The sequence below is a fragment of the Chelmon rostratus genome, chromosome 8 (genome assembly GCF_017976325.1).
Source record: "Chelmon rostratus isolate fCheRos1 chromosome 8, fCheRos1.pri, whole genome shotgun sequence".
Taxonomy (NCBI): domain Eukaryota; kingdom Metazoa; phylum Chordata; class Actinopteri; order Chaetodontiformes; family Chaetodontidae; genus Chelmon; species Chelmon rostratus.
This window is the reverse complement of record NC_055665.1, coordinates 24,909,881-25,198,238: the sequence shown is the minus strand read 5'-3', so window position 1 is coordinate 25,198,238 and position 288,358 is coordinate 24,909,881. Positions and strand designations below refer to the sequence as shown.

The 288,358-nt window shown below is 42.9% G+C and overlaps 9 protein-coding genes across 15 annotated transcripts in view; 7 read left to right on the top strand and 2 right to left on the bottom strand.

Annotated features, from left to right (window-relative positions):
- The window catches only part of LOC121610353 (tumor necrosis factor receptor superfamily member 5-like), a 46,194-nt gene extending 39,598 nt beyond the window's left edge, over nucleotides 1-6,596 (top strand). The window contains exons 3-6 of the mRNA XM_041942398.1: nucleotides 2,388-2,567; nucleotides 2,746-2,826; nucleotides 6,115-6,377; nucleotides 6,498-6,596. Coding sequence (XP_041798332.1) covers nucleotides 2,388-2,567; nucleotides 2,746-2,826; nucleotides 6,115-6,377; nucleotides 6,498-6,596 — 623 coding nt within the window. The remainder of the gene's footprint in view (nucleotides 1-2,387; nucleotides 2,568-2,745; nucleotides 2,827-6,114; nucleotides 6,378-6,497) is intronic.
- A 54-nt stretch (nucleotides 6,597-6,650) lies between these two features.
- On the top strand, nucleotides 6,651-69,269 carry LOC121610317 (F-actin-uncapping protein LRRC16A-like). The gene is made up of 38 exons (XM_041942353.1): nucleotides 6,651-6,774; nucleotides 11,490-11,587; nucleotides 28,691-28,741; nucleotides 36,167-36,226; nucleotides 38,056-38,177; nucleotides 38,654-38,751; nucleotides 38,926-38,996; nucleotides 39,337-39,410; nucleotides 39,686-39,761; nucleotides 43,675-43,763; nucleotides 44,577-44,671; nucleotides 45,524-45,610; nucleotides 47,179-47,282; nucleotides 48,676-48,753; nucleotides 49,343-49,419; nucleotides 50,521-50,625; nucleotides 50,954-51,023; nucleotides 52,589-52,670; nucleotides 52,800-52,899; nucleotides 53,100-53,154; nucleotides 57,262-57,434; nucleotides 57,793-57,861; nucleotides 59,872-59,965; nucleotides 60,122-60,220; nucleotides 60,529-60,657; nucleotides 60,810-60,941; nucleotides 61,543-61,718; nucleotides 61,882-61,969; nucleotides 62,277-62,417; nucleotides 64,024-64,090; nucleotides 64,261-64,481; nucleotides 64,649-64,758; nucleotides 64,923-65,180; nucleotides 65,285-65,495; nucleotides 67,259-67,295; nucleotides 67,540-67,803; nucleotides 67,972-68,118; nucleotides 68,932-69,269. Exons 1-38 carry the CDS (start codon nucleotides 6,735-6,737, stop codon nucleotides 69,102-69,104), a joined length of 4,221 nt encoding a protein of 1,406 aa, XP_041798287.1. The 5' UTR covers nucleotides 6,651-6,734; the 3' UTR covers nucleotides 69,105-69,269.
- A 3,433-nt stretch (nucleotides 69,270-72,702) lies between these two features.
- Nucleotides 72,703-82,794, top strand: LOC121610559 (secretagogin-like). Its single transcript, XM_041942732.1, has 11 exons — nucleotides 72,703-72,846; nucleotides 73,320-73,390; nucleotides 75,112-75,204; nucleotides 78,089-78,178; nucleotides 78,894-78,950; nucleotides 79,336-79,413; nucleotides 79,800-79,855; nucleotides 80,114-80,159; nucleotides 80,273-80,332; nucleotides 81,684-81,752; nucleotides 82,155-82,794. Exons 1-11 carry the CDS (start codon nucleotides 72,777-72,779, stop codon nucleotides 82,281-82,283), a joined length of 819 nt encoding a protein of 272 aa, XP_041798666.1. The 5' UTR covers nucleotides 72,703-72,776; the 3' UTR covers nucleotides 82,284-82,794.
- Nucleotides 82,795-92,198: 9,404 nt separating this feature from the next.
- LOC121610352 (dynein regulatory complex protein 9-like) lies at nucleotides 92,199-95,963 on the top strand. Its single transcript, XM_041942397.1, has 9 exons — nucleotides 92,199-92,327; nucleotides 92,672-92,706; nucleotides 92,786-92,908; nucleotides 93,111-93,195; nucleotides 93,361-93,516; nucleotides 93,746-93,820; nucleotides 95,419-95,550; nucleotides 95,659-95,748; nucleotides 95,850-95,963. The coding sequence occupies exons 1-9, from the start codon at nucleotides 92,199-92,201 to the stop codon at nucleotides 95,961-95,963; spliced, it is 939 nt and encodes a 312-aa protein (XP_041798331.1).
- A 50-nt stretch (nucleotides 95,964-96,013) lies between these two features.
- si:dkey-29h14.10 lies at nucleotides 96,014-99,479 on the bottom strand. The gene is made up of 5 exons (XM_041943198.1): nucleotides 99,344-99,479; nucleotides 98,644-98,791; nucleotides 98,411-98,449; nucleotides 97,850-97,996; nucleotides 96,014-97,658 (listed from the first exon to the last, which is right to left on the bottom strand). Exons 1-5 carry the CDS (start codon nucleotides 99,428-99,430, stop codon nucleotides 97,474-97,476), a joined length of 606 nt encoding a protein of 201 aa, XP_041799132.1. The 5' UTR covers nucleotides 99,431-99,479; the 3' UTR covers nucleotides 96,014-97,473.
- A 2,500-nt stretch (nucleotides 99,480-101,979) lies between these two features.
- rnf144b (ring finger protein 144B) lies at nucleotides 101,980-117,093 on the top strand. 2 transcript variants are annotated; one of them, XM_041942676.1, is made up of 9 exons: nucleotides 101,980-102,300; nucleotides 102,763-102,979; nucleotides 105,851-106,122; nucleotides 108,243-108,347; nucleotides 109,536-109,596; nucleotides 111,230-111,443; nucleotides 113,267-113,411; nucleotides 113,635-113,724; nucleotides 115,958-117,093. In XM_041942676.1, exons 3-9 carry the CDS (start codon nucleotides 105,931-105,933, stop codon nucleotides 116,120-116,122), a joined length of 972 nt encoding a protein of 323 aa, XP_041798610.1. In that variant the 5' UTR covers nucleotides 101,980-102,300; nucleotides 102,763-102,979; nucleotides 105,851-105,930; the 3' UTR covers nucleotides 116,123-117,093. The 2 variants fall into 2 exon arrangements, with proteins under 2 accessions (XP_041798610.1, XP_041798609.1); XM_041942675.1 differs by lacking the exon at nucleotides 102,763-102,979.
- Nucleotides 117,094-118,151: 1,058 nt separating this feature from the next.
- LOC121610778 (xylose isomerase-like) lies at nucleotides 118,152-122,538 on the top strand. Of its 2 annotated transcripts, XM_041943052.1 has the most exons (14): nucleotides 118,152-118,222; nucleotides 118,686-118,762; nucleotides 119,212-119,284; nucleotides 119,464-119,576; nucleotides 119,694-119,719; nucleotides 119,973-120,110; nucleotides 120,262-120,371; nucleotides 120,465-120,560; nucleotides 120,641-120,724; nucleotides 120,974-121,100; nucleotides 121,232-121,337; nucleotides 121,503-121,685; nucleotides 121,804-121,878; nucleotides 122,130-122,538. In XM_041943052.1, exons 1-14 carry the CDS (start codon nucleotides 118,195-118,197, stop codon nucleotides 122,211-122,213), a joined length of 1,320 nt encoding a protein of 439 aa, XP_041798986.1. In that variant the 5' UTR covers nucleotides 118,152-118,194; the 3' UTR covers nucleotides 122,214-122,538. The 2 variants fall into 2 exon arrangements, with proteins under 2 accessions (XP_041798986.1, XP_041798987.1); XM_041943053.1 differs by lacking the exon at nucleotides 118,152-118,222 and having other exon boundaries at nucleotides 118,712-118,762; nucleotides 119,464-119,574.
- A 1,208-nt stretch (nucleotides 122,539-123,746) lies between these two features.
- sqlea (squalene epoxidase a) lies at nucleotides 123,747-132,306 on the top strand. The gene is made up of 11 exons (XM_041943177.1): nucleotides 123,747-124,025; nucleotides 124,364-124,622; nucleotides 126,017-126,194; nucleotides 127,892-127,988; nucleotides 128,103-128,216; nucleotides 128,630-128,801; nucleotides 129,278-129,373; nucleotides 129,930-130,072; nucleotides 130,343-130,439; nucleotides 130,778-130,865; nucleotides 131,106-132,306. Exons 1-11 carry the CDS (start codon nucleotides 123,747-123,749, stop codon nucleotides 131,296-131,298), a joined length of 1,716 nt encoding a protein of 571 aa, XP_041799111.1. The 3' UTR covers nucleotides 131,299-132,306.
- A 1,668-nt stretch (nucleotides 132,307-133,974) lies between these two features.
- On the bottom strand, nucleotides 133,975-287,698 carry oxr1a (oxidation resistance 1a). 5 transcript variants are annotated; one of them, XM_041941833.1, is made up of 17 exons: nucleotides 287,612-287,698; nucleotides 272,927-273,012; nucleotides 218,966-219,162; nucleotides 179,828-179,910; nucleotides 167,099-167,206; nucleotides 165,524-165,637; nucleotides 155,729-155,881; nucleotides 154,207-154,391; nucleotides 151,409-152,073; nucleotides 147,350-147,515; nucleotides 144,561-144,726; nucleotides 141,191-141,271; nucleotides 139,654-139,779; nucleotides 137,797-137,949; nucleotides 137,596-137,691; nucleotides 136,334-136,407; nucleotides 133,975-136,087 (listed from the first exon to the last, which is right to left on the bottom strand). In XM_041941833.1, the coding sequence occupies exons 2-17, from the start codon at nucleotides 272,941-272,943 to the stop codon at nucleotides 135,952-135,954; spliced, it is 2,520 nt and encodes an 839-aa protein (XP_041797767.1). In that variant the 5' UTR covers nucleotides 272,944-273,012; nucleotides 287,612-287,698; the 3' UTR covers nucleotides 133,975-135,951. The 5 variants fall into 5 exon arrangements, with proteins under 5 accessions (XP_041797767.1, XP_041797768.1, XP_041797771.1 ...); XM_041941834.1 differs by having other exon boundaries at nucleotides 165,530-165,637; XM_041941837.1 differs by lacking the exon at nucleotides 141,191-141,271.
- Nucleotides 287,699-288,358: the final 660 nt, after the last annotated feature.

Below are 288,358 nucleotides of genomic sequence, written 5' to 3'. Positions count from 1 at the left end.
AAGCGGCAAATTGCAGCTGTCAGGAGTCATAAGATGAGCAGGAGTTATTGTGCACTAACTCGTACTACAGCAGTCAGCGACTCATGATGTGTGACTGATAAAAAGGCTTTCAGCAAACAAACAAACCAGCTACATGAATGCTTTTTCAACCCAACATGAGCTGAAAGAGTTCAGAATAATGATCAACATCACCTGAGCTCTTTGGCTGTACTTTGGCACTACTGTAGTGTAAAACCATAAAACACCTCAACATCATCGTATATGAAATTCATCAGCAGGAAGGTAAAACTAGTCAGTATGTGGATGCAGCAAAAGCTTTATTCGACAAATCATGTGCCTGCACCTCAACCAGCTCCTTTGTTACATTTTTGTTTGATTAAACTTCAGCTAGACTGACAAATCAGACTAACAGACAGTGAGTATGTGATGGCTGTCAAGTAAGTAAGAAACTGCAGCACAGAAATGTAAAAAGATTTGTTCAAGCTCAGATAGAGACAGTGTTGCTGTTACACAGTTTGTCACCAGAGGTCACTCACACGTTTATTTTTACACACTAAAATGTCCCACTCAGTCCACATGGTCACAATTCTCTAAAACATGAACTGATGAGATCCTTGTTGAAAATGTTATGTGTGTCGTTAAAAACATTAAATATAAAGACCAATCTATCATCATCTTACATCATTATCAGACTCTCAAATAGCGACACTGTCTCATAGCTCCAGTGTCCTTCTGGATGTTTGATTTTATTTTATTTCTGGCTGTTTGTATAAGTGAACCCAAACAAGTGTTCCACCTTCATAGGGACCAAGCTTTGACTGTACTGTAACGTTGAGTGAATGCAACCTATACGTCCTGTTTGAAAATGTCATCATTTTATGTTGCTTGAAGTCACAATAAGTGAAACTGATGCAAACTAACTGCAATGCAACAATGAATTTATTATTTGAAGTAGTAATAAGAATAAAAGAAGAAAGAAATAAACCAGCTGAGTCTCAGTCTGTGTCTGAAGACAGAAAACAGCAGCTGACAAACAAACCTCGTCTGTGCTGACGAGAGGAGACAGACGAGCTGCCGGAGCTGAGGCCGCAACGGAGTCTGGTTCTGTGGTGGGTTCATCTCATTGATCCCGACCACTCAGGACTGAAGTAGGAGGGGTCACAGGAGTTGTCTCTGGGCTGTGTGCCGGCTGGTCATCTGCTTCATCCTGGTTGCTGCTGATGCCGTTGTGGAGCGGGCAGTAATGACAGCAGATACCATTCCTCTAAATGGTAGGCTGTCCTCCACACCAGGCTCCTCATCTTCAGCAGGGCTGAAGTAATCTCAATGAGATTAACACAACAACAAACACATATAAACGTCAGAACAAGACACACAAAGCAGTCCTCAAACACACACTAATAATCACAACTTTGACAAGTAGTTTCAAGTCCCTCAGAGGAGTCATTGTCTCCATTATAGTTTGTTTTTTCAGTTCATTGCAGTAGTGAGGTGCACAATGCTGGAAACCAGTCTTCCCCAGTTCAGAGCTGGTATGAGGAACCTTTAGAGCTAATCCATCCTGTGGTCTGGTATCACGGTTCTTCCCTTTGAACTCAACTAAAGATGCTACATCTATGTATTACACCAATAGCAAAATGTCTGTAAGTATGCAACCCACATCCTGTCAATCACAACCCAGTCACACCCACATCCAGACCAAGGCCCAATGCTCCACCTGTCAACGTTCATCAGATGAAACTACATATACACAGTAATGGCTTTGATTTGTTACCTTGTTCTTTCTGAAGAGTAAATAAATGTGTTTGAAGTGCAGTTGTGTCAGGACGTTTACTCTGAAAAACAACTACAATAATGACAAAATAGTTTATATTCTCTAAGACAACAAATGAGTGCACAGGGATGGAAAGAGGAGAGGAAACATGAAATGAGGGGGAAATCAGTCAGCTGGCAGTAATGTGCTGCTGAATTCAAAGGAATGGCAAACATTATTCAGGGTAAACATTTGGCCAAACTAACTGTTCCTGACTTCAGATCAGTGAAAACACTCTTTCCGTCAAATTCATGACTGACGCTCGCAAAGACAACAACAAGAGGGCTTCGATCAGACACACGGAGTGCGGCCCCGGACGCGGAGTTCAAACGAAATGTATCAGTGAAAAGATCGTTTCTTCACATTTCATCTTTAGAGACAAAGAAACGTAATAATCAAAGTCTCAGTAGCTTAATGTTTTACAAGAAAAACAGCCCCGAAACAATCGTATTTAAAGTTAAAGTGGAAATCCACGAAGCGCATTGAAACACGCTCCATCACCTGGGCTCTCCGCAGCCACAACGGCATTTTAAAAGCATTGTAATGATCCCAACTGCGCTGTTGTTTTCTTTAGGTACATCACAAAGCAACACTGTTTGTGAAGAATGTGCCGAGGGCTTCTTCTCTAACTCATCTTCCGCGCTGGATTCGTGCGTAAATCACCAGGAATGCGCAAGCAGACAGATAGTGCTCCTGCCCGGCTCGATCTACCACGATACGATGTGTGGCACCTGCGAGGGTCTTGCAAATGGAGGTGTGTGCTTAGTGCAGTTGGTTATAACGGTAATAATAATAATAATAATAATAATCATAATCATCATAATCATCATCATCATCATCATCATATAATAATAACACTCGATTATCACAATTGACGACAAGTTACACCACAGTTTGGATTTCAAACTCAGCCGGTACAATTCCTTTCTCAGTTGAGATGTCCAGAGCTTTCCTCTCAGGATTCTTCAGTATGCACAGGATGCGCGTGGCAAAAGTGTGCATCATTAACTTGGGTCAGATTACTTCAAATTTATCAGGACAAATAACTAACGGTGCAAATTTGGGAGAAACTTCACGAGTGAATGTGAAATATGCAAATATCGTGAACATGACTGTGGCTTTCTGTTCAGTGATCACATGACTGATGCATAAAAGTCCAATAATGGACAGTAAGTTCAAGTGATTCTTTAGAAATGAGAGAAGTGACTGAAAGATGGTGAGAAACTGTTGAAGGGAATAAAAACGTCTTATAAAGCTGGGAAAGCTCCTCCATCACCTCCAACCATCATTTTAAACACTGAGAATTCAAAATCGGCAGAAATGTAAATTACATTAAGAAGAAAATACTTTTGACAGTCTCTGCAAAGCGTTTATTCTCAAGGACAGAAAAGGACAGCTTTGATCAGCAGGACTCAAACAGGGACGATAAGAGAAAAGCAGCAACTCTGGATCTGTTTCTTTACTCTCCAACTTCTGCAGCTCAAAGCTAAATAAACGACTTTTAAACAGTCTTTAATTTCACCTTTTAGTGACTATTTCTGCTTTATTTGTGGGCCTTTGCAGAAATGCTGCTTCCTCACAGGTCTCGGTTTATGACTGAGGGTGATGGGCTTCTGCTATCAGACCCTCAACATGATGAAACTCTCTGGCTTCTTTTAAATCTCATCTTAAAACTTTCATTCTTTTTTAATTCTGACCTCAGTTGCAATGAGACTAACTCATTCATGTCATTTGGTTGTGACCTAAGCAGTGTGCATGTGTTTCAGCTTAAAGACTGTGATCTCTGCTCTAAAATGTCCATACAGCCAATCACACAGATGCTGTCTTTAACCTGCACTCGTGCTGATTTGATCAGCCGGGCTGTCAATCACCGCTGTTCTCAACACACCAAAACAACCACTGGAATATAAAGTAGTCACATCTGTGACCTTTTTCTTCCTGTTTTTAATTATAAGACACACTTTGGTTTTTCTGCTACAAGTCCAATAGCTTTATTTCAGGCTGTTAACAATCCTACCGACTCAAACAAGACACTTTAGCCACCACCTAATTCCATCAAGTCAAATACAATTTGTGTTGGGTTTAGTTTAAATTTGTTTATTTTATCGAAATGATTCGTTCTTTGGAGTTACATTTCATTTTGTTTTTGGAAAAAAAATCTAAAGGTAATTTATGATAGGGAGGGTCATCAAATTTAAAAAAAATAGCCTCCTGCAGCTCTTCTTCTTTGTCTTCTTCTTCGTCGTGAGTTGGATGTTTTCTTGCGTCAGGTGTTGGATGTCTTCGTTCATTGCTGCCTCTTCGTGGGCCCATATTTTGTCTTTGACCAGCAGCATCCGTTCCAGCTTTTTCTTTTCTTTTTCCCACTGCTCTGCTCTTCTGGCCCAACTCTCTGACAGTCTGGACAGCTCCTCTTTGCACCTGTCTCTGTCATCTGAGAGCTCCTTTCTAAAGCTCTCCTCTCTCTCAGAGAGCTCCTTCTGGTGGCTTCGGTCTTCTGCTGCCAGCCGCTCTCGTAGTTCTTCGCAGGTCGCTTTGCTCTGATTTAGAGCCGACTCTGCGTCAGTCAGCTGAGCCATGGGGACGATGTAAGCATTGGTTCGAGCTCGTCTTTTCTTGGTGGCCCTGCTGATCTGTTTGTCTCTCTGCATGAGGACCTCTTTCAGCTGGCTCACTTCTGCCTGCCACTTCTCTTTCAGGGCTGTCACTCCACTGGAGGCTTCGAGCTCTTCTACAGAGGCTCTCATCCATTCAGGTTCGTCTTTCTCAGTGAGGAGGCTCTGGTTAAGAGAGACCAACTCCTCAGCTCTCTTTTTCAGGTCCTCCTGTAGCGCCCTGCGCTCGTGGTTCCAGCTTTCGATGGCTTCCTCATGTGTGTGCTTCAGATCGGTGACACGTTTTTGCAAATAGCTGATCCATTCGTCCCTCTCGCCGATCTCCTTGATGGCATTCTGGAGGTCGGCCTTTAACTTTTTGTTCTCCTCCTCTGCGCTGGAGAGTTTCTCCCTCAAGGCCCTTCTGTCTTCCAGAGGCGACTCCTGTGCAGAATGAGCAAAAGGATGCCGCTGTCTCTGGTTCGAGGTGTTTACCCATCTGCCTCTGTCCTGTCTTCTTGCCATTGCAGTTAATGTTGTTCTGAACTGATGTTCTCAAAAAAAAAGCTAAACTGTCTCTTAATCCAACTAGTCAATATATCAAAAGTGAGGGACTGGCTTCTTGGCTCTGGGGTGCCTACCTATAGACAGTGACAGTGACAGTGAAGATCAAGGTATGCCCATATATGGAAGTTGACTCAGCCTTAAAAAAAATGCACTTTTGAAAAAAAAAACACAAAAGGCTGAACAATAAGTTAAATAGTGCAAAAACATAAAAAAGAAATATATATATAAAGAATGGTGAGGCAACAAACAATATAAACAATAAAATTTACTGTTGGCAGTGACAGTAAGTGATGTTAAACTGCTCATTAATGGATGAGAAATGGCAGTCAGTGGAGCCTCAGCCTTTTGTTTTGTTTTTTTCAAAAGTGCATTGGTTGAAGTGATGTGTCGTGGAAAAATTGGAATCAGCCAATCAAATCGGAATCACATGGGATCTTTTCCTACTGCAAAATGTACAGATGAATCAGGATACTGAACGAAGGCTGCACTGAGCAAGATGTTGTGTTAATACTGCCTTCAGGGTTGTTTGTGCATCATAAACTTGGGTCAGATTACTTCAAATTTATCAGGACAAATAACTAACGGTGCAAATTTGGGAGAAACTGCTGGTAACCGCCTCTATCAAGAACGCTGTGGCTGCCTGCAGGCTGTACTTTAACCAAGTCGCCACAAGGTGTCGCCATCTTTCCTTCTTAACTACTCCTTGAAGGATAAAACGGTTCAGCACATACAGACACTAACCGTATCAGAGACAGTGACGTGAGTTACTGAAATATTTTTCTCATTCATTCATATATCCATATTTTTTCCACAACCATTAAAACGAAATAACTGCATGAACAAAAAGCAATATTCCTTCCAAGAATTAATCTTGGGACATTCCGTGAGTTTGTCAGAGAGTGTTTCTAATTTCCCATTGTTCGCATGTTTATGCATTCCCATTATTTCTACAGGTTCAGCTGGACAGCCTCCCGTATTTTCAAGTATTTATTATTCTTATTTTAGTTTTAAAAGAGTAGGCCTCTCTGCAGATGACATCACCTTTGTCTGCATCACCATAATGTTCCCACAGGCATTGAGAACTCGTCATAGGATAGTTAGAGTCTGGCCTGTATTAATCTCCTATCTCCTATTTTATAGTCCAGCCCCCTCCTGTGCTTCAATACAAGCATGAGATTGGGACCCCGCGGGATCCCCCTCCAGGACCGCTAGAGGTCCCTGGTAGGCAGCTTGGGAACGGCTGCAGCCTGCTCATTAATATCGGTCTGGCACCACCACCGACGCCCCCTCCCGCCACGCCACACCGCCCCGGCATCGCATCGGCTCCCTGGCTGTCGCATCACGCGCGGGGAGGGGCCCCGCTCTCCACCATTGGCTGGTGCTGTAAGACCGACGGCTTTACGGTAGGGCCACGGACGGAGAGGATGTGCCAGAGCGGTGGTCTTTTCATCTCCCTGACGCGCGGAGTCCGCTGCTTTTCAACATGATTTTAAGAAGCCTCTAGCGGTTTTTTTTTCCTTCAGCATACAGTCTCTGAACCTGTTCAATCTCGAGAGGAGATGCGCGCAGATCCACGCGGGTACATTGTCCGGACACTGCGAGAGGAGGAGAGGAGCATGTAACCGGGAGAGACGCACCGGCGGCGGCACCACCTGACACTTCTCTCTGCCTCTGTCTCGCTCCTTGTTTCCTCTGTATTTGAGGCTTCTCGGCGTGTTGACTGAAATCTTCTCGTTGTTTCGGATATTACCTTCAGCAAAATGAGCGAAGAAGTGTCAGAGGTCCCCAAAGAGCTTGTGGGTAAGAACAGAGACGGATCATTTAAAGCCATGTGTGCAGCCAGGAACAATCACTGATACTCCCTCTGTGAGAGTGGCCATGAGCTCCTGAGCGAGGCTTGTACTGCCCCTACTGAACTGATACAAGACAATCTAATCCATACAGCACTATACAGCCACACTCCAGTAATGCTATTACCTCCTCTGATAAATCCCTTCTCTCCACATTATGTATTTCCTAGAGGTGAACCAGTCAAACACAGACATGTCTTCACACAGTGCAAGCATGCTGTTCATCATTTTCTCCTGTGAGACTGTGAAATGCTGGAGCTGCAGTGAATCCTGATGCTTTGTGTACACGCAGCCCTGCTGTTGTTGATCAAGGTGCTCGTACTGTTAACGTGATGTGCATTGCAGTCTGTGTTTGGAAGAAAAGCCACATAGTTTAGACGTGAGTGGCCGGCCTGCCTTTCCCTCTGCGCATAACCTGCAGAGTTATTTTCCCCCCACAGCAACCTTAGTCCACTGTCACGTCTCCCGCCTTGGGTTTTAATGGCTGATAGCCTCGCCACGTTTCTCATGAGTTATTTGAACTGATTGTGGACATACCTCAAGAGTCCCTGCAGGTTGTTTGGCTCAAGCTCAGGGTCTCTTTGTTTGGCAAAGTGGTTGAGTTTCTGACACCTCAGTGCAATGTTGGACAAGCACAAGCTCTTTCTCCACGTCTGCCTGCAGTGTTCTTTTGGCTCCATTTCTTTCTCAAAGAGGCTGAAAGTGCACACTGTAGATGAGGCTTGAAGGAAAATGCTCGGTCACGTACCAGTCACTTGGTCAGGCATGCATTCATTCAGTGAGTCACAGAGATTTTCAGCCAACCAGTCGCTTATTTTACTCGACCAAAGTATCTGTGGTTTCATTTCCATCCCTGTGCCCTCACGCAGCGTTCACATGTTGCCTTCTGTGTTATCCGGCCTGTTTGAGCTCTAATGAAAGTCAAGAAGGAACAGAAGCTTCTTCAGTTTGATGTGGGAATTTCACCCCTTATTTAATCCCTAAGCATCCACTATATTTAGCTTTAAGGTTGTTCAAATCAGCTCTGATAGTTTCATTTGCTGTATATTCTGTATCAGCTTGTTCCAGCTCTTCATGGAGGCTCTACAATGTTTACAGAGAGTGAAAAAGACTCTTTCCATCAATTGGAAATATTCTAGATTCTACAAGATTACGTCTTGTTCATCATTTTATTCACGTAGCAAACATATTTTGAATCATTGGACATTTTGGCTTCTGAACTAGAATTTTAAAATGACTGACATACCGATGTAGCAGAAGTTGCTTGTTCTACAATACAAATTCAACTTGCACTCAAGCTCGGAGTCAGAAAAGTGTCCCACTTCATCCCCTCGCCTCAAGAATTTTCCTGATTCTGCCTGATGAATTTGCCCAACAATGCACGCTTGACGCAGGGAATTTGTTTGTCATGATCCTACTGTCATGCGGTGTTGTCTGGATGGATGAGTATGTAACCAGCCATTGTTGGAAACATTCACTGGTGTGGGTGATTCAGCATTATACAAGCTCACACTTGGCATCCACTCATACAAGGAGTGTCGGCATGAGGCTGCAGAGGGAAGACAAACTATATCTCTTCATTGCCGAGTTACAGAAAATATCTCACTGGGCTTCTTTTGCTGTTAGAGGAATTATTTTGATATCCACGCCTCCTGTTTGTCTGGTCTTGGAGATGACGACCAGCATAGATGAGCATTCATAAACTTCATTAAATACATATATACATATGCATAGTCAAACTCATACTCTATTATGATGTCTGGGAAACAGTTTCCTTAACGTGATGAGGCAGAGGAATGACTCAGGTTACTTGTTGGCGTTCAGCAGGCAGCTGAAGTTGGACCTCTGAGAGGTTAGTGGTGTCATACTGTGTCAAAACAGAGAAAACGAGCTGTGAGGAGAAGAGGATCAGATTGAGGTGGGGGGCAGAGCAACGCACAGCTGATAGCTGTGAACAATTTGGTCTTCATCTCTGTGGTCCTGTCGGTGCTTGTCGCTGAACTTTGACTCGCTCAGGACAGCAGAACAAGCCGACGTCAGCCGGTGTTTAATGCAAGAACTGAAATTGATTAACTAAATTCATCTTTCTGGTTTATGTTCACCTCTGTTTGTGCACGTTTGAGTCATTGCATAGTCTACAGTTGATCACATTTAATTTTCGTGATCTTAAACACCTCCAAAATGCTCTGTGACATCACCAACACACATATCTGGATTGGCTGAGGGTCAGTGAATGGGGGAGTGTCTTTATGGGCTTGTGAATCATTTGTTGCAGCTTTTACAAGGCCACAGGTCTCCCATCTCCCCACCTCCCACAAGAGTCCCCACTGATATTCATCCGAGGGTGACCCGCTGCGCATGCTTTCACTGCCTAGTATGAAGCACAGGGCAGCTGCAAGTAAAAATTCCACTCCTGTCACAGTTTTAATGAATGAGCAGCAAAACTGAAATAGTAGAAAAGTGATGTATGAGAGTCTGTCAGGAGCTTTTTCTGTCCGGAACCAAAAACTGCTCAGGCTCATTAAAACCTACAAGGTCTCATTTTGTGCAGAGACCCACTGGAGAAATCTCTGTGACTTATTGGATGTCGAAGGCTGTAGTTTTTGAAACGCAGCAGAAGGAAATGGTGCACGTTTTCAGGCTGGCAGAAGAACCACTTCGCACTTTGCCTAATTATTAGTTTCGCTTTGATCTGATGATGGTTTGAGGAAGCCTGTAGGCCAGGATGCATGCATGCCAGCACAGATGTGCACGCACAGAATCCCTCTGTGTCTCAGACACATGTGCACAGACTGTATCAGCCGCTGTGTGGTGGGCGAGTGAGAGGCGGCTGACCCAGTTCTGCTCTCTAAGCCAGCTCCCTGGCACTGGAGGCTCCTACTGGGTGTGAACAATCAATCTGAACGACACACGCAGCACATAAACAAAAGACTGTTTTCATTATTGATTAATCTGTTATGAATTGTTTTATTTATAGAATATGGAAAAATGGCAAATCACACACTGCCAGAGCTCAACGTGACGTCTTCATACTGCTTGTTTTGTCCAAGTAACAATGCAGAAACTTAATGTGTTCAATTTATGATTAGAAAAACAGAGAAAAGCAGCAAATTCTTACGTTTGAGAAGCTGGAACCAGCAAATGTTTGGCGTGTTGTCACCATGTTTGAATGGATGGCAGTATTGGTCTGTGAGTCTGTCAGTCGATCCACCACTTTGAACCAGACTCAAGTATCTAACAGCTATTGGACGGATTGCCAAAGTTTGCACAGACATTCATGGATTTGGGTTATTTCTTTTGTTTGTGTGTTTTCTTTTGTTTCATGGCACCTGCAGGTTGATATTGGGAGGTTAAAATGCTTCAAAGTGTTGAATGGGTTTCCATGAAATTTGGAATATATACTGTTTTCATGTCCATCACAAAGAAAATTGTAATAACTTTTGTAGCGCGACCATGTCAAACTTTAAACTAGCCCAGTAATTTCATTTAGGACCAAGTTCCTGCAAAACTATTGACGCTTCCATCAGCCTCAGCTGTACTTTGTGTCGATTGCTAGTTAGCAAATGTTAGCATGCTAGCACGCTAAACTCAAATTTGAACATTAAACGTGCTGAACATAAACAGGTTAGCATAGTTATTGTGAACACGTTACCATGCTAGAGTTAGCATTTAGCTCAAAACACAAAGCCATCCATAAGTACAGCCTCACAGCTGCTAGCATGGCTGTAGACGCAGGAATGCCAGGAAATAGTATGTGCGTATGAGCTAGCAAGGCTAGCAGCTAGCAGTGGTTATTGTCATTGACCTCTGTGGCTGTCCTTGCAGTCACTACAGTCATAGTGTCGTACTTTTGTGCTGTGCTGTTCTCTGAGCAAGCATTATAACAATCAGTATTTCCTGTAGGAGAGGCCAGTCCTCCTAGTCTCTCAAACTGGAATTGCAGAGCTCCCACCATTTAGGATGTCAAAGTTCAGCCTGACTGTAATGAAGACGACGGCCGGTTTGCAACCAGAAGTGCAGATGTCCTGCCTCACACAGAGATACATGGAAAGAGAAATGCAGTCTGAATACATTAATTGTCTTTCTGCTTGATAAATGTCCCAAACAATTAACTTAATTATCCACATAATGTCACGATAATCCAGGGTTTTTCTGTGATCTTGATGACAAAATACAGAATATACCTTTCCAAAGATTTGCGATGCAGTGCTGAGCCACTGTGGTTTGTCTGTTTGGGTGAGGACTCACAGCAGCTCTCCTCGTGGCTTTTTTGGCTCCTCCTGTACTCAGCCGGGTGCTTCGGTTTGAGGTGGTGGAAGAAGTTTGTTGTACTGGCTCCTTTTGTGTTACAGTCTTCTTGCACTTCTTCCATATTACTGCGGTTTGTTGTGCATCCAGCCTTTTGGAGTCCAAATCTGCTACAGAGGAGTCAGTCCTCTGAAGAGAGATTCATGATGTGCGAGTGAAATGAACACAAGAAGAAAGATCCTCCTGTGTTGAGTTCTGTGCTGTGTTAAGACTTTGTGAAGAAGTAAAGCGTTACTTTTTGTAGTGCTTGAGAAACCACTTGGCAGCAATTGTCACTTGTCCTCTCACACAGATCTTTTCCAGATTTGATTGTGGATCTTTCTATATTTCATCTCCTCTCTCCTCTTCTCTGTGCAGAGAGTGTGAGGGATGCAGTGGGGAGGAAGGTGAAGCTGTCGCTGAGGAAGAGAGTCAAACTGGAGATCAAAGGAGACAAGACGGAGAACAGAGTGCTGGTGAGTCAACTCCTGCTGCTTTCAAGCTACGTCTTCATTAACGGGAGCAAAATCTTCGTCTTTTTGAGAACATCAAAACTGCTTGAACGTGTCAAAGGCATTCATTATTTCAACCTTCACAGCGAGCATCGCTTCACTGCATTGTTACTCTACTACTCAAAGTTAGATTGTGGGAACATCAGCCTGAACATCTCCTGTCTCGGTTAGTCTGGGGGCTGTTTGAAGGGGGGCAGCAGTGCAGTAATGTCATATTGGGAAAATGTCCAAAACTTTTTCCAAAAAGCGTCATATTCTTTCAGCCCCGCCGGTCACGCTCACTTTAAGTGCAACCAGCATCATCTTAGATGCAGAGCAGTTTCTCCCAGCACTTTTTGTTCATTAATAAGCAGATTTTCATAAATGCCACTATGCTTCTCAGTATCTGGGTCGTGTGATTTTCTCTGGAGGACATGAATGTGTGCCAGTGTTTTAAGACTCCCCTGCAAATTGTGCAAGAAAGTGTTGCACAAGATCTTAATGACTACAACTTTAGCTCTGTTGGTTTTTTTCTGCTTGTATTTGTTTACATTTTGTCAAACTGGCATCATTAAAACTATGCCGAATTAGCTAGTAGCAGTTTCTGTTTGCAGTGTAACCGTGAACATACAGACAGCTATCACTGCACTACTTAGATTCTGAAGAAAACTTAAAAAACGTGGTTATTATCAGGCAGGTTCTTGAGTTATAAGGAATGTATTTTTCTGTGATTTCTAAGCGGATTTATGGACATTTATTTGCAACGAACATGGCAAATAATAGCATCGTTGGGAAGTCTAAGTCACACTGAGTCTAAAAATATGTGTATTGTGTGTCTGTGTGTTCAATATTTGACTGAGGAATGACAATTTTGACGCAAATTGCAGCAATCAGGTGCGAAGGGTTTTACAGCACTAACTTCCTGCATGAGCTGGACATCACTGCTGGTGCTGCTGACTGTGTCGACTGACCAAACTACAATAACTTCCTGTCCCTTTCACTGCATTGCGCGTCTCCCGTCATGTCTCCCCTTAAACTCTCCCGCCTCGCCACATTTAAAAACTTCTGGTTTGGACCCTTTTCAAAGGTCTTTATTTCCCCTCAACGAAAGGTTGTACCAAAACAATAAAAGCAGCAGTTAAAGTGAAGCATTTTAGTCCAATATAATGAGCTAATTCATTCATCCAATCACACCTCTGACTGATGCACCTCAGCCCTTATTTAGTGTATTGTTCAGGTGGAAATAGCAGCTCAGACCATTAGCTGCTGGCCATGGTGCAGTAAATCCCCCGAATGCTAAATAATTAATACTTGGTAGATCATTAAAAATGCACATTGGCTCTTTCTGGGCTTAAAACGTGTAAAGCGGAAGATAGTTCAGACACAACAGTTCCCTCAGTAAATCAGAGTCTGAGCAGGGTCCATGAAGTTGGTTCACTCAGAAAGCTTTCAGTTACTGTAAATGAACGTTCAATATGTGTGGCTCTGGGTGGAAATGGCCGTTTACTTATACAACACCCAGTGGAATGAGAAGCTTTTAGTTATACAGCTCTGTGTGGAATACACAAAAGAAATTAGGTAGGAGAGAAAGTTTTGAAAGCTTTGTGAAGAGGCCTGCTCAGCCTGGTTGTCTCCTTTACGTGTGATGCTGTGTGACATTAACAGAACGATCAGCCAGAACCCCAGGTGTGTTTCACCTGAACGCATTTGTTGTTACTGCAGGAACTTTGGTGTATCATGTAGGGGCGTGAGCAGAGGGAGAGGTGAGAGACAGAAACAATGAGCTTCACCTTCACATCTCCTGTAGTCTGTGCTAAATGATGTGGGAGCACGCTGAGGTGGGAAGCAGCAGGAGAGAGCCAGTCTTGTCAGTTTCGGTAATGTGATCATTAATTGGAGACACATCATTGCTGCTGGAGTCTGGAGCCATGCAGGGACTGTGGGCAATGGAATATGGAGGGTATGTGATGTTTTTTTCACAGTGAGATATTGAATACGTATATTGCAATTGTCACCAAAATGTGTTCAAAACCCCCCAAAAACTGCCTCCGTAGAATCCGATCTAGCCCGGTCAAACTCTCTTGACGTGGTCACGACAACAATGTCACCGTGTGGGAGCTGGACACAGAGGCGTGTAGTGCGCACATACACACCAAACAATGCAAAGAAGTGGGAGTCAGCACTGGGAAGTGAGGAATTTCAGTGGAGCTGCTCTGGCATTTCATCCAGATGCAGAGCCGCTGAGCATGAGAATGACTCGGTGAGCTCGTATCAACGCTCTGCTTGAGCGGGCTGAACAAACAAACCACTGTTTGTTGCTCTGCAGAAGAACGGAGTTTGAGAAACCCATTATGCAGGAAGTGGCTCGGAGAGAACACACAAACATGTCGTGGACTTGGAGAATGCTGGACATGATGAAATAACAACATACTTTTAGATCGTTTTAGATCAAATCGAATGAGTGGTGGCTGTAATATGAAACTCAGTCTGAAGTGTTTCTGAGAAGTATGATGCAGCAAAATGTTAAAGCACCACTGTGCTGATTTCACACATGAGGATCACTCTCATCTCTTCTGTGGCTCTGCATGGAGCTTTTTAAACTCAAAGAATAACCTCATTAGCCCAGATATTTGTTACTTACTATTTATTTAGCAGAGACAGTGCCCTTTAATAAAGTCACCCTAAAAACAACAATATAGCACTAGCACTAACAATATAGGCAACATTACATATGTATTGCTTACATTTTTTAAAATTGTTTTGTGGTCTATAATTCACTTGACTGTGCAAAGTAATATGTATATATGTATATGCATATATACAGTATATACTGTATATATCACACCAGCACAAAGATAATTGGATTGGTTAGCACAGTCTCAATGAAATATGCACGGGGAACAATGCAAAACAAAAGCCATAAAAGAACAGGGTAAATGAAAATAGAAAACTGCCATTATGCAGGAAATGAAATTGTAGTGGAGTGTGGTAATGAGTCAGAGAGTGAAATACAGGATAAGGATGTGCTTGTGCTTGTCTGAGGAGAGGAGAAGATGTCCAGTGTAGTGTTGTTTAATGGACCGACTGATTCTGCTGCCTGCCTCGTGTGGCTGAGAGTATAACACAGACCTGTGGGTGTGACGTGATCTGTCAGCTGCAGATCATATCACTGTACCACCGAGTATCGCCTTTTTTGGATGTTCCATCATAGCAAGTTTTATTTTTGTCTTTGTTCTCTTCAGTTTCCAGTTTGACGTTATATTGTACTCCATCAGAGTGCTTCTAAACCATGAATGAATATTCAGCCTGATATCTAACCTTCCCAGTTTGGTATTTCCAGACAACTCATCTGTCTCCCGCTGATATTTACAGTCCAGGCTTGATGTTTTTGTTGACATTTATTGAACTTCCTTTGTCAACGAACTGCAGCCACATACAGTCAGGAGCTTGATTTACATCAGACAATACCAGGCATCCATCTTCAGTGTAGATAACACTCATAATGAAGAAAGGAATTTGGTTATTTCCACTATCAATTTGCTGTCAAATCCACACAAGTCTTTCCCCCTTTTTCCCGCCAAGCTTTTCTCAGACTGGGAGCGGAGCAGTACAGCGCCCGAGGCGTCTCTTAAGCACACTAAAGCTTGATAGATACAGTCATCTCCCTCCTTTGAAGACGGAGGGATGAAGGAGGTAGAGATAATAACATCAGTCCATCAAACACACCCCGGGGAAGAGGCGAGGGGCAGAGGAAGGAGGATGGGAGAAGGAGGGAGAGGAAACTGGCGATGAGACGTACTGAACGGGGCCCAGAGGATGGAGGGAGGAAGAAACAGCTGCACTGTCCAACACTTGCATGAGAAAAGTTTTACTCCAATGAGTTTGTCACATGTACAGTTTAGTCAGCTTAGTCAGTGTTAGCCATTCACAGATCCTGGGCTCCCATTTGAAACTTTGACAAAGGCTTGACGTGGTGTCCAACTTCCTCCTGATCTCTCGGTGTGAATAAAGGAAAGTGTATGGGCGTGTGTTTGTCCGAGGCAGAGGCTGTCACCAATGGTTAACTGCTTTATTGCATCTCGTTGTTTGCTTTGTGTGTGGGAGTGGCCCCAACACAGCAGCGATGACACAGTGTGAAACAAAGCAGCTGCACATCACGGATTTGAATCTTATGACTGCCACGACGCCGCCGTGGTGTGTAAGTGTAAATTTAGGACAGCGCAGTCCAGGAGTGCAATGTGGATTTTTAAAAACTGGAACAGTCACACTTCTGTATTTTTCTTTGTCAGATTCCTCAAACTTTCTGCAAAATTGACCAATTACAGCCTTGAAGAAAAAGGGGTCAATCACTGAAGAATAATTCAAAGGTGCACCAACAGAAATGATGGGAACCGAGCTGTTCAGAAAGAACAATAACGCCTGAATAATTGTATTTCTTTGCAGCTTTGATGCAGCATTTCTACAAATACTATGAGTTTTGTAAGGACACTAATATCTCTTACGAATTCTACAAACCTCTGTGAGAATAAATGCACTGAAAGATCTTCTCAAGGTTTAAAAACTCTTAAACTTACATCTGAGAACAGACCAAAGCCTAGAATCTTGTCCAACTTGTCTTTCCCGCCACCCCTCTCTCCTTTTCTTTAACCCTGAGGTCTGTCATTAGGGCCAGTGAGAAAATGGAAGTGACCCAGTTCTCTACTCCCTGATGATCACCTGTAATGTCCTCTCATGGGAACCGGCACTAGTATCTTTTGTTAGCGGTACTAAAAGCTCTTCCTTGAGGGCTGCAGAACAAGTATCCTTCACATTTTAAATTCCCTTTGATAATAGACTGTAGGATCCAGTCTTTGTTGTTGGCTCTTACAGTTTTTCTTGTAGTGTGGCGGCTTTTCTTTGCAGAAAGGTTATAAAAATAGCTGTGCATTTATTGCTATGTTTACATTTTAGGTATTGTAGGCTCTGGTTGGTTGCCCACTATACACTGTCCTGTGCATTTAAACATGTTTAAATGTACCACAAACGTCATTTTCTGTCTCTGTGCCTTTAAAGAATATAATAGAATAGAATAACTTCATTGCTCAGGAAGCAGAGACGTGAGCTTTCTTTCCCTTTCTTTTCTACAAGTCATTCAGTGGGTGTTATTTTGAGATTTGTCGGCTGACAAAACCACAGTGATCTTACAGGAGTCTTCCCTGCTATTTATAGTTTTGAAGTTGTGAGACATTTTTGTATCCCGTGTTTTTGAGCTTTTGCTCGTTTGAGTGGACACAACCAAAGAAACACTGCTCTTTGTCCTTTGACCGAGGTTCAGCCTGAGTTCAAACAGTTCTAATCTTGTTTGGCATATAATCATTGTGTCTATTAAATAGTTAACTCTGCTTCAAAGTCCCCTGTGATTTCTGCCATAATGCTGTGGTGATTATTAACATAATTGGGGTGACACACAGAGCTAACCGAGCAGAAAAAAGTGGCAAACAGGTCACCAGTTCCCTGCTGAGTATAGACAGTACTACAGTCACTGTATAGTCCACTGTTGCAATGATTTCTGTTCTATCAAACACAGTAGATTTGATTATACTTTGCATGTGATTTGTGCATCACTCGTTAATTACCCCACTTTCCTTTCAAAGGTAGGAAACATGCAAACAGCATCATATACTGGTCTTAGCTGAGCCTGGTGAGGACTGCATTCACCTTGTTGCTGGGAGGGAAAAGTGTCAAACACAGTTCAGTCCAGCTGTGAGACTCCACTGGTGACTTGATTCCTCCCTCGCACAGATCAAAATATGGATATATTTAAACATTCAGTGTCGGTCTGAAGTAATCTCATTTGGTACACTTCTTTGCTTCTGTGCAAACAGAGCAGTGTGTTATCTCCTCGTGCATTTTAAATAGGACAGAAGCACCTAAAAAACACTCCACAGCGAGTCCTCTCAACTTGAGGCTGATTCGCTGCGTCATACTGTGACCAAATCAGCCGGAGCTGTCTTTCAGTATAGGCTGAATGCAGATGCTAGTTTAGGTTAGTCAGGGAGTCTAATTTTAGCACACTGTGCATCCACAACATGCTATCACACAGCTTCTCTCTGGCCTTTTGTGGAGTGGTTTGGTTTTTGTGAAGCGTTCACACAGACTCAGCTGAGCGAGCCGCTTAATTAGGAGGAATTTTGTGTGGAGTGGATTCTCAGTGTGTATGTGCATGTGTGTGTGTGTAATTGTTGTCTCACTCTTGCCGTGCTGTGAAGTGGACACACTTCCTGGGCCTGTTTTTCAGCTCTTTACTGCAAAGCACCATGGCAGCAGTATAACCTCCCTGCAGTTGTAGAGAATCAAACCCTTCACAGCCTCTTTGCATCATCGCTCCCTGCGCCACCACGAAGAGACCATAATGCACAGTGGAAAGGCTACAAATTTCACAAAAATAAACACCTAAGCAAAATATTTCCCCAAAGCATAATGCATAAAATGCTCCACATTAGCCAACATGGTGTCAACATTATGGTGTTGTGTTGCTAGGTATGTGGTAGCCTCAAACACAAATGCCTCGACAAACTTCTCTCATAATCAGCAGACTTTTTATCTCTAAAATGTCAAAATAAAAGCCTCTTCTAAACCCACATAGGATTGTACAAGAATTCATTGTGCCTTGTTCATTTTTTGCCAAAACGCACAGTATACATGGTGTATTTTTATTTCTGTTGTACAGTCACTCATACAGTGGTGGTATATATATGCAGTGAGTAACTGTTTGTCCTTTCCCTGTTTGGCCGTTTTTCAAAATAAGCTTGAAGATGCTCATCATGTCCTTAAGTCTCGTCACTCACGGTCACATTTTCACATCACTCTCACTCTGTGTTTTATTACTCCCCATCGGGCTGAATAGGGATATTTTTTTATTGCAAGGCTTAGCTTGTTTCCAGCCCACAATGCCCTACAAAAGTCTCCCTGGGGAGATATTAACCAGCAGCATAGCCTGGCTGCATGCAAGCCCCTCCCACAGTCATTCATCTTCATTATCTCGCAGGTCAGGGTCATTGTCACTCAGACAGTCATCGTAATATAATTGACCCTGCCTCAGGTCGTTGGCTGGATAGGTTTGGCTTTATAATCTCAAAGTGCTGACTTACAATATGCCTGGTTTTAACCAGTTCAGTCAGATCAAATGAGGCAAATAAGTTCTTGTTACTTAACAGAGCTCTTTTAAACCTTTTTTCCTATTCCTATTTCATTTTTTGCATGTGAACATGCTGAACTAGTCCTGTTTGGTCTTACTGTGGGAAAAGTGGCTGTTTGGTCTAACAGTGCATTGGCCAGGTCGGTACAGTGTGCTCTCACTGGATGTAATTGAATGGGGTTTATAGGTCACGGCAACAGTCAGCATTGATTGGATGATAATGACAATTGTGCGCAACATGTCGTAGTAAACAGCCACAGAAACAATCAGGTCCAATCAGCGTGACGTGTCCTGTCAAAACAGAGAAGCCTGAGTGATTGAAGACGAAGACGAGCTGCATGATGTGTCTCTTTCACAGAGGCCTGCCTGTCATTTTAGTAGCCCATATGAGGAGAATTTGTTTTTAAACCCATAATTTAATCTCGAGGATTATTCAGACCGTGAGCTTTAAACCAGATCAATACAGATCAGAGGTGGATGGAAGCATGTGTATGGTGTCGTACAGTTTGTCTCTGCCGTCAAGGACTCTGTCACACACATGGAGCTGTTTCTCAGAGAGACGACTGCACTGACTTCACCACCAGCGCTGTCATATGCTTTGGCCGCATGTTTGGCTTTTATTGTGTCCTTGCAGTTAATGTTGCATCACTGCTTCTATTGTTTCCTTCTGCTAGCTGCCACCCCCCCCCCCCCCCCCCCATTGTTCTGTTTTATTTGATTTCATGTGATTGTTTCCTGGTATGCAGTGCATAATATTTGTTATCATTATTACACATAGCATACAGAGCTGATAGCGAGTTCACATCCCATACAGCAGACGTTGATCATCAAGGAAATACCCTCAGTCATGCGTGCAGTCATGTGTGTGTGTGGATTTTAACAGGTCAGTAATATGCTGAACTGGGTATTGATTTGTGAAACTTGCACAAAAGCAGGGCCCTCCTCTCCTATGTTTTTTTCTCTTCAAAACCTTCAACCGTGAACCACCCAACTAAAGGTTTTCTGTTTTCTGATTTGTTTGCATTCAGTCCCATTAGCGTCATTACAGGAAACCCAGTATTAGTTTTACATCATCTGCATCTTCCTTTGATCATGTTTCCTTTGATTATATAAATCGAATCATGAGAGGACCTTTGGTTAACTTCAGGGGAAATATCATTCATGATCTAAACCGCGCTAACTGGGTTTTTATCACTGAAATCAGTGTTCAGCACTGTGTGTTTGTGTGTGTGTGTGTTATTGGTGCCGCCTGATGTTATTTACCCGCTCCAGAGGGAAACCATGGGTAATGCCAACACCAGCCCAGAATGAAGTCCCCTCCCTCTCCCCACTCTGCCTTTGTCTCTGTCTTTCCTTTCGTCTTTCTCTCTCTCCTCTCCTCCCTGTCACACCTGCGCATGTCTCTCTCTCCGTCAGTTTGAGGAGAGAGAGACTCTTCTCTCTCCACTTGGCTTTTCTTTGTTACGTTCCTTGTAAAAATAATCATCTGTTCCTCTCTCTCTGGTTTTCTGTGCTCCACTCTTTTCATCCCTGTGGTCTGAAGCAATATCCTATTTACCAAGAAACCTTGGCTCACCATCACATAGCTACACACCCACACACACCAACACACACACACACACACACAAGCCTCTTCCCCATTGTGTCTGGCTGGCATGCTGATGAATGAATGAACCCTTGTGATTATTTCTTATCTCTGTAACCTAAACACACACAGGGCTCTTGGAGGACGCCCTGCAGGCCGACACTGTTCTAAGAGGAACCCTGTCTATCACTCCCACCAGAGTCCAGTTTCTAAAAACCCTGATACCTTTTCAGTGTTAGGGGGTGTCCCGCCAACCTGGACTATAGTCTTAATCTGAAAGCACAATCGTTTAATCCCTCTGCCCGGCCCTTTGAACGCTTTGACGTGTTTCGGAGATTGACTGGATATTTCATGCTTGTTAGTGAGGCACTGATACACAGGCAGCATGCAGAGATAATTTATATGGTAACATGCATTAAATTACTGTTATTTGATTGTGTCTAATTCAACAGGAATGGATTTGTTTTCACTCAGAAGACAAATTGTCAGCCGCTGAAAGCAAATTTTATTGTCTCAGAAGTGTTTCCATCTCTTTCAGTCCTCAATCTTACATTGTATAGGTCTCATTTATTATTGAACACATTGTGCATATTCGCAAACACTTTGTGCTCTCACCGAAAACAAAAAGCAACAGCAGCAATAAAAAAAAAAAAGATTGAAGTAAACCATGAAATATAACATAATCAGACGCCACATTTATTCATGCCTCAGCCCGCTGCAGCTGTGGTCTGATGAGACAAGCCAATCAAATCTTTTCGGGTAGTACCACCGTCAGCCGCCTTTGTTCCCCCCCGTGCACATCTCCTCAGCAGTAAAACACATAATGATGAGCAGGGCAGTGATAAAATAAAATTGATGTCTCTCTCTTAATGCTCTCCTTGGCTGCTGGTGTGCTGTGTGTGGAGGGTACAGCGTGCACTGCAGAGTGGGTTTGCTCCAGAATGGGATATCCATAATGTGGTGGGAAAAAAAAGTGGCATCTATCCTGACAAACTGATTAGCAGCTTGGAGACTCTTTCCCAAAAAAATGTTACATTATCAAGCATTTGTGCTGCCTAAGCAATGAGGATTAAGCAATGATTTTTACCCCGAAAGCTTTTAGTTATTATTTTTGTAGCGATTCTCTAGACCATTCTATGAATATTAAAGGTGATGTCTTCAGTTGTCATATAAGGATGCTGCAGACCGCTCACCACTCTGTCTGCTGGCTGTTGTGTTGGATGGTGTTATACTGTTTAGTAGAACGGTCCAGACAGTCATAGCATGATTCTCAGGTCAGGTCTGTGACTGCAGAGAGAAGACCAGATTTCATGTTAGCTCTATCACTGAACATGCTGTACTATGAAAGAGTTCTACATTCTCACATTTTGCTGTGGTTTTGGCGCAGTGTGAGTCTGCAGACACTACACGACCAGACCTCAGCTGCACTGTCAGCAGCTTGTCTTGGCAGCGGAGAATCGGCGTATTGTAAAACAAATGATTTCTCTGCCTGAGTTTTGAGCGGCGAGGAGGCTTTTATTTTCTGAAAGCAGATTACGTTCAAGTGGCCTTTAGAGCAGATCCCATCGTGGTGATCTCTCCTGTGTGAGCCTGACTGAGGCTCTGTCTCGCTCTATCATTGCAGATAAGTGGTTATCTTTGGCTTGAGAGCCAATTCCCACTTCAGGCACATGGCAGGAAAACAGAGAATTGTGCTTCCTCTGCATCTGAGGGGATTAACAGTTTAAAATTTTGTTCAGGGTCGTTTTTAGGATGTTTTGACAGATTAGATGGCTTGTGTAAGGTACAGTTGTGAGACTTTGAGAGGTTAGCTCAAACTGACTTAATATAAATGTATTTGTGTTCAACCTACTTGTGCACATCTTTAAAAATGACTAATTTGCATACAGTACTCCTGTTTGTAACAAAAAATGTTATTTTCACCCTCTGCACCCACAATAAAATGATCTAGGAGATGGATGGAATATATGATTTTCTAGACCCGTTTAGTCTGGAACTGGATGGTCCCATAGAAAAGCTGAGAGAACCGTGTGTGCACTGCTCTTCAATGGATGTGGGGCAGTAAATTTACAAAACCAACCAGTTACAGTAGAAGAGCCTAAAACACTGATTTAAGACATACTTAAAGTAAATGGATAGCTGTTCTTGAACCATTTGGAGTACATGCATGGTTTTGGTGTCTTTTGGTAGCACTGTGAGCACTCATCCCAGCAGTCAGAATCACTATAAGTGCTGCTGGCAACACACTGAAGTAAAAAGGTTTTTTTCGGCTTGAGTATTTGTACTATTTCTTGTACTATAGTCAGGTTGTTAGTTCCCGAGAGCTGTGTGGACCTCTGAACAAAAGGGTACTGTACAGTAATTTTGCCTTGTATAATTGCTGCTGTATATTAGCCTGTTGAGCAGCAGCCTGGAGAGTCTTACTCCTCTCTTACATTGAGTTACACCATCCCTGATTATTCAAAGATAAAAGCGAGCCTGTGTGTGTGTGTGTGCACACGTGCGTGTCTTCTTCTGCTGTGTTGTCTCTAGGTATGCCTCCTCTTCATCATCCACATTCCTCTTCTCACCTCACACACACACAAATATGCAGCCCATGCATATTCATGTGTACCTACATATGTGCAAACAATAACAGGAAGATGGCACTGAAGGAAGCACAAGAAGAAAGAAATGAGAGAAGAAGTATTTCAGGTTACACTTTACAGTGTGTTAGTATGTTGTATAATGACTGTACCTCGTGTACAGTAAACATTTCTTCATGGTGCAGTCCACCTGGCATCCAATTTGAGATAAGGAAGATAGAGAGGGCAAGAATGCAGTGGAAGAAAAAAGCACAGAGCATTTTTCTGCTTTCTCAGAATGGATTTGTCTGTGCAGTGATGGCTCGATTATCCAATAGTATGTTGCACAGCATAAAGCCTATAGTGTGCATAAAATGGGCAACATGGTCATTTTTTACCATTGACAACCTTCTGTAATCATATACGGTGTGCTCTTAGGTAGAGAGAGAGGACGGCTGAAGAACGATGAGGACATTAAGAGATTAAGGAACGAAAGAGCGGAAGGGAAAGCAGAGAGGTGCAGGATAGGAGGAGGAGAGAGATCCACAGCACTGGATCCGGGGTGAGCTGATTGATTTCAGTGTATTAAAAGCTAAGATGGGGTCATCCCTGCAGCACTGGTTTTAACAGAGACGAAGCTGCTTTTTAACACTTCCCTTCATTAAATATCTCCGCCTCTGATTGGATTTAAATCTTGGCTCCTTATCAGCAAAACAGCACTTAGAATCTATTAAGTGATTTCACTTTGTTTTGACCTTCCGTCTCCTCCCCTTCGCTCACTCTCTGTCTCTCTGGTGTCCACTGTGCTTCAGTCAATGGCTGATCCCTCCCTCTCTCTCCCTCCCTCCCTTCCTCTTTTGTTCTGTTTCTCTCTTTTTTTTTCTGCATAGCCCTAAAAATACTCTTGTTCCACTGTGCTGTGTTGACAGTTTCAGTTTGCAGCCCGCACATCATGACTCATTAATGTTATACACAAACACACATGCACATGGAGGACGTACTGGCTTTAGTTATGCAATAAAGAGTCTGTGTCAGCAGTAGTGTGGGGATGAATGTGTCTTTTTCCCCCCTGAGCAATTTGTATTAGTGATGCAACAGATGATTGTATACTTTATCTTCTATTATTATTATTATTATTATTATTATTACTTAAACACATAATGGATGCATCCATATTTTCTGTCCAGTGATTAATCGCAACATTGACCTTTTTGTACGTATTGCTGCGCCGTTGTTCAAATATGTTACAGTTTAAAGGAATCGGGCAACTCTGGTTATACACTTTTTTTGCCAAGAAGTAGACGTGAAGGGTACCACTCACACGTTTGTCTTTTAATGATGAAGCTACAACCAGGAGACTGTTGGCTCAGTTTCACATAAAAACTGCTCAAGGGTGTAGTCCAGCACATAGCGCCTCATAAAACCACAGTTTTTAATGATTAATGTCTGTGTTAATTAGCAGCTTTCGAGGTGCTGCTGGGTAGATGTGGTTACCTTTTGGACAGAGCCAGCCTGTTTCTATTCTCTATGCTAAGCTAAGCTAACTGTCTCCTGGCTGTAGCTTCACGTTCGGCAGATGTGAGAGTGCTGTTAACGTTCTCGTCTTAATATGTACTAGAAAGCAAATGAGTGTGTTTCCCATCATGCCAAGCTGCTTCTTCAAGGACAGAGTAAAAGACGATCAAGACTGCTGCAAGTACAAGAGGAGACATAAGGGTCATACCTGACTTATCTGGCATGAAACTTTCTGTCTTAATGGGTAAAGTTCCAGCGAGATGAATCAGGCATTCCTCAGGGCGGTCAAACGCTCTGAAGCATTCGTAGCTGGAATTTTCGAAGAAAGTTTTTTGGTTTTTCTCACCCAAACAAAACCGGATTAAAGCAATAGATGTGAAATAACATGATGGATGGATATAGTAATAAAGCGTGGACGTGATGGATGAATCAAAGTATTTTTGGTGGACCCCCACCAAAAAAAGGTTTCCTGTGGCAGCTCAGTGGCTGCAGATGAAATGCTGCTCTGTATCGCTTCAGTTCCGACAGAGATTCAGCTTAACTGTAGGCCAGCGTGAGCGTTGTTTAGGGGGGTGAAAACTCATTGACATTCTCAAGCAAGACTTGGCACTGCAGCGTGCTACTTTTCATGTGTGAGGGAGTGTCTATCTGTGTATTCACAAATGTGTGTGTGTGTGTGTGTGTGTGCAGTATGGGCTAGCTGTTGCCATAGTAACACTGTGTGTGTCTGAGTGTGCACATGTGGGTTTGGTCAATTGGAGAGGGGTAGGTGGGGTTGACAGTTTGACAGAAAAAAGATAATCTGTGAATGGTAATACAGTGAATGGATTACACAGCGTGCATGCGCACACACACACACACACACACTTTCCAGATTTGTGCATCTATTGCTGACCCTTTAATGGGATTTGAGACTTTCTTTTATTGTGTGTTTTGAGTGTGTGTGTGAGGCAGAAATTGTGAATAGTGTGTGTTGTTCATTCTGTTAAGAAGCTATTAAACATGATATTACTATCCACGTGAAAACCTAGAAAATTGTATCAAAGAAATCTGTGTCAAACTTTCATAACAGAATGATTTTGGCTCAGAAACTGTCTGTGTGTGTGTGTGTGTGTGTGTGTGTGTGTGTGTGTGTGTGTGTGTGTGTGTGTGTGTGTGTGTGTGTGTGTGTGTGTGTGTGTGTGTTTGTGTGACAGGCCAAGGAGACAAATGGTGCTTTAGAGCCTGTGGCAGTTATCTTGTATGTGAACTGTGAGCCCCCAGTGTGTGTGTGTGTGCGTGTGCGTGTGTGTGTGTTACAGAGAGAGAGAGAGTGATAGCAGATGCTCTCTCTGGTCTTATAGACATGCTCCAATGCTGCTGCCATCTGGTTGGCTGAGTGGAGCTAAAGGCGGGATGGTGGTAGCTGGGAAATCATTGGCTGATGACAAGGCTCAAGGCTCTAAGTCCACTTAAGACACAGTGAGAAAGGGGGGTGGAGTGGGGGGGGGTGCAGATACAGAGAGGAGGGGGTCATGAAACAGTGGGGTGTTATGGCTTTGTCCACTGAAAAGGGCAGATGGAGAGAGCAGTGAGTGCAGAGGGGCAGTCATGCATTGACTGGAGGAGGAGAACTCCTCCAGACTGTGACAACATGAATCAAAGCATGTTTAAAACGCTGTGAACAAGTCAGAAAGTGCACTGAACTCATTATGACGGTCAGTCATAAAAGTGTCCGTGTGTCCTTTAATGCATTGGAAGTACTGAATGATTTGCCCCGTTTGTCTGCGCAGTGTGACCGGGCAGAGAAGATGAAGCCTCTGTGGTCAGTCGGTGCCTCCCCTCCTCTCAGACTCAGCAGGTTCTGGGTGGTTACTGGGTGTGACTGCAGCTGAAGCTATTCAGCTCCCACACCGATAAAACCTGGTGTTTCTCACTTGTACTGTTGAAACTAAAACCAAGACTTAATGCTGGCAGATACACAGAACCACAGCTCCCAGAAAATAAAAAGAAGGAAGCTTCCTTATGTCCTAAGCGCTGCAGCCAAGAACTCATTTCCACACTGTTTTTTCACCTCTGGGAATGTCTTTTTACGTACTTTATGATCACTGTTTCTCTGTCGCTCAGTGTAAAGCATCATAAAATGTGTCTGAAAGGTAATTCTACTTTATTATGACTTGAAATTATTATTTTCAGAAGTTTGGCAACTGTTTCTGTCAGTTATGATAAAGTGGTTGCTGAGGGCTACTCTCTGAAGTCAAAACAAAAAAAACCTCAGATTGAGATATTCAGATTTTTAGCCTTTAGTATGGGTCCAAAATAAGCCCGTGACAACGTCAGGGTTACTTTCAGACATTGGAAAGTCCCTCCAGAGCCACAAGAGGCTTTATTCAGGGGATTCACCGGCTAAATAGTACTTCCTGAACTTAATGTGTGAAGTCAGTGGAGTGCCCCTTCAGCAAACGCCCAGCTGACTCAAACTTCTTTGCAAGAGAAGACGGTAAATGTATTACCAAACTGGCTGTTGCATACATCCATCACGGTTTACTGACTGATTTTGTGGGCGGACCCCGTGCAGTGGAGGGTTATTAGCAATGTTTCGAGCGTGCTTGCTTTCTGTCTCAGCTCCAAATAAAGTGGGAGGTAGTCTGACGGAGCAGAGACCAGGAGAGAGGAGAGAGGAGAGCGTTGAGCGGGGCGGTGGTGACTGGTGCTCTTTAGGGGAGGTTATCTTTGGTCGCACAGGCCTGCCTGTCTGCCTCCATCACGTCAACCCACACACACCCTGCCTGTGGAGCTGAGCCACACAGGCCTGGGAGACACTGTCATCCATTTTTACCCCCTGTCTCTGTCTCATCCCTCTGTTTTTTTGTTTTTTTTTCTCCACGTCTTTCAGAAAGATAGTGGCGTTGCTTAATCTTGTTTCCTTGTGTGTTCTCTCGTTTGCCTCCTTTTCTGCTTTCCTTCCTTTCCGTCATTGTTTATCTTGGGCTTGTTAGTAATGCCGTGCTCTCCCTCGCCACTTCTGTTTGCTCTCCTGCTTTCAAACCGTCTCTCCGGCTTTGCCTCCCCTCTGATCAATCTTTCTGCTCCCTCTCATCAGTTTCACATTTCCTGTCCTGCCCTTACGCGCTTCTTTTTTTTGCATGTTTCATCTATTCTAAAGCCAGCTCTTATTCCTTTCATCCCCGTTTCATCCTTTGGCATTTTCTCATCCTTTGTAGCCGCTACTCTTTTTTTCATGTTGTAGCATTTGAAAACCAGCAGGCCTGAGTCACTTATCTTTGAAAGGTGTTGTTCATGCGGCTTTTTAACATTAGTGACATGAGTTTTCAGCTGTGATGAAGAGGCACATAGTATAAGCCTTTGCTTACCAACCAGGGGGGGTTTCACCAAGAAGGTACATGCCAGCTTCCCTTTAATTGTTTTAAAGGTCAGCCATGGCTGTGTTGTGATGTTCTTTGACAGGAGAAAATCCAGTGTCATGGCATGGAACATGAAGGCAGCACTCTGTGCAATGTGTACAGCTAAAATGAAATAACGATGACTTTTCCATCGTATTGACCTCTGTTCTTCTGTTGGATTATTTTATAATGCACTGTGATAATCCACTTCAGTTCACTGAAATTGTTACCACAGACTTTTATATTGTCATGCTAATGTGCAGCCATGAAACAGAGCTGGCATGCCTTTAACAGCGTCGCATGCTTTGGCAGCCTTCTCAATGCAGCAGCCGAATGGCCCTTGAAGGCTGCTCGTCCGGAGAGGAATGTCAGGTTTTTGCATTCCTGTTTTACCTCCTCAAGCCCCGACTCAGCTGAAGCGAGCTGAGTCCTCGCCGTGATACACCGTGGCAGTCGGTGTCCAGTTTGCTCTGCAGGCAGAAACAACACAAATAATGAATCAAGAAAAAGGCGGCGACCTGCGGCGGCCTCACTCAGACAGGGGGTGCTCCAATAAAAACAAATGCGTCTTGTAATAAGCATGTCAGTGGGTTGTGCTGGTTAAACCCAGACACTTCTGTAAATGTCACTGTCTGTTTATATGTTTGTTTTCAAGTGGACAGGAATCTTTCTCCTCGCTGTCATTCCTCTCTTGTTTCCTCTCTTTTCATTCCGACTGACATGTTTTAGAGTCACAAGCCTTTTCATCTTGATGAGTCAACAAGCGAGCTCTCCGTGTCCTCTGTCATTTCCTTGTTCATGTTGCTCACAGTGTATATTTACAGCTACATGCTCATTATTCCCTCTGTTCTCTCCCCGTCTCAGGCCCTCGCGTCTCACCGAGCCTACCTCTTGACGGCACGCATTCCCGCCAAGGTAAGAGCAGCAGCCGCTCAGTGGAGTTTAACGTTTTTTCCAGTGTAAATTCATCACTTATGACAATGTCATTTACTTTGGAATCACTCCCTGTAACCCCAGCTCAGTCACATGTCATCTCCTCATCCCCTTGGTGTCAGAGGAGATCTTTTCTAAAGCCAGTTCTTAGCTGTGTGGTTGAACTCTGACGTTTGGTTCATTCTGTAATCTCCAGCTCTGCACATTTGCCACCCCTTTTAGTTTGTGTGAATGCCCGTTGTGATAGAAAGAGCAGGTTAAGGCTAAAGTAGAAGCACCCTGTGTGCCCGGCTAGATTGCAGCTATACAGATGTTTGTTTGTTTTTTTTTCTTTTAGCATGCAACAGTGGTGCCATAATGTAGCGCAGATGGCAAATGTTAGCACCGTCACTAGCAGTGAAACATCTGTCATCATCTTTACCAGCATCCGCACGACCACATAAAGACCAGCGCTGCGGTAACACAGTGCAGATGTTCCCGAAAACTTCCAGCTGCACCAGCTCAACAACTGCTGCTGTCTCTACTGCCAATATTAAACTTCACACCAGACTTGAGCTGCTTTATGGTGACCCAACCAACAGGCCAGCTCAAATGGGAATTAGTTTCTAGTCTAATTTGATGATGAGTCCGATACTTAATGGTGTGGCATGTGTGTAAAGAAAGACCTGTTCCTAGGCATCTCTACACTGCACTGTATTGTTGAAACATGGGCTGACAAAACAGTCTCACCTCATTCCCATTTTTTAACCGTATTAGAGCTTTTGGTCATTTTGCATGATCTTGATCTTTGTATAGATTTTGTCCTGTTGTTGTGGAATTGCAGATGTTCATTTTTTTTTATTCTTGGCCTTGGAGACATCAATTTGCCAAACAATCTCGCCTCAAAGTCCATTTAGTAGTTGTACTAGTGCCTTCAGTCATATCACATGATCTTCACCAGCAGATGGACCTTTTAAACCACAACTTGAAGTCCTTAAAATGCTCTGGAGAAAAAACACTCTGTAATTTCACACTGAGCAACCTCCATCAACCTCCATCTGCTGATTTGATGATTTTATGATGATTTGATGATATTGTTTGTAAAATACGCAAAGAACATACGTCACAACCAGGCAACTTTATTTGACTGAAATCAGCTGTACCTGTTCAAATATGATTTATGATAAGGTTGCACTTTATAACCCTACTTTGATTTGAATCCTGAATGAATCAAGTTTTTTGGAATTTAAACTGCCTTTGAAAGGATTCATTGTTCAGTAAAATAGTTAATCTGTCGTAAAAAGAAATGTGGCAAAACATCCAAACAGTGCTGTGACTGTATGTGGAAACAGACTTCAGACTGCTGTTTTACCTCCAGTATCTGGACCGATGATCACTTCACAGTATTCTCCCAAAGTCACAAGATAACAGCACATCATATCTTGCTCCAGGTCCAGGAAATGGGTAACAATGCTCTTCAAATAGCCGTATTCTTCCCAGTCAATAAGATGCCTCTGGAGACAGTTTAGGTGATTGATTGGCCGCTTGATAACTGATTTATTGGTTTACGGGGGGTCAAACAGGCCATAAAGAACATTCAAGCTGACCCGGTCTAACATGACGTCATGTGTTTCCAGTGTTACGAGCAGCAGGCTCAGGATCTGTTTATGTAGCTGGTTCTGCATCTGTTTCCTATCTGTGTGCTCTCTGCTGACCTGGAGAGATTAGACACCTGCTTTATGAAAACTAGCTCCTCTCTTCTGTCATATTTTACACTCTATCTCTGTCTCTATTTTTCCAGTTTTTCTTTTTCTTGGTCTCCTTCTCTAAACCTCTTTACACCTCTCTGTTGCACTTAATCTTCTTACTTTGGAGACATCTTGCTGCAGCTTTTCGGAGCAGTTACGGGCATTTTTGAAGGTGCGTCTTGCGATTTTGATTTTGTGGAAACAAGAGGCTCTTGTAAGGTCTGCTATTTTACACATGAGGTGATGAATCATGAAGTCGGTCCGTGATGGTCTTGTTTTTCCACACAGGAAGTATAATCCCTCCTCTGTTGGCTTTCGCGTCTTTCTGTTGTAGTAAACCTCCCTCACCTTCTCCTTCTGCTCTGCTTAGCTCAGATAACCACAGATCACCTTTGCTCTCCTCTCCTTCTTTCCTTTAAGCCATTCGTTCAGCTTTCTCACTCTCATCCTCCCCTTCTTTTTCAACAATCCAGATTACTTCCTCCTTTCTCCATCCCTGTTTCTTCCCCTTTATCTGTCTGTTTGTCCTCCCCCACTCACCACTGTGCTAAAGGTCAGCAGGGATATCCTACACTGTCTTCAGTCCAATTAAATCTAATCCATTTTATTTTAAAAGTAACCCATGTTCATAGTTATGTTTTCATTGGTGTATAATCACCGGAAAGTAAGAATCATTGCGTTTTCATGACTTTAGAATGAGGCTCTTTATGCCCACAGAGGGATCTGGTTCTCTTCCACAGAGTCCGCCATGTTGGACCACCTGTTTAGCCTGGAACAGACAAACCAAAACACTCACTCTAGTGAGAGCGCCTTTCACAGTTTGCTGGAGTTATGCAGCCGCTGTAGGTTTCTCCTACATGCTTAGAAGGGGAGGGATACTCATTTGGTTGCAATCTGCAACCTCACGGCTTGATGACACTAAATCCTTCGCACGGGTCCTATGTCAGAAAATAGTGAAAAATTTGGACCACAAAATCCCAGAATCACAAATCATGATATAAATATCTGGTTTTATGCAGGAAATTCATTTCATTTAAACATTTAATTGACTTTTCATTTTGGCACTAAGATCTTTCACTATTTTTAAGACATGCAAAAATGTTCTTTTCTTCTTAACTGATATACTTCCTGCCCACAAATTTGTCATAGTAGTGCAAGAGCTGGTTGGGTTCCTGCTGCATGCTGTCATTGTTAAGATGAAGCTTGCCAGCATCTGTAAGAATAGCTGATGGTTACAGCATTTTTCGCTCTATTGATTTTTTTTTTCCCCATGAAATCTATATTACAGTGGAGATGAGTCAACTGCAAATGAAGATTAGCCTTTGCTCACTGTTCCAGCACATGAGCTATTGACTGCATACATCCTCCGTAGTTTCATTTTTCTAGTTTTCTGTTAAAATTGATTTTGGTTGAATCAAATCTTGTTTTTGTTGGGTGTTGATTTATGCTTCTGGCCATCTGAATGTATTGTGAGTGCTGCGTTTGATCTATCATATCATATCTTTGTCTGGAATCGCAGAGATGCATCTAAAACAAACAAGAGAACAGTCGGCAGGTGGGGATTCGTCAGTAATGCTCCTCTGAGGGGAGCCCAAGGCCTTAATACTTAAGTAACTGTATTGCAGTGGCAGTAAACCCTTAGTTAAACATTTTACTATGTGTCTCTCTTCTCTCAGTTGTAGTTGAAATCACCCCCTAGCTCTCTCTCATGCACTTCTCAGTGGGTTTTTCTGTGTGTGTGCGTGTGTGTGTGTGTGTCTCATATTGATGGTTTGGCTCCTCTTGAGAGGCTGCAGGGCTTTACAGTCTGTCAGTGTCTCCCTCCCAACATGTACACATGCGCTCACACCCACAAACACTCCTTCACTCGTCGCTCTCTCCTCTCCCTTTACCTCTCACGTTTTCTGTTTTCTCTTGTTGCTGTACGTTTAACATGCCTGTGCGCTCTCTTTATCTCTTTGCTTTCTGCTTTATTCCCCAGAAGTGTGGGAAGAAACAGTCACACCGGACATACCTTTCATTACTTTGATGCCAAAACATAGCATAATGCTGCACATCTAACCTAACCTAAACCTAAAGAACCCTGAAACAAAGGTAAACATGAAGCTGTCTAACATTGTGAACTCTCACTACCAGACAAATGTTCATAAATCCCTGTAATCCCCAAATATATGGCTCACTGCAACAGTATCCCAATGTTTACAATTAAAACAAATCCCTGTACATCAAATCATCCTCTTCCTGAACACAAACACAAGCAGGATACAACCACAGTTCCCAAAAAGTTGGGACGCTGTGTAAACCATAAATAAACAGAATGTGATCATTTGCTTATGTTTTTTGACATCTACTCCGTTGAAAACAGATGAAGACAACATATTGAATGCTTCATCTCATCTACTTCATTGGTTTTTGTAAATTTATACTTATTCTAAATTTGATGCAGCAACATACAACATGGGACAGGAGCAACAAAAGACTGGGAAAGTTGTGGACTGCTCCAAAAACACCTGTTTGGATCATTTCACAGGTAAACAGGTTGATTGGTAACAGGTGATAGTATCATGATTGGAGCGTCCTGGAAAGACTCAGTCGTTCACAAGCGAGGATGGAGCGAGGTTCACCACTTTATGATCACGTGATTGTAGAAAGGATGTTACTGCATGAGCTCAGGAACACTTCTCAACTATTTTTTTTACGTTTTACACAGGATGTCAACTTTTTGGGAATCTGGGTTGTGCGACAAAAAGAGAAGTGGTTAAAGTCACAGACGGACAGTGAACGAATGAGTGAACGATGCAATTACTCAGGCATTTGGTTCCTCCCTACACCTCTCAGCATGATGTCTTGGCATTGGCCAGATTCACATTTAGCAGCGTGCTCACTTCTCATTGGCTTTGCTATCGCACCATTTACTGGCTGTTTAAACTGAACTGATTGACCCAGTTCATGGTAGGTTTTGACACCGTTAACTGCATATTGTAACATTTTGCAAAAAGCTTGCAATACACAAGTCAACAGAATATATACTGCAGACTGTTGTCCAGCTTGTACTATGCTGTACTGTAGCGCTGCACCAGCATGTATGTCAGACCTAAGTGTTGAGACACTTTCCTTAACAGTATGACTACCACACCGTGAAAATACTCTGTTACATGCAAAAGTACATGTGTCAGTCTGTAAGTATAATCAGGAAAACGTACTTAAAGTATTAAAAGTAAAAGTACTCAGTGCAGAGAAATTAGTATATGATTAGATAGTTGTTACTCATGCAGTCATTCACTGTCGTAGTTGCTTGAGGTGGAGCTAATTTTAACTTTTTAACAGGACTGCACAACAACAAATTTTTATTTTCTTCATGGATTCATCTGCTGATTATTTTCTCGATCAATTGACTGTTTAGTTTGTAAAAATTCTGAAAAATGTTGTTCCAATTACCCAGAGCCCAAAGTAACACCCTCACAGTGCTTGTTTGGTCCAACCAATAGCCCAAACCTCAAAATTATTTAATAATAATAATAATGACAATAACAACAACAATAATAATGAAAAATCAAACCACCAAATTTGCACATTTGAGAAACTGGAACTATGAAATGTTTTGAATTAATACATTTCCCCGCTAATTGATTAATCGACTAAATGTTTCAGCTGTACTTGCTTCATATTCGTATGTTGTGTATGCAGAAATCTTTGCAAAGTAACTAGTTCAGTTCTTCAGTAAATGTGCTTTACGTGCCATCTCTGGTGTTTACTGGCTCGGTTTGTTGTTGTATTTTGATGACGATCTGCAGTTACTTTTCCTTCAGGAGTTTAAGGTGCTATGATAAAGGCACTAAATGCTGTCGGTCTAAATAGCCTATGTAACAAAACATGAGATAATGGCGAATGCTAAAACTCAGTGTGACAGTAGCACAAGTGGAGAAGAGCCATAAAGTCAGCCAAATGATTTAGTGTGGTGTGGACATAAGGTTTGCCAGCATTAGCCGCCACATTATAAGCTGCCAGTCATACCAAGGGGGGTGTGTTATTGTTTATGAATCAACTTTTCTTTTGTAACAGGAAGAATATATTAATTCTTCTTTCAATGGTCCTGCTATAAAACAATACAAAACCTTAGCTAGTTCTGCCTTGTTGTTGTTAATAGCTAATTATATCTGTTTCTTTGTTTTATCAGAGGAATTTGTCATTAACTGAGCTTTGATATCTTCTTCACAGTGTTATTGTCTTTCACTCATTTCCTCTTGAATAATCAGTTCACACAATTAGATTATTGAATCGAAGTGTGTGTGTGTGTGTGTGTGTGTGTGTGTGTGTGTGTGTGTGTGTGTGTGTGTGTGTGTGTGTAAACTACCATAAATAGACAAATTGGTACTGTGGCTTTATTGTGGGATTATTTCTAGTTTGTAGACTGAATGAGAGTGAGTAACCACAGGCAGTGCTGAAATAAACACACACACACACACACACACACACACACGCTGGCTGTAGTCAGACAGTAGACAGACAGTCTGCTTATCCTCTCCCTCCTCTCATCTGTGAGCCAAGCCTCAGGAACACAGCACCCACCTGGAATAGTCTGGCCTCGCTCCTTGGCCTGCCCTCAGGCTCTCGGCTGTATGTCTGTGTGTGAGAGAGAGGAGAGGAAAGAAAGATAGAAAGCGAGCGAGTGAAGGAAAACTGCGCTCCATGTACGGTCGTAGGCATCTGTATTCACAGGTCCCCCTCTCTCACACAAAAGGATGTGTTTTGTTTTGTTTTTTTAGGTGTGGAAAGGCTGACTGCTGCTTTTCTTTGTCCTGAAATGCTCTCTTGGAACAGAAACAATAAATGTGGCTGTAAGACAGTTCTGGTCCTTAGCCTGACTTGTTTTGAAAAGCCTGTCTTTTAGATGGGAATAGGTATTTCATATATATATATATATATATATATATATATATATATATATATATATATATATATATATATATATATATTTCATTTCCATTTTCATCATAAAATGGTTGCATTTTAAATGGCTTCAGCTGGTAGAGATTAAATACTGGGAGAAGTGGGAGAAAAGAGCTGATTTGGTTCAACAATTAAATGACTGCATTTCATCTTCCAGTCTTAGTTTCATTTGAACCTACGTGTCTAATGCAGCTTTGCCAAAACCATGTAAATGTATGAGTGAGCGATGACGTAGTCTGAACGGGAGCTGACAAAGAAAAAAGAAATGACTGCATCCCTGCCTATTAATTATGGAACAGACATATTTTTACACTGCATTCCTCAGACAGACCGTCACTGTGCTGGACTGTTGTTATTAGGCAGGACTGCTCTCACACATACAGTGTACATACTGTATGCTCTCACACAAGCACAAGAACGCCACACTTAAACATTCATTCATTCAAATACTTGCATCCACGTGCACATTCAAATATAACCACAGCTTTCCTCTGTCTGATAGTTTAGGTACGGTTGTGCACTTTTTACTTTTTGTGTTTTTCTGCCTTCTGTTCAAAGCAGGTCATAAAGAGTGAGGCAACGTTGTATGTCCTGTAATAAACAGTGGTCCAGATTAACTTTGATTATTGATTTCATCGTCCCCCTTCTGTCTTCAGATGTTATGAGACCATGTCTGTGTACTGTATGGCATAGTATAAGTAATTTAATGGTGATTTCTGTGCTTTTTTAGGTGGAACACTCCTTTAATTATCTGGAGATCCAGGGGATTGCATGTAACAAGCCTACACAGGTAAAGAAGTTTGCATCAAAATGAACCAGCACCCTCCGAGAGTACAAGTTATTAAAGGAGTAGGTCCACATTTTGGAAAATGCACTTACTCGAGAGTTCGATGAAAAGATGCCAGTCTCTTGTGTCTCTGCGTTAAGCATGGAGCTAGAGCCTGGAGGTGGCTAGCTTAGCTTAGCAAACAGCTAGCTTCACTCCCACCAAAGTCCCTCCCTTGCTTTACATTTCTGTAAGTGTTTGGCTGAAGGAAACAAGATAGATAGTGTCAATCAATGAACTTCACAGGTGTTTTTAGAGTTATTTAGTCAGTTTAGTTAATAATTTCCAGCCTCAATGCTAAGCTAGCGGCCAGCTAACTCCAGCTCCATTCTTAGCAAATAGACACGAGAGTGGTATCAGTCTTCTCACCAGATGCTGCGCGAGAAAACAGGTTAAGTGGATTTTCCAAAAACTATCTCTTCAAATTGTGCTTAAATGTTTAAAATAAGATTTTCTGATTTGTAATATAACTTTTCTTATTTACGCAGTATACACTTCCATGTCCACTGGTTTTGCGTATTACCGAAATGTCACTGTGAGATAAATATAAATAGACTGTAATGACGTGTTACATTTTATTTTTGATTTTATTTTATTCGATTCCTGTTTGAAGCTGTGACATTTGCTGTCGTTAAGTACCAATAATGAACTTATTTACAGGCACATAAACCAGAACAGGAAGCTCCTGACAGTATAGTGTGTATGTGTGTGTGTGTGTGTGTGTGTGTGTGTGTGTGTGTGTGCGTGTGCGTGTGTGTGAAAAGAAAACAGGAGCCCGGCTGAGGAATAAAGCAGAAATAGTATTAGCTCAAACAGCGTACAGTACACTGTAATGTGTACTACATTCCCCTGATATCCTAAGTGTGAAAAAAGCAATGTTACACAAGGACCAAAAATACTGCTGCAGGGAAATTTCTTTTATTCATCCCTCCTCTCTAGTCAGCTCAAAGGTCAGGATCATCTACTTGGAAGCTAATCTAAAGAAGTTTAGACTTGAGTGTTTGGCTCAGGGACACTTGAGCATGATGGATGTTTGCTGATGTGGGTACTTGAACCCAGCTTCTCCACTTTAAGGGCGGCGCCTGTCATCACAACAGATGTGTGGACTAAATTGAGAAGACGGGAAGCAAAATACCTTGAATGCTCGTATAATCCTGTAAAATAATGAAAATATGTGACACCAGAAACAGGTTTGGGCCCACAAATGAGAGCTCTGGGGAAGATGTGCTGGCTTTTTGACCAGTGCCGGCTGGCTGTCAGTCAGCAGGATCCAGCTACAAAGTATTAATCCATCTCTAACCACCCTGTTCCTGCAGCTGAGCCTCTCTCCCGCTCATCTCAAGAGATGTCAGTCCTCTTTAAGATCCTAACTAATGGTCTCCCATGTTAAATGAGTATCAGCCAGGATTATGTTAATTTTGGCCTATAGAGGAGCCGTGTATCGCCTTACATCAGAGTTGAATAATTGCAGTGAACGCTGAAATGCTTAGCCAGCCGTGGTAAATGTCATTAAATCTTTATTTTTACTTATTAAAAGATGTGGGATGCAGATGTGATTGAGCGGATAGATGAATGTGTCAATTATATTATTGTTGGGTAGATTCAGCGCATAGATGGACAGAGGAGTGGAAAATGAAATGGAAAAGAAGGTAAAAACGGATTCTGTCAGTGGATGGATTAAAGACAAACAGATGATTAACTCTCTTTTTTCAGCTAAATAAATCTGGCTGTGGTTGAAGCAGGTGTCGGTGAAACCACGCCGGCTGATGCTAATCACTAATGTGTCCTTTTAGCTGTTCATAGAGTACGAGCGCGGCTCCTTCTCTCTGAAGCTGCTCTCCACGGAGGAGGTCAACGAGGTGGTCGCTCACATAGGAAACTGTCTGCTGAGGATATGTCCCGGTCTGCCACCGAGGTCAGCTCCACCTCTGTGTGTGTGTGTGATTGTGTCTAACATAACAATGGACGCAGTTTTCCATTTCAGACATTCTTTATTTACTTATGTGCGTTTATTGCTATTTAAATGCACCATTCATGTTCACAGATTTGAATCACTCCTAATAAAGATGCAGTTGAATTTATCCCATAGCATTTCATTTCAGTTATCAGTCTGTGTGAGTGTGTGCACACATGCATTTTCATTTCAAATGTTTGCCTTATGTATTTCCTGAAAGATTTAATTTAATGTAACATTGTGTGGTTTAGTTCAATTTAGTTTCCTTTAAAATTGGAGCACTCCTTCCTGCTTCCTGTTTGATGAGGTGGTGAGAAAGTAGCCAGGAGCTGCTTGTTTCAAAGCCTTTTAAAGTGAAGATGTGCATCAGCTGCAGTATTTGAGAAATGTGGAAAAGTGATGATTAAAGTCAGTTGTGATCTGTCTCTTCTTCTCAGTAAAGTGATGAAGAAGCTCTGCATGGAGCCTCCAGACAGGCTGACCTCTCTGCAGGCTCTGTGGGAGAACAACAAGCCCGCTGAACCAGGACCCTGTGGTAAGAATCTGTGACGCTGCAGGAGTTTCTGTGTGCTTCTTCATCCCATCGCTGAAATGACGTATGATTGAATATCATACATGCATTCTTGCGCAATCCACCTCCCATGGACAGTCTTATTTCTGTTGTGTTCTCTTTCTCTCTCTCTCTCTCTCTCTCTCTCTCTCTGCCTAGGTGGGTTTTCTCAGATGTACAGATGTGTTTGTGACTGGTTGGGGCTGCCTTACAAAGAAGAAGTGCAGTGGGTCAGTGTTATTTACATTCTTTTGTGCAGTCCTGGCTCAACTCTGCTTCAGTGCCTTTGGCTGGATGACATTAAGCTGCATGAACCCCTTTGAAAAAGCCATGGCGGTACTGAATAAAGCACCCATGTCCCTCATATGTATTTTCTCTTTCTCCAGATCTTTTTCATGCTCTTGCTCATTCCTGTCCAGAGTGGAATGACTCTTTCTCTGCTGTATTTGTCTCATCTGCTCCGTGCAATTACTTATTAGCTTGCATTGCTTGATTCATCAAGGTCAGCATGTTTTTTTTTTTTTTTTCTTTTGCTAACAGTAATGTTTGTTTCCTTTGTTTCCTTTCCAGGATGTGGACACCATCTATTTGACACAAGACACCAGAGATCTCAACCTGCAGGACTTCAGCCATCTGGAGAACAGGTGAGCGTTTGTAGTAGCAGAGATAAAAATATAGCCAGAGCTCACTGACATAATGTGGAGGACTTTGGTGGGGGGGTGTTGCACACAGATGAGGCCATGTGGCTGAAACCACTGTCCTGAATAAGAGAAACACAAAACTAAAAGCTAAGGTTTTGTAGGTGTGCCATGATTTTAATGTAAAAATTTGCTGAAGTCGCCACTAATTTAAGGTGGGGCTATGAAATGTATTGTTGCAGCTGTGACCTTTTCTTTCCTCCCTGTCGGCTCCTCCTCAGAGATCTGGTGGCTATAATAGCAGTCCTGGAGTTTAACCAGTGGTTCACCAAGCTCTCCACCAAGGACTACAAACTGGTTAGTATATGCTTCTCTTGTTTGCTCACCAATCATGTCTGCTCAGCTCGGGGAACTCAAAAACACGGTTATAGTAGTCTTCTGATAGCTATTCATAATGACCATGAACTAGAGAGAGTTTGAGTTGCACTAATGTGAGAAGATGGCAGGGAGTCAGAGCAGGCCCTGTGCTCACAAGTGTTTCATCATGTGTTTTTATAGTGTACTCTGAGCTCTGTGCTCGGGGCTTCATGTTAGCCTTTTCTAGTAACCAACTCCTTCCTTTTCAATTAGAATAATTAGGATCAATTGCTAGTTTATTCGGTTGAAATAATACTTTTTAGTATTTTTACTTAATTAAACTCTCTGAGTACTTCCTCCACTACTGCAGTCCTGCATTAAATCCTTCCATCATGAAGGTTATGATGTAAAGTTCTTAGTCAGACACTTTCAGAGAGGTGTTAACTCAACCTTATGGCTACTGTGTTTGTGGTCTGTGTTTTGAGTATTTTGCCCACCCCATTTACATATCTATAAGGGTGGAGTATTACCTCTTTTCATTTCTCATCCCAGTAGTTCCCTTATCCACTTCCAGGTTTTCATGCATCAGTGTACATGTACAAACAGCATAACAGTGTTATGTTTGTCTGATAATTCAGATTTAATCAGAATCAGTCAGAGGAAGCAGCGAGAAGAATCACTGCTTAAGACAAGTGTTTGTAAAGGTTCTGCTTCTCACTTCCATACTGCTGCACTGGTGCAGTGGTTTCTGCTTACTCTGTTGACTACATACTTGTTGGTCTTTTTCCCCATGGAATTAAAAGTGGCATGGGGGCTTGGACAGGGCTGCGTCTCTCTGTCCGTCCATCTGTCCAATACCATATCTCATGTGACAGGCTGTCACAGACACCAGCTGATTTGGCCAGAATATGGAGAATCACAGTGTAAACGAGACAAAGAGTCTAAAGCCATGCTAGTGGCTTTTTGAGGCTCTACTTAAACACATGCTTTGAGCTAAATGCTAACGTCATTCATCATAACTAACATGCCCGTGTTGAGCAGGAACTGTGTGTTGCTCAGTGCTCACCATGTTCATCGTCTTAGTTGAGCTTATTAGCACACAAACATTTGTTAATTAGCAGCTAGATTTGAGGTAACTCGCTCTACCTAACGATAGCTGTATGTATCTGCCTGTACAGAATTTTCCCCCTTTGTTTCCTCCATCCTCCCCTCCTGTCTGTTGACTGAGGATCAGTCCAATGTTCTCGTGTGATAAGACTCCTAATCCGAACGAGACAAAGGGGCTCAATGTCTCAGGCAGTTGCCCCCCTGCAGCACTCCATTACTGACTCTCCGTCTCAAGGCTTCGCTCAGTCTCACCAATTACCACACGCAGCTTCCTCAGTCCAAACAATTATCTCACGCCTCCGTCACAGACAATTCCTTTTGTATTGAATTTTCAAATCCTGTCCTTCACCATGCCATGTGCATATTTAGGCTTGAATACTCACATGGGCACATGTGCAACGTGTGTCCTTTCTATCCCAGATTAGTGTGTTATTGTAGTGGACCCTAAGGCTTCTGTGTTGCTGAGGTTTCTTATTCAAATATATGTGTTATAGTGTGTTACTTGAGTATTGTTTTGGTATTGTTAGCTATAGATACCACTTCTTGTGTTTTGGATAGTGATTATGTTCTGCTGGTGACTGTTCAATCCAACAGAAAGTCTGTTGGGTGCAAGGAAACTTTTTTTTTCCCTGCATGTTTGTACGGTGATAATGGAAAGACAAGGGGTGCAAGGATGTGCTCTGGAGCGTGACTTTGAATTGTTTTTGATCCCCTGCCAGTGGGAACAATAATAAGTTAGAAAGAAGAATAGGAGGGGAACAGAGAGTGAAAAGGAGAAAGTGATGGCAGCAAAAAGGGCAATGAGACAGAAAGATAGGCCAGTGGAGGGGTCAGTAAACAGAGTGGAAGGGAGAGATGCCAGATGGATAAGGAAATGAGTCAAACGGATCAGGAAAAGGAGATCAGAAACTAGACATTTCCAGCATGTGAAACTAGTCTCGTAAGTCAGTTGATGTTCTGGCCAAATCTATTGACGTGCAAAAGTTCAACTCAAGGGTAACACTGCCCATCAGCCTGGACTATTGCATCTGTGCAACTGTGTGCAGATGTGTTAGGAAAGGCATGTGTAAAAGGCATGTCTGTGGATCATAAAGCAGGAAGAAAAAGAAAACTACAGTCGAACCAATTCAATCAAACAGATAAGGAATGTTTCAGTGCAGCAGACTGGATGCTATAACACACACATGTAATCACAAAAACTCTCTCACTCGCACGTGCACGCCCGCAGCCGGCTATCGCAGCGAGGGCTTCCGCTGCTCGTCCTCAGTTCAAACAGGCAGTTTGTCTTGTGGTCTAATCGAGACGCTGAGCGGAAAAATGAGAAAGGAGGAGAAGAACAGGCGAGGACGGCCGTGATAAGAGGACTCGCCTCGTGATTGCCTCCTGATGGCACAATATGTGTGTGTGTAAACACGTGTGAGAGTGTGTGATGTTTCAGCGGGACGTCGGGTCAGAACAGCGCAGCATGACGAGGCTCTTATTTAATGAATGGTAAATGGTGCAGAGCGCATGCTGACAGCGTCTCTGCGCCGTCCCCAACAGTTTTATTGTGACTCCACATCATACAGGCTTCTTTGTGTGCTCCCCCTCTCTCTGCCACGCCACGGCCGACTCCTCTCTCCCCTCTTTTTCTCTATTTCAGCCCTCACTACCCTCATATCTCGCTTTTCTGTATTATGTGTTGTCCCTCGCTGCCCTCCATCACTCTTATTCCTCCTCTGTAATACTCACAGTTTCACAGAGCGAGCGTGTGAACAGCAGCCCCTTTCTTCTATCTCTCCCTCTCGTTGTCTCTCTTTCTCTCTCGCCATCATCCCTCCTCTCCTCCCCCCTTCCACACTCCCCCTCACTGTAGATAACAGTGTGGGACAATGTCGCCAGTGTTTAGGCCACACTGAGGCTGCAGGCTGAGAGAAACAGGAATGTCAATTAACAAGAATAACAACGCAACAATGCTCTAATAAAAGTTCAGTTATTATGATGGAAAGTGTTTGTGTTATGAGTCAGGGCAGATAATTAGTGTAGGAAAATGTGAATTGGTGTAAACGGCACCAAGGCCAACAAGGATGTGTGTCTGCCTGTGTGTTTGACTATGACGCAGCACACAGTGAACTGGGTCAGTGCACATCTAGGTAGGGCACGTACGTCCAACTGTTGAATTTTTAATTTTGTCTCAATATGAGTGCTCTTTCTCCCCCGACTCCATCTCCTGCGGTGTTGAGACCACAGAGGGGAGGCAACTTTTCTTCCTCTAAAGTGTCTAAAGTCGGCTGTCCCCAGTCTCTCCGAGTCACGCATAAGTGGCCTTTAAGCCAAAGAGACAGAATTCACTCTTATGCTCTTTTGGGTTTTTTTTCTTAGTTTTTTTACGTTCTGAAATGCAACTTCAATTAGAATATGAACAGTGGGGTTCGCCACGTGACCCAAAAGTACATTTCTGTGTTATTCCTGTGACCTTGAATGTTTCGACCCAAGCTTTGCTGTTCTAGATAAATGTGCCTTTTAAGCCTCTGAGCTGGTTCAGTTAAATAGGGTGTTTTTTTATGCTTTTGATGAGCAAATTAGTGAGCTAAGATCTACTTGTTCTGCTGTGAGACTCAGAATATCTCACATTTTATCTCTTTTTCATCTTTTTCAAATCACCCTTACTATTGACTGTTTTATAGAGCGCTAACACAAAACCTCGAGTAAATTAAGAGATCTTTTTCTGTCTCGTTTGAATAATACTGCCTCCAGAGTTATGGACAACAGCAAAGGTTTTTCTTGACATCTTTGTGTGTGTGTGTGTGTGTGTGTGTGTGTTCAGTCTGCAGACGTGTGTGAGCAGATTCTGCGGGTGGTGTCTCGCTCCAGTCGCCTGGAAGAGTTGGTTCTGGACAACGCAGGACTCAAAACGTAAGAATAACTGACTATTAAAGGGGCACTCAACCAGTTTTACATGTCACTGTCCATCAATACCTGACCTGTGAAAAACATTTTTAATCATGGTTTCTGTCGCTCTGACAGACTTTTGTTTAGTGGGAAAAAAACTGAGTCTAATCACTTCAGCTTGAACTTGGGGAATACCATTTTTTAGCAGAATGCCTGTGTCACTAAGGTGAGTTTGAAAGATGTTGGTGTTTCCAAAACAGGAAGGGATTAATGATAGACATGACCTTGCATTGTTGGAAGTGTAGGATCCAAGCTTTTCTCAACCGGATGCATCAGTTTGGGCCCTTTTTTAAAAATCTTAAAAATCCCACAACTTGATAGAAATGCAATTAACCAGTTCTTAAAATACAATGTGAAACATATACTCGTGGCAGACTTTTGATTTAGCTGTCAATGTTGGCAGGATTTATGTTTTTGTCAGTTATGGGCAGCAAATTATTAGTGGCACGAGGCAATGCACGAGCCACTCGCCTCTATAGCTCAAAGAGCTATAGAGTCAGGTGTTTGCCAGTTGGTAAAGAAACATTCAATAACGTTTTTTCACAGCAGACTTTTCGACTTGTCATATCAGGAAAAGCACAAGTGTCCCTTTTATTGAAGTGTCCCAGTGGTCATGACAATGTGACAGTAAGCCAGCATGCAGGACTTCTGTTCTGCTCTGCATTTCTGCTGCAGCAAGAAAAGGATATTTCTGCCGCCAAAGCTTTTTGATGGGTTGCACACATACAGGAAATTGCTCATACACACATAATGGTTGCGCTCTTTCACTTTCTGCAGTGATTTTGCCCAGAAGCTAGCTGCTGCCCTGGCCCATAACCCCAGCTCAGGACTCACCACCATTAATCTTGCCAACAACCCACTGGAGGACAGAGGTACAATATCTGCTCTCATCTGATCTAATGTGCTCATCTCTGCTATAACTCTATTCTAAACAGCTCTGGTCTACATCAGGTGTGAAAGCTAACTGCTACCAAAGTGAAATATTGAATGCATTAAACATTCAGTAGTCATTTTGCAGTCAGATTTCCTTTCCCCTCTTGTAAATGTGCAGCATTCACTCATTGTACTACTACTACACATACTACAGCCTGTCGCAGGTATGGAGTGTGATAATATTGACAGTTTAGGTTCACTTGTTACAGGACAGTAAGTGCAACAAGTTTAATATTTCATCACCTCTATCCTACAGTCTCTCAGTATAACCAGGACACATGAATTAAAGATACATACACCAAATATTCAGGCATGTAAACATACGACAGATCTGTCAGGCTCACAGATATCAGGCTTATTTGTTCTCATGTAAAATTTACAGAAGGATCCACTGAATGTGTGTTTATTCAATGAAACAAGACCATATTTTTTGGTGACTTTGCCTTGATAGACATTTGGTAGTTTTATGCATTTGTGCAAAATGAACCTTTTTTTGTCCGTCTAGTCACTGTGATGACTTTATACACATATAGATATAGATACCAACTGGCATAAGAAAATCATTTCAGCATCATTGTTGCTTCTCTTTGAGAATTGCTTGTATCATTGTCTAATTTGTTTTTAGTTCTATAAGATAGATAGGCTGCATTTTAATATAGCAGAAACTTAGAAGTCCTATAAGTTTTGAATCAAGGTGCAAAGGGGTTTGTGTTTAAAAGTCCTGATACTCACGGTGGATGAAAAAGGCGGCTTGAATGGAGAGGAGAATCACTGACGCTCTCTTGCTGCAGGTGTCTCCTCCCTGGGTGCTCAGTTTGCCAAACTTCGTATGGGGCTCAAGCATATAAACTTCTCCAGAACCTCACTATCGCCCAAAGGTATGTGCTGCCCTCACTTTGCTTTTGCACACAGCTCCTGAAACACATGGAAGGTGAAGGACAACATTTGGTCGTTGGTTGGAATGATTGAAATACAAGAAAATAATATGAATGTTGCACCGTGATCAGCAGGCTTTGAGTTTTTAGTTTTAATTTATGTGCTCCCCAATGGTCAAATGCATCTTCCTCTAATCTGATCATACCCACCTCTGAGATGATAATGACACTTCATCGTGAACATCTAACTGAGTGGGAGTGGGAGGGTAAGAAAAGGATGTGTTGTTCACAGACATCTGTAAACACTGCATGTTTCATTTGCATAAATGCTGCTTACCAGACCACTTTCCTTCAGTCAGTAGAGCCGTAACCTCTTGACAAGATTGAAAAATCTTTCTGCAGTAATGGCCTTTAATGAAATGCTGCGAAGGGGCTGATTGTGCCGAGGCTTTCCTGGCAAAAACTGCAGGGGATTTGTAGTCGTTCTTGTCATAATTTTTCGATTAAATGTGCCAGTTGTCAACATTCGCTTCAAGGTAAAAATTTCTTCTTGGTTCTCACCCAAAGCAAACGCTCCAGCACCAGGCCCTGTCTGTAGGGACCCACTGCTCTCAGGCAATCAATAAAGAGCTATCACATTTCACAGCGTGGGCTGCGAAAGGGCTGCGTAGCTTTAACTGAGCCCTGCTCATGTAGCTAAAGGCCCAATCCATAATCCAAACCCCAAAAGCTCATAGCGACAGTCGAGGATTGAGGACATGTCTTTCTGTCTTTTTTTTGTCTTTTTTTAGCACTGTTTTTATCTGATGAAGCCTGTAATTCAGTCATTTCAGCTTTTGAATTTCAAATCGAATTGAATATAACTTGAATCCGCTGAAATGCTTTCATCTGTTGTAAAAATCATTAATAATTCTCTCTCTTAGTGATCTGCATTTCGATTCATTTCTCTCGTTTTCATGTGTCACACCCTTCTTCATCTCTTCCATGACGTCTAGCTCTGTCAAATCAGTCACTTGACGCTCACGCCTTGATTTCCTGGCAGAGTCAGGACTTTGCAAAAGTGTCAGCCATGTGATAGACGTGGTGTCACGGGTCAGTGCTTGTACGCACAGTATGTCAATATGACACACACACTGTGCAGTAGAAATCCATGCCTGCAAAGACGCATACACAAGATGCAAATACACACGTTCAAATCAGTCCTAATCATTTGAGTGATTGTAGTGCTTCATGAGGATCTTTAGAGGCTGACGTTTGATAATGCTTTTAATCAGTTTATTCTGATGTATTTTCGTATGACATATGAAGAAGAGGAGAATGCTTCATCTTTAGCATGGCATGACACTGACAGAGGCGTGGCATTACATTTGCACAACCATGAGAAAGCATACTGTTTTCACTTCCCATGCGTTCACTCTGCATTCTGATCCTGTTCTTTCCTGTCTTCACCCGCTGCTCATTTCCTCTGCTATTTCCTTCAATATGCTGTCAAAACATCAAGTGGAGATTTGAGGGTTGTGATAATGCTGACACTGTGCGTGTGCATGTGTGTGTGTGTGTGTGTGTTTTAGGGGTGAACAGCCTGTGCCAGTCACTGAGTGCCAACCCGTCTATCCCCAGCAGCCTGGTCCATCTGGACCTCTCAGGGAATGTCCTCCGAGGAGATGACATGCAGGTACAAACACACGTACACACACACACACACACACACAGAGTTTCTAATCCATTTTAGAGCTAGTATCAATAACACTTAATTGATTGAACCAGGTCAGTGCTGCAGTTGTGTGGGGGCCTTTTCATTCCATTATAAATCAGTTAGCATGTCTGTCTGTTGGAGAGCATCGACTCAGGACATCCGACATCTGTTCAGAGCACAGATACATCAAAATCTAGTCTAACAGACACAATCATGCCATCACAGTGATATACTGTAACTGTAGCTTGACAACAGAGACAGCGGTAAGTATCATCTGTTGGCCAAAGTGCTGCAGTGACAGAAAGTGATACCTAGTCTACATGTACGTGGGTATTTTTTTTAAATGGATTTTTTCTCATTTATTCTCACAGTTTAAAAAAAAACTTCATATAAGAACACGCATACGAGTAACGCAATTGAGGTGCTGTCAAGTGCATGCCAAACCAACAGGTGGCGATATAACCCTTACCATAAAGCCATGTTAGCCAATCAGAAGCCTGAAAAATGCTATTACTGGTTGGCACCAGCAACTAGAGGTCTGATTCCAGTATGGCAAAATCATGACGAGCCTTCGCCATAGTAAACAAAGGAGATAACAGCACACACTCTGTCGTCACAAGCCAGAAACTCCCTGTCTACATGGCAACACTGCAAACAGAGTTTCTGAATATTTTCACTGTGGAAGTTTTCCAAAAGCACAATTTTCAGTGACCTAAAACAGTGTTTGTATGTGGAAGAAAGGCAAAAACACATAGACAAGGCTACATTTTGAAAAATACCCGGACCAGACATTAGAACACTTAGAGAATTTGGGAAATATACTTGTTCCCTTTCTTACAAAGAGTTATATGAGATGATCAATACCCCTCTCATGATTGTACAGTAGATGTGAAGCTAACGCCAGCAGCTGGTTATCTTATCTTAGCATAAGCATAAACAGCTAGCTTCTAACCTTCACAAATTAACAGGAGTCTCCTTCAGTTGTCTGGTGACATTGAGGCTCCAGAAAGTTACCGCACCCATCCAAGAAATAGTCCTGCACATAACCAGGATCACAGTGATATTTTAAGATCAGCATCCAACAGCTGATTGGATAGATAAGGTGATATATGAAGGAAAAGGATAGCTGACACTCAGCAGTAGGAGAATCAAAGAGAAAACATGAAAGAAAATACCTTACTGAAGTTCACAAAAGCTACACACAGTACGCGCAGTCTCACATTGTTCTACAACCCTGATTCCAAAACAGCTGGGACACTGTAAAACATAAGTAAAACAGAATGTGATCATCTACTAATCCTTTTTGACATCTGCTCATTTGAAAACAGTACAAAGACAATACATTTAATGTTTTATTTTGCTTTGCATGTAGCATTTCTACCACTTCCTGGGTCAACCCAACAGCCTGGCAACCCTTGACCTCTCCAACACTGACTGCTCATTGGACCAGGTGAGTCACATGGGGCACATTGATTTGATGCCCTGCCTGGTGCTCATCGCAAAAAGGAGCTAAATTACGAGATAATTGGGCACAGAGATATATGATAATGGAGAACGCGTTTTTAACAAACAGGCCCTAACAAACAAATAAAGCAGCATGCAATTAGAGTTGTATCTCATTATACTGCATTGTACGATGAAGTGGAAGCCATTAATATTTGTGTTGCAGGGAATGTAATCCAGTTTTATGCACCCACTCAATCTTTGTTGCTTTTCTCTGCCTGCCAAGCGGTCTGAATACTGTATGTGATGTATTGATGTGGGTCCGAGAGCCAAATCCAGCTTATTGATTACTCTGAGATGTAGCCAGCTGTCAGTCTGTCACTGCAGATATTGATTAGCCCCTAAATCATTTGTGTCTCTCTCACGTTCAGTCAGATATAAAATCACTGACATACTTGTAAACATAGGCACAACAGTCTCTGCACACAGGTGCAGAGTGAGAGTTGGGACGTGCAAAGAACAACAGCGTTGTGTCTCAGACCTCATCGATTATTTCAGTTGTTACAGTTTGGTGACATGTTCTGTGTGTTTTCCAGGTTTGCTCAGCTTTGCTGCGAGGCTCGGTCCAACACCTCTCTGTTCTTAACGTGTCAAAGAGTGTCTTCCCTCACAGGTAAGAGCTCAACTGTTACCTGACAGTGAGGAAAGAAAACTTATTGTGCTGTAGTAGCTTTTATCAAGAGTGCACATTAGCAAGATTTCCCAAATACCAACGAAAGTACAGAACAGGCTACGGTTGAGGACAGTTCCTCGGATTAAAAGCTTGCTCATAAATAGCGTTCATCACACAGAAATATTTATCTGCCTTTAATTAAATATTTAATTAAAACAAATGCAGTAGCACATGTTATTAAAGCTAAAGCCAAGCATGCATCTCAAACTTGCGTGCTTGTTTTGCACTTGTAGATCAGTCTGCAGTTGAAATTATTATGAAATTATGAATATTATTAAATCAGGACCTTATTGCAATATAGATGTTGAATTGCATCCCAAACCTGGTCTGGGATCTGCTCCGCATCATCCATCATGTACTTGATGGAACATGGGATTCAGCCCACTGAGGCTTACCTGTGATGTTCCTTTCCATCTTACTACAATACTTTCTTCATCAGTTTCTTTTTCACTTGAGATGACAGATGTGTCACCGTAGTTTCTTTTAGCCAAAAATGTATGTTTGTGTGTGACACCTGCTGGTGGCAACGTGCCATTGCAGGCAAAATGAACTGCAGGACGATGCAAGTGTCTGCTTGTGTTTGTAAGGAGGCATGGTTCAGATGTGTGTGGGCAGATTTTGTGTCTAACAGATGGGTGATGGGTGGAGTTTTCCCCCCATTATTATCTCTCTTTCCAGGGTGTCTCTAGGGAGCTGAGGACATCGTCAAGGGAGGGGCGGGGGTGGGATGAGTAAGGGTTATACCTGGGACTTTGAGTGAATCTTCTTTGTGAAAATCCCCTATGAATCCTTTGTTTTGTGGAGCACAAACAGTTTTTTAAACAGTGGATCAAAGCTAAAATGGGTCACAGGCTTTTAGGACATTGCGAGAGAACTAAAAGCTTGATGTTGGCCTTGAATTTCAGGTCATCGAATGGAGCTACATCACTGAGCCTTATGTGGTGTTGGATCAAAGGAGCTTTAAGAAAACTGTCTGAAAAGTTGCACTTCAAGTCATCGCTGTATCCGTCTGGCATCATTGTATCTCCTGCTCTCTTGTAGGAAAGGCAAAGAGGTGCCTCCGTCATTCAAGCACTTCTTCAGCAGTGCCATGTCGCTCAGCTCCATCAACGTGTCAGGAACCAAGCTGCCGCCAGAGGCCCTCAAGTGAGAGACGGATTCATTCACATTTAATGTGTCTGAGGAGCTTCTGTCCCACATTCTCACTGACTGCACATTTTGTTCCTCGTCTTCTTTTATCACCTGTGGTCCCTTTAAAAGCAGTCCAATTAAAGTTGCCTGTCTCACAGTGAGGGGCTGCATTAGAGCACGGTTTCGGCGTTTAGACGCTGCAGTGGCAAAACGTATGTGACCACAAATAGAGACAAATGAACGAAATGTAGCAAAATGTAACTTTTAAAAAAATAATAATTATTTGATTCTTTACATTTTTTCTATTCTTGTTTTTTAATTGTGTATAATAATGTTGTTTTAGAGCTCTCCTGCTTGGCCTGGCCAGTAATCTCAATCTGAAGGACGTGTCTCTAGACCTCAGCTGCTGTGAGGTAAGACCGCACATCCATGCATACTCAGTTATAGTGACTTCTGTCAAGGTGTGTACATATCAAATCATGTAAATATTTACTAATACACTTGTGAAATCAAACCTTAATGTAACATCTATAGAGCTGGAGCCCTTAACTTTCTTTGGAGATCTGCATCCCACAACAGTAATTCAGTGTAAGATATCTTGGGTAATCAAACGACTACAATCAGTGGATTTTAGGGGAGCACTGGTGTTGTTTTCCTGATTTTATCCATTTATTCTCTCTGTTTCCAGTATTGGTAACATTTGTGTAAGTGCCCTTGTCAGCTCAAGTTTTGGGAGTGAGGGTTTTAATAGTTTGGAGGTAATACTGGTCCAATGCAATCAGCTTTTTAGGATCCACTCCAAAACCATTTGACAGGCCCGTGACACTGTTAAGAGGCTGTGTAATGGAATACTTGGCAGACAGCAGGTGGGGGTGGAGGGGGAGAGCTGTACAGAAGGGTGAGGGTGGGGGTTGGGTTTAGTTTCCATCTCTAATTGTTTCATCTCAACTCTCATGCACGCAGACACACACACACAGCAGCTACCTCGCCTCCATCTCCTCCCCTGCTCCGACAGAAAAAGAAGTCTTGCTGCAGATTGAATGGGCTTGCTAAAGATAACACATGAATACAAATTACACAGGAAATCCAATTCCACATTCCCATAGAAATCTTCCCAAACCGAAGCTGCGGGGGGAAATGATGCGTTCCGTCCTTTTTTGAAGTCTTAATGAACCGTTTGGCGGAGGCAGCCCGAAACTCTGAGTGGGCTGACAGCATGCAAAATAAGGACTGTGCATATGACCCCTGTCGAGAGTGTTTGTGCAAGCGTGTATGTGACTGGTGAGTGTGTGTTTGAACAGAAGTATGATCATTAAGCATCTGTGTGTTTTGTTGCTGGTAATTGTCAGCGTGGCTCTGACATGCTGTTCTCTCCCCCTAATGCGTCTGTAAGCTTGGCCATTGTGTAAGTACCAGTGCGCTCACTCTTAATAATTAACATCTCATTCCTCCTCCTTTTTGTTTTGTTTTGCACGTCTGGAAGATATTACATGTTTCTGCTGATCCTATTCTTCTCGGGGTCCATTTTTCCATCAACATTTCACATGAAAAGAAAAGACTTAGCTAGAAGCAACATCCCGCTGCAATTGTTCTGGATGATCTGCGTTATTTTAAGTTATTTTCCATTTCTATGTTAGTCTTACTGATAAGTCCACCCTGCATGCTTCCATTATTAGCCGTCTGTGTGTAGAGACTGAATGCATGTTTCACAAAGGATTCATATGCAGATGTTTTGATGTAAACCACTAGCTTTGTGGTTTTAACAGGTGCACACAGGTTTACTTGAATCTCATATTGTTGGATTTGTGCGAACATTTGCAAGCCTTTGTGAAAGCACTGTGACATTAATGTTAATCTTTTTTTGCAGTCATAGTGCAGGATTCTGCAAAAGCTGTCTCATACCAGTCGTAGTGCAGAAGTGTTACAAGCTCCTCTACATTGTGTGAGTGTGTTTAAAAATGCTCTCCTGTCTTTCCAGTTGCGGTCAGGAGGCTCTCAGATCCTGGAAGGTTGTATTGCCGAGATCCCAAACATCTCCAGCTTGGACATCTCAGACAACGGTGAGGTGGCAGCTTCCATGCATATTGTGCACATATTTACTGAACTTTTCGTCCTCACCCCGCAACTACCGAAATCTGTTAAGATCAGTACGCACTATTGTCATTTCTAAGCTATTTCTGTCCCTCCAGGCCTAGACTCAGACCTGTCCACTCTGCTGGTGTGGTTAGCAAAGAACCGATCCATCAGACACCTCTCTCTGGGCAAGAACTTCAACAACATCAAGTCCAAGTAAGAGCGGCTTACAGTACAGGAGTGGAGAGGTTGCTCAGCTGATGTGTACAGTATGAGACGAAGCTTAGTGGTTAGGCTGGGTTTGCTTGTGGCTTAGTGTGAATAATCTAGAAACAGTATAATTTTATATTTTTTCTATGCTCTCTAAATATTGTTCTCTCAGTGTTTTCTTCCTGTCTTTCTCCGCCCTCATTTAGAAACCTTGCTCCAGTGTTGGACAGCCTGGTCCATATGATTCAAGAGGAGGAGTCGGTGAGTTTTTAATTTCATTCTCTGTCTGGCTTTTGTGAGGAATAGCACATCACCGAATCTCCACCAGCTGCTCTGCAACTGACCTCTGACCTCTCCAGTGGAGGGTGGTGTGAACGTAATGTCCCTACAGTGATCAATAAAGTGTCAGATTCAGCTGAAGTCATGTGGTTTATGAATGCGCTACTCAAATATTCATGCTATTTCACTCAGGTGCAGGTGTTGGCTCAACTCTTTTTGTTAAATCTAATGTGAGAGTTGATGGCTTAGCTTAAAACTCCCTCCAGCCGTTAGATTTTCCCCTCCCTGTGTGTATCAGTGGCTACAGGAGGAATTTTTGTAGATGAAAGATGCCAGATAAGCGATCGTTCTCTTCAATTGCTCCGAAAACCTGCTGTGAAATATAGAGATTTTCTCTTTCTTCTCGCTCTCTTCTAGTCCCTCGATCTGTCTCACTCATTTTATCTCTCTCTCCATCATGGGAGCTGTAACAAATTTTGCCCCAGTGCCTGCCCTTTTTTTGTCTCCCTCTGTGGAGGATGTGCTAGATTGATGGTCCTATTGAGCTGCTCTGTGCTCGATTGGTCTCTGGATGCTTGGAGTGTGTGTGTGTGTGTGTGTGTGTGTGTGCGTGCGTGCGTGCGTGCGTGCGTGCGTGCGTGTCATTATGTGCATGAGAAGATTGTGTATGTGTATGAGCTGGTTATCTGGCTTTGCAGGTGGGATACAAAGAACAGGAGGGAATGGGTACTGGGAGAGGTTAAAGGTGGCAGGTCAAAGCATGATCAAAATCAGGGTTTTTTTGCATACATAGGACAACTCTAGAGCAAATGCTCTTGAAAGTGTTCTCTCAGGAGTCCCTGGAATTCGACAACATGGTCATACCATTATACAGTTGTTTTTAATTATATAATGCGACAATTATCAGCTATTATAGTGACAAATCTGACACCGTTGACAGGTTAACCGGCCAGGAAGCATGTTTTCACATCAGCTGTTTTGGTTAGGGTTAGGGTGCCTGTACAAATTTCTGCCCTGGACTGATATGGGATGAGCGGGGAACTGCAGAAAAATTGGGGCTGGATTATTTTTCAAGCTTCATATATGAGACATGGAAATAACTGTTAACTGTAACAAATGTAAATACTTGTAAATGAATGTTGTGAATCATGATTTTCTGAAATGCATAACGATCCAATTACAGATTCCTTTACATCTGCATTATACTAAGATATATTAGATTCCAACAGATTTTACGATCTTTGCACGATCATTTGTGAAGATATAAATACATGTATGGGCTTCTTTGCCTGCACAGTAGCCATGTTCACAGAGCATTCTGGGAAATTTCTTCCACCACTCCATTTTGAGTCTGCATCTGAAAAAGCTTAGCTTAGTATAAGAGGAACAGCCAGCCTGTCTCTGTCCAGTGATAATCAAAGCTGCCATCTCGCACCTCTAATGCTCATTAATAATGTTGTTTTGCACTGTTAGGTTTCCAGGCAATGAGCTGAGACTCCAGGAAGTTACTGCCTCAGTATCAGTCTTCTCATCTAATTCTCAGCACAGAGCAAATGGGCGTCTTTTCCTAAAATACTGAACTATTCTTTGAATTAATTCTTTTTAAAAATACAAACAGCACCAATTTAAATGTCATCCATGGAGAAAGGAAAGTTGGGTAATCTGTAATAAACAAAGAACATATATTAGAGACATTTGGATATCCAAATGATGGTTGTGAATGTTGTGGTTTGGGCGATGGCAGTCAGAAATCATCAACAACCTAAATCTCACCAGTATAAAGTCAGAGGAGAAGCTGCAGAAGAGGTGGAGAGTGAACAGTTCAACCCCAATTTCTCCTGCGTAACAATGTTAATCCTTGAGTGTCTGGGTAAGAATAATCATTAAGAGCACCATATTCCCCCCTGCCAGGCTATTGTGAACTGGATGTTATATTGCTGAACACACAATGCAGGATAAATGATATTCTTTAGAATAATAAACACACTATTCATCGTTTTATGGGCATGCATTAAATAGATGAATTTGTCTGTGGTTTAAAGTCATTTTTTTTACTTGGGCTACAATTTCGCATTTTCTTGGCTTTATTAAACATGACGTGTACGAGCCCGAGCAATGATTTCATCACTGCTGCAGCTCGTGTGTTTCAGCCATAGGGAGGGAAAGGATGTGTAATTACAGCTGGCACAACATACAGATGTCACCATTGTAGGCTTCCCTTCCGCTACGTTCACTGCTACAACCAGATGGTATTGGTGCGCTGGTTTTATGTGCTAGGAGGTTCTTATTTAGGTGTTAGAAACAGTGCTGGAACCCAGTGGTAGGGATCTTGTTTCTACTTTATATCACTGTATAAAGACTGTGGCTACAGGTCCATAAACATGTACCTATTTAAATTTGCATGTTTAATGTCTGCTTTGTGGCCCAGAGGAGCACACGCAGGCAGTAAATAATTCTCTCTGCATCCGCAGATAAGACATAAAAAAGTAATTTCCCTGCCTTTGGAACCGTGTCGATGTTATTCCTCTACACACTCATCACTACACTTTCTATAAAATATCTCCTCACTGTATCACTGTCCTTCAGAGACAAACTTCATTAGAGAGGGAAATATGTCTTAATATCATAAATCACATCATTTATCACTCTGTTGCCAAGTTTTCTTTTATGACATAGTACAAAAACTGTATTTCTAGAGATCAGTCAGGTGATGAGCTAATAAAACACTGAGCTAACAGACTTCACTGGGAGTGTTTCTTGCACAGCTGTATGCTTTTTGCCTCTGTGTGCACTGTTAGAGTGTGATATCCATGGTGTTAATCCATGCAGAGGAGGAATCATATTTAGATATGGTCCTGTTGGAGATGCTACGCTGGAAGCCGCGTTGACACATGTACCAAACATATATAGTCTCTTCTATATTTGTACTGCAGTTCATGGACTGAATGTAGCAGTGAGGAAAAGTAGAGCCCTAAAATTAGGAATTATTTTTAGGAGGTTCTCCTAACTCAGCCAGTTAGGAGCGACTCTTAGCCCCGTCTCGTGTTTGTGAAGATGGTTTCCAGCTGTGTAAATGGCATGCATCATAGAGCAGCTCAACTCTGGAGAACAGACGGGCGCTGCGGGATATTTGTAAACCTTCGTATCACTCTCACATCACAAAGAAGTCCACTTGATCCAGTGCTGAATTTTTCATTCGCCCCGTGGAGTTTTGAATGATAATACCTTTGACATTTTAGAGAAGTCTTTGCAAGTCCACTTGATCCTCCGATAAATGTTTGATTGAGGTTCGCCCTTTTTGAGTCACCAGCCCCTGCAATAACTTAAGAATTTTATATTTAAAGCTACATTTGCAGAAGAGGAAGTTGGACTTAATAGGAAATCATCTAGCTTTATTAGCTGGTAACGACAATAGTAGTTAAATCTGTAGACTGTCAGTGAATCTTTTTGTTTTTAAATGTGAAAAAATAATGCTTTTTATTGTTTTCTTTGAATTTAAAAAGCTTCAGAGACTTTTGTGAGGGTGTCAGAGTTGCTGGGAGCTCTGACAGTCATGTCCGACTGCATGCTTGCACTTTCTCTAAGGAAGTGCCAAAGATCACAGGGTGGGCGAGGGAAACAAACAGAATCAGCGTTAAGCCACAGAAAGAGAGGACGCAGGGAAACCAAGCATCCATGGACAAGTAAATAAATTCAAGGACTCTTGGAGGAGAAAACAAGCTGGCACTGCCTAAAAGAATATTAATGCTGTCAGTGGCATAAATTACAATAGCTTTTGTTGGAGTTGGCAGTGATGTACAGTGAGGGCCGGGAAAGTGCCTTCTGAATGCTTGTTGGTGACACCAAAGCTGAATTAACACAGAGAAGTGGAGGGCAGTTCATCAATTCTGACTCTGAACAGCCTGCAGGTGGCAGATAAACCACTTTCCTACTTTCCACTGCACTGCCAAATACACACAAGGTGTAACAGTCATAATAAGAATGTGTTTTTAACCCTGGATCTCATAATATGAACCCTCTCTTAACACTTTTTCTCCTCCTCCCACCCCACATGTACACTTCTTTCTCCCTCAAATCCTCCCTCCCCAGCCCCTCACCTCTCTGTCTCTAGCAGACTCCAGACTAAAGAGCGATCTGACCATCGTGCTGAACGCGCTCGGCAGCAACTCCTCGCTCACCAGGTTAGACATCAGCGGGAACGCCATGGGGGACATGGGAGCCAAGATGCTGGCCAAGGCGCTGCAGATCAACTCCAAGCTCAGGTTAGTACTGCAAACGTTCATGGGTCAAAGTCTATGTCACACGATGGCGATGTATGAATTACAATGAGGACATATTTCATGTTATCACAGCTGTCCTTACATCCACAGTGTGTTTAAACCCTGTGTTTAATTATTTATATAATGTATATAAATGCTAAATCAGGGAAGTTATAAAGTATTGACCGATAAAATGACGTGAAGTATGAGTAGACAATAACAGTGACCAGAAATAGAGCTGTAGTTTAGCTTCATCCGTATTGGTTTGTTGTTAGTAGACAGACACTAAAATGTTGTGGAGAATCTCTGAATTCATCGGTTGCAGCTTTGCTTGTGTCACATTGTGTGTTTCTCTGTGCAGGACTGTGATCTGGGATAAGAACAACACCAGCCCTCAGGGTCTTCAGGATGTAGCAGCTGCCCTGGAGAAGTATGTAGCTCCGTCTGTATCTGTGTAATACAGAGTCTATAGCTGTATGCTGTTATTATGCACATAGATGCATTGTTGTGCTGGAAACTTCTGATGGTGTGCAGCTGCTGCAGCCCAGATGTCATTTGTGCTGAGCACGAAGAAACGTTAAGGTGTGTTTAGACAGAAAGAGAAGGGGTGAGAGGATGAGAGGAAAAAAAACACAGAGAGACAAACACAGGGAATACAACAGCACAGAAGCAATGGCGGAAGAAAAGATGCTGAGGAAGGGAAAGGAAGAGAGAGCACAGTAAGAGAGACGAAAAGACAAGTTGAGACGGAATAAATCAGATTTCTTTGTCTACCGCCTCTTCTGTCTGTGGACCTGAACGTTCAATATTCTGTGCAGGAGTTTGAAGCGACATGTGCATCTCACTAAATTTGCTTCTGGGACACATCTGTACATCCACCTCTCTTCCATCTCTCATCTTCCCCCTCTGTTTATCATATTTTCCCAGCAGCACATCTACCCATTTCCCCTCTGAGTCTCTGAGTATTTCGTTATTGAAATAACAACTTTTTTTTTCCCTGCTCCTGTTCTCTATTCTACAGTGCAGCGGTGCCTGTGTGTGTCTGTGCTCCCCTTCAGGCAGTCTCCTCATGTGTCTGTGTCAGAATATGTTTTATAATGCTTGATGTTATGTTCTTCAGAGGTTCTCCAAGACTTTCAATACTGCTATGATATATGCAAGCTATTACATTCACCTGCCATGAACGTTAAAGAATTAATGCTTTTCAACCATTATTGACGTATTTCAAGGACACATCAAGTCTCCTTTCAAGGTTTGATAGCGTAAATAACATCAAATATGATAAAGGCTCATGCATGTAATGATCAGTAGAGAACATTCCAAGAAGAGATGAAACAATTGGTCGATTAATTGATTAGTAGCTGAATTAATCCATCCAAATCCAGCCATTTAATCAGTTAATTGAGAAAAAAACAACTCTGCAGATCAATCACTGATGAAAATCATAAAGTGCAGCAATTCCAGCATGTTTTATTTTCCCAATGTGAGCCGCTGCAAACATAAAAACAGCACATCAGCCGCTCTGGCTGTCCGTTATCTTATTCTGTTTCTGCTCACATTGAAACAGAATTTTCACTCTAGTGGTAAAATGAAAGGAAAAATGTTTAAAAGATAGTGAGGGAGGCAGAAGTTTGTAGGAGCTGGAGGAGATGAGGGAAGACAGCAGACGGGTTCACACAGAAGCCATATCTTCATTAGTACTGGCACCATGCTGCCTGCTGCGCTGCTTCACTCTGTGTGTGTTTGTGTGTTTATCCTAAAGCCACAAATATCTGAGTAAAGATGTATCCGTTTACCTGAGGTTGATAATCGTCAGCATCCCACTAACACTCCTTTGTGTCCAGACAGCCTCATTTTCATCTCTCTGTGGCCTCTGCTTTCCCTTCTCCTGTGTCAGCCCCTCTCCTCCAGCATTATGTGAATATTAATGCTGAGCGCTGACCTCTATTTCAACATCAGTAACCTCTCTAATGGGGCCAGTTCATTGCTCTGTAATAGACCAGTGTGAGACCACACACACACACACACAGAGCAATCAGGGGTGAATTTAGTTGCATTTTCTAAATGTTGCCAGTTTTTTCTTCCACTGGGGTTACAGTGTTACGGATTGATTCACACCCAGATATAAACATACCATATATAAATTAACATATATAAATGATTATGCTCATTGAGCTGGATATGTCATGCTTCAGCAGACATCATGGCAAGTTATCATTGAAATGAATGACATTTAAATTATAAATAAACGTATCAGTGGAAGTGTAAGCATTTCTCTCCATTTGCTATTGTACAGCACTGTGAAGTAAAATTACAAACTCTGATCTGTGCATCTTATTTTATTATGCTACAGTATCTGTAGTGTTGAAATAACTGTGTTTGCCTTATCTCTGCACACGTCTCTGTCTGGAACAATGTCCTCTGGCTGTGTGTCCATTAGGAACTTCACCATTCGTTTCATGCCCATCCCCATCATCGATGCCTCCCAGGCTCTGAAGGCCAGCCCTGAGAAGACAGAGGATGCTTTGCTAAAGGTATAGAAAGACATCTCACAGTAACACTGTAACAAGATTTTTATAGTATAGTAAACGTGTTATATGCAACAACTTCAGGGAACCCATTTATTTACATCTTTATCACTTTGGTTCATAATTTAATAACAGTGATATATGTTTTTGTGTTTCCCCCAGATTGAGAATTATCTGTACAGGAACCATGAAACCAGGAAATACCTGCAGGAACAGGCCTATCGACTGCAGCAGGGCATCGTCACCACAACCACACAACAGGTGTGTTAACAGCATAACACAAAAGTACTATAACTGACTTCATATGCACCACAATCAGTGCATATTTGCTGCAAAGAGATTTTGTGTTTTGTGACTAAGATTCTGGTTACATTTATATTCTGTGGAGATGACTCGTGGTGTGTCTCACCACTGTAGTTATCATGTAGTTATTACTTTGTAGGTAAATCAGTATCTCTCCACATCATCACACAGGAAGAGGTGACATACCACAGAACTGAAAATAGCCTTTATATGTTCACATTAGGTATGAACTAATACAACATTTGACTCTTATGCTCGTCTTCCAGATGATTGACAGGATCTGTGTGAAGGTGCAGGACCACCTGAACTCTCTGAGGAACTCAGAGACAGACGCCATCTTGGAGGACGTCAGAGCAGCAGAGAGCCTCATCAAAGATGCCAGGAACTCTAAAACGGTGAGGAGGGACACATTATTCACAGGGCCTTCTGGTGCTCGGAAATGAAAAGGTTTCATCTCCAATTTGGAGATCAGTTGTCTAGTAGTTTCCTGCATCCTTTCCTTTATTCCTACATCCATCCATTGTCCTCCTCTCTGTGTCTCCCCCAGCTGCTCCCTAAACTCTACCACCTAGGATCAGCTGCCAGAGAGGAGGTGAACAGCTCGTCAGCAGGACCCATCCAGGAGAAACTGGAGTCTATGGCCGGGGAGGTGACGACTGTCATGGACCAGCAACTGCAGGTAGAGTCAGAACTTCATAACTAGAGTATGAGACCAAGAATAATACATAAAGACAGTTAAGGTCTGAAGACCCTAAATCTAACACAAGTAGGTCAAAGTTTATCATATACACATCATATAATTCATCATATAATTGTGGTTTACAGGGTCTGTTTGTGATAAATAGGGGAAAATTAGGAAATAGGCGCCATCTACAGGCGGTGAAAGTTAAAGGATTTCAAGGAACTTATTGGTTAATAATAATGATAATGATAATAACAACCTCTATTTATATAGTGCCTGGCTGCAAAATAAAATCATCAAATCATTCAGAGAACAACAGCTGCTATAAATTCCAGAAATGTAGGATAAAAGAAAGAAATTATAATTAAGTATGACATATAGCATCGCTAATCTCAGGGAATTAAAAAGCAGAAATATCACAGCGATGAGCCGAAGACATAAAAGATGTAACCAAATTAAAGAGTTAATTTTATAAAGATAAACGTAATCAGCGACTGTTGGTGCTTAATTAAGTTTCCCTTTGAAAATTCTGTTTATTGCTGCTGGACTCTCAAATCAAGACGTTCACTCATCTTCTGCTTATCTTCACTCCCTCCAGACTCTGTTGGAGTCGATGGTGGATTCAGCAGAGTCTCTGTGCCCGCACGTGATGAAGAGGAGTAATCTTCGTCCAGAGCTAATAAAAGCCAGCTCAACCAAGATGATTGTACCCAAAAGCTTTGTCACCAAAACCCTCCTGGAGCAGTCTGGAGTGGATATCATCAACAAAATCAGGTGTGTGGTGGTGGGGGGGGTTGAATAGGATTACTGTATGTGTACATGTAACAATGGATTTCATAGACAAACCACTGAGATGTTTCTATAGTTGTGTTTAGGTCTGCTGTCTACGTCTTGCTCTGTTCATGACCGTCACTCTCTTGTCCTCTCTATGCGTTAGTGAGGTGAAGCTAAGTCTAGCGTCCTTCCTGTCTGATCGCATTGTTGATGAAATTCTGGAGGCTCTCTCCACTTCCCAACTCACTCTGGTAAGATTGAAGTCCACAAAAATCTCAGCACATGGCATGGCACATGACTGTGTGTGAAAGGGGCTTTTACATTTTACACAGCGTCCCAACTTTTTGGAATCCAGATTGTTGTGTAAATCTAAAGTTTACCTTTAAAATCCCTTGTCATTATTTTTTTCCTTCTTTCACTCCTAATTGCTCTCACCTTCCTCCTCGTATGCCTATCCACATCCTGTCTTTCCTCTCCTCCTCTTTGCTCCTCCTTGCACCCACACCTTCTTCGCTCAACACCTCTGCTCCCTGTTCCTCCCCTGTCTCGTCCTCCCAGGCCGACCATCTGGTGCGGCGAGGCCGCCCCTTGTTGCAGCAAGAGTCGGTGGATCTGGACGTCCCAGAGGAGAAGATTCCTAAACGGGCGTCAACCGAGATACTGGAGGCTGAGCGGCTGGAGGACCTGGAGACGTGCATGGTAGGTTACAACATACTTGGAGCCCAGGAGGTTAGTTTAAAGTGGCCATGATTTTTATTTATGTATAAAGTATTAGCACATGTTTTCTTAACAAAAGCAGTGGCTGTGTTTTACCACTCATAATCGAGGTCTCTTATATTTCGGCTGATTCATAGAATGATTTCCTCCTGCCACCCAAGTCAAAATTTAGTATTTAGCTGTATTACACAAAAACAAGTTATTACACCTGGCTTAATGTTACCCTCTAATGGGGAAAAAAACACCTTATTGTTCAGCGAAAGCTAAAAGCAGCTAATGTTGCTGTTGCATTGGGTCTTGAGAAGAGGAGCGGTTGCTTTAAACCACATTTTTATGTTGATTCGTTGAAGAAAAGGAGCAACGATAGAACCGATTCATGTGACTTCTGATGTAGAGTAAATGCAGGCTGGAGTCCACATGGTGCTGCATGTTCTCCTGTCTCTGGTCCTGTCTGTCTCTCCGGTGTCTCACCCCTCTTTTCATCTATCTGTCTCTGACCTCCGCCCTCTCCTGTTTTACATGAACCGTCGCAGCTATCCCTTTCATTTTGGTCTTCACTGTGCTTTGCTGTGTGTTGTCTTTCTTCCTCTTCAATCTTCTTTTCCTCTGTTCTTCCTTCTCTCTCCTCCTTTGCTCCATGGAGACTCTGTGCTGCACCAGTGTAAGTAATTCTGCTCTGTCCCGCTTTACTCTCTTTTCAGTCCACTTTCTTTTCGTCCTGCTGTTCTTTCTGTTGTGTGTGTCTCGTCACTGTGCCTGCCTGCCACACAGTCCCTGTGCTGTAGCTTTTTCTGTAGCTCAAATATTGTATTTAAATGTGTGAGCCCTCTGATTTATTATAAAGCTAGTGTAGAAAAACTACAGTCCAAGTTGAGTAGGACACATTTATCTCTCACGTCTTCACTCACTCTCCAAATTATATTTTACACTGTTGAATGCTGACGAGTGAAAATGTACGTTTTTCTTCGTGCATCCTGCCATATTGCACTACTCCTCTCCACATCACCACCTTCTAAATGCGGATGACAAAATAATAATATGCAACATGTGTAAAGGTGCTACTGTGTTTACTGTCAGCCATGAATGAGTATCAGTTAAATGTTCCTCCATAACCCCAACAGCTGCAATGGTTCCTTCACTTTACAATTTAGGATACATAATGAAGAAAACTATTAACCAGAGTTCCTGTCTGTGTGATTCTGGCATACATAAATGTGTGTGTGAGAAAGAAAATCAATACAGATACTTTAATTACCTCTACGGTTTGTTAATGATTATATTTAGACTCTTTTGTTGAAATAGGGCGATTGGTCTCAGTACAAACTGGCAGACTATGAAATATACTGCAGCTACAAGTAAACTGTGGACTGGATCGTGAATAGGAAACAAGGATCCAGAGGCCACAGTTAGCTTGGTGCAGATAAATCAGATTTTTGACAATACTGCTTGTTCGTTTGTTCTCCCAGGATATTTTATTTCTATTCTATTTCTATTAATTCAAACTCAAAGCTCAGCCCTTGAATGATACAAATGACAGTTTTGTTAACAGTTACCACCAATGGTATCTGATCATCTGTTCCTCTTTCAGATGACTCCGAAATCCAAGAGGAAGAGCATCCACAGCAGAATGCTTCGACCAGTGTCTCGTGCCTTTGGTGAGCGTTTTATTACGTTTTTCTGGTTTGTATCTTATGATGTATTAGAGTGAAATAGTACATCATTATGAATAATTCTTCAATACTATGGAGACCTGATGACTGGTGAGCATACTCTTGAACATTCAATGTATATCTAATTAAAAACCTAATGACTTTCGAACCTACAGAGATGGAGTTTGACCTGGACAAGGCCCTGGAAGATGTCCCTATCCATGTGGAGGACACTTCATCTCGAACTCCACCAACTCCGTCTCAGGTCCTGCCAAAACTGGAGCATCGTCAGCCGGGAGGGATGGCGGAGCTGCCGTCTGAGGAGGAAAAAAAGCTGCAGCACTTCACTAAACTACGACCTCGCCGCAACAAGAAAACACATTCCAGCAAAGTACCTGTGAGTCAAGCCCTGCAGGCAGAGCACTTAGTAGCCCCGAAGAGGCTTCCCTTCATTTACCTAAAGATAGAAATAACCAGAAAAGATTGTAACAGAACATGAGTGGACTATATACCAATCACTCACATGCTACACACACTTACTCTTCAACCTCGCTCCTCTTTCAGCAAATCAACAGCGCTCCATCTCAGGATGGGGAACAGAATGGCCTCATGGGAAGGGTGGATGAGGGTGTGGACGAGTTCTTCTCTACAAAAGTCACCAAGATGGATTCAAAGTAAGAATTATGCTCTATTTGAATACTTTTACAGTATACAAATATATATATATGATAAAGGATGTATGCTCAGATATTTATTGTACTCTTAAGCGTCCCATACGTTAAACATGTTAAGTCTTTTGTCTTTCTGCTGATGTGTCTCTCGTTCCATCTCCTCTCAGACGTTCCCTGAAGAGTTCAGAATCTCAGGACGGAGAGAAGAAGAAGAGTAAAGGAGGATTCCTCAACCTCATCAAACGTTCCTCCAAATCAGATAAAACCGATAAATCGGACAAATCAGATAAGTCTGAGAAAAACCAGGCGACCTCTTCAGCTCCTTCTGCAGCCTCTGTAGCCTCAACTCCAGCTTCCACAATCCCAGAGGAGCCCTCCTCACCAAAAGTGTCAGTAAAGAGCCCAGCACCGGAGGCAAAGTCCAGGTATAGATTATCAAAAATGTCTTCTGTAAATTACCCACTAACCAGGTTGGTCCAAATGTACCGGTCGACCCCTGATTCACTAATACTTCCTGTCTTTACTGCAGAGACGCCTCCAGCCGCTCGCAGCCCGCAGACTACAGCAGCAGCTCAGACCGCTCAGAGGAGCTGAGGACGCCAGACTCCATAGACGAGCCTTGGGAGGGTTCGGACGGCAGGGGCAGTCCTCAGGGAGGCAGGCGGTACCCGGGGTTGCAGATGATGGGCAGCGGTCTCCTGGCAGAGATGAAGGCCAAGCAGGAGAGGAGAGCACACAAGGTGAGGTGGTTTAAAACATATGCACCGGGGTAACAGGAAAGAAGGGAGAGTCAGGGAGAGATGGGATACATGTGGCAAACGGCTTGTGCCTGATTGGAACCTCAAAGGACCAGATGATTATGTGGACTCCCCACATTAAATACAGTGTGTCCTGCAGCAACATTTGTGTCTGGTCTTAATTTGCAAGGCTTCTTCCAGACAGTTACAAAGTGAGCGCGACAGTTCCTACTTAACATTACAAACAGCAGCTGCACAGAAAACAAGCAACTCAAGCTTAACTTATTTCACATGGTCATATCACACGATTCTTTATGTTAACTCTTAGGTCGACGTGGATGAGATGCTACAGGTGCTGAGAGTGGCGGAAATTTTTAACACCTACAATTCCATCATCAATGTCTGAGTCGAGATTATTGAGTTACAAATTGCTTTTCTTTTCCCACAAGAAACAAAAACTGGGACAACAAACACAGCAAACGTGACATAAAAGCAAATAAAGTTTGAGGTTTTCTGATTGTAGTACAGCAGTCGGAAATGGAGAACTGGTATGATTTTGTTTTGGGGACAAAGTGCTGTAGGTGTTCACTCTCCTCTTGTCAAGCCTGTATTGCTCAACACTAACTGTGAATGAACCGGCTGGGAGAAGGCACAAAATAAGAAGCATCCACACACACACACACACACACACTCAAAATGACGCTGAGACTTGTGTGTATCTTCGGGCTAGTTGTTGCGCCTGTCAACATGTTGACATGAAAACGCAAACAACCCTGATTTTCTGCCAGACGACAAGGTGAGAGGAGGAGGAGGAGGGAAGCGCAGAGAGGAAGAGATGGAAGCATGAACGGCAGATGGACAGAATGAAGGCAAGAAAGAGGGCTGATATGCAAATCCTCTGTCATGACTCACCACAGGACATGAATATCGCGGGAATATTTCACCCACTTTAAATTCACTTAAAGGCCTTAAACTAAAAGTGCTTTCAGTTCCTTCACCTCCTTTGCTCTCTTTTCTGCATTCACTTGTTCATTTCCTCAAAAGCACAAAAAAGAGACTGTTTTTGTATTTGAGATAAATCCTAGTGTGATTCAGGTGGAACAGAATTAGCCAGATAACACGTAAGGGCAGTAATTGTACGTTTTGTGTAATATTTGTGTGTATCTGTGAGTTGGTGTTGGCACCTGTGAGTGTGTGTTCACTAGATGTATTACTGGTCCTCGTGTAGTAAGAGGTTTATGGTGTTTGGAGTATTAGGGTTTTTTTTTCTGACCTTGTGTCAGTGGCACTAAAGCCTCTCCTGCCATCTGCTTGTTCTGGCTGGCTTCCAGGTGTGTGTGTGTGTGTGTGTGTGTGTGTGTGTGTGTGTGTGTGTGTGTGTGTGTGTGTGTGTGTGTGTGTGTGTGTGTGCATGCAGGTAAAATGGAGAGAGAGAGATATTCAGGCAGATCATTGATACAAAGCTTGGGTGTGTGAGCTGCATTGTCTAGCACAAAAGCGCCCCCTTCTGTTAAAAGGTTGCTCTGCAGTGTTACATGTGCATTCAGTACTGCACTTAATTTTCATCTTAAAACTGAAATATACTGTGTACATGATGTGTAAAAAAAGGCAAGACTCAAAATAACAGTCTAAACATATTGTACAGTTTTTGTACAAATCAGGTTTGATGTCATAAATCTGACTAATGTGAAAAAAAAAAATCAGTTTTTACTGTTCTGCTCTCGTTCATCTGGTGATCCAGTGTTTTGTCCTTGTGTCTCCTCCAGTCTTCCAGTCCTGACAGGCCTGACAGCAATGCAACAGGTAAGATGTAATATCTGTTGAGATAAACGTGGAAAAAATGAGACAGAGGCAGAGACTTTAAATTTTGAAAAAAGAAGCTAACTTTCAAGGTAACTGAATGATTCATGCAGAGCTGCAGCTGGTTTGAGTGTTTGGGTTATTTTCGGGGTTGTTTCTGAGGCCGTTCATGTCGAGGTCTGGGTTAGTGCATACTGAAAAAATCATGTGTCCATGATTTTTATTTATTTTGTGTGTGTGTCCACAGCCAGGCCCCAGCCCACCATTTCAGAAAGCAGGTCTCCCAGTGGCTCCGTTATTAAATCAGACCCCGGTTCTCCGGAGAAGACCCCTCCTCGAGGTGAGACCAAGCCTGAACCGGCACCTCGTCTCAGGGCTACGTCCTCCTCGAGTTCCCCTGGGGGACCCGTGAGCCCCAAACCACCGGTGCCACAGGGGGCGAAGCCTGCACTGGCTGCCCGACCCACCATCCCGCAAAAGCCGAGGACCAGCAGCAGCAGCAGGAGCATAGGTACGGGCAGAGAACTGGATCTGATTCAGGTTTTATCTTCCCAAACCACATTTCCTTTAGTTTGAGTACAGTATGATTTCAGATGATATAGTTAGAAATTCTGTGTTTGCAAAGACAGTATTTGTTTTAAGCTGCTAACATTTATTTTCTGCTCATTTTCCCTGACAGATGAGAGCTCAGATCCCCCCAGCAGTGGCGGCGTGTCTCCTAAGATCACAGCTCTTCCTCCCACGCTGAAGAGGATTCTGTCGGAGAAAGACAAAGAGGGCCAGACCGGTCCACAGTCTGGAGGCTCTGCCAACAAAACTCAGGATGGTGGGTCACGAAACCTGTATGTCAAGATCTCTGAGTAGCTCTACTTTGCTGATTCATTCCATGGTGGACACCATTTAACACTGCTTAAACTCCTTGTTCTGTCCTTCACCTGACACCTGTCCGTCAGTTGCAGCAGATTTCCAGTAGGTGTCAGGATGTGTCTCTCATGTATTTGCACTCTTCATGTGGGGGCTGACTGTCGACTGTCTACATGTGCGATGTGACACACGGATAGATTCGGGTCACAACTGTCACTCAGTCCCTTTCATGTGTTATCTATTGCTGCATATAACAGACAGCCAGGCAGCTTGGTGATCTTTTTTTCAGCCTGTCTTCTCTCTTGTCTTTATTATTCTTGCCTTATGTGTGTCTCATTTATACATTCATATAGACATTATATATGTATATGCACACACACTGCTGCTATCAAGAGGGAGCTGGCTGCTGCGTGTGTCTTGTGTAGGTTGCAGATTAGTTATCCAGCCTTTTGGAGCGGTGATTTTCCTAAAAATACACAATAAAGAAGTGGGACTGAGGTGCTTTACATCACTTCCTGTTTTAGTTTATGTATTCCAACTGACTGTAAGGCAGACACTGGAAGATGATCCAACAGCAGCAACACACTGAACAGCTGCATGTGCCCAAAAAAATCCTCCCAGCATTTTAATATGATTCATTATTACCTGTTTTCCTCTCTTCTGCACCTCTTCTTCATCTGCTTCCCCCCTTTCTTCGCTGTCTCCTCTCTTGCCCCCTGCTCTAAGCATTGTCAACACTGTCATTTTCATTTTCTTTCTCGCTCTCTCTCTCCAGCGAGGGCTGGGTCTGTGTCAGACTCTGTTCAGCGACTCAGCCCTCTCCGTACCAACTCTGAGGATCACGGCTCCTTCAAGGCCAAGGACCAGTCTCCAAACCCGGACAAGGCAGCAGGCAAGAAGTCGTCAGACTCCGGGGAGGAGGCAGACAAAGACTTTATTTTAATATGAGTGAGACAAATGTTGATAAGGCTCACGTGTTTTCCTTTCGGAAACCGATATATTTACATTGATATTTGAGGTTGTACCTGCAGGTCCTGCCTGACCGCACAGTACAAATCATGTTTGGTTCGCAGGAAGACCTGCTGTATCAGGTAATACACAGTCTCAAATTCATTTCTGGTTGTCTAAGATAAAGACTAAATCTTCTGAGAGCTTCCCTCTCTGAAGCCTTTTTTTTTTTTTTTCGTTCCTACTCTCTGCTGTCAGCTGGAAATCTCATGTCTCTAAAAAAAAAACCAACTACTTTCATCCAGCTTTCAGGATTTGAGAAAATGCTTCCTGGATGATCGGGCGTATCCAGCAGATGAATATTGATACCTGAATATTGCAAACCACTAATTAAGAGGCATGATGCATTCAGGAAACAACAGACTTTTGTGCAAAAGACAGAGAGAGACTGTGAAACTATGAGTACATCTAAAATCTCTTTCTTTAACTAATAATCCAACGTCTTTTTTCTATTTGTTGCAGTAGCTCGTTTCCCAGGGACCAAACACATGTCACAATAATACCAGGATCACTGTACTGTACTTGAACTCAAACACACAACCAGACCAGGACCCAATGGCATTTTTTTCCTTCAATATATTTGTATAGATTTTTCTATATGCTATTTTCAGTACGCGCAAGTTACTCTTCTCTGGACCTCAGAGGTGACTGAGTCCATTATGCAATTCATTTTTTTTTTTTTTTGCAGGAAAATACAGGTTCAGCTTGAGAATATCAGCTCACCATAAATCAGAAATACGCATTTGATGCAGCTGCCAGTAAAACTACAAGTCACTCAGAGGAGACTGACTGGACTCGCCACTAAATGAGTGAAGGATAGCGATAGATGATATCAAACACCCCAACTGGCCTCAAGTTTGTCTCTGTGTGAGAGAGTTGGAGTGACCATATGAAGTGTTGCTTTGAGAGGACTGTGGTACACTTTAGCTTCACTGCTAACCAATCAATAAGGCTCCAGCACTGTTAACTAACACTGTTCGCTGTGTTTAGACACGACAGAAAAAGCATTTCTCTTGATACCTTTAAACTGCGGAGGTCTTTTCTGCGCTGTTTATGGAGTTTATGTCTGTCAGTAAAATGCAATACAGAGTTTTGTCAAAAAACACAGTCTCATATTTCTGTGTTATTTGGTCAAAAGATGTAACCAAACAGCCTGATTTCTAGCCCCCACTCCTCAGAACAAATGAGACTACTGAGCATTAAACTGTGTGGTATGTTTTTCACAGTCATTCAGATTCAAGACAGATGAATCCTCACTTCTAACAAAACACTTTCTTTTATTAATATTCCCCTGGTGTGCTGAAGGTCCAATTAAAGCAAAGAACTTGCTCCAAAAGAGCAATGTCATAGATGATCAGCTTGAAGGTAACACAGGAGAAAATGTCATTTGCTTCCCTTTTCAGTATTTTGACAATAACCTCTTCAGTCGGATCTTTGTGTAAAAGCGGGACACGGAGGGAACTCCAGCCTTCAAACACTCAGCATCTCCTACAGACTTGACCTTCAGGGCTTTCACATTCAGCTCACTTTCACTTCAAGACAAGCCATTTCTTTAAAACTCAACCTATAAGGAGCTGGCGATCATATTGCCTTTGTGTTAAGAAATAATTGAGAATGCAGCCACTGAGGCGGAAGTGAGCTGAGGGTAGCTGTGTTTTGACCACATCCACCTCTAGGTTACTCTGTATGTAGCATGTTCAGGACCTGAGTGCTACACGACAAGAACAACACAGGTCTCAGGCCGATTCCTCTTATCTTCGTCCTGTAAGAGAAAGAAATGCCCTTTTCACACTGCTACACAGTCTGCAAAGACATTCTCGAAGTGATCTTTAGTTCTTTCATCTTAAAAGTTAAAAAAAAGCACTCTGTTTACAGTTTGTACCCTAAGCACTGGATTGTTTTCAGTTTTACTGATATTGCACAGATTGGGACAGAAATTGACCCATTGCATTAGATGCTGCATTCAGGTCATAATGGAATTACCAGAGTTCATATTATGAACTCCATCAGCATCCAAGTCGTAATTATGACATGGAAACGACAAGAAAGAACAAGGAAAATAAACCCAAATTGAATGGATGTGGTGAGTTCACAGCATTATCTGTGCACCATATTTTCAATTCTTATACAACTTCATACACTTTGCAATCATACCTCCATTATCCCCCAAAGACCTGTATGTGAGATCCAACTGATATTTCATCATACTGACATTAACCACTGTGGAATTGAATTACTCTTCTTTTTGGCTGTCTAGTTGACTAAACTATGCTCCAGCATTAATTTTCAGTGTGCATCAAATCTTGCTCTTTATGCACAGTGTGAAAGGGGCACAGCTTGTATTTTTTGTACTGTATAAGAGTCTAATTCAAGTCAGGGCCAAAGGTCTTTCTGGTGCACCTTTTCCTATGGTGTCTATCGATGTCTTTTTGTAGGATCATGAGAAGATTTCTCCGTTACTAATCATGTCTTGGAAATAACACTGTTCTGCTGTATATAGCCAATCCATCTCTGATGTCAGTTCCTGCTTTGATTCAGTCTCAAAACTCCCTCTCAACATCCCTTTTTGTTTGAGAGGTGTTCCAGGACGCTTATATGGACGCCCTCTTCTTCTTCTTTCACTCCTCCGTGTGGGATTTCAGAAGCAGCTGGCTGTGTTTCTGTCATGATTTCCTGTTCAGTTCTGAAAAATGAGCTTCCACTTCATTTGTGTTGGTGCACGGAGTGCAGAAAGTGAAAATAACCAGTAGCATTGAGTCCAGACTGCCGAGTCTACGTGTGTGTGACTGCATGATGTGGCTGTGAGTTGTACTGTATGTATATATGTGCTTTCATACATGTAGGAGTGTGTGCGTGTGTGTATATATGTATGTGTAATATACGCACATGTAATATACACACTGTGATATATTCACACGCCCATGTGAACACAGCAAGTCCCGTACTGTATTGGTACTAAGTACACTACTACACTAGGGGTTTGTGTGTAACTTATTTGGAATAAAAATGCAAACAGTGGCCGGTGATGTCTTGATCCTTCTGTTGTTTTTCCTCTCACTTGTACATTGTGTTCATAAATGTAGAAATTAATTCTTTGTATGTATTAATTTGTTATTACATGTAATCAATTTAATGTTACTTTCATCATGATTAAAAAAATGAAATGATGCGAAACAATGACTGTTTTCCTTGAGATGTCATCAATACGAATGACACTCATTATCAGTCTGTTTGTTCCATTTTGTCATCGATCAGTATGTTTACTGCGTCAATCTGCTGGTGTTGGACATTTCTTCATGCAAATATTAATAATGATTAAAATAATTTTACAGGCTTCAAAATCTCTGCAGTGTTTCTGTAACTTTTGTTGAAGATCTGCTTTGCAGTGTAACAATTCAGCCACCAGGCGGCAAATGCAGCACTACTGTATCTCTCTCTCTCTCTCTCTCTCTCTCTCTCTCTCTCTCTCTCTCTCTCACAGAAGAGGTGTGGTTTTTAAGTCAGAAAGAGCACATATGTCAGCCAAGCGACTGGCAACTGAACAGTGCAACAGTGTGTCCTCATTGTCTCTGTGTGTTAAAGTTGACAGCTGACTTTGCTCTCTTCATTAAAATGGACAGTGCTTTTGATAACCTGGATGCAGCTGGTTTCCTGGAAATCTGGCAACACTTTGATGCAGATGGTGAGGACAGTTAATGGCATTTTATTTGTGTCTCGATAAATATGATTCCTAAAACGGACAGTACGGTACTTTATCATTTATCTCCTGCTGTTAGATTAAGAGAGAAAAAGACTGGACTTGATTTGTGCTGAGAAATGTGTGAGTCCTGGTTGTGGGAAGTGAATGAAGTTCTTCTGTTAAAAATATTAAATATTCTCGTCATTGCTGAACAAACACAACTATTTGTTTGTCTGAAGGCAGCAAAGTCTAATTTGCATGTATGCCATAGCTGACAGGGGTATGATACAGAAGAAGAGTGCACAACATTAATGAGCAGCAAGGCTTTACACAGGTTAAAGCTCAAAATGTGAAAATAATTTTGTAATGTTAGAGTCACTTTGTGCCTTCAGTGTAAAATCCCTTTGAATTTGAAGGGAAATTCAAAGTTGCTCCGCTGGATTTACGACTTACACGACTTGTTCTCTATTTGACAGATAATGGCTACATTGAGGGCAAAGAGCTGGATGACTTTTTCCGTCACATGATGAAGAAACTGGGGCCACAGGTAAGTCAGCGTTACCTGCGTGAATTCATCCACAGGTTGCGATGACAGCGCAGTGCAGTGCAGGCGAGGGGCAGCTGAGCAGACACAAAGCCACAGATTGCAACATCTTTTCCATCTGATGTTATCAGCATATATATATATATATATATATATATATAATATACTGCTATACTGTGTCAATCTATGTGCCACATCTCAAACTACATTATTTTATATACATATATTCCTTACTTTTTGTTATATATTCTGTTGTTCGTGTGTTCAAGTACAACTATTTTGAAGTTTGCCGCTAAATTAAATGTTGGCCGCATAACAGTAATTCATTTTCTCATCTTTAGGTTAATTATTTCAGGTAAGACAATATTTGTCAAACTGAAATCTTGAATCTGCCCCTGGGAAGTACATTTGGCTTTGCAGCACTTGTGATCTCCCCTGTGTGGGCAGCTGAGCCTCTATGCAGTTATCTGGAAGGGTGGGGTGTACGGATGTTAGGCACAACACAATTAAAGAGCTCTGGCTGCTGTCAAAGGAGCATCCTTGACTTGCCCGGGAGGCCACTCCCTCACCAGTGAAAATGGAAAACACAACGAACGTACAACTATTAGTTCATCTTCTAGTGTGTGCATCTGTGTGATTGCACTCCCTTAGATACTAATGGAGTACTAAAACAAACAGACCACCAACCATATGTCTCTGATGTTTGCTTTCCATCATTAATGCCCCCGGGATACGTACTGGTAGTGTGTTTCTCTCAAGTTACAAAAACATGGCGTAGTCATTCGATTATACTCTATTCAGCTGATGAAACTCTGGGTGGCACGTTTCCTCTGGTGCAACATATCCAGCATGCAGAGTTTTCCTACATGAACTAACATGTTTTCAATCAATTGTCATACGCAGCTGAGTGAATTTGCATGTGATACATTCTGAGTTTAATATATCAGTGAAACCAGGAGGACACATGGGTTTGTTGTGCAGCGTGCATAGTGTCAATAGTGTACAAACTTGTGCCTAGCAACAGGAAATTGCTGGCGCCAAACAGGACTGTCTTGACAAAAGGGTGATGCAGAAGATTAATGATTGTCTCTCTCTAATGAGCAAAGCTCGGGCACCTTGTAGTCTGCAGACCGTGTGCTCCTAACTGCAAGAAACAGTTATTCAGACCGGAGCACCATAAATCAGCAGGTTTCTATAGTTACACTACAGCCATCGACGGTCTGCAAAGAGACACTGGAAGATTAGCTGCTGAAGTGGTTGAGGAAGAACCCGGTCTACACAGGAAGAGAAGAATGCAATTCTTAACTCAGATAAGCACGCATCATACTCTGTTTATAACAAAGACTGTAAAGGCCAGAGAGTGAGCTACATACATGCTTTACAAGCAATCCTGGGTTGAGAATGCAGAGAAAAAATTGGAGACCAAAGGAGTATCCATGGTGACATTTCTTTAAATAACCGTGACTCAGCCAGTGCAGTATCTGTCCTTCAATATCAAGATTTTCTACAATTTTCAAATATACTTGTATCTTGATTTCAAGGGATCAGTGTAAAATACAACAACTTGATTTTTTTATTATAATTCCCAGTGGATACCACAGTTTCGCCCTGTCACGCACCATCTCATCAAGATATCTGTGTCCAATCATATACACAGTAGGTTTCTGATGGTGGCTTTGGGGGCAAGAAAAGTCAATTCATTTGAATCTATTGCATCTCTACAGGAGAAGGTGACTGAAGAGAGGGTCCAGAGACTGAAGCAAAGGTTTATGTCCGCCTATGATGACACTGCTGATGGGAGACTACAGATTCAGGAGGTACTGCATTACTTGTGTCTAAAATCACTCCATCATTCACTTCACTGTTATTTCCTTCATACTCTTCTCTGTAGTGAGCAAAGATGAAACACTGATTTATACATTCATTCTGTCCTGTCCTAGAAGATCTGAATTCACTTCAATACACTCATCCCGTCCTCTACCAATAATTAGAAGAGGTGGAGTTTTGCTCTGCATCGTCTTCCTGTCCTCTCGCTCTCTCTGACTCATCTGTTCCACTCACCTCTCCCTCTTCTTCTCCTGCATCTCCTCTTCATCTTTTATTTATCTCATGTATCCATGATAATTGGGATACAGCTTGTACCGTATTCAAGTGGAAACTGAAAACTAATTTCCGGGACTGCCGAAGGTCACGCTAAGCCATCAAGCGGTGAAGAGTCAGCCAGAGGCACTCCAACCGTTTACCTATATTAAATACCTAGCAATTTACTGTATACACGCAGTGGACACTATACATGTAACACTATATAGTGTAAATGAAAAGCTAATCTGACGTAGAAAGGGAAAGAATCTACTGAGCCTTCTGGTCTATCAAGTACATCTCTCAAACATCCGAAACAAATTGCTTGTAATTAATGAAGGTTGTTTCTCAAATGGCTTTTTGATTGAGACGGTCATCGAATTAAATCAAACTTTAAATCAAACAAATGAACAGGCTGCAGCTGTTTCCCAGAAATTTAAAGCCGTATTTTGATGACTGTGCTTTCTCAGTCTCCACTCAGTTCTTGGCACAGCAGCAGCGCTTCATGGGAACAATCATATGCAAGAAACATGGTCATTAGCCATTCAGCGGGGCAATCTCCTAATGCACTGCACCCACAGGCCCCAAAGTCTTTAGGATTTACTCATAAAGCTAAAAAAAAACAAAATCAATACATGTCTGGTCTGCCATAAGTGGCCTGTAGATGACGTCGATTTACTGTGGCTGATGCAGGAGCAGTGTGGTCAGACCCTCCTGTGCAGCAGCTTCTGAAGCTGCACACCCTGCTGACTGGAGACACTCCGATCAGACCTTTTCTGTCCAGAGCCAGTTCTGTTAGTTCCTAAATTAGAATCTGTATACCTCACTGTGTGGATCTTCTGGGAGCACTTTGTATATGTTTTTATGGGATTTAATGAATGTAGCTGACAGGTGAACCACGATCACACATGACAAATGAACTGTGCTATACACAGTACTTAGGTACTTTCTTAATCAATCCAGTGAACCAGATTGGAATTTAGACTCATATAGTGGACGTGTATGCTAAATATGTGTCTACTGACTCATTTTTTAAACTCAAAGTACTGTTTGTTATGTCCATACTGTACACTGTTGCCTCTCATTAGGAAGGAAGTAAGCAGGCTTATCAAAAAGCCACAGTATCCTGTGAGAAAGCTGCATGAAATGCAGTTATTACTTGAGCTCAGTATCATATGACTGGCCTGTAAGACACAGTGACAACAGCACTCACTACCTACTCACTACTGCACTATTGCTGCAGATGAAGCAACTGTGCAGCATACTATTATTAGTAATGTATTGTTAATAATGATGATCCCAAATTGGGATCTTAAAGCTTTTTACATCACAGCAGTCCTGGATCTGGCAGGGACCTTAACATGACAGGGTTTCAACACGGCGTCCATATTTCAAGTGCCCATAGACGTCTTCCATCTGAACAGTTGCTGGTGCTACAGCAGGCACTGTGCAGGCTAATTAACATAAACTGAATCCTGTTTACAAAGTGCACTTGCTCTTTCTTTTGTATTTGCACATTGTTGAATCTCAAGATGTATTATCTATTGCCAGCAATAGTAGAACAGTTCTACATGCATGACAAATAAATTTAAAACTGAACAAATATGCAAGGGTCTCTGCATTTTTGCCAGCAAACGTCTATATTGCTAAGCGGATAATTGAAAGAGGTCTGAAACTGAAACTGTGGCCTAAATGCATTTTTTCTAGTGTGACTCTTGGAAACCTGGAAGTCCTGGTTTCCATTCCAAGATCTTCACTAAGAAGACGATTACTGTATCTTACTTATTTTAGCTGTAATGAAAGGAATACCAACAATCAGTCATCACTCAATGATTCATCAAGCAACCAATCATTTCCTGGTTCCACCTTCTGAACTGTGAGAATCTGATGTTTTTTCATCGTAAATGAAATATCTTTGGGTTTTGTACTTCAGCTGTAATAAAAGAAGCAATTTGCTGTGAAATTATTGTGGAAATATTGTATTGATTTCCAACCTTTTGTAAAATAAACAATTATTCAAACAAATAATCAGTAGATAATTAGGCCCTACTTTTAATTACTGCTGAAAACACACAACCATGGCCAGACTTTTTAAGTGTGTTGATCAGCGTTTCCTTGCTGATCCTGCAGCTCTTCTGGAGTTGGCATCGCTGCTGGTGCATTGCGCTCGCCCTGTGAGTTGTTTTCAAATTTGTGCTTTAAATGGCCGCAATATGGTATTTCAATCAGATTGATAACGGGGCTAGGCTAATCTGCTAATGGAGCACTGATACTATTAAAGGACAGACAAGGGGAGAGCAGCATGAACTGGAGAGGAGCCAGGAGGAGCTGGTATAGAAAATGGAACAAATGCTGGCACATCCCTCGTCGTATCGAGCCATGCAGAGGCTTTCAGATATCTGCAGCTGAGAATTCTGCTGCCAACAGCAGTCTCCTTTCTTACACACTGGCCCAGTTCATTAAGATAATACACAGACCTCCCCGTCAATAATTTCAATGGATCCGTTTCTTCGGTAGAAAATCAAAAATTGGCCCATGATCAGATCAAGATCGCAAGACCAGACCTAAAGCTTCCAGTCACTCCTCTCTGCTCTGACCTCTGCCCTCTCACGTGTTTTCTAGTTGGCCAACATGATCCTCCCTGAAGATGAGAACTTCCTGTTAGTTTTCCGCAGAGAAGCTCCTCTGGACAACAGTGTGGACTTCATGAAGGTGAGGCCACAGACCACGGCAGACATTACATCCACCAAACTATTCGGAATATGTCAGCTATAGCGTGTCAGTGTGACAAGAACAGTGAATATTGTAAATTAAACCCATGAAACCCTGCAGATGACAGGTGAAGAACCATTAGTAGAGTATCAGATTATTACACTTTCAAGCTAAAAACCAGTTTAAGATATCAGCTGCATATCAGTAGTTATTTGATTTTGAACCTGTAGCACAAACTAGGAACTCAATCAACAGACAAATTCTAAGAAATTGTTGATGGCAGGAGAGCAACATGTTACATTTTCCTGCCTAATTGGTAAAACCAGATCAGCCAGCAACCGGCCATGAGAGTAGAGGGCACTGTAACTGTGACTTGGAGTTGCAACACATGCAAATATGAGGAAGTGCCCAAATAAACTCAGAGCTATGAATTCTGACATAACCGGAACCAACGCACAGTTTGAATTTTCACTGTCGTCAAGCGGTGATGCTACATCTTTTTAACTTTGATAAAATCTTAATTACACTAATCCAGTGTGATATTTACACAGTGAATTGTGACCGTCACATTATCAGAACACACCACAATGCACCGCTGGCTATGATGACACTTTTTATGGCATATTAAGTCAACTGCTACTAATTCAAACCCATCAATAACTGCTGTACACTGCATGTGAGCACTGACCCATTTGCTCTCTCCTGCCTACCGTAGATATGGAGGAAGTACGATGTCGACTGCAGCGGCCACATATCAGCTCAGGAGCTCAAGGTGAGGTCGCCATTACAAATAAAATGTGCGTCCCTTCACACAGCAGAGCCGAGTGCACATCTCCTGTCTGTTCAAGGAGCAGCCTTCAGTGGTGGCATTGGCACAAAGCCGTTATTTGCTGTTGGCTGTTTGTCCATTTTCAGCTTCTCACAACACAGTTTTCTTGAGAAGAGGTTTGTATTACAAAAACAAATCAGTGGGATGAACCGTTTGAATCCTGTTGTCACATCCTCTTCTTTTGGAATCAGCTCTTCCTCACTACATCACACAACATGCACTTAGCATGTAGTTTATTTTTCATAGAATTTGCAGGATAGTAATTGTGTATCATCCTCTGGATTTGACTGTTTGTTGTCTGATTATGTGATGAATCTTTGTCTCTCAGGCTTTCCTGAAAGACCTGTTCCAACAGCATCACAAGGAAGTGTCATCTGACAAGCTGGAGGACTACACGGACACAATGGTAGTCATGCAGTCCACTCTCACACACACACAAACACTCCATGGTAAAACATGGTATGCATGGTAAGATCATGTAGGTATCTGTTGTGTGTGCAAATGCTAGCAGCTTTAAAACAGTTAGAAGCAGCAGCGAAGACACAGCTTTCATATTTACTGACTGTCTCCCTGAGTTGCCTCTGTGGAAACCCAGAGTCTCAGACAACGTGGTCTAAGAGGATTATAGATTTCAATTTGGAAGAGACTGGTTCACGCTCAAAGTCAGATCGAATGATGACGTTCGAGTCACAGGTGGTGTGAGGAAATGACGGGCAAAGAGGACGCACAGGGACACTCGCAGTGGCACAGTGTTATTTCCATGCATCTCAGTACATCCGTGTTTTCTTGCAGATGAAAATCTTCGACAAAAACAAGGATGGCTGTTTGGATTTGAACGACTTGGCCAGGTACTTTTTAAAGAGCAGGGCAATGCATGGATTTGCTGTATCTTTAGCGATTTGATCAAATTTTTGCAGAAAAATGTCTTCACCTGTGGTTAATTTTTAAAGAAACATATATGAAAACATGGCTGCGCATCAATCTAAGGTGTTATACTGTATCTTAAATCTCCCACAAGAGAAAAAAGGTGACAATTCCACCACATATTGTTCATTTTAATAACTCGAATGCTCATTAAATACTGCATTCATTTCTCTCTAAATCAGGATCTTGGCTCTAGAGGAGAATTTCCTGCTGCAGTTCCAGATGGATGTGAGTGTCTTCTTTATCTTTTCTAAATGACCGATGAAACCATGAGGCTAAATCGTGTTGCAACAATTATCTTCCGGTATTCTGATCTAATTTTCTCTCCTGCCTTTCCCTAGGCCTGCAGCAAAGAGGAGAGAAAGAGAGACTTTGACAAGATCTTTGCCCATTATGATGTTGTAAGTACAAAAATGCACCAGGTGGGACACAAATGATGCCTGCTATTTCTTAATTGCGTGACAATGACCACAGCAGAACAAAAGGTTGCAGGTCTGAATCGTCGGTTCGCCTGGAGGAAATTCTACGCTGAGGAGGAGGAGGAACATGTGTCTTCCATGTATTACTGCCTATGGTTGTACTGGACAGATCTATGTGTTGTGTCTTTGTCAGACTGCAACACATGGCTTCAAAAGACTCTTTTCAATGTGCTTTTTAAAAAGTCTTCTCAAAGGACAGCTGTCCTCCAAACAGCAGCACAGTGGGAGCAATCCCACAGCCTTACAGATAGCACTGCTCGCTGAACATTTTCCAGTACCAATTAATAACACCCTCAGATTTTCATAATGTGTGCAGAAGAGGACTTCAGCAGCAGTGAATTCGATTAGCTCCCTTAGCTCATAATAAAATAAGGCTGCCATTACGTTGTCAAGTCACTCTCTGGGATGATGAGTTAACTCTGTCAGACTTGTTCACAGCACTGCTCCAGATAGGATCAAGAGTCACCAATAAGCTTCCCCTATTCTGTAAAATCATATTTATGACTGTCGAAGTGGTCTCATTTGGAACCTGTTTATTCTGCCTGCACTTACTTTACTGACCAGAGAGGCTTTGCGAGAAGTGTCCTGTGGTTACGGTCAGATATCAGTCGTCTGTGGTTTCTCATGAATAATGCTGCGAGACAAGCAGCGACGTTTTGTTCAGCATGTCATACGTAACATAGTTTTGATCCATCTTGAATGTGTAGTACCGCACTTTTACCCTGACTGGAGCAGGTGGCGCCTTTTTCAAGTGTTGCAAACACTGTTTTTAAGTTAACAACAGGGGTTCATGGAACATCTCGTGATCCTGGAGAAGGTGGACGTATGCAAGAAAGTTACAGATTTCAGGTTCAGTGTCTTGGGCTCATGGCAAGAGACTAATATCTCATTTGGCCCCATCTGAAAGTGTCACTGTCATGTAGCATTGGTCTACTTGTGGCTTATCATGTTGTATGTAACCTGGAGGTGGATATCTGAAATCCATTTAGAGGGATCAGCGATTACCAGGCAAACACTGCACGGTGCTTACTATTGATAAACATCCCTGCATGCTGGGGTTTGTTTCAGACCCACCAATGACCCTCAGGAATACAACCAGAAAAGGATGACTAACAATGACTGAATAAAGCGAGTGGGATGGACATTTGCTGAAATATCTGCACTCCTTCTTTCTGTCTTCCCTCTCTCTTTCTCTCTTTCTTTTCACTTTCTTCCATCTGCTCTTTTCCCTCTTTCCTTTCTCCCCTTTTCTTTCTCTCTCTTTCCTGTTCAGAGCAAGACAGGAGCGCTTGAGGGTCCAGAGGTGGACGGTTTCGTCAAAGACATGATGGGGCTGGTCAGGGTGAGACACGAAGCTGCTGCTGGGTCTTTGCAAACATGCTTTCTGCCATTTACATATTAGAGTACAATAGTTGCATCTATGTACCAAACATTTCTGATTATGTTCTCCTGCACAGCTATGGCTCAGTATTGAACCTCAGTACTTTTTGAGTATCTGCCAACTCAAAGAGATGGGGCAGTCTTTGACTACGGATGTTAATTGAGTTTGATGGGTGGGGACCCGTGTAAATACTGGGAGTGTGCAGATATCTAAACATCTGATGATGCAAAACTCCACAAACCAGAGCTGACAGAAAAGCTCCATTAAAGGCTAAAAAGAATTTGTGCTGCTTTCGAACACATGTATAGTTGAATGCCTCTTCTCTCTGCCCTCCCCCCGTCTTCTGTCCTCTGTCCCCTCCAGCCCAACATCTCGGGTCCTGAGCTGGACAGGCTGCGAGCCGTTCTGCTGCGTCACTGCGACGTCAACAAGGACGGGAAGATCCAGAGAAATGAGCTAGCTCTGTGTCTGGGAGTCAGACCTAGACCTTAGAGAGGAGAGCTGTATCATGAAACACTGAACCTGTATTTGTTGTATAGTCAGTAATGATAGAATGTTATTTTGATTTTTTGATTAATGGGTTACTTCAAGGTCACTACTCATAAAGAGTTATTTGATGCTGAATATGATAGAAGTGCAATCCGATGCTGTGTGATGAAAAACAAAATTAGATGATGTTGCATCCCCTCTGACTTTAAATGGCAGTGTTTCCTGTGCATGTTGTGAGATGTGAATGTTTTTTGATTAAAATGACCGTCCTGTAAGATTTGTGCCACATTCATCAGTTTGTCAGTCGTCCAACACGCTCGTGTGGATTTTGAAAACGTGGAATGGTTTTAATTGCAATATAGACTTTCTTCTTTGAGTTTGGTGCTGGAGTACACTTGGCCATGACTGATGTTTGGTCATTTGCACGTTTCTGTGCCAAAAAGACGCTACAGTACAGTCTGCTGTTGTAATTTTAATATCATGTGCAGTTGAGGAATAAAACTATGACAAATGATCAGAATATTGATTTTTCTCTTTTTTTTTTTGCTCTCATTTTGCTCTGATGAAATAATAGAAATATACATACAACAGAATTTAGTCTGTTTCCTAATATTTCATTTTATATCACAAATCATAATTGTGTCCTGAGATTATGAATTCAAACTTACATAGTGCAGTTGTAAACGTGTTGACAAGCTGTTGCACCACCTGGTATTTACTGTACCATACATTCCTACAGAGCAGAACTGAAATGCTGTAGGATGTGGAATAGTTGCTAAGCCTTCTAGCCTTCGTTGGTGAGTCAGCCTTTTCAGAGCTGGTACTCATCACACTGTGCTGTACAGGATGTTTCCTGCGAATGCGAGGAATGACTACAATATGATTGTTCCCTGGATTTCACATTCTTCACCCAGAGATTCATTGAACACAACCTTTGAATACTTCTACTATATGCAGAGCATTTTTTAAGAGGCTGAGTCAGCAGCAGTGACGTAGAGCAGCCTTTGTATGGGGGACAAACAGCATAATATAATATGGGTTTGCTGGCTAATAATTACCACAGATTAATCAGAAAACATGACATCTTGTACAGAAAAACAAGGCAGCCAGTAATTTGAGATACTCTGTGAAGTGTAAACCAGTGTAGCTTTATAAATGTGGAGGTCAGCGTAGGTCTGAGCATATGAACTGAACAGTTTCACCTCCACCAGGCGAAATGTGTCCAGGTCACTGTGAGCTGCAACAAGCTGGCAGGGCGAGTCCTTGTTTGTTAAGTAGAAGCCAGAGAACGAAAACAAACACGGTTAAGTAGATGGAAACCCTTCTGACCACTAAAAGGAACTTAATGGTGCAGACCTAAAAGCTTTATTTTGCCTCCGACCACCTGATTTCTCTTTGAGTCCCCACAAAGCGTGTGCAGTGCGTGGTTTGATATTGTCAGTATCTCTGTCTGTGTGTTCATTAAACAGTAACAAATCCGAACATATAAAAGAGCCTTTACATGCTGTTTATGTACAGTAAATAGGTAAACTTGGGCGAGCGTTTGCATGTGCGTGCTGTGCTGCACAGAGGGGGGCTTATGATTGTGTATTTGTGTGGACAGAGCAGCTGCTACAAAACAAACAGTTTCCCATTTAGGCTGAAAGCTTCACTCCCCACCACTTAACAGGCCTCGTTTACACTGGATGCTTAACAATTACAGGGGATATCGGTAAATGCTGTCTGGTAATTCTCTGGAAGCACTCTAATGACTGCGTAATCCATCGTATATTTTCTTTCAATTGCAAAGTAATACTACTGCTTCTTTTGTCTAAGTGAGAAAGTGACAAGATGAGAGGAGCTGCTTTTTCTGGTTGTATTCTATTCTGTTTATTGTTGAATGAAGCTTCACTTTACATGCATAACGGATTGCATATTAAAATTGATTTACTTGTATCTGCTCTGATGATGTCTTGATTGTAATTCTACCAAAAAGATATCTTTAGCCGTACACAGGAGGCCTGGTCTTTGAGTCTGTCTTTTTACCCTGCTGAGCCCTGTTGTTAAAGAAAATAAATGCAGCCAATTGTAATTCTATTGTATACAGAGATGGTAATCTAAAAATTCATTTAGAAAAAATACCCATCCATGTCTTTTCCAACACTGTTTCCATGTGATCAGTAGTGACGTGGCCCTCACTGAACTGTGGCCTCACAGTCAAACAGCCCTGTACCGGCACTGCTCCAAACTCCTAAACAGGTTATCGAGCAGTTAGGTCAGACTAAATCCTTGAGTAATGATCTATTTAGTGGTGTTCCATTGCTAACAAGCGCTTCACCTCAGGCCCCACAGCTCTCGAGCTCGATCTGTTGAAGATGAAGCCGTGAACAACACACAAGTGATGCAAAGCCAAGAGAAACGCTGACATTTTGGCATGCCTTTTGTCTAACCTGGAAGTCTTAAGCTCATAAATTAAAGCAGCCCAGTCTTTGCAAATTTTAATATTCAGGTTGCAACCATTATGCAACAGAAACAACACCCTCTGACTGCTTATGGTTTATCGTTGAGAAACAACAGATAGATAATTTATCTTCATGAGGAAATGAAGGAGCAAGCAAGAAGAACATTCTTTACTATTAGATTCTCTTTTTATAAACATGCTGCCTGTGATGCCTTTACCAGGACTTTGAAATATCAATGGAGAAAAAGGACAGATACTTGCTATGTGTAAACTTGGTGTCAGTATCACTCTGAACTCTATATTCACAGCTAAAGTTAGTGTAATGTTAACTTGTGGCTATGTTAATAATCAACACCTGACCTGAACAGACAACACACTGCTGGAGCCACTTTGAGGCGCCACCTGCTGATCTAGTCTTGGTGTGTTTGCTGGAGGCCTGTTTAATGCTAAGGATGCATCTGTTAAACTAATTGCGTGTGAATGCTTGTATGTGTGTGCGCGCGTGTGTGTGCGCGAGACATACAGAGAGAGAGAGAGAGAGAGAGAGAGAGAGAGAGAGAGAGAGAGAGAGGTCGTCCCTCCTTTCCACACAGAACATCATTTAACGTTCAGATAATTTAATGCTGCCCTCTAGTGGTCAGACTGAAGTGTTGCGGTCCTTGAATTAAATGATTGATTAAAATTAATCTTATAGTAATCAGGCTACAAAGATGAGAGTAAAAAGAACACAACATTTGTGAACTTTATCTACAGCAGACTATTTAAAGCCTGTTCTCTTGCAATTGCTGCTAAAAAAAAGAGTCAAATACCTAAGAGGAGAATCAAGTGTGGTACTCTGTACCTGTAATTAAAATATGCCTGCTTTTATCTTTACACACAAATATGCATAATGAGCACTGATTACTACAGTGACTACATTATAACACAATAAACTGTTAGCAGTGCTGGATTCAGGCCTTGCTGTCAGGAATGTCACTCAAACATCAGATTGGACGCGACACACACATCCTCGTAGTGGTTGAAATATATCATCAGCTCAACAAATAGCAATAGCAGCAATTAAGTTGAGGTAAATGTTGGCCAGCCGCCATCTGTTTCTTGCATTATTGCTGACATTAGCTAACTGCAGTTAGAATCTATATATGTTGTCTCATAATAAACATTAACTAAAGCTGGCTACATAAAATACCACGATTGACTAAATTCATGGGAGGTCAGCTAATGCGTTGAAATATCAACAGAAAACATGTTTGATGTGTTCCCACATGTCATTTGTATTGATCAGTCACTACTTCAGTTAAACAGCTTCCAGCCATTAAGACATATCTGGCTTTCTGTGTGAAGCTGGTTTGTGCATGTCTATGCTTAGTTAAAGAGCAGTTGCATTTATAAAGGCTCCTCTCAGGGACAGGCAACTGACCCCCATCCATCTTTTCCTCTCTGGCTCCAGGGCAGTCTCACTGAGTAAACAACAAATACGAAAGGTGGTGTACATTGTAACCCTTAAGTCTCCCACTGCCCCTCTTTAAGGTGGCGTTTCTCCTAGGTGAAACCTAATATTCCCATTCCCAAATGCCAGGGATAAGGTTCACGGTACCCATAAGCTGAATTGTAAACATAATTCACAATGTATGGATCTGCCAGGTCACCGGTTGCCATGGTTTCAGCTGAGCACCTCAACAACCTTTATAACAGAGGGTCAGTCAGAGGAAAAATGGACGTTTTGGCAGAAGAACTCAGTTTCAATTATCTTTCAACCAAGATCAAATAAAAATAACATAGGGCATATAGACAGTTGTGACAGTGAGATAGAAAACTAAACTGGAGAGTGGAACTACAGCCAACCTGCTTCTCTATGCTGCTAAAACTTCAACAGACATTTCATTATCTTACCGTTGATGTGCGGCGAACTGTGGACGCTCCACAGGGGCGTCCTGTCAGAGAAGCTAAGAGGAGCTTGAGTGGCGATATATGTGTGATTGTATCTTGTCTGACGACCTGTGTGTTCACACACACTGAGACTGAGCTGAGAGACAGTCTCCAAAACAACAGGGCTGGTCGCTTTACACAAGCGATGAAGCGTCTAAGAAGAACTAACCTGACAGTATTTTGCAACGGCCTGTGAGTCCAAAATGTTCTTAAACTGTCCCCTTCTGGAGGGAGATCCCTACTTATCTTCACTGCCTTATCTAAACTGATAGAACTGAGGGAATCGGTGGTCCTGTTTTTTTTGGGATTTTAAACACATAAACTCTTTAGATTCCATGAGACGTCTGTGCCCTCTTGGAAAGTTCGGCAGGTAGCACACAGTGTCCAGCCTGGATGTGACGCGGGACTTCAATAATAGCAGTGAGTCATAATGTCAGCTACTTCTGTCCAAGGTCCTGAATGTGTCCCAGTCCTTTGTAGCGCTGCTGTCCAAGGTCCTGTGTTTTTCTCTCAGCCACTGGTGTCAAATTGAAATGTCTTCCTGGAGACAGTCTTTAATTTTCTATCTCCTATAAGAAAAGTGCTTTAAATGACTCTCACTATATTATGGAATACATAAAGTTATACACTGATATTATCAAACTGCTCATTTTGTAACAGCGAGAAAGAAAATTAGTCCACTTCTTTAAATAGCTCTGTACTGCCCCCTTCTGGAGAGAGATGTCCCTGCTTATCTTTGCTCCCTCCTCAAAACTGATAGAACAGAGGGAATCTGTGCTCCTGTTCTCTGGATTTTAATCACATAAACTCTTCAGTCCATATTCCTTTGGAGAGTTTCACATTTATAAGTCAAGAACAATAATAAATAATAATAAATCAATGATGTCTGGAGCTTTTCGCTTTCTTTAATTCCTTAAAGATTGTGTTAAAAAAATAAAACAAAACAGCCATCACTTTGGATTCAGTCATAAGATAAACCAGATGATAAATCATTGTTGTTTTATACTGTTTTCCTAGAGGAAAAGGAGGAGGCGAAATAGATACGTAGAAACACACAGTCATATATAAGTTGCATGATAAAATGAGCCTAAAACCCCTATCTAAGGCCCAAAGTAAGCTGTTCTTGAACCAACTGGAGTACATGTGTGCTTCTTCCCTCATGGTGAAGTCAAGAAAGCTGGAGGTCCACTCATTCATAAAGGCTGTTACAACTGGAAGTGATGGCTGGTTCACGCAGTCACTCGCTGTTTTACACTGTCCATGTTACACAAGTTACCTTTCCCTTCTTCATCGCGTTGTAGACGTCTTTGTACTGCCGGATGTGCATCACATCCTCCACAGACAGACACTCCACAGGGAAACAGAACTCCTCCTGTAACACACACACACAGAGCCCAGCACTACACGTGACCTCATCTCTGATCATGTCACACCAACCTGTCTGTAATTAGGAAGAAGGAACAGTGAAGATATGTTTTCTTTCTCTTTGGCTCTGGGAGTTTGAACTGGAGGATTTTGACTCTGACGTCAAACCTCTTCTCAACCTGGTAAGACCACAAGAACAGCTTATTTCTTCTGTAAATACTTGAAATCTGCTCATCTTATCTCACTCCTTGTTTCAGGTGTTGGAGGTGAACACCAGCATGAAGATGAGGGACGTTGAATTTGAAACCAGAAGGCTGCTCAGCTCCCCAGAGGACGCCCCTCCTCAGTTTCAGTGAGTCATATTAGACAAACATTTATTGGCTGTGATGTTGCTGTGATGTTCATCAGCCAGGCTCAGAAGTACGCCAGGACCCTGACAGAGCAGCTGCAGGAGGCTCGCAGCTCCAAACTGCTCAACCCAAGGGAGGTGGTGATGGAGGTGGTTCCAAAAGTCCTGCAGGGCTTTTGGTTACTTCCTCCAAACACCTCCTTCAACATGCCCTCCCAGCAGCTCAGTAAAATGGCTGCTGGAGTTACCAAAGCAGTAGAGGACCGGGTCTCCATTGCGCTCTTGTCCACGCTTCGTCAGGTCACCTTCTCCCACTCCATCAGAGACAACATGGTCCTGTCTATCCAGGAAACACTCAGACAGGGTTATACCCGAGACGTCCTGGTGAAGAGACTCAAGTGCTTTGCCGCACAGGTGCTCAACAGCACCATCTCCTGTTGCAGCAGGAGAGATCTGCGCTCTGTTTCAGCGCCAGACTAACAACAAAGATGTTGATGCTCCTAGCAGCATTGGCCTGTGGAGGAAACAGAGGACCAGCCAGATCCTGGTCCAGAACCAGTCTCTCCTGTGGCTGCTTCTGATGAACAGCCAGCACACAGCCCACGGGCTAACTCTGCTGTGGTTCTAGCTCGACCACCCCTTCAGACCCCTACAGCTGAACCTTCTGCCATTACTGCTGTCCTGGAGGGTTTAACAGTCAGCCAGGTTGAACAAGCACAGCAGCCTGCACCCAGTCCACAACCAGACTCTGCTGTGACTTCATCTCCTCCACCTCCTCTGACCCGTCCTGCTTCAGTCCTGAGTGGTCGGAATAATTGTGAAGAGCCCACCAGAGAACCAGACTCCGTGGTGGTCTCAGCTCCGGCAGCTCGTCTATCTCCTCTCGTCAGCACAGAGCAGGACGATGGGACCCCCAGCCAGGATGAGGCCGCTGTGAAGAGTGAGGGTGGAAACCGAGGCTTGTTTGGCGGTTCAGAAAAACTTTCTGCTGCTATTTTCTGTCTTCAGACACAGACTGAGACTCAGCTGGTTTATTTCTTTGTTTTTCTTCTTTTTCTCGTTTTTCTTATTACTCCTTCAAATAATAAAGTCATTGTTGCATTGCACTTCATTTGCATCAGTTTTACTTATTGTGAATTAAAGCGACATAAAATGATAACATTTTCAAACAGGAAGTATGATAAGATAAGATAAGATAAGATAAGATAAGATAAGATAAGATAGACTTTATTAATCCTCAACTGGGGAAATTTGGAGATTATTGCAAGGATTATTGGAATGAAGGACCTGTGGTAGCATTCCTTCTTACAGAGTGGATGCAGCAGTCTGCTACTGAAGGAGCTGCTGAGGGCCCCCACTGTGTAATCTTGCATGACACAGTGGGGCAGCAGGTGGGAGGGGTTTGTCAATGATGGATGTCAGCTTGGCTAACATCCTCCTTTCACCTACGTCCTCAGTGGTGTCCAGAGGGCAGTCCAGGACAGAACCAGCTCTCCTGACCAGTCTGTTCAGTCTCTTTCTGTCCCTCTCAGAGCTTCCACGGCTTCAGCATACCACCGCGTAAAAGACTGCAGATGCAACCACAGAGTCATAGAAAGTCCTCAGTAATGTCCTACATACTCCAAAGGACCTCAGTCTTCTCAGAAGATGGAGACGACTTTGGCCCTTCCTGTACAGGGCATCAGTGTTGGTGGACCAGTCCAGTTTATTGTTGAGGTGGACACCCAGGTATTTGTAGTCCTCCATGATCTCAATGTCAAATCCCTGGATGCTCACCGGTGTAGTCTGTGGTGCTTCCCTGCGGAAGTCTATCACCATCTCCTTGGTCTTGCTGGCGTGGTTTGTGCAGGTGGTTTAGTCCACACCAGTCGACTAAGTTAGTGATGACTTTCCTGTATTCCAAATCGTTCCCCTGTGATACATGTAGGTTGCATTCACTGAATGTTACAGTACAGGAAAAGCTTGGTCCCTATGAAGGTGGAACACTTAATGTTTACGTTCACTTCCACAAACAGCCAAAAATAAAATCAAATAAAACATCCAGAAGGATACTGGAGTTATGTGACAGTGTTGATATTTGAGAGTTTGATAATGATGTAAGATGATGATAGATTGGTCTGTATATTTAATGTTTTTTAACTACACACATAGCCTTAACCTTTTTGACAAGGATCTTGACGGATATTTGGGTCATGTTTCTGTACTTTGATAAGTTTGATTACACACATATATTCTGCTAATAGTTAGATTACATGCATATGCTTACGTTAATGATAGTTGGATCCTGATATGTTGATTTTATTCATATTTTCTGCTGATGGATTGTGTGACTGAATTATCAACAGAAATTCTACTTCTCCTGGTTAAGTTTTTCCTTTATTATTCATAGAAGTGATTTAGAGGAGGAGTGACGATTTTTTGGGACTCAACAGCTTCTCCTATTGCTTCGTTAAAAGAGTAACAGAGATTTTTGAGACATGTCCTCGACAATCTCATCAATTCATGTTTTAGAGAATTGTGACCATGTGGACTGAGTGGGACGTTTCAGTGTGTAAAAATAAACGTGTCAGTGACCTCTGGTGGACAAACTGTGTAACAGCAACGACAGCCACCACATATACTCTCTATCAGTTGGTCGGATTTGTCAGTCTAGCTCGAATTTAAAATGCAACAAATGAGCTGGTTGAGGTGCAGGCACATGGTTTGTGAAATAAAGCTTTTGCTGCATCCACATACTGACTAGTTTTACCTTCCTGCTGATGAATTTCAAACGTGATGATGTTGAGGTGTTTTATAGTTTTACATTACAGTAGTGCCAAAGTACAGCCAAAGAGCTCAAGTGATTTTGATCATTATTCTGAACTCTTTCAGCTCACGTTGGGTTGAAAAAGCATTCAAGTAGCTGGTATGTTTATTTGCTGACCACGGCATCCTGCTGAAAGCCTTTTTATCAGTCACACATCAGGAGTCGCTGACTGCTGTAGTACGAGTTAGTGCACAATAACTCCTGCTCATCTTATGACTCCTGACAGCTGCAGTTTGCCGCTTTGTAACCCAGCCGGAGGAAAGCAGGGGAGGAAGCATCGGACAACTTCAAAATGATTTTTTCAATCTTCACAAATATGTGAAACAAAGTCCTAAACAGTGTCTTCATATTTCTAGACTGACAACAAAGCCAAAATATGGAGGTGAGAATCAGACATTTATTGTAAATACATCAACATTAGATCAGATAGAAATGAACTTTCGGCTTCGGGTTGATGCTTTTAATAAAGTTGCGTGAAAAAAAAAAACAGTGCCCGAATGTGTTACCATAGTGACATATACACTGTCAAACTATAGGCTAATAGTAGCTAGCCGTGCTTTTAAAAATCATATAGTTTTGTCTTGAATAGTAAACTGTTATCTACCCAGAGTGAGAGAGGCTGTTACGGAGAAACCGGAATTAAGTGAGTGTTTTCATGTGTCGTTGTTATTGTCTTTTCCCACGGAACGGAAATTTAGCTAACGTTAGCACCGTGCTACAGTGAACTACTGATGGAGCGGTTGTGAGAGCCACACCAGACACAACTGTATATCTCGCTTAGTTGGATGTTTTCTCGCTTCTCGATGAAAGTACATGCCTGGTGGAAAGTATTAGTTGTAGTTATCATCTTTTAGTTTATTTCGCATATTAATGAGCAATAGAACCATCACATTTCCCAACTTTTAGGACAGCACCATGCTAGCACCAACTTGAACAACAATGCTTATCATCAACCGTGTATGTCAGTGTGAAACTAACTGTTGTCAGAAAAATTTTACATAATACTAACTGTCATGTCTTACACACAGGATGTCTTTATCCCGGATTCAGAGTTTGAGACTGGCAGCTGTCCTGGAGGACTGTTCAGACCAGTTGGACATACTGGGACATACTCTGACAGTAAAGATCAGCAGGGAGCAAGGACCTGCAGCAGCACAGGTTCATTTCACTGTGTTTATCAGCAGTTTATGTTCACAGTGCAGAGGAACAGCTGTCTGCTGCTATGATCTGATGGTGGCCATCGTCCTCTGCACTCCACCATACATAATAGTTTTTTTCTTTTATATGTAGCATAAAGGGACGACAGTTTGCATTTCATTGTACAACCCTGAGTGATAGAAGGAAAAGAAAAACCTTGAATCCTGAATGTGACTATTTTTTATACCACGTTGTTTTCCATGTCATGAGCTTACTGGACAAATGTATTGACTATAATAGTGTGTGACTGTAACTCTGTGTGTGTGTGTGTGTGTGTGTGTGTGTGTGTGTGTGTGTGTGTTTAGGAGAAAGCCAGGCTGATCAAAATGAAAGGAGACTGGTGAGTAAACAGACAGAAAAACATAATGTTGCATCAACATTTTTTTTCTGATGAGGTCTGTCTCTGTCTCTCTCTGAAGTCAGTACATCTCACAGCAGGTTTTCAAGCTGAATTTGGAGCTGGAGCAGAAGCAGAGTTTCAGTTCTCTGCAGCAGGTGGTGGAGGAAGAGGAGCAGAAAAAGAAGGATGAGAACATGAGAAGGTTCATCATTTGGAAATCATACTAATAATACAAATTTTAACTGTAATGAGAATATAGACTACAAAGAGTAATTTTGTACACACAATGCGACGTGATTTCTGAGTGTTGCATGGGTGGAGAAAGAAAGGGTGGAAGATGGGAAAAAAGGAGAAAGAAAGGAAGAACTCTGTCTTTTATCAGGAATGTGTGTCTCTACACCCAGAGAGGCAAAGATAGAGCTGGAGCAGAGAATACAAACTCTACAGAGACAACAAGAGGAGTATCAACAGAAAAGTGAGAAACTGCAGGTAAGAAAGAAAGACAACAGTAGATCCACAAATAAATGCTGACTGCATGAATGACTGTTGAGAATCATGTTGAGGTTCATCTGGGTGAACTGATCTGAGAATAAAAACATCTAAGTTTGATGTTCGGTGAAAACCTTCTGAAATTTGAATACTCTCCCCCAACAGGACATGAACAGACTCATCAAAGACCAAAGGTTTCAGCTTGAGCAGTCATCAAAGACTGCCAACAAGAATATTGTGGAGAAAACCATTGAGATGCGGCTCCAGCAAGCACAAAAAGAGAGCAGCCAGGCTGAAAAGCTGCTAGACAACCAGCTGGAGGTGGGTCCAACACTCCATCTACTCCAGCAAGCCCACAGAAACTAATGTTTTCAAGTTCTCCATCAGAGTGCAGCTGACGTGGAGCCCACATAAGTCTCTCAGCTGAAATATACACATAACCAGTGTCCCTACATTGTTCTCAGACTTAGGCAGAAACAAATGCACACTGAGACCCCAGAGTTAAAAAGGTGTCCAGATCATGTCTTCTGTTATCTCACTTTTTTTTCAGCTGCTGCGCAAACAGCTGAAAGAGGAGACGAGAGTGCATGAGGAGTCAGTGAAATTCCTGCAGAATCGATATGAGGTCGGTACAGCAACATTACCATTTACTGTTTAATGATATTACAGTTAATTACTATGTTCAGCTGCGGTGCAAATTCAGTTCCCATGTTCTGTTGACATCCCCTCAAGGCCACTAGAGGGCACTGTACCAGAGCTTTGGGTTGGCACACCAGGGTCTGTATTTATCAAACTGCTAAAACAGAAATTTTGTTCTTAAGTGAATAACAAAAGTAAAAGCCCTTCACTGTCACTCTTTCTTAAAAAAGAATAAAGATATAAGATTTAAGAAATAGGATTAAGGATTTCACATAAATAAAAAAAATTGGTTGAAATGAAATTTACATAATGTTGGTAAAACACGATACATGTTTAACCATATGATCACATAAAGTGGCTTTGTAAAGTTCTATAGAGCATTCATAAGTGTAATTCATAGAAGTTTTATAGTCAGCTTGGGCCCTGACTTAACTGAGGTTGATGATCATGGAATTCAGTATCTGGTATATTTCTAGTGATCAGATCATTACTAATTTCTAAAATTACAAATCTTTGACCGTGTGCTATTTTATAAAGGCAACATTATTAATACATTATATTAATACTATTATAAGAATACAGCTAATGTTCTTTAGTAATTACATTTAAACCAACAAACTGAAAAGGTTAATTCATAGCAGTGGCCTTATGATCATTTCTGAATGAATGCACCAGTGCATATCCAGTACCTGCAAGGAGGATACGTGGCAAAGCTGTCAGTAAAGTGAGGTCTTATAACAATACTTCATCATACATCCAGGTTAGTAATGGTCCATCAGAACCTTTGCTCATTTTTCCAGAGTAATCAGGTTCAAATAAGCATACTGCTCTGTTTTAAATCCCAGCAAGCCACAGTTTAGTTGAACCAGTGTTCAGATAGACAGTATCTAGGTGACACAGAGCTAAAGCCACTTGTGGTTTCATTGCTGGTATTGTTTACTGGTGTTGTTTAAAGAGCAACTGAACACCTTTTTTTTTTGGCTTGACCACTTGAGGTTTCAGCAGATGCAGCAGAGGCAATGGAGAGTGGCAGAACATGGGATGTTATTTAGTGGTGGAGAGGGTGTTGATTTGCTTCAAACAATGTAAAACAGATTAACACCATAAATAATTATCTCACTCGTCGTAGTGGCTGTTGTAGTAGTAATATTTTTGCGACTGAGGTATTTCAACTACTCCCAGTACTCCCACACTGCTGACAGTTTGATTCTTGTATTTATATGTCAGGGTTGATGGGGGGTGAATACAATGTTGCCTCATAAGTTCAGGTGTGGTGTCCTAGGGTATGCCAGATATTTTTCAGTCAGATTGCACAGATTTCTTGGGGGGTACTTGAGGACAAAATTGCGGGATTTTGTTGTAATGAACATTGTAGGATGGGACAAGAAGCACTCAATAGTGTAATAAAGTGACTTTACATGTAATTAAGAAATCGATTTAGTTTGAAATGTTGCACCAACAGCTAATCTTTTTGTTTTTGTTACTGTCAATAAAACATTTGGTTTTGTTCTCCTCATTTTATCATTCTTTATATTCATCAACCAGCAGCCTCAGCAGCTAATCTTGCTGCTGTTGTTGTTTCAGGAGTTGCAGCAGCTGCTGCAGCAGTGGCAGCAGCGCACAGAACAGATGCTGCAGGAGAAGAAGCAGCAGCTCAACAATGTGTGCTGCAAAAAGACAGTGAATTTGGACCGACTGATGGAAATGAGGAGGAAGGTGAGCAGCTACTAGTGCTGAACATGGCTCAGTGAACAGCTGCCAATGCTGAACAGGATGCATGGTCACTATTATATGAGCATTATTGAGATGCTGAGTTGTGTTCAGTTCAGGGAGATGGAGGAGGTTGTGATGGAAGACATGGAGGAGCAGGAGAAACTGCGCCAACAGGAGGCTTACGCCAGAGCTGCTACCAAGGTAACAACATCCAATCAGAACTCAGATCAGATCAATCAGTCCGGTAATTAAGTGTACTGATGCCTAATTCTGACCCTGGCCTGTGACCTTTGGCCCTCCAGCTGCAGGCCTGGTGGAGAGGCTGCATGGTCCGCCAAGGTCTCGGTAGTTTTAAAAAAGCAGAGGAAGGCAAGAAAGGCAAGAAGAAGAAGGAGGGAAAGAAGAAGAAGACATGAATATTCTCCAACACTTGTTTGAGACATTGAAATAAACAGTAATTCGGGTCTCTGTGTCTTTGTTCTTTATTTAAAATAGTCAAAACATGTTTTTGTCATTTCAAACACACAGTATGCAAAAAAATAAAAGACTCAACTTAACTTATACAATATTTTAAGAAGATTAAGAAAAGCAGTTCACTGTGTAAAGGTGACATAGATCAAGTCAGCATCATATAATACATAAACATGTTAGCAGACAAAATAGTTACACCTTAATTCAAAGTCCTCTTATTCCATATTACAGGTTGTCCTGAAGGAAGAGGTCAAACTGTCTTTTAATAAGATTAAACAAGACCAAACATTAAATTGCAAGAAATCAAAATGACTTCCAGCAATGAACACTACTAAGTAGTCTACTGTTAATGACCATAGGCCATACATTTAAACGTAAGTCTACGCCTTTATCATGACATGATAAGGATTTCAGTCACATAGTATTTCAATACTGTTTGTTCATGCAATCACAATATACAATTCATGAGCTGCTAAAATGAATCCTACAGTAACTTATCTTTCCTAACAAAGTCTATCAGTCAGCATATCAGACCAGTGGACATCAATTGCAGAACTATCAGATGATCATAGAGAGATGAGTCACGCCAAACTCACATCCGTGAGGAAATGAATGCATTAATAATGCTCCCAACTTTATGTCCTCATATCTGACAGAGGAGCAGAAGCCCCGACATTGCAAAACAGGAAACCCTTTTACTGAAGAGAATTAGTTTGAGGGTAAGGTTTGAGGAGCTGACGTTTCTTTGTGCGTACCGGAACTCCAACAACACTTGCAAGAGCTGTGATGAGCTGTGGTTATGTTTATCAATCATTACTCCCACGTGTCATGGCTAAGACCAGCTTGGAGGCACGTCAAATCCAAGACCGGGGCAAAAAATCTCCTTCAGCTGTAACAGTGTCATAAGTCAAAATGGAAAAGTAACAGAGCTGAAACAATAAGTCGATTCACCGATTAGCCAATCCACATGAATTTCATCAGCAGTAAGTGATTAATCATTTTTAGTCATTCTTAAAGCAAAAATGACAAACACTCTCTGGTGTATTGGTGTTTCAGCTTCTTAAACGTGCATATTTGTGATGTCAAACCAGATATGTTTGAGTTTTGGACATTTGATTGACAAAACAAGCTACCTGAGTACTGTCAACTATTGTGACATTTTACAGACCACACAATAAATTAGTCACCACGAAAATAATAATTTAAATAATTGTTAGACGTAACCCTAAAAAATAATAATGTTAAAGGAGTGGAAGAGACAGATATTGAGTTTGTGGCCAATGGTGGCCAAACCCAAAACAGTTCTGAGTCAGAACAGAGACTGAGAGAAATCCAAAAGGTGAAAAAAGTGGTCCAGAGACTGGTTGCCCTAACACTGAGTTGAAACTATCCTGTCAAAGATGACAGTGTTGCTGGAGTGTGTATTGGGAGTACCAGCTCTGTGTGGCCAAAGCATCACGCTTGCAGTTCTTCTATTTCAGACGAGTGGGTCTGCTCAGCGTGCATGTAGTTGTTGTCTCCGATGATGACACAGTTGAGATGGGAACTGTGGATGCTGAGGCTCGGTGGCTCTGCCAGTGGAGGAGGACAGCTCTGAGCTTCCCCCTGCTGTCCGTGGCTGCAGCTGCACCTCGCCTGATCTGCAACACGTGAACACAGAGCAAGGTGTTTTCACTTCTCACGAGTGCTGTTTCAGTGCTGTGATAAGTCCACTACAACTACTACAAAAAATATGCAATCAAGACAACATAACAGATTTTTAGCTGCAGCTCAAAGTGCTTAAAATTCCTTAAAAAAAACATGCTGAGAAATACGTTCGGCTGATACCCACTGTACATTTGGAGCTCAGATTCCTGCATCAGAGGCTGACTTTCTGCCACCACAGACGGAAAGGTGTTGTTTCCGATGACGCAGTCGATCAACGTGGAGTTGCTGATGTTCACGATCAAGATGGTCGACGGCGGGCCATGGAGCGCCACTGTTTATGAGTGGGCAAGGAAGAGAAAGGGGAAAAGGGAAGAGAGTATGAGAACGGGAAGTCGTTGTTCCAGAGTGATGTAACAACAGAAATGCGTCACATCACTGAGTTCCTAATAGTTCCCCAAATATATGGAAAAGCCTTGGTATAGCAGAAGCCACAGCAAAGAGAGTGCCCGATGTGCTAAAAAAATGTATAAAACTGGTTTTGTTCAAGTTCTACTTGTGGTAAAAGACAGAAAACGAGTTTGTACCAAACTGCTGCATAAAATGATGGAAAAGGCACCTGTATGTTTCGAGACTACAGTGACTCAAAGGTTTATTTATCACAGATATGAGCTATATGTGCAGTCAAATGCAAGATTTCACTTAAGATGTATTAACAAAACCAACAAAGGATGAAAGAAAAACTTACCTTGTGAAGTTTTAACCTCTGTCGTCTGATGATTTTGAGCTTTAAAGACAGTGAGAGAGGTGAAGTTAGATTTTCACTCAGGATGAACACAAGGAAATCTGTCAATACCAGTGCAGATAAAGTCAGATAATGTCAGGCAGACTCTACAACTACAAATACAGGTGGTGTAGAAAGACAGCAACATGTACGATAACGAGGAATCATCCAGTGAATACTACAGAAATTGATTTTACCTGGGCAGCATGTCCAGTGTGCCTTCTCCTGCAACATAGCGCCAAAGGGGCAGCAGAACAGCTGGAAGGCTTGTCTGCAGCTCTTCTGCGCCACCCTGTGCACCACCTGGATGATTCTCTGCATGCTGGAGGCTTTCAACGCCATCGCCTGAAGGAGAGAAGCGGACAGGGGTCCTCTCAGCTTAGACACCACACGCTATGAGTGCCTCTCCGGAGAGAGGTGTGTGAGTGGGCTTCCCTCAACCAACAGCTCACGTGGCAATACCACCTTTTTTCTAGGTCACGCGCACTTTCGCTGCGGACGGAGGACTTTTTTTTTCTTCTGTCATTAGAAAAAAAAACGTACACTGAAATTTCCAGGCCAATGTAAGGAAATACATCAAAACCAAACGTTTTAGGCTCTTATAAAACCAGGTTGTATTTAGACTTTTTATCGGCCAAGGAAAAATGGCCGATAACCTGCGCTTATGACGGACAGGTGAAGCTGGATGTCTCTCTCTCTCTCTCTCTCTCTCACTCTCTCTCTTTCTCTCTCTCTCTTAAATTAAAATGCATCATTCTGATTATTTTTTTGTTTAAAAAATGGAAATGAATAACTGTTAATAAATATGTGTTGGTGTTAGCAGAGCGGCAGTAATGAACCACTTTGCAGAGACTACATATAATAAGAGTAATAAGTAAACATTTAAAAATGACCCACCTGATTGAACGCCGATCTTTCTTTCATTTTAGTACAACTGCTGTGATTGAAGGGGCTCAGAGGCAGAGGGTCGGAGTTGTGCATCATAACGTAGCGGCGGTATTATCTTCTTCGAAGCGACGAACACACACTGATATAGACACACTGCTAAAGACACACTGATATAGACAGACTGATATAGCACAACCCCACAGAATTTCCCCGTCCGAGCGGCGCATGCGCACCTGAACTTGGAGTTTCCGCATGGTTGCGTTGAACATACTTTGAAAACACTTTGAATGTGTGTTTTCTTATTTTCGTCTTGAACCGGGAAGTTTTAGCACCCAGCATGACCTGGAAACCGGACCGCTCCATGATAGTAAATGTGCGTGCTTACACTTATTTTCCAAAGATTGCGTGTGACTGCAGTCAGCAGCCACATTTCACCAGTAACTGACAGCTGTAAGATTGCAACTACCTCTCAATGTTAAAGTTTGGACAAACTGTCTAACAAGCTGTTCGTCTGCCCCTCACTGCTGCGCTCTCACCCCAGCTCTGTCCTGATGCCTTCAGAGCGCCTCGTATACTCTAATATCCAAGTGTGGGAGCGTTAAAACACGCAGCGTTATGATGAAAACAAATGGACACAAGTAAAACTAGATTAATAGTACCTGTTGTGTACACCTGGAAATAAGGTTGCACGGTCATGTTTTGCACGGAAACATGTGAACAAAGACGAGGGAATGATGCACGCTGATTTTGCACTGCAGGCAAACTATCCACAAAGCCTGCTTCAGAATGAGTAGTTATCTCTGGTAATTTTTAAGGGACCATACTTTCGCATACTAAACGCATTAATATCAACATTAAGAACATGTTGCTGTGTGGTTAAAAAAAACAACAAAAAAAAAAACAGGACTTAACGATCATCTTTTAAGGCAAAGTAATTAAGTCTTGCAAGTCAAAAAGTAAACCAATGCTCAGCTGTTTCAGTTCCAATTATAAACAGAAGTTTCTGGCACAGTTTGAATCATCAGTCAAGTTGTATGACAAGAGGAATAGTCTTAAAGCGTCAAAACGTGTAGTACAAAAACAACTTTGTTGTGAAGCCACAGTATTAAAAAGCTACCCAATCATATTCATACACATACATATCAGCCAATGGGGCATTCACACATGGATGAGTTAGGTAAATTGTGACGTGGCACCAGGCAAATCACAGTCCTGAACTCGTAGAGAGGCAAGGGGTTTGCCTGATGATGAATACGGGTGACACCATATATGGGCCATGAATAAGTAGGAGAAGTGCATTTTTGAGGAAGAACTCCAGCTGGTATAAAAGAAGTCTTTTCCCAAAATGTGCCCCTTCAGTGAGGCATACTATGAAAACAACTTACAGTGTCTGTGACTGTAAAAAGAAAATGCAAGCTGAGATAAAAAGAGAAAGAGGGAACGAATCTTACGCAGGGAAAATTGAGTCCATTGTCCAGGCAAGTGTAATATTTAGTGCGGTTTATTTTACCGTTCAGCAAGCAAGCAAAGAATGATACAGCCTCTCTTGTCCTGGTAAAAAACCATAAACCCTTCCTGGTGCCCACCGATCCTATATGCTTGCCCACCCATATATGTAAATTCACCTGACCTGCCCAAGTTGCCCAGTACCTTCAAAACAAAAGCATTAACAAGTACACAAATTAACGAAAATACTGATACTAATGTTGTAATCAAACTAATTAAACTATATTCTTCATACAAAGCAGCAACAAAATAAATAATAGATATTTAATAATTAAATATTACAAAACAATGAATAGCTCCAACAAACATACAACTTTATTTATACTGTACAATTCCTCACTGTGTTAATTGAATTTCCCATTATGAAGGATAATGTCTTGGCACGACCAGGAATATCAGTCTGTGAATTATTGTTGTTTATTATTGTTATATTGAGTCTAAATCTGGAATATAATTGGCCTACTAAAGCCTATCAAAGACCTGCATTAAGGTTTTAATAATACTGCACTGGGTGATAGTCAGTTTCACAATCATCTTGTCTGGTGCATCCTGTTCTGTTTAGTGATAAATAAACCTTTTCTTCATGAACACTTATGTTAGCCTAAGCTTGAATTTACAGATAGATGGCCAACGGCACAAGTTGCCATCCCATCAAGTCTACAGCTGCCACTAGATCAGGGTTGTTTCCCCTAATACCCCACAAAATCAGCCACGAAAAGCATCAGCTTGACATGACAGCATGAACACTGATCATATCAAACTCTATAGAGGAATCATGCTGCTGACTAAGCAACTCAGGAGGAATAAGTTATGAGTACCAGAGCTGAACATAGAGGGCGCCAACGAGACAATGTTTTAGCAATGTTTTTATCTTGCAAAATGTAATCTTTATACTTGGTCTGCAACATCCAGTCAGTTAGTAAAAGAAGGAAACGTTTTTTTCCTTCATCACTAGTCAGTTGATATTTTCATGATCTAACTATTAGTTGATGTAAGAAGCTGTATTTTTCGCATTTTATTCTTGTCAGTTTCTAAGTTGTGTGTTCTGCACTCTTTGCTAAGCAGCTCGTGGCGTGAAACCCATTTTTCCGACTGCACTTGAAAGCGGCATGACTATAGTGACACAACCGGCAGGAGCAGTCAAGAGTGCAGATCAGCGGAGAGCAGGCACAGCTTCCTGGATGGAAACAAAACGCAGGAGTAGAGCAGACAAATACTAACACACACACACACACAGGCAGGCCGTGCACGAGCGAGCAGGACGTCTGAACATGTTCTGAGTTTTTCCTCCGGCCCGGTACGTGTGTGAGAAAGGCGGCGTCGGGGCGGCGGAGGGATTAGGCGTTGACAGCAGAGGTGATTGTAACAGTAGACTGTTTCAACACATGTGTCACATTAAGAGCACTGCGGCTGTGGATCTGGACTCAGGCTGTTCCTTCACTCAGTGGTCCACTGGAAAGGTAAGTGCTCCACTCTCCTCTGCTCATCTGGCGTTATGTCTGCATCACACGGACCATCCGTTACCAAAAACGTTCACACCTTGTGACATATCACACCGTGAATGCGTCAGAAATTCAATTCTGACCTATCCGTGAATGCAACCTTGAGGGGGATGCAGATGTGTCACACTTCACGTGTGTTCTGCTTGCATGCACTGTAGCAAATATCTATATATGTATATATACATATATAGATATATATCACACTGACCTCAGGGGGCTTGTAGTAAAAATATGGATGTATCACAGCAAACTGACAGTACTTTTAAAGAATGGTACTCTAGGAATAAGCCTTAAATCACAGCTATCTGATTCAGCATCCACCACTCTTGTGTCTGGTTAAACTGATGTACACCAGATGAAGGTTTGCATTTGCACTGTCTTCATGCTGCTGTGTATCAACTTCCTGTGCTCTTGTTTTAGGCTCTCCCCCAAAGACACGCAGGCCACTGGGCCAGAAATCCAGAGAAACAGGACAGGGGGTGAATGCAGCTGTAGAAACGATGCCGTTTAAATTCTGCCACGCGCTGCCCGAGCACAGTCCCAGCTGCCTCCTTCCCAGCACAGTGGCAGTCTGTGTAAACGCAGCAGCAGCAGCTTTTCACCGGGCAGATCTGGTTTTCCGTTCCTGCCTCTCTGGGTAACAATGATGCTTTGATCCCCCTCGTGACTGGAATGCCATCTAGACCTTGATCCGTGAGGACTGCTAATCACAGAATGGCTCCGTACCTAAAGGGAACTGTTTGCACACAGGAGTGTTTTGATTAATGAATAGCCCCCTGCGGTGGAAATTCAAGTTTGAATGTAGACTTCTCAGCTCTAGTTGCTCGTTCGGGGGCAGGGTTTTTGAAGGCTGATACTGACTGTGATCTTCGATTGAAGCTGGGTTGTCAGCATTCTGTATTGATGTTGGATATATTTAAATTTAGTCCTGTCTGCAAAAATTCTGGATGGAAATGCTCCTGAAACATCATTCAGACAATGATCTAGTCCTCAGACTCATTCATGCAAACTTAAATCTGCTCGCTGTTATTTCATTAGAATCAGACAGCCCTGACGTATTGAATTACACAGTTCATAGCCAATTAAAGCGCCTCATATCTGTCATCAAAGGTGGAATAGCACTGATTTACTGTATCTGTTGTTATAAGATTAAAAACACTTCTTATCTATTGACAGCTGGTTACCCAAGTAATCTCAAGTTCCTCTGAACTTTGAATCTGTGCAGGAATGAAAGGCTTTACACTGTTATTAAATACATATTGGAGTTTCCATGCAGCAAAGCTAGCTGAGTGGAAACCTGTTATTTTCCCGTGTTAAACCACGGGGCTGCTTGTGCTCGGGCAGGACAGGCTGACAGCATTGTGGGATGATGACTGCAGCTGGCTCAGCTCGCTGATCTGAAAGCAGCGCAGGAGGAAACACTGTGACAGTGCAGAAATGCCTAACGTACGCAGCTACACGAGCCCAACAATCAGTGATCTGCATGTACGCCGCCGCAGATCGATAGTGCACAATGAAAGAGCGCTCAGTGAAAAATTTAGGACACCGGCGGTGGTGGTGGCCGTATTGACTGAGCCGCTCCAAAGTTTCCTGCCAACTTTAACAGCCTGCTGAAGTTGAGAACATTGTGCGTGGGATAATGTGTGATTTCAACAGCTGCTCAGGCTGCAGAGTGTGTTTTTAACGCTACCGTTTCCTGTGTGACCCTGTTCTGTGTCCAACCACTGTTATCTACAGGATTAATCGCAAATCCCAGATTATGGGGTTATTATTTCTCATGCTTTTTGGGATTGGACAGAACCAAAGGGATGATTTTTGGGTTTGGCGACTTTGCTTTCCTTTAACACCAGATTAAACCTTAATTATCCACCCACCTCTGTCCTGCTGTCCCAAAATATGGACCGAGTGCTTGATGTCTGATTACCAAAGGTGGAAGTCACAGATTACATTTATGTTCGACGCTGTGTTAAACAGTTTTTTGCTTTTTCGTGTTTTTTAACCATGCTGGTCGGTCCACCACTTTCGTCCAGACTGAAATATCTCAACAAATACGGCATGATGGGCACAAAAGTGTGTGCAGAAATTCATGGTCCCTAGAGTGTGAATCCTGATGAGTCTGGTCATTCCCTGACTTTTCCTCTAGTTTGCATCTAAAGTGAAATTTCACAACTGAACGGATTGCTGTGAAATTTGATACACAAATGCCTGCACCCCTCAGGATGAACTGTAATGACTCCAGTGATCCTCTGACTTGTCATATAACCTCAGCTGTCTTTAGTTCTACCTGGCAAATTTCAGCTTGCTAAGGTGATGAATATGTCGAACTTTATAACTGCCTAACATCAGACAGTGGAACTATCGCTTGATCAAAAATGATAAATTGTCCAATTATTTGGTTTATGACCAAATGCCTGCAGAATTACTGACATTCCCATCATCCACAGCTTTGTGTTCAGTGGTACTTGGCAAATGATGGCATACTAACACTCTCGACTAAGATGGTGAACACTCTAAGCATTTTATCTGCGTAACATCAGCACTTTAGCATTATCATCATCGGCATGTTAGCATGCTGGTGTTAGCATTCAGCTCAAAGCACTGCTTTGCTACTGTGCAAGTAGGCCGAGGCCTTCAGCCTCACAGTGCTGCTAGCAAGGCTGTAGTCTCTTGTGAGATTTCACACTGAAAACATTCATTTGACCCTTTTTTTTGTTTACATCTTTGCCTTTGTAGAAATTTGAAGAAATTTTCTCATCAGCTGAAAATCAGAACACTGAGCTAAAAAAAGGACATTTTTCTATCTCCTGTAATTAGGATAAGATAAGATAAGATCAACTTTATGAAACCCCAGCTGGGGAAATTTGGTGTTACAGGCAGCATCAATAAAAATAGCAAATAGGTAAGGCAATGTATATGTGTGTGTATATATATATATATATATATATATATATATATATATATATATATATATACACACACACATGTCACAGTGGAAATAAAGATATATATGCATATATATATGCATAGTGTAGTATTGAATGAAAAAGGAATGTAATATTGCACAGGTTATAGCATGTATGAGGTAATTTTGCTCAATGTTGATGTTACATGCTAAACAAAATAGCTTGCACACTCAGTTCTTCCTGTCATGAAGAACGAGAAGCTGGTCAATGTCTGTTATTTCTTCACTTATGGAGAAATAACAGACATGATGAGAAATCGATCATACTTATATAATTGCACATTATTATAACTGACTTCCTGCACCATGCTTTTAACAAGGCAGTTTTCCACAATGACTAATTCGTCTCCCAGGTAACAAGGCAATGACAGTGTGTTGCTTCAGGGAGAGGTGAAGTCATCACAGCTGGTATACCAGTTACCAGAACAGACGACGGGTTTCCAGACACAGGGTGCAGTGAAAGCCTGGCAGTGATTGTGTCAACTGTAACAAAGAGGAAGAAAACTGTGGCACCTACAGCCAGATGAATTCTGTTTCTGCTTTCAGGAACATGGTGGCTGTAGCTCCTCTCGGTCCCCAGCAGAAGGGCTAGAGGCAGCCTGATTCCTCCCTCCTTCCCTCCCTGCATGCCTCGCCCCGACATGGCCAGCAGGAGTCCCACCATGAGCCAGGAAGCCGGGGATTCGGCACCGGGGATCCCCGAGGCCGGCGCTAACCCTGAACCGGGGCCTGAGGTGTTCTGCAAGTTGTGCCTCAGCGAGCAACCATCTGCAGCCACCAGGGAGCTGCAGAGCTGCAACTGTGTCTTCTGCATGGCGGTGAGACACATTACGCCACACAGTCACAGTCGAAAATGCTCATATCCAGGTGTTTTTAGAGCAGGTCAGGTTTGCAACAGGACACGTTAGCTGCTGTGGAAATCAAACCTTTTCAGGGCTCCGGACTGCAAGCATTTAGAGTAAAGTAATTCTGGTGTTAGAAAGGTTTTGTGTCTGTCTGTACTTCCGTCCATACAGGCACGCTCCCTCGCACCCGTCCACGTGAGCTTTCGCCATCATTGTATTTTACAGAAAGCCTAGGATGCCAGATCTATTTTCCAATGAAGAGCTATAACCAAATGACAAATTGTCACTGTACACAGCAGTGATAGCAGCTACAATATGAACTCTCTCCAGGCGGCTGTCAGAGCCTGAGCTCTGTTACTTCAGTGGAGCACTTGAGAAACTTCCTCTGAAACACCTCGATGTTTTTGTGTGGATAGACACATAACAAGGAATCTAACAGTGGACTAATACATACAGAGTGATACTAATGGAAAAAAAAAACTAAACAAATCCTCTTTTCCCAACAGAGATACTGTTGTTCTACCACAGCCTCTGTCCCAGTAAGAAAGGAAGACGCTATAGTTTTAACACCAAGTTTAAACTTTTTTTTATCAATCGATGGTTTTCATAATATCTGGATTTAGGGGGTGCTGCAGCAAGACATGGAAAATGACTTTCTCTTACAGCACCACTTCACTCTGTGACTTTTTCCTTTAAAATAGTAATATTCTTTCTGTGGACTGTCTATTTATTATTATCAATGTGTTATTATGTGTCGCATTACATGTCGATTTACGTGGTGCTCCTACATTTTGTGCTGGGGCGTCCAAAATCTTCAGCAGTTATCACCAGTGCTGCTAGTGGAAAAACGCGGCTGCCAGGCTATATTTAGATTGTCTTGAAAATGCAAGTATGCTTATCCTACTCGTATTACTCATGCTTTTACTGTCCTTCTGTAGGCGGTGAAGATTTCACAAAAGTGATCAACAGCAAACTTTTCTTTGGGCAATTTAGGCAAATTTCCAAGGTTTAAATGACTTGGAATAGGATGCTCCTCTTTATTGCAGCACTGCTTCCTGTGTTACGATCTTAAAATTGATCTCTTTATGAGCAAATCGTGCCTATTGCAGCTTTAGTGAAATGGAGTGGTTTCAACACAGGGTTTGCTTTCCCTCACATTTACTTTCCTTGTCTTGTCCTTAGAAATTGACTGATTTATTAAAGCTGCTGAACTCAGAAACATTTCTTGTGAGCTTTTTCAGTCCTTTTATGAGAGAAGAAGTGCCTATACTAGAATACAGAGCAGTATTATTTATAACAGAAGTACAGGGGTCTACCAGGCCTGCCTGGCATATCGAAACTGAGATGTTGGTGTTATTCCCTGACACACACAGGCTGCTAGATCGTGGCAGGTGTTATATCTCTGTCCATGCTCGCCAAGTTGTAAGTGTTGCACGCACAAGGTCACACAGATAAAACACACACACGTACACGGTGTCACGGGGGAAGAGGGAGGGACATGGATACATTAAACCCTGCTTATCAGTTGGACTTCATTTTATAAACGTGATGTATCTCACTCACTCTGCTTCCAGAGCACAGACTATGGCTTGTGTTGTTTTTTTCCAGCTCAGTTTGTGGATGAACAGTGCATCATGCCGCATGAGGAAGTTCATGATAAGTTTGCATGTAAGAGTGAGCCTGTAAACGTGTGCCAGACTTCTCTGATAATCGGTTTTTCATCTTCCTCAGAAAAGTGACTTGTAAATGTTTTTATTTTCTGTTCCTCAAAACTGTCTGCCATTGCGCAATGTTTACATAGTTCCTCCTACCGGTCCACGCTTCATGGCTGAGGCAGCATATGACTTTTGACGTGTGAATGCTGATAAGACCTCATGTTTATGTAGCATTTAGTTTGCCCTGTTTACACAAAAGCTTTTCTTCTGCTTCGTGCTTCAGTCATTTGTTGATGCGTTGTGTGTTCACATTATTTTTCACGCTGGGTGGAAAGTAAAGATAATATGTATTATGATGCTGTATATTGGACTTGACATTTGAGATGCATTATAGTACATTTCTCCCTGCTAATGCTGCTGTGTTGTTCCTCTCTGCAGTGTCTGCAGCAGTATGTTCAGCTGGCCATCATGGAGGGTGGGGGTGCACCCATCACCTGCCCAGATATGGCCTGCCAAAAGACTGGAGTGCTATCGGACTCTGAGGTATGCCCCGTTTCAAACCAATGATATGTAGGTCATGAGTGAAACCAAGAAAAGCAAAGCGTCTTCAGAGGCCATGGAATACAAAAATAATGTTGGTGCACACACATGTACGAAACTAAAGACCTGTTGTAGCCTCTTTACACTGTGGGTGTTGCCGAGGTGACTGGCTACACCGTTTTGTTTATTGTCCCAACACTGCAGGCAAACTTCTAAAGAAATCTTTCACCCTTGTGGTTTTCGGATTGTGTGAGCTGGATTAGCCAGTATGAAGCGTATCCGGCCCTAATGACATTTCTGAGGAAATTCCTGCTTTTGAGCGTGAAGAGTGAAATGAGGCATCGTGAGCAGTCAGACAGAAAGTGAAACTCCATGAGCTGTAACACATCATCAATACCACACAGTAAACAAGTCAGAGGCCAAGCTTAAACTGCTAATTCACAAACAAATGGATATTCTGCTCCTCAGTCCCTCATTTGCAGTGTTTTTTCTGGTCTTAACATGACTGCAATAAGGCACTTATTGTCAGAAAAGCCTCTTTAACCACCGCGCATTGGCCTTCCATTTGAATTCAAATTGATTCGATTGTAGAGTTTCTATCCTCTATTATCCAGCAGTGAAATGAAGCAGATGTTGCGCACAAAATATATTACTGGGTGGAAACAACATGAACAATAAGTTGTTTTAATACTAATTTCAGTCTCTCTTTAGCCTTGAAAGATTTGAGAAATAAAGAATTTTCTCAAGCTTGCTGCTCTTCAACTATTTGCAACTGTAAGCTCACATCAATTTAAGCAAATGTCTTCAGCATTTTCTGACCTTTCTCATTGGTCGTATGCTAATGTCATCTTGCAGCCTTTACTAGGACATAAAAACTGCATTTTAACTAACTAGCTGCAGCCTTTTTTTTTTTTTTCATTTAGAAAATGTCGCAATCAACATCCCTTTTTCTCTCTGTGGTTGTTTACTAACTACTGAGGTTTCTTAGAAATAGCAGTTGCTAGGTGACCAGTTGGTCCTGGATGACCTTTGATGTATCAGCTTCTCAGCAACCACACAAAATGTTATTCTTGACCACCGTGTATTTTTGCATTTATCCATCAGGGTTTGAAAGAGATGCCAGATTTTTCATACTTCCTGTGTTGTGTCCAAATGCGCGACTGAAGCCCCTCTCTGTGTGTGTGATTGCAGATAGCTAGCTTGGCCTCAGAGGATCGGGCAGAGCTGCATCGACGTCTGAAGTTTGAGAGAGGTAGGTAGAGCACTGAGCACGCTCGTGACTGTTGACAGGCAGTGGGCTATTTCAGGTCGCACCTCAGCTGGTGGCATTACGATAAGCAGCAGAGCACAGAGCTGAGCTTCACATGCCTGGGATATTGTGTGGCCTGGTGCCCTTTCTTCTGGTCCAGTCTTACCCTGGAGGTTACTGAAACTGTGCCTTTAATAAACCAAACATCACCAGCAGGAACTCAATAACAAATGCTGCAGGAGGTCCATGTTCCTGTTATGTTAAATTTACACATGGCAAACAGAGGTTAGTTTGCCTTGTTGCTGTATTGGTCTTTTCCAGCTGTGCAGTAAGGATGCAGTGTGAAGCCAATCATAGTTATTGTTTACTCTGGCCATAAATCATAAGACTCATAATATTAGAGGCATAAAGGAGTGCACAGTACAGAATGTTTTGCAACAAGGTTTCCCTTCTCTTATGATTCACAATGAAAGTATGAGCCGGTGAGCTGAGTCATATTACGAACGCTTCAGTTTTGTTTTGATTGTGAAACAGATGTATTTCTTGTAAACATTTTCAGTTGAATTCTTGTCCTTCTGTGCTCATTAACTCCTTTGAAGGTTGTTGCCTTTATGGATAGCCGATCAGACATGAGTACCCCACCTTTGTTGCATGTTTTCAGCCATGCTGACCAGAGATGGCACTGTCAGTCCAGCACTTTGGTCTGGATGGAGATACCGTTTTTGAATATTGAAGGGATTGCCATGAAATTTGGTACGTTCACATCCCCCTCAGGATAGTAACAGAGGTAATCAGGTAAAACCTTGTGTGTAAAACCCACAGGTCCAGATACAGACAAGCACAAACAGGACCTACGCATGCATTAATGTAGCAAAGCTTGTAGCAAGAGGGCCAGGAGCAGAACTGGCTCCAGACTCTGTAGCGACAGTGCTAATGTCAACATGTTAATGCTTTAGACTAAGATGGTGGAAATGGTAAACAGCCTCACAGAGCCTCTGGAGTGTCTTTTGTCAGTAGTTTGAGCTTCTTTGTCTGTTCAGTTTTGTTTTGCTGTCAAAGTTTGGTGCTATCAGCACTGAATCTGATGCCCAGTTAGAGTGCACAGTTAGTATTGTAAGGGGAGATTTATTTTGTACATGACCTTATTTTACAAATGTTGTTGGGGTGAGTAATTACATATATACTGTGTATATATGCTGTGCTTTTACTTTACCCTCATTCCATAACTAACCAGTTAAGAGTTAATGCTAAGAGAAACCAGCATTAATGGATTCTCTTTAGGGCTGCACGCTTTCATTCTCATCTGCTGACTTGTTTTTCTCGTCCACAGTTCAAAACCCAAACATATTCAGTGATATAACAGAAAAAGCACCAAATCCTCACATATCAGAAGCTGGAACCAGTGAATGTTTTGCTTTTTAGTTTGAGAAATTACATGATTTATTAGCACAGTTTTCTGTTGATTGAGGACTGAAGTACTTGTCAAACTGCTTTGTGTTCCAACATGCAAAGCAACTTTTCTTAAGCTTCCTCCAGGTCAGATCAGTAGTATTACTGATTGTACAGATGCTGCTGACACAGATAGTATTGCTAGTATTACTTGGGTTTAGAATATAACAAAACATGCTTTCTGCAGGAGTGAAGTTGGACCCCAGTAAAGCCTGGTGTCCGGTGCTGGAATGCCAGGCGGTGTGCAGCCTGCAGCCGAGCACCGAAGGCCGGCCCGCCGCTGTGCCGTGCCCGACCTGCCGCGCCGTCTTCTGCTCCGGATGCAGAGGGCCCTGGCAGGACGGCCATACCTGCCCTGAGCGCCAGCCCATGATGTCACCGTCACCCTCTCGTGACAGCAGGTCAGTCAGCCACCCACTGCCTGCAGCCACAGAGTCTGAGCTGCACTTTGAAAATGATACTGTGCTGAAAACAGGATGAGTGTGTTAGTTCAGGACACCGAGGAGCCTACAAAGAAACACTTGTGACTGCTGTAAACAAGCTGGTAACTGAGTCATAATTGCATTAGTGCGGTTTAGTCATTCTTCAGTTTAACCTATAAAGGTGAGGAGATGTTTATTAGGTTTTTAAGATATTGTGTGTATCACCTTTAACTGTTCCATTGTTTTAATTTAAAATCCCATCCTTCCATTTCATATTTAAAGCTGACAGTTATTGTGGCAGGATATTTACATTAAGTGGATTGTACAAGTGATGTGTAGTTCCTCATCTCCTAGTAGAGGCCCTGACTTGAATATAAACAGCATTTCAGGGTTAATAGCTTGATATCCCTCAGCAGTGCCCTCTGTGCCGTCCCTTTTTGTACAGCCACGTTACTGTGCTGCTCCGAGCTGGGGCTCTGCCAGACTGACTGATGTCATTGGGGAGTCACTGACTTATATTGGAATTCCATTGTCTCTGTGCCAAAGGGAGGAGGGAGGTGGGCACCGAGCCAGTCAGTTCACTGTACAGAAGGAGCCTGTGCACTGCAGTGAAGCGGCGGTCTCTGCAGTGTGCTCTGGAGGATGGAGCAGGAGCATCAACTTAAAGTTTGAACTTGAGAGCATGGTATTCATTCGCCTCAGCCAGCAGGATTAGTCATCAAACAGTCTTGTTGTACCAGGGCTGTAGGCAGTATCATGGAAAACCTGTGGGTTTTGATGGAATTGAATTCATTTTATCGGCCCACATAAGAATCTAATCTCCTCTAATGTAGTCTTGTGTCAAAGTCATCTCTGCACTCGCCCGAAAATCTTACCGAAATGCCATTTAGTTTTCATTTGATTATTCAGTTTGACACTCATGTCGTTTGTTTGGGAGGGTTTGTGATTTTTCTTAGTGCATCAGCAGCGAGTGACCTATCTGGCATTCTTAACCCCACCTGAAAAGCACTGACTGACTGACTTCATTGTTTTTCCAACAGGGAACCAGCGAATCACTGAAGTGGGCAATACTTAAAGCTGCTTTAATCAATATTTTTGTATTAGCAATGGGAGAAATGAGTATGTATAATGTGAAAGGAATTACTTGTAAAGCCGAACCCACAGAGAAAAATCACTCTTTTTCTTTATATTATTTGGGTTTAAGGCCCACATCTTTTCTGTTCGGCACCAAATGGCAAATAAAGTTAGCAGCTAGCAGTGACGCCAGACAAAGAGTGAGATGTTTCCCTCAGGTGGTGCAGACCAAATCAGAGCTAACAGGAGGGTGAATATAGGATTTACATTCGTCAGGTGGTCAGACATGTGATTCCAAATGACTGCTAGTAATGCTGTGTGTCTGCAGGATGTGTGAATAGGCAATTGTTTGCTAACTAGTTAGCCATAACAACTATATAAGATGTTTTCATGTCATGATGAGATGCTGAATCTAAAAAATGTCATAATCAGCCTTGTACATTTTGTTTAAATTGTAGAATGTAAACCACTCAGGCTGTTGAAGCCCTCAAACATGACTTTGGGGTTTTTAGTGGTAACCATGGCCCTTTGTTATACTCCTTCTTTCATAACTCTGAATCCCATTATAGTTAACCCAGTTCAAAGTCAGCACTGACCCTTAACTCTGCTGCTAAATAAAGATTTTTACACTCTGCCTGGAGACTCTTGAGGCTCGCATGGCTTCATACAACATGGCCCCGTTAACGGCATGCCTGATATCTGTGCTGTGTCCTTCTCCCGGCACGCAGAGCCCGCGCCGACAGCGACTCTGACATGCCCATCAAGCAGTGTCCTATGTGTGGTATCTACATCGAGAGGAACCAGGGCTGTGCACAGATGCTGTGTAAGAGCTGCAAACACACCTTCTGCTGGTACTGCCTGCAGAATCTGGATGTGAGTCTCCCCTGCTACCCAGCTCACAGATGTGATGCATGGTTTTGATCCCAAGCTGAAAAATTTACCGCTGCCAAGCCACCTGTTTAGATTCCACCTACACTTTTATAGCCAAGCGGTACACACCATCTCAGCCTCTGCTTCACTATCTTGAGTTTGAATGTCATTGGTGATTGCTGTATTGTGGTTTTCGTGTCTTGACGTGTCACTTTTGTAATCGCAGGGTGACATTTTCCTGAGGCATTATGATAAGGGACCGTGCAGAAACAAGCTGGGACACTCCAGGGCCTCGGTCATGTGGAACAGAACGCAGGTGAGGCCATTCAGCAGACAGCAGAGTAGGGACACAGTACTAATTTCAGGGTTGTGGTGACTCTGCCACTGTCTGAACGGATAAGCCTCCAGGGCCACTCATCTGTGGGTGGTAAGTTCTTTCATGCATGGGTTTGATTTTAGTAAAACTGTGCCATCACTCTACACGGATTGGACGTTAAAGATTTTGGACTGCATCCCAGCAGCGCTGTTTGGCTGTCGATTCAGTTAGTCTCTGTTGAAATACTCTACAGTGAGGACATTATAGGAACACACACAGGACAGTTCAACTTCCCATCTGACATTTATTGAAAATTTTAACAAAAGCTGAAAACAGAGCGTAGCTCAACTCTCATTCATCAGGCTTGGAAACGTTTGTCAGCTTTGCTCAGTTCACCAGCTGCTACTTTTAATGGCTAATACCATAAAGTGTGTGTTAGCTCCTTGTTGTTTTCCACCAGTGTGACTAAACAGTCCTTTATCAGACATTAAGGTGAACTAATCCAAGCACTAATCTCAAATCCCTGCCCTGTAATGACGTCGTCCATTCAACAAAGCGATTGCAACTGGCCGCCAAACCTACTTTCTTTCCACTTCCCCGCTCTGATGCCATTATCACATGATTGGTATCAAGTTTGCAGTGAACCTCCTGATAATGTCTTGGAGTGTCTGCATTGCTAAATGCCTGGAGAGTGGAAGTACAATGGTATAATTGTTCCTTGCAAAACAACTCATGACAGGCTTGGTTACACCCTTGCCTAACAGGTCCAATAACTTTTACAATCATCACGAATTCCTCTGCCTCTGTAACTCCCTCTCAGCAGCCTCTAAACACTGCTATAGAGGTATTACATTTACAGTGTACAGGATACATTTGAATGCACATTGTCTAAATTTAGACTTAGATAGGTGACTATACTGATCGATAGATATATAGATACGTGGCCAAAAACATCTCACTTCCCCTGCCATAGCTGTTAACATGCTGCTGTAACAGTGCACTGTCAGTCAAAAGAGCATTCGTGACGTAGGACAATAATGTGGGGCAACAAGGCCCGGCTCATGGTCGGCATTCCAGGTCATCCCACAGGTGCTGGATGGGGTCAATGCTCTCTGCGTGTGAAGTTCTTCCATACCTAACTTGGAAAACCATGTTCTTTGAGGGGCCAAGGGAATGGGCCAAGCATAGACTGTTTCCACAAAGCTGGACACACACTCTTGTCTAAGATATCATTGTATATTGTATGTAGCATGAACATCCCCATTCATTAGAGCTAAGCAGCCTCCCCCAAACCATAAAGAACAGTATGAGAGGAAATGTACACAGAAATATGTGGCCAGTGTGTCCATACACTTTGAGCTATGTAACGTCAAACTACATGTTGCACAGTATTGGAAGTATAAAAATGTTGTAATTGTCAAATGAATAGTGTTAAGTTAATATTCTTTTTTGTACCATGAAGCCCCTAATTCCATAAAGCCTTACAGTATTACATCTTATGATTGTATATGTTATAAAAGGCAGCGTAGAGGCTGATAGAGGCTGCCAGCCTTTCTCAGCAACAGTCTCATTTGTTTAAAGTAATTATGCCAAGGTATCAAAATAAATATTGTACCACTAACGTATGTACATATATCACCAGTTATTTAATACATTTGGTTGCATTGTCGCCTGTTTGATATGATTGTATTTAATCATTCTAACAGAATTTTTTTTGACCACTTGGGGGCAGTGGAACAAGCTGTAAACACAATACTGTCATGTTATCACCTGTTGGTGTGGCTGATGTTTTAGCCTAATTATACATCCAGCACACACAGAGCAATAGTATTCATTTTGAGTTCATGAATGTCAAATATTCACTCTGCCTTTCACTCTGTTTTGCTCTGGACCCACTCCTGAGGAAAATATCCAGCTCTTCAGCTGCTAAATGCTTCACTGTGTTCACCAGCTAGTTGCAAGTTGTAGTTGTAAACTTTGTTTACTGTTTAGTGCAGGGTAGGTAGTGTGCTGTGATTATATACACAGATGATGAAAGTGGTCAGAAAATCAGAACAATGAGCTGAACGATGCTAAAAATGCTGTCTGTAGAGCTGAGTGGACCTGCAGAGTCAGGTGATAATTCTCTGTGGGTTCATCACTGAAAGCAAACACCTTTCCCGTTACACATAGACAGTTTATCCATTGTGAACATGGCTTAGTGCAGCTTTAAAGATGTTACCTTGTCCTTCAGGTGGTGGGTATCCTGGTGGGGGTCAGCATCATCGTGCTGGTGACCTCTCCGCTGCTCCTGCTGGCCTCGCCGTGCATCCTGTGCTGCGTCTGCAAGCCCTGCAGCGGGAGGAAGAAGAAGAAGAGGAAGAAGGACCTCAGCCAGCCAGACTCCTCCACTTCATAGCAGCTCCCCCCTCTCAGCAGCCTGGCCCAGGATCACTCCGCAAACCTCACGATGCCCAAGGAAAAGCAAGAGAGTACAGGTGTTGCACAGTGGACTAAATAAAGACTAAAGCTGTGGAACAATGGAGTACGTTTTCATGACTCCACAGACTGGAAGCCTTGTCAGTGGTTCAGTAATGTCGTCCGGCTCAACAAGTGCAGATTTTCATCTTTAAGCTCTGTGAGAGAGCTGCCCAAAAACTGTTCTTCAGCTACAGGAGTGTGGACTTTATGTTGTGGAAGTGTAAATATGAGGAGAATGAATGTAAGTAGCTCACGTTGTTGTTTTTAGATGCACAACAGGTAGTACAGCGAAGGCGGCGGCTTTCCTGGACAAAATTTTTGTCATCACCCTCCTCTCTCTCTCTCCCTCTCTATCTATATATCTCTCTCTCTCACACACACATGCAATTTAAAGTGCAATGCCACCCTCATGTGCCAAACGTCATGATGCCAAACCAGAGGTGTTAGGTGCTCAAGTGCCTCACTCTACAGTGCCTGGTGCTTGGTTGTATTTGTTTTGCCTTCCATCTTTATCTTATGCAAAAATTTTAGCATTATGAAAGTGGGCAACCATCGGGATAACACAGGGTTGTAAATCCCTTAACAATGCAAAACATCCTTTCATTATGGGAGAAGGAAACGGCATCATGTGTGCACTGTATATTCTGTACTGCTATGAAATATAACAGGGCTTCAATGGTGCACAGAGAACTTTCCTTCTGCAAATGTTTGTCGTTTCCACCTGTTTCCAGACCAAAGGTTCTAAAGGATAATGTGTACTTTTCTAAAGTGTGTATTTATGGGTTATGTGTGTATGGTATCCTGTTATAATTTCTACGTTTCTGTTGATGTTTCTGCATCAGATATTTTATAAAAGCACCATTGTAATTGAAATAAACTCGCATCAGATGGTTTTGCGTTTGCTAGTGACATTTATCATTTTGTCGCTCATTGCTTCACTTTTGTCCCTGCAAAAAGGTCACAAGGAGAGAGCCCATGGAAGTTGGCACAGCAGGAGTGCAAATGTATTGTTGTTCTCACTGTATGGATCAAGATTTACTGCCTACTTAGTGAGAACAGGCATGTTAAAACTTGCTTGAAATTGCTTCTTTAAGTGAAATATATCTGCTACTGATACAAATAGTCGTTCCTTTTTTTATCAAGGCAAGTTTATTTGAATAGACATGAAATGCATTCAGACAATTATATATGAAACATAAGACAATATGAAAAGATGCATAGAAATATGATTTAAAAAGAGCAAAATAAAGTAGAACCTAAACATAGAATAAGATTAAACAGGAGGATAAATTGCAGTGCATTTCCAATCTACCACATCTTATTATTATTATTATTCCTGACTGTTAAAATATTGAAAACAACTAAACATTTCCTGAAAACTCCACATGGAAGTATGAAATATGGCCATATATGAACAGAAATATTACATAAAAGACTGTCATCTCCCAGTAATAATAATAATAATAATAATAATAATAATAAGGTAGCAGGGTTTCAATCAACCTATCGATGAGGAGTCTAATTAAGAATATCCATATCTTGAATTTATGTTTTAAAAACATATAACCACAGCGCTTCACACATAAATAAATATGACAGTTATTTCTTTATTTTGAAAATATGTGTGTGTATTTGTGTATATGTACATATATATACTGTATGTTTTGGATATTGTTGAAAGACATACATTGACATATATATGATACATGCCATTGACATATGACCATATATCAGGTTGGGATAGCAGCTAAAATATTACCACTATATGAAATGGAGTAATTGAAGTTTAATCTCGCTGTAAATTTCTAACAAATTCTCCAAATGCAAACTATTGCAGAAGCAGCGACAGTTGCCGCTGACCTCCCACTGCTGGAACAGGGACAGTTGGAGTTTTGTTTTAAAGGGGTTTAGTGACACCTTGTGGGTGAACCTGGAACTGCACTCTTTGTTCAGGAGGAGGGACGTGGACAAAGTTGCAGCCTGCTGAACCGCACGAGTTGTGATCTAGAAATGGCAGCGCAGGAGGAATTCTTCACGGGTAAATCCGACTGTTTCAGTGCTCTAAAGTGCTGTTTACAGTGTTGGATGTGTGTGTGTGTGTGTTGTGTGTGTTGTGAACATTAAGTGTCCGGTGTGCAGCGAGCCATAAACAATGAAAGCCGTGGTAGAGCTCTGCAACAGTGCAGTCCACTTTATTTTCATATGCTTGTCCAAACGTCTGTTTGTGTAGTAGAGGACACTGGAACCAGCCATGTCCTCTGGTGCTTGACACATACAGTCTGATGTGACAGGACAGTGGGTTGAATGCACTCAGTGGCGTCTTACAGCAGCTGTCCAACGCTCCTGAACCACATTGAGGAAGGATGTTTTTAGTTTTGTAAAAAAAATATCATTCCTTACAGCTTGCAGTTTACAGTTACTCAGAGAGACTTTAACTGTGTATGTTTCACATGTATGGAACTTCATTTCATTTGATACTGCATAACATTTCTGCTGCACAGGTATTCACAAGATCCCCTATGTGCCCAATGCTGGGCCAGGAGATGTCATGTGCTTCAAACACTACCATGCAGAAGAGGTAGGCGTGACACACACACACACACACACACACACACACACACACACACACCTGGGACTCCAAACCAGTCAGTCAGAAGCCCTTTATACAAGAGCCTCGCCTCACCTCAACCCAGACCCTAAACTTAACCATAACCCCTTAACCCCATCCCTGACCCTGACCCTAACCTTAACCTTAACCTAATCTTATGCTAACCTTAACCCAGACCCACTTTCTTAACCCAAGTCTTCACCCTATCATCGAATGATTTATATAATGGAGACTTGAGTTTTGTCCCCATAAGAAAGACCAGTCCCCACAATGTGACTGTAAACACATTTATGTCCCTACAACATGACTAACACACACACACACACAAGTTAATACGATGTGCATTAGGATACCACACTGTACACCTTAAGAAGTGTTATGTGAGACTGCTGGTCAGAGATCAGTCTTCCTGTGTGCAGGTGCTGATGGGGAGGAAGATGGAGGACTGGCTGAGGTTCTCCGTCTGCTACTGGCACTCCTTCTGTGGAACTGGTACTGTAACAGCTGACCTGATCCTGAGGTTCAGGTTTTACCCAGCGCACATACAGGAGGCTCTAGAGCTTTAGGCCGCGCATGTTTAACGTAGTCTTATTTGAAAGAAACAGAATCTTTTGTTTGAACTGAAGTCAGCATGTTGATTTTGTTTTGTTACCTTGATTTATGTTTCCTAGGCGCTGATCCCTTTGGGTCTCCAACCCTCCACCGGCCCTGGAATGAAGGAACTCCTATGGAATCAGCCAAGAAGCGACTCTGCGCTGCTTTTGAGTTTTTCACCAAACTTGGTGTGAGGGAAATTACTTCCATTTCACAATGAAAGTCACACTTTCACACTGTTGATTAGAATTCATATACTACAAGTGATGTGGTGTGTTTCCTTTGTGACCTCTGCTTGTTTTCACAGGTGAAATATTACACGTTCCATGACAGGTGAACTGCCTTTTTTGATAGCTACTAATGATAATGGCTTAAATAAGATATTAGAATATTTATCTAGAATCACCTGAATATGTTCAGTGATGATGTGCAGGAATAAATTTTGAAGCCCTCCTTTACCCACCTCTCCACCAGAACAATTTGCCACAATAAATAGATGTACTAGTATTTACAAATAATAAAATATAATTTCATGTTTCTTGTGTATTCCAGTATTCTGAACAATGTCCGTCTTCTGTTTCTACAGAGATATGGCTCCTGAGGGCTCCACCCTGGAGGAGTCCAACAGGAACCTGGATGAAATAACAGACCTGGCTCTCCAGCTGCAGAGCCAGACAGGAATCAAGGTGCTGTGGGTCACCTGCAATCTCTTTGCCCACCAAAGGTCAGCATTTTATTTTGAAAACCTGACAGTCGAATCCTGAGATTTAGTTGCGAAAGAGGTTCTTCCTCATTTAGACTGAAGCCTATGATAGTAAATACCAATACATGATTCTTTTGTTGGGATTGAGCCCTTGATTTGATCGATGTGACAGGTACATGAATGGTGCAGCCACCAACCCTGACTGTCATGTTCTGGCCTACGCTGGCGCTCAGGTGAAGAAGGGACTGGATATTGCCAAGAAGCTGGGGGCAGAAAATTTTGGTATGATGTCATAAATTGATCAGTGTGTGTAAAATATCCATAAACTCTTCAGCACAGCGTTGTAGCTACCTCACTGTCTCACTGTCTCCTCAGTGTTTTGGGGAGGAAGGGAAGGTTTCCTCTCCATCCATAATACTGATGTTGCTGCTGAACTGAAGCACATGGCCAACTTCTTCAAAATGGCTGTCAGTAAGTGTGCGCATGAGTACGGGATTAATCGGAGTTTTGTTCAGGACGTGTCACACTTTCAGTTTCATGTTTGTCACCAGAGTACAAAGAGAAGATTGGGCTGAAGTGCCAGTTTCTTATTGAACCCAAGCCCAAGGAGCCCTGCAAACACCAGTATGACTATGGTAAGATTTCCCACATTTCAGCAAAACAAAGGTCAAAGTCAAAGTCAAAGTCAGCTTTATTGTCAATTCTGCAGTATGTACAGGACAAACAGAGAATCGAAATTGCGTTACTCTTCAACCCTTTGTGACAGGACATATATTAGAAAAGAGATAAATAAAAAACTGTACAATCTAAATAAAAACTGTACAAATTAAGTAAGTAGGTGCGTTTTAATGATGCATTTTATATGTCGCTGTTTTCTTTTATAGATGCTATGAGCGTCATAGGATTCCTCAAGCATTATGGTCTGGAGAGTCACTTTAAGTTGAACATCGAGCCCAACCACACCACCCTGGCAGGACACTCATATGAACACGATATCGTCATGGCCTCTGCGTGAGACGCGTTAACCGTTCCTGACATTTAACTGAATATCTAAGCGAAGACAGTTTTGGTACATTTTGGCAGCAAACTTTAACACGATGGCAGTTTTACATTCTGTATCATGCTTGCTCGCTGGTGGACAGGCTCGGCATGCTGGGTTCTGTGGATTCAAACACTGGATCTCCTGACCTGGGGTGGGACACAGACCAGTTCCCTATGGACATCAAGAACACCACCTTGGTCATGAAGGTAAGTGCAGTTCTGGGCTGTTAGCAGACATTGGCATATTTATACATCCAGCAGAGACAGAGCAACATTAGCATTCATTTGGAGTTGTGTCTCTGGCTACATGGTAACTCAAAGTTAGTCCAGTTAGTACTGACTAACTCCAACATACTTACTAATCCTCCACAGACCATCGTGCAACAAGGCGGGCTGCAGCCAGGAGGCCTGAACTTTGATGCTAAGGTGCGCAGAGAGTCCACAGACCTGGAGGACCTGTTCATCGCTCACATCGGAGCCATGGACGCCTTTGCAAGAGGGCTCCGAAACGCTGTTTGCATTATTGAGGACGGGCTCATCGCTAGTATGGTGAAGGTATGTGTGCAGCTGACTGAAGCTCACTGATAAACAGACTTTAGTTGTCAGGCACAGTGTTGGAGGGAAACGTGCTGCTTTATGTTTGGTCTCTGACTGCTAATGTGTGATTCAATAGGAGCGATACTCAAGCTTCAGTCATGGCATTGGACAGAAAGTGGAGGATGGGTCTGCCACCTTGGAGGACATGGAGGTAAGACTCTTCTTTTGTAATTAGTTTAGGTTTAATCACATAGTGTCAGTGGCATAGAATAATAATATTTCAGTCACTGTTTAAACAAAATGTATTTCAGACGGATGGGAAGTGTTTTGTTTCACATTTCAACCTATTTAAAAACTAAAGAGGTCAACAGTGTGTTGATTGCCAGTGTGATAAACTGAGTAGAGAAATCTACAGCATGTGAGAGATGATGCTCTCAAATATGTAATATTCTGTTTCCTCAGGCCTTCATCAAGCAGAACGGTGAGCCGAAAGTAACATCCGGGAAGCAAGAAAAGTATGAATCCATCTTTAATCACTACATATAATAAAAGTGTTAAAGCATCCTGTGTCTGCTGACCTGAAGTCGAGGCTGTTCTGCCTTAGAACTGGTGTTAAAACACCAGTGAGCACATCAAACACGGTATTAGGAAGGTAGAGAACTTTATTAATCCCACCGGGATTAATAATTGCACATTTTTACAGTTTCTTCACTAATAAAACAGTAAAAATTCTGAACACTGCAAGTAGCCAGCTGAAATGTCAAAGTGTCCTCGACAGACGAATTGACTAACTGAGTAATTCAGTGTATGTGCCTGTATGTATCTGTTGTGCCATTGACAGATGTCACATACACTGAGAGGTGATATTCATGTTAACTGATGACATTGATGATGATGATGACGCTCACTGTGTAATAAAAGTCATATCAAGTGATCAAGTATTTCTAACAATTTCTACAATCCAGTATCTTCACAGACATTAGCTGTTGAATGATTAGACATGATAAATATCATTGTTTATACTTTATTGCAAAGCAGTGCAACATTTTGTATAAATTGCATCGTTTCTGCAACCTTAAAATATACAGTTTGATGTAACAGAAGAAAAAAAAAGAAAACCAACTGTCACATACATGCTTTAATGAGTATTTAAAAAAATAGATAGAAACTATCTAACTAACAGAAACTATTTTAAGTGTCATTACAAGGAAGACCCGTTATGTCATTTCTGCATATAACCATGTCTAATGATATGAAAGAGCTCTCACTCTGCTCCTTTTCTGTGTCCCATGGATGTCTCCACTGTGTGATTCAGATGAACTAGCCAAAATGTAAATGTGTGGACCTTTGGCCTGTATCCTTACAAAACTTTCTAAAAGATTTATTAGGCTTACTATCACAACACAATATCAAATGACGTGTTTTGTATAAAAGGGTGAGATTTATTCAGTAGGCACAACTTTAGTTTCCATGGTAACAACATACCAAGATGGAGCACGAAAGCGGCTATGGCGTTTAAGACACATACTCGAGGACGGTCCGGGTTTACAGCACAGAGTGATGTATCCTGTCAGATATGAACAATCTTTGCAGCAGGTCCCCTTCTCGCTTCAGTCTGTGAAAGAAACGAAACACGCACCTTTCCACTGACATCACATCATACTACCGTCCTGCCAGCCGACTGTCCAATCAGTGGCCGAAGCGAGACCCAGTGTCCGCGCGGATATCCAATCGGCGGATAGCGTGAGCTCTGCTCACCGTCACGTCACTCCTGATTGGAGGGTTGCGTTGTTGAGGAGGCGGGATGTGAAACCAACCAATCCGATGCAGCCCGTGTTTCTAATTATCATAAAATATTAAGCGGCGTCGCTCCGGCTGTCTGTGGACAAGTTATCATGAGTTAAAAAGGTAACATTTGGTTTTAGGCTGGCTGACTTGTTTTTGGAGCACGTGAGAAAAATATCAAAAGAAGAATAATTATTGTTAATTAATGATTGTTTTTTTTGTCAGCCTAAAAACCTGCTTCTCACCAGTGCTTTCAACATCAAATTGATTTTTTTTCTTCTTTAATCCAAAAAGATGTGGACCTTCCTGGGAATAGCGAGCTTCACGTACCTTTATAAAAAGTCCGACTCAGTCTTGACTTTGGCTCCCAAAGAGCTTGCGATGGCCGCAGCATTGTTACTTACAGTCGGGCTGCTGCTCTCATATATCAGGTATTTTCATGACCAGAAGCTCAGAGTCTCTCAGGTGCTTCATTTGCCCCTGAGCCTCTTCTCTTTTTTACCTGTCATCAACCAATTCATCCCTCAAACTTCAGCACAGAGCAGCGAGAAGGCAGGGAACCACTGTGAAAAGGTAAGACAGTTCACATAGATACATATTGGCTTTATCATGGCAGCAAAGGAAGACAAAGAAAACTGCTCGTTTTTCCACTGAATTGAAATCATTTATTGTAGATCTTTATTTTGTGAAGTTTTTCTCTGGAAAAAACTCATGGCTTCTTATTTAAAATTTTTTAAAGCATTTCTAAGCAAGTGATTTAAATGTTCATGTACATTTGTATACCTGACTGCAGCAAAGCTGGTTATTCGATGACATATAGAAATGTACATTTTCCAGTGTTTGCCTTCCAGTCCAGTTCAGCTTGGACTTTAGATTGTGCGTAATGAAACTCTACTCTCCACCGTCTCCAGAGTCGCAGAACGAGGAAAAGAGTGGAAATGAAGTCCTCTGCCTCACAGAGCGCCTCAGCCTGTGGCCCCTCAGAGGCCCCGGAGCCAGACGTGGTGATAGTCGGGGCCGGGGTCCTGGGCTCGGCTATGGCTACCGTCCTGGCCCGGGACGGGAGGAGGGTGACGGTGGTGGAGAGGGACCTGAAGGAGCCTGACAGGATAGTGGGGGAGCTGCTGCAGCCTGGAGGATTCAGAGCGCTCAAAGAGCTGGGACTGGAGGGTCAGTGATAGGAGCTGCTGCTGGTATATATGAGTGGACACATTATTAGGGACCTCTGCCTCACAGTGGGTCTTCTATAATAGTATAGTTCTTGGATTAAAGGCCCTGAACACTGATTTTCTCAACCAGCGTCTCACTATAGAAGCGATGAACACAGACTCATACTGCATGAACACACAGTTAAAAGAGCTGTGTGTTTTCTCCTTAGAGGTTCCTGTATTTTTTGTTTTGCTTCTGCGTCTCTCGCTGGTTCGAGGTGGGCAGAGCTTAGATGTCACGTATTTCTGTGCACCAATCAGAATGATTTGAATCAGAATCTGGTGACAGTTGTTTGACTGTTTGCATATGTTGCCACCATTGCTTTTTTTTTGCTTTTTTTTCACTTTGACTCTGCTCCTTCTTCAGTCACAACATTTAGAAAAAAAATCCTTAAAATCGAAAAACCAAGTTATTAGTGGCTACTTAACTACTTTAAAATTACTTTAAAATATCAGTTCCTGATATTTCATACAACCAATAACTTTATTATGATTGTTATTATTATTATAAGTCCTTTATACCTTAAATCCAAAACAAACCTTTCCTGGAACTGAGGAAACCCAGCTGATTTTGTCATTAAATCATCTAAATAACAAATTCATCCAGCTTGACCAGATCAGTGTGAATGGTGTATGTCTAAGTGAATAGATGATCTGATGATGTTTCAGTGTGCCTCAGAAGATTTTCTCTAAATATCTCCTAAGTCATTATTCTGACTTGTCAGTAATGAGTTAACAGGTATTACATCACATCTATGCTTTATCCCTGTTTCAAAATGACCCGTCTTGCCACGTGTCATTTCTGGGTAATTGAGTGTTGAAATAACATTAGAAATTATGCCAGAAAATATTGGTTTTAATGACCCTTTTAAACCTCAATAACCTGTTGGTGTGCCAGTCATGACATTGTTCAGATCACTTTATTTGAAACTGTAACAGGCGTCACAAAGTTTCTAAAGGTGGCAGATATGTATGGATCAATTGGGGGGAAATGTTTATTAAGTGATGTAAAATACATCTAGAATATTTCAATTAAATGGAATGGTGTGGTCATAAACAATATGGTTTAAATGTTTCACTCAGCTGATACAACATATTTATGACTATAGTCAAAACCAGCCTGAAAGCAATGCTTTTTAAAAGTGTTCAGCCCTTAAATCTGATTTAAAAGCTGAACACTTTTAAAATGCCCTAAAAGCAACAGTATCATTTTCAGCTAAATCTCCGTGTTCCAGTAGCAGCATGCTCCAGTCTGTCCTCGTGCATCAGATCCCACATAGTATGCAAACAGTAGCAGGCTGAGTGAATCGTGAATGAGTGCTGTGAAACTAACCTGTTGCGCGTGTTTGCCCTCAGGTTCAGTGGAGGGTCTGGATGCCCATCTGGTCAACGGCTATGTGATCCATGACATGGAGAGCAGCACAGAGGTGGAGATCCCCTACCCCCAGGCGGAGGAAAGCATCCAGTGTGGACGCGCTTTCCATCACGGTCGATTCATCATGGGCCTGAGGAGAGCTGCGCTGGCCGAGCCAAAGTAAGCAGAGTCATAACAAGAGTCCATATGCCAGCTGACCAACTGGCTACTTGGACGACTTTGTGTTTGAGTTAAAAAAAAAAAGCTGGAGTGGGATTTAAAATCTGGTGGCTGCTTAGTATCCTGTACTCACATGTTCATGCTCATATATTCTTTCCTGTAAAGCTGAACTGCATCAGTAGTTTAACACAAAGCAAAAATCTTAACTAACATCATCTATGCTCCACAAAAAAGCAAAACTAATTAAAAAAAGTAGACTTAGTTAACATTTTTTTTTGTAAGTTGTTATTTCCAGGTTCATTCGTTCACTTTCATGTTCTACATATTCTCAGAAGTGTTCAAACAGTGCATTTGGTTATTCAGTAAATTGAGCAAACTGACCTTCACAACACTCAAGGTCCTCATGAGCTGTAAAGGGCTCTGTACTGGGGCCCCTTCTCTTCATTTACCTTCTCCCTCTCTGCAATATCTTCCGCAAATTTAATATCCATTTCCACTGCTTCGCGGATGACACCCAGCTCTATCTTTCCTGTAAACTAACCACTGCTCTCCCACCCTCGTCCCTCACCCTCTGCCTCTCTGAGATAAAATCTTGGTTCACCTCTCACTTCCTCAAACTTAACAGTAACAAAACAGAACTTCTTCTAGTTGGTACTAAAGCATCACTATCCAAAACTGACAGTTTCTTCCTCGATTTTGACTGCTCCACAGTGTCCCCCTCCCCTCAGGTTAAGAGTCTGGGTGTCATCCTCGATAGCTCACTATCTTTCCACTCTCACATCAATAACATTACCCGGTCTGCCTATTTTCATTTACGCAACATCAACCGTCTCCGTCCCTCTCTCACCCCTCACACCACTGCTATCCTGGTCCACAGCCTCATCACTTCCCGTCTTGATTATTGTAATTCACTCCTTTTTGGTGTCCCTCACAAGTCCCTCCATAAACTTCAACTGGTTCAAAACTCTGCAGCCCGCATCATCACCAAGACCCCCTCCTCTCACCATATTACCCCCGTCCTTCAGCAGCTCCATTGGCTCCTGGTTAAATACAGAATCACTTTCAAAATCTTACTGTATACATTTAAGGCTATCCACAACCTCGCCCCCCCATATCTCTCTGACCTCCTCTCCATAGCCACCCCCTCTCGTTCCCTCAGATCATCCTCCTCTCTCCACCTCTCTGTGCCCTCCGCCCGTCTCAGCACCATGGGGAGCAGAGCTTTCAGTCGCTCTGCTCCCCAACTCTGGAATTCACTACCGCCCGACATCAGAAACATTGATTCTCCCCCCACTTTCAAATCCAAACTGAAAACTCATCTGTTCTGGACTGCCTTCTCTTTATAACTCCACTTCTCCTTGTTGCTTGCTTTTATTTATTGTGCTTGTATTTATCTTGTGTTATTTGTGTTTTACCCGCTCTGTAAAGTGTCCTTGAGTGTTCTGAAAGGCGCTTCCAAATAAATTGTATTATTATTATTATTAAAGTCTCCAGATTGTACTTTTCAGGTGCTTTAATAGAATATATTTCAGATTTATTTTCATGTGAAGGGCTGTTTACACTGTTGTCAGTAGCTGGTTAAATGTAGCATTAAATTTTGAGAGAAGTAAATGATGGTTTGTTGAAATGATGATGTTCCTTCTCGCCTTACTGGCATGTGGCGAGGATGTCTCTAACTGTGTTATTGCGCCCCCCAGTGTCACATTCATAGAAGGCACGGTGACCAGTTTGCAGGAAGACGACGGCTGTGTAACCGGAATCCAGTATAAGGATAAAGAAACCGGAGACATCAAGGTGAGAAGAGGAAACTTTATATTCCTCTTTCCAACCCCCCCTTCAGCTCATGGACAGACATACTGTGTTTAGTGCAGAGGGTGTAGGATGACTGTATGAACGTGTGTCCTTTAGGAAATTCACGCATCGCTGACTGTTGTGGCCGATGGCTGTTTCTCCAAGTTCAGAAAGAGTCTGGTGCCTGGGAAAGCTCACACGTCCTCTCACTTTGTCGGCTGCCTTATGAAGGTACATATCACCCTATAATGCATGTATACGTTTAAAGATTAAGCAATGAGTCCTTCAGTTGGTCATCTGAAAATAATTCGGTAACGTCTAATATCCACTTTTATTGTCATTTAGGAGAATAGACTGAAAGTCATGTGATTCTGGACTGTTGGTCAGACAGAACAAATAATTTGAAGATGCAACGTGGGCTCTGACAACAAAACACAAATTTTCACTATATCAGACATTTTATTGACAAAATGATTCATGAGTTTATTGAGAAAATAATCAGCAGATTAAATTATAATGAAAATGATCAGTAGTTGCAGTTATATCAATATCAATTGCTCTGCAAACTGAGCTGGAATCAAACATAATCGAGCTTCATGTTATTGCTGTCTTCATTTCTGAGTCGTCACTGTGCCTCTCCCCAGAACTGTCCCCAGTTTAAAGCCAACCACGCTGAGCTGGTGCTGGCCAACCCGAGCCCGGTTCTAATCTACCAGATCTCCTCCTCAGACACCAGAGTACTCGTGGACATCAGGGGGGAGATGCCTCGAAACCTCTCCCAGTACATGGCTGAGAAGATATACCCACAGCTACCAGGTAAAAGACAGATGAGAACCATTGTCTCTGAGGTTTTCTAATCATCACTAGTGAGAAATGGCCTTTGGCCTGAGTGAGAACCTCTGCCGCAGTTTGTAATAACATTTATTATGAAAGTCATCCGCCACTTCTTCATGAAGCAGCATGGTAGGTAGGAACATATCCAGACTGCTGCCTGTGCTGTTGTGTGTACGGCCAAGGAAGCTGCAGTTGAAGGATTTAACATTCACGGTGCGCTCCACCATTCAGCTGATATATCAAAGCCTCAGTATCAAAGCACCAGCTCTGCTAACCTTGACAGAGGTCCAGCTGAAACGGTGGAGTCAGTCACACTGATGCATTGATAAATGTACATTCAGACACCAAAAGAAAAGGCTTTTTCTTGTGCATGTGCCCGGCGTGCACCTTTGGGTTTTCACCCACGGTGGAGCTGAGTGACGGACCACCTGCACTCTCTCCCTCTGTCTCGCCTTCAGAGCATTTAAAGGAGCCTTTCATGGTGGCACTGCAGAACGATCGACTCAGGTCCATGCCCGCCAGCTTCCTCCCTCCCTCGCCTGTCAACAAGCCAGGTACTGAACTGTTATTGACTGCCGTGTTGTTAGAGATGGCCAGAGGGAATCTATTGAACGGATTCCGGCTTGTGTACAGCGCATGTCTTGGAAAGTACATAGTGCACCACTTTGGTCAATACTGTCAAATGAAACTGTCCTGGTTGTTGACTAATTTGTAATTAGCCTGCATTTTAAGTTAAATTTAAAAAAATGATGTAAATGTGTGCTCTCTCCAAGGGTTTTATAGATTAACTCAAAAATGTATGTTTTTTTTAACCGCACAGAACATAACTTGGTCATTTTAGGGAAATACTCTTTTAGCTTTGTTGCTAAAAGTTATGTGAAAATGTGTTAAGTTAAGTTTCTACACACTGGTATTTGTTGGATTTAACAAGTGCAGTGATTATTTGTGATAAACACAGTGCCTAGTGAGCTTTAAAGGTGCCATTTCCCCCGTAAGGTTTTTAACAGTGCAAAGATCTGAAATAAATGCAAAGAGACGTCCTCCTGTTCACTGTATTTGCACCGGTCATGTATTTTGGTTGTGAGACAAACAGCAGTCTTCCGCTTGCAGGCGTCCTTCTGCTGGGTGATGCTTACAACATGAGGCATCCTCTGACGGGAGGAGGGATGAGTGTCGCTCTCAATGACGTTCGCATCTGGAGGAGCCTGCTCAAGAACATCCCGGATCTGTACGACGACAGGGCCATGCTGCAGGTGAACACAGGAACTAGACGTGGCAATTTTCGTGCTGACAGTTCTTATACCTTATTCTCATCAGGTCTGACAAACCTTCGCATTAAGACTTGTTATTAAAAATGCATCAAATCGGAAAAAAGAAGGCCTGCAGGAAGGTTCATTGATTGTAGAAGCTATATTTGGAGCCCGCTCTGCATCACATTTGCCTTGTCCTATTATTCCCTCTGCTGTGGGTGAGAGACTGCAGACCGATATTACACTGCGTTTTTTTTTTCTTCTTCTCAATAGGCAAAGAAAAAATTCCACTGGGAACGCAAGTCATCACATTCTTTCGTGGTGAATGTGTTGGCCCAGGCTCTGTATGAGCTGTTTGCAGCCACCGACAGTGAGTCTCTGCCTGCCTCTGCATCCAATAACACATGGAAAACAATGACACACCTGATTGTTAGGTCCAGTGTGTAGGATTTAGGGTGGACCTGTTAGCAAAAATGGAATTTAATATTCAGCTATGTTTTCATTAGTGTATCATCACCTGGAAATAAGAAGCGTTTTTGTTACCTACGAATGAGCTCTTTATATCTACAGAGGGAGCAGGAGGCGAGAGGTATTCAGTTGGCTGCCATCTCCAGCGTCACCGCTAGATTCCACTAAAACCTCCACACTGGACCGTTAATCATGAGGCATTTTGAGTCTCATTACCATGTGCTTGTCTTGTGTTGTCAGGTTCTCTTCATGAGCTGAGAAAAGCCTGCTTCCAGTACTTCAAGCTTGGTGGAGAGTGTATTACCGGGCCTATCGGACTCCTCTCAGTGTAAGCATTGAATAATGTCCTCCACAATTACACAAGATAGGTGGAATTCTCTGATATGGCATGATGGCAAAGCCGGGGTTAAGGGAGCAGGTTGACATTTTGGGAAATATGCTTTTTTATTTTCTTGCTGAGAGTTGAATGAGAAGGTTGATCCCACTCTCATGTCTTTAGTCTTTAAATACAGAGTTAAAAAGAAGACATTTTACATTGTTGAATTAATGGCATCATTATTTTTACCAGGTTGACACCCAAACCCATGACCCTCATTGGACACTTTGTCGCCGTGGCACTGTACGCAATCTACTTCAACTTCAAGTCTGAGTCGTGGAGTACCAAACCTCGAGCTTTATTGAAGAGCGGAGCCATCCTGTACCGAGCCTGTACAGTCATGTTACCGCTCGTCTACTCTGAACTCAAGTACCTGGTGTACTGAGGAGCAGTACATGTGGACACAGGAAGACCAAACTCATTGTAAGGTCTCACTAGACCGACGGCTTAATTTTAAGCAAAACAAAACTTGCAAAAAGCTGGTATTTGTCAGTAGTTTCTATGTTTGCCTTCATGCTGAAAAGGTACTGTTGCCTTCTTAAATCGGGATTTTACAATTGAGGGTTTTCTACAGTTTGCCTCTGCCTTGCTGAACATGTCATTGTCTGAATGTCCTACTTGTTTTAATTTGGACATATTATGCAACGATGCCTTGGTGTAGCCTCGTTTGTGCTCACCCACACAGTCTGGCCTATATGCTGGAGGATTACAACATACAGTGTACCAACTCACAGCCCGAATTACACTGAAAATTCAATCCTGTGGAATTATTCCTGCCAAACAGAGCTGCTATGTGAAACATGGCATCTGAATTTTGTAATAATAATTTTGCAGTCGAGCCACTTTTGTGCTGTACATTTTCCCGTCGATGTGCTTTGGACTGTATTTACCAGGGGAATTGGTTTAAATCTGAAGCGCCGATGATGCAATGTCATAAAACAACAAGCTGTCTGAATTATTAGCATATTGTGTATTTTAATACAGACGTCCAGTCTACTTTCAACCTGATTTTGTCGAGGAAAAGGTCTGCAGTACTTTTTTTGTTGAAGTCCCGCTCATTCTTTCCTGTAATGATCACTTCCTGCCCTCCTGATATTGTTGCTCTGTTCGTATAGTGATAAGGGACATTTTGGTTCCTCCAGCCAGTCTGAAACATGCTGACCGTGCAGCTGACAAAAGTATAATCACAGCACTCGGGAATGATCCCAGCACTCTTTTAGTCCTGCTGGATGTCAGTAAGGAGCTGATGCAGCATGTTGCCTGGGGGAAGTGTGGGTTTGACTGTGATAGAAGGACTGATCATATGAGGACCAAGTCAGTAGATGACGCTCATGGGTTGAGCTGACACAGACAAGAGCTCCTGACCTGTAATCCACCACACTGTTGTGTTTACCTGTGCCTGCGGTGGGCTCGACGGGCCTTTAAATAAATCATACGTGACGGACAGGAATTGTTTTTCTGTCTTTTTACAGCAGCCTTCTTTGGGTAATTTGCACTCATTAAATATGTGACAGTCAGAGCACAGAGTGAGCACTGAATGGACCCCTGGGAGAGTAAATGAGCACACCGGTGAGCAACTAAATAAAGTTTTAACCCAAGTGGACCATCACTGACAAATACAGCCATTAGATGGAGCTCACTCACAGCTGAAGGAGCTCGATTTGAATGGAAGCCCAGTTTATCATCCTGCCCATCACATCTTAGCTCTCAATAGACTCGATTATGTTACTCTGCAGTGCTTTAGCACTGGAAGTCATGAGAAACATGCTGAATGGTTGAGATTGCAAGTTTTCTGAATTAGTTTGGCATTAGGCTTTTGCTACAGCTTTTTATACCTGGGATGGTTTTAATAAACACATTAGGAACACTGATGCTGAAGAGGTTTAATTTTTTCCGAACTATAACAATCGTAGCAGTTGGCCAATGGTCAGAGCAGTGTTCCCACTTTTAATAATAATGATAATAATGAAAGTTCAAGGATTAAATAACTTGCTGGGTAAAATAAAATCTAAAAAAAAAAATATACTGCCTGTGATATCAGCTACTATCAGACATCACCGAGGCCTCGTTTCTATTCATTCATTTAAGAATCACCTTTTATTTCTACGCTGTAGCTCCAGGACTTTTCAAAATATGTCGCGTTGACGCTAGGAGAGATCCAGTGGTGAACCATGTTGATTAATTTGCACTGTGTTGTTGCACAATCTGACCACAGCAGGGGAAATGTGACAGGCAGGCTGTGTTTATGTGGCTCTGTTATGTGGTTGGAGTCCATGTAGACACGCGGCATCCTGCTTTCAGGACAGAACAGGCGAGAGACTCCTGCATCTACAGACGTCACACCACGGTCAGTGAAAGTAGCTGAGCTGAACATTTTCATTAGGAGTGTGCCACTAGAATAACGGTGGACTTTAGTGGTGTATTATTATATTCCATTAATAAACTGATCAATTTCAAAAACCTATTATGATATATTCAATTTTCATTTAAATGATGCAATATAAAATTTAACAAATAAACAATTATTTTATTTTCCAATAAATCAATTCTGGCCTAAAATGAATAATTGACTTTTAAAAGGCTCTTAAATATTACTTTCTGCCAGTGCATTCACTTCTGTGCCCATCACGTTACATCTCACAGGTCATTTTCCTGCTTTAACATTTACAGTTTGCGTTTCCTAACTGCTCCTTTAATTCAAAGCCAGCTGCTCGGTTAAATAATTGAAAGATGTGTAAGCAGTGCATCACTTAATTAAATGAAATCCAACCTACAGAGCAGCTGCAGGAGTTTGATTGGTCAGACTGTTGCCAATACTGAACAGCTTAATTATTAATTGACAGCTTTATAGCAATTTATAATGACTTTTTTAAATCTATCAATTTATTTCAACACTGCTGAGGTGGAACGCCTCAGTTTCCATATACCAGGAACTACCTCTATTAGGCCACTGTCCATTACCAGACGCTATGACCTGGAACAAACACTATACAGTAACTATATGGTAAAAACAGAGAAAAAACCCCATCACAAATTCAGTCAAATCCCAGGTTTACAACAATTAATTCAGCTTTATTGTTATTTATACATCACTGATACATTGTATTCTGGTGAAATAATTGGAAGAATTATCCATATTATTCTTTGTGATGCTCCACAAGGACACAAATACTGGTGTGGAAGACCAGAAAGGGGGGGAAGAAAGCTCCTGGGGGGGAAGGGGTTATGCACTGTACACTTCCCTTCGCCCGCCATCATCTGCCTGTCAGAACTCAGTGTGCCTGAATACCTACCTGTAACTACCGAGACTCACCTGACAGCCACGTGAGGAGAGAAACCGAGCCCTGCTGCCACATTTAGCCACATTCAACCCCCCCTTCCAATCATAGAGTAATCCTCCTTTTTAGACACACAGAGCATTAGGGCAGACCCTTATTGATATTGGTAGCAGCAAGCTTTCTACTAACAGTTAACATCTTAATGGTCTAAACAAAAAAGTACTGTACAGCTACTGCTAAGAGAATATAAGAACCTGGCCATGACGCTTTTACACCAGATTAAAGTGCTAGAAGCAACCCACCAATCCACACTTTATTATATATATATATATGTATTTATATAGCATTATGTATTTTATATATCTATCTATCTATACATATATATATAGAGATAGATAGATATACAGATATATATATAGATATAGGAACAAATCTACTATTTTAACATTAATTTACAGGGTAATATACATTATATTGTAACAGCTGAAATATCAGCACAAATAGATCACTGTCACACTCAACAGCAAAATATATATGATTATATAAATCCATATATAATCATATATACCAATATATAATTGTCATATATGCATGTAAAACAGTTAACCACGTCTCAGGCTTTTCAAATGATACCCAGAAAAGCAATTGTGTATCAAGACGTAAAAGCTTTACAAGTTTCTCTCTTGAAAGAGCAACAGGCGGCGGCAAAAGTGCCAAGACCTGCGGGTATTTGAGGTCACAGGACAGTTATTTGCATATTCCACAAATCTATTGCAACACGTTACTGTCTACAAACAGTACAGCCAGCATCCCGCGAGAGGAGCTGGTGTTAGCTGGACTCACACGTACACCCACTGAACAGAACATTACGACGATGGGTGATCTGATTATAGCTATGTGCTTTCAGATGGTGTGCTATGACAGTGAACAACAGGAGGACTACAATACACAATACTCTATAGTTTAGCCTCAGAAGACAACCCAAAACTGTACTGTACCGTAAAAAGACTAACCCCCTCTCCTCTCCTCAGCAAACATCATCTCCTCTCTGAGTTTGAAGTCATCGTATCCTGCTGCTGATGAGTTTGGTTTATTGGTGTTTTACCACAGATCACGACCTTATTTTGACACTCCACCATCACCAAGTGTAATGGAATGTGTTCAGCTTTCGTCTCGTTTATTCACCTGCAACTGGGTCTCTCTCCGTCAAGGCTGACAGCACAGTGAGTAACATCCTACCGCATGAACAGAGTTCTAGGGGGTCTGAGGGGGGGTGCCGGGGATTCCTTGAGGTTCTGTAAAGTTCAGATACACGATCTGGACCAGTAGGGCAGTTCTCTCTTCCCGCAGCAGTCCCAGCCCTCGGCCGCCATCATCTTCACCACCTCTCGGGTGAGAGGCGCTCCGATGGGCCTTTCCTCTTCAAGCCTTGATGGCCCCTCCCCTGCTTCCTTCTCCTCATCCCCCTGACACAACCTCATCCTACCATCATTTTCACTGCTTTACACACTCCCCCTACTCTGCAAAGACGCTGCACAAGGCTGTAACAAGATACACACAAAGGTAATTTTTCACAAAGAAAAAAAGCTCCGTAATAACTGCAGTAGTAACGCACAACAAGCATCCGATAGCTGGCTTCCGGCCTGGGGAGCCCTGGTGATGTGCAGTTAGGTTTGGGACGTTGCCATTGTTCTAAGGGAGGAGGACTCCTCTGTTTGCCCTTTGTAGGACTTGTTTTTTCCCTGTGGTGCACTGTTTTGTTATTCAAAAGCCCAGATCTCTATGTCCTGCACATAGAAATCTTCCTTTTTTGAGAGCATGGGGTTCCCAAATGTTTTACAGGAGTGACTCCTGCCATGGTAGAGGTCTCCGTCCAGCCACAGGCCAAACTCACCGCTGAAGGAAAAGAGAATTGACAGTCTTAAGCAGAGGGGCACAAACTATTTCTTCATGTGACATTTTCTGAAGTATCTTTCTTGAGAGATGGACACAGTTTCAACATCACTTATCTGCCTTTTCAACAGCATGACTGTATTTGGCAGCTTAGCTTTAAACTATACTGCATCATCACATTCGAACTAAACAAACTAGCTAGAAGTGATTTCTGTTTTACTGTGTGCATCAAAAGCGGAGTGTGCTCACCTTCCTCCACCAAAAGCTAGGGAGTCCATGTCTCCTTTGATGAAGAACATATTGTCACCTGTCCATTTGTACACCTGTTGCAGACACAATCGAGGATGTATTAGAAGATATTGCATGACATGTTCAGTGTTGACATAATCTAATATTCTCTGCCCAGTAGTCATTATCCTGATGACAACAGAGCACACACGTGTTTACCTCAGTGGCAGGATCCAACTATTACACAGAAGCAAAGGAAATACCTCGTCCCCAGATTTCTAAACCCTCACTGATGCACCAACGTATAGTGCCTGCATATATAATGCAGGGAATATCAGTCAGTTCTTTGATAGACCTTTCCTTGCCATTAATGAGGAGACTGAAGCCACTGTATGTAGAGCAGTTGTGTGAGTGTAGCATTGTTCTAATTATTCCTGTGGTAGAAGTTCTTGTTTATGGAAAAATGGGAGAAAATTGGTGCAGTTAATGTGTGGCTTTCAGCCCATTCATCTCAGCAGCCCTGGGTTAATCCATTACGTGGAAATGCTCTCTACGAGAGAGCATCATCAAGAATGCGGGTTACCAAACACTAAATGCGGTTGAGAGGCATTAGAAAACTTTTCAAAGGAAATATATATGTATGACAGCATGTATGTGAAGTGTCAAGAACAGTGTGTGACAGCGTTCATGTTATGTGCCTTAGTGAACGACACTCAAGGCTCACTGTTCTATTTGTTAATGTTAAGAACACTCTACAGTTATGTAAAGTCTGGGGTAAGAATACACACTTCGCCCAACCCAGTCTTTTCCTAGCTTGTTTTGAGCTCCTCATAGCAACATTGTGTTGGAAGTGTGTGTGTGTCTGTTTGTGTTCAGATGCTGTCTCTACTCTTTGAAGCATTTTGGTCCAATCTTTCAGTATTAATAGCTATTTTATTTGCCACTTTGGTGCAGCGTAAAAAGCTGTAAACACAATATTGACAGACTCTCTTCTTAGCTCTGTTTTTGGTCTTCTGGGGTAAATATCTGGCTATTTAGCTACTAGTTGCTTAGTATATGTGTTTGCCACTTGGTGAAGAGGAGGTGGTGTACAGTCTGTTTATCCACTGAAAACAGCTGCCTGCTGCTATTGGAAACAAAGTTCTTGAAGAGTGATGACACTGAACTCAAACAAAGTGTTGGGCTGAAAAAGCAAAACAATGATTGTAAACATGTGAAAAGTTTGGCAGAGCTGAGGGAAACTGCAGAAATGCAACATCCTCAAAGTGAGGAAGGTAGTGTACCTCAAACTCTGGATTGAAGGTGAAGAGGAAGGTCTCTCCTGTGCCATAAAAGCCATCGCTGACTTTAAAGGGCTCAGATGCCAATGCACCGAACACCTGGAAAAACAAAGAAACAAAGCAGAGCAACAACTGATTCCATGCTGCGACTCTGTTCCAACATATTACCGCATTGAATCAATGCCTGTTGAATCTGCAGCTTACCTGGCCATCGCTGTCCTTAATAACCATGAGCACTGGGGTGTCCTGGCCCTGCATGGCTCTGTACAGCGTCTTAATGCTCATGCCATGCTTTGATGTGCCAAAAGCCAGCGTCCATGGGTACCCAATTGTCCGTGGTGGGAGATTCCTAGCAAGCTGTGTGTGCATGGAGGGATGGGGGGGGGGTGAAAAAAGAACAGAAAGATACAGAAAGGAAATGAAACACAAAGGTCACAGGCACCAATGCTCAATTACATCTGCAGTGACCTTTTAACACCATCTGGTGTTTAAAGAAGAGTAACAGGGCTCCAAACACAGAGGCGTCTCAAGAGGAGGAGAGGTCCAGCACTCCCTGAGAGCCCGCTGCCCTGCTGCTGACAGACTGAAGGATTAACAGTGGCTGTGGTGCATGGGGAGATAAAGCCAACAAAGGCGCTGGAGGAGCAGTGCAGTGTACGCTTCGTGTTAATGGACAGATAAAACAGACAGACTAAAACATGGAATTAAAGTGACAACTTTTTACAGGATGTTGCTCCATTTGCTCAGAATGGAACAAAGGCCATTAAACATTCTGTTCGCTCTCCAATTATTCAGTCCCTTTGCTCTTTTCTTGTTGGTTCAGCACATCCTCCAGCGGTGGAGCTGAAGCAGTCGTGTAATCGGCAGGCTGGAAATGAAGCCATGAGGCGATGAGCCCCGACTTGGCTCACCTCCGCTCTGCTGTGAGCCGGGTCTGAGCTCCGTCCTCAAGGTGATTAAAGGAAGCCACATATTGGCAATCTATTGGTCAATGTGCCAACTGGGACTCATTTAGAGCCTTGCATGTGTCTGTGTGAGTATTACCCTGCGATGCCTGTGAGGCATACAACACACCTCCGACAAAATGAAAGGTTAGTGACTCAGAAATGTCTGTTTTATGGGTATGTCACAGGTAGTAAGCATTAATAGGCAGATGTGCAATTGTCACATCAGTGAATACATTTATTACCAAAGGACACTGCTGACAAATAATCCTGAATGGATGACATGTTTATTTCACATAAACTAAATGTTAAATGACCAGCAAGTCCTTAGTTTTTGCATGTTAGCATTCAAGCAAACTACATGACACACAGACTGTGTCTGAGGTGAAACGTACCTTTCCATTTAATGGGTAAGGCTGGCACACTTACTAAAAAAGGTTGTTCTTATTATAAACAAATCACATGAAAAGACCAGGAACACATTAGTCCATCTCTCAAGACTTTCTCACTTTCCTATCTTGTCTGTGGCAAGGGCACAAGCTCACTGGTTCGTACTGAGAACATAAATCTTTACAAACATATAACAAGTGTTTTTCTATACATCATTTAAAATAATTACAATGTAATTCATTTTTAAAAAAGGCTAGGTAATTTCCTAAGGCAACTGGGCACTGTAGTTTTGAAATCAATGTTACTCAGACTGAGTAAATTGCACATTTGTTGTAGACTATTTTCAGCAGTACTGCACCACAGAGTACATATGGCAGAAAAACAGTGTATGTGGCCGTGAGTCAGAACAGAACTACAGAGCCCATGTTTTGTGGAATAAATAGAAATGTCATCCAGTGCAACAGTGTGGCTCATTGATGCTTTTTCATAGTTTCTGGACAACAATGGAGTTCTAGGGCACAAGGGAATAAGATCTATCAGGATTTAGATGTACACATTTGTTAGTAAGACACATTCATTGTTAGTTTTGGTCTTTCCATGTGATTTGTTGACCACAAGAAAAGTATAGAACATCACTAGCCTTATCCATTGAAGTTTGATTAACATTTAGAAAGGCATAAACTTGCATGTGCAGTGCTGGATTAGAACAGGGTTGTACAGTCTGTACCTTCTCTATCTGGTCGGCCTCCAGCAGATCGCTGGCTTCTTTAAGGTTGGGTTTAAACGTTTCTGGCTCCAGCTCTGTCTTGATGGATGCGCCATGCTTGGAGTTCACCTCTTCCTTGGTGGTGATCTATGAGTACAAGTAAACGTCAGATGTACACATGCACAAGGACAAGGAGAAGTTTAACTTCTAAAGCACTGATACTGGGTGGGTTCAATTATAGCTACTGCTCCAATCTATAATTCTGTTTTGCATCATATCAAGCAACTGACACAACAAATTTAGCTAGTGGGGCATACTAAAGCAGTGACCACTAACAAGCTGGAAACAAGCTGTAAGATGTAGGATTGAAGTGATGGACTCTATAAAGCAGAGAAGGACCGGCTGACTTGACTTAACAGCTCTGTGATAAAGGCTCTGATGAGAGGTTTAACAAGATGAATCTAGCCTTTAACCGTAGCCTAACCTGTGCAACACAAGCTCCCATTTTATATCCAACGGGTTTCCTGCCAAAATTATAAACGCAGCGTTTGCTAGCAACACACTGATAATCCGACAATTTGATGATGACAGCTGAATGTCTTCCTGCCACTCTCCAATGCCAGATGACTAGGATTGGTTTGGCAGAACCAGGAGAGAGCGGGCAGAGACACTGTCTGGGAGAGGAGAATGCAAAGTGAATAGGAAATCAACCCAATGAATAATTTGCACTCCACTGTTTGACATTTTCTCCGACCAATGGACTGTTTGGGTTATTTATCTTTCTCGATAACAGAGGCTGATTGTGGAGCGCTTCACCACTGGTGGCTGGGATGCTCTCATGTTTCAGTTCTCATTCAAATAGGGCCTACCTGCATTGTCCTCAGAAAACATCATTCACCCTGTCAGGGGAGTCTACCTTCCACCCTCTCACAAACACACCATCTCTTTGTCCTTTAATACTCTTGCTCAGTCCTCACACAGGTCACTTTTTTTTTTTATACATGCAGCTCATTTTAGCATCAAAGACAACTTCCTTTTTAAGAAAAAGGGGGATTTTCGTCCAGAAACACCTGTTTCTGTAGGTTTTATACAAAATCTACACATGTTTCTAAGACCAGCACCAACAGCTAGGCTACGCTTTCCTATAACCAGACTGTTCAGTCAACTGAAGCACTAAACACATCATGACAAGTCTAAGGAGGAAAGCCTGACACGTGGAGATAAGGCTGCTGTCACGTGAAAACCTCATCACTCCAAACAAGCTAAACAAGTTTTCAGTCATGATAAAAAATACTTACAGTCAAATGCATGACAAGTTATTCCCAATTCATTCTGTATCGCTAGTTTTGAACAGGTTTGATGAACCCACTCATGAAACCTAATCATAAGATCATAAGTCTTATGTAAAGTAAAAGGAATGTGTTTTTGAGGTTAGTATGCAGCAGTATCAGCAGCTGCTTAAGCCTGCAGTATGGAGCCTATGGGAGACCATGTGGTTGTGGACAGCAGCAGGCTGGGCAGAGCAGAGAGAGGGGGCAGAGAGTGCTGGTCAGGGCACCTGGAGTCGTTTGCAGAGCGAGCGCAGATCTTCACTGTTTAGCGCATCAATCCGACGGTGGTACTCCGTCAGAGACACTACCTGGTAGTACAAAGACAGGAACAGGTGGAACATAAAACTCGGCCAGATCTAACGCTGGCCATGGGAAGGAAACGATGAGTTTTGGAAGGTGTTATGTGCACTAAGTAGTCCAATTCTAGTAAACTTAACACTGCTCTTTATAGAAAGGTAGTTGTCTGGAATTTAGACAAACAAGCTAACAAAGGCTGAAAGCCACCGTTAGCAGGAGTTTACTGTGGGTTAAAGAGAGGGAGATGGGGCATTTCAGAGTACTTTGTCATTTTGCATGTTTGTGTAATATGTTTAATATCACGACCACTAGGCGCTTCAGTTATACTAAAAGTAACATAGACCAAAAGACAGAAGCAACACTGCCGCAGAAAGCAAACTGTAGAATCATTAACCTTTCTTCTAGCCAAGCCAAAAAACAAGCAAACAAACAAAAAAATACACGACGAAACAAAACAAATTTTTTGGGAGCGCGAAGACTGTACAGCAGTCCACAAGATTATGATGCTACACACAACAAAAAAAAAAGTTGTGGTTTGACTAAAGCACATGAAAACTCGCCAAGGCCACGAGCATTAACCCACTCTCTGTTTGTCAGGAACAACAATCTGCAGCGCTCCAGCCCAGACAGACCAAAACAATGACCTACTAAGCATGGCAACATTCCAGCAAAGTTACACCCCACGCTGCATACTCCACCGAGAGCTGCTGCCTCTGTTCTACCACAGAGTAAACGTTGGCGTTTAACAGTCCACTGTGTCTCAGTACAGGAAAGATATTTAAAGCATCATGCACGAGATAAACAAACAAAGCCATCAATACCTTACACACAGTCATATTAACCAGTTCAGCGCTACACTTCTATAAATATCAAACCGTCTGGGCACAGATGTCATAAGATGGCTTTAATTACTTCTGATCTTTCACTCACCTTGTTACTATTGGTGTGAATTACTTTTTGGGTAACAAGCTGCCTCTTTACAGCTCTCAATAATGTAGCAGAGAGGGTAAACTACAGCCCTCATAAAAAATACATCTGTGCCTCACTTCACCTCCATCTGAAGGCACTTTAATGCATTTGTCCCCTGAAAAGGAGCAAGCTAGTAGCATGCTAGCCTGCAGCAGACTTTTCAATGTGAATCAAATGCCTATTATCTAAAGAGATCAATGTCATGAAAAAGGTCAGCACTTGAACGTGACTGGTGAGTTTAATACTGTTTCATACAGCACCAGTGACAAGTGAACTGTCACTCAACGAACTATAAAGCCAATATGCTATCTGGTAACTCAGAAAAATATCTAACAAGTCATGTAAGGTTAAAGACATTGGTGAATGAATAAAGGAGCTTCATCTTTTTGACTGGCACCTAGCACTGGAAACTTTCAGACAGCTTACAGAGACACACACATCCTATCACACAGAGAGGACCGACAACACATGAGAGCACTGTCCTGACTGACAAACAGTGGTCAGATAGTGGCCACTTTGTTAAATATCAGTCACCGAACTAGACCGGACCGGCTAAGGGGCTAGCAGGCTAGTTAGCTTCGCTAGCGAGCTAGCACGGCTCGCTAACAACAACAGCAAGATAATATACAAAATATAACATTAAGTAACGTCGCTGGAGACAGAAAACGTGAACTAGGCAGTCGTGGCATACACAGGTATACTTCGGGGTCGGTCGTTTCTCTTGGTCTTTCACCCTCCTTGAAAACATCTGGGCGAGGTTGAAGCTGGAAAGTCACATTACAGAAGATCCTTTAAGTTCTCGCCGTGTCGCCCCGAGACAAGCAGACGGAGTTGGTATAGAGCCTGGCAGCCTGCTAGACTGAAATAGAAACATTTCTTTCCAATGGGGTCTCTACGCCGAATGATTTGTGTGACATCGCTAAAATCCAATAACAATACGGGACAGGAGGGAAACGGGCTCCTCATTGGCTAAAAAAACCAGTGATCCCGTCCCATAACCGTCAGGTTTAAAGACACAGTAACACCATTTATGCCATGAGGTATAATTCCAATACAAATTTTAACAGATAATTTCCCAGAGTAACGGAAAATATTGTCATCAGTTGTTCACATCAAATTAAATAGAATCAATCAACATATAAATATGAAACTTAAATTTGCTCTGAAAGTGCATTTTTCAGTATTTCTTGTTCAACAAAAGTCTATTAGTAAGACAAACTTCTGTTGGTAAAGTACATCTATTATTGTGTTCTTAAAAACATGCAAAAAAGATGCCTATAAAAAGGGTATAATCAACAGGACAAGCTAAAGCAGCAGGTTCCTATTTACTTATTCAAATGTAATGGATCATGTGGCCTTTGTTCGCCAGATGTCCAGAGACAAACAAATCAGTCCACTTTGTTTCCTACTTCATTCATTTACATTAAATTTTAAATCCAGGCCACTGCTTCCACCGTATCAATTTCTTCATACAATGAATGCATCCTTTTCATTATCCACAGGCTCGTAAACAATTGCACTTGACCAAAAACCACATGCGCTGTACATGGTACAATGTGCATCAACAATCAATAGATGATCCAAAATATCTACATTCTGTAAATGTGCAGTAAAGACACACACGGGTTAGTGTGACGAAAAAAGGACGGCATATTGAACCCACATCAGTGCCACATGAGTCTGGGGGATTATAACCAAAAACAGATTTGTTGCTCAGTGTTTACATTCTCTACATATGTTGAGCAACTCATAATGGTGTTAGCCTTTTGCCATTCAGCAAAGTAAGTTGCCAAATGCTGACCAACAGTAGTGACAGTCACACAACATGTGATGAAACTACAATACACCCACTGAGAAAAGTCAATTACACAAACATGCAAAACACTTTGGTTGGAAGCTCAGGGAAGCGCATTTCCAAGCAAAGCAAGTGTTCACACAACTTACATAACTTACATGTGATAGAAAGTTCACACAAAAATTTACGATCAAACCAATAAATATGCAGTGGTACACAGAAGTGCAAAATACAGAAGCAGAATACAAAACTAAGGCTTGATGACTACACAGTTCTGATGGATTCAAAATCAAGATCAGCACAATACATTTGCACTATGCGTTGCATAATGGAAGCAAATCAACACAATTATTCAACATGTAATTTAACATATAATAATAAACTGAAATATACACCACATAAGATTCTAATTTCACAGGTTATGGATTAAACCATAGCAGGGAACTATACTTAATCCATATCTGTGGGGCTGGAGACAACACAACAGGTGCACTTTAAGCATGGTGAGGCAACAGTTGTCGCTGCATGGACCTTACCTCCCATTCCTTAACATTGAGGTCAGTGATAGGCTCGTCCTCAGCTGTTTCTGACACCTCGTTCTTCTTGACAACCATAAACCCAGGCTCTTGTCCCAACCCCCTGACCCCCTCACCATACATGTCCGGGCTCCACTGCATGAAGAACACATACAGGTGGTCTGACCTGGAAGAAGCAACACAGAACAAGCTGTTAGAGAAGAGGCTGTAGAGTTTATCAAAAAATCTTTATCTGAGACGTGTCATTTAGTGCCTCTAAAATACCACGGCCAGTACCAAAGACTTCAAGGCAAACACTGATACTAACACTTGATCTTGTGATTTAGGCTTAAATAAAAATCTGACAAAACTCTCAAAAGGTTAAAGAATGACTCAATATTGCATATTTTAAATCATTCTCAAAGGGCCATTTCAACATTTCCAAGGAGACACTGAACAATATCTGCTCCTTTTCTCCTCTCTGCTAATACAGCAGAACTGTTACAGCTGCTTTATCCTTGTGACACTGTGTTCTTATCTGTTATGAAGTATTTTGGTACACAGGCTATCACATTGTGCCAAACTGTGGGTGCATTTGGGAACAAATAGTTTTAGAGTATACATTGTTAAACCTGCATACATCAGAGATACATATCAGAGATTGTTAACTGAAAACAGCTTCAGCTGGAAGCAAGGTCGACGAGAGCAGTGAGACTGAACCAAAAAACAATCAGCTGAGAGATGTTAAAACGTTGCGTGAGAGGAACTGCAGGATCAGGTGATAGTACTCTACGTGCTTGCCACTTCAAGTGATGCCCTTCACATGGCACTGTAATTTGATACACTGTTAACATGAAAAAACTGAGAAGAGTGACATTAAAGGTAGACATAGTGGATGCTCAACTTCCTCATAACACGGTAGTGGTAACGATGTTACCTCTGTTATCTCCTGTAGCTCTCCAACATTGTGACTATAAATTTCCCCCTCCCCCTCTCATTGACCGCTCATGCAATGGAAGAGGAAGCCTTTTCATGTCAACAACATAAACAGTTAAGGATATGATATGATAGGATGGCAGAACTCATGAAAACGTTACATACAAATACAGAACGCCATTTGTGTCACGCACTACTAAGGCTGGTAGACATGAAAGAGCTGTGGCAGACTCAGTAGGTTGAGCTTTAGTCAGTGTTATGGTTGTGTATGGCTCATTCGATAGCCTCCCTTTTATTCCCACACTATTGCCAGGACACTTAAAGACACATCATACGGGTCACCTCCCATCTAGGTCAAGCTACAGAGAGTTTAGCAGTGTCTGAAGAAGCTACGAGGCGCTGTGCTGTCAGCTCCAACGGCTTATGATCACTCCTCCCACCCACCTTAGCCGGCTTGCAGTAGCATGAAAGACAAGTTAAAAATAATGAGTAGTAACGTGTACGAGCCCTGTCTTTTAATACTAGCTTTAACTCTGCCGTGTCCCTGGGCTATCATCCCCAAGAGCGGCATGGATCACAGCAAACTTGTTTTCCAGGTGGGAAATGTTGTAGCTAAGCGACCTGTGGATGAAAACAACAAAGCTCTAACAAGCAAGACTTCTGAAGTTCAACCTGAATAATGATGTGAGGGGGATTTCAGTGTCATTACTGCACTCAGGCACTCAACACATTGCAAAACCAAGATGCATTTACAGTACCATGACTAAGTAAAAAGAACACGGCTGTTTGTCTGATTAAAATGTGATTAGCAGCCTGAGAGAGCAGCATGTGTGTTGCTGCTGTAAAAGTATAGACACATGTATAGAAAACAGGACAGGTGCTGTGAAACTCACGGTTGATCAAATTAAAAAAATCAGATGCACCCCATGAAATGATTCCCATTTTTTTCCCTCCTCGTCTTTCAGAAGATACAATAGACAAAGTAACAGCACTGTGCTGGAGATGGAGAGCAATGACTTTGTTATGTCCAATCAATTCCAGATTTGGCTCAAATGAATGGCTTTTTCCAAGAAAACCGACTTAATTCAGTTATTGCAGCAAGTGGGATTAATTCTCCACATTAACATTTTACGCATCTTGTGTGGAAGCACATAATTTTTCTTGGAATGTGTTTTCCAGAGGAGAGAGTCCTAACGTAATTATGACTACTGCTGACTTGGCAACTGTACATCCAGACTGCAGAACAGACACAAACAAGCCAAGGCTATTTTCAGATGATATGAAACATTGGCAATTTCAGCACAGATCAGCCAAAAGTTCATGAATATCTATGCGGGTGAAAGGAATTCTGAGGGTACAAAACAAAGAGAAACATGAGCTTTGGAAAGGCCACGCAGAGACTCTCCTTACTGTTACATGGGTCGTATGTGCGCCCCAGTGCAGGAATATGAAAGTGCGTGTGTCTGTTTCCCTGCAGAGTGAATGAATAATAAATCATCGCGCTGTCTGGTGGAGGCAGCACAGGGAGATGGGCAGCAGCCCCAGAGGGAGTTAGACCTGACAAAGAATGCATATTTGATTGGTTTCAAATATTAAAAGGACTGGAGGTGAGGCGCCTCAGTAGCTCAGCTGGCTATTGTAGTGTGTAACGAATAAGTTAGGATCGCATCAGGTCAAATCCCTGCAGCTTTCTAGATTAAAAACACAGTCTGCTGCACTGTAAGTGGACTAATTACCCTCTTTAACAGAGGCTTCTGTATCCTGCACTTTCGCTTTGTATTTCTTGCCGTTATTTAGGATACCACAAAAATAATTTGCTTGTATCCAGCTGCATTCTGCCCAGGGGTGGTGGGAGGTGCAGCAGATGCACTGACCTCTCCTGCGGCACAGCAAACCAGTACTCATGCTTCTTTCCCTGCTGGGCATACTGTTGCATGGACGCACTGGCGTTGGAAACAAACGTCTTTTTCATGGGCTTCCCCACCCGCAGACACAGGAACTTGTGAGAGCGGTGCTTCCGCCTTTCCGCAGACCCTGTACCTGGAAGAGGAAATCATCACATGGTCACGTAAGTATAAAACATGTGATGGCTTAATAGATCTGACAAACAGGACAAACTGTTTTAAATAAACTGTTTGACATGACTATGTATTACTTGCTTTATTTATGTGACCTAGTTCTCAATGTTCTTCACTGGCTGCTTCAGCTGGCATTAGTCATTTTGTGGCAGAAACACAACAGATGACAGAAATAAATGGAGAAGCACACTATAATTAATAGTGGCACTGAGTCTTCTGCCTATGCTACATTTTCAACAGCCTGTTATAAGGTCGCAGCAATAGGAAGCAGAATGAGGTCACTCATTTAGTTTCCTGACAACATGGCTTGAAACATGGCAGGGACATTACACTGGCGCATATTATCAGCTGCTGGCTGGGCTGCTCAACGTAACGAGCAATAATGCCAAAATAATATTAATCTGCGTAGACAACACAGCTCAGTGTGACATATTCAATTTTCAGAATGCATTAATTCTGTGTTAATGCGGCTTGTTTTTGAAGTTGCTGCTGTTACTTGTGTGGGCTGTTCTAATGTGCACAGAATAATGGGCAGCCCTGCTGAGATCCCAGTGAATTAGGAGTGCTTTTGTAGCCCGGCTCTCTGCGAGACAATAATTGCCGGGGAGAAAATGGTAAATCTCCCTCCCACTGTCTGGGTCTGTTGGGGAAAGAAATCTTTTTGGAATCACAACTTCATGTCCAACTAGAGTGGGTTATATGGAAAAAAGTGAGTCAGTGAGTGTGACAGACTGAGGCCACTGTCAGATGACAAGACCAAACTATGCCAACCAGATACTGATGAATGGATGCTGCTTTAGTTTTGTATGTGTTTGCCTATTAAGTCCTAATTGCATAGTAAAACCGTTTTCTCTTGCACATCAGGCTATTTTCAGTAACAAACTCACTTCCATGCAGTCACTGCTTCACTCCATTTATTTCAGTACACTGAACATCATCTTGCTGGAGCGAGGTAATCCATCACAGAGAACACTCTGTTACCTTTATAAAGTTATGTTATCACTGTGCGGTGATACAGAGAGAATGGGCTGTTTTAAAATAATACTGCCTGTACTGTAATTTGAAAGCACACTACTGAAAAGTACCAGATTTACAAGTGATGTTGTCAAGAAATCAAACCTGGAAGAATGATGTGATCATGTGAAACTAGCCATTGTTTTTTGCATGAAACCGTTTTCTGTTAAGCAGCCAGACAATACTGCAAATTAAAGATGATTTTTTGTTTGTAATAGATAAGCAACCAGTTTAAGTTGTTTTTCATATCATTATGAAATGAATGGAGACCAATGGTTGCCTGGATGGAAACACATTATGTTGGATCACATAAGCTGAACAATAGAGATTTATATTAATAATGAAGTCTCCAGCCTTAGCTGAATTTTTCTACAACCCTGATCCCATAAACTTTGGGACGGTCTGCAAAACGTAAATAAAAACAATGCATGGATTTGCAAATCCTATCCGACCGATATTCAATTAAATACAGTACAGAGACAACATATTTAATATCAAACTGATAAACTTTATTGTTTTGTGTAAAGCTGTGGAATGCTCCAAAAACACCTGTTTGGAACATGCCGCAGGTAAACAGGTTGAGAAGGTCTAGAGGTCTAGAAAGGCTCAGTTGTCACTTAGTCACCACTTTTCATAAAACTTTGTGGACAAATAGCCCAACAATTTAAGAAGCACAATTGCAAGCAATTTAGAGATTTCACCATCTGCAACCCCTAATATCATCAAAAGCTTCTGAGAATCCGGGAAAGTTCTGCATGTAAGGGGCAAGGCCGAAAACCAACACTGAATTGATCCCTCAGGTGGCACTGCATGAAAAACTGACATGACTATGTAAAGGATATCATTACATGCTCTTGAGAACACTTTGTAAATCAGTTTTTGGTTAACACAGTTCATCACTGTTCCTACAAATTCAAGTTATGACTCTACCTTGCAAAGCGAAAGGCTTATATCAACAACAGCCAGAAACGCCCCAGACTTTTCTAGGCTCAAGCTCACCTGAGATGGACTGAGTGGAAAGTGTGCTGTGGTCTGACAAATCCATATTTCAAATTGTTTTTGGAAATCATGGACACTGTGTCCTCTGGGCTACAGAAGAAAAGCACCATCCAGATTGCTACCAACACAAAGTTCGGCCGTGTGTTAGTGCATCCGGCATGGGCAACCTGCACATCTGTAAAGGCACCATTAAGGCTGAAAGGTACATACAGGTTTTGAAGCAACATATGCTGCCATCCAGATGTTGCCATTTTCAAGGACGTCCCTGCTTATTCCGGTAAGAGATGCAAAGCCACATTCAGCTGTAGCAACTTGTCAATCACAAGGTAACCACACCCTAAAGCATTATTGTCTATTTCCCTCTAAATGGGAATATAATTTACAAAATGAACATTGTGTTGTACTAAAGAAGACTTGAAAGTAGCTATTAAGATGACAAACTCATTAGGAAACTGTTTACCGAAGTAATAAATCAAGCAATCAAGCGAGAAGCAACATTATTTTCTCACAAGCTAACATACGATTGGACTTCTTTTTGCAACCAGTTGCAACCAATGTTTGGCACATTGTATAGAGCAACATACAACAACAGTGTGTTGAGCAACTGAAGTCGTATATCAACCAAGAAAAGGAAAGAATTTCACTTTCAAAACTTCAACAATTAGTGTCCTCACTCCCCAAACACTGAGTGTTGTTAACAGAAAAGGTGATGTAACACAGTGCTGAACACGATGCTGTCCTGGCTTTTTTAGAACATGCAGGGATCAAATTCAAAATGAGTATGTATTTACAAAGAACAATAAAGTTTCTCAGTCTGAACACTGAATGAAAATGATTTGCAAATGAATGCATTCTGTTTTTATTCACGTTTAACACAGCATCCCAACTTTCTGAAAAATGTGGAAACGAGAATGTGGAAACGATCTTGCCTGAAGATATAAGATTTATATCATGAATTATAGAATTCACTACCTGAGGGGATGATAGCAAGTTATAGGAGAGCCTAGGACTAACTTGAGGCTTGTAGCATTTCTTTTCTTCTTCTATTAGTGTCCAATTTACTTGAACTTTCTGGAGTTAAATAGATGTTACTAGAGGGTGTATAAAGGTACACATCAAGTTATGAATAATGGTGTTATTTTGGTTTTACATACATGCCATAAGAAGATGTCTTGTTATATTTTTGATAGAGTGTCTTGGAATTTAGAGTGGGATGCACCAAATGTTTGCCATGACCACATATAAAAACTAGGGTTTTAAACATGGCAGTGAAGACAAAATAAGTTTATTTCAGGCTTTGTGGAATTTTTTTTTTTAAATCCACTGAAAGCAAAACCAGAGACGTCAAACATAAATAACATCTCTCCTGAATGCTGTCTCAGAAGGTGTTTTGATGTTGGGCTTCATCATTGCTGTGTTTCCCCTTTGGCTACTAGGTGTGTTTGTGGCATTGTGGTGTTTGATAGGCTTTAGCTTATCGCCCAGAGGAGAGGCCCAGACCACCAGAGCCAGAGATCAAAGAGCTGCATAAAGCTCCATAAAGCCCGGCTAGCTCTACCAACCTGATAACAACAGAGAGGCTGCGATTTCCCTTCGTGTTTATACAACAATTACTAGCACCAAGGCAGAGTGCAAAACGAAAGGTTATCAGGAGGCAACATGAGAGAAGTGATTCTGAAGCAGCCACAGTGGAGAGAAACTCACTTTGATAGTCTTCAGATGAATATGGTTGTAGGATTGCAGCTAAAAGACAACACAAGGCCAGCTTCATCACACAAACTGTCCTATACCTGTTTTCCACAAGGCTGACGTTACTAAGTGTTACTGAGTAAGTGTGTTTACCCTCTGCAGAGTTCTGCGTGCCGTCCTGTGGCGTCTGCTCTACATTCTCCTTTTCGTCCTTGCCTTGTTGCATAGTGTCTGTTTTAGAGACGTCTGGGCCCTCGTTGGCATCCCCCTGCGGACTGGATGAGACAGAGGTGGTGCCTGTGGCACCAGGGGTGGCTGAGCTTTGGGACCCTGGATGGGAGGTGCTGCTGCTGGGACCCTGGGCCTGGCTAGTGCTGCTGCTGGAGGTAGTGGGTGTGCTTGGTGGCTTCTCTACACTGTGCTGCTTGGATCCCATGGGGGACTGGCTATTTTCTGTGGCAGTGTCTGGGGGATTGTCCTCTGCTTTCAACGTGGTGGGCTCCTCCGGCTGGCTGACTGAACCGCGGGTACTGCCTGGGTCCTGGGAGCTGGCAGTGGTGGCCTCCACCTGGGTGATGGTTTTCACAGACTCTGTGGAGGCACCAGAGGACTTGTCCAGGCGGAGGTCCTCATTAGATGCTTGCTCCTCTTCCCGGATGGGGGACAGCTCTGTCTCGGTGAAGACGTCTTCGGAGATGGAGCCCTCTGTGCTGCGTGGGGCCGTGCTGCCGCTGTCATTGGCCCCTGGCTCCCTCAGACGCTGCTCTGGGTCCTTCTGCTGAGAGGGATGTCTCTCTGCTGGAAGAGGCTCCAGGTCACTGGAAACATGAAAGATAAGCAATAAGACAAAAGTAACTGCATCAAAAATAAAGGAACATAGCATAGAGCACATATAGTATGTAGGTGCACTGACTGTGACTAGGATACATGGTTAGTATTCATCAGCCTGCAATTAGTTGCATTATGGGAAATGCAGCATCCAGCCTTTTTGGAGTTTGACCTAAACTATGGACTAAAAGTCAGGATATCTCAGTGTTTTTTTTGCTTTTTTTTTTAAACTGTCTCTTGCGAGTTGCCCCACTTTATAGAAGTGCAACACTAACCAACCTTTAACCAATCATCAGCCACACTCATGGTCTTTTAATCTATTATCAAAAGTGAGATTACAAAATGCATGCATTTCCTTGTTGAAAGCTTTATTTTAACAATTGATGTTGGATTTTTTTGCAGCCCGAGAGAGAGAGAGCTGCCCTGATCTCCTTAGAACAGAGTCAAACTTTTGTTTCAAAGTTCAACAAATGAGTTTGGAATTGCAACAAAAAGACAGCTGAAACCACAGCGAACAGGGCGGATGAACTCACATCAAAGTAACGACCTTCTACCCTGTCATCTGGAAAATCATACATGCCTGCTTCTCACTATATTGACACGTATGATTCCAGTGAATAATGTCCTGTGACAAACATGCATGTGATAAGGCTCTCTATCAGTCCTCTGGACTGATAGAGAGCCTTATCACATGGTGCAGCAATCACCTGAAGCTCAATATCAGCAGAACCAATGAGCTTGTGGTGACTAAAAGGCTTCAAACATGGATGCTGCTGCAAAGAAGCTGCAAATTGTAAAACACACTCATCTTCAATCCTGCCGCACAGAAGAGCTCTACAATCAGCTGAGTTTCAAGGTGGACGCCCAAGATTAGTGTCCCCAACTCAGTATCTTGACCAAATGTGAAATATGGTCACAATCTCCCCTTCTGTTGCAGAACATTACGATGTCACAGTGAAGTTGACCTTTGAGACAGTTGTTTGAAATGTTGCCCTAATTAGCGTATGAATGCTTGAGCTATGGTCAAAAATGTGTTTTGTGAGGTCACAGTGACCTTTGACCAGGAAAGTCTAATCAACATGAGTCCAAGTGAAGATTTTGCAAAATGTGAAGAAGTTTCCTCAAGGTGTTGCTGGAGTATCGTGGTCACTAATATGGGATGGACTGACAGATACATTTGTATGGACATACAACCTGAAAACGTAATGCCTCCGGCCACAGCTGTCGCCAGCGTGGAGGCATAAAGACTTTTCATTTCTTGATCTTGAAAACCTCTAATGAAGTTGCATGCAAACAGACAAAGCACTTGTATATAACCAGCACTCCACAGAATCACATCCTGCAGGCACTTGTTGCTCAGCTGTCTGTTCAGACCGAGACAGAGAGAGAGGTCAGCAGAGAGAGAGTGGAGACACAGACAATGGCCCACAGCTGAGGAAACAGCTGGGCCTGGCACAAAAACCGGTCATTCGCCAGCACAATAACTACTCCACAGGCAACACTCATCCAGCTAAATACAGCACTGCTCAGACCCTGCGACCACCAGAAGAAACAGAACAAAATGACTCTGCAGGATTCCTATTACAACGCAGTATTTGTGCTTGCATAAATTTGTCGTCAACAACGCTAAAACAATCCAAGCGAAGGGAAAAAAAAAAAACTCAGACAAATCTGTGGGAGGAAACACAAGTGAATCTCTGAAGTGGTGCTTCCTACTGCATAAAGAGTTGAGCAATCAGAACGTAGGAGGGTGAAGGCATGCTTCATTAACCCTGGTGTAATTGCCGTTTCCTTTTTATTTTGGTACGTGGCGGGGGAAAGAATTAAACTGTCGGTTGGTTGGTGATGCAATCTGACCATGGGTGCAGCAGAGAACGGCATTGATTACTGCGAGGTTGCTGCGTTTCTGTAGGGGTGAGAGTGGCAGGAAGACACAGGGAATTTATTGTAGAGGAAAAATGCTGCTATAAAAATATGAATGTATGAAGGGGTAAATCAGAGTTAGATGTCAGTGTGATTGTTTATAGCTGCTTAGAGTTTAAATAATTAGATGTGTAGTCATCATAGAAGTCTTTTCCATACATACTGTGTCCAACACAGTTTTCACAGTCAGTTTTTCTTACTCTGGCACAGCCTCTCTGATCTTGGGGTCAGTGATCTCTTTGTAGATGGCTGCAGACTGCACCTCCTCCAGAGGGCACATGATGCCGTACTCCTCGCACCCGTGGGCCTGAACCAGGGGGTCCATCCGGTGAGGGTCAAACATGATGTTGTTGGGCGTCACCAGCAACACCCCGCTGACCGCACCCTGCATCAACATGGGAAGAAAAGAAGTTCATCTATCACCAAAAGATAATCAAAAGCACCTCTGCCTAGTCAGCAGCTGGAGGCCAAGTCTATCTGACGCCATAAATGTCCTAAATCAAGTACAAGTTATTGACGACCAGCGCTGACCAACCACTTAAGTGCTTTCATTTGGTACCTGGGAGTGAATCAGCAGCAGTTCAATACCATGGATCTGTGTGTGTGCGTCTAAGAGCAACACGCACACGCACACCCACACACACTTTTAATACAGGCAGTGATGGACCAGCTGGGCGGAGTCTGAGTGTATTTCAGGGTAGGATGTTCTGGGAGCTGGCTGCCATCCTGCCTGCTCTGAATCAAATGTGACCTGACCAGTCTGTGTGTGTGTGTGTGTGTGTGTGTGTGTGTGTGTGTGTGAGTAAACAGCACACTTTATTTTCAGAATGAATCAATAACTCTTATCAAATTTAATCAGATGTAGGTTTTACAAATGAAGTTTTTTAAATAGTGAATTCAGATGATGATGCTGATCCATTACTTTGAGAAGCTGCACACTCCCTGGTTGCAGGCCATCCGAACATTAACCAAAATCAGTAGAATTAAACAGCAGTCAACCGGAGAGATGCTTCTCTTCATATATTTACATTTCAAGCTCCTTCCTGGTCTATTAAATAAATAAAAACAACAACAAACTATTTTATAAGATATCAGTTGTGAAACATTTCACTTTGGCAAAATGGACTTTCCATCAAACTGCCTTGTTTATGCCTGCTACTGATTTCATACATTACTGAGAATACCATAGGAGGGCACAGACAGAAGAAGGGACACAGCGAGAGAATATATGTTTTCACAGTTAATAAAAGTAGTCATCACAGACAGCATTGTACAGCATTTGGTTTCTGGTCTGCTAAAGTGGAGAACACAAGAGTTTTGCTGATTTGTTCTCATACTGTATTGTGACATAAATCGAAAGAAGCACTTGATCTTTGGTTGCATTGACGAGTTAAAGAAACAAGAACGCAACAAAAAGAGACACTGCTTCACTGTGGAGTTTCACTAGAAGTGCATTATATTCTTTAAATGTGTCTAATTCCACATTCACAGCCAGTCCTGTTGGAAAGTGAAGTGTGCTGAGCAGCTGCAGCTGCAGCTCTGTTGTATGTTTATATGTTCAGTTTGATTCTTCAATTCCAACACAACCACTTCTTCTCTCTTTCTATTGGGCACAGTTAGAGATAGTATTTTTGTTTGTAGGCACATGACCAGGAGGTTACAGAGCGCCTTAAACCAGTGTCTATACTCACTGATGGCTGCATCTTTCATGCTGTGTCTCACCTTGCCATCAGTGATGTACTTGCAGTTGATCTTAAGGAACTTCTCTGTGAGGGCCTCTTCCTCCTCGGAGGTGGATGACACCACTCTGGACTGGCGCAGGGCAGAGAACACTGGAGGGTGAACGCCTTCTGGTCTAGGGGGGCCATCAGAGTCCTGGAAGTAGAATGGATGGGGTTGTGGACAGTGGTGTAAATAGGCGAGGGAAGGAAATAGACACCATTTATTAGTAAATATTTTTAAATTACTTCATAATCGTCTGTTCATGAGGCTGAACTAGTTTGTCCTTCATTACAATAGACTCTAAAGGGTACATCTTATATTCAGGACTATGTGATTGGATCTAAAACTGACAAGTCACAACTGTAAAAGCTGTGCTCCACTTTATTCTGCTGCCTGCACAAATATCTATAAATGCATCACGTCTAAATCTCCAAACAGCATTCAAACAGCACTGCCACAGAGGCATAGCTTGGTTCACTCGGTAATACATGATGCAACTAATTTGTGTCTCATTTCATCAAACTAATGCGTTTGAGTCTCTAAACGTATTATCTATATATAAACAGATATTTTCTGCACAGTGGGACAATCAGGTTAAAAGAAACCCAAAGACGAGCCAAATGAACCCGCCTCCTGTGTGCCTGAGCTTCACACAGGCAAACATTAATATGAGACTGAAGCTTTAATGATTGTGCCTGTAGCACGACTTGCAGAGTTACTGTTATTTTGGGAGCACATATAACAAATGTGATGAGACTCATATTTAAAACCCTGGTTTTCTGCAGTAATAAACTGTTTACTATATATAGGAAGATTGTTTCATCAGTGTAACAAGTGAATTCCACATAAACAACTGTAAATATGTCATTTTCTAATGTCAAATATTTTCAATTAATACTAATTAATAATTTCAATCAATTAAACAAGATGCAGTCGTTCTGTGTTTCTTTGTGGTCATTTTGCATTTCTTTGGAGTTGTTTCTCATGTCTTTGTGGTTGTCTTCCATCTCTTTGGAGCAACTTTGCATCTCCTCCTAGTCGTTTTGCATGGGGGCTATGAGTTTGTGTGAGTGTGAGTATTCTTCATGCATATGGAGTGGAAACATGTTTGTGCTGCTGAATGTAAACTGAACACATCAGCTGGGAAAAGACAGGGACAAATAAAACATGACATCATATACCTATACCTACATATACAAGCATCATATATATTCTGTGGCCTCTTGGGAAAAATGTTATCTTTAATAATGATATATCTATAACTGTGATGAGAAAACAGCAGAACTGTTATACAATGTTATTAAGAATCATTCCCTGATATGCTGATATGAGAAAGACCTCATAATTACTCGTTTGTCTAAAATCTGCCAGATGCTGCACAGCCGAGACAGAATGGAAATTATGTCTCAACTACATTGTACTGTTTTATGTTGAAATGTACACCACAAAGCAACTGTTACTGCTTCTTCATCTACTCCATGGTAACCCAGCAATCTGCTACAGATGGTGTGTCTGCTGGGCTGGAAACACGAGGTGTGGCGTGTTTCTACCAGTGGCCTGCTGCCATGCGATGTCTGAGCCATTGGGGGGAGAAAGACTGAAGTCTGTCTGAAAAACTGTCCACAGGGACAACTGTCTGACTGGGAGACATTTTGTAGGACGGAGCTGACTGTCTGATTGACTGAACAACGCTCTGCAGCATGGACTGTCTGTGCAATAGAATGACTGCTCAAGGGGTCAGATCGGATGGGAAGATGGGAAGAAGCGAGGGATTGGAGGAACATTGATGAGAAAGGTAAAAACAGGGGGTAGAAACTGCAGCAGGAGCAACTAAAAAAAGGAAAGCTACTGTGGAGAAATAAAACGAAGAGGAGATAAAGAGAGCTAAAGGCGATGAAGGACTGATTGGACAAAGAACAAAAGGGAGAAGGAGGACAGAGAGGAGTGCGTGGGAGTTCTCATTGAGGGGGATTTTGACCGAGAGGGTGTCAAAAGCCGGTGGAGAAGTGAAGTGAAGAGCAGTGAAGAGCTTAGAGAAGAGAGCCCGAGCCCAAACCAACTGTCTGCTGTCCTCCTGACACCCACCCCCACACCTCCCCCTCTCCGTCTCCCGGCGCAGTCGACAAACAGCCTGCAGCTACTGACCCACACCGACACAAGCAGCACAGACACTGGCAGCCAGGGAAGGCTGAGGGGGCCGGGCCAATCTGTTACAGCCAAAACAAGCCTCTCTCAACGAGGAGAGGAGACAGGGACGGAAAAAATGTTAAATAAAGATTAGGAGGAGAGGGATCGCAGCTGGAAATAAAGTTTCAAGAACACCCTTAAAAAAAAAAAAAAAAATCCCTGCCCTACTAGAGGCCCTACTGTTGATGAATTTCAGAGGCGCAGCCGCTGAGGAGATGAGGAGTGTGTAGGAACATGTCTGTTTAAACCTGCTTGTCATCCACTTGAACTGAACACACCTCACCTACACAACTGCACTTAAACGCTTCACTTCCCGGCGAGTCACTTCCCAATGACTCATTCAAGCTGGCCTCGCTGCTCCAAGGTTAAATACGAAAAGAGGAGCAGCTCTTTCCACCCAAAAAACGCTCTGACTAGAAGACAACCGGGACCAGAAACACACACGCTGCCCGCTGCAGCACGCACCTGGGTTGAAATGAGCAGCTACAGACGTCAAAACATGTCCTCCCCCATAGAAATACAAAACAAACACCGTCTCCCAGTCCCTCTCATTAAATCTGGCACATCTGAGAAATGGGTGTTATGTGTTGGTAACAAAACAACACCCGTCACACGTCCCACACAGAGAGAGGACGGGGAAGACACACTAGCTGTCCGTCAGCAGAGAGCTGTAGCTCGTGAGGCAACGCCAGGTGACAGGTAAAGATTTCTTCTGGTACAGCGGCAAATGTTCACTTACACACAGCAAGAGCCGCCGCAATTGTATTTGTACACTATGCTGCTGTGTGGGACGATAACTGGCTGGAAACAGACTAAATAGAATGAAAAGAGTTAACAACAGTGAGATTAACTTGGTCTGTTTAATTGGCTGCCAATGGTGGCATATTGTCAAACGCTGACAATCTGTCCTTTTATTCATCTTTCAATATGAAATTCTCGCAGGAGAAAAACAAACCCTGGCTCACTGTCTCCATAGTTTAGTTTCACCAGGTAACTGCTCATGCATGGAGATGAATTCTTTATTCCCACCCTGGGAATGATGCACAGTCATGCTACATCAGTGAATCATCACCTGATCTAAACCACCAATCACATCTCACACGGATCAGATGCCAATTCCTCTCTCTTCCCCGAGGTTCCTCCCTGAGTACCTGTGCTGCTCCTTCTCTCTCCTTCCTGCTACACGCTGCTATTGGCTCCCCGTGCATCAACAATACTTTCTTCATTACAGCAGATTGACTGCATATCGGCTAGGATTTGTCAGCCTACCCTTTGCTTCATTGCACTCCAGGTTGAGTTTCCAGCATGCTGCTTGTACTGTGAAAAAAAAATGTTCTTCACTGAATTTCATTTGCCTTTAAAAGTTTTAAACATGGCAGCCATGACATTTGCTATAGACCTACATGCCAAAGAATACGAATATGACAACACATCTTTTCAACTTCTTAAAGCGTGGGCACTGAGCTCTCTAAGAGGCGCCAATCAGACACATTTGGTGCTGTAGTGCACATACAGCTGACAGATTAATATAGTTTTAGGCCAGGGAAGTTAAGGTAGCATCATCTTGCCTCAAGCCACCTCCCATATTTCGAGCGAATATTGCTTCTCCAGGCTGCTGCTTTCTTTGCACTTCTATAATCCTCTAATATATGACCAGTGTTTGTCCTGCACTGCCCTCAAAGCAATCCAATATTTTCTCAGCTGTTGCTGGAGTGTGGTAGTATGAGGGAAGGCGTCAAACTTGCCCGTCTCTTTATTATGCTGCATATTAACATTCAACTTCAAACAAACTTTTCATTTAAACTGCTAAACGGCACAGGTAAGGCCAGGTGAGGTAAGGCAATCGACAGCAGTTCTTAGAAAGACATAAGCTGAAATGCAAACAAATTGAAATGAAGACTACCATACTTTATTTGACCTCATTTGAAGTGAGCCGCGACTTGTCAGTGTCCTGAAGTGACCAGGTTCCAGGATTTCTTCAGTGCATCTGACATCAAAGCGAAAGAAAGACCACAGTGCAGCATAGTGCACTGGCTGCTGCACTGAAATCCAAAGATGAAAGAGCTGCTGTGCTGGCCTCAGACTGTGAGTAACCGCTGTGGCGGGAGAGGACATGGAGGAGGAAGGGGGAAGGAGGGATGGAAAAGTATTGAAATGGATGTGCAGGGAGAGAAAAGCTGGGGTGAGAACAGGAGAGGATGGGAGCTGGGCAAAATAAGGCCTGATGGGTGCTGCCAGGAGCTCATCTCTGAGGGTTTTGGGGGAGGTGGATAGAGTAAGGCATCACAGTAATCTAGTATACAGGAAGCTGTGAGGGGGGCTGACACTGATGGTGGGGACAGGTGATGGGTGTAACAGTGTTGGATGACAGCTGTGGTGGTGCTACAGAAATCAATATCCTTTTAGTTTCTAACCAATATTTCTCTCAGTTAACAGTAGAAGAGAAAAAATCTAGATAGAGGCTCTGGCTCCAGTGAAATATGGCTTTAATCCAGGCCACAGTGTGGTCGTGAAGGACAGAGGAATGTAGCGTAAATATGAGAGGTGATATATAGCAATAAAAGGCATTCTATAGTAGGTCACATCAATTAAAAAGGTTCCTTATATATTTGTAATTTCTTTAACAAATCTGGCTAAATTCCTTTGACATATTATGTAGACTAGTTATATTTGTCTCTATGTAATAACAAGGATTTCAATGAGGAAGTGTGCAGGTGCCACCCGGCTTTGACCTTGACAGTGACACATGGTGCAATCAAAAATCAATCCACAGCTCCACCTTGTGGGCATGGCCGCGTTCTGCAAGAGGGAGCACACAATGGTTGAGATTCATCAAACGTCAGCAGCCACAAGTCCTCAAGCACAGTCTGTACTATTGTTCAAATGAGCCAAAATTACAGCCCGATGTTGAGCAGACACCCTGGTGAGCTGATATGCTGAATCTGCCATGCTAAAAAACAAGAAGACCAGTTTAAGTTTAGTCATTTTTATAAGCTATCCACAAAACTCTCACTAAAACATAGAAGGCTTAGTAGGGACTGGATGTTAGAGGCTGAAACCTGTTCATCTGAGTGAGATCATCACAAACACACCCATGTGGCACCAGATATATAGGTAAGCTAAACTGGTCCTACTTCCTCTCCTACTAATTTTAGATCATGCCACAGTGGAAGAGGAAGGAAGGAAGGAAGGAGGGGGGCAAAAGAGGTGCCAAAAGAGGAAGAGACAGAGAAGGTCACAGTAGTAGCTGTGCCACCACGGTGAGTAAGCGTGTGTGTGTCAGTATGAGCAGGAGGAGGGTCTGGATAGGACAAAGAGGACGCGCCTGCCCACACAGATGACCAGAGAGCAACTACGCCAGCGAGTTGGTGGCTGCCAAGTAATCCAACGACAGCAAGACCGCCAGCCGGAAAGTCAGCCAGCCTGCGCACACACGCGCGCGCACACACACGCATGCATGCATGCACACGCTCACACACAGTCATCCAGACAGCCAGCCAACGATCTATGCCTGCAGGATGTGTTACTTTTTGGTGCCAATACCAGCAGGCCAGCAGGCTGACTGAGAGCACGAAGACACTTCAGGCAGGCTTATCTGGCCTTTCGAGAAACAGTGAACAGCACGGCTGGATGGTGAAAAACCTTTACCTCACCAACTGAAGCTCAAGTGCATCGATGCATATGATGGATTCAAAACTCACAGTAAATACTCTATCGACTTGTGATTTGATAATTGGAAATTGAAGGGTTGAGACTTACAGCATATGTCTAAAATGATGTCAAATAGCACTTGCACAATTTTGTCACTTCAGAACCTGACAAAGTAGATGGTTGAAGTATATCTTTAACCCCCAAAAACTCACTATCCATGCACGCATTGAAGGAGAGCCTTAGACGACAGTTTATGCTACATCCACAAATGCTCCATAAATGTAAGGCACTGCTTGATGCAAACAAAGTTGTTACACAGGTTAAACTATTCTAAAAGTAAACACCACCCCTTCTTGGGGGCGTTTGCACAGTGTGAGAAATATAATCCTGTCAAAGGCGCTTTAAAGCGAGACCATGTAACTTGTGAAGTAAAAACTAACACTTAATTCTTCTAACAAATGATGAAAAGTTGAATTCATGAGAAACATAATGCACCCATGGAGGAGTTTTGCTGCCACAGTCTTACTGCTTTACTGGCTGTATTTGACAGAAAACTGTCAAAAGCTTCATTAAACACACGTATCACAAAAACACAGAATTTCAGTTTGATGTAAATGAGCAGCCAGTAACATTAATATGCCAGTAATATTCTGCGGTGCAAAACCTCTCTTATGTTTAATGACTTTGATTTTCCATCAGGCTATTTGAACATGTAATAGGCTTTTTTAAACATCTGGTGCACGATCTGACTCTTTTTATATCCAAAAGTAAAAGAGAAGTATCTGAAAGTAGTTTCTCGTCAGCGCACTCGTCTTCATCTGGGTAATACTAGCTATTTTACTGCTCGCATTGCTATTACTATACACCTCCCAGAACCACTTATTTGGATAACATCCTCATTGAAATGTGTGTGCCGAGCACCAAAATAGGCTGGTAATTAAAAAGATGCTGGAAAAGTGAGTTATTAAGTTCCTTCCTGTGCTTCACAAACCAGACGGCACCTGGATGCTGCTTTCTTCTGTAAGACTAGCAAATGACACACACAGGAGGAGGGAGAGGGAGGGAGAGAGAGAGAGAGTGTGTGTGTGTGTGTGTGTGTGTGTGCAGGCAGACACACACACACACAAACATGCAGAGTTGACAGATACAGACGCACATTTTCACACTCAGACAGATAAACACACACACACACACAAAACGCCTCCACAAACACATACAGAGTTGGCACATCGGGTGAGGTAATGTTCCCTCCCTTCTGCCTTCCAAGCACACTTCCTCTGCTTGGAATAATTGCTGCCTGGCTGCTTGTCTGGGAGAGCGAGCTGCTCCGTTCATTAGTTGCTCTAAATATCAGACACGGCATCATTTTTAAAGGCTTAATTTCTCTGCAGTCACAGCGCCTCTCTCTGATCCTCGCCCATGGAGAGCCGCAGAATATGCTCCTGTTCTCGCAGGCATGACCTAAATAGATAAGTACTAAATGAACGGGGCCCTTTCTTTTGGCAACCGTGGAGAAATTAACGGGCAGAGATGAGAGCAGAAGAAAGGGGAGCGCTTGTGGTGGGAGGGCGTCTGAACCCGAGCGGAGCAGCGGTGGCAGTGATTGCGACGGCGACAGCCGTATCCACGTTCTCGGAAAAGCAGCAAAACAAGACATCCGTTTCCACGGAGACCAGCAAACAATCATATTTCTTAAGGGACCACAGGGCTTCCTGCGGTGCTTAGTGATTGGCTCGTTCAGATGCTGCAGACATGGTACCTGAGGGAGATGGCTCATACTGCTGGTCTTAAAGCTGTGAGGACAGGATGTGTACGGATCACTGGACTAGACCTGAAGTCACTTCAGACACAAACAACATGCCGCTAACCTGCGACACGAGTGAAGCTGAGAGGGACAAGTGGGGAAAAATGTGACGTTGAGGATGGCCATATATTAGAGCAGGAATGAACCCAGGTGACACTGCAAATAAAGGGGTGTTGCACAGATTTTTGCTTATGGAAGCATCCTCACTTATCACCATACAATGTTTACATGCAACACACTGAAAATGTGATCCCTTAGAAACACAACTGGCCATATTAACAGCAATGTTCAAACGCCATATATTTCCATCTTCATGTAGCGAAACTACAATAATGAGTCAAACTAAAATTGCTGTCAGCCAGCAGCTTGGAAACCAATTAAGAGCAAAGCGTTTAGCAGAGACAGTTATTCTAATAGCCCATTTCACACATGCACTTTGTTCTGTAAATGCGGCAGCAATTTAACATGTCAGCGTCATGTTTGAAAGGACCACTAGCTGCTTTTCCATTACAGTTGCTCTGGCAATCTGCCTCTCCCACCACTGGTCAATGTGAATGTAAAGCTGCTATATTAATGGATACGGCACTCACAAGGTCATGGACGTTTTGGACATATAAATACATGAAAATACAAACAGTAATGCATGTTTTGTGCTGCCTTCTTAAGACAGCTATATAAAACATTTCATGTTTAAGAATACAAGTCAATTAAATTCAGTTAAATAACCTTACTAAAGAAATACTGCTGCCAAATTCAGCATGTAGCAAGGATGTGAGCACATTATACAGTTTGGTTTATTGTGTGACAAGAGTATTTTTGTGTTGACCAGTGTCGTAAATGCCTGATTACATTTACTGTTATTCAAAACTACACAAAGAGCAAGCCTTCTTACAGTTACTAATGTTACAGCTGCTTACTTAAGTACTTTTCTAAGCTATTTGAACAGTGTTGTCATAGATGGTCAGATTTATATGCCGTATCTTAGCTGTTTGTTAAGACAGTAATGTCAGAGTATGACATCAGAGAGCTTGGGGAACAACAGAACCACATTTGTGCCTAGAAAAGTTAGTTAACATGATAAGAGAAGTCTTTGTTTTGAGCTGCGTTGACGACTCAATCTGGAAAATGACAAACCGGACTCCTGCATCAAGGAATACAAAGGAAATAAATCTTGGAATTTATTGTGTCATCGACATTTTTGTAGCTGTCAATGGTTTAATGTTCTCCTTCTCATAATGCCAACGAAGTGTTAGTTGTTACTTCCTGTTTTTACTATTTCAAGAGCACATTGGAGAGAACTGACATGTTCTCTGGTGCTAGAAATGCTCTAGAAGCAATCATTTTAGAGCAGCACAAGAAGGTAACATCAGAAAAGAACAAGCAAACACATGCGTCCTTGCTTTTGACCATATGGGTAAAACAGTACACACACATCACTTCCTGTCCGGTCCTTGCAAAATACAAGGCAGGTTTTATTGTCTGACCTATCCATGGAAACTCGAGGCACCTCCTGCTGTCTGTTCAGCTCTTGACAGCATGACACATCATCCCGGATGTTCACCTTTGGGCTGACAATGAACAGAGCTTTAAAATGTGACAGAAATGGCTGAAGGAGAAGTCAGTGTTTATGTGTGTGGTGCGTGTGAACGCGGTGACAGGGAGGCACAGACAGTGTGTGGAAGTACTGTACGTGAGCCACTGTGTACGATCATTTGGTGCCCCGGGCGCTGATATCATGACGCAGGGCTAATTAGCCTTTGGTGGCTGAGTCAAAATGGATTCAGTGACAGGTAACTTCCAGAGATTTTAATGTTTGAATGCATTTGCTATTTTTTTGGTGTCTTTCCCAGCTGATCACGGTGCACTATCTCTGACTAAATGAAAGAAAACAGTGGTCCCTCATCACACAATGAAATTGTGTAGTTCACCCTCATCTTTTCTGTTACTTGGATGATAAACTTGGCTATACTGTACTATTATTTGAACAGTAACTTGCTGAAGACCAATAACAATTATTGCATGTATGAGTAAGTATAATTGTTATATGGATGAATATTTGATAAAGATTCTTGATTCTATCTATGGCACTAAATAGAAAGGTTAATCCACTGTTCTAGGACTTTTCCTGAGCATGTGAGATGTGGTCAACATACCGTCACCTTCTCTAAATCAGCTTCTGAGGACGTGGGAGACAGGGGGCTGATGGGACTGAGGGAAGGGGAGCTTCCGACACTGGAGACGTACTCAGGATCAGGAACGTACAGAACCTGCAAACACAATCCACGTCTGTATTTACACAGGCGCTTCCTTTGTGCAAACACGCACCGCTCACGGTAACATGCACACACAGGGAGCAATAAAACAGAGTCACTCTCACACACACACGTGGCATGGCAAATAACATGATATAATGTGAATAGCCTGGTGCTATTGACAAGGGCAAACAAGAGACATGGAAAGTGACTGTCATAATACTAAATCAACATGTCAGAATTAGCAGTGATGGGAACAAGGTGTTTGATGGCTTTCATGTAGTTGAAACACATACAGCGAATACAGGCAGTGCATTACTTTTCCATGCTTACATGAAGTTTCATCTGTTTTGTAATGTAATGAGAGGGAAGGGGAATGGCTGGCTGCTAAAGAATTGTATGACCTTTAGGGAATCAGACCCTAACCCTAGACGAGAAGATTGATACCATGGAACTATAAAGCTTTTAAATTCATGACAAATTTTAGATACGGGGATGGCAAAAGTATCCCTGACCTAATCTCTACAATGACAATAACTGTAGGGACATTCATGATTGCCATGTTTGGAGCATACAATATCTACAGCGTTGTCAGAAAAAAAGGTTAGGAGGTATTAAAGCCTTTAAATTTTGTACTGAATTTCTCCATTCGATAGTAAATTTTTTGGCTTGTGCAAGAAGTTAGGAGATGAAAAATCAATCAATCTATCAATTAACTACTGATTCAGGGTTACAGAAATGAGCTGTTTTAGCTGTGGTATAACTTCTGCTTGAGCCACAGAGGGAGAGGAGGAATGCTCTCTGCACTCCGCTGTTTGGACGCAGCTCAAATCAGCATTGTTTGCTCAGAGCTGCCAACGGGATGCGCCTTGTCTCCATTTGGCCGGATAACAATTTGATGCCTGGAAACAGAGTCAGAATATCGTTTTTGGATGTTTGTCACCTTCCCCCCATTAAAAAACTAATCAAGAATTCGGTTTCTAATCCCGAAAAGACAAACATGAAATACAGGGAAGCTGGCAGCTGAAGATGGGTAGCTTGTGTGATGCTGTCAGAGCTAAAGCATCTACGGGAGAATTTAAGGATCACACATATTATTATACCTATTTAGAAACAAAACAGGTATTTTGCTATGAATTGCGTCTTAATGGGACAAGTGACACTGTAATTAGCAGGGAATTAAGTGAGGATACAGATTGTAGGGATGTGAACAGTGAGTCAGCAAATTGCGCTGAGGAGGCAGGACGGTAAAGAAATACAGGATGTAATGTTACCAAAAAAAAATTATTTTTTAAAAGAAAACGTTTAGTGATTGTGAGATCACGGTGAACCACGGAGAATGCATTATGAACTGTCAAAAAGAGCTATTATGAGATCGAGCGGCTGGTGAGATGCTGCAGATATGAGGTAGCTGTGGGACAGTGATGAAGTGATGCAGCTGAATATATCAGCGAAGGCGTGCACGGCGGTTCACACCTGGCCAGGCACCACTGCTCTGGAGAACAGCTTGTTCAGCTGAACCAGTTCGTTGGGTGTGGTGTCAAACTTGAGTGCAATGCTGTTCAACGTGTCCCGCGATTCCACCTGGACCACAAAACAAGAGAGAGGACACAAAATCACACTCCTGCTTCTGTTCAGGGAATTTCCACAAAGCTGTACAGGGGAGACGTAAAGATGTGACACAGATGACGAGACACGCAGAGAGAAAAACTGTGCAAAGCTGTGCATATATTACTTTAAAAGGTTTTAATGTTGCTTGATTTTTGCATGTCAGATTTTAGGATGTTCAGAGAATTAACGCAGTCAGTTGTTGACCAGGAATAGACTCCCATGAAAGGCAATGTTGCTGGTAGAAATAGGAACTGACATCAATGTCAGCAGCAGTCTTGTGTTATCAAGTGAACCACTCGTAGGGCTTCATGGACCGTTTTTCACTCTTTCATATGCACAAACACTAGGGCTCCACCTATGAAAGAAATGATTCTTTTCCTTACTGATTAATCTCTCTCTTATTTAATAAATCATCTATTCTAAAAAGCACTGTCTTCAAATGGACTGTTCTCCAAACCCCCTGAACAGTGATTGAACAATCATAGATTAGCCACTGTAATCAGGTACGGCAGCTTCGTCGAGCTTCAGATTTCTCCACATTCTGAAGCCCTGTGCATGGCGGTATAGAGAGCAAGAGAGGACGTGTAGTGTAGAGAGTGTGTTTGCTGGCTCTCGTGTCAGCTGCACCACGTGGAAGCTGGGAGTGGATGTATGATATCAGGGTGAGGGCTCAGGTTGGCGGTCCCGTCCTGCTCATTACTATCGTTCATTTTCATCCTTTCTTCCTTTAAATGTACGAGCGAAGCAAACTGTTTGAAAAGAGAAATCATTGATCGAACTGCCGTCTTGCTTGTCCAAGTATGTAAGCTTCTTAATGGATCATCAGCTGCTGAAGAAGCTGACTCTTTGCTTGGGATGTGTTAGCTTTAGCCTCAATCTTTTAGACCCCGTTCACATGATTCCTCCATCTGGAAATGGTAGCTGATTCATTTTTGTTGTGATTAATTGGCTATTCATTTTAAGCACCAACTTGGTCATTTAATTTAGTTTGATAAAGCATATTAAGTGCACAAACAAGCAGAAGAGGTAGCGCTTCACGTCAGTTGAGGTTTAACGTGTCATGCAGGCTGCAGTCGGTGCTCAGCTGCTGCACCCTGCAGTTTGACACAGGTGCACTTGCTTGTCTCCACCAGTTAAAATCCATACAACAGAGATGTGCTCTACGGGTCTGAACTAGTTAAGCATCTAACATGCCCAGTGGGAGTTTCTCCCTTCCAAATAAGGATGACAACCATGTCAGAAAGCGCCCGCGTGTGTGAGGAAGGTGCTATGAGTAAAAAAAAAAAAAGCATGCTCGCGGGAGAGAACCCCTGAAAACCAGACAGGCAAGGCTGACTCGGAGCTGTGTATAATTAGGACAGGATAATGGCACTGTGTGTTTTAGTGCAACAGTCATAAGGCTGTCTCAGTGGTTATCAGAATGTGAGTGTGGTGTGTGTGTGTGTGTGTGTGTGTGTGCAAACAGTCCCACAAATACAACACGGACCGACAGCTTCTCCAAGTTTTTGACATGACAGATTGTTTCCAGGAGGATATTCTTGCTCAGACAGACAGACAGAGGCCCACACAGCACAGTCACAGACAGGTAGCTGAGTAAAGGGAACCAGGACAGACAAGCTGGAACATTAGTAACACAGAATCATTGTGTGTGAGGCAGTCACACATGACACGATCAGGATCGTGATCATGTCAACACATAACAACACGGAGGGGAAGAAGCAGAAAACACAGAAACTCAGAAGCCGTTAGCAACCGGTCAGTGTTTCACAGTAAATATCAACGGTGATGTGCACTAACTCAAGCTCCAAAAACAGACCATTTTGTCTCCAGTGAAGTGAAATATTGGAAGCTTTCACATCTTTCACTGTATTAGACAGTTTTCAGGCAGCATCATGAGACAAAATCCTTAGTAAACTCGGAGAAGAGATATATAAAGTGCACTTGATTTAGCAACAACAACAGAGCCATATGGGATCATCCCCAGAATCTGTGGCTTCAAAAGGCAAGTCAATCAAGCACTCAGCAGCACAAGTATTCAAAGTGTGTTATTTAGCCTGTTAGCCTGAGCATGAGACAGAGCAGAGACAGGGGACAGGAGCCATGCAAAAGAGGCCAGGTTAAGACTGAGATAGGACTGACAATGCTTGGCCACATTCTTCTATTTAACAATCTTCCCTATGTGCAGTTCCTAAGCAACAGAGGGTTTAAATTTGTAGGAGAAAAAAAAGTGTTGAATTTAAATAAAAACCTGTAGAATATTTCCTCTCCGTCGAGGAAAAACACTGCTGATCGAGTATGAGACGTGTTGGCCGTGAATCGTACTTGGATCCAGCACAAATCGTTTTCACATCAACCTCGGCATAATGTTTGTCCATGCCTCTGATACCAAATACAGGTGTCGCTTGATATGAGTAACGATCATGGTTATTTATCAAACACCCATCCATAATGAGGCTATGGCCGAGGCAACACCACTTCAGGCAACCAGAGGAATAACAACAACAGCGAGGAAAATGCTCTTTGAGTACCTGATAAAAAGCAGGTGATGATGGCAGAAATCTAGCTGAAACAGCTGGTAAAAGACTTATCATGAACCATGAAAGGACAGTTACAGCCACACTGCTGCGCCACATGTTTTGGCTTGTGAGGTTGACAGCTCTTTAACTTCAGGAGCTGTAATGTCTTGTGATGCTCTTGGCACTGTCTTCCACTGTTGGGCAACTAACAAAGTTGGGGAAGGATTATTTTCAAAGTCTAATATTCCTTAAAACAAGGAACTGTCTGCAAAGTGAATTTTGACATCCAGAAATCTCAGCAGCTGACAAAATAATTGTTGTGTCATTGCTAGTGATTAACAGCCCTGCGGTGACGGGTTATTTCATCCACATTTCCTCCTGTCCCTTTAATCTGGAGCGGACTATGACGAGTGAACGTGCTTGGGTTGGATAAATCTGGACTGAGAGTGCTAAACCGAGGCCCAGATTGCAGGTTACGCTGGGTTTAGATGCCCTACCCTCTGGGGCAAGAACCTAATCAGATCCGAGGTCAGTCACGCTGCTGGGATACAGTCTCCCTGACTCAGCAATGAGAGCAACTTTGTTTGGACAACAATGAACAAGGCAGAGCAGGGATGCATTGTGCAGTATGGATTTGGTGGGTAGGCCGTGCAGGGCTGACTGAGAGAGTAGTCTCACTGGCAGAGGCTTCGCAGTGAGCAGTACTACACTGCAGATGATGATGGAATGAGTGGAGACTATTCTAGACTAATAACTGCTTGCAAATGGATGTGACCGGATTGAGCGGAAGCCAAACCTTCAGGCTTCCTTCACCCCCAAACACCGCCACTGACAATCATACAATGCAAAAAATAATAAAATAAAATAATGCACATTATTCATGAGTGTTGGTGTCACGATTGACAAGTGAAAATGACAAAATGATTCCCACCTTTGAATCCAGATCACTATCTTTGACCCGTTCACAGACAGATCTCCTTCAACAGTCAAAGTGGAGCTGCACAGTAACGGCACTTTGTTGAGATAATTAGATTGTCCAGCCAGATTAAATGGTAATTTGATCATTTTAAAGAAACAAATCAAGTTAAAAGACATTCTTCTTATTTCAAAATGCTATCTGATATCTTTAGATTTCCACTGCTTGTTCATCAGGCCACATTTAATTCAATAATTGGATCAAAATTGAGATTAAATTAAATGGAGGTTGCACGGCAACTGAGACAGTGAGGACATGGACAAAACTCGTGGTGTTTCACTTTCACAAAAAGGCATGTGGGTTTTTTTGTTCGGTACATGTGAGGTGCATCTGGTTGTCGATTATAGCTGGCTGGATGATATTATGTGTGCAGTGGTTTCATGCAAAGTAAAAAAAACATAATTTTGACAGTTCTGTTCATATAACTGCACTTCCTGCATTTACATGCATGCACACATTCTCTTCTCCTTCTATCCTGAAACTCAAATATAACTCAGAAACTGTGATGCCGATATGTTAATACCCTTCCCAGGTATCAGCTCGCTGTCTGCCTTGTGCACACGTACGTCCTTAACAGAGCTACACAGTAGATAGTTGGGAATAAAAAAACATAAAACAAACTGGATATAAACAATGCAATGATGGTGTACAAGCTGAATTACAACTCATAGCTTGTTAATGGCAATGCACAGAATTAACTGCATTGTTGTTCTCACCTTCCATTACTGTTGATTTAACACAGAAGCCAAATCTAGCAAACCAAACTGGGTTCATCCTCAACTGCTGAGGTGACTCAGTTTATATAGGAATGATTCAAAGGTGTGCTGGTACGGATGCAGTTGATCAGAAACCTGCTCACTAAGATAGTTTCTCTATGTTGCATGTAAATGTTCAGATCCTCACTGATCTTGGGTTTGTTTGGATTTTGGCTAGTCAAATCAAGTAAATGCAGTCTGTAGACAGAGCAGTGTGGTGACAAAAACTAGAAAATACCCTAGAGCCTTTCACCATTCTGACTAAAAGAAACCAGTGAAGCAAAACCACAAAAAAGACATAAGAAGGATGTGGTGACAGGTGCGTGTCCCGTCTCAAACGTCTCCCTTGAACTGTGTCATTAACAACCGCTCTTAGACATCTTATGACAGCATCAAGGTCCTTCAGGATTTCTCATGTCATCATCTCTGCAAAGGAAGTCATACTGTTCATTCAGACAACAGCACGTCAGCTTGATAAATATCCTGTCTCAAAGAGGACTGCAGGCGGTACAGAGATCAGACAAACAGTGGCAAAGTATCTGTGACTCCACGATGATACACAAACACGCGCTCGCTGTATATTTACCACATAATGCCAAAAAAAGTAGGATAATAACTCCAACGTATAGCCTAACCATTCAAAACCATTACAGCTGTCTGTCATAAACAGTCATTCCATTCTAAAACTATTTATAACCTCAATTCTAAAAAAAGTTGGGATGCTGTTTTAAACAAATACAACAGAATGGTATAACTTCCTAATTATTTTTGACATATACTAAACTGAAAACAGCGCAAAGACAATATATTTAATGTTTGACCTCATCAGCTTCATTGATTTTTGTAAATATCTGATTATTCTGAATTTGATGCAGCAACATGTTTCAGACAAGTTGGGACAGGAGCAACAAAAGACTGGGGAAGCAGTGGAACGCTCCGAAAACATCATTCCACAGGTAAACAGGTTGATGGTAACAGGTGATAGGATCATGATTGGATATGAAAGGAGCATCCTGGAAAGGCTCAGTCGTTCACAAGCAAGGATGGAGCAAGGTTCAACAATTTGTGAGCACATGAGTGTGTAAAGGATGTTTTCGACAGTGGCCAAACTGTCTTGGAATCACAACTGTACAATCGCCTGTTCAGCATTTGTGCATGTGTGATGTCCTGGGTACATGGCTGGTGGTTTAGGACTCAAAACTCAGTCTTGTTATAAGGAGTTAATAATCAGCAGGACTCTTACAGTGTCAGAACCTTTCATCCGGCCGGCTTCAGAGCACAGCATCGATCCTCCCTAGGTGCTATTTGCGACCGCCTCATCCATGGACTATTTATTTTTAGCTTTATAGCTCCTCTGCTGCTCAGTGCAAAGCCAGCCTATAGGACGTTCAGGTCTGCAGGACACTTACAGCTGCTACAACGCTGTTTTCATGTGGTTTCCTAGAGAATTCTGCAATATAAGATCACGTGTTTGGCTTATATGGAAGAAACTCTGCTTTTTGCTCTACAAACTGGATATTGTGAAGCTTAGCCTGACCTATGACAGCTGCTGGCTCCTGTATCAAATCGCTGCTCTGGTAGTTCTTGTACCAGGAGCTCAGCCAATCAATATGGGTAAAAATATCTGGTGTTCAATGAAGTAAACACTGGCAGAGCCAGGTGGTGGGCTGATCTTGGCACCAAATGTGGTGTAATAATAGCATGATTCAGGTTTGTCTTTTGAGCTTAATTACTCACATAATCTACATCGGCAAGCAATATCAGCAACACAGCTAGCTTCATGCGTCACAGAACCACCAAGGCACCACTAAAATGACACATGACGCGACTCCACCGAACCTAAGAGGTGCAGCCATTGATTGTATTGTGAGAGGAGCTGTCTCTAACTCTCAATTAAATGGCAGAGGACAGGGGACATGAAAATGTGACCCACTGATAAAGACCTGTTATTGACACATTGACAGGAGGGGGAGGGAGGGAGGGAGGGGAAAAGGGGAAGAGAGAGTAATCACAATCAGGATCATAGCCACTAATGACAGGTGCACCCTATCTTCTTATCATCCAGATCAATAATACCCATTATTCATCTCAAACTGGGGATGAATAATTAAGCTCCTTCCTCTTTGGAAGACATCTGTCCTTTGGAGCAGAAGGGTAGAGGAAGGCCATCTTGAGAGTGACTGACATCTAGCTAATGGTCACCTTGTTGAACAGAACAGGACGCACGCATTCAACAAAGGCAGGCGGGCTGGACAGCCAAAGACTAATAGCTCCATTAAAGAGTCGGCTGGCATCTTGGTCAGAACATTATGGAACATGAGAGCAAATCTATAAGTGCTACTGCAAAAGGTCGACCAGGGGAATAAGACGCAATCTCATAGCCACAGCCTCTTGGTCGGACTATTAAGCAGAAAGGTGTTTAAAGGTATCCTTTAACAGGTGTTGGCTGATGCTTTGTTTTATGCAGAAAGGAGCCGTTTCTGCACACAGACCACCTCGGATTCTCAATGAAAAATGAAAATATTAGTTACAAAGGAAAAGAAATAAACAAAACACAACAGAAAACCCAGAAACAATTAGAAAACTGGAGAAGAGTAAAAGAGGAACCATCATCGACACAATGAAAGGACCGTGTCGTCATCAAACTGAAATAAAACTCGACAGCGTACGATTTAATCACCCATAATGCCATATCAAAGCAGCTATCGCTCCTCATTTTATAATGAAGGATGAAGCCCAGCTTTAGCATGACAGTTGCCATGGCGACTTTGTCGTTACTATCCTAATGGCATGTCTACACCCTTGCTGATCGTTTGCAGACCTAAATTTAGACGCTCTGTAAGTGACGGGGGAGAAAGTCACATTATCCTGTCCTTTTCAAGGGGACACAGAATAAGGTTGCTGTCTCACTTTCAAGCTCTGATGGATCCCTCCTTGTGCCGGGCTCTGACCTCCAGCATCAGGCCACGACAGCCTTCCACCGGTTTACCAACGCATGTACAGGGACCTAATGACACACAAGGACCAGCAAGGCAAGAAGGAATTCACTGTGACTTTGAAATGCCACAGTTTAGGCAGGATTTGAGAAAGAGTTTCATGGGAGGTGGTCAGATGTGCCCATTAATAGTTTTCTGCTGCTTCATCCAAGGGAGACAATGAACAGTGAAATGAAAGATGCACACCTGCTGAGTGCAACGTAACATTACAATGACATCTGATATCTGACATATTAGATCAGACATCTAACAACATTTGGTTTTGATTCTTAGAAATTCTAAAAGAATACAAAAACAGTTAGACAGTCCTCTCTTCCCATCAGGGCTTAACAGGTACGTCCCTGACAAATAGTCATTTATTTATAGATATCAATAGTCAACTCCACCAGAAAACCAGACCAAGTTACTGACACTCACCTTAGTGACACTATCTCATTATTCTAATCATTCCATTCAAAGGTGGATCTATATTTAGCGATGACTCCTATGTAGTTTTCCACATACATGGTAACAATGGCAAACTGCTGGAAAGTCGCGTCCAGCAATAAAGCTGAAGATATCATCTAAATTGATCCTGTTCGCAGCTCTCAGTGTCACCACTGGATGCTGGGCTAATGTTAGCTGCCATTACACTGTCGCAGACTGACAGGACAACACATGTCGACTGATGTGTTGTTACCGTGTAGGGGGAGGGAAAACTGTTCATCTCTCTGTTGGTCTTTTAAAACACCAAAAATATGCAATCCTTGCTATTATTTAAATATCAAAACGATAAAGAAAAAAAAAAAAACCATCTCTGGCAGCACATAGAGACTGACTCTGGCTCTCTATCATGCCTGTTTACCAGATAACAGCAAAGTTGTTTTGAAGTTGGCTGACTAACAAAATAAATGTTGACGCGGCTGATAAAATCTAAAAATGAGAAGCCTGCTAACAGCATTGATGATGCCCTTGGTTTTATGGGGGCAGCTGGGTGCAGGGAGGCTGTAATGATGGGGCATGTTTTTAAAGGGTTATTGTCACAATGGCACGCTCCGGCTCACACCCTGGCTAAGGGCTGTTTTGACTGGAGTTGCCACCTCACTTGTTAACACAATGTGTTAAAGTAACACAACTCATTTATTGGCTCTGGCCAGCAGTAGAGTCCCAAAAATGAAAACGCAACCGAAACAATGATTTACCTCTCTAGATTTTTCCTTTTGTTAACTTTCAGAATCACAGGCTGTGAATGAGTGAGATTCGGACATCTGGGCCAAGTATTAGTCTGCTCCTCTACCCGTCCATCAGTCCCCATCTTCATTCCCCTCCACTCCCTCCTCTGTCCCTTTGAACACTGCCATCTCCACACCCCTCCAATCCCATCATTTCTCCACCATCCACTGGCTCGTTCTCCCACTCTCAGACAGCGAGCTGTGAAAGAGCTGAAACAGTGGGATCTCCTCTCCTCCCCAGCAGTGCATAATGCAATCAGAGTGCCTGATTGTCAGGAGGGTGCAGAGTTAAGATTCTAGCTGATGTGTGTGTCTCCCCGTGTGCACCCGCGCACACACCAGGTCCTCTGCGTATGACTCATCTAATGTCCACAAGTCCTCTAATGCCCACCGTGCTTCCTCTAAGCCCAGCAGAAATGAATTCAACCTGCAGACAATCGCTCTGTCATTATCAGTCTTCTCCACATCTGCTGAAATCGTGATACGTGTGGATCATACAGTGGATAATATACAGCATTTAGAAAACATAGAAAACAGCAGATTTACTGTGTGCAGACAGGTTAGCTGGGTATTGAGCTGCAGTATTTGTTGGAAATAACAAAACGTGCCTGTAGCACTTATTGGAGACTATCAAGCACGGAAAGCTGCATTGAATATTTTCTCAGATTCTTGTTTATTTATTCTTCACTCAAATATTTGCTGATTTTACTTACATTTTTGCCATTTTCAGACATTTTCATTAATGAACTTCCTATATGGCTCCCTGTGTTTCAACGGCACTCAATATTTGGAGATTCTGCCTAATTAGCTAAATGAATAGAGGAGTTTTGTAGAAAAACATGTTCCCCAAGGTATCAAATAAAAAAAACTACGAGTCTACAGCCATTGGAGCAGCTCTGTGTGGCTGTGCTTGTGCACAGCAGTGCGAGAATCCAAATGCTAATGCTAGCATGGTAACATGCTCAAACATTATTAGATATTTCAAATGATACCCAGCGCCACATAAAAGACACAAAAGATTACATGCTTTAGGGTGAACGCTTTCTACGACAACCGTTTTGCTACAACCCTCGAGTTCACACAGTATAATAATCTGACTGATCATGTTGCTGGCAAGAATGACTACATCATGAATGCTGACAACCTCCTCCTTTCTTCCCAGGCCTATAAACTGGAATCCAGACAGTCCTTACCCCAAAAACTGCTCTCTAGTGTCACTATACAAAATGTAATGAGAGCTTTGCTCTGCCAGTTCTACTGAGAGCACTCCAGTAGACTGAAACAGAGTGTGGGCTGGGAGGTTCAGGCCAAGAAATTCAACATGACTCAACATTAAAGAATAATTCCAGTTTATCACAACATAGATGCTATCAGTGTAGTTTTGGCCATGGTTGCCATTGGTTATGATGACACTGCACTTCAATTTAATTGCAGCGATCTCTGGATGTGGCAGTAACGCAAAGAAATAAGACTGAAGGGGTAAGAAAAACGATCACGCTGTGTTTTATTTGATAGCAAGCAGCAGAGAGGTGAAGGGGGATTAACAGGGGATGCTGTCATTACACCATTAGTGTCTTAGAATCTGTGTGCCACCATGATGAAAGTGAACAGTATTACTGCCCAGATGGTGTGTTGTAAACCTCAGTTTCAGGGACCAACAGCCTGGTTCAACCTATCAATAACAACCATCTGACTGCTCGTTTCTTTGCCTGACTTGTTTTTAGTGATGTCATTATGTCACAGGGTCACTTACACTTAGCTTGGAGAGTACGATATTTTCATAACTGGTACAAATGATGGCCAAAGCTACAAAGCTGCAAATATGAGTGTGTGGCTTTCCATTTTTTTTTATGTCTTCTTGTAAGACAGCACCTCAAGACAGCACCTCGCTAGACTAGGTGCGTGTCCTTGTGTTTAAAACTACGAAACTACCACCCTGTGGATCCCTGTGGCTCGGGCAAAATCCAAAATAGCATCCCAACTGCAGCATCTATGTCTACGGTGTCATAAAGCCGGTGCGACTGGAGATAAATAGGTGTGGCCGACGCTCTCTCTGCTCGCCACTTTGTTCGACTTTGACTGGCCTTCCTCTCACCCGGTCACTAGGAAGAGAAAGCCTCTGCTGCATGGCTCACCTCTGTCCTGCTCTCTGCCTCTCTCTATCTATTCTGTCTCCTCATCTATCTCTGTTGTTCCCACACACTTCAAACACTTTTATAATTGGATGCAGGTCAGCCAATAGCTGGACTTGGCTGAATGGACTGGCGTTATCAGTGTCTAGGCAGATGGGGTTGCAGCTGCTCAGGTTATTTCTCAAAAAAAAAAAAAAAAAAAAAAAAAAAAAGGCATGGAGAAAGAAGCCTGTGTGTGAGGTAGAGGGGTGAGGGAGGGGAAGGGAGATTGTATTGATAAGGCGACATAAGAGGAAGCCCTCCTTTCTCCTGTGCGCGCAAAGCGATAGATTATAAACTTATCTGCTGCAGAGCGAAATAAGGAAACATCGTCGGCCGCCCTCGAGATGAGTTTAAGATTAAGCTGCTTCTCAATCACTGGGACACCGGCGACCATGTGTCTGTCACAGCGCAGGGGAGGCTCGGTTATACTGCCTCAGACACTCGCCGCAGCCCTAAGCCTCGTCGCTACATGCCGCTGCAGCATGTCAGGCTACAGGACATAATCATTGGCAGTGCCTGATCCATCCATCACACTAGCCGCAATCTATTGGGAGAGGGGGTTATTAAAAAAAAAAAAAAAAAAGGAGTAAGGAGCAAGAGAGAGTGATGGCTGACAGGATTGGTATGCTGTGTGATTTAGATATGAATCTTTCCCCCCCAAACATAACAATAAATTTCTCCTAATTTTTCACCACCATGTGAATTTCTGTCCATCTCGCTGACTTGCTATGGCCCTTCCGCTCATATCAGGGCCATGACACAGTGCTCTGGCTCTGACAAATATCCTGCTGTAGTGCTTTAGGTGGTTCAAGCCCCAGAGATAAACAAGGGCCTTGTCAATCAGCAAGTCTTGGATGACTGACGGAGTGGGGAGGTGGAGGAGGTGTCGGTGTTGCTGAGGTGTTGGCAGACGGGGAACGGGAGCCAATCACAGTGAAACCTACAGCAGCACCGGGAGCCGGGAGCAACAGCCGGAGAGAAACGATGGCAGAACAACTGCCAAAAAGCGGAAACGGATCCAGAAGAGTTTGGGAGGAGAGACTGGAATGTCAGGGCGAGACCACAAACCCTGCACACCCCCACCAGCCCCCAACCCCCCACTTTCCTTTCCTCTCTCCTTCTTCCCTTCCTCTCTTTTCAGCAGACGGCCGGAACTGAGCCACAGCAATCCCACTCCTCACTGTTGCCACGGAGAGAGAGGCAAGGAAAAGCAGTCTGACTGCTGCTGGATTTGAGGGTCATTTGAAGAACACAACCAGGCAAAGCAGAGATGGGCTCCATTTTCAGCACACACCAGGGAACCAGAGCCCTCTCCCTCGCTCTCTCTCTCTCTCTCTCTCACCTCACCCCCCCCCCTTCTCCCACACAACAGTTAAATCAATAGAAATGACAACAGTTGGAAGGTCATTCGCGAGCACAGCGAGCTCTGTAGTGGAATGCTCTCCGATACGTGGCACAGGGAACGAATGGAAAAACAAATAGAAATCCTGCCAGCGCTCCTGCTCGTCCGTCCTGCTCTGATCCTGATCTGGAGGAAACGCACGGAGCTGCTACAATTCCTCTCTCCTTTCTATACATCAACCTGCAAAATGGAGCTGAGCGTTGTGCCGCTGCACGGGGAGTCTTTACCAGAGGATACATTATTTCCATAAGCTGTCTATCAGCTACCCTGCACATCTGTCCACACACACAGTCCTCTTGATGTAAACAGTTTGAGAATGAGGTACACGTGTTACACTGGCAAAATCCACAAAATGCTTCTCCCCCTCACTAATGAGCTACCAAGCGTGGTCAGACACGGTGCCGTCACAACACACAAACACAGCTGCTACAGCTAGAATATTAGTGGAGCTAGTCAGAGCTACAGAGAGCACCAGCAGCAGACGCACAGAAGCGGCAGCACGGGAGCAGAAAGGCATGAAAAACACAGAACGACAGAGCAGAGTTGCAAGATTGCGTTACTCACAGAATATTCGATGGTCCCTTTGGGTCTCTGGAACGACATGCGCCTCCCATCCTTCTTCTCTGGAGTCTTCTTCTGGCCGGTATCTGAAAGCAAGCGAGGCAAGGTACGCATTACATTCATGTTCCTCTCTCCCCAGCTTGTCACAAGCTGCCGTTTCCCAGCCCCGTGGGTAGACAGCTCATTCGTCAACAGTGAGCGAGCCAGCCAGCCAGCCAGCGATGTGAGCTGTGAGCGCTGGACCACTCTCTCCCTCTCTCTCCCTCTCTCTCCTTCTCGCTCTGCTTCTACCCTTCTGCCCTCGCTCTCCCTCTATCACACCGTCCTCTCTCTCTCTCCCGTGTTCCTCCTCGCCCACCGCGCAGTGCAATGACAGCCGCTGAAACCAGTTCACCTTGCCTTCCTCCCCCTGTTGCCTCTCAGAGCAGGCAGAGACCAGGCTGACCTCCATCGGGGCACTGTCGCTCTGGATGCGAGCCCGAGAGGAGAGGAGGAAGATGGATTCGGTGGGGAAGCTGGAGATGGAGAGGAGGGAAAGTGGGGGCTGAACCAGTGGGTGGATGGAGCAGAAGGGAGGGTTCAGTGCTACGTGTTGGTTGGGGAATGGGGGGATGTAGCATGTGGTAGTGGCAACTGATGAACAAGATGGAAGTGCAGAGCTGCAGTGGTAGCTTGTTGTTTTTAGGCATTTGCAAAGGAATATTCCAAATTTCCGACTTCTTGTGAAAGGATCTGGAAGGGCTGGAAGATACTACATGGTACAGGGAGGGACAGAAGGCAGAGGTGAGGATCCAGGGTGGAAGGTTGGAGGAATCAAAGATGAGAAAATAGAGGAGAACCTGGGGAGTTTAGTTGGAGAGTAAAAGGAATATGATATGGTAGAGCTTGCTTGTTTTGGGGGAATAGCAATATAGGATAGGATAGAAGGCTGGATGGTGACAGATGATGGAGGAAAGAACATGAAGAAGCTGGGGGGTTGGGAGAAATTATGGCGATGAAAAGCAAGAGGGTGGATGGAATATTGAAGCAAGTAGATGAAAGACAGAAGCAAAAGATGGGAGATGAAAGGAACTGGAAGGGGACTCTTGGGAATGGAGAAGGTCTAGAAAAGGGGCTGACTCTGGTCTTAGGATCGACAAACAAGAGGCTTGGGCAAAAGGGCTTGAGGAAGGCAGTGCAAGACAAGACAAGACAAGAAAGGCGCCCAATCGAGGTCAGAGAGTTTTTGGTGAAGGATTTATGGTGGACCTATGCTGACCCAGTGCCCTCAGATGCCTCCCTTGAACGCCTTCTTTTGGAGGTGTTGCATGACTAATGAGTCCCTTTCTTCAAGTCTTTCTCATCAGGCATCTCAGATAGCTCAAAACATGAGTCATCCACCAGTGTTGCTATTTCTGGGGCTCAGGAGTGCCTGGCAGAAAGTGAGAGGGGAGGGGAAATCAGAGCCGCTTCAGGTGTAAATATTAGTCTCGTAAAGACGACACTGTAGGTGCTGTTTATGAAATGCAGGCTTAGGCTGGCAATTCTATCGATTTAATACGAGTATGTTGTCACATGAGACTCGATAGAGTCTAAGATTTTGTGTATAATACTACCAGCTCTGATTATGCAGCATCATCACAGTCAGCACAGGAGGAAGATTTGAGGAAATCAGTAGCCTGTAAAAGATTTATGCTATTAAATGACAATTATTTCTTTGAATTTGATTTACAGATATTAAATGGGTTTGAAAATGATCATATTGTCTATATGTCACCCAGTTGGCTACAGAATGTTTTGTTGTTGATGTGAAAAGAGGACTTTCAGTTATTTCTGTGAATTAGTCTTTGAAGCATATGAAATAATTCCTTTTGGAATTAGTTTCTAAGACTTGACATTTGTTCTTCACATTACAGTATCATCACAGTGCTGTTTTTGACTGTGGCTGCTTGTTCATTATGCTGTCTACTGGATTCTCTTTGCTCAGGTCAACTGCAGTTTGGATCAGGTCTAATTACCATCAGGGTCTGTGCTCGGGTTCCCTCTGAATCGGGTCTCTCTTTTTGAAAATCAATTTATGGATGTAGGGTTCTGGTAGGTTTTCCACTGGTCCATTTCAGATGGGATGAAAAACATTTCCAAACCATGCAAACCTCTACCAGGTTCCCCTCTCAGATTGTTGTTTGACTGATGATTTTGAGTGAAGCAAAGAAAATAATCTTACTTTTGTGCTGAAGAATTTATCTTTTTCTCATTTCCAATCCCAGATAATCCAGATCATCATGTGACGCTTTAGATTCTCTTCGACAGGTACAGACCTGAGGTCGGGAACCACTGTACTGGAGTAGTAATCCAACTATGAATATCCCTATTTGTTCGGTCATGACAATTGCATTACTATTGATTATTTCTCAACATTTCTATGTGTATATTATCTTTAAATAGGACCAATAGCCATCTCTAGTTTATTTTAACTTCATTCAATATTGTGGCATTCTCTCAGAATTACGATAATATTAGCACTGCCCTGCTAAGGTAGTGTATAACCTGCAGCATTTTGAAAACCTTGAAGAGTTGTGTTGAGAAATAACACAATGGCTGCACAAACTGTGGGCGTGTGCCAAATCAATTATTCAGTATCCAAATGAAAACCTTGGAAGGATGATTACTTTCAGTGGGGGAACACAAACCCCCTGCTGTGGATTGTGGACCATTGCAACACATCATGACCATGATTCCACGCTTTTCTGTTATGAAATACAATCCACTGGGTCTCTGTTTAATTGCAGGTCATGCCAGAGCGGCAGACTTCGTGTAACCTGACTTGATTAGCAAACAGCGGAGATGTTGATCTGCTTTGTTAGCTGCAGGATGGCAAAGAAAACAAAGATCTGCGCTGTGTTTTGCATTTTCTTGTGGACTGACTTGCTTTTACACATCTGTACACACCCCTGGCTGAGCACAACCTGGGTAAACACAAGATCAGCCTACCAAATAGTACAGAATGAGAGGAGCAGGAGAGAGTGACACAGAGCGAAAGAAAATAACACATATGCATTAGCAGCTGCAGGGGTGTTTGCACATGGCGCGCCAGTGATTGGTCTAAAATTAAACCTCACCATGGATGGTGGCACAAGATATGGGCATTTTATTCACACACCAGACACACAGTGGAGCTCAGCACCAGGGCATCATCAGTAACAAAGGCTCTGGTTTCATCCCACTCCACAGGAAACCAGGAGCATCTGTTGTCTCTAAATAAGCCCTGCTTCGACAGAGGGAAGCTACTTCTTAAGTCCACAAATCACAGCCTGTTTGTTTCACAGGATCCATCCGCATCCAGCGATGTATTGGAATTTCGATTTTCAGTCAAGAATGCTTTTGTTGTCGATATACAAACGGATAATATTTCAGCTTTGATTTTTCCTATTCTGACACACGGCCTTTGCTTCTTTACCGTAACAGCAACGCGTCATGCATTGAGACAGCGTGACATAACATGCTCAAAATGGCAGAATGTGGAGATGCAGAGGCTGCAACAGAAAAGCGTGAAGAAATGGGCCTGTGGCCAATGGCAATCGAGATAAAGAACACGCAGTTATCTTCGCTGGGCAGCACAGTGAAAAATTCCTGTCAGATGTGCGCCGAGATCGCTAGTTATCTAATTTGTCGTTTAACCAAGTCAAACAACAGTCAACGCAGCATAGGCTATTTTCTGTTGTTCTTCGCCATTACGAACATTTTAGTTGGCTCATTAATGAGCTGAATTACAGTTGCACTGGGTCAGCTGTGAGAGAAGCTGTGTGACTCCCTCAGACACTGAAAGGAGCTGCTGTGTGTCAGGAAAAACAAAGGCTGCCTCTCACCAATCGGGGATGTCAACAGTCACAAGAAGTCACGCCTGTGTGAGCGACTTAACAAAAAAAATGCGTGACAGCGGCCCATCCCACGGCCTCATGGCAACGCAACCCTGGACAAGACGGGAGCACAGCAGGCATCAGTGTGGGCATCGCTGGATCACCTCCTGTAGGAGGTTTGACTCTCACCTCTCTGCAGCTACGTGGTTTAATATGTCTATGTGGGGGGTCTGTGACATGAAAACTGTGACAAACACCCTGATGAGTCACATATTGATGAAATGAGGCTTCTTGAGGACAGAAGAAAATACTGAAATGACTAATTGAACACAGTTCTTTTCTCTTTTATATAGAGAAAGGAAAAGAAATCTTTCAAAATGAAACCTAAGGTTTCTCTCTGTGTGTCTGTAAAAGAAAGACTTATTCAACAAGTTATACATTCACAATTTTTTGCAAGGACATCACAATCAAAGAACAAAACTACTGTAACTCTTTTATATCTGCCATCAATGGATGTCCTCTGTTACTGAATTGTAACTACATAGAAAGAAGAAACAATGAAACGTGTTTCCCTTAAAACACACAGAAAGTATGCAAACCTGTGGGAATTTGTACAGTGTGTACATCTGGATCATTCTTGATAAGAGCTGCTCCTGTATCTGACTCTATAAACGGACTGTGTTCTGTACCCATGCAATCTGTTGTGAATGAATCATGGCTGCTAAATATATAGTTCCCTTCGCTTTATACACAGCTATGACAAACTGAAGCAGGCAGGGAATAGAGAGTCAACAACTATGTGACTAACATTCCCTCATGGTCTGATAGAATACACAAGCAACCAATTTCCCTCTGCTCCCTTGTTTTTCCTGCCTGCTGGCTACACAGCACTCCCCAGATGTTATTTTTAGAAAGCCCCTAAACAGTAGGGGAGGCAATAGCTCTGCACCACAGCCACACTGAACAGGTGCAGGACTAGTTAGAGAGCTGGAGACTTTCCTCAAAAGTTTGTGAGGGAGGGAGGGCAGAGTCAGTGGCACAGCAGTTTGTTGTACACGGGGGGTTCGGACACAATAACAGAAAGACCTGGGAAATATAATGCAATAGGTCTGCAACACATACCACCTTTGTGTTTTTGTGAGGCTTAGAATAGTTGCCGTTTGTTAGAACTAAGTCAGGCAGTTGCTGATCGAGCTCTGTGGTCATTTTTGAGGACGTTTGCATCATATTAAATATCTTAAGCCAAAGTTCCCATAGACTGACACTGCCATCCTTAGAGCTGCGCCGCTGGCATGGCTAGAACCACACTTAATGTGCAGATTTCAGCTTTTAACTGTTATCAAAAAGAGACTACTAGAAGACTCTACAGCCAAGCTAACAAAGTATAACGGAGGCTGAGCTAATCAGTTGGCATTTGGTCTTAAACCATAGCACTGGACAAGTTAAAAAATTGGTTATGTTATGTTTGATGCAATATGCATGCATGTTGACATGCAAATGGGTGGAAATCCATCAAATAGTTGTTGAGATATTTCAGCAGTAGTGGGTGGAATGAAAGACTGACGCTGCTACTCCTTAAAGCCTTCACAGTGTGCAGACTTGCAGCTCTTCTCAGTGTCATATCATTATAAACTAAACACGTTCGTTGTTGAGACAACATGAGGAATGGAAAGAGGACACCTTGGGTTCAGGGGGCATTTCTGCTTTTTCATTTCTTTATTGACTAAACATTTAAATCAATCCCACAATTGATTCATTAGTTGCACTACTTATGCTGTCCGGCTCCTTTTATGTAAATCCACAGCTATGTATCATACGCGTGGGCTGTTACATTTGCTCTGACAGAATGAAGGAGCTTATCTGAGGGGATTCTGGACATTAATGCACATGAAGTACGTTCTGAATTTGACATCTACCGGCATTAAAGTAACTGAACAACATCAGTGTCCCTCTGGCACAGTTTATGGCGTTAGCAGACACATTTTCCAAACAGAACCAGCTTGCTAGCTCGTTAATCAGAAATCCAATATGGATGTCAAGTAAAGAGATAATAAGGCTGTTCCACGACACAAAACAATATTGCTTTGTCATTTGCTTTTCTGCCTTGAGAGTAAATTGTGTTGTGTGACACAGGCTGGTCACTCGTGGCAACATCGTTTGAGTGCATGACAACTTAGAGTGAGGAGGTGGGAGGAGGACAAAGCAAGGGTCAGAAAGTGGATTTCAAAGCCAGCAATCTCTGCACCTGGTTGTGTAATGGATGGGTCGTTTGGTATTGATCAAAATCATGTAGCTACACTTACATAAGGCTTCATATTACAAAAGCTCAGTTCAGTTACTGCTGTTTAAAGAAACACAAGTGTAACATAATAAGAAAAAAGTCTGTGAATGCTCTTAACCTGACAGGTAGGCCACAGTGTTGGGCTAAGAGGGATAGAGAGAGAAGTTGCTCCTGACATGAAGTCTGCGAAAAAAGACTGAGATTGGCCGGTGAAATGCTTACTCAAATAAAACAGGAGTAAAAAGTGCTGACTATCACACAGCGACAAACTCTGCCTTTAAAGCCGACCCGGTAGTGCTGTTATCTCAACACCAAGTCGGCGGACATGACAACTTTATTACAGCGAAGAGGAGCTGCAAGTTTCACGGACCTCTTTCTCATGTGCAAAAAGGAAGTCATCCAATATATATTGCAAGCTACAGTACGTTATGATATACCATAAGCAAAGCTTTAATGTAGTTTGATTCACAGAGCTGAGAGGCCAAGAACACTGGCGGCGTGTGTGTGGAGTCTTGCCGGTGCCAGGGCCTGTGTGTGGACGCTGGGGTTAGAGATCACACTGTTTGAGTGAGCAATCTCTCACTTCGTGTTTGGCTGCAGACAAAAACACAGCCAGTCGCACACAGCCCTCATTTAATGACAGTGCAACATGCAAATGGATTATCTTGTTTATACTGTCAGTGGAAAATAAAAAAAGGAGGCGTTTTTTGTTTTTTTTTAAAGGCTGACTGCTAAAGGGGACGCCTGCTTCAGGCAGACATGAGTTGAACCAGTCTTAAATGACCAGATCACATTCAATAAAGCTAGGCTGTTTTTCTGAAGACTTTTTAATACTTTTAATGTCTCCGACCTGAAGGAAAGTAATTACACTTGTGGATCGTCTAATTACTTCTCTCACTGTAAGTTGCCTGAAAATAAAGGCAATGTATCATACCAACAGCAGCAAGTGTTAACAGCCCCATTGTCTCAGAAGACATATGAATACCACTGAAAAGAGGAAAAGAGCCAACAGCACTGGACCAAGAAACAGGTCGTGATGGCTGTGTAACTCTCCTATAGTGCTAGCATAAGCTGCCGTCTTTCCATTGTAGTGAATGTACCAGTACGTGGGTCTAGTGGAGCTGTCAACTTAAACACAGAGAACACAGTGTGACAGGCAACATCCCTGTGCCAACACCCTCAGCACCACTCAGCTCTATATTACACTGCCAGCCTCCACGGACCAGCCTATGCACCACTCAGCTTTTATGGGAAACTTTGCTGAACTGCAGTTTTGTGTGTGTGTGTGTGTGTGTGTGTGTGTGTGTGTGTGTGTGTGTGTGTGTGTGTGTGTGTGTGTGTGTGTTCGTCCAGGCTAGAACAGGAGGCACTGGATCTGCCCTGTCCTCTCATTAACACTCTCCCCATGTCGGCTAATCGCACTCCTGTTGTGTCTCTGGTAATGTGGCTTAAACTCTTTACAGTGCGAGAGGATCCTCTTTCCACGTTCTCAACACTAAAAGCCAGACGCTGGTCTGCACTGAGGTGTGTTTATGCAAACACACATTCATCTTAATTAATATTCTGACAGTGTGAACATGACTGTTGCCATAGTGACATACCTGGTACTGACTGAAAGGGAAAAGATGTTATAAAAAAAAAAAGAAAAACTTGTCTGCATTATACAGTGGTAGCTTCAGCTTGTGGGAAAATTGCTTTAAATCATATTGTTCTGGATGAAAAGAAACACTTCAGCATCTTCAGTGTAATCATATTGATGCACTAACCATAATAAGCTTTGCCACTGAGGTTAACTTGGGTATAAATTAACAATACCTAGTTGTCTGCCTTACATTTGTATTATTATTATGAATATCTAATCATATAAATAATATCTTCACACTTTACATTGTTAAAGTTATTTTCAAAGGGTGGAAGTGTAGTGCACGGATGCTGTACAAGTCTCTGTTATGTGTAGCTCTTGATACTGTGAAATCTGCAGAAATAAATAATTAAGCAAGAATATGAACTATTTACTGTCTATGTCATTTATAAAGCAACAATGCCAAACATTGCCCTGTTTACTGTATCACAAATGTGAAGATTTGTTGTGTTCAGTTATTATATATCATGGCAAAATGAATATCTTTGAGCTTTGGATTATCAGTCAGACAAAACAAGTAAAACAAAGATGTAACCATGGGCTAGGGCTGGGTTTCGAACCTCAGTGCTGACCAAAATGTGTCCATAGCAACGAGTATCAAAACCTGTCAAGTACCCAAACGCTGGCACTGAATGTCTGATTCATCAACTGACGTTAAACATAAATTCTTGACGGTGATAAAATGTTAAAAAGGCTAACATAGAGATTTAGTGGGTATAATACTTGCCATGATCTGCACCTTTAGCTCTGTGTGCTAGTTTATGATAATTAGCACCAAACAGTTTATACTAGTATAGTTGAGGCTGTGGGGACGTTGTACGTTTTCTGCAAATGTAAGCTGTAACTGTTAGCATGTCTTGCTAATTACCTACAGTAGTAGTCAAGTGTTGCACCTAAATGCAATGGGCATGTTCGTAACTTGGTTACATTGGAAAAATACCTGTTCAGGACACATTCACGGTTTGTGGATATGTGGATATGTGGATGTGGATATCTGTGAGCCTACATGCAACTATACCAGAATGTAGAATAGAAAGCTGAGTTTAAGTGTTAGCATTAGCTTATGTTAGCTAGCTGAGCTAACAAAACCTGGAGCAGAATTTTAGTCGATAAAATCTAGTTGTCAGCTAGAGATGAGAAGCCTGGTTTTGTTCATTTCTGTGACGAATCAAAGACCTAGTGTTTCAAAAATTATTACTTCCACTGTTTTCACTGTAAGTCATGTGCAGTGTGAGAATGGAAAGCTTGACAGGTGTAGCAACAGTAACTAAGGCGGGTGGGGCTGAGCAAAGGGTCAATCCACCTGAGGGAGGCATGAATGTCAGTACCACATTTCATGGCAATCCGTTCAACAATAGGCGAGACATTTCACTAAGAAACATTAATGTTATCCTCGTGGTGGTGCTGGGAAAAGTCAGAGGATCACCAAAGTCAGTTGGATTTACCTTTTCAGACCATGCAAAATGTCATGGTAATCCATCCCCGAGTTGTTGAGGCATTTCAAAAGAGAATGTCATAAAAGATATTGTAAGAATTGTTTATATTTCTCAAAATAAGTTATCAAGTTATTGGTCAGGAGAGCTGGTTCTGTCCTGGACTGCCCTCTGGACACCACTGAGGATGTAGGCGAGAGGAGGATGTTAGCCAAGCTGACATTAATCATGGACAACCCCTCCCTGCATGACAGTGTGGGGGCCCTCAGAAGCTCCTTCAGTAACAGACTGCTGCATCCACCCTGTAAGAAGGAACGCTACCGCAGGTCCTTCATAGCACCAGCTGTCAGTGTTCAGCTCTAGCACTGTTTCAGCTCTGTGTCCACACACATACTGTTTTGCACTACTGTTGTTTAACATCCTGCTGTCTCATAAATGCTATAACCTTGTGTAATATGACATTCTTTTCTTTTCTTTAAGTACAACACCTATGCACATATATTTTAACACACAGTGAAAAGTTAAAGTGCCTTGATCCAAAGTGAAAGCAGCTGAAAACAAGAAGTCCTGCTTCAGCTCAAGACCCCCCTATCCTCCTCCCCCTCTCTGCTGTCACATGCATTCCCACTCCTGGCTCACTAATCACACGGTGATTCCTCAAACCTTTGGCGTTAAGATTATTGCACTTTGAGCAATATTTCTTTGCAATTCAAAGTTGGTGGTGGGAGGGTGCATATGTGCGTGGGGGGGGGGTTACAGGGGGACATGATGAATGGTGTAGCTGCAGTGGCTGGATCGATGGTGATGATACATATACATAATGTACACTCGCTGTAGCTTCCACAACAGCTCTGTGATTCATCTTTACCATGACAGTAATGCAACACTGTGACTCAACTGATGTGTTGTGATGTGCAAAATGGCCAGAGTCCATTCATTTTGTTATATAATCACCCTCAATTAATGATATAATCTTTTGATTGCCTCGAGAAAACTCTTGGTAAACAGATGGTAGGAAATGGAGCAGGCCTGGCATGGCCACACTTGTGTCATCCACCTTTGTGACATAAAAGCGCATCTTTATCGGTTTACGCCGCCCTTTGGAGCCCTGGCACTCTGCATCTCTGCAGCAACACTAACCTCTCAGGTTACAGCTCCTGTCAATAGCAGGAGAAGTGATGAGCTCAGCTCTGAGAAACACAAACTCTGCATTATCAGATCTTCTTATTGAGCCAAATGCAAAGCGTCCTGTCAAGGAGTCACCGTGTGAATCTGCTACTGCACAGAACAGACCAAATGCAGGTACAGGGAATGATAAAAGGTCACTGGTAACGGTCATATATTTATATTAATTCTTTAAATCATAGCAGGTGCGTTAAATTTGTTGTTGGACACCCACTAAGTACATTCATTTTTGTCTGAACAGTGGCTACTGTAATAGGGGAAAATGGCAAATGCTGATATGAAGTACAAAAGCAGCATAAGAAGACATGAAGCCATCAAACTCATTCTGTATTCCTCGTCACTAAAGCAAGATCTACTTTTTTTTTTTTTTGCTAACATTAGCCACCCCTTCTACAGGTCACACCAGAACAAGGAAGGGTGTAGCAGCAAGTATGTGTGGTATTAAGCATGGATGTGCTCACGACTTTGTGAGATAAATCACGTGCCATCTCTTCTTTCAAAAGTCATGCTTTAAATACAATTTTGGCGTACTTGTATGTCACTTATCTGAAGGGATACATTGCTACAGAGAGAGTGTCAGAGGGGAACATTTCCTTTAAAGCAAGACTATGCAACAAAAGCAGAAATAATCATCCTCATAGAAATAACACGTTCATTTGTGAGATTTGCCATCGCTGGTAGATACCAGAGCCAGGCGGGCTGTTTCCAGTCTCTGTGCTAAGCTAGGCTTACTGGAAGCAGGTACCACACACTCCAATGACGATGGTCATGATGAGAGGATGCACTTAACCATGCACTCACTCATAACTATACTTCAATAAAACTTTGAATGCAGGACTTTCAAAAGTAAGCAAGTGCTTTCATATTGCAGTGCTGTAACTTATACTAAAGTAAAGCATCTGAAATCATCTCCCACTACTGCATTAAATAAAGGCAATCAGCAAAGTGAGTAATGTTAAAGTGCACCTCCTGTCTGACCCTCATCTGTAACGGCCAGCCAGAAACAGAGGCCGGATCACCAACACAGACAGCTCGCTTTGCATTTACTCTCTGCTGAGATTGAAAGAAAAAAATTCAGACAGCATCTCCTCAAATCCATCAGCATGATGACCCGACAACTTGATGAGCCATCTCTCTCCTTAGCAATGAAACAAAACTCATCATACCAACACTTTTAGTGCTAAATGTTTATCCTCCACAATATAGCAAGCTTAGAGGGGGAGGAGGTAAAAAAAAAAAAAAAAAAAAAGAACAATAACTCAGTTTACGTCGGAAGTTTCCGCTTTTAAACCCACATCAAACATTCACAGACAGTTCGTGGGGAGGGATGATCGGTGACCTCACTGCTGTCATTTTGGCATTTATCCTTTGCAGACTTTGACCAAGCAGCGCCACACTGACCAGAGTGTGTTGGCAGCTGAGCTCACTTTGGAAGTCAGAGCGGTTACAGAAACTGCAGGATTTCCTTTAGGCTGTTTAGTATATTGGTTTTGTGAAAGCTGCTCTCAAAAAGCAATTCAAAACAACTTGAAACTAAATATTAGCAAAACACTTCAACATGGACCAATATTACAAATCTACGTACTAGAAATTAGTTCAAGCAAACTGGCTGCTATTTCTATGTAATATATAATAATATATATTTCATATAATATAATTTCACTTTCAATTGACCAAGCTACAGAAGAAAACCTTCCCACTGTACAGTGTATCTGTAAAATGACTAGTGTGACACATAAAACAAAAGGAAGTGAAGCCCATATAATTTCAAAAATGACCACTTTTGCCATATAACCATTAGACAAGATAATGCGTGAACACAATATGAGGATTCTCGATCGTTGCAAAACTAATTACTTACGCAAACAGAAATTATCCTAATGATTGACTGAAGTAGTTTAACTGCAGTTGGGATTAATGAGCGCCTGCTTCTCCTGAAGCCGAGGCTTTCTACAGTGTGCCTGGAGGACACACACTGAGGACACTCAGCTGACAGGCACAATAGAGAATGGCCCTCGTTGTCCTGAAGACCATCATCTCTGACTACAATAAGAGTTGTCTTCCCAACACTTCCCAACATTGGCTTTTTGACACGCAAGTGAACTTTTATTGCTGAGAAAATTAATGCGAGCAGGATAATCTTTTGTAGAAGTAATCCGGGATCAATGGCAGCCAACATGATTAGACCAAATGAACTAGTTAAAGCAGAACTCTGGTGTAGTACTCATGCTTTACAAACAAGTCTTTGTAGATGTGTCACATGTCTCGAAAACTCCTCGAGCTGCAGTTGCCTCACAGCAATTATGCTGCCCAAGTTCAACATTTTTCACCGTGAGAAATAACATCGCTGGGTGTTCCCTGACCTCCTGCTGCAGAGAGACACAATCATCTGTACACTAGCTCCCCACTGACTAGCTTAGAAAAGATAACGAAACCCCTCCCCACAACGATTCACGACCAACAGAGCCTCAGAAAGGCTGAAGAAAAACCACGATCAGGAAGTCTGCAAGTGGTAAACTAAAATCCAAGCCTGAAAACATTTCAGAAAACTCCAGCTGACGTCACACTCATGCTCTTCTGAAGTCGATGGTTTTATTTCTGGGATGTCTTTAGTTGGGAAATTACTGCTGCAGGTGTGGAATCCTTGAATATAAGCGCTGCATGTTTCCAGAGGCGGGGTTCTCCTTTCAGCTGGAGTGGTGAAGACGCACGTCACTCAGGACAGGTCTAAACTACCTTCTTCTTAAACGTCAACTGTACTCAGCATTTGTGCTCATCATCTGGTCTCTCTGGAACATCTGCTGTTGAAAACATCTTTCACTCTGTCTCGAAAGTGGCAATCACGACATGTATAGCGCTACTCAGCTCATTGGCCTCCTGTATGTCTAATTTAAGTCCTTTCACCCTGTTATACGTCTTCGTCATCATCTGTCCCAGTCAGCTTTCCCTCCTCGTCATACAGACCTAAATTTGTTGCTACTAAGCTTGGTGTCTGTGTCTTGTCTTTATTTCTAAGATGACCTCCTCTCTAGTTTTCCTCATCGCTGTTGTGTCGTCCTGTTAGTGGGACAGAGTGTCATCGTTTCGGTGACAAAGTCCTTGGAGAACGATACGGTGTCGTTATGGTCAATGGTGCTGTTGACGCTTGAAACACAGTCCAGTTGGTGTGGAGAAAGCATCCTTGAAAAGTCAGACAGCACTCATTGGTTCAGACCCTGAACACAGTTGTTAAGTGCAAAGCAGCTGTACTGTGCTGCGGTCCGGTGATCCCACTGGGACTCCTGCCACTTAAGTTCCCCTGACAGAGCCCTAACAGATCCCAGGAGAGTCTCTTAATGGCATGCAGAGCGAGTGACATGCTGAGACAAACTGCTCAAGGACATTTTAGAAATTAAGGTGATTAAAATCACCGATTACAACGCCGAGAGCACCAGCAGATTGCACTTTCTGAATCATCCTGTTAATTGCAGCGGAGTTGGTGTCGGCCTTGGGGTGAAAGTGAACAGTGACAGATACGTGAACACCCTGGGGGGCCGAGAGATCCTAGACATGCGGAGAGGAGTTCAATGTCAGGAGGACAAAACTGTTCTTGCGCCGTGGCACTGGTGAATCATCTATTAATATATGGGCACACAATCTGTTTATGTGAGCTAACCGCCACTTCGCTGTAACAGCATGTCCAGTGTGAGCTCATGGTGGAAGAGTAGCATTTTTAAATAAGACAAACTGTGCAGGTTCCAGTACCGAGCAAAGCAATCCACAAAAGCTGTAAGCTGTACAATGAAGGGCAAGAGAAAACACATCTTCCAGCAAAGTTCCTTCTAGTCTAGTTCAGTGGCATCTATTCAGTTTTCTACAACGGGGCATCCTAGAGCAGTGGTTCCAAACCTGGGGTCAGGACCCTCCCCACAGTGGTTGCAAGATTTCTTTTTAATTACTGGATTTTCACCTGCCTCTTTAGATCTCTAAAAAAAGACCCCTGTCAGTGGGTCTTACTACTATACTTTAAGAGGCCACAGGCCAAAAGAGTTGAGAGTCACTATCCTACAGCAACTGAGAAATCTGATCTATAATATAGATGTGACCTTGCACATGTTAAGTTCAATACGGATTCAGTTGGAAGATTTGGTTTAAAAGGAAAAATTGATATTAAAGTGCACTCTCGGAAAATAGTTGGGCTTACTTTTAAAAACCCATTAGTCATGAGAACTTCTTTGTTTGGCAGCAACTCTTCCCTCTCCATTGCAGACATCTTAAAACTTAAGGGCATTGTATCGACCCTGCTTCAGGAACATGGCGCAGTACAGTATACCTGTTCAGTCAATATTCATCATCATCTGTCCCATAAGAATCAGAGGAACGATCACTCAGAATATGTTGTCTGTCTAGTTTCTTCACAGAATCAAATCAGAGGAGAAGCAGCACATTACAAGCGTACTCACTACTGTATCTGTTCAACCAGGGTAGTCTCTCAGGACATCCAGGGCAGAGTCAGAAGCTGCTGATTACGGCAGAGGCCGGATGGTTGGAGGGTGATCTGCAGGAGCATGCAGTGTTGTAGCATGTGCTTTCAATGCCTGCAGGCCTGTCAATTCTGTGTTTAAAGCAGATACTTTAAATCCTGTCAGTGTGTTTCTAACGCTTCTTCTTAATGTCTCTATTGTGTCGACACTTTGGCCTCCTCACAGGTCTTGCATGTCTGCAGAAGTTTGTTTTGAAGGCCATTCATCTAAGTCACAACAGTGCCTGCCAGCTAAACCGCTACCTCAGATAGCTGTGAGATGTTAACAACCAGTACTGGTATGGATACCTTGACTTTTGACCATTGAAGCATCTAATCTGAATGACCCATCATGACGTTTGCTGGTGGACGACATGCACAGACTCACTGACGACCACATACAACAAGCTAACAAGCTAAGAAGCAGCATAAAGTTTACTAATTTAGCAACTGGCTGGAAAAAAGGCTGGAAAAAAAAGAAAAGGGAAAGCAGCAAGGCTCGTCTCCGTGCATAACAGTGTTTTCCCTGCATTCCTGTACGCCGTGTAACACTAGACAGCAATCACCAGCATTATTAGATCTGGGTATGAGCATACTGCATGTTGACTGGCTCACGGACGCTGATGAGATTTATTCCTTAGGCACTGAAATTTGATACCAAATGACAAGGCATGTTTTGGTACACGCCAGGATCAAAGTTCGGTACCCAACCCTACATAGTAGATGCTTAACAGCCTTCACAATACACTTCTGCATGTCATAATTCATCATATTGCAGCTGTAACTTGTCCAAGCAGCTGAAAGCAAAAACTGTTTCTCTACTTTTGTGCTTTATCTACCCATCTGTCCCCCATTGGGATAGAGCACCAACTTCACATCACCACTGATCACTATTGTGAACTCAAGACTTTGACACGCATTCCCCATTTAATCTGCAAAAGCTCAGTGCTGTCCCTCTGTGAAATCAGAAAGGCTTGAGGGCGCCCTTGTAGACTTTTCAATACATTTATAAAAACTTTTAGTAGACTGCTTAAGGGAATTACCAACACTTCGTGGTATTCTGATGCTACAATTGGAGATGTCCATTAATAAAAGCCATTGAAAATCCTAACGACCATGAGTTCACATGCACACAGAAAAAAACATTGTCTAGTTCTATGAAGGCAAGATCCAGTTTGAGTTTCTCTTTTAATCAAGTACCATTAGTGATATGCAGCAAAATAATTCAAGCTCAAAGGTTCATGTAGCAGGTTTCAGATCTTTCAACCACATTAAAGCTGAAATGATGAATCGACAGAAAACGTATGAGGATTTTTCGTTTTATAATTGATTAACTGTTTAGCCGATTAAGCAAAACATAGCCTAACATTAGTTACTTTAAGCTTTATGACTGAGGATTTGCTCCTCTTCTCTGTCTTCTGTGATTGCAAACAGAATGTCTTTGGGTTTTATACCATGCTGTGATAAAAACAAGCGATTTGATTTGGACCATCTAAAGACCAAAGGATTCACTGATTAATGAAGGAAAATTACATCAGATTAACCGATAATGGAAATAATCATTCTTCACACTTAAATCATTCACAGTCTTAATTCAGCGCATGGAGCTGCCTCAGGTGTCATCACACAACTTAAAAGTAGAACTTCAGTCATGTGATAGCAAATGGTTGTAAATGGGGAAAAAAATAAGATTCACACTTTTACTTGCCACAGAAATGCCTATACTCCAGGTCACATGAACCCACAGAGTGCTGTCCCACTCCTCAAACACATTCTGAGTCCAGACATTTACTCTAGTGAGTGAAGATGTGACATCAAGCCTGCTTGTGTGGACGGGGCCACTGGGCCTATTGGTGGTCATATTGTCAAAAAGAGCAGTGACTCACTCAATCCCTCCGTGCTCACCTTCGTCTCTAACATCATCTTCTCACTTCCACTACCTGACTCCACGTCTAGTTAGTCTCACTCTTTTCCCCTGAGTGGGGCAGTAGCCTGCAGACACAAGCCGCCCCCGCGGTCCACTCTGCTGCTGGAAGAGAGAGGCGCAGGGACTGCTAATGAACCCGCCTGCCATCCATGGCGTTTCAAGAGCAGCAGAGCATGCATCTGATTAATCTTTGTCCTAATTAGATCGAACAATTAACCTGCCCGCCACTGAGCTCTGGAGCCTGATGACTCTGCATGAGCTGCAAACTCCTGTACATTAAACCAGAGCAGGGTGAGAGCGTGCCCTCACTCTGCAACTTTCTGTGTTTTCAGAGCAACCAATTAATGCTAGCTAATAGCGCAAAGCATTCTGTGTGATATTTTCGACGGATCGTGTGGCCACGAGCTCAGATCCGTTTCTGCTTTTCATTTCAATAGCGCTGCATTTCTGTGCTTTTAATTCAAAGTCAGAGAAGGCACTGATGGGTCTCATAATAAATTATGTGTGAGAGGCAAAGCAGAAAAGGGAAAAAAAAAAATCCACTCTTCATTAACATGGAGATACTCCCCGATGTGCAGAGCCTTGAGGACATACTCGTTCACTCACTGGCTGGACGGTTTAAGCATGCACTGCCTGCTGATCTGAAATATTTGGAATGCCTCAGTTGTTCCAGGCAGCAAGTCCTCACAACAAAACTGGACAACCAGAGTGCAACCACTGAGGACATGAACCTCGCTCATTTGTTAGTAGTTGACATCAGTTCAGAAATAGGACATCAGGCAGAGAAGCAGGCATAGAGACCGTCAGTGCTGTGAATGCACTGTTCAGGAAGTCTTCTTTAACATGTGTGCAACAGCATGTTGCATAATGTATTTGCAATATGTTCAGCAGGATGCATCCTCAAAAAAGCTTGAGTTTTATCTAATATAAAAATACTTAAAAAAAAAAAAGACACTGAAAAAGAAATGTTAAGTATCAAACCTCACTATCCAGCTGACAAGGCTGCTTGCTGACAGCAAGAGCAGAATGTGTTTGGGTTGCAATTTGGTTTAAAATCCAGTAGTTAATGGTCATATACTAACTCTTATGGAGTAATATGTGAATCGTCTAAATATTTGGGTTAAAGATTAAAAAATATAACGTTAGCTGTTATCTTATGGGAAAACTCAACTCCTGTATGCCACGCTGATCAAAGTCACTGAACATCGCGTGTTCTAGTGACAGCAGGCTGCGGAAATAAAAGTACAAACTCAATTAAAGCCAAAATAATAGTGGGAAAAGCGACACTTAATCAGTAGAACTTGGCCGAATTAAAGGGTGAACCTTAATGTTCATTTGTAGATCTTAAAATGTGTCCTATCTGTAAGAATATAACCAAAATAAGGAGGGCACGTTAAACTAAGTGATTTTTAAAGGGAATTTCGCTCTGGAAGAACGCACGCGCTGGATGTTTGGTTTCTCTGGGCTGACGTCTCTCTACACTGTCAGCTAACGGAACTGAGAGTTGGACCGACCTGTTTTGGAGTGGACGGTGAAGCTGTCGTGTGCTGTCCCAGCATGGTGCTGCTGGCTTTGGACAGCCTCCTGTCCGGGTCCAGGCCACAGTCTCTGAGAGATTGCGTCCCTGACAACTCTCGCGCCGCTGCCCGTAATAGAAAAAATGAAGTCCATACCGCTGCTGCTGCAAAAACCTCGCCGGGTTAGCTAAACACAAAGCTTCCAAAGTGCTGTGAAGCCCGCAGTCATTGCACGAGACGTAGTGTTTCTTGAAGCCAGCAGGCTGAAACTCGTGGTGTGAAAAGTATCTAGCTCTCTATACATTCCGAAACAGGAACTCTTTGAAACACGTCAACAAGTGCAAACTTTTTTTTTGCCCCTAGCGGAGTCGAGCAGTGCAGCGCAGACAGCAGCCTCCTGCCCCACTGGCCCAGTTTACAGAGCGGACACGAGGTTTTCATTCCTAAATATACACAATTATTATTATTAAATATCTGGAAGGCAACATTTTCACTAGGCAACGTACTTTTTTTTTTTTTTTTAATGTTTCTGACTAATTACATGTTACTTAGGGCCAAATTCTATAGGCTTCCATTTAATTTGGAATGAATAAGGAGTTGCACATTCAGTGCTGATTGGAGGCAGACTTCTAAAAGGTTATTACGATTCAGTTGGTGGTTATGAAAAATGAACTTTCAAAAAATCTTTATAAATAAATTAATAACTATATGCATAAAAATGCAACCCCAGTCAACGCACACCGACACTGTTGCTAGGATATTTCAGAGCCATCGAGTGTGGGTCTTCATGGCACCCAAGAGAATGGCATCCACCATAATAACATTCTAATAAATTGAGACATGTAAAACCAAAGCACACTTTTGCGCCTATATGTGACTCAAGTGGACACGGTGAAACCTGTGACATATAAGTGTCTGCTCATCTCGCGAGCAAGGGAGGAGGAGGATGGCATTTATTGTGCATGTGAAAAAGTGAAGAACCCACAGGCCAGAACAGGATGTAATAATTGGGCAGCTGACTCAGGTAGTGAACTGGAAAGACTGTGATGCATTATTCATTTAAGGGCAGAGCTGTGCTAAGACAGGAGTGTAAAGAAGTCCTGCAGATGAATTAGAGAAGTGATCAAAATGAGGGACCCATTCGTTCATTCATTCACATCAGCAAAGGCAAACAGGGGAGAGTTTCTTTTCAAACTGTAATCTGACAGGAGAACCTCTGTTTCTTTCCTGGCATCTGTAGTAGGTGGGCTGAGGTTGGAACAGCTGTTATCATTGGGTACATTGAACCTGTGTGATTTGAAACCGAGTCAGGGCCACATTCACTACTGAATGTACTCCATCTGGTGGTTGCATTGGGTAGTGCAGGCTTTAGTGCGCTCCCTCAGAGAAAAGTTTGGGTCAACAGAAGCAGCAATTATAAAAAACACACATCATCAAAAACAAATCCTTTGCAAAATATATAAAAAAATATATTCTTTTTTTTTTGTGCCTGCTCCTCTCCATATCATTCAAATGTGTCTTTGTCGGTGTACCGTGAATGCAACTTGTGTTCTCTGCAAATTACTAAGGCTACAACAATACAACTGTTTTCATTATCTATTCATCTGTTGGTAAATGTATAGATTAATCAGGAAATCATTAACAAGTGAGTCAACAATTCCTGCTGTCCAAAACTTATTTCATATACAGTGATATAAAACAGAGAAAAGCAGCAAAGTGCCATTTCAAAGACTACTTGTAAACAATTGTGACACTGATGTACGAGTCCCATGATGGACTTGCAGTCAGGGGGTTTTATTTGGCCCGCTGTTCCTCTCTGACCTTGCACCGGGTCCTGCTGGTACACTTGGCTCTTGGACAGTGTATTTAGACAGGTCTCAGACTGGCCCCGTGCCACCCCACAGGGCCTTGTAGCTGCATGATATACTGTGTTGCTGTACAGCTGCCCAGAGCGGCCATCAAATCATCCATAACATCCTCAGAGGGAGGCTGACTAGCATCCTCCTCTCTGCCTTATCAACCTCTTAGGCTGAGAGATACATTTCCTGGCGGTGCAGACCAAACAATAAAGCTGAATCTAGTTATGAAGGCCAGTTTTCTCCAAAAACACCTCCACTCCCTAATTAAGCTTTAGTGTGACCAAACAGGGAAAAATGTAAGAATTCCCTCTGTGCTCATCCAACAACATGAGCCTCATTGCATGGAAATTATGTGAGTTACTTTGGTCTACTCAAGCTAGCACGTTTGATGTATTGTCTGTTTCCAGTATTTTATAGGTGATTAAAGAGACTCTCAAGCCAATTAGCTAACTGACATCAATTATGCTGTTATGTTCTTCTGAATTGTTGCAAATTACCCTGTTTGTTTATGGTTGAGAGGTCATTATACAGTCTTCCTTTGAGTATTTACTGTATACCCTTTAATTTGGGCATGTGTTTACAGGGGATGCACATTTTATAATACTATCCTGCTCATCATTAATATTCTAACACAATCAGATCAGCAGTTAAGAGCGCAGTGATGTACTAGTGAGGGAATCCTTGTGTTTAATGGCTTTAAAATGGTACAAGAACCCATATGAGAACCTCCCGGTGTCAGCAGCTGCCAGCAAAAAGCCCTGAGAGGGTCTTGTGTGTGAGGCTTTGTCATCGTCTGAGAGCAGGGCACTGGGGAGCCGGTGTTAATCTCAGCAGTTTCCCATTGAGAGGCAGGTAGGCTGCAGCCTAATCCTGAGAAGAGGAACGCTTTCATTACGGAACAACAAACACGAAAGCCACTGGGGAGCTGCCGCTTTTCCGCTGTCAACGGACGGACGGAATACACAAGCACGGTTATGTAAGCGGAGCTGCAGCACGCTGGTGCGAACACCAGCATGTGTGCGCTGGAATGGCTGTGTTAGCATGTGCACACTATTCACGCAACCACGACGTGCCCTTTCCTCCCAGACATTTCCTGTTTGCAGTGAAAATCACTACGACAGAAATGCAGCGGAGGGTTCACTCATGCGACACGAATGCACCTGCTGGCAGCGCAAACGAGCCTTGCAGCGTGTGGTTACTGGGAAGGCTCGTTGGGATATGTGCGGCAAAAGAGATGGCTTGAGATATTTCCTCAGAGGCGACGGATCTCACGAGGCATTCCTCGGAGCATCGCTGGGGTGTAAATACAGAAGATACAGCAAGCACTGTCCCGTGCTTCACAAGCGTTCTGCTCTATTATCCCGCAGCTTGTACAAGACGCGTAAACAAGATGACGACTAATAAAGACAGTTGGCTGCTGGAGGAATCGGGCTGACGCATCCAGACAATGGCGGCGATCACAGGTGTTTAACAGCCCTTGTCAGTAAATCCCTCTCTCTCTGAGGCGTTTTCATTGGGGAAGTGAAGCGTCCTCTCTCAAAAGCTGTCAACGCTACAACAGATGAACATGTTTTTCACTCTGGCAGCAGGACCCAAATATTCACGAGAGGGAAACATGAATCAAATGTTGAGCAGCGCCTGTTAAGACGGTGACAACGCCGAGCTGAATCACCAGATCATCTGGAGCAACAGGGCCCTTTAATTGCTCAACACTGAGGTTACTTATGGTTTTTCCATATTTTACACGAACACCATATCTGAGCCTTCAGCATCTCTTAGCTCGTAGCTTATGTTAATTATGGGGTGTGACCCGTTGGTCGTTATGTGATATGTGATGTCAGAATTCATATTAAAATAATCAGTGAGTCTCCGCTCTATCAATGAGCGTGTAGACAGAGATGACAACATTACCTAGTGGGTGTAGGTTGTTTTCATGAGGGTTATGCTGGGTTGTTTAGTTCAGCACTGCACTCAAATATAGCAAGTGGACATCAACGTGTCCTCTGTGTAAACATCTTACTGTTATGCACTGTTGAAAAGCTGTTAAGATGTGGAATGCATGGATGCAATGCTGACTTGCTCTTCTCCTCTATTTCTATTCTCTTATTTCTAAACTATTTCTTTCATTTTAATGACATGAATATTATCCTGCCACAAAGGTAAATTCAAAAAGGACTTTTAAGGTACTTTCAGCGGCAGAGATTCTTTTCTACCTACAAACTTTGACTGTTCTTTCTTTTCAGGTTCACAAGGGGAGTCTGGCACCTACCCAGCATGCAGTGGGGGAAAGGTAGAAAAATCAAACACCTCGGACAAGTCACCAATCAGTAACATACATAAGAGAGCCGAACAAATTGACATTCACAGTAACAGTCAATTTAGACCTTCCAATCCACCTGATCTTTGGACTGTGGGAGGACATGGGATCCAATGGGGGAAACTAATGCAAACATGGGAACAGTGGGGGCGTCCTCGTAGCCTATTGGTTAAGAGGACTGGCTGAAACTAAAGGAGCCACCTGATTGGCTACAGATAATTCCCTATTGAAAAAACTGTGCATTGAGCCACGTCAGCGGAGTGTCAAACACCCCCCACACATATGTGAGGTTCCCACATGACAGGCAGTTTGTAAATGCAGGTTCAACAGTCTAAATTACATGTAGCAACATCCAAGTGTGTTTTTGATGAAAACTGCAAATGTTCTAAAAGACATGCATTCCTACTTCCACGTTTATTTTAAACAAAAAATATTTGTGTGCATCAGTGAACCTTACTTTTTTACATGATGATTTTTTATAATCCCAAAATAGATTCTTCTGTGTGCTTTCAATAATACTGAGACTGATCTGACTCAATACATCATACCCATATCACTGCTTATATGATTCTGGTCAGGGTTCTTTGCTCCATGTCATACCCCTCTATCAACCGGTCCTCTGTCTCCTACCATCCAATTAAGCAATATGCTAAAATAGCCTTAAAGAACTGGGGCAATGGGCAAAAACCACAAAGAACAAAGAAGTTACATGGCAGAAATTTCATCAAACCATCACAATGACAACTGAGCAACTCCATCCACTGTGGAAGACCGTGAGATTTGGTGGAAAGCTCTGCACGTAACAAGCACTTTTAACCTTGTGCTGGGAATTTTTCTGTGAAGCTGCTGTTTGCAAGGCCAAGAATGAGCCACCTTCAGTTGCGCACTGAAATTGTTTTGGCTATTGTGAAAAACTGTCCTTTAAGCAGACTGTCATCGAGACACACAGTTACCCAGACCAGCACTGGGTCTTGGCCTGTAGGACATGAGAGGGGGAGGAAAGGCTGAATCACTTACAAGGCTGCCTCCCATGTCATTCCCAACTGCAATCAACGAGGTGCTTCTTTTTCTACAGGGTCATGGATATGGTGTCAAAGACTCAAGACCAAAGGTTGGAACAAGGCTTTAGTCTCCTAAAGAACTACTCACAACATTACTGACATGTCTACAAAAACACTGTCCTGCCATGAGAAAAAATAGGACCGCAGTAAAAAAAAAAAAACATTATCACATCACAGACACTGTCCTAATTTTAGAAGATAAGCCGCTTGTCACAGTCAATTGTGCTCTTTTATGCATCTGGGTTTTTCCCTCCAACTAATGTAGGAAATCCTGTCCAAGAGTTTTTCCTCACTTTAAGTCAGATTTGTGACCAAAGGAGCCAAATAAATCATACAAAAAGTGTCTCTTTTGTTGCTCTCAGAGCTTTATGTAAAGTAAAAATAGAATAAAGACCAAATCAGCTTGCTGGATGAAGTCTCCACGCTCAGTTAATACATGATGTCAGTGTGGAAATAAACCCCTGTATTCTAATTTAATGCCTTCATGTTGAGACTCTGCAAGAGACAGAAACCAATGAGGTGATGGCTGAAGTGTTGTGGTGCCATCCAGTCTGACACTGACCCACCACCGCAACAATTCAACCTGCTGTTATTGCCTGGGCTTCTCTCAGGACACTTCTACAGGGTGGCGAGTTGTGATCGATGAGCGGTGGCGTCAGAGCGGGCTATCTTTCACCGCCACTTCCACTACCCCCGCTAACGGTCATCTATCCTCTGTGGATGCCTGCGCTGTCCGAGGCCGCCCCGGGAGGCAGGGTGGCCTCGACGACTGATGACCGCTGGCTTAGCAGGAAGAACACAGCGAAGGGCTCCTCTTCCTCCTTTATGAATGCATCTTATTCCCCAGCAAGCTGTTAATTTCACGTACAGAACAAGAGAAATAGGGATGGTGGGAGGAAAAATGCGGCGGTGGCGGATGAGAAAGAAAGAGAGGGCGGGGGAGGAAGGGAAGAGGAGGGCACATGCATCAGACACGCACCAGTGCTCTCCTCATACAGGGCAATTTATTAAAATAATACAGCCCAGCCTTGTGCTGAAGGTTGAGCCCGCAATAAAGCTGACAGGGACACAGAGAGAGAGGCTGCGAGACAGAGGCATTGTCAGGCAAATAAACAAAACGAATGCTCTGTTATGTCAGTGTCCACTTTATTATCATGCTGAACTCTGAGAAAGGAGTTAATTGATTCCTTTTAAAGTCAGACACAGTCATATATTTCATCATTACCCTAAAAAGCCTCTCATGAATCACTCAGCTACAACGGAAGCACAAAAGCACAAAGATTGCTCCACATAAGCCCCTTCGCCTCGACGGGCATTAGAATCAGACTGCCGACAGATACAGCAATGCACTGTGGGACGGGAGGAAATTAGAGCGCAATGGACATCTTAAATCCGACAAAGAAGGCAAGAGGTGCCGCACGCTCTCTATCTGCTGTAAAACTGTCCTCACCCTGGACACTCTTCATTTATCACCTGATATCACCCGTTCCACAAGCATGCCAAATTGGATAATGAATCTCTCCCCCCAGGAGATGCAGCAGATGAATAATTTGTTGGTTAAATTACGAGTCGGGGACATATTGCATCATTCCAAGTGTGAGACATAAGTAAAGTTAAATGGATGCAACCTTTTGGAGTCCATAGGAGTGCATATGATTGAATTAGGGCCCAATGAAGACATAATTAACTGTGCAAGGAGGGACTCGTTAACAAGAATCACACTGACTCTGTTAAAGAAACATGGTGGTGGTGCCAAAGTATCGATACACAAGTTAAAAATGAAGCTTTCCCCGTGAAAATGTTTTCTGAAATCTATCTGCTACAAATATCCTATAGGACCCAAACATGAATCAATACAATTATGTGGTGCTGAGAAAGAGCAACAGTCTCTGATTTTCTTCCAGTCTCGCAGAATAAGCATCGTTTCAGTCTTTTATTACACGAGAGACGGCCGGGATGATGCTGAGCAAGAGCTGAGTGTGGGATTTTCACTTTGTACCTTTCCAATAACTTGGACTCTCTTCCAAATGGCACTTTTTTTCTTTGTAAAAACTTTTGGAGTCAATAAAGCCCAGACACACAGAGAGACATGAAGTGAGAAAGCAAACACAGGCGCAAGCTAAAAAAAGAAGGAAAGATGGGAAAGCAGTTGGGGTGGCTTGAAGGAAAAGCTTAAAGGTCCAGTGTGGAGGATTTAGTGGCATCCACCCCTCGCCTCACCCTCCCCTACAGTGGGCGAAACCCGCAAAAAAACGGACAGGCATTCTTTAGAGGCGGTGTTCGAGCCGGAGCTGTAGAGCAGCACTCAGGGCGGCACATGACTGTGTACATGCTTGGACAGACGACATGTGTCAGTCATGCCAAGGTGGCGGATTCACGCCCACAGCCTGTGCTTTGTCACTGATATCAGACCCAAGGCTTCTTCAGCGCTGCCTACACACAGCCATGACCCTGCATCCTCTATGCACCATGAGTATGATTAATGTGTCATCATCTTAATTCAATGATGTACCAAGTCTTCACAAAAATGCAGTATCACAATAATTACAAAGCGCATGACAACATACTTATTCTAAATAAGCCGCTGGATTTTACCTGGGCCCAATGGAATTTTCCAATGACAAGAGAAATTTTATTTTCATTACAAGTGTGTCCTTTAAGGCCTGCATGTACTCCGCACAGCTGTATCTCCACTAATACTTGGTGCAGCCAAAGTGGAAGAAAGAAGGAGGCATTCAAACCTGATGCATGTAGCTTCTGCTTCTACGCTTCTACGTGACAGTTTTCCAGAGCCCTGCCATCCAGTGAATGTCCAGAGCAATGACCCATGTGGAGAAGACAGCGTGGTGCACTGGCCGGCTAAATCCTGTCCTCCAGCCATTCTTCCTCTTGGATAAACCGGTGCATAGCAAAACGTGGCCCCGGAGCATGTGCAATGCAAAGTCCTCCACATTCTAATGAGAGCTTGAGGATGATGAGGAGGGAGGGGGTGCAGGGGTCAAGGTGGATGTGGATGAGTCATATCTACAGCCTGTTTGAAGCTCAACTCCAGCCCTTTTGGCTTGGATCCAACTTTCCCATCTTTTGTCACTATACACACTGATTAAACCAAACCCACAAGAACAAAGGCTGCTACAAAAACTAAAGCCAAAGCCCTTACAGCATGTCCTCTTCACTACAGTGACTGCTTGCTCAGTAATGCCATTTATGTAAAAATATGCAAATGAAGACATTTGGAATAATACCAGCTCTATTTTTCTTTACATCAGGACTCAGCATACTTTTCTTAAACCTCATAATTCCACATTGACAAAAATGTGACTATTCGCCTTTTTTGGACAGTTTCTGTGATAAATAAATTGCATTTCCCGAGACTATTCACAATAAAAGCCAGGCCGTGCTTCACAGCTGAATGCTTTTAATGTGAAGCAGCAGCAAATATTTGCTTTCCAGAGGCAGGAACTTGACCGAGCTCTGATAAGATGCAAAGAGAGCGAGCTGCGAGGCTGACAGAAATGAAACTAAATGAAAACACTGGATTAGAGGCTGCATTATTTTCTGTGAATCTCTCTTACAGGTAGGTAGACAATTTGCATCCCACGCCAGGATAACAGACTCCGCCACACAGTGAAACTGAATGTAGATACACCGAGTGGCCATTGGAGAAAACAGTACCTTTAAACTGCAAACAAAGTCTCCTGAGGAAGACGAAGATGGTTGAAAGCAATGGAATAAAATAATAAAAGGACATTGAGTGACAACATTTTATTTTCATTTCCATTTTTATCCACATTTTTGACCAAGAATGCACTTCCCTGCCCAATCTGAATAATACTTTGGTCTGCAGCAGCGTCACAGGCGCCAGTCGGCACTCGGCTGTTGGATGGATGTTTGATATCAGACTGAATTGTCACCTCGCTGCAGGCCGTTTACATCTTTGGTCTGACATCGCGTCCACTCTAACCGATTTCCATGGAGGGGGGGATTCCAATAAAATGAATACGCGCCTTTAAAGCAGAGTGCTATTCGGATTTCAAAGTAATTGGTACTTTTAATCAATCTAGAACAGCCTCAATTGCAGCGTCTGTCTTGTCTTTAGCGGTCCCTGTTGTTATTACTCCTCCTCGGTTCTGGCTTACAGCTTGACAACGCTGATTGGCTAATCGTTAGTCCCCCTGCGGCGCTCATTGGATCGATTGCTTTTTCAACCGAGAAACCGCCGTTTCATGTCAAAATGCCAGATGAATCAGTCAACTCGATGAAGTGGATTCGGCGGATTCGGAGGTCTGGATCCAGGCAACTGTTAGCAATGACGCACTGACTACAGACGCGCAGCCCGTTTTTTCTCATCATAACTATTAAGGATCCGCATTAACACGACTTGTGACACTTCAGCAGAGGCCTGCATTTCAAATCTACAGTACTGCAACTAATCAGTTTCCAGTGACACTCCACGCTTCTGAAAATTCAATTAACTGTTATGTAAATATCATCCATAACTGTGTAATGGTTTATCTGCTCCTTAGAGGCATTGACTAATTTACTCTCTTCTGAGAAGAATTACTGCCTTACACTGGCTGACATTACATAAACAAGGTTTCTTCTGTTTTTAGCTCAGCCCGCCTCAGCACCAACACATGTACATCAGATAAAGCAAAACAGAGCTGCTTTTAAATACCAGGAGCCCATAAATTCATGAGTAAAAGGGAAACAAATATGAACAGTTTGGTGAAGTGGCAGATCTCATTTTCCCCCGCTGTAAAATGAATCAATAGCAGGGGCCGGTGCTGGCGTTCCACAGTGGAAAACTGCTTACTCTTCATTTGAGCTATATGTAATCAATCCTAGCCAGAGGATGGCTGGAGCCCTTTTCCAAACTAAGTGGGGAAACAGTGGGATTACTAGCTCTGTGGCATTTATAAATTGAGCCCAACGAGAGGAGAGCCACCAAGAGACTCCCGGTCAACGTAATTACACCGGCAGGCCAATAAATCCGACCCACAGATCTTTTACAGTAGCACTGCAGTAAATTCAGCAGCGAGCCTCTTTCCTTACATTGCTTCCCTGCGCTACAGAAGGAAATGTTAATGTTTTGGTTGCTGTCTGGTAAAAAAAAAAAAAGAACGAAAGAAAGAAAGTGAAAAAAATAGTGGCCTTGGTAGCTACAAATCTCTGCGGCCTTCGCTTCTGGCCAAGCTGTGAGTCAGTGCAGAGATTTAGATCTACACTGTGTTGACTCTTACATATGACAGCATAGTGTGCTGTGGATGGAAATCTGCATTAAGTACCCTTGAAATAGCTGAATGTATGCCACTCTTGAAGTCCATCTAATATTGTTTCCTTTTGAAGCACACAGGAGCAGCTTAAAAGCACAGAATTGATTTGAGGACTACATGCGTCATCTCTCAGGACATTTAGAAATGACAAATGTCACGCAAATATCCAAAGGACATTTGTGGCAGAGCTAACATCATACTGATCTTCACGACATTGAGACAGCCTGAGGACAAGTGATTCTGTTGTCCCTGGTGTGTGTGTGTGTCTTGCATGCATAAGTCCATGCACAGCGAACACAAACTTGACCTCTGCTGTAATTTTCAGCAGGTATCTTATCATATTTCACCCACGACTGTCAAGAGCAGGTGCTGCAATTTCTCCCACTTTGCCTTTAAGTTACAATAAAAATATCCATTTCTGAAAATTTGACTTAATTCAGTCAAAAATCTTCCTCCGGATGAATCTGGTTAGTGGGAGATTGATGGAACCAGAGAATAACTTGTGCTTCTTCTGGGGGTACAAACCAGGATAAATCAATCGGCGAGCCGCTCTCAGACAGACAGCTCGCCATCTCCGGTCAAAAACACTGCTTTAGAGTCATGTCTTTCTCATTTGCGTCACCTTTTGTCTCCTATTATTTACAGCTGTGAAAAAAAGGGAAGATCTGGCCAGCACCACAGAGCGGTGATTAATTCAGCAGAGCGGCTAGTCTGGTCGGGATGAGAACGTGGAGGGAGCTCGGAGAATAATAAGCACAGAGTAAAAAGTCAAAACCTGGAAAACCAGAGGTGACATTCTCTGCCTGTAACCAAGTTAGTGTCAGAGTGCTCCACTGCTACCTGGGGATGACTAAAGAATATTATTAACCTTTGTGGAAATGCTTCCTTAGCCCTCCCCTGCTTGCTGAGCAGTGTGTGTGTGTGTGTGTGTGTGTGTGTGTGTGTGTGTGTGTGTGTGTGTGTGTGCATGCCTGTCCGCCTCTCTCTTACTTCAGTTTGGATATTAAAGTGAGCTGTGTACGAGGACACACCGAAACACGGACAACTAGGACACTCCTGTCCGTGTGCTGCACATCAGGATGCGACTCTGTCAGACCTGCAGCGTTACAAACAGCGCGTGTTACACGAGAGGCACCTGAACGAAACGCATCTCCTCTCTTTGTTTACCGGCAGACAAAATCCAGACGTATCACATATCCAAATAAAGGTTTGCAGGAACAGTGTGATTTGGCGTGCCTCTGGTGCTGTTTAGTGTGAATGCAGCCCTGGAGGCACATTGTTGTCAGGCTTTCCTTATCAACACACTGTGTAGACTATGGTACCCTGTAGGCAGCACCACTTTCACAGGATTAACCGCGGAGGTTCCTGTACAACATTACCCAGTCTGCCTTAACCCCCAGTGCGTGCAGGAAGCGTGGGGGACTGAGCTCACCTGCTTGTAGTATTGTAAACCTTGTTTTACTTGCATAGAAGCCACATTTCCAGACTGTATCAAGCAATAATGTGGACATCAAACACATGCCAAGCGCTGTGGCGTGGCTGTGGCTAAGGAATGTCCTTGGGCAGGACGCTGAACCTCATGGTACCTTGCATGGTAGCCTGCTGCCATCAGTGTATGTATGTGAGAGAATGGATGAATACGAGGCAAAAATGTTAACACTTTGGATAGAAGCGCCATATAAATGCAGTCTATTTTTATAGCAGTCCATGCTGGTATAAAGCTGTAAATTATATCAGCTAAAGCTAAGCACCATTGATTGCAGAGCGGATAAAATGAAACTTCTGACTGTCATCCTGTTAAGGTGCCGTCTGCAAGCCCGTCTGTACTCAAAGATCCGTCGTCAATGAAAAGAAAAGTCCCTCTTCAATACCTTTGTTTGACCTTAAGCGAACTGTGTTTTTATAGTTCAACAAGACCAACAGAATAGTGACTCTTCAAGAGAAATGATCTTGCTCAGTGGTTAAAAAACCAGGTGGTCCAAAGGGCTCACAGGAAAAATACAGGGGGTGAGGAAAGCAGGAGAAAGAACTCCGAAACACAAAACTAGATGGATTTTCTTAGATGTTCCTTTAATCTTTTCTTAAGAATTCCTGGTAATTACTGACTCTTCAGAGTCAAAAAACTACTTTTACATTTTGGTTGCCTAGGTCACAAGCCAACTAGGTTGTAAACCCCTAAAGTAAGTGATTGTGTCATGACAGTTTGAGGTGGAGTCACATCATGGCCAATGTTTCTGACCAGTTTAATACAGCTGCATCGGTGCCTCCAGTCAAAAATGACGGCCCAGGCTACAGCTGCTTTTCAATCTAAATACTTGTTCCTTCTTATTGTTTTTATACGTTTACTTACTTGCAAATACAACTAATTAGTTATCATAAGGGATCCGAGATGACTCTGTTCCGATGGTCAGATTCGATGCTGGATCTGGATTTAATAAAATGCGACTGAACTCCCCCATGTCATATAAAGCTGCACATCTTAACTTGAGATCCTGTTGTAATCAGCATCACTGCATGTGACCACTAGATATTCTTTACAAACATGTTACTAAGGTTGCAAACGACGGTTATTGTGATTAATATGTTAATTAAGTTTCAATTAATTGATTAGTCGTTTAGTTCATGAAATGTCAAAACAGTCCGATCACATAGTCTTTGACGGCGCCTTTATGCCTTATTTTAGCCAGTCAAAACCTCAAGATATTCAGTCTACATAATGATATGACACAGGACAAAGGACAGCAGCAAATGTGCACATTTGAAAAGCTGCAACCAGCAAACGTCTGGCATTTTGGTTTGAATGATAAATTGATTATCAAAGTTCCATGGATTTACTAATTGATTAACTAATTGTATTAGCTCTACATGCTCCAAACAGCTGATTTCCTCTCTTTGTTTTTGTTCTACCCTAACCTGCCCAAACATCTACACGGGTTACAGCGAGCTCCAACCAGTCGCCACCTCCTGCATGTTGCTGTTCACTCAGCGGTTGCTAGGAAGGGCGAATACTGATCTCTCGAGTGAATATGCAGCGTCAAACAGTGATGGAGACCCAGAGGAAGGAAAAAGCCAGAGACCTTGAGAGAGACAGGAAGACAGCGCGGGAGGAAGCGAAAGTAAGAACGACCCTCCGTTGGATTTGTGGTCGGGCTAAGCTGCCTTCTGGTGCTACGTGACCAGCCTATACCGCCAAGGCGAGAGGGCTCGGGCTTATCTCAGCGCACACAAGCAGCTCTGCTGGCAAAGGCACCGTGGCATGGCTGTGGGTGCTGCTGTCAGAGCGTGACGGGTAGCTCTTACTCTCCGCCTTCTCCCACTTTCACTGTGTAATTCTCTCTCGCCCGTTCACTCCCCCCCCTTCTCACTCATTCACAGTCTGCATCCCACATGGTCTGGAATAACAGCATGGGAGTGAGTAAATTGGATATTTCAGTTTGTCTGGTTAAAAAATGTTAAGCTTATGTCCAAAAGGATAAAGTCAGTGATAAACATGGTTTCTCCAGACCACAAACTCCTTTTAAAGTTCTACAGTAAACTGTTTGAATAACTAACTATTGAAAATCAACTCTTCCAACCACAAATCCTTACAGAGGCAATGAAAGTTTCTTCAAAATTAACATGATTCAGGAAAACATCAATTGAGCACCTTGTAGTGAACTGACATCTCGGCCTCTAACTGCAGACATACAGGCAGGCAGAAAACAAGAGTACGGCCCAGGGTACACTCGGTCAGATCCAGTTCTATATTAATTATATTGATCCAAAGGACCACACTGGAAGGCAGAGTGAAAAGATGTCCATAATAGAGAGGGGGTAGACACAATATTATGCATATATGGGAACAACTGTGGATAATCTTAAGGTCAGTGGTTCGATGTTTGGACCCTGCAGTCTAAAAGTCGAAGTGTTGGGCAAGACACTTAATGCTAAACTGCTCTAGAAGCTGTGCCACCAGTGTGTTTGTGTGTGTGTGTGTGTGTGTGTGTTTGTGTGTGTGTGTGCATGCATGAATGGCTTTTACTCCTGATGAGCAGGTGGAACCTTGGATGGTACCTTTGCCACCAGTGTATGAATGTATGTGAACGGGTGAATGCTGACTTGTGTTGTAAAGCACTTTGAGTGGTCAGTAACATTAGAAAAGCACTATATAAATGCAGTCAATATTTAATGTGTGGCCTCATCAGCTTCATTGATTTTTGTAAATATCTGCTTATTCTAAATTTGATGTTTCAAACAAGTTGGGACAAGAGCAACAGCAGACTGGGAAAGCTGTGAAACACTCCAAAAACACCTGTTTGGATCATTCCACAGGTAAACAGGTTGATTGGTAACAGGTGATAGTATCATGATTTGGTATGAAAGGAGCATCCTGGAAAGGCTCAGTCGTTCACAAGCGAGGATGGAGCGAGGTTCACCACTTTGTGATCACATGACTGTAGAAGGGAGATAACTACATGAGCTCTGAAACACTTTGCAAAACTGTTAAACAGTTCGGTCACATACATGTAATTTCTTTATCTTACAATTGTATCTTTGACGCTTCAGATTTAAGCTGAGAGCCATGATAAAACCTGTTGTTTATAAAGCTGGCTCTTTATAAACCCTTCTGCACTTCACTTCAGTATGGTGCCTGATGCTACTTGGTAATGTTGCTCAGGACCTCAGCAGGTCCTTTAGTTAAGTGGAAACCGAAATTATCCAGAGAATATTGTACCACCAAGGCCAAACACACTAGTTTCATCTCCTCTGAAAATGATCAGACATGAAAGTTGTCCCATTTCTATTGAAAAAGCACAGAACGGTGTCTCACAGAGGCTTGTGTGTAATAGCCACCCCTGGCTACAATCAGGATGTGTAAACACAAGAGACGTGCCACCTGAGACAACTACATCAAACACAAAAAGAGAGCAACGCCCGTGTTCCGCCTGCAGCGCCGGCTATAACTGTCAGCTGCCTTAGTGGCTGGCTCCTCACGCGACGCCATGCTGCGACTGTACAGCTGCAGCACAAGGCTGGAAACAGTGTTTTCAAGGACAAGTGCTCCAGCTGTGGGGCCACACCAACAAAAAAAAAAACACAAATATGAGGAGTAAAGACGCAACAGGATGGTAGCTTAACATCCAACATGACACTTCCTTCGGTCTAGTAAATAGCTGCTAATTTAATTCTGGCCACTGAGTCCCTTTCATGAAACTGCATATCAAGCGAGGCTTGGTGGGAGCCTACAGCAAGTTAGCCTATTGCTCCCCCCGGCAGCGGTTCATCCCCTCTTCGACCCTGTGCTGAAAATCCAATGAATAAGTAACAGGGGAATAATCGGTCACATGGCAGCGGTGGCAGGGTCTGCCGCTCTCGGGGCGTCAGGGTTCGCCAACATGCGCGGTTCTGTCTTGTTTATTAGCATTTCCTCTGTCAGGTGCTGTAGATACAATGCTGCGTTAGCAGAGTCAGACCTCCGCGTCTGCCTGCGAGCCACGCACACTCACTGAGGAAGCAATGCACGTCAGCACCTGAATAACTTCACACACACACACACACGTGCAAAATTTGCCTTTTTAGGAGGACATTATTTATGTGTGATGAGACTTCAGATTAGGTTCTGACTGATTGGTTTGCCCTGCTCTTTCAATGATGCATTGGTATCAAGCAGTCAGAGGTTTACTGCTGTAATTTAGAATTTATCACCCTGAAAATGATCAAGTTTAAAGACTGCAGGTGTAAAATATCTTGATTAAAAAAATAAAAACATTCTTGGCTTCTTCCTGAAAAACTCAAACAGACCAAAGCCTTCAGCAAAATATCCTGTTTTGTTTTAAATATTCATTATGACAGTACAGCTTCGATGCAACATGCTTGTGTTGTATATTTATGCATAAGTGGGACTTCTGCCGTCTCTCGAGCGAAGAAATAAGTCCGACATGAGCATAATGTGATAAAATGCTCTCTTCTGAAGACTGCAGCCAAGGTTGGTGCCACAGTTTGCAGCAATCTGTCGGTGCTGTCTGTCTGTCCTTGAGACAGATTACCCTTCTGCCTGTACCCTCCGGTCAGACACACAGGAAATACATTAGAGGATAACAAGGTAGAGAGTGTGGAGATGAAGAGAGTGAGAGACAAGGGGGGGGGGGGATTGGAGAACAAAATGGCAGAAAGTGCAGAAAAAAAACACAGAATTGGGGGGAGAAGCTGTGGAGGGCTGTAAGGGGGGGAGAAGTGCAGCAGCTCGCCTCTTAGAATCCATTATCTGCAGTGACATGCTGTGAAGACTCTCCCTTTGCTCCCATACACAGACATCTGCAGGAGGGACAGTGGCATATCTCCCGCCTGCAAGTGCTTACCTAATGTAGTCATAAACTGTTTCCATAGTTAACTTGAGTCTGTGCACACATACAAGCACACAGAGCCAGGCCCACATGTACTGTATATAGGCACAGAGAGCATGAGTCAGCCTTGGAAAACAAAGAAACAGAAGAGTACTTGTACAGCACGTATCCAATAAGAACATTATGTGATGTAACGGTTTTCAAACGCACTCGTAGGCAGGAGCACTAAGTCATACTTAATGAGTCTACAGCTGCGGAGACATTCGACTCCTGTTTGGCCCTCTATTAGTGAGTAGATCTCACTGGGCTTCAGAGTGGAGGCTACGGGCGCGCTACAATGATGGAAAGGTCAGACGTGGCGGTGGGACTCGGAGGCTGTCACACAGAGATGCTGGCAGTCTGAAAGGAGCTGGTGTTACGTGTCACACCCTCTCAGGAAGCATCGCTGCAGGCATCTGGGAGATCACAGGCCTCTCCTTTCCTTTCTTCTCCTCGCCTTTGCTTTCCTTTCCTCTCTTGTCCACTCCTTTCCTTACCTCTCATCCTCTCCTTTCCTTACCATCCCTTTCCTCTCCCTCTCTGTCCACAGTATAATATAGAGCATTATAAACTCTATGAATGAATGACCTGACACTCATCAGAGCATGTGCAGTCACTGTTTCTCTTCATTCACAGTGAAAGGATGCTACAACGACTGTGAAAAAAGTAGCACATTCAATGTAAAAACACCAGCAAACATATCAATCGCTGCTTCTCCTCAGAGGTGAGAGCCGTGCTTGGTGTCCTCCTGGTAGGAGGCTCATTGCTCAGGTTATTAAAATGTCGGTGGTGAACGTGCTGTGTACCTCTAATGACAGGTCTGTCTGAAGCCTGGCAGACAGCTTGCTGTGCTGTCTGCCACATTATTACTATCCCATTAGAATAAATTAGCATGATCAGCCCTGTGCGAGGAGCCTGGCCTGGGTTTGACTATATAAAAATGCCACAGGGCTCCACTTACTGGATCCCATCTAGAGGAACTGGTGAGACGGGACGGTCGCTAATCAATGTCTCATTATGTGATCCAACAGTGTAAATGACTGACAGATGCAGATCTTCTGTCGTCATATGGTGAAAACTTGATCTGAATGCGGTTTAACTAGGCCAGCGCTAGCTACAGCGAATGATTAACCGCTATGACTCATGCTTTCCACGCTTGTACAATTTGTTACTTTGTAGTTAAAAGCCGTAAAGGCACAATAAGTCACAGTCGCACTTCATTTAATGGCTGAATGACTGTGACTTCCGACCCCGCGCTTCTAAAAAGAGCCCGCAGTTGCCAGTGAATGGATAATGGATGATAAGAGCGGGCTGAAATATCAACAGACGCTCCACCTGTACTGCCAAGCTTTTATCCCACAATTTCCTTCATTGATTATCGACGACCGAACTGACACGGACGGCCGCAGATCAATCCGTTCTCCTGACGACGCCTGGCCGGAGGAGCAGAGTCGATACATGATGAGTCTGTAGAAAGCTTATCGGAGTGTGACACCAGCAGACACACAAGCGGAGTGGCGCACCCTCACTCGCTCTCGGCTCTCTTCTTCCTCAGTGGTGCAAGCGGTGACCTGTGACCTATCACGCGACTCGATCCTCCCTGCGGGCCAGGCGCTGCCCTCCACGGCAGAGCAGCCGTTGCCGCAATGCTTTAAACTGCCGCACTGATTTACATGAGTAATCGCAGACTGTATGCTGAAGGACATGAAGTGAAATTCAAATTTACCCAGAACTCTATTAAGAGAGCTGCAAGAGGCATCAAATGGAAAATAAGCTGATGGATCAGCATAAACTCACCTGAGACGCTTTAGGAACCAACTATCCATCTAGATGACACTTTTTCGCTTTGGTTGGGAAACGTGAAGCGTGCTGAAGCCAAGAGCAGTTTTTCTTTATTTCAACGAATATTTAATACAGAGTGAAACTGCATTTCTCGCTCAAGTGCTGCCTCCACGCCTAACTTGTTCTGTGCAGTTCAAACTCTGGTACATTTGCACTTTGGTTTGGTTCATTTAGTCAGAACGATGCGGACTATGAAACCTGATGGAAATGGCCAAAAAAGGAGGGACTTGGTCCAGGGCCAGTCATATGTGTTTCCAATAGAGGATACATAATTTTAACAAGAATTTAAAAGCTAAACTACTATTACAAGCATCTGCTGATTGGGAACTGTCAAGAGCGCGATCTGTATAAGCAATCAGTATAATTAGGCACGATCATCAGGCAACCTGCACGCTCATCAGCACGTGCAGGGATTTCCCTACATAGTAGTTTAAACTGAAGTGTGCGGCATTCGTGTCCTACTCCATGCGATGCGACTGCTGGCCCTGCAATGATACAGTACAAAATGTACCTTTTTCTGTCCCACTTAGACCTGCGAGTCATTATTTAGGACATATAAGGTCCAGTTGCAGTCCAGTTATGCTCATCATCAGTTATTTCTACATGAGCTGTTTCCCTGAATGAGGACTTTATGTTTACACCGCTTGCTTCGTTTGTAATAAGTCACTGAACACAACTAAAAGGCTCCCACTTTATTGTACATGGCATTCATCACGAGGGACCCTAGGACGAGGAATTTTATGGCTTCCTTTCCTTCTTCCATTCCTGTTTTGCACCCTCTCATATTCTCTCTCATTGCTGACTCTCTCTCTGGGTTTCTTCATTCGTCATTATCCAGTTTCCATGGCACCATTAAGCCAGTATGTAAAACAATTACCATCTTTAACCCTGATTTCCCCTTGAGTTTCAGATTCATATCTTATCACTTGTGGTGAATTTTTCAGACCCTTTTTGAATTGCTGCAACATTGCGAGGAAATTGAAAAATCTAGAAGTGTTGTGCATGATTATATACACATTTCCCTGCAATTCAGCATGACATATGTGGTGTCTTTGGAAACTTTGGTAAGTTCATATGGATTTGTGTCAATGTTTCTACTAATTGTGGCTGTCAACAGTGATTCCACTTGTAATTACGGGCCTAAAATCAAAAATCAAGTCCTGCGGCAGCAACAGCAGTGTGTCTGGAATACATAGAGCTCTGGTATGCATCATATCCAGAACATTCAGTAGAGGAAAAGACCTGCATGAAGGAGTCACAGCACAGCGACAAGCATCAAAGGTGTCGCCACAAATAAAAAAGGAATCAGTCAAAAATCCTGCAGATTACCTTCAGCGCTTCAGCAGCATTTAAAGTCCTGCTTGCCTACGTGCTCCCTCCTTCTAACCTTGACCCGAGCAGCTAACCAACTGCATCACATCAGCGAGGCGAACCGAGATGCATTGCATTTATGAGTTTGGAATTAGTTTAGCTCAAACTCATTTCATCATCTGCGAGAAGTCCGCTCCCTGAAGTGTGCTTACTCTCACAGTAGCAACCTGCCTGCCGACACAGAAATAGACCCGCCGCAGACAGCTGCCCCCACCTCCCCCACCCAAAATAGGATTCATCACAGGAATAAATCTCATCAGAGTCACGTAATTATAATTTGTAGGCAGGAAATGAATTAGAAGATAAGGAAAGGGGGAGAGCCGGCCGTGGATGTGACACGGTGAAGCTTGCTTGAGTAGGAAGTGCGTGTCAACAGTTCAGAGAGAGCGTGAACTTCAAATATGGCCGCACCTACATACACACTCAGAATAATAACAAGCCTTCTCCCAGAAGCTGTAATAACTGGACATCAAAATCTAATTAAATGTTCCAGTAGATAAACTGAGGATATAGCTGATATTATGATAATAAGAATTTCCATTTCTGTTATAATGTATCATAGGCAAAACTAAAATGACAACATGACCTCACAGATGTTCTTCTCCATTGATATGAATAAAGTTTTTCCAAACAGACAAACTTTTTTAGGTTATTACATGATCTGGCAGACTTAGCATCATCGGTTGCTACACAAACAAACAGATAAGAGCCCCAGCCCCTGTGTCATTTACCAATGGTGTAGCCTCTCTTCAGCTCGCCACACCGGGGGCTGCGGCGCTGCGAGTTGGTCGTGTTGTTTTCCTGCACGGCGAGGACGGTGGTTGTCTTGGCAACAGGTGGTGCAGCCTTGTTGAGGGGCGAGGCTGGCACCAGAGTCGGGGAGAAACCTTGACTGGCAATATCGACCGACTGAGACTTCTTCTTCAGCCTGCGGGGCACAAGCAAACCACAGAAGCAGAAAACATTACCGGCATGTTCAGGGGATTGAAAACGACTGCATGTGCCAACGCCACTGGGGATACACCGCAGAACGGGAAAGGCTGTGTGACCTTCACTGATCAAGGACAGGCCAATCAAAGCATATTTGCATCAGGGGTTGTCGATGACACAGAAATGTAATTGTGCAAGACAATTTTTGCAGTGGCAAGGAAGTTGGAGGAAAGAAATCAATAGGCTAATCACATCCTTGTTAAGGGTGAATTTATTAGCATCACTCTGCTTGCCCAGTGCAGAGCTTTCTCTACAGTTAAAAGGGATGAAGCAATATCCAATATCCCCCACAGGAGGAGGACAGCAGGAGCCCAGAGTTAAGACCTTGCTGGAGAGAAAATTTCTGTGAGTAACAACCTGAAGAACAAATGCTGGAGAAATGTATCGTAGTATGTGGTGGTGAACATGTTGCAGGTGATTATTTATGCTTTCAGTTCATCCCATCTGGACATATAGCAAAATCCATTTTCACCCGTTTTAGCAAAACACCCTTGAATGGTTCGCAAGTGGCCCAGAATCCAGTTCAAGACTCCTCTGATCACATTTAGAGCTCCACATGGTCACACACCAGCCTACATCTGAGATCTACTGCAGCTCTATGTCAGTACTTGGTCTCTGAGGTCCTCTGATCAGAGCTTTTTAGCTGTTCTCACCTCTGGCTCACAACGAAAAGAGAAATTTTGCAGCTCTCTCCCTTTGAAAGGGACAGACTGTCTGACTCGTGTTGGACAGTTAAAAACAAAGGATTAAGATTAACACAGCAGAACAAATGATATTGTCTTTTTTATTCCACACATTCTTCTTTCTTGTCAAAACATGGCGCCTACATGTAACTCGACTACAGAGAGTTCGGTTGTCTCTCTTTATAGTTGGTTTAATTGCGAGCTGCAGCCATTCCTGGAATCTCATTGTAATGTTCACAAATGAAAATGTCAGCCACGGTGAAGAATGACAAACATATTCCTTACACATTCTCCCCAACTGGAAAAGGCTTTAGACTGCTTATGTAAACCGTATTAAAGGTATTGGCTGGCTGAGCTAGGTCAAATCAAATCTGCCTACGACAGCTCCTCAAAGCCTTTTAAAAGAATGACGAGATCCTGGGTTTGGGCGCGCACAGTTTATAAATGAGTTCACTGGGCTAATCTGAACAGGTAATCCCAAAACACTCAGCGGCAGTTTATCCACGTACGCATGTTCTCACACACGTATACTAACACACAAACCGTCCTCACAGAAAGCAAATAAAACAAGACCATACTAGGGCACTCCAGTAAAAACTTTTGAGTAAAAAAAAAAAAAAAAAAAAGGGGGGAAATGGCTCCTGATACACCATCTATCTATCTATAGTCCAAAAAAGTCCTGAAACAGCAATACAAGATCCCCAGCACTCCGCTCCCTCGCTCCCTCACACACTCTCAATCATTCCAGCAAAACTGCTGAAGCGAACAGAATCTTTCTGCCCATTTCACCCTAGTTCCCATCCCCTGATGGACCAAAGCAGCACACATGACATAGTGTCTAACTGGCTAATGAAAATGCATAATCTCCATGGAAGTGCCGCCCGTCTCTGTGTGTGTGTTCTTTCTAAATGAAAGACCCAAACGGTCCAGAGGAGGCGAGAGGAGCCGGCCGAGCTGTGAGTAAACACCAGGAGAAATTATGCTTCTGCTACACAGAAGTGTTCCCCAAAGTCTTTAGTTCAGTTAGTCTCACACACACACACACACACAAATATATTCAACTAAAGCTAAAAAAGCCCTTAATGGACTGCATTGCTGTTCTATTTTTATTGATTTTCCTACCTCGTGTTTTATCTTCTCCTTACAGAACTGCGTGCGGCGGTAGCTTTCACAAAGCTAAACAAAGGCAGAAGAAGTTATATGGCAGACTGTGCTAATGAATATTTTGTTGAAGCTGCCTCTTTGTTTGGATGGCACATAATGAGGCTGGAGGATGAGCGAGAAGCAGAGACCTGCTGCTACTGCTGCTGCTGCTGCTGTTAGTGGCTGTGGAGGACGAGAGAGAGACAGGCAGAGCCACAGAGATGGGGAGAGCTGCGTGAAGTCGATCTCCACTCCCTTTGGAGCTAGTACTAATTACTGTCTCATCAGCAGAGCAGAAGCCCCTCTTCTAGCTGTTACACTGAGCTGCAAGGCCAAACGGTATCAAGACCAACCGTGTGTGTGTGCGTGTTTGTGTGTGTGTGTGTGTGTGTGTGTGTGTGTGTGTGCATGTGTGTGCGTGTGTCAAAAGATCAAATGAGAAGGAAGAGACAGAATCAATGTGTTAAAGTGTGTGTCTGATAAACAAAGCTGCAAACAGTGATGGGTGTGTCAACAGCATATAAATGTTGACGTGTGATTGTGTGCAGTGCGCTGTTCATTCATGCTTTTTCATAGCATGACAGCACAGTTCAATCAAGCACCAATTTATTAATGGAGCACTGCCTGACAGGCATGTGACAGGCTTTACAGTGAAAGATGGAGTCCGGTCCAGAACTTCAACTTCAACTTATCAACAGACAGTCCTAAAGCAAACGGAGACTACGCAGCACATGATTACACCGACAGCGAGGAAACAAAACTGCAAAACTCCAAAAACAACAAATGCACTACCCATCTTTTCTAGACAACACCAATGGAGCTCTCAGCGGCTCAGCATCAGTTCCTAAACAGCCCCTCCAATTAAAAATCTAATTTTTAACCTTGCTAACATTTCCATGCAAACTTTTTTATATGCAACAGGACATATGAGAGAAGTCCAACCCTCAGAAGTTGGGACATTAAGTAAAACATAAATAAAAACATAATGTGATAATTTGCTGATTATTTTTGACATATACTCCATTAAGGACAGCACAAATACGATATAGTTAATGTTTGACCTCATCAGCTTCATTGATTTTTGTAAATATGTGCTTATTCTGAATTTGATGTTCACGAACAAGTTGGGACAGGAGCAACTAAAGACTGGGAAAGTTGTGGAACGCTCTAAAAACACCTGTTTGGATCATTCCACAGGTAAACAGGCTGATTGGTAACATTCATCCTCGGGACACAGCGAGTATGAGCCAACATGTCGGTGCTGACAAGGTTGTTTTTCTTGTATTTTACCTGTCGAGAGCTACCAAACACACCTGCACTGTGCTAGATAATGTTAGCCATCGTTAGCGTGCCAAGTTACACAATGATCCCTGCCAAACACTGACGGGACTCTTTACATGTCTTGGGGGTGTGAATGTTGCTCAGAACAGTTTGTCAGGTAGCGAAGCTGCTGGTGAGGTTTGTGTGTCTGATGAGCAGAGTTGAAGCTTCAGGAGAGCGGAGCGGCGGAGGGGTGGGTGGAGACAGCGGCGGGCACTGCTTAGATCCACACATAATACATGAAGGTAAAGGTGTAGCATAATCTAAGCCAATGTAAGGCATTAAATATGTCATTTTGATGAACAGAGATGAGTTTTTAGGCATTTAATCTGAAGAGGAAGTGAGAGCAGCTCAAAACTCACTGTTGACAAGGCTGAACTCAAGTCAGTTAGACTCAGAATAGTGTAATCCGCAAACCTTAACAACTGTGGATGAATACCTTGCAGCACTGGAGCAGTGCTGGGCTGTAGTGAAGACCACTTTAAGTCACGTTTGAGAGCAGTCCAAGCCCAAGCCCCCTCAAAACAGCCTTGACATCGAGCCCAAAAGAACAAAACAGATCCCATTCAATAATCTTCATTATGATTTTTCAGTGTTGTTGTACTGTTGACTGTTGTAAACAGCGATATAACTTCAATCATTCAGTAAAGTCCTTTGGATTTAAGAAGTCAGAAATCTGATAAGAACAGGAAACAATGTACATCTGCCTAATTGTTGATTATTTGCTGGAATCATAACTACAACTGCAGAAGAATATAAATTTAGGGGATAAAATATTCTTGCAACACTAAAAAGTGCACTCAACATGAAATTGTGATTTCTTTAACGCATTTGAACATAAAGTGACAAACAATGGAAATGAAGCGACGGTGTAAAGCCAAAAAAGCATCCGACTGGCCTTGGCCGAGGCCAAAGACTGTAATAGGCGAGACATTTGACCCACTCCAAGACAAGTCCGAGTCAAAACACCCAGGAGATGATCAGAGATGGTAGAAAACTGGAGTCAAAACAGAGACTGAGCATTACAGGCAACGCCCCTGCTTCCAGCTGTGCCATTCACTCCACACTGTCCTTTCACTACTGTCTGGAAACCAAAGTGCATTCAGTGAGCGTCACTGCATTCATGCATCGCCATCTCTAATGAATGACAAAACGAGACTGACCTGACATCCATAAACCTAAATAGCAGCTAAAAGTGTGTGTGTGTGGGGGGGGTTGAGTTTAATGTGCTCTGACGCGCAGAGCAGGGGATGCGTTGATTTTCGTGGAGAACTTGGGTTACAATGCATCAGCTTCGGTGCAGACCTTCAGGGCGCATGTCGAGACAACTTCTTTCTGAAATGCTGGATTCTGAGGAAAAACATTTAAATCTGAATGCGAAGCTTTGATTCAAAACTAGTAAGACTTTGTTTTCTGGAAGGACTTAGACCAATTCTCCCAGCGCGACGAGCCTAATGCTGTACAACACCATGTCGTATGATCCTGTGATGAACTGTAATGCTTTGACAGAAGGGGCTGGCCTACGTCAGCTCGGTGATGGACTGAGCTGAGGGTTGACACCGTTTTAAAACTGACGCCAAAACTAACAGCTTACTGCGGAAACTGACGGTAGCACAGGACGGTGCTGATTTTTCTCCTCGCCGTCCCCAAACATTCCACCTCCAGCTCTCCATTGTTGAGTTTCTGTCCGATAATGCTTGTTTTTTTTTTCCATGCTGCGGTATGTGTACTGCGCGGTCAGCATTTTCTTCTATTTACAGGCTTTGTGGTGCCAAGATTTCCCACCCGCCTCAGGCTCCGCGCTCCGGTAACAATGTCCTGGTCACAAACTCTGGCGGATCACCTGCGCGGACCCCCGAGGGACAGCGGGCCAACATGAGTCAAGTGCACGAATGCGAAAAATGCTGTACGGGATGCCATTTTTGTCCCTTCATTTCTAATTTTTGTACACCATGAGGAGAGTTGTGGTCAGCAAAGTCATGTATAATGTCCACTCACCCAGCTGTGAGCATAACATTACGGGGCTTGCAGAATCTGGACTCAGGTAATAGAGCCCTCAGAGCTTCGTTCAGCGGCTTCTGTTTCTCATTGCTGTTAATGGAGCAACAAATGAGCATTATATCCCTTATCTAAGTTAAGAACATGACTTTCACAGCAGGTTCCCATTAACTTAAGTGTACTGTGATGATGGCCGAGCCAAAACAGGAACATTTCACACCAGAAGATTCAAACCTGTAACAAAGACCGCCGCAATTCCAAACAAACAGCACCATTATAGTGTGATTGGAAACTTCAAGTGTTGAACTGTGCACACCGTCAATCTGAATTATTTGGAGTGTGATTGATATGCATGACTCACGCATACAACAGTAGGACTTTACAGCATCAGATGTAATGTTTACTGTGTGTGAGGACTCCCCGTTGTCCTGCTCTGCATCGTTTCACAGCCTAGCTGGCAACCCATGCATCCTTCTTCACTTTGAAAGCCAGAAAAAGACCCTGTTAGGAAACTGCGGCAAGATTAAGAGGCTTTTCCTCTCACACCAGTGAGGAACTGGCTGCTCGTGATGCCATTGGTTTGACGTTAGGGTGGGTGGATTTTTTTTTTTTTTCTGGGTAAATAAGCTTCATCCTGAGCCGTGATTGCACCAATCTCCATCTCCCCTGCAAACATAGAGCTCATGAGCACCGGAGAGGACTGAGAGGCACACGTCAACAAAGCCACCAGCTGTGACAGATTCCTATCTACGAGGAAACGCTCACACAAAGATGAATAGAGGGAGGGAAAAATGAAGGCAAACAGACGCACAGGCATTTTGTTTTCTGCCCCGCTGTTGTGGTCTGACCTGGGCCAGGAGGCAGTGATATATTTGCAGCCCTGCCAAACTGGCATCACTAAGATTATCCGACTCTACAGGGATCCACGTGGTTTGGCAAAGGACGCATAAACAACAGGAAATTTGGGGCTAAGTCAAAACACGCTTATCGCTCCCCTACTAAGAGGGATTAGACCTAGAAAAAAGGGGGCTGCGCTTGCATTGCCTTCCATTCCTCCTCTTTGCTTCGCTTCCCATTGCTTGCCTTGCAGCAACAACATAACACATTTTTTCAGGGAACTGGTATTTACATTTAGAAGCTGATAGGGTGCTGTTCTATATAAAGCCCATAAGGGAAGGCTGGGTCGACGTCATACTCTGTTACAGCGCTGGCAACACAATGACCCATCTGACAGTAATGATGCCTTAGAGTCCCAATACTCTGAAGGCTGCTTATGTAACTTCGAAAGAAAAGGGAGGGAAAAACCTCGGCACATTTATGTTTTGCAAAGGAGCCCAATTTAGAGAATACACAGGGGGTCAGTGACTAATGATCAGCGATCTCATATCTTTATCAAGCTGCTGCAAGGGATTCAAGGTGGGCAGATGATATTATCCCTCTTCCAAAACTGCAGGAACAAATAGTTTTAAAGCTGTGCTTGTCAATACTGTTACTTGAAATGTAACACAAAGAGAAAGGAGGCTGCAAATGCCTGCAAATTACTAAGAGAAGTTGGGGTAAGATACTCATCTACTGTCACGGCTTCCTGTGAAGAGTCTGAAAGGGGGCTACACGCTGTAAACATGGAGTTAGGAAATGTCCATGGTCCTAATGTCCAAGATGAAGCCTTTTATGAACCTTTGCCGAACTAGCTGATATGGACTGCACACTTATGATAATAGGAGTGGCTTTAACTGTAGGTCTTGCCTAATGATGGACCGACTTCCCTCTCAGACAATTCAATCCAAAAGGTCAAGGAGTTTGATCTGTAGGACATATGGACACATTATAACCCACTTTCAAAGCAATGTACATTTCACTCAGCCTCATCTGTCAGCACCACACACTGATTAGAAGTCATTTATTTATTTGAAGCTGTAGATATGGGCCACATCTGACCACGTGGACCATTATTGGATGAGAAACGTATTAAATTTCTGAACGATCAAACCAATTCATTTGTAGAACTTAATGAAAAGGATGGAGCTGAGCGGGATGCTTCTAAGGCTTATAAGTGTGGTATGATAATCTCGTATACAAGCCAAAAGAAAAAAGAGGAAGCTTACAATGGAACAAAACCAGATGTGACACATCAAACTTAATGTCAATTTCTATAGTTTAATGAATGACTTGGACAGGCTCAGGACAGGTTCCTTCTTAAATCAGCTTTTCCTCAGATATCAGAGGATCAATCTCCAAACTAGAAGCAGTTGATAAAACTATTTCCACACTGAAAAGGCCTTCAACAGAACTGTATGGGAATATATGTTTGAAGTAATGAGATCTGGTTTTGGGTCAAACGTTCTGGGATGGATTAAACTCTTATATAAAACCTGCAGTCTGTTATCTGCTCCCTTTAAATTAACAAGCGGCACGGCTCGAGGAAGCCCGCTGTCTCCTATTTGCTCTGGCTGTAGAGCCTTTAGCAATGGCTATCAAACAAAACCTGAATACTGAGGGAGTAGCAGCTGGTATAAAACCACACAAGATTAGCTCCATCTAGACCTGCTACAAAAGAGATCATCACAGGGAGCAGGACCAAATTTTACCCCTTGACAAAGAGCTGCCTTGACTAGAGTTTACGATCTTTCTGAGATGGGAGATTTAAAACATTTAAATCATTGACAAAAAAGGACTTCTACAAATTCTTCCAGGTTACACATTATGTGCACTTGTCCACTGACTCCACTCCACATTATATCTATATTTTATTGTGAGATATTGAGTTTGAACTTGGACAACTTGGTATTGACATGGTGTACATTAGTCAAATATTTACAGTCGAGATAAAGCAGGAATTTCAACAAATTGTCCCAAATGTAAAACTCATGCAGGACCGAGGTTGCAGTGCTTGTGGGGACGCAAAATTCAGTTACTCCCAGAGTGCAGTATGCCAAAACGTCAATGCAGCAATAGTTCGAAAGGTGTCAGCAAATCCGCTTTTATGTCTACATGGAAATGTCCCTGACTGTCTCAAACAAAATGAGGAAGTAGCCCCGTTGCTTATAGTGCCGGCGAGGAAGGCCATCGTGGTGAAGTGGGTCAGGGATGACCCTCCTTGTTGTTCCACGTGGAATTCTATGATCTCTGAGGTAGATAGGACTGTAATCGATGGGAGGGCTTATGATTTACTGCAGAAATGGAAGGAACAGTTGAAATCTCTGGAAGTGAAATATAATCTGGATTTAAGCGGAAGACAACTGTGGACAAAGGACAGAAGTGGGGACATCTGGCATGAATTGGATCCATGCACACAACAGTTATCATTTAATATTAGCATATTGTGTTGAGCCTTATAAACATGATTTTTTTCCTTTTTTGGAGCAGGCCTGTACAACTGTTTCACATTTATATTTATGATTCTTGAGAAAAATCAGACAGAAAATAAAAAAGACACAAACTGCCTGCAATGCAAGATCACCCAACTCTGCAGTTCCCCTCTCCTCTACGGAGCGTTTTAGCATCTTTCAGCTCATTGTTTTGGTTTTACGGCCCACAACTTTCTCACTGCTCAACCTCATTCCAGCTGTATTCAGAAAGAAAATGTTGTTGCCTGTATGCGTGGGTTTACGGCTTGGCACTGGGTTTAGTTTGAAATGTTTTAAATGATATGATACCTGAGGTCTGACAGCAAAACGATCTGAGGATTATAAAGATATCGTCCAAACACAAGGAGCCACACTGTCTAAAAACGGAGAAATTATTATTTCAACTGTAAATCAGAGAAAAAGAAGGCTACAAATCTGAGCAAACCTGTGAGCCTGTGCAACAGAAACATCTCAGACAGGCCCAAAAAAATAAAAAGGATATCAATACCCGGCCTTGGCATGAGTCACTTTGTTTTACAGACTTGATTAATCAATTATGAATTCCAAAAACTAATTAGGCCTTCTGTTATCCTCATCATGGGAAACTTGAGGACTCATTAGGTTTACATACAAAAGCACGAGGAGATGTCCTCTAATCCTGAGGGAATAATGTCCGCAGTATCTGCTAATCATCTCTTGTCAACATCCTCTCGCCTTCACGCCATCCATCAGACTTGTATCAAATTACTTTTTAAAACGGATTGCAGGGATTTCAATTCCTGCGGTCTCCGAGGCAGGCAATCATAACAAAACAATTGGACAACTGTGGACTAGCTTAAGCTTAATAAGAATGAGTCAGTCGCCGCCGAGGCCGTCAGACTGAGGCTGCGCTTCCGATGCTGACACACAGGGAGGGAGAGAGGGCAGCAGCAACCTGTGGCCATGCATGTTAATGAGGCCCTCTGTTATATCCAGAAGCCTAATGAAATACGGCTGGACCTCGCCGCTCTCTGCTCTGCTGTCGGACACCTCTGCATAATGATGTATGGAGCTCTACGCCGCATTACGCTCATCTGCCCTTGCTAAATGCCAGAGCAGCAATTCTGAGTCAGGGGGTTATGTGGCAGTTTGGACCAATGCTTCACACTTAGGCTGCCTCTGGCGTAAAAGTGGCCAGGGTAGCAGCTAAAGGCCAGCCGCAAAGCAGATGAAGAGTGAGGGTGACGACCCGCGCTGCGTTGTTAATTCCTGCATGCTTGATTCGGGTGTGGCTGCGCGTCCATTTTACAGGAAAAACAATGCAACATTTGTCATTCAGAGTTTGAATGCACTGTTTGAAAGCATCTTTTAAGCACCAGTCCTTGAGCCGGGGTTGAACGAAGCAATCAAACGGCAAAACCCCCTCCCATCTCCTTTATGTAAGACATTAAAGAGCCTTCCCATTACTGAGGAGTGAGGCGCACGGTTTCCTCGCTGAGTGGGTGTCCACTTTGCATTTCCCTCTCAGCTGCATATCCAGTTTGATGTGACTTTTCCATTCCTGACACATCTGTTCAGCAAATGCTTGTTTTTTTTCCCTGTTTTTTGAATTCTTTAAGACCCCCGACGTTTTCTTTGACTTTTTTTACGTCTCGCTTTTTTGTTTCCCAGCGGTGAAGGCAGATAGAGGCCAACTCCTGTAGTCTGGGTGGAAGGGAGAATAAAAGGATGAGAAGCTCTTTCTCTCTCTGTGTAAGTGCGTGTGTGAGAGAGAGAGTTTCACTCTCTGCTGTTACACTGTAATAAGGAAGTGAGATCTGTTACTGAGACAAGACAGAACTGCAGCGTACAACCAGGGAAACTCTGAATGACCTTCTGGCTGATTGTGCTGGAGCAGTGGTGGCTTCTTTTGGCTTTTTGTGCTGCATGGCATCACTTTTATTCAGTAAACATGGACCACCATAATTTACTGGCCATTAGCTTGACATAAGGTGTGAAACATGCAAAAATGTGGGTGCAGTGGTGGAAAGTATTGTACCTCAGTATAATTTTGAGGTACTGTACTCAGCTACATTTCAGATTCAATTTTTGTACCTTTTATTTGAATTCATTTATCTGGCAGCTATGGTTGCTAGTTACTTTGCAGATTTAGATCTTAAAAAGCTATAATGAGAATATGCAATGTGATTCAAACTATTAAAATACCTCCACCTTGAAAAGCTACAATCGTACCATGATGGCTGTCCCCGACCTTAATCTTATTACTGTAACGATGAAGACGAACAGCCCCTGAACTCAGTGCTGTAGCACTTTCAATCCAAACCATGTGCTGTTCTAAAGTTCTAAGATGCTGCTCATGTGTTAATGTAGCAGTGACACTGATGTAATAAAACAATAACAGGGGGCGTGTCTTTGCATAATGAGTATTTCTGATACTTCAAATTAATTTCATATTTAAGTACATTTTGAATGCAGGACTTTTACTTTGAACTTTAAACTTCCCAGATCCTAAAGTACTCAGTATTTTACAAAAAAAAAGGCTGAATAAAAATGACTATAAATTTGTGTAGCAGAATTTTGTTTTTTCTTCTTTGCCACCTCATTAATCATCACGCAAAATTATCTTGTGACCATTTGAGGGGGCCCGATGCCCATGTTGGGAACCACGTTGCTAAAGTCCCTAATGAGAAGTTAAGTTAAAACTAGCTCCTTCCAGACCTGCTACAAAAAATAATAATATATATATATTATAATAATAATAAAATGCTACTTACACGGGGGGCTTTTTCTGCAGAACGTGTACTTTTACTTTTGATACATTAAGTACATTTAACTGATAAGAATTCTGTACTTTTCCTTAAGTTGAATTTTGAAAGGGGAACCTTTTGGTACTCAAATGAAGGATATAATAAAATTATATCCTATCCTTATACCACCGCAGAGCCAGAACAGTAACACAAGTGTACCTGAATTTGTCCTTCAATTTAAAACGCAGTCTGGCCGAGGGTTGAGAGTTTAAAAACCATGAAATCCCCCAGACAGCAGTTTGCACACTTAAAACAACCCTTAACTGATCACACACAGCATTCAAGCTAAAACAATACCAGACGAGGACACCCGCGCACAAAATGCCTCACCAGCCAACTAGCCCTTAAGCTACGTCTAATGATTTCTCCATCACTTAGCAGCATCTGCCAACAATGTCGAACAGCTCCATTGTGATCAAAAATTGGTCCATAAATCAACATTTCGGCTCGTAGGCACACAGCTGGGGGAAGGCTGCTATTCATTTCCTAAAATGTGTCAATATCACACAGAAACACCCCACAGCCACGGCCTTTCACTTGACTAACAGAGGAATTATCTTAGCTGACACAAGGCGGGGAGGGAAAAGAGAAGAAAGAAAAAAGAAAAATCACTGCTTCATTAAGTGCCTGGCTCTGACTGCGGGGCATGTTTTTCTCCCTCACTTTCTGGCTCTGTATCACTCATGCAGCAAATACAGACACGTACAGGAGAAAAAGGCATGCACACTTGCACTCTTTGTCCCCATCTTGGCGACAAACACAAACACACCCCGTAAGACTCAGCCGCTCAATCACACACAGCCTTCGGCCTATGATTCAGTGTGTATCCGCGGGGCCTTGGGAATGTTACTGCTGCTACTGCAGTCTTCCGCTGTCCTCCCCCTCCCCCTCCCTCTCCTCCTCGTTGCTAGCCTCGGTCCTGCTCTCGCGCTCTCATTTGCTGAGCACCGGCAACAGGCAGCGAAACGATTGGTCAGCAGAAGTGGTGGATGCAGCGTCATGCCACCGTGGCTTGTGGCGGTGCAGAAATCAGAGATGTGTTCCAATATTGGCAGTTTGAGCAGCGTGTGGAGTGTTATGTCATGTTGGATCATAGCGGCTGGAAAGAACAGGAGGGGCGGACGACATAGCACAGATGAAAAGGAGAGTTTTAATTATCATAGTTATTGGCTTCCCACATTGCATCTAATTTGTTAGAAACAATAACGCAGAGAAAACTCTGAGCAACAAAAGTGCATTTTCCCACAACCACCAACTGCTGCAATTAATACGAAACCTGAGAACACGCACTGATTTGTTGCTGGACAGACAACTTATTCAACTGCAGTGAAAAACCCTGTAAACACATCTCATGCCACATGAATAAAAGGCAGAGGTCAAATTTGCCCAAAGATTTTGGGAATTTTTTGGAAAATTGTTATTTTACCTGTCTATTAGTTCTATTTCCTAATAATTTCTCATTATGAAGACAATACAAAATGATGACACTGTTATGCTTAGCTAGCTGAGTCTTACAGCAGTGTGAAAATAACATAAAATAGCAGGCTAACACATTCTTCTGATTGGTCCCTGAATGCATCACGCATGTGGCAACTGATAACACATCAGTGCATCATGGCAACTGTCATCATGGCAATAAAAGTAGATGCGGAGTGTCACACCGGGCAAGTGAAATGGACAAATGCTGTAACGAGGGGTGGGGACGAGCTCACGGTGATGGAAAAGGCTCATCTCGACCATCATTACAGCCCTAACACATGCTAAACTGGATGAGCTGCAGGACGAATGCGCTTGAATAAAGTTAGTGCTCTTCAGTGGAGTTTGGATGCCCAACAAGGAGCTTTCAGACCACATTTTGACAGAGACGGTGTTATGCGGGTGAGTTTTGTGGTGTGGCCTTGTTGCTGCTGTGGAGCTGCTAAAACCAGACAAAGTGCAATTGTTCCAAAGTGTCAGTTTGTCTGAAATAATCGAGATTAACCTGATGTGGAAACTCAGTGAGAGCAAGTGTCTCTGTGATCTGACCTTCATGGTGGACATTACAAAGAACCTCTCAGAGCTGAACCTCAAGCTCCAGCAGCTTCTCAGCTCTCTGCTTTCAAATGTGAAAATCATCACTGTGTTTTTTCCTACTTTGCAAGAACAAAAGCCTCCCATGACATCTGAATATGCTGCTGAGTGTGAAAACTCCTTCAGGCGTTTGCTGAGAGGTTTCAGGACATGAAAAGTAAACAGCTCAAAACCTAGTCTTCCAAAGACTCTGCTGTTGAAGACTGACTAAGCCAAATCTGGAAAACCTGCTGTGAGTATCATCATCATCATCATCATCATCACCACAACCATTTGACATCAGACACCTCAGTCAGAACTCAGGCAGTATGTGTTCAATAATTCAGTATGGCCCTTTAAGGATGTTCTAAAGACTGAAATGGCAAATAGGAAAAAGGTTCTCCAACCCTCCTTTAAGGGGTAAATACATTTAACTTTAAAAAAATAAATAAATTCATAGGTAGAGGAATTTCCAGTCGCAGAACTTTCTTTTTTCTTGTGATGAACTTGCTTGATATATCTGCTGTTACTAATTAGTCTGCTCGGTTGTTATTAGAGAAGCTTTGAGACAAGTGTGGGCAGGGGGTTCAGTGATTCATGGTGATCTGGTGTGACGGATGCACCATTCTGGAAAACACAAAATCAATGCGAAGGTTAACAAAAACATTCTCACTCCCTTTTTCCTTTTTTGTGTCCATCTGAAAGACAGACAAAAAAAACTGGCCATGATATAAATCCCGTCATCTGACCCGTGGCAAAGGTGGGCGTCATTTGCAGAGGCAACGTTTGATTGGCCGCGCTCTCTAATTTGCACAAAAAACCCCTGTGTCAGACCCCGTCCATTTCAATTGCACCGTGTCCTTGAAGCAACAAAGAGCAGTCCCGCTGTCTCCATATGGACAGACTCAGACTCTACACCTTCACTGGCAAAATGGCCTTGGATTGGCTGAGCCTTTGTTTCCTATGGAGGCGCCCACCTCTCGGATGCTGGCATCACATGCTGCTCAAAATCATATTAACTTTCAGCTCAACTGAAGTTCTTGGAATCAGTTTAAAGGCTTGTATGACCACCGCCTATACAGCAGAGACTTGGACAATAGACAATAATATGGTCTAACATCAAACAGTTAACAAAATTAGACATAGTTCTTAGAAATATTTAGACTTTCTCAAAACCAGAAGGTCAAATTCGATCGTGTTTAATGAAATTATTATCACGTCAATAAAGAGACTGAATTCACAGCTGCTTTGTTTAACTACAGGAGTTAAAAAGCTCAATATGTTCAGTGCGGTCTTCAGTCATAAGATTCATGCGCTGATTTTCAGCCTCTGCCCTCTTCTGCATGTTCATTGCGGGACAGAAAGAAGTGACTGGCTGGAGGCACCGGCATCTGTCACCACTGGTGTCACTGGCACCAGCTGATCAGCTCACACGAATCCTGGGTGTTGTTCAAGGGGTATATTTGTGACGGGTCAGCTACATCAGGTGTATTCATGAAATGAGATTTAATGTGCTTTTGTTTGCTCTGCTGCAGTTCCACAGAGTGACCCGCTAACACATCTCCACCTCCACCTTCCTCTCTGTCTCACTCTGTCTCTTGAATTAACTCCTTCTCTCTGGCCTTTTCCCACTTTCTTCTCATCAGGCTTCATCCTCCCACCACACACATCTCCCTCTCTCTCCCTCCCTCCCTCTCTCTCTTTCTCTCTGCCCCCGTATTGTCAGTTGGCAGGCTGGTTGGCTCAAGCTGGTCAACCTGATGCCCTTCTGCAGCAGGCACCATTGGCAACACTTGGCACATTCTGCGGCTCGCTGAAATTCACTGAGCACAGACATTAGCTTACTCGAGTGTGATACAATTAAACTGATGTAAAAGTGAAATGCAGGGGAAATGGGAGTCGTCTGGTTTAATAAATCTAACACCGTAATCTCTTGTGCGTTCCCACAATCAAACACAAACACACCTGCTCACTCACTATGAGGGAAACTATGATTTGCTTATATAAAAAGCAGCTGGCAGGTACTTAAGCTTTCAATAACAAAAGATGACATAAGGAGTGTCAGAGGCTCGATCTCCGTCTCCCAGAACAATAACAAGACAAGGGTGCTAGCCGGACCACTAAGAGAAAGAATAGCTCCTAGATAGAAAGTGACAGTTGCGACGGACATGGCAAATGAAGACAGAGCCTCCAGGAGGTCTCTGGGCAGCTGTCAATCACAGGAGACTGACTCGCACCAAATCAGTAGAGAAAAGCTGAAGCCCACTCCTCTGACTTTGGGTCTAAGTGCATGTGATGCTTTCCAGTCGAACTGAAAAGGCTGAAATCTGCATTCAGGTTTGTGAAAGGATCGATCTCCTTCGACCTCTGTGGTCCTACAATTCGCCTGCCATTAACCAAACAAGCAGAGATGACGTTGCTGCGCTATGTGAATTCCTTTTACTCTAGCTAATCGCTATTATAAATCCATGATCCCAATGACATTAACCTGAGCAAGTTTGCATGCCTGAACTAAAAGTGAGAAAAAGATGATTGAAAGAATTAATCGCTCATATTGTTGTCGTAGCAACACGACAGCACTGACCCAAATTTTGTTTTGAAAACAATGAAGAAAGTCTTACTTCCGCTGTCCTGCAAGTGCTAGCGTGTTGCATGCAGGAAATGTGGTTTGAATGTGGGAGGAATCAATGAAACAGTGAATTGGATTTGAAATTTGTCAAAGCCAATCAATGCATCCTGAAGGCGGAGCTTACCACAGCTTTGATTGATGGTGCTCCCGTCCGCCCTCTTGTTCTACACGACACCGAGCCTCGTCACCACGGATGTATTAGCTAACTGGCTATAACGTGGCTGAAAAGAGGCCATTAACATCTCCATTAAAGCCTAAAGATGTAAATGGTCCAAGGACTGAATTTACACAGCGGCTTATCCCACCAGTAGTATAAAGAGCTTTACAATGAGTTGCATTCAGCGCAAATACGGGCACACATATTAATGCATTGATGAAGATGGAGCTGCCATGCACACTGCAGGCATGATTGTCGCCTCACTGACCACACACTAAACCTGACACTGATCGTTGGACTGGACATGCAGGCGGTGGGCTTCTGACAGCGGTATGTGATTGCTGCCGCATGACTTTGACGATCCAGTCAGCGTAAATGTCATCTATGAGACACTCAGAAACAGGCATTTTGAGCCATTACCTTCATAAATTTGGCAAAATAGACTGAAAAAAGTGTGGGTAATTTATGGCTGCTTGCTAACCAACAACAAATCTGAAGTCCTCCGTTAGCCTGTCACTAAAGTAAAGCAGTAAAGCCAGAATGAATGAACAGATGAGTTCCACAGCACAGTCAGGATGAGGCGACGTGGGTTGAATTCTAATTCATTTAAAAGAACAACATTCTGGGAAAAAGGCTCGTCGCTGCCAAGAGTTAGATGAGAAGATCGATAGCACTCTCATGTCTGTGCTGTAAATATGCAGCTGACTAGCTTAGCGGAAGAAGGGGGTAAAAAAAACAAGCCTGGTTCTAATCAAAGATAGCAAAATCTCCATTTCAGGAACCCTAAAGCTAACTTAGCAACACATTATGCTCGTTTAATAGACGCAAAAACTGACGCGTAAACACGACACGTGCTATTATCTGGATTTTATTTTAGCCGGGCAACAGAACTTTGTGGAGTTGTGGAATCATGAGAGGTCCAAGAAATAGTCTGACCCGCAAAAAGTCATTTTTACACCTAACAAACAACATTAAAGCATTCCTTTCTGCAAATTCATGTTCTCATTCTTTAACTTGATATTCTGAAAAACGCAGTGCTTACACTGACCACTCATCATGCAGTAACACAGTCACATGTGACCGAATGAGACTCCGGGTCATGATGCGACTTGCAGTGTTGGTGTCAGGTAGGCTGATAGAGAGAGAGAGATGACTGATCTCTCCCACCGGGCAGCACTTAGTGAACAGCCTGTCTTGATGCTACAGCAGCCAACTACCGCTACGCAGGCAGCTACACTTGATATTCCCGGCACAGCTCAGCTCAAACGGGACATCTGTTAGCTTCCCGCAGCTCGGCCCGCACTCACCCACCTCCCTCACAATAAGGTGTCGTCACAGGAATAGGGATGAACTGCCCAGCTGCTTCGGCATTAATTAGCAACACAAACTGAAGGAAGTCAGTTTAAGATAATATTTCGCTGCTCTCTTTATCGGCTGAGTGTGCTGCGATTAAGGGGCCTGTAGGTGAAACGGGTTTCACGGCTGCAGCGTTCAAAGCGTGTGTTGCTTTTAAGAGCAGGCGGGCCACCCTCTTCGCGAACTTTATACTTATTCAGAAGAACAGAGTGGTATGCAGATGCAGACGGGTTAGAGGACAAAAAGTGCCCGAGCTGCAAATCGATCCGACACCTGTGTGGAGTGATTCTTTAAATCTGAGAGTCTGCTGCCCTGAGGCTGCAGCAGACTGTACATCTGGTGCTCGAGGAGGTCTGGAGTAGATGCTGCTGACAGTTTTATCCAGTTCAACACCCCCTAATCTACTCCTCTGCTTCTCAGAAATCTCCAAATTGCTCCTCCTATGCCAGTTTCCATGCTGCTTGCCCTCACACTGCTGACACTCAATAAACGGTTTTCAATTGAGCGATGAACTCCCGCTGAAGATGGCAGTCCATCAAAAGAACAATTGCCACCACAGTGGACGGGGTTCTCGAGAAGACAGATAAACCATTCACGTGCGAATATTACTATTTTCAAACACTCATGATGGCTCAAAATGACAGAGGTTGCGAGAGCGAGGCTCTTGCTTCTTGTCATTCGCTCAAGCGCTCTTTTAACCTCATTTATTCTCCTGTAACTGCTTTTCACATCACTTACCTGCAATCTCAAACCAGACCAAAAATAAAAAAAACTGCACATATTTATTGACTTTTCAAAAATGAAGTAATTTCAGCAAAAATGCAAACACCCTTGTCAGAAGACGTTACTAATACACTAATACACAGTGACACAGAACTGCATCGTAAACACATCAAAAATTTGTGTTTATTACACCTCACTGACGGGCAACAAAATCGTGCTCTCCAGGTGCATTAACTACAGCACAAGCTCATTCATGCCCGGCTGTGCACAGAGGCTAAGCTGTTTCAGCTCCCGAGCCAACAGTAAACACTGAAACCATGTGAGCGACCTGCTCGGCAGATTTGTGATCCTTCGTGCGTGCATGCTGTGACACAGGCCTTTCTTTGACATATGTGCCACATATCCATAGGAACGAGGCTCTAAATATCGCTGACAAACAGTTATCATCTGCGCTGCATTATCCTCACTAATACCCATCCATCAACAAAGTGGATTTTAGAGGTGGGTTGCTGCGTATTTTTAGTCCCTAATGAGGCTGCTGTGTATTTTTAGCCACTAGCGAATCAGAACCGGAGCGGTGCTCTAGGAGGGACGCTGGGGATAACAGGTCAGCTGTGGGGCCTGCATGTGTAGGTATGGGTAGGGTGACAGCATGTGAGCTTGTTTTGCTCCTTTGTGAGACCAGTGTTTGTTGTGGATCACAGGAAAAAAAGGTATTTTCCATATTTTTTACAGTGAACTCCTTAAGATATGTGGGACACACTTGACTTTTAAAGAATTTTCTGTCCTCGACCAGGGCCTGAGCCCTAAAAATACCCACATATCACGTGGCCTTTGTCAGCAGGTGAAATTTGCCCAGTCCTCATGGAACTTTTTCCATTATTCTGTTGGGACTTCTTGTCCCCGTTTGCTTAAAAGTCAGAGGCAAAGCTTTTTTGCTTTCTTGGCAATAAATTAAATCAGAGGACTGTTACTGCTCTCACGTCTATATGCTAAACATGAAGCCGCAGCCAGCAGCTGGCAAACTTACTGTAGCTTAGCATAGAAAGTGGAGATACGGACTGAACAAATGAAAGGCGGTGTAAGCTGTGAGGTTTACACCGTTCACACAGGAGGCATGGAGGGAGCAGCACGTTAGGATGCGTTCGGGCGCAGTAGTCACTACAGGACCATGCATTGTTGCTACGCTCCGAGCCCAACACATCCTCACTATAGTTACAAGTGGGCGTATAGTGCGAGCTGTCACTCGCCTCCTATGTAGACGTGTCAAGGTGCTGGTTGGGTGATTTTGTTACCACTGGACAGAGCCAGGTTAGCCGTTGACCCTGTTTCCAGTGTTAATGCTAAACTAAACTACCATAGACTTCCATACAGCAGTATAGTCTCAAAAAAATAACCACAGAGGTGAATCAGTGTCTCTATGACACACTCTTAAAACTTTCACATCACAGGCCTCTACAGTCGTTGTTCTACAGGTGTTTCTGTTATTTTGTCCACCCGCTGCAGGATTTGCATCTAGGGTTAGGATTAGAGCAAGGATTAGGTTTATTTTGGAGTGAGGAGTTAAGCGTTTAGTGGTGAGGGTCAGGGCTATAGGCCATGGATTTAAATCTTCAGTCGGGATTCTCATTAGAACCAAAGCATGAGGATGTTTACGTCCAAGTGTGTCCGCGTGCGTCTGTATGCACCACGGTGCCCCGACAGCGGCTGTCGAGCCACAGCTTCAAAGCCGACTGCGCTGCAAAAGGCATGGTGACGCATGGCTCTGAGTCCCCATGAATTAAACAGTGGGTCTAGTCTTTCTCCTTCACTGGCTGCTACAGATGGCCGCTGGTTGCAGCAGCAGCGTGGTGATGTGGAAGGCTGCAGCCACAGTACACAGCATGACTTCTGCTCCCCCCTCTCCCCCCCAACATAAAAACACAGTAAGCCTGTGGCCTGTCTTTGCTTTGTCCTTGTCGTGCTGACTCTCCTTCCCTGCCTTCCTCTCCACCCCACGCCACCACCGCCGAGCGAGCGCCAGCCTGCCCCAGCTGGGCTTTTAGATGCGGGGAGTCGGGCATGGCGGGACGGAGCAGCAACTTCCCTCCATTCTCTCGCTTTCTCGCTCTTTCTTGCCGTCTCTCCCTCTCTCTCCCTCCCCCAGAGCATCTTCTGCACCACTGCTCTGCCACCATTAATTCATCAGTGCAAATCTCCTGCAAACTTCCTAAACAAACAAGTGCGCTGACTTCTGCTCCTCAGCACACACACACATACACAAGGGTCACCCAAGTTTAGACCTCCTCGGAAACACACACACACACACACTCACTCTCTCTCGTGTGGCTGTCGGACACACTGAGCGTCGCTGTGTTGACGTCTGCTCCGTGATCGAGACAGATGCAGCCTCTCTGTGTGTTTGACCTAATAGCTGCTGACATAAATACTGGTTTTCTAATTCGGCGCCCTCCAAAAATGGAAGTACAGATGTGAACCTGCTTAATGATAAGTTGCTAATGAGTTTACCCACTCGGTGATTCACATCTGTTGTGTTTACATCACTCCACGGAGAAGGCCCTCCGGGAACATGCACACCAACACCAACGCTATCAGCTCCATCTAAAGGCCTGGGTAAACAGAGCTCATGCTCTTGTGTGCTGTGTTAATTTACAGTAGTAGATAACAATTTGGGGAGCTCCCAATGTTTGCTTTGCATACTTAAAAAAAAAAGCTCCAACAAAGGAAGATGAAAGAACGGAAAACTAATTTTAATTTTGGAGAAACAACCATCCTGCTTACTCTCAACTCTAAAAAAAGGAAAGAGTGAAGAAACTGGCTGATGATGAAGTTGGGTTTCTATAAACAATACCAGTCCCTTCCTGGAGCTTCCACAACTGCTGATTCATCTCCAGAATAATTCAACTGATCATCTTATTTATTATTTCATTTCTTCTGAACATAGAATGATAAATTTGATTATTATGGAGTAAAAGTAAAGATTTTACATCCATTTTACAGCTAAAAAACCCTGTCAATCCTCCTATCAAACATATGTTCATATTTCCATCTTTCATTTCTGAAAGAGATAAAAACAAAAGTCTTTTAGGAAATATCAGAAATGCTCCTCTAGCCTCTGAGCCACCGATTAACAGTCCAAGACTTTGATTGACAGCTGACTCGGCAGAAACACTGAACAACAACGTAAACATCGGTGTGCAGCTAACTGCAGCTTACGAGCTAAGGAAGGAGGGGGGTTTTGTAAGCAGTGGTGCTGAAAAACAAGGACTTCGCTGTTTTGCATTTGAACTGACTAGTTTCAACTGCTTTACGCAAATAAGTTGAAGGAAATGGTTTTATTGGCTACATGCAAGCAACTTTTCTGTGTGTAGACTAGGAAACAAATGCATTCTCAGTACATGCAAAAGAGAGGAGGTGCCACCATGAAAACAGGAAACGGAAACATAATTTAACTTTGGTTTGACTTTACTGTCCATGCTTAAACAGCTGTCAGAGTTTAGACATGTCTAAAGAGCTACCGCACACATGCGCACACAAACGCAGCATGTTGTTGCTCTAGGGTTGAATGTTAATCACTAATGACAGAGAACAATGCAGCTGCCACACGCATGACTTTCAAGGTGTGACTCCCTTGTGCACACACACACGCACACATCCTGACATCTAAGGGCAACACACAACAATGTGTGACTCAGTTTTCATTCAATCATGTCTAATAATCAGGATACATACATACAGAACACATAATCGCACAATGCATTATTCAGCATTCTGTTCAATAAAACATGCACCTGACAGTCAACTGTGCAGCATCCCTGCACACAAGCACTGTACTGCATACCACAGGCAGTAGATGCACCCCCAAAAATACCAACAGCATCTCCATTCTTTTCAGGTGGAGCCCCTCTCTCATCAATTACGTTCCTCATTGGGAACAGATGGTGCGGTTCGGTCAAATGGCTGAGAGGTGAGGGGCGGAAACTTCCCAGCTGACGCAGGCTGCGTGTGCCATGTTGACAGACAGGTTTATCTGAACAGATTTACTGCGGTGATCCCAGGCATCGTTGAGTGTTTATGATCCCTGCGGACTCTACGCATGCCGGCGTTGGCATGACACGCAGCATTAAGGACACTAAAGTGATCGCCAGCCAGCCACAGACGAACGTTATTAAGCCACGGGAGTGTTGCCTGTCAGTACGTTCAGTGGCTGTAGATTCCTCTCACATGCCACATGTTCAGCCCGCAGTTGCAAACTGTCCTGAATTCTGATGTTTTTCCCTTTTGTGCGACACAGATGTGATTTGACATTCATATGTACACCACGTATCATCAGCCTTAAACTAAATCTGATACATGTATGCCCTGTGGCCGTACGACTAAAGTCTAAACTGTCAGATTACGTGGTTTTTATGTTGCTTTGCTGTGAATGTGTCACATCTCTGGGTCTATCTGACCAGAACATACGGAGTATAACCACGTGCAGGGACAGAAAGAGTGGCGTATTCTTAACATTAGCACATCACTGTAGCATTTCGAGAGACCTGGCCATATGAACTCTTCCTCTCCTTCCCTCCATGGGCCTTCATGGGACAGTCTATCTGGGCTACCAGGTTCCTGCCTACACTCAAGTGCCAAATCCACTTTTTGTCTGATCAAAGTGGATTAAAGGTACAGTGGTGAAGATTAGAAACATGTCCTGGACTGCTCATTTCACTTGCTCTGCCAGGAAGTGTGTCAACCGAAGTATCTGTGTGGACACAGACCTACTTAATACACAACCAGGATACTGGATCCTGACCATTTAGGACCAGATCCAATAAGGTAGCAATAATAAGGATCGAATGAACATGGACACTTTGGCCCAAGTAAGGTGTGGATTTACAGTATATGTTATCTGGGAACTTCAGCTGCGGTTTCCTTGCAGGTTGACTTCAATGCACCTGCAGGGCAGCTACCCTACGCTGAACTCCTACAACAGCCAACATGGGTCTAGTTGTTTACCTGTAACACTCATGTTTTGAGGCATTTGTTCAGGACCTGTGATCAGATTTCCACACAGCGTTCGATAACTGTTCAGTTCAAAAATCCGAGCTGCTCTCTTGCCACTGTCAGCCGGTTCAAAAGTAATTTAGCCGACTTTGTTAATGTTCAGTATCAGAGCTGAGAGCACATTGCCCTCTGTTTATTTTACCCTGCAGTACTTCAATCACAGTTTTGAATTTAATTATTTTTTAAGTAAGTCTGCTATCCTCCACCGCTCTGTGTTCAATGACATTCAAAAAGTCCATGATTCAACTGACGACATGAGATTCGATTTGGAGGTTTCTCAGCTGATGAGTCAAATCCTTGAGGTTTAAGGGGCAGACCTAACCATACAGAAAAGTGACAAAAATAGCTGTGCAAAAAAGGTAAGAGTGTAAATAAGTACACAAGAGTGCTTGAGACAGAAGTCAAACCTCTACACACCCAGCCAATCGTTTCAGACAGTAAATAACATTACGAGATGCAGCTCTCAGTCAAAAAGAGGGTCTCACGTGCAGTCAGACAAACTTTGAAGCACACTGAGGGCTTTAGCATGAATGCATTCCTAATGTTTCACTACACCAAAACTTATGTGTTTTCCAATCACGACATTTGTTTCTAAAATTCTGAATTATTTTCAGAATTTTAGGATCACACAAATTCGCCATTTTGCTGAAAATTCTTCTTATTTTGAAAAACGAAAGCCTTTCTGAATCCTCCAAAAGTTTGACCTTGTGGAAAACAGGCGTGCTGTTAATTCATGCGGGTCTTGTTTTCAATCATGTAGCCACGATGATAAAGGCTGTTCAACCTTTGTACTTAAAACAAAGCAGCCTTGATTTTAGGGGAATATATTCACTTTTTTGTACTTAACTTTCTGATCTTTACTATGATGATACTCGATTCAACAGACATGCACAAACCTTCAACTGCACAGAAATCGCTCAGTTACTCGGTTTTCTCCTGGTTGCTGGATCAGATGCTTTCTTCCTGATTACTATGAAAACGTTAATGACCAGACATGACCTCTACTGGCATAAAGTACTGACATCAAAACACAGTGCTTCATAATCAATCATCTGTTTTGTATTGTAAACACTACGGTCTAAAAAAGGCCTTTATTCTGATCATGTTTACTGCTCTCAGTCGCTGGCGAGGCCTCACTGGAGCTTTAAAATTATTTAGGCAGACAGTTGGCTGACACAGCGTCATCGTACAATAGCAGAGAGGAGATCTTGCAAATGGGGGATGTATGTGTGAAAAGCTGGTGTGTAAAGTGACGCACAGCTCGCTCCACTTCAGAAGGCTCGTCACTGCAGCCTAATGACGACTGTACCATCTGGTGTCAAAACTCAGAATACTACAAGCGGCCTATTAAGAAACTATAGCCACTGCTGAAAAATTACCTGTTCCTTCATCAATACTTTCAAACCCATCTCTGACAAACCAATTGTTTCTCCAACACCCTCACTAAGCCTTTCAAATCTCTCCACCCTGCTCTCCTGGGAGGAAATGCCAGCGTTGTTGATGATGTCTCTTCATTTAGAAACAAACCCTTTTTTTTTTTCCAATCCTCTAACAGAATCGATCGAAAGTGGTTCCCAAACCACTATCAGAAAGGGTTTGATCCTTGTTTGAAGACAGGAAATTCTTGGAAAATCAAGTATTCTCCATAGTACTTAAAGGAATTTGCTATTAAACTCCTCAAAGCTCAAGCTTTGCGAGAAGCTCTTACCAGAAAAATCCTTGCCATTAGTTCTCCTTTGATTTCCCTGCTAAAGAGCGCCAAATCAACAAATAGGCCTCTCCACTCTTTCCCTTCAACAGTGGTCTCTATTTGCACAGCAAAATTTGTGATTACAGTATGCTTGTAGCTTTCTCTCATTTACTTTCTCTTCCTTCAAAACAAACCTCAATTTCTAAAATAAAGCTACTTCTTAGGCCCCATTAGGGAAAGAAATTGCTTTTGGGCAAAAAGGAGAATCCAGTGAAAAGAGCTGGTACATACCCTGCAGGCTCCAGAACGGGTTCCATTGACTCTTGTGCACTGGAGATAATGGAATCGATCCCTCAAACTGCTTAACTTAAGCTTACGAAAAGGCCTGTCATATGACCTTGTCCTCATTAGGAGAGTGGGGCACTGTGCTAATTTATTTACCCAATATAACCCAGACAAGCAGGGCCGAACAGATAGGCCGAGGAGGAGAAGGGGGAGGAGGGGGAGGCTTGAGCAGGCCAAGCCGATTTCAGCCTGTTACTGCTGCCTGAGCCGAGACCTGAGGGGTGGGAGGGGGAGGAGGAAGTGTGTATATAGGTGCAGTAGATGGGATGACATAAGAAAAGATTGAGATGGAAGGGACAGAGGAAAAGGATGGGGGGTGCTGTCAAAGCTGGCAAGACAGAGACAGCAGGCTGGTAATGCAGAAGTAGCAAAGAAAAGATGAGGAGAACGGTCCAGGCTTAATGGGGATGGGAAGGGGTTATGTTATGTGCCATGTTTTGCCTGGTCCTCCCTGTGTATCCCGGGTGGCCAGGCTCCAAGGCCGCGTCACTTGGGTCTGTTCCAGGTGGTAAAAGCATAAGGGCTCCTGGTGGCGGAGATGTGCCACACTCAGCCATCTGGTGATGAGTCACTCTGTCTCTGCTCTTGTTTTCTCTGACTGGGCACAGGATTGCAGGCCACTGACGTGTGTGTGTGTGTGTGTGTGTGTCTGTGTGTGTGTGTGTGTGTGTGTGTGTGTGTGTGTGTGTGCATGCGCATGCACGCACACACACACACACACACACACACACACACACACACACACACACACAGACATTAGCACCCTATTTATTGTGATGGCAACTCAGCGGAGACGTAATCAGTAAAAGCTGAAAGTACCTGAATTCCATCTGCGATATGGTGATGAGAGAACCTTGACAACTCACTTAATCTAGCAAAGGTTGTTATGCTCTAAAATTAAAGTCCTCTGTATCAAAGAGCCACAGGGGGGTGTTACCAGAAGGTGTCAGGAGTATGGCATCACATATCCCATTCAAGCATTGCAAACAGAGGCAGAAAATATGCTAAGATGCTAATTTGGTAAAAAATGATAAGGTCACGGGAGACAGGGAAAAGACAGAAATACAAGCATCACACAACAAGGCTCAAAATGCATCTGTGTGCTGCAAATGAAATGCAAAAAGCATGGGAGACAAGCTGGAGGCCATGCACGCATAATCTCCCCAGTATTGTGCACGCCTGATGGCAGGATGCATGCTGCCTCCTAGATAGATGCAGCCAACTAACAGGCCTGTTCCTGTGTGACAGCTCCCCTCCTCCAGGCCAGCGCTGACCCAAATCTATGTTTCCTTTCTCCTCCGCTTTTCCCACAATTCCACATCTGCAGCTGGGACAGTGGGCACTGCACTCCCTCAAATCCCAGTACCACTGCTCATGCAACCATCAGAGTGGGGATACTGGCTTAGCAGCCATACTTCTACTGCCCTCTATCCTCCAACATGTAGCCTTACTTCACAGCACAGACAATTAGAGCACATACAGCAGATACAGTACAGAGCCAGAGGCAGGGGTCGTCTCCAGAATGTATATTTCACTTAGAAGTGTTCAGTGGGAACAAACTGAGGTACCAATACATATTGTAGAAAATATTAACACTTTTTTTAAAAGATTACAAGGTTACAAATATTTTCTTACATGTGAAACAATCCAAAAGTAAGAGCATTTAACTTTTCATAGAAATGAATTTGTTTCAAGAAGTCTGAAACATGATTTTACTAAACAATTTTTATAATAAAATACATTATCACGTCGTTCTCCTGAGAAAATAAAACTTTTAGGGCTTAATTTAAAACAAAAATAACATTTTCACGTTGCATCTGGAACATCTGGGGAAAAATAATACAGATCTTTAGCAATATTGTTTCTTTTAGCTTTGCCAACGAAAATCAAAAAGATAAAATTGGTGAGCCATTGCCTCCTACAGGTGCGCCCCAGCAGGAAAAGCACATTACTAATAACATTAAAGCTGGCTTAGGTGTCTTCATCGATCCAGCATGCACAATAGCAGGACCACGAAGCAGCTAAATGGAATTTGGTGACCCAGTGACGTGGCAAAATGTCTTTTGTTAAAAAGTCCTACGGCTGATGAGTTTCTAAAGCTGGATATGAAAAAGCTGACATACCCCTCTCTAGCTTCAGCAGTGCACTCCCGGCAGAACAAAGGGGCACAGACTCCACAGTAGAAACCAAACTTTATTCTAACCGATGCACTAACAAATGCAAAATTGAAATTGAAGAGTTCCAGCTCTATCTGTAGAAAAGCAATTCATATTAATGTGACCTGACTGGTGATCCTAGATCAGTGATCCTATTGTGACAGCATTTATAAGTATGGGTGCTGAAGGGAGGCTGGCCTTCAGCACACTGTCCTGTTACATTAGAACTGGAAAGAGAAGCAACACATGCAACAGACTCTTGTGCCAACATGCGAAAAACCCAAAGCCGCTTAAAAAGACGGATTCCACACACGGGTCGCAAAATGTTGAGCTCGTGTCCTGTCCTGAAGCAGCAGCGACAAAAGCTGCAGAGTTAACATTTCCGTTAGCCCCACATTCATCTATCACTGTCACGGAAACTCAATAGCACCTCCGGCCAGACACAGATAGAGAGTTGCTGGCTGAGGACTCACACAGCGAATCATAATTGGACTGATATCTTTCACATTGAGCAAATTAAGAATTGTGTCTCTGTGTCCTTCCAATCTCACGGACCTGTAGCCAGTGTTTGCCAGCTGCACCGCCGCAAATGTGAGCTGCATTGCTGCCAAGCTGCTGAGTCCACAGTACGTGTTAAGGGGAGAAATAGCTCGACATTTTGGGATATGAGCTTATTCGCCCTCTTGCCAAGAGATGAGAAGATCAATACCACTCGCGTATCTGTCTGTTAAATATGGAGATGGAGCCACGTTAGCTTAGCTTAGCACAATGACTGGAAACAGAAGGCAAAAACTGGTCTCAGTTCAAAGGTTGAAGGGTAGGCCACATGTTATATTCTGTTTAGCTGAAAATCAAGCATTAAAACATCTGGTTGTGGTTTTACAGGTGGTTTAAGTACCAGACTGTTTCTTGGTTGGGTGCAGGCTTAATGCTAAGCTAAGCTAACCAGCTGCTGACTGTAGCTTCATATTTAGCATTCAGACATGAGAATGGCATCAGCGCCTGGTCTCAGACGTTGCTTAAGCCTTGTTTAATGATCATGCTTCTGAACTGGTTTCTATGATGACACTACTCATATTGTAGAAGAGCAGGGCCCTGAGCCATTTAAGGTCAGTCAGTGAAGTTAAGTGTGGATGGTAAAAGCTCACTTCCTCCTGTCTTCATGCTGGCTGTCAAAACCCTGGTAAGAGAGTCATATGGCTCAGCAGTTTTTATGGCTGACTACGCCACAATGCTCTCCGTCACTGTGAAGCCCTGTGTGAGAGCTGCAGGCAGTGGAATGAAGAAGTCAGGACAAACCCAGGTCTCCGTCTTCATGAGAAATGCCACTCTCACCCTGAAATATTTTGGGTAATGAAACCCTGCCTGGCCCATCTGTATCCCGGCCCGATTTGAGTTGGGCAGAGCATAATGATGTTTCTGAGCAGGGAGTGAAAAATGGCTGAGCACTGTAATGCCTTCCTGACAGACAAGCGCTGCAGAATACTGATCTGCCTGCCCGGATGCAAATAACTTAGTGGAGTGAGTTGGAAAAAAACAACTCAGACTCCAGGAGAAGAAAAAAAAAAACAGATAAGATTTGAACAAACGCACTGTTGTGAAACAATGGAAAGCATTTGCTTTTGTCAAGTATTAGCTTGCCTGGGTCTAAGTATGATGAAACAGTTTGTAATTGGTCAGCAATCTTTGACCAATGGAAAAACAGCAGTGCAGCAGCCTGTCTTCTGTTTGGACTGAGGGAAAAAAACAAAACAAAGGGTCCCTTTTGACATCCCTTGAGAACAAAGATATGGGCTGAAAGTCCAACACTCAATCCATATCTCTTGCTATCACTCTCACTTCATTTGAGATTCTGTATCATCCATCCTTTTCTATATATGCTACGTAGGGCCGCAGGATGATGGAGCCTCTCCCTGCACACACTGGACGAGCTCTCTACAGCATAAACAATCGAAAAGTGATGCAGTCATTTAGTCCTCAGAGGAACAGATGGCTGTATTGTGCTATTCTTGTTCTTTAGATACTCTGTGCCTCATTTCTGAGACAGGATCTCATCAGGCAGTGTTCTATATTTGTCAGAAAGACGCCATATGTCATATTGTATACAGTAATGGATGTAATGGGTGATATACTGAATCAGCACACAGCAGAGCATCTGTCCACAAAAGAGCAGTTTGAAGAAGTTTTGACTTAGTTTCTAGTTGTTTTTAAGCAGCTCTGTGTGACACATTGCATGTATTGTAATTCTTGCATTTACTGATGAACTACTGATGAATATATTTGGCTGGATTCAAAGCCAACATTTTGTAGCTACCGTTCACTCAAAGAGTAAAGAACAATGGGCTGCAAAACGGCTGTAAGAGCCTCTCAGTGCTGAAACTGGACAGTCCGAGTATGTCACCATGTGTTGTATCCGTGATAGATTTCTATTGGGAGTGATACAATACTGTATACTTTATAACTTTTGCTGCAGTGATGCACAGGTGTACTCCAGGACAGCATGACATCACTTTTCGGAGATGCAACAAACCACACACGTTGCCACACCCCAGCAGTGATGCTGGGAGCAGTCAGCAGTGAAACGGACTTGGAACTTTTAACCCGAGAGGGCAGCAAACACAGCATTTTATCCTGCTGTTAGGGTGCTCTTTAAACTGCGTAGATGTGTTTATAAAAGGTCAACTACATGGGAAATGGCAGCATGACCAGTAAGACACCCCTTCTTGACTTCCTGTTTTATTCTTTTTTTCATTTTAATGTTTCTATTGATTTAACTTTAACCGCATTCCCACATAAATAATGTGTGTTGGTACTAGTAGCATCTGAGGCTTGTGTTATTGCTGTCACATGCCTTTTAGTTATCAGATTAAAAAATAACATAGGTAACATTGGTTAACTGAAGAGAGCATCCAGTGTAAACATTACAATAAATCCTCTGTTGGCAAATAGGAAGGCAAAGAGCTTTATCTCCATCTTTCTCTGTGATGTATTGAGTAAAGCCTGTGACAAGGGAGCAGTGCAGAGTGGGCTTTTAATCAGAAAGGCCAAGGCCTGTACAGCAGGAGGGGTGAGCTGGGGGGAGGAGGGAACATTACATAAATAGTTTTAAGTTGCATCAAAATTCATTATCAGAGCAGACATTAATCTTGTCAGATTTATATTTAGAAAGGGCTTACATCATGATGGCAAACCAGGTTAATACCTAACAGCATACCAGAACAAAAACTATTGTTTGTGTAAGCAACAACAGCCAGAAAGTCAACCTTTACAGGTAAACCGTTTATCCTGGTCCTACTGGCCCTCTACTGGCGACCAAAGGAAGTGCAACAACATGAAAAGGCGAAAAGGGGAAAAACATTGCCTGGAAAAAATGCTTTTTTGTTGCTGTTTGTTGGCTTGATATTTGCTCCTTTAACCTGTTCCATACCGCCTCCAGATGAACATACTCTGGTCATTTTATGTTGCCGCACTTGCATGATTACATCTTTAACCAGTCCTTATGTGTGAATGATGTGGCGAAGCATGCAGTCACTCAAACACACTCATGAGAGATGGCACCTTTCTACCAAGAGTCATAAAAGAGAAACAGAAAGACAAACACACACACACACACACACACACACACCCAGACACACACACTCTCAATGAGAACGAATGATGTAAAGTCTCTACGCGCTGCAGCCGAGCATCGTCTTTCTAAACTGTGACAGCACAGTATGAAGACGATCAGTGACAACGCAGTTCTGCACATCATGAAGAACACACACAGGAGACGATACTGCGTGTGTCGGCTAACTGAGGGAAAACTGAACTGATCTGACGTGTAGACCACACAGCCCACAGCGCACGCACACACACACACAAAGATCTCGGGGGTGAACAATCTCATATATATCGTTTGCCAGATTTGTGAAAACCGGTTTTTGTTACGCGCACATTGTCTGTGGATTCCCTCGCACCAACACCTCAGAGCTGACTTCACACACACACACACACACACACCACTGCGGGTTACTAGTCGCAGGTACACCAAGAGATGAATCTTGATTAGCAGCAGAAATCACTGAATAATTTATAGCTAATCAATTTGAGACACACACATTAAATTAGCATTTGCAACGTTTCCTGCTGAGCTCCAGAGCCTCGATTTTACCAGGCTATTGGCTGTAAAGGCTGGGTAAAGCATTAAATTCTCTGTTTCTTTGAGGAATAATCTCATTTATTCATCTTTTACATGTCGGTCTAGAAAACAGACAGTTTCAGAGTGGACCGGTGACATCGCTTCCACCACACAGCTTCAGCTACACTTAGTGTGATTGTTCAACAGGCAAATACATGTTTTCCTTCAGTATGAGTCATCAACATTAAATACAGGCAGAGTTCAATGGTTTAATCCTGACACCATGGGGTGAAAACTGAGGGCTAATAAACCTTGCATACTGTGAAAGGCAGTTTGCTGGTATGGCTCCAACTGTGTCCTTCACCCATCTGACTCTGACATAAACACTTCAGACATTTGCCCCGAGCACAGCGGCAGATCTCTCCTCTATCACTTAACCAGAAGCTGATTTAATTTATTTCAATAAAATTCCAGAACAAGTTGGAATGAGTTGCACTATGTCTGACCGGCAACAGAGTCAACAGGAAAACATACTTTACCCCTGAGCCTGTGCTCCTGAATTATGTATGCAACAGAGTGCATGCACCGTATTCTGCTACACTAAATGACCTTTCATGATAATTGTGGCCATGTGTCCTTGGGCTTTCAGCCTGGGAGTCAATATTACACAACTGGGATGACTACACTGGACTATATGTTCGTTTCAAATGTCAAACATGTCAAGGATAACAAGGCCGGGTGAAGAGTGTCCCTTTTGTTGCATCTTTTATGGAAGCAGGCACAGTATGCTGAGATACCTCTGGCCTGCTAAATGGATTTCCAATACGACTCAGCCCGGCCGGGGATTCTGCTGCCTCCTAATGAAAAGATGTTGATTGCAATTATACACAAGACTCTGGTAGTAATCACAGTGTGCATGCATGTGTGTCTGTATTTCCTTTTATGCTTTCTGATCCGTCTCTTCTGCTTTACTTTTAAATCTCACCGCCTTTGCTTCTTTATTTGCTCAAATTTTCTCTCTACATACCCAATATATGCTATAATACCCATTTACCCATAGAGCCATCTACATACCCATTTACCATTTACCTACGTACAGTAATTATATAGCCATGATACCCATATAGCCATATACTCATTTACATCCACCCAGCTTCCGATTTGTGAATCTATCCATGATACCCATCTATCCACCCACCTACCTACTATTTCAAATTTGGAAAGTTTTCCAAACACCTGCAGTCTCATAGCTGCTACCTGTGGCTGTATTTTCAAGACTACTTTGTATTTGTGGCGTCAACTTCTGAGGAAAAATGTCTAAATCTGATTACTATTTTAAAAAAATAACACTGATGAGTTTCTTAAAAGAAAGAAAACAATAAAATATTTAAAATTCACTTAAAAGCATAATAGAACCAACGGCTGAGAAAGACACACTTTTAGCAGTGACTAATGAAATTCAAAAGCCAAATCCATTCAAGTTTCTACTTCTCTAACCTAAAAACACAGTTGAGAATATAATCCTATGGCATTTCAAATTTCCCATCAGCAAAACTTTTGATGTGATCTCAATCCTTTGATAAAGAGCTGATGCAGGCCAAATACCACAGAGAGCTTTGTTACTCCCTCCTCGTGACAGGTTGACAGGTATGGGTCATGACTCCTTGGGTCTGGGGTGTTTCTACTACCTTCATGCGACATCGAACTCAGCATGAACCCGAGACGGGTGGCGAGGAGCACGCTACTATCATGCAGCGCCACCCCTCTCCAAGGACGACAGCGCTGTCAGTCCTGGCAGCAGAGGCTACGTGATCTAACGGAAGTTCACGGGATGTAAAGAGCACGTTCTACCAGCAGATGCGTCAGCTCATATCTCTGTGCCGTGTGGCATATCAGGGTTTACTCCCACTCCTCCAAGTTTGGTCAAATCTCAGTTACCATTAAATAATTAAGCTTAGACCACAAATCCACATCCTAACAGAGCCCAGACCAGGCCACCTAAGCACTGCAGTAACACATCGAGTAAAGCAAATTATTTCCTGCTGCCACATCAGGCAAGGCCAGCTGTGCCTGCAGTTGTCACACGTCACTTTTCAAACCGCCATATGACAATGCAAGACGAGCTCTGGATGGGCCGGCTGCAGCTGGAGCCACGGCCAGCTTTCATGCTGGGAGCAGTGTAAAGTATTAGTTTTTGACATCATGCTTTCAGACACTGATACTCTGCAGAACACTACACCTCTGACTGTAATGCATTTTGACTTTCTGACTTCTCCAATAATAAAAAAGAGACCTCTTAAGTTGCCAACAGCTTCTCTTTCTGTTTTAGAGAATCATTTTTACACTGAGGACAACTGTCAAGGTCATTTACAGCTGACATGATGCATCAATTTACTTTAAAGCCACTGTCAACACACACTGACTGTGTGTGGGATGATTTTGAGGTGGCCTTGGATCTGTAACGCTCAAACCTGTGAAGACGACATGGAAACAGAGCTGGTGTAGGTACATTTGTTTACTTCTGTTCTGAGGCCCTTTTCATGATATGTGGAGCACCCTCTAGCTCCAATTAAGGGAAATCTGAAATCCTTGAAAAACAAAAAGCCTACTTGTACAGATGCATTGGTCTCATTCACACTGTCACCTTTATTTACTGAATATAGCTCAGTAGCTAGCAAGCTATGTAAGAAGTGGTTGATTGTTTCTTCAACCCGGCAGCCGTCATTGACACTAGATGTATCTGAATCTCTGAACAAATCTGTAACGTGAGCAGCAATTCACACATCTGGAACCAGGCAAACATCAACCATCAAATCAAACGCTTAAATCGCTCATCATCACTGGCCGATATCACTAAAAATCTTCTGGATGAATGGGAGCAAATCAGCCAGGTTACAAAGTCTCGTGGGAAGCCTGAAACCAGAAGATTGGAGGTAATTATAGCAGCATCTTAAGGCCCATGGTTTTGCAATGACATGCTTAGCAATCACATACAGGTGTGATCACAAACAGCCGTCAGCCATCCCTTTTATGGTCTAGTTTCACAATCTTGTTTCATTATTCTGATGACATTTGGAACAACAATGACAACTGTGCAAACAGGCAACAACCAAGCAGCACACATAATTAAAACACTGAAGAAGCTGCGAAGCTTTTTTTTTTTTTTTACGAGGGCCGGCGCTGAAAACAAAATGATGCAACAAAGAGAGAAGACTGAATCCTATGAGTCATCTTCTGTTCCTCGAGATAGGCTCTGGTTTGGATGGCTGATTAGCGAGATCAGACGACAGCCTGGTCTGACCTCTCCATTTTCCCTGCATCATTAAAGTTTAGGCCAGCTTTCTTCTCCGGATGGAAACAATCTGTTTGTGTACATTAATTCCTTAACCAGGAGAGCAAAGCTCAAGAAGAAGAAAACTCATTATAGCTGAGGGTCTGTGGTATTCAAAGCAAAAGGAAGCAGTATCATAGTCTTTGTAATTGAACATTAAGGCTCACACAGCACTGAATCTCACTCACTATTAACCAGTCAGCTGTCAACATTAGCAAGTGATCCTCCATTTATGCAGACAGTGACTGCATGTGCCTCTGCAGGCTATCAGGCAGAGCGCTTTGTAAAGCTACTACTGCCACATAGACAATTTCATTCCTGAGTTAACAGCTTCCAGCCACCCAGTTGTTGCTTTACATGTTCTTTAAATGGGATTCATGCATTTCTCAGTGCAACACTGCGACATCTACAGAGACCGGCTGCCAGGCTCCACGTGGAAAGCATATCAGAAACAGATGATTTGTATGGCAGGCCAGCAGCGACGGGTCTCTAGGAGAGAGGATGCTCTCCGAAAACACGGGCAGGCCATCAAATATGGATGTCTCAATTTCACAAGCCAAGCAGAGTGAAAACGAATGTATGATGCCGCCACAGTCAGGTCTGTGAGATAACTTCCTCCATCAGAAAGATCAATATTGTTGCTAATCATGTTTCTATGAAGGTGTTTTTTATGTGCATTTTAAAAGTATCACATTCAAAAAGCTTGATGTGAGCGGCAAAGTTTGAAATTTGCTTGACAATAGATGGAAAAATGGCTATTGATTAATGTCAAAATTAGAAACTTTGTAAAAGCACTTTGGAGCATTTCTACAATTGACTGTTCACTGAGCCAGCCTCTCTTAGTTTTGCTGCTATGCCTGTAAAACTTTCCTTTCCCGCACAGCACATAGTTTACAATAATAATTTTGGAAACAATAGGTTCTTAATTTCAGAGAGAGGAAGACAGAGAGCAGCTCCTCGTTTCTAGCCAGCGACCGTCAACTCTGTCGGCTGAAATGACACTGTCAGCAGCAGATTTTAGCAGCTCTAGCTAGCTAGCTTATGATGCTAATGTTAGCTTCAGGACATGGTTGAAAACATTGTTTCGGATTTTTTAATGTGTCTAAATGACTCGTTTAAAATGCTAACCCTGTAAAAGGTTCTCAAATATGCACTTGATGTCTACATAGATGCTATCAGGCTAAAAAATGTGGGCTAAAGCTAACACGTCCGCTGCAGAATGTCAGGATCCTCACCTGATGGCCCATGTAGAAGACGCTGAAATGAAGAAAAAGCACTGTTCTTGTATTGCAGCTATTTAGTTGGACAAATAGATAAAAAAAATAAGACACTACCCTCCAAACCAATTAGTAGTATCCTACTACAGCTCCATTCGCACTGCTTCTTTGTGTAGTGAAATCCAAAAGCTTAACAGGCCTGCCGTGCCTAGTTACGGTTGCTAAGCTATGATTGGACAATCGCTGTTTGAGAGTGGAAACTATTACTATGTGCCGTAAGATCATTATTCATAATTTCCACAGGGGAAATCCCAGGCATTTCTTCGATTTAAGCCATTTCAAAATAGCAGCGCTAATTTGGCGTGATCAGGTGAGCAAGCAGTTTCCGCTGACTCTGTGGCACATCTCCTCTCGCGTGTGAAGTGCTAAAGCTGGTGATGACAGGCCCCATCTCACCTCCCCATTTTAATTTAGCTGCAGCTGGTGGAGAACAACCTTCCCAGCACTTAATCAGCACTGTAAGACTGTAAACACATCGCAAGCTGCAATCAGACTGCAGAGAGCTCACAGCTCACAGGTCAGGAGAATGAATGAATTGCATTTGATTGGAATTCAATTTAATAGCTAGCAGTTGCTAGGATGGGGTGCAGATACACATACACACATGCAATCATACAATACACATGGCTGTAGTACCCAGATGTAGACAGAGCGGCAGTACGAGGTCAAAGGATGGCGCCATTACAAAAGCCAGAACTTGTGAAATGGCAGAGAAAAGCTATGAGTCTCAATTGAGCAGATTCATTTTTGATGTCGAGAAGAATGCACAACAGAGCGAAGGCCAATTCACAAAGTACACATACAGCAGAGCGGGGAATTCCTTTCGAACCAGCTCATGTTTGATGCAAGTCAAACGTTCTCCGCTCTGATGCTCTTCTGCCAGATATATAGCTCATAAATAGCTTCTATTTTGCAGCAATGCAGCTCGACGATTTGAAGATTTGCTTCGACAACCGGGAAATTCAGGGGCACCTCTCCTGTAACATGATTTATCTAAGGTGTTTCATGCTTATTTACAGTGCACTGCAGTATAGCGTGAACTACGCACTGCATAACATCAAATGAGGAGCATAATTGCAGGAAAATACCCAAATTAAATCAATCAAACTAGTGCTGCATTTGGAGGAGATACAAATGACAGTTTAGCATTAATGATGTCAAGGACACAAAAAAAGAATTTACCTTTTAATTCATCATTACTCAAATTAATACGTAAAGGTTGAACAATATTTCCTTCATGCATATGATTTCACAAACCAGATGGATTCAGCCATGTTGTTTCCTCTAATACACACATAGCTGTTTTTATTTTGGATTTTTTTCTCATAGACTTCATGACATTTGACTTGATTTGGTTCAACGCTTGCAATTAAGAGTGAGGACATTCATAATGTATTAGATTATTAATAAATTATAGTCATGATATATTAACTTGACACATGGGTTATTAACCTTTAAATTATATGACCAGGAAAATGTGAATTTAAATGTAATAAATAATTATTATTAATCATGTTATTAATCACAATTGTTTCCTGACCTGATGAGCGATGATAAACCTGCCCGGAGCTGTAGCTGTCTTATGAAGTAGTTATATGTGTTTTCCACGCCATGCCTTCCATCAGCTCTTCCTAACTCTCCTGTGCACATATGCCTCATTAGTATGATTTTTGCGGTGCAGCAGGCTGCACCTCATGTGCATTCACATACTGTCCACAGAGCACTCACTTCTCGAACTTGACCATATTTCTTTGCTCTAATGTGGTATTTCTTTCTATGTATGCCGTGTTTGCGTTGTGTTCAGGCCGGCACCACATTATCTAACTCTCTTTCATGATGAGTCACAGGCCCAACCTTAGGCAACAGAGCTTAGGAAAGGGGGGGAGATGTGATTTGAATTCAGCAGCAGTCAGGAAGAGATGGAGGGAAAAGGGCAGTTTATTTTAAGACGCCTCTGTACCACTGGGTAGATTTGTCAGAAATCATTTAGAGTTGCTTCAGTGGAACTTTAAAATAAGATGACTATATATACGTGTGGCTGTGTATTACTCGTGTGGGGACATATATCTGTTTACTTCATAGCACTGTGGGGACTCAGCTTCTTTATGGGGAAAAAATATTATGTAAATCATTACATTTTGGGGTGAAGATTTGGGTTTCGGTTGGCAAGTAGTGGTTACAGTTATCAATATGGTGAGTCTCCAAGAAATGAATCAGTCCATGTAGTGTCCACAAAAAAGTGATGGAAACATGACTGTGTGTGGATGTGTGTGTGTGTGTGTGTGTGTGTGTGTGTGTGTGTGTGTGTGTGTGTGTGAGAGAGAGAGAGAGAGAGAGAGAGAGTCTGGGGAAGTTTTAGGGGCACAATTTCATTGACCTGCAAAAAAGCCTATTTCCAAATTTAGAGCAATTTCTCTCAAAGTCCCCTGCATATGTTCTTCAGTGTAAAGCTGCAAACGAAGTGTGATATAAAATGTGTCACGGGCCTCAAACTCATACGTACATCATGTTTCTAACAGCTGTTTTTTGTGTTCCTTCACAAAAACCTGTCCGGCTATAGTTGGTTCAACGCAAAACCTCTCTCTCGAGTCCTTTCTCTGGATAACAGAATGTAGGCACAGTAGAGCACATGGTCCCACTTTTCCAGCCTTCCAGGCCACTTTAGCTGCACTACTTCAGGGCTGAATGAGGTAAAGGAGAAAGCAGGCTACACAGAGTAAGTGGAGCGAGCAGGCAGCTCCGTGTAGGAGGCTGATGAGCACTGGCGTGCCATCGAGGCTGCTACCTTAGCCTTCCTGTGAACCCTGTGTAAAATGAGTAAAACTGGCACCTTCTTCCCTCCGCTGTAATACCCACACTCACCATGGAAATGTCTCAATGCTCTGATTTCTCTACAACTCTTCCACTGCGTGTCAAATTCTACTTTTATACCGGCAACTGGGCGAGAGAGAGTTTGTGTTAGGTGGCTGAAAGGCTTTTTAAGTCAAGAGTGAACCCGTGAAGACTGAACCTGTAGTTCTTTTGGAGATTGGTAACAGCCTTGATTTTGATTCTTTGTAAATGCAATCAGCTAAAAGAGCCGTGTGGAGCTGGAGCTGTCATGAATGCAATGTGTCAGCTTCATGACGATGCTTCATTTGCTCGGTTTTGCGCCTTAATCTGCATTTGTTTTGAATGCTCCCAACAGTGGTTCTTCCATAAGAAGAAGCAATTGCCATTAGCTTGAGTAATGTCATTGAAAATTTACTATGCCATCTGTTGTAAAGCGATAAATCAGAGTCAGTGTCACATTGTGTTACCTCTCAATGAAGAGAAGCTTGTGGCTTTTAGACTTTAATGGCGCTCTGAGACCACTATATCTCCTCCTCATCCATTACAGAGACCTGCAAAGTCAAGCCCATACCATGGTCTGCTAGAAACCACTACAGGCTGTACAGCCAATCAGGTCCAAGTGGTTTAACCTACAAACCAAGTGTCTGATCATGTGAGCAACAATGGTGATATTGGCCCTATTCGATAATAGTGTTTTAACCTTCTAATATGACATTTGCAATCATGTATCCAAAATTATTTACCACTAAAACAAGACAGTACTGTTTCCCTGCAGCCAGGATTAGCCTGTACCGTAAAATGTGCCTGTAAACACAAATGTTCATTTCTATGATTTGCCAATTAAATTGTCACATGAAAGAAAACAAAAAAACAAAACAGAGGCTACAATTTACCTCAAAGAACTTAAATACATCAAATAATTGTTAGGTATCACAGTATATTAACCAGTTATGGACCTTCTTTATAGAAACACCATTAATAATAGACTTACTGTCTCAAACTAAAAAACAGGCAAGCAAGTTAATTACGCATTTTTGTCTAAAAGAATCATTTCTTTGTTTCAATGTTGGAAATAAAGTTTGATCACACAGTAGCTACAAGTTCACTCATAAAAACAACAAAGTGCAGCTCTGAATTTATCTTTTATCATCCTAAATGTTAGAAGTAACCTGATGTGACGTCTATGGGTCTGTGCAGCACAATCCAAATGTATCCAGTGGGTTGTACGTATATGAAAAACCATGTATGGCTATTACATATCCGCCACATGTGTAACATCTCTTTCACTTACAATTACAAGTGATGAATACATGAATGGTAAGACCATGATATATGCGTGCCATATATACCATACAACATGTTAAGTATTTTTTATTGTAGTGAGGGATCAACTGTTCCTTCACAGATTGAGACAAATCTCCTATTTGACTGGATTATCTTGACTTGATGGCTTTATTATATATGTATCAGAATATTTCAATTATATTAACAGTGAGAGTGATTTAATTCATTCTCATGTGCCACATTTATATGAATTCCTTCGTTTGAAGCACTCTTTGGTCACCATCACCCACGTTGCTATCCTTAGATGCTATTGTCAGCTGGTCACTTTCGGAAATGGCAGAAAAACAAATGGTATGATTCATGTTTTAAAGCTTCCTGCCAGATAAGGATGAGCTCAGAGTGCATTCATCATAAAAAAAAAAAAAAAAAAAAAAGCAGAGGCCCTGCAACAATAAATTCAGCCACTGCACTTTTCCACAATCACAAAAATGTCACAGCAGTCAGCAAATTGAGTTAGATGCCCCGGCAGTGGGAGACGGCGTACATGCTGCATATCTGACTCCTAACTGTTTGAAGCTCTTTTTGTCTGGACTCACTCTTTTTCCTGGGGGGGGTTGGGTGGTGGGGGGTATATTTATTTTTTCTTAATCTGTCCTTATATAAGATCTGGAATTATTTGAGTCACGAGGATGAAAGCCCAGACAGAGAAAGACTGCGCAGTTACAGAGGCAGACTCTCTTTGAAATGGTGGTGGTTGTTTTCTTTTTTTGTCCTCTGGCACTCTCCCACAGTGAATTATCATGCTTAACAAACACATTCAACCACCCAGAGGTGCTCTCTCTGCTGCTCTCTGGCTACTGCTGGCCAAATCTGTTTGCGTGACATAATACTGCACCCTCAGAGATAAAGAGAGGACGAGAAAAAGACGCTGCTGGCACTACAAATAACTGTTATAGTTCAAGAGACAAAGAATAATTAAAATAAACAGCAGCTTTGCTTCCAGTACTGGAGATGTAAATGTGTGTGTTGTGACGGTGCCGTTGATGTTTTTGCAGTTCCCCCTGGGTAAGCAGCGTTTACCCTCTGGATGACATTGAGAACTGATGGCGTTTCAATGTGAGTAATGAAATAAAACATTAATTTGACTCTTCTTCGGTGTTCACCCCGGGTCAGCGATCTCCTGGGGCACCAGCTGCTACAGCTGAGCTGCAAACCATCCATCCCGCAGGAGGACGAGGAGAAAGAGGGAGAGGAACAGAGAGAGGGCAAGAGACATGCAAAGAGACAGAATCAGAGGGAGAGAGAGGTCGAATGAGGAGGGAGAAGGCCAAAGGGGAAGGTTGAGTGTACTTGGATACAACATGGATATTTATCATATGCCAGGTACTGCAGTGTGCAGTAGGAGTCTAGCATATAGGATCGAAAGCAGATTAAATCATGTCAAGTCTAATATGCATGCATTGCGGACTATACTTGGGGGATTATAATTTAATCTGCCAGGATTCTGCTCAGCATGAAATTAACAAATTTATTTAGCAACTATTTTGATAATCAATTATCAAAATTCTACAGTTTTCAATCGAAAATATATTTTTCAGTATCTTTGTCTACAGAAAGTAAACTGAATATCTCCGGGTCTTGTGTTGGTCGGATGAAACAAGCAAGTTAAACATGTCACTCTGGAAAATCTATTCACTGCAATCCATATTGTCTATAGCCTCTATAGTCTTTTTAGGACGGGATGTGGCACCAGAACCGGAGCTGGGCAAGCGGGCAGTGGAAGTGGGCTCAGCAGCCTCCCTGTGAACACGGCTGGACCGGGACCTTACACAGCCTCTGAGATCACAGGAGGCCAGTTTGACAAGTTGAGACAACCGCAATATCCAACCAATGAAATGCATTCACATCAACTCTAGGATATGAGCAGCAGAAATATTAACATGATCAAACGTCAGCAGCCCTTCAAGTGTTTATTCTGGGGGAAAGCTGCCACCACTCCAGAGGCATTTACATGGAAAGACATTCTATCTCTCATCTGGCCACAAGTGATGAAAGCACTAATCTAATCTAATCGAGAGAGCCACACACGAACCCGCCGTATATCTCACTGCATGGATTAAGAGAGTGAAGTGGAAAAAGGATGAAAAATAAAGCGAGTCAGATTAGAACTGATCACTTGAAAGCCCTCTGAATGATGGAAGAAGAGGGGGAAAAAAAAAAACAAGCGCAAAATTGTTAGGAACCTTCCCATTCTGGGGAGTGGTGCAGCTAGACTTGCCACCCCCAGCAGTGGTGAAAGCTCGCCTTTGAAGTAGGAAACGGAGCCTGGAACGTAATCCTGTAAAATATAGTTCTAAATAAAGCTGCATCAAAATTTCATTAGCTGGTGCCCATGGCCTGCAGGCTCACTTTCACCAATTTCACCAGGTGACATTCAACCTCTGTACATTGATCTGAAATGTGAGGCAATGCATTTCAACTGATTAAGGCTCCTGAGGATACGTATAGCTGTTTCTTAGCTTTGCACCCCCAGCATACTCTTATTGAGAGGTCTCAGTTTAGATGCAACTGTAAAATAATAAAAAAAAACCCTCATTCTCTTAAAGTTACAACATGCACCAATTCACGCATTAAAATAACAAATTATCAGCCTGTGTTTTATATCATGTCAAGTCACGTGTATAAGCACATAAATCCTGCTTCAGGGCTGTATAGTGTTTATTCCTGACGTGTAGCTGTAAGGCACAGAAAGGTCACAGCAACACGAGAAAGCAGTAAGAAACGTGACTAGTGGACAAGACCTGTTCAAAAACACTGAACACTTCTGTTGTTTTTTTTTTTTGTCCTTGTAGATTTATAGCCTCCAGCTAGAAGTGGACAGCTCGAGGCTGTAGCAGACAGCTCATCAAAATGAGTGACAAGTGCTGGGGTGGGAAACTGGTGGAGGAGGAGGGTGGGACAAATAACACTATCTGCCTCAAAGAGAAAACATGCACATTAAATTCTGAGAAATAGTGACCTTTTTTCAGTGTCTCTTTATGTTGGTGTTGTGGTTTATGAGGCGAGGTGGATGCTTTGGGTGGAGCTACACCCCATCCCCAACCACTCACTGTGATTACCCACTGCCACATGCGATGAATAAAGACAAAAATGCACTGGGTGTACCGGGAACAGCGCCTGATAATACAGATGCAGTAAACATTAACTGGATTCACCCTGGTGAAGCATCAATATATGCCACGAATTACTGACATGTTAGAACGGAAAGCCCGAAAACAGAGCGATGACTCAGTGACTTGTTGAATCTCAGGGGCCTTCACTTGACATTTCTAGGTTAGATGGAAAGCACAGATGCAGTTTCACAGACTGTGTGGAAAACACATTCAGTCTGCATTCACATGTGAAATGCAAATGCTTAGCTCATGTTTGTAGCTGCACTAATCAATATCTTTGCATCAACAATGCTTCAGATCACCATGTGCGATATAAAAGACGCTGATGGAGACAAACCCACTCAGAATCACCCAACTTTATGGAACATTTTAGCATCTTTTTGCTAGTTGTTTTGGTTGTGTGGCCCAAAAACTGCCCTTGTCAACCTTTTCCCGCTGCAATGGGACAAACCTGCTATACTAGCAGCCGAGCCCTAAACAGCAAAGTCCACTTCAATCACACCAAAACATACACTGTGTTTGATGTTTGCACATTAAGATTTGAGTGAAGAATGAGTTACTTTCTGTTGAATGATGCACCGTAGCAGATGTTCGACTGCCACAGTGTACAGCGCAGGCTCGCTGCCAGAGTCCAACAACGTCATTGGAGTGCAACGCTAAATTGGTGGCTACTGACGTCAAGTTGATGCATTTAAGTTTAACTTTAGCTTCATGCAATGTGGCATTGAACGACATTTGCAGCATGCGACGGTAGAGCAAAAAGAACAACTGGACTCTTGTTTGTGACACAATAAGTGCATCAAAATTAGCACTGCTAAATGCTTTGCCCACATCAAGAGGCCTTCTGAAACATCACCAGTGTCTACTCAGGTGGTGAGTAGACACTGGTGGCAGTGGGCTCTTATTGTTTTCCCTGCAAAAGTGCCACAATCTACTTTCAAAACCGTTCCTTTTCCCCACACAACTCCAACTCACACATCAGATGAGAACACAATGCATATTAGTGGGGTATACTTGCATGGAGGTCAGCATTTCCCAAAATTATAGACTGAAAAAGGCCAGGGCTGCTTTGTTACAGCCATTTTTCAGCAGAATAGAAAAAGTAGCAATCTGAACTTTACTGTGATTAAAGTGGGAGAAGAGCATCTGTCGTTGTAGTTGCTGAAGTGCACTTGAAACGGACCAAGGCCATGTGTTTTAGACAGCCACAACATACATCTGCTGTTGTCATGGTAGTGTTTATCCTGGTGATCATTAGAGGAGACCGCACCGCACACAAGGCCAGGATTTTAACACGACCACCAAAAACCTGCAGTAAGCTGTAAACTTGCCTCACCAATTAGAACAGAACTGATTAGTGGATGCTCAGCTGGAGATCTGCATGTCCGAGCACAGCAGGAGCTGTGATTTCATCTGTGGCCACTGATTATCGACCAGCGCTCCGTTCACCTCCACACCAAACTCCCTTTAAATAGCACGCAAAATCAATGGAGTGGTTGAGTCAGTCAAATCAACTGCCTTCAATCAATAAGGAAGTTAGACTGAACAATGCCTTCATTATACAGAGAAACTGACGTGTGCAGTTAGAGCAGACAAGGTGATGTGAACGATAAATCAGACAACACGTATAAGAACAATGGTCAACATAAAAAGACGATCACGGAATTTAACTACTTAAATATACTCAGCTTTTTCCATTCATTCAGCACATCTGAGCACATGTACACAGTACGCTGTGGTGCACAAACACTGACGCACACAAAACCCTGTCCTGCATATTTATCCAGTCTTACAGTAGAATTAATGTGCCGCTTGACATTTGATACCTCCCTCTTCCCCGCGTCAGCAGAAAGACCACTCCTCATCACAATCCTGCAGAGTTTAGCAGTTCTCAGGCTCGGTTACTGATGCTGTCACTTCCTATGTTCAGGACCTGCAGCATCCAAGGCTGCCTGATCAAAATGCCGCTGCCGTCTGCACTGTTAGACTAAGCAGCAGAGGCACAGACTAACTTGGACGTCACTAGCCTTGAGACTGATTATATCCACATAGTTCTTGCAGGCGCCTCTCGTCCACTCTGGGTGTGTTGTCAGCAGTACTACTGTGAGGACTGAGGCTGCAACAGCACACGCAGCCCATCCAAGGCCTGCATGCACTTTGTGATAGTGTTTTTAGTGTGACCAGAGTCTACCCCATTGACCTGTTCTTGCGTGTCTCTGTCCCACAGAATGTGCCTGTGCCACAGCATATATATGCGTTTCACATGTAGGTGAGGATAGTGATATGCAGAAAAGAGCTCTAATCGCATTGTGACCTACTCAGCTGACATCTTGCAGCTGCACTGCATTCTGATCTCATTAGTTTTATGTATGTCTGTCTGAGTCTTTTCTATGATGGATTAGTTTGCTTGTTGAACATCAGATTGAAACGAGTCTTAAAAGGAACATTTGTTCTTTTATCAATTAGGGACAGACACCAGAACCAAAGACCACCTATAATGTTCTCAGGTAGATGAACGTTTTTATGTGAACCTCCATCATAGCTGTATAGCTGTACAAACTGCGGTAAATATGGTAGTGTAGTGAACCAGGAGTTCAGTCCTGTTTCAATGGACGCAGAGTTTCATTTGATCTTTGAAACAACTCCGGCTAATCTAGAAGTTTCTTGACGGCTCATTACTGCCCGACATGTTCTCTGCCCCATTCTTTGTCATTTTAGTGAGCGTGCTGGCTCCCAGATCTTAGCAATTACTTTGGGTAGTGCAATGTTATTACTACTGATAATACTGAATAAGACTAAGTTTGTTTGAAACTAGAATTTCAATTTAAAAAGTCCTGTTGCTACTGTTATCTGCAGTATAACATATTATACTTTGTGCATAACTTTACAAAGATGGTTAAATTATTGACCGAGGCTAGTGAAGTGTCCCGTCATTGAATTATTACGGACACCTGCCTGCCTCTCAGAAACTTTCTTCCCATGGCCAGCTACAGTCTAATTAAATGCAAAAACTCACTTGGTATTCAACTAAATCAATCATGCCCAGCCCAACCTAATGTATATTACATTACCAAGTCTTCAAAGTGCAAGAGAGATAATGTCTTTGAATGTGTGGCTTTCATGCACTGAGTCACAGCCACACTGTTGCAACACACTTCAAGGTCGCCCCAAGGAGAGTCAGTGTGCGGCGCGGGACGGCAGCCTGTTCATCATGATTGGATCAGCAGGCCTTTGCAGGGGGTTAACACATCCCAGCATGCACTCTACTCCCCAGACACCATTCTCTTTCCTCCGCATACATAAGTAATCAAGTGCAAGGCCCCTTGATGTCGATCAACAGCTCAGAGGTACAGACAGTCAGATATCCAATTACTCTTTATGAAGGTCAATATAAGTGGAGGGGGGTCAATGTCAGATCTGATATTTTGTTAAGATTGTAATTACTAAAGTGTCATGAAAAGCTTAACTACCATGATGAGAATGTGACATATTGATTGCTGTCCAGATGAGGGCGAAGGTGCACATACATGAACATTATGTCGTCACAGTAGAAGAGTATGCCAAGGACATACGGCACATATCATGGACAGAGCGTGCGCCATGATGGATAAACATGTTTCCTTTCTTCACTGTTTGGATTATTTGCGATGCATCAGTGAGGCTTAGGAAGAAGCTACCACAGGAAGGCACAATCTGTCACTGTGATGGGGCATCCCACAAAGTACGTCTAGCACACATCCCAGTCATGCTACAGCTAACATCGACTCCATTGTGGAAGAGCTGTGGATTTGGCAAAACAACCCTCTTTAGGTCTATCGTTTTGCCACTAATGAATACAACTCATATTGTGGTGATTGCATTACAGCTCCCACTGAAAGCAATTACTGGTCCAGTTGTGACACCTTCACGCCGTCCCGTCAAGATCTCTGTCTGAGCTGCTGCCGGCATGACAGTTAATCTCTGTTCCTGTCCCAACAGTTTCCAAAAACAGCTGAGCGGCACTATTTTGAATCGATGAACCAACACGGCTGACAACCAAGGATGGAAACCAAATGACTCTTCGTGACAGTCATCCGAGCCAACGAGATGATGATGAGCGACTTCAACTGGCAACCTTGGGCAAAACTGAGGCTGTGCAGGTACATGAAGCCAGCACCATTTCAGCTGCATTGTAACAAAAATGAATTACAAACAGAACTCTGTGCAAGTATGGGAATATTATTATACATCATTAATACTTCCAGTGTGTTCTGAGAGCTGAAACACAGTCGTAGGGTTGCCTCCGGAGGGTGCATCCATGCAGATGGCATGTAGATTAAAACAGTAAAGAAAAGGAAAGGTTGGAGTAAATAGTCCTAGTCAAATAGCTGACAACATGGTAACAACATTCCTCTAGGTCCTGAACTGAATCCTTGTCCACCCACACTGCTTCACAAAGAAGGAGCCATGTGTGAAACCTTTTTGCTTGGAGATACGACAAAAATAAACACTGAACATACCCTGAAACACCTGTGGAAAAGTTGCTACAAAGCTGCCCGGAGTCAGGAGTATTAAGGGAATAACCTGTTTCTTTACAATATATTTTACACGGGTAGTAAAAGAGCCACAGCTTTACCTTTTTGGAAGTGAAAATCAAGGCAAATGTTAATATCATTACACAATCTGTGTTTAGTAAAACGCCATCTGGTTTAAGATTAAATGGTGCAAGTTCACAATGTAATGGGGGAATACGACAATACAGGTACAATCACTTCTATTTTCATCACATAAGAGGATTGGATAACATGGCTTAACATGGGACTTAACCTCATAGCCACCAACACTGGAATTTCAAAATATGCAAAATTTTCCAGCACCCCGCCCTGGGCCGTCCCACCACCCTCACCGCAGTCTACATATGCCTTACATTTACACAAGGTGAATCCTGAAATCACCACTAGGCAAACAGTTGCTTTAAAACATCAGAGCAACAAGGATTGACTTCACTACTTCCTACATTAAGTGACTACAGTCAGCTGGCCAGAGGTCAGTAAAACGCTGTGAACATGCCTGCATTACATAAATGAAAACCCTAAAGGGCAGATAAATTCAGCACTTAGTTTATTGACTACACTTGAAGGATATGGCCATTCAATTGTCAATGAAAATGGACGGCAGAGATTGTATAAATACTGTCACTGGTGAAGCATGTTTCTGTACCTCTTGGCAGCACACAGTAATACTTGTGACACATTCAAATCTGTTTAGCATTACACATTTGGTGAGATACTTGCACAAGCGTTATTGGAAGGAACTCCATCCCTCTCACATTTATCCTTCTAGTTGTTTTATTGGCAGATGCTGTTTGACTGACTGACTCCTCATCAGTAGATGTTACAGCTACTGTTCTACATACTGTCACCTGCTGTACTGGCGGGGAATGTGGCTAACACATTAAGTGGGTGATTATGCTTCCCATCAATGTTACAGCTGACTTTTTTTTGAAGAAGAAAGGTTAAAAATATGGGAGATTTACAGGAAAATATTTCAACAGGAGATTTGCAGTAGAGAAGGGTAAAATATGGGAGAATCCCAGGAGGGTTGACAGGCCTGCTTAACATGGGAGTAGCGATGCATATCTCTGATTTGTTCAGTTCAAAGAGGTGGTCTTGTGCTCAGTTCTATCAGAGCTTTGCACAAATCATTCTTTAATCGAATTAGGACTGCAACTAATGAAATAGCTATTTTGACAATGGATTCATCTGCTGATTATAACTTTGGTTAAGATAGAAGGAAAAATGCTAAAAAGGAAACAAAACTTATTCCTCATCGCACTGCACAGAGCTCTTTCAAACAACTTGGCAAGGCAGGACAGACAAGGCCACTACAGTGAACAAACAAACAAACAAAACTGCAGAATGGACAGAAATACCTTCCGTCTGTTCTACCTTTGTTTCCTTCATCAAGCCTGAGCTTTAAAATAGCTTAATCAGGCACAGACAGCATGTCTGTCTGTTACGGCTGTTTTTGAATCAGAACCTATGCCTAGACAGAGACAAAGCAGACTGCAGCATTTCCTGTAACTGATCACATGAGCTATGTAAGGCACAGCAGTGGCTGGCTTAGTGCCCAATAGCTACTTGCTAGCTATTGGTTTGGGAAAAACAAAAGAAATATCAGTCCCTTCCACGAAGGAATCGACACAATGTCGGAAAATATAACAGAATGGCAATTCAGTTCGACTGTCCAACCAGGCCTTAAAGTTGTGCTTGTGATTCTGGACATCACTTTCCAGAAAACAGCAGTTATCCATAAGAATCACTCCTCCTCTCTTTATGGAAGTGACCAATGCTGACAAGCAGAAGCAGCCACAGGAACACTGTTAATTCAGTTAACCAAAACTACGATGACACACTTTGTGCAATGCTGCAATTTCAATGCTGCAGTTATGTTTGCTTTGCTGCGCACCAAGTCAGCACGCCACAAGCAAAGTCCGGACTAATTTACAACTATTTATAACTATTTTACACAAAGCAAGTTGAGGTTACCACAGACATCAGGGCTTGGGAGAAAGAAACAAGGTTATATTTGGGCCCATTTTCCTTAAAATGAGGCTGATAAAAGAACTAATTGCATTGTTCTGTTCAAAGGGAAGCAATGGGGCCATAAAATAGCTAGTAAGGATCCCACAAACCCTGAAGACACATTAAGGCCCACCAACATTAATGTTCACCACAAAGAAATTAGGTAGGTAGGTTAAAGTAGGCTGAAGAAATAGTTTGTTCCTAGTAAGGTGGCGATGTTTCATTATGAAAGCTGTATTGTGGCTCAGTCAACCTGGGTTTTTCATGAGATAACGAAGAAAAAATGTTGACTAAATATGACAAAAACTAACAAGGTCATTTGAGACTGGACTAAAACCAAACAAAGGAAAAAAAACAGCTGACAAAATGGAGAGTAGAGTACAAATGTGTAACTCAAATCAATGCAGTGGTGCATCGCGTCATAATGGCTCTCATCCAGAATGAAAGAGTGGGATTAACAGTGCTCCAGTTACATTTTAATGAGCACATGTTGACACAAACAATCAGGCTGTGGATACTTGCACTCAGTTTATCCATAATAAGCAAACAGCTCATATCATCAGGAGGAGAGAACACTAAACGAAGTCAGGAGCACAAAGTGCTAACGCTTCAGATGTATTATCCTTCGGTGTGCTCCACACTTCGCTCCGTTCAAATCAAAGGTAAACTGCTATGTTAAGACGTTTGACGGATTAAATTTGAATGGAAGACTTTTAATTACGTTCCTGCCTTGCACGTGTTGTTGGAGATGACTCGAGGGAACCCAAGAGGAAAACCAATATTAAAAACCCACAGATGAAGCCACAACAGCACACAGCAATCTGACAGATACACAGATTTCCTCTTCCACTTTATGTTTCCTTCAGCAGTTTAGCAGGAGAAAAATGCTTTGTTTCATATTCAGCAAAAATGTGAATGAGGTTTGGGGTCTTTGAATTTCAAGATGGCAGCCTATTATAGTCATTTTGAGCGTATCCGTGTCATCCACTGCGCTGACACAGCTCCCTGAAGACGGAGAGCTGGCTTGGTTTAATCATCGTCTCACCCACAGTATGATGATCACACACACCGGGAGGAGACAGGTGGATGGATGCAGCATTATGACAGCACTCAGTCCTCATCGCATTACGATACCTTAACCTCCCCATTATACCTCACTGTCGCACAACAGGAACTTTCTGCTGTAAACACAAGCCTTTATTCTTTCTGTGGACCTGAAGCTACAATTACTGCCATGTTGGTTGCTGGTTGTATGCTTCCACCAACCAGCCAGGTTGCAGCGTACATTCATGTCTGTCCAGACTTACATAATATATGTAGAGAAGGAATTTAATAAAATGTATTAAGTGCTGGACTGCAATGCTTCAAATATGGATGCTGCTGCAAAGAAGCTACAAATCGTAGAAACATGGATGCTTCACACACATCTTCAACCCTGCAGCACAGAACAGCTGCACAACCAGCACAGCTTCAAGGTGGAAGCCCAAGATTAGTGTCACCAACTCAGTATCTCACCAAATGTGAGTTTTGGTGCTGAATAATGGCCAGAGATGTGTTTCTGAAAAACATTATGATGTCACAGTGAAGCTGACCTTTGACCTTTTAGATACAAGCTATCATCACGTCATCATTTTATCCTATGAGACATTTGCGTGAAACTTTCTCATAATTAGTGTATGAATGCTTGAGTTTTGGCCAAAAATGAGTTTTGTGAGGTCACAGTGACCTTTGACCTTTGCCCACCTAAATCTAATCGTGTGTGATGAACATTGTGTGTTCATGTGAACATTTGGACCGAAGGTAATGAAATTCCCTCAAGCGTTCACAAGACTGAGACGGACAAGACCTCGAAAATCCGGCGGGCAGAGGCATAATAAACCTTACGCGGCACATATGTGGAGCTATGACTATCAAAGTGTAGGCAAAGGAGGGATGGATATCTCGCCGATGCGGTGGCCAGTCGTCTCTGTCAATATAAATCAGGCCCTGAGAGGTGAATGTCAGTCTAATCTCACCATGTAGTTCTTACAGTGTGGATTCTGCTGCCATCAGTACGGAGCCTTTTCACATATCTAAGGGGCTCAGCTGCAGATAACAACTCTGTGTGTGTGTGTGCAGAGCTGAGTATTTGAATATGGAAGGTCAAGTGTGAACATCTGATATTGTAAGGATCAGCTGCAGAGGACTAAAAACTGGAGGTGCTGTGGAACAGATTTGCAAAAATAAAAATCATCTTTAGTCCTCAAGCTTCGGTTTGGGATGCAAACAGGAAGAATTCTCTTCAGTTACGGCTGGGGACTGCAGGCGGTTTGCTTTTATCTTTCCAACTCTCACACAGGAAATACCTCGATTTCACTTCAACTTTTAAATCCTCAGAGCAAAGCAAATTTAGAGACAGATTTCAATCGGCACAGAAAAGATTTCTACACTCTAAAAATCTTTTTTGGTTTTGATCATAAACGTCATCCAATCAAATAAAGAATAAAGAGTGATCAGCCTTAAGTACAAACTGCCATTGCCATTAGTTACTGTTGCTACAAACACAGTTTAATTAATTTCTTACACTCTTGCATTTCTGGCTTTGAAAAGAAAAGTCACCACGTGGTATTACTCTCACTACAGCTCTATAAGGAGTGATCTCCTTTGTCAAAAGTATATTTCAAATGTCATCTACATGTAAAAATACATTTTCTGGACAATTCTCAGACTAAATTATAAAATAAAAGTGAATATAATTGTGATATTTTGTCCTCGTCTGATGATATCGTTCATCGATACTTCATCGTTTCTATTTTTGTTGAGAAACTACAGTCATGCAGGCTGCAGTTTCTACACAGGACCTCCCTCGGTTACATAGCTGAAGGCTGTGAAAGCAAAATTAGGTTTTACAGTTATAAGCCTGCACAATATAACCTTATTGAATCAATATTCACTGTTCAATTACAATTCATGGAATTAATTAGTCAAGAGATTTAATCTGCGTTTTCGATGTAGGAATGAATGTGCTGTTCTCAGCAATGGATCCAGTAGTTAAGATACTTAAATATAAGCCAACCCAAGATGAGGATTGTTCCATAGGATCAAAACAACAGGACAGAAACAACCGAAGGAATTTTGTTTTGATCCTCCTAACACACCTTACACATAGTGGCTTAGCAATGTGACCACTTCTACCCTGCAGTCAGCATCCAGAAAAGCCAGAGTGATAAATGATTTATGCAGACTGTGCGCTATAACAAGCCACATTAAAAATACAGAATGTACACACAACCAAGGAGAACTGTAAACTGGGCTTCCTAAACTTCCTACACGGGCTGGGTGAGACTATTTAAAGTTCAGTTTAAAGGGGTCTCCGGGGTCTGCCTCTTTGGAAACGTGGTAGCTGCATGTATTGATTAAAAAGTGGATACAGGTAAAGGTATTATGTCTCAAATCATATATTTCACAGACTTCACCCTAAATAAATAATGATGCTTTGTTTTGTGTGTTCTTTGGTTTTCTGTGACCTGAAATCAAGCATCATTTTTCTTCACATCAGTGTCTTTTCACGTGCAAAGTCAACCGATCAGAAATGTCAGCCATCATCTGCAGAAGTCATTTTAAAACGCCCTGAGATTTCTGTCGTCTTTTTTATTTTATTTTTTATCTTCATGAGCAGGTAAGAAGAGATCAAAAGTGACATTGTGCTGACCTTTTGGTGCTGAACATCTTGGCAGCGTCTTCTTTCTCCTGCTCAGAGGCTTTGGGAGGTGGAGGTTTGATGTTGACTTTTCAAACCTGCAGGAAGCACACACACACACACACATGCACGCACACACACACACACACACACACACACACGCACAGGGGACAGAAGGAGATAACAGTGAGATTTTCAGCATCACAGTCGGGTCGCCCTCCAGTTGTCTGGATGCCTCGGCCGTGCGCACTTCAACAGCCTCCATTTGCTGGCCTCCAACTGAGCGATTCTAATTGACCGGGCATGGCAGGAGGCAAGGAGCGGAGCATCGCTCAGCCACCATGACAACGACAAAGGATGGAGTCAAATGTCAATTTTAATAATTATTTGCTTTGCCTTGCCACAACAGCACCCATTTAAAAACAGAGCGGAATTAATTAGCTCTGAAGCTCAACGGGAGCAAAGGGGGGAGCAGTAAAATGCCATTAAAAAGGAGAGCTATATATCTGTTTGTGTAGGTAAACATGTCACACTCAGGCTATTAGGTAGCAGCCCCTGAATGGTTAAAACCCCAAAATGGGTCCATCTATAATGTCTATGCTATTTACCACACTGTATAATGGCTGGGAGTTAGCCTCTGCTCTTTTATGTAAAGGTTATCAGAGACTGTGGAGGAGGAGCTGGAGTAAAAGAAGATAGGGCTCAATAATTAATGCCGAGGTCTACGCAGGCCTCACTTCTCACCCTCTCCTCTCTGTAATGAGATGAGTGGAGGGCCAGAGGGAAGGGGGGGGAGAAAAAAAGGAAGGAGAACGGAGGTGATTAAGGCAGGCCTGTTCAGCTCAATCTACCACCTCCCCCCCCCTCCATCAGTTAGACGCACGAGCATGTACACACATACACACCGTCTCATTTATAACACCTGGAGCGTGTTTCCTCTCTCCTTCACTCTGGCAGGCAGCAGAGGAGAGCTGAATAAGCCGGCATAAAGGTTAACAAAGTAGCGTGACACTGGAAACATCTGATAATTCATTCAGGTGACATGGAAACCGCAGATGTACTCACTGCTGTGAGTGATCTAAGGCAGCGCGGCAGCCAATTTTGCGACTTCCATGATTCACATGTGATAACAATACGGGCGGCCACAGATAGGTCTTACTATTATTTCTGCATATCGTGTTCTACAGACTGAGTTTTAGGGACAAGAAAATGTTTTAAATACAGCCTGCAGTTAAGATGAATTGTTCTGACATTGCATTACACTCAAGGTATGACGTGTGTTTGATAATGCAATTAGCTGGATGAAGGATTAGAGTAGTCTCACTGTTCGAGCCAAACAAAACACACATTACAGACAGAAGCTGCTCTCAACAGTTTGGCACTAGTTTCTGCCTCCACTGAGGGGGGGCCTCACCATGGTACACAAAAAAACACATTTCAACACATTTTCAACTTGGGAATGTCCACGACGGTTACTCCTACTGCTAGCTTTGCAGTTGCTTCTGAGTTCATTAACAGGTGAAACCAGATGCTGCAGAAAAAACTGTGTTTTGTCCCTATTAAACTGAATGATCATCTTAGTGTTTACATTGGATTTACAAATGTTACTGCTGACTCATCCATTGCTGCCACAGCCATCGTGACTCCAGCTGCTACCGGCACTGTTGCTGCTACCACAACCACTGCACTTTACCACGAGTCTCACCGCCGCCATCACTGCTCCCGCAGCCGTGACAGCCACAGACAGCAGCCCCTCACATGGACTGATCACACGAAGATGGCAAACCTGCGTTAGCCCCCGGTCGAAATGTTGAAGTTGCAAGAATAAAGTTGACAAATGGGACTTGGGAGTTTAATTCGATTTATACTGATGTTCTGTAATATTTATGTTTTCATGCCTTTCAGTTAATATAGAAAACGACTGAAATATTAAAAGAAAAATATTTTGTAAGGGTCTCACTTAGAAGGTTTTCTTTGCCTAAATCAAATGACAGTTTGAGTGTATATATATTTAACCACTTTGAAGTCTGGACAGGTATTGCTTCTGCCTGGATATTTGGTCCTTTCATTATGCCTTCAGGTTTTTGTTGATTTTTCATCTTCCTCCTCCTTCTCCTCCCTCCTCCTCCTCAAAATGCCTGACCCCGACTCACTGCTGCACAGCACCTACAATTTTTTTTCTCCTTGCTCTGCTTGCACTAAGCCTGCCAGCTGCTGTCAATCAAAATGAGACACTGAGACAGAAAATACCTTTTGCTCCTTCTTTTCAATAATTCAAAAACGATGATATTATACAAAAAAGGTTGACTAAAAGTAGTTCAGTTGGACTTTAAAACCACAAATTTCAACCACCAGGTGGTTTTACAGGAAGAGTCATGGCATCACCAGAGTCATTAGGATTCATCCTGGGGACCAGCCATGTCTGAATAAAATCATGGGAACTCACACAATAGCTGTTAAGAAGCACCAGTTTGGAAAATGTTGAAAGCGGTCCATCACATTTAAACAGGTTCAGTTTTTATATATCTGAAACATTTCGTACCATAATGGCAGCAGGGGGACATTAATGAGATGAGAAATACCTCGCCATAAAGGGCTGCAGGTACATGCACAGTGGCAGCCAATTATTATAAAATATTTCATTTCATTAAAGCGAACTGTTTATCTAATCTGTGGGAAAATTCAGAGCCCAGGCAGTAGACTGAGATAATTTCAAAGAGTCGCATAATTTCCTTTTCCATTGCTGTTCAAATGTGACTCATCCTCCCATTCGTCACAGTGTTGCAGGCTTAAAATGATTACACAGAGCACTTCACCAAGCCCAGCACTCCCCCTCAGAAAAATAATAACAAGCCTGCAAGCTTTCAAGGGTCTATACTGAACCAAGACAAAAACTGAAAATACATTAAGACTTTATTTGGGATTATATGAGGCCAGCTTCACCTGCCGCTGGGCTTAAAGTGAGCACAAACCAATAAGTTTCTTTTTTAAAGCACTATACAGTCAAATGTAACGCAACGTGAAGGCAACAAAGACGAGAAAGAAGAAGATAGTGCAGGAATAGAAGTAAAAATCGTGAATTGAAATGAACCCAGCTCCTGCACAATCTTTTCTGGGAGTAAATAAAAAAAAGTTATAGCGCATTTAACTAACGTCTCATTTAAGTAATGGGACATTGCATCTGGATGCTATTTTCTCCTCAGTTTTTCTGTACGCTGTGAAGGCAGACACTAAAAATGCTGAACGTTCAAAGCCAGCATTTGGCTTTGACCTTGTCGCTCCCTGTAAGGACACACCAAGCTCAGCACAGCAGAGACTGGGAAGTGACAAAATGACTTCCCCCCCGAGGGGAACTTAAAGTTAGAGCCTGCAGGTGGATGCTGGGCTTGTGAGATGGTATGACAGTAGCAGCAGCAGCAAATGATGCAGCTGTTACTGCAAATGCTTCAGGTGAGCAGTGCATTGAAACTGAATTAAGGTTAGATAAGTTTTTATTTTAGATTTCTAAATTACAGCCAGTAGAGTGTATCATGTGCAGCACACACGCTTGATGTATCAACCACACAGTAACATGTTGGTGATACAATTTCATTCTATCTGCCATTCATTAGCAGATTTGTTAATACTTCATTTTGTTGAAGTTGAGAATCACATTCTTCCCACGTTTTGGAAGACTTCCTGCTGTGCAGCGGGAGTAAAAAGATGAATCCACTCTGTTGAGTCTGTGTTTGAAGATTTGAGTTAGCTGGGTGACAGTTCACAAGAACATTTTATCTGACTAACATCATGATAGCTTTGATTAGTTAATCAGCGGATGAAGAACAAGGCGCCTAGCTCGGGCTGTCTGGGGACCTCGTGTGATTCAGATGGTTTGCTGGGAGTCAGAGAGCCCAGGCTCCCGCTTCTTCACTCCAAGCTACTCTGATGCCAATTCACACTGGACGGAAAATTGAAATTTAAAATACCATGGCTGTCAAAATATGGCTCCATTACGGAATCTGACATTTGAATTTCTTATCTTGTACATTACAGACGAGGCAGATCTGTAAGAGCGTGCCACATATAGCTACAAGTCTATCAGTAAATCATAAAGCCTTAAAAGGTTGCATTCAAGGTCAGCTTATTTGTGTGGTTTATCTCTCTTTCAGCACTGTCACCAAAGCGTGAACCTACACCACAGCGAAGCACCAGTGGAGCCGTGTGGTTCCCCCCGACACGAATGGACCTTGTCTACTTCCATCTCTATAGCAAAAGACCCTTGTTTGAGGATGTTTTTCCTGCCGAGCTTCATTAAGCCTGCCTTGTGTCTCAGCTTAATTGTCTCTGTGCGTGCAGAGCATCCTGACAAACACTATCAGCATCCAAGCGTGTAATGGATCGAGGAGAATCCCTCAGACAAACAGGGGTACAGCAGGTACCGCCAGCGCTCCGCTCTGCTCTTCTGCTGAAAGCTGCCGGCCGTGAAACAACAACGACGCGGGGGCCGTGTGGTCGGCCAAACGCACGCAGCCTTACGTCCGGTGAGGGGCTGACAGAGCTATTTCACACAAAACAGAGATGAGCTAAGCATGCATCCAGTGCGCCGTTAACAAAAGCGTCTGCAAACACATCAGGCCTGATGTTCCCCCGGCCGAGCCTATCTACTACTCTATCACGTCCACGCGGTTTCACATCCAAACTTCAATTCTCCCTGCCACCGGGTTTATGAATGACTGATGAGAAGAGAAGGTAAATAAAGATATCGGCCGTGCCGGTTCCTGGATGAAATCCAGAGTGTGAGCAGGAGAAGTGGAGTATTGATCGGAGGCAGGATTAGCTGGCCCAGCATGCAGCTAAATCAGTAACAGCCATGAAGAAGTGCAGAGGCAAGGAAACAACACAACACCAGCCACATAACTGGTGAGGGCCACGCACGCAGTAACTGAAGCATTTTCTTTTCCTCTAGACCTCAGAAACATTAAAGAGTGACTTCTAGCGTGGGCAGTGCCCTTTTTGTCCAAATTAGTTTCTAATTGTGGGTATGTTGACTGTATTGATGCTGTCTGTAGGTTTGAGGGGTGAGCATCTCACTGACATCATGCAACTGCACAAGATTTCTCAGCGTGTAAATACAGAAAATGTCCATGTTTCTCAGCATTGCACAAGGATTCAAAGTAAAGCTCAGTCTGAAAGGATGAAATTATATTTTGGTGAGTGTTAAACTCCAATACAGGCCGGCCAAAAAGCCTGCCTGTTAAGTCTCGCTGCTGCAGTGGCATTTCAATCAGGATCCGGTGGGCTGCAGTGATATGACTCATCTTCCCTTCTGTTCTCCACTGCTGTCCCCTGGTTGTCCCATTGTCTGCACCTCACCATTGTTTACATCTCTCCCCCTCCAGTCCCTCCTCATCTCTCCTTCCTCCCCGATTCATTTCCTTGGCCGTGTCTGGCGGCGCACACGGAGCCTGATTGCAGCGCGTTTCCTGAACTAATAGGGGTCAACATTAGCCTGGCAGGAAACACAATGCCATTATGGTAATGCTCAGTCAATTACTGGGCAACGAATAAACACCCTCTCTGTCATTTCTGACTCTCATACTTGCGTCGGGCTAATGGTTGCGATGCACGGCTGTTATCTGCTCAGGGGCACCTTATCTGCGTCTCCCGGAGGAACTCGGCAATATGCTGGAGGTCAGTTGTGTCACCGTCAGATTTTTGGGTTGCCCTGGATGAGGGTCCCCCCCCCCCCCTGCAATGAAAAATCTCTATGTACATTCATTTCACCTGCACTTGTCAGTGGGAAGGGATAATGAATCTCTCTTTTCAGTTCAATATCCAAACCTTGCATGGGCTTAATTGTGTTCCTGTATTGACACTATCTTCAGGTTATCTAATTTAGACCAAAGAATGACAATACATGTTTGACTTCAACAATTTCTTTCTTTTCAGAAACTGGATTTAGATAGAAAAGCTGAAAATATGACAAAATATGAAAGAAAATAACTCTAACACACTGGGGGATTCACAGCAACTAATGGATCAGACTTCTCCGGTTTACTTCTTCATATCCCATCATCTAATAGAGCACCAGGAGGCTCATTCCAGCCTGTATCATAACAGCTATAACTTTTACAGACAGCGTGCTTTGGGTAATATTAGATGCGCAATCTATGCTTATGAGAATGCCACGGCAATGAGGTTAAAATATGGAAGACTATAAATGTTTGTTAAATTACCATTTCCACTAAACAGAATACGAGTTCACGCTGGCTGAGTTCATTTAATGTTTTATTAAACTTTTTGAACCCGCTCCCATAATGAATTTAAATACGAGACAACAAGGTTAAAAAAAAAGCATGCGTATAAAGTGAGCTCCCTGTAAAACTAATGGTCTGAGAACTCAGATTTGAAAATCGCAATAAAGTTTTTAATAGATATTATGGGATACGACACAGGCACTAGAACAAAATGTACAATATTCTGTTGGCACATCTGAATGAAGGTGGTAAGACTAGACAGTAGGCACACAACTATTTTCATCAGCATTCACCGATTTGTTGACTCTGTACAATCCTGTACAATCATTTTGCATGATCCTGTGCCAAAACAGAAACGGGCATTCATTAAAAACTGTTCACCTTTATGCAATTTGTGTGGGAAAAGAAGGCGAAAAGGCAGAGCAGGCAAAAGAGGAACGAGATGAGAGGATCATGCCGCGAGTCTCTAGATTAAATATGAAGCTCCGAACCAGGAGACTGTTAGCTTAGCCTAGCCCAAGCTGCCCTTCACCACAGTATAGAAAGCAGTAGAAGCCCAGAGAGTTCCCTCTCTTAACATTTTCCTCAACTTCCTCAACCTTCCAGCCCGTATGTGCGACGCCACCTCCTGTACATTACATAAGACGCGCCGTACTGTAGCTCTATTAAAAGGTGGCACAGTCAATGAAGGCATCAATGAAATCAGACATGAGTCGTTCCTCGCACCAGGGATGACGACTCTCTGCCCTTGCCTTCCCTGCACTGTACAACATCACTCCATTCAGGAACTGCACGGCCCCCTGAGATTACATTATGCCAAGAAAACTACTGAGAAACTCTTCTTCAGAGTTCACCACTTCGCTCAAAATAAACCTCTGCCTTCCTTCCTGGGTTGATCTATTTTTGCCTGTGAGTGTTTCTGAGGTTTCGCTGCGCGTGGAGGCAACACATGATGATGACAATGGTGGTAGTGGGGGGGGGAACAAAACCTCAGCTTTCCAGCAGAGTGGCTCCTGGCAAGGTATGTACGGGAGAACACTGTCAGTTTGAGTTAAGGCCACGTCCACAGTCGGGTTGGGGGCCGCTCTCTGCTGAGTCACTTCACTCCATGATATTAGGCTGACAGAGACAAATGCCTGTGGAGCGCCAGTCAAAAATGACCCCATCCCCTTATTTGATTCAATTAGCTTTCAAGCAGTGTCCCAAAGTGGAACCAAAGGCAATGTTCGCTCGACTTAAGTGATGGGGCCAAATCAGGTTTTAGTTCGCTGACAGCATCGCCTTCTTCCCATCAAGCTACAGTACTTGGCGCGGGCTTTGTGATGTATGTCATCTGCCTGTCACATTATCACTCAATTCGCAAGGCGGGAAATGCACTCAGAACATGCCCTTAATTTACCCCGACAGCCATTGGGATGATAAGTTTTGTCATTAAAGCCAAATTTGCAGATCTGTCAGGAAACGTGTCCCTGAGCAGGGGTAAAAAAGGCAGAACACAGGAAGCGAGCGCAGATTCATCACCCGCGAACCGATCAGAGGGAAACAGATTTAATCACTTTATGAAACATCAACATCCAAAGACTGTCTCCGCCATCCTTTATCCTATCCATATAATCTGTGATTTGGGTCACATGGCCGTCCCCCAGTGCATCGTGGGCCAAGTGAAGAGGGAGGAGGGAGAAGAAGATGGTGGTTTGTTGCTGTGCTCGAGGGAGGAGGAGACATGAGGGGGTCACTGGGCTGGGTTCCTCTGGCTTAGCATGGCAAATCCTCTGTAATCCTCCAACCAGTCCCATGGCGCTGTTTACTGTACGTAGGGTAAAGCTATTATGGACCCAGACCAAGCCCGCCCCACTGCCCTGTAGGCTACATACTACAACTGCTGCAGTCGGTCCTCCATCATTGTTCACCTGTTCTTCTTTTTTTTTTTTTTTTTTTAAGGAGGACAGCTGAGGGTGCTTATCCCCCGTAAGTCTCTTTTGAGATTATCATCATTAGACAGCGGGATAACAGTGAGGGAGCCAGACAAAAGAGATGAAACTGACACAGAGAGCAGTGAGAAAACAAAACATTCCTCAGGGTATTTATACCTAAATGAGGGAGGGCTGGAGGGGGCTTCTTTACAGCCTGCAGTCTGGCTGCATGACCACGGCTTTCTTTATGTGCTCTGCAAAGCCGAATCATCACGGAGAACTGGGACTTTCACTGCGACTCCAGACAAACACTCTTACATGTGAACACAAGTCATTTCTAACCAACCACACTGCACATAAAGCATCGTTCTGTCTGGGAATGTCTGGTGCATCTTCGTAAACAACGTCTCGAGCCGGTGTGCACCCATAAAGCAACATAATGGAAGGATTTCTTGGAAGCTTTAAAATTCATTTTCAACCGGATTCCTGGAATCACATTACAACAGAAGGCAACAAATCACTGTGTCACTGCCCCTGTCATTATCTAATTGCTTTCTTGTGGATTCAAGACCCTCCTCTTCCTCCCTCCCCTCCCTGTCTGTCTGTCTGTCCGTCTGTCTATTATTCTAAAAACTCAGCATCACAGCACAGTCTTTGAAAAACTAATATTTACAAAAGCTAAACAAAAAAAAAAAGAAAAAAAAGAAATAAAAAAAAATCTAAAAACAAAACAAAAAGCTGGCTAAACGGCTTCATCTAGCAGTTTCACTGCTGGGACCAGGGCTGAATACAAATGCGCATGCAGCTGCTTGCCAATATCAGAGGACATTTATTTTTACTGCACTCTGAATTAACACCAGTAAGTTTTAAACAAATGAGAGGTAGTCCTGCAGTGATTACTCAAGCAATCAATCAACAGAAAATTAACCGACAGCTATTTTGATAACTAATTAATTCAATAAGTGATTATTTTTCCAAGTTAAAATTCCTAAAAATGATCAGGGCACATTCCCACACTGAGAATTTGCTGTTTTAGTCTTTATATAATTAACTTGAATATCTTTTGCTCAGGGACCCAACAACATTTGATGAGCTCACCTTGGACTCTGTAATCAGCATTTTAACAGTTTTTTGACTATAGACCAAACAATTAACAGAGAAAATAATGACAGGCCTGATTTCAGGTGCGGTGTACATCACAGCCAGTAACAGTCTAAACATATGCAAGATTTCAGAGATAGTAAAGGTAGCCTGTGGAGTTTCTGACCAGTCCAGTCAACGGTTTCACACTGTTCCATTGATCTACAGGTGGCAGTAATGTGCCAAGAGATACAGCGATGTGACAGGACAAGAAGCCTGCAAGCTAGTTCACGTGGATGTAAACGGTGTAGAATTTAAAATAACTAAGCAAATCAAAATGGGCTTTACAAATGTTTGGAAGAAAGGCATTTAACGTCTTCGTTTGAACTCAAGGATACACACATGTGTTTTGGTAAGTAACACTGAGTGTAAAGGTAATCTTTGTTAACGAGAAAACTCCACAGGGCACCTTTAATTGGCCTGAATGACCCTCCCATTGATCAGTTACCTGTTCTGCTGAAGGTTTCTCCTTTCCTTCCTTCCTTTCCTACTGCAGAACATGGAGAAAACTAGTGAGGTGAAGTGCATCGACTGTCCTTCAAAGGTGATGTAACTGTATCACGTACGAACATGTTCATTAAGTATGTTGCAGCCGATCATTTCAACATATTTCATGAGTCAAGTTTTTATGCTACACACATTTTTTGGCCTACGAAATAGCACTCTAGGACACCGATAACTAAAAGGTTCTAATGACGCCTGAACAAAGTGCTTCAAAGAGTCAAAACTCTGGCCAGTGATCAGAAGGAATGTGATTTTGATTGCAGGCAAAACCCTCTTTTAGAGATTTATTATTGAAGATTACCATCCTCATGTGGCACCGTACAGCATCACTCAGCCTCAAACGACTCTTTATTCTTTTCTGCTGCAACAACCTCTGTGAGTTTAAGCAGTTTGAACATGGATTAGCACCAACCAGTTACGAAGCCAAGGTTTAAGGCTCTGCCTCCACCAGCGACGGTGGCTCCCTCTGCTCCGTTTGATTTAAGAGCTCTCAAAGAACCACTGGAGAACCATATGTATTACAAATACGTACCATAACAATTCCTCACTGTCTGCATGGCGCTGTTATAGAACAAATGAGAAGCATTAATGACTCAGAGAGAGATTTTTTCCGGGATCAGTCATTTTTACATAAAACTGCAGTACTTCCTGACCACAGAATCCACATGGAACCACTTATAATATCTGCATGGAGTAACGCATGCTTATGCAGAACCACTGATTTACCATCCTATAATGGAAGGTCAAATAGTGTCGGCTCAATGTAAAAGCACTTTTTACTAGACGTTGTCACAGGAAACACCCCATTGAGTATAAAAATAGCAGCAGCTTAGCACTAATTTTTCACCGAGCCATGTTTTCAGGAAAACACTCTGCCTGGCAACAAGTCAGTTCCTCAGGGTAGCGCAGAGGTTCTCACCTCTACCTGCGTGTGTGTGCATTAATGAGGTTGCAGAGATAGATGGGGTAGCTGCAGCTGGCTTTAGAGCCTTTCACAGATGAATCTGAGAGATACCGAATTCTGTCGCAGCCGTCGTGATAAACATCAAGCCTCATCCCGCACGGCTTCGGCTTATCAGCATGAAAACTAAGCATCAAAAGCACGAAAGCACAGCTTGATTTATTTGAAAGACGCTTTTATCATAAGTCTGCTAATTCAATTTGTTTCTTTTTTTAAAAAAAGCATGTACATAATCATTTCTACTAAGTGAATACAGTTCAGTTTCATCAACATGAATCTCAAGGATATAATCAATTGGTAACAGCATGCACGCACTGACGATGGCAAGGTGAAGGATTAATCAAAGCCAGCAGGACCATGCATAATTTGATCATGAGAGTCATCATTTAAAGTGTGTGTGTTTGTATCTGTGCGTGTGTGTGTGTGAGAGAGAGAGAGATAGCCATCCCTTACAGTATTGACAGAAGGGATGCTTCTTGCTTTCTCTAACAGGACTGATTCCCAACAAAAGGGACTCATAAGATTAGACCAAATTTCCATTTTATAACTACAAGTTGGTTAGGGAAGCTGGAATAATTCATATAATAAGTCACTTTATTTACTAGTCCATCGACAGCAAATTGCTGAGCAACTATTTTGACTCTGTATTACGGAGTTCGAATCAATGAAATCACTAAAATTCATTCATGATAATACACTTGACATAAATACACTTCACATTAAAGTTGCCTCATTGAGTGTTAAGCTAACTGGCTAGGATAGTAAGCTTGATCTGAATATGATCTGGTTTTAGTGTGGTATCGTAGCAATAGCAGTGCTTGCAACAGTTGACTTTTAGCATTCACATCTCATTTTACAGTCCTTTTACTAAATGCTGCCTCTCAGTAACTACTCACAGATATGCACATTTTTTTGTGCTTTATTGCAGAAACTGGAGAATTAAGCACCACTACCTTTACTATTTCCATTCTGCATGTATGGCGAGCAGGCAACCTTGGAGAAATACTGTGAGCAATGTTTAACTAAAACGAGGCATGTTTTGAGTTTTATGGAAATTGTGCTATTATGCATACTCACACCTGATTACAGAAAAAAACAAGTCCCCGTGCCTACCTGATGGGGAATAAAGCGCCATGCACACCACAGCAAGCGGCTGTTTTGACAGATACTGCCTTAAACATGCTCGTCACCGACATGCGGCCGTTATCAATGGTTGAAGATGAAGGCTTCAGAGCAATCATCAACAGCCTCCACCCTGGTTACACTCTTACCTCAAGGACCCATTTCACTAAGGTGATGGAGAGGAAACGTCAAGAGACATTCCAGGAAGTGAAGGCTGCAATAAAAACCAACAACAGCAAGACTGCTCTCACCACAGATGTATAGCCACTGAAGCCTTGGCGTCACATGCCGCTACATCAAATATGTCTGGGACATGGAGTCAATTTGCCTGACCACCAAACCACCTCAGGACAGACATGACAGCAAACACTGCAGAGCGGTTGGAGGAGGAAACACCAGGTTTGAAATTCCTCCTAGCAAATTTAGCCCACTGTGCATGTCGTGCACCCCCAAGCATCGAAAAAGCGATTGGGGCTGCAGGATGTCTCGTGAAACAATTTAAAAAGATGTGAGCAAGTTCACAACAACAAAGAAACAGCTTGTTCAGGATACAAGCACAAGGTGGGCCAGCACATTCTTCATGATAAGCCGGGTACGTCTCTCAAAGGGGCAAGAGGTACCAGGATTTGAAACTAGACAAGTGGAGCCTGCTGGAGGTTTCCAAAAAGCTTTTGAATATGCAGCTGTCTTCATGAGTGGGTGAGAAATACTGTACAGCGTAATCTCTGCAGTATCTCCACTTGTGAATGGGGCTATTGAAGTCCACCCAGATCGCTGCCTTCAAGTCAGCCCCGGCTCAGGCTTTCCAACTCGATGCAACAGAGCAGCTGAAACAGCGACGGAAGAGGGAGACTTCTTTCTCTGCCGCCGCTCCAATCACAGTGTTCCTCAGGTTCAGAAGTTTCTAACACCTAACCAAGTCCTGAATGTGCACACCAAAGTGGCACTCACAGTGAAAAGGGAGATGGACGGCCAGCAGCATGGCAGTCTCTGTGACCAAGCCAGTGCCTCCTCCTCCACCATTACTACAGCTGCTGAACCTCCAACTCCTGCCTCTTTACACGACTCACAGCTCGATTCTGAAAGCTGCAGTGAAGAGGAGAACAGAGAGCGGGAGGCTGAGGATCCCAACAGCCAAGTGAGGGATGAAGACCTCAAATACCCTGGAGAGAGAGAAGCCCCTTACCAAGGAAGAAAGTCCATTACATTGGTGGAAGGCTAAAAAGGATAGATATCCCGGCGTGGACAGGCTAGCAAAGTCACACTCGTGCATCTGGCATCTCAACAGTATCTGAGCAGCTGTACTCGGCAGAAGGCAACATACTTTCCAGGAGGAGCGCTAGAGTTAGCCAGGAGCATGTTGACCATGATGTCAAAGCTATCTGATGTGGTTAACGGTTGAGTTTCTTTTTTACTATTTATAATCATTATTCTATCAGCTCACATCTGTTGAGGCAACACAGATGTGAGCTGTGCACTTTATTTATTGTGTCTTTTGCACATGTTGGGTAGCAGCAGGTAGGCTTATCACTTGTGTTCATATTTTCAATTTGAAACAACATTTTGTCTTTGGAATAAAATGATGAAATCAAATTGTTATCAATTGATTGAAGAAAGAATATGCAGGTCAATCAAAATAGTTGTTATTTGCAGGCCTTGGTGGTTGCAGTCAACGCTTTCTAATGTGGACCGAGCCAAACAACATGAGCCATCGCCATCGCAGAAACATACGACACATTCTCATCCACGTGACCTGCAACACCTCTCAACTCCTTCATCTCACTTTGCTTTGAATCGACCTTGAGCGAGCGACAGAGCGCATCAGCAAAGCACCGTGTGTGTCTCTGGACAGCAATACAGCACCTGAACATGCTGACCCCGCTCTCGACTGATATGTTTCATTAAGATGTATAATAGGAGCTTAAGAAGGCTGGACAATATACAGGTCCCCCCCCCCCACCCACCCACCATGGCACCCCGGAGGCAGCTCACTGTGCACCTTATGAGGCTATACCTTATTGCATTATGCAATGGTGTAATAGGCTTAGCAACATGCTCCTCTGCAGGGGGGAGTTTCGGGCTGACTCTGATGACTCACTTCATTAAGCCTCCCTTCCTCAGAGCGCTCTAGTTGCTGAGGAGTGAACTTTCCACACGCCCACAATAACACTGACCTCAGAGGCCACTCACAGGAAAGAAAGTAAACATCCAATCATCAACTCACTATAACAAAAGGCTTAACTTAAAAAAATAGGATTTTATAGAGACATATAGCAGTTTAAATGGGCTTTATTTGGATTTCTGGTACTTTCTGGTGCTTTTCTTTTCCCTCTATGATACTGTGTAAGAGGTCTATGGTGACCTTATTGCCCTTCTCCTCTGGTGCTTCTCAGCATTATTCCTGCAGGGGGTCCCAACCTACTTTTGCTGGGATGTTAATTCACTAAGCTTCCACAATGTATCCCAGGACAGAGAAACGGCAGGTACACGTTACAGGTAACGCTGAAGGTACAAGAGACACACGCCACCTCCTGATGGTAGTAGCAGTAGATTAGCAGTGACTGATTAGACGACGTGAGGTGACTTCAGGGAAGAACTAAAGCGACTCTTCACCTGGCTTTCACCTGCACCGCCTGGAAGCATCACAGGAAGCAGCGTCTTAAAAGAAGTGTTTTCAAAGCGGCCCGGCTGCAGAGCTGCAGCAGCTGTGCGGAAACACTACACTGTACCAACATTAAACCTTTATAAGGGAACGACTAATCCGGGCATATCAACATATAAGACAGGTGAATCGTTTCGGAAACACCAAACACGCACTTACTTTCAGACGGACATCACGCGCGGAGCCGCTCCGGACGCTCGCGGAAACACTCGGACAGACGATTTAGCGCTGGAAGTGTGTCTTCATCAGGCGTGCACCATCGCGGGAATGTACACAGAGGCAGACATGCGGAGTCATTTGACCTTCTCCCAATAGAAACTACCATCGCTGAGACGTAGGAGAGGGGAGGAGCGGACCGTACCAAGCGGGCGTCCCAGCAAGGAGGAGGAGGAGGGGGAGCTGCCAGCCTGGGATGCACTACAGGCATGACAGTGATACAGTAGAGAACAGAGAGAACAGGGAGAGCAGGGGGGAAGCAGTTTCATTCAGCTTCAGTGTTTGCTCAGACACCAGCTACGACCCCTCAGTCTGGGCAGAGGTCCACCCTCCCTCACACCTGTGCAGCCCTAAAGGTTTGATTTCATGCTCAAACATTAACAGGCTATGCCTCATGTAGTCCAGCTGGAGGTTTCAGAGTGGAACCATCATTCTGGACATGTTGGTGTGTTTTATTTAACCTTGGTTTAACCAGGACATCTCTTTAGATAATCTGTTTTACAGGAGCGATGTGGCCAAGAGGCGGTGCGGAGTAAATATAAAGCCACATAAAAAATGTACAACGATCACATAAAGCACATACACACAGGACCTGATAGAGCTTCCACATTTAAAACGGTTTAAAAAACAATATGAAGTCCAGGACACGATCAGAACAGACCCTGCTGGGGTGATTCATCTTGATGGTCT

What these genes read in the sequence shown, in the direction of transcription:
- si:dkey-29h14.10 (XM_041943198.1), bottom strand. Translation starts at nt 99,430, where the DNA reads ATGATGCACAACTCCGACCCTCTGCCTCTGAGCCCCTTCAATCACAGC. An exon ending in AAAGATCGGCGTTCAATCAG is followed by an intron (nt 98,792 to 99,343) that starts GTGGGTCATTTT and finishes TCTCTCCTTCAG; the next exon opens with GCGATGGCGTTGAAAGCCTC. An exon ending in AGAGGTTAAAACTTCACAAG is followed by an intron (nt 97,997 to 98,410) that starts GTAAGTTTTTCT and finishes ACTCATAAACAG; the next exon opens with TGGCGCTCCATGGCCCGCCG.
- LOC121610352 (XM_041942397.1), top strand. Translation starts at nt 92,199, where the DNA reads ATGTCTTTATCCCGGATTCAGAGTTTGAGACTGGCAGCTGTCCTGGAG. An exon ending in AAGGACCTGCAGCAGCACAG is followed by an intron (nt 92,328 to 92,671) that starts GTTCATTTCACT and finishes GTGTGTGTTTAG; the next exon opens with GAGAAAGCCAGGCTGATCAA. An exon ending in AGAAAAGTGAGAAACTGCAG is followed by an intron (nt 93,196 to 93,360) that starts GTAAGAAAGAAA and finishes CTCCCCCAACAG; the next exon opens with GACATGAACAGACTCATCAA.
- LOC121610559 (XM_041942732.1), top strand. Translation starts at nt 72,777, where the DNA reads ATGGACAGTGCTTTTGATAACCTGGATGCAGCTGGTTTCCTGGAAATC. An exon ending in GCAACACTTTGATGCAGATG is followed by an intron (nt 72,847 to 73,319) that starts GTGAGGACAGTT and finishes TCTATTTGACAG; the next exon opens with ATAATGGCTACATTGAGGGC. An exon ending in TGCTGCAGTTCCAGATGGAT is followed by an intron (nt 80,160 to 80,272) that starts GTGAGTGTCTTC and finishes GCCTTTCCCTAG; the next exon opens with GCCTGCAGCAAAGAGGAGAG.
- LOC121610317 (XM_041942353.1), top strand. Translation starts at nt 6,735, where the DNA reads ATGAGCGAAGAAGTGTCAGAGGTCCCCAAAGAGCTTGTGG. An exon ending in CAACCCACTGGAGGACAGAG is followed by an intron (nt 44,672 to 45,523) that starts GTACAATATCTG and finishes CTCTTGCTGCAG; the next exon opens with GTGTCTCCTCCCTGGGTGCT. An exon ending in TAGACCTCAGCTGCTGTGAG is followed by an intron (nt 51,024 to 52,588) that starts GTAAGACCGCAC and finishes CTGTCTTTCCAG; the next exon opens with TTGCGGTCAGGAGGCTCTCA.
- oxr1a (XM_041941833.1), bottom strand. An exon ending in TTTGCTGTGCCGCAGGAGAG is followed by an intron (nt 144,727 to 147,349) that starts GTCAGTGCATCT and finishes TGCTTCTTCCAG; the next exon opens with GTCAGACCACCTGTATGTGT. An exon ending in CCTTCAATCCAGAGTTTGAG is followed by an intron (nt 136,408 to 137,595) that starts GTACACTACCTT and finishes TGTCTGCAACAG; the next exon opens with GTGTACAAATGGACAGGTGA.
- sqlea (XM_041943177.1), top strand. Translation starts at nt 123,747, where the DNA reads ATGTGGACCTTCCTGGGAATAGCGAGCTTCACGTACCTTTATAAAAAG. An exon ending in GCTGCGCTGGCCGAGCCAAA is followed by an intron (nt 126,195 to 127,891) that starts GTAAGCAGAGTC and finishes TGCGCCCCCCAG; the next exon opens with TGTCACATTCATAGAAGGCA. An exon ending in AAGAAACCGGAGACATCAAG is followed by an intron (nt 127,989 to 128,102) that starts GTGAGAAGAGGA and finishes TGTGTCCTTTAG; the next exon opens with GAAATTCACGCATCGCTGAC.
- LOC121610778 (XM_041943052.1), top strand. Translation starts at nt 118,195, where the DNA reads ATGGCAGCGCAGGAGGAATTCTTCACGG. An exon ending in CAAACACCAGTATGACTATG is followed by an intron (nt 120,725 to 120,973) that starts GTAAGATTTCCC and finishes TTTCTTTTATAG; the next exon opens with ATGCTATGAGCGTCATAGGA. An exon ending in ACACCACCTTGGTCATGAAG is followed by an intron (nt 121,338 to 121,502) that starts GTAAGTGCAGTT and finishes AATCCTCCACAG; the next exon opens with ACCATCGTGCAACAAGGCGG.
- rnf144b (XM_041942675.1), top strand. Translation starts at nt 105,931, where the DNA reads ATGCCTCGCCCCGACATGGCCAGCAGGAGTCCCACCATGAGCCAGGAA. An exon ending in GAGTGCTATCGGACTCTGAG is followed by an intron (nt 108,348 to 109,535) that starts GTATGCCCCGTT and finishes GTGTGATTGCAG; the next exon opens with ATAGCTAGCTTGGCCTCAGA. An exon ending in TCATGTGGAACAGAACGCAG is followed by an intron (nt 113,725 to 115,957) that starts GTGAGGCCATTC and finishes CTTGTCCTTCAG; the next exon opens with GTGGTGGGTATCCTGGTGGG.